The following is a 239646-nucleotide window of genomic DNA, read 5'->3' as shown; positions in this document are numbered from 1 at the left end:
CAGTTTTCATGTAAAGTCATCTGCGAAGTTTCCATCCAGGGTTCATTCCACGCGGCGAAGCTTAACTTCGCTAAACGCGTCGGTACGTTTTATTTTATTAATTAAAGGGATCCGCGGCGCGTAAATGAATTAATATTCAACCACGCAGCTGAATTTCTGCTCCGCGGCCGATCTTTCGCACGAAACGGATACGTGACCGTGCAAGCAGTGGAAAAATTTCAACCCGCCGACGATGAGACCGATGATTAACAGCTCGGCCATAACGAGCGCTTCGGTCCTACTTAATTAGAGATCGCGTAATTTATGCGGCAAACGTGTTCCACGCGCGGCGCCACGCTCCTTTCTTCCTTTGTAGCGTCGCCTTCTCCCCCGATCCGCTCTTATTTTGCCGTCCGTTAATTGTTCCGGCGCCCTTAAAGGAGCACGATAAATCCCCGTCTCGCGAGCCCCTCTCGGACAACGCGATTAATTATTTAGCGCTGTTTTATGCGCGCAATGGCCCCGTTGTCCCGTCGAGACGGCGAGCTGGTCGCAGTCGCGCCATATTTTTCGCTTTCTTTCAAAGTTCCTTGGGTCGTTCATCTGGTAACGAAGTATTGTCAAGTAATTTTTAATGGCTGAGCACTCGTTCAATACCGGGCAGCACGTCAAAGAAGCTGCAGAGGTGGTCCAGTGGCCAAGCTCGGCCAGAGAATTCGCCTTTTATTAGATACACTCCATTCATTGCAATTCGACAAGCAATCCCTCAAAAAGCTATTGCAACGACTTTGCGTCGGAGGACTGCGTTGTTTGCGCGTGTATGCGATCGGATGGGAACAGCGTGTTTAGAAGCGATGGAGAATTCTGCATCGACCCATGAATAAGGTTTTGAAATGAAACTTTTGCTTCTTTTGCACGCTGTTGCTGAAAGTGAAAATAAAAAATTTCCGATTCTTTTAAACTCTGCAGGCTTGTGAAGGATTTTTCGTTTGTGCCCATTTTCGGTTCTTCAGGGTGAAAGCATCCCCTGAATGTTAATCCTATTTTCCTTTATATCTTAAAATCTATAGCAGACGTAAAAAAATTATTTCAATGAAAAGTTAACAGCTTTTTATGCTTTGTAGTTTAAATAAATAATTGTTGCATATTTCAAAATTTAAACGATTTCACTGCACAGTTTTATACAGCATACGAAGCCGTTATGTTTTTGTTTTAATATTTTTTTTTATATCTACTATAGTTTTCAAGATATACAGGAGAATAAGATTAATCTTCAGGGGTTGTTTTTACAAAAAATCGCTCGATACTTCTATCGAGGTCTCATTACTTCGTGAACATCGAAGAATTGACGGAATTGTAGCAGCTTCACCTTAAACAACGATTCTGTAAATCAAGAAAAACCATTTGAAAAAAAGCGCGCGGAATTCCAATCGACTGAGAAGGCGAGCAGAAAATGAGGCGATCGAATCGCAATTCCGCTCGCCTGGCCTCGCTTTTTCGCCCGCGCTGGCATCGAACATCGAATCGATCTTCGTCGTCGTCGCGATCGGTTCCTTCGCAATCGCTTTCCCCGTGGCTCGCGAGAACGCCGATAATTGATTTTACAAGTTCGAGCGGGCGGTGCTCCCTTTTCTGCCCGCTTGTAAATCGTCGGCCCGGGGCGTGAGCCCTATAGATCGTGAAATCGCGAAACTTCGTCGAGCTTGTGGGATCAATATCGGTTAAGGTACTTCGGATGTAACGCGAGTAGAAGCGCAGTATTTCCTCGAGATTTCATCGCGACTGGCTTCCTTCCCTCTTGACGCCGATCCCCCTGATCCGTTCTGGTCTTCTTCATCTTTTTCCATGTCTCTCGAAATCCCCCAGGGCTTGAGGCTTGTTGAATGGGTGATTATTCCCAGGAAACATGTCCTCGAGGCGGGAACTGGCGATCCCAGGGTACCTGAGCCTCGGCTGGTTATGCGAGTGTGTTGCGAGCGCTCGGGTACCGCGCGGTGAGACCAGACGAGGTGTGCGAGGCTTTAGGTCGCCCTAGTGCTCCAGTTCAGGCCAAACAGCTTGCACCCCTGTCGCCGAATCGCGCGGTTTCGAGGCATAGGCATCGCCGCGGTGATTCCTGAGAACTCCTGACAGTTTCCACCCGGCGTAACGCTAAACATCTCTCTAGAGGGGGAAGAGAACGGGAGCAATGGTGGAGCTTTAACGATGTGAAGAAGGTGAAGAGGAAAAAGACTAGCTTCGAACCATGGAAAAGCTCCAATCGAGCGGAGGGAAATCTGAAGAAGCACCTGAAACGGTTTGAATACACCAGGCCACCCCAATTTGACTGACATCTTTCGGACCGCGCCTGGAAACTGCTCTCGTATCCGCAGGTTCCGCGGTTCTTGCCTGTTTTCCTTCCCGATCGCTTTATGCGCTGCAACGAAGACACGATAAGCTGCCTCGACGTGAAAAGATGTCCAATCGGACCCACCGCCGATGCATAAAATATCGAGGGGCTGGGAGCAGCGCTGCTTTTATGCGCATATCGGGAATTATTCGATGATCTTCCGTTGAGCGGCATCTTTGCAACGCTTCCCATGGACGCGTCTTATTCTAGCAATTTTTCATCGATAAGACGTTCCAGCTGCGAAGTATACCGAGCCTGTCCACCAGATGCATTAATTGTCCTTTACGGCGATCGAAGGACCTTGCAGCGAGATAGGTGCAGCTCCATCTTTACCAGCTTCATATTAATATTAGGAATATTATATTACTTATGCTATTATATTAGTATGTCTATTTATATTTATTTGATTCCCTTTTGCTGCAAGGTCCTCAGTTGCATTCTTCAAGGACCTCCTCTGAATTGATTTACGATCCATTAGATTATAGATACCTATATTCATTAATAACTAATCCGCCCGCTGCGCGGTCCACGGTCCACGGAGGCAGCGAATCGAAGTAAAGCTGATTGAGAGCAATCGAAACGAAACGAGAGGCAAAAAGGTCATCGATAATCGCAGTCGAAAAAGAGGTTTAAAGCGGTACATCAGCCGTGTGAATTGCAACAATTTGCAGCTATTAAACGGAGCTAATCGATGCGATTCGATAGGTGAGCTACAGTCACCGTTCGCAACGTCGTTGTCCAGAGGCTCGTTGAAATTCGTACCTGCACGCTGCACGCGTGCTTTTCATCGCGCGGAAATTATGATCAGACACAGTGGACGGTACCATCGATCGCCCGCCTAGCCGGGCATTTTTATCTCCGTGTTTATTTTAATCGTATCAAATATTCATCCGTCCCAGAAAATAATTCGTTCTACCAAAACGAGCGGTATCGACCCGCGAGGCTCGCGGACCGTGAAGCGGGAACGAGTCCCCGTTTGATTAAAAAAATTTCTGAAGGTACTCTTGGCGGTGGAGCTAAGTGAAATATTCCGCACAGACTAAAGAAATTAGTCATCGTCGCGGCGGAGGTAATGAAACTCAACTTCGGATTCGTTTTTTATGCCCGCGTGCTCCGTTCGCGGAGAGGATAAGATGGCGAAAGCGGGTCGTTCTCTCGCGAAAGGCGGCGAAAGTTTCGGATAAGGTAATGGATTTTCGAAAAGCGAGCCGGGGCCGTTTCATAAGCGGCTCACGATTTTCGTCGCCCCCTTCTCCCGCCGTATCCGGCCGAATAATCTGGGGGCGATAGGTGGCGCGGAGGATTTTATTTCGTTTAATTTCCTCCGGGGAACAATATCTTCGGCGATGCGCATAATCAGCGCATCGGCTGTACGCTTCGCGATGGCCAACTAAATATTATCCCCCGAGCGAGATATTTCACGGGAATTGTTTTAATACAGCATCGCCGACTCTGTGCCATCGTATACACAGCTTTTGCCTGCCCCTTTTTTCCGTCTTCCTCTTCTTTCATTTTACAGAATAATCATGCCGCTCCGAGGCACAGTCGTACAATTCCGCGGGCGAAAAGCCGATAATTTTCAACGTTTTTAAATATATTTTACTTTCGCGCGGGGGCTGCTTTCGTGCTCCACGCGTCCATCTGCGTTTCATAAATTATGCGCGCTTAATTAACGCATTCTTATTTGAAAGGGCGACGAAATGGACAGATACTTGGACGGAAATTACAAATGCAATCGCGCTGGACGAGCATCCCGCTGATCTTTTAATAAAACGTCCCTCCACCGTAATTCCTGGCATGTCGCGAATGCGAATCGCGCGATGTCGTTCAAACAAATTGAACCTGATCTCTGGCCACGCCCACGGGTTTCGACACGTTCGATATCGCTTTCCGAAGAAGATAGTGTTTCCGCTTTTCAATAATCCTCGCTGCTGTATCCGTATTAACATTTTCAGCGGATTGAAAAATGGCACCGCGCGTCGCGCGACGTTGCGAGTTAGCTGCGAGGCCTCGAGGTGCTCCTTCGGCTCGGGCACGGCCTGCGCTCCAAATTCAATCTATCTTTTTCCAATTATGTAGCTTCGGAGTAACGCAATTTTATTGAAAATGGAATTGTTATGCTTTCCCGGGGACGCGACGCTGAAACGCCCTGCCCGTTGTTATTGGATCTCCCGCGGTCCCCCTGGCATATCGGTTATTAGAATCGATATTAAATGCAGCGTCGTTATAGTTATGAGATCGCCAACCGCGAAATGTAATACGCAAACGACACCGCGTCGTATTGTTAACCTATTGTCCACTGATCGTCCCCGTTTCATCGCGAAATGCTTGTCGACAAATTTATTGAATACGCGGCGGCTCGTTGCCGCTCGCTTTCCTCTTTGAAACGTAAACTCTCGTTATTACGGCGAACAATGAATATGTCGTGCGGCATGCGAAAGGATAATGCTCGGAGGATTCGCGAATGAATTCACCTAAAGTTTCCCGATACCTTGCAATGCGAAGGGGCATTCCAAGTGTCAGGGGAGCCGAAGCGAACGGAGAGAAATATTTTTAATGCAAATTCAATGTGGTGAAAATTCAATAGGTGATTATAAAAATTTATTTAAAGATCGACGTCCAGTTTTCTCGGGAACTTTTTGGGGGAAAACTTGAAGGCTTTTTTAATCAAACCTCTATGTATTCGAAAGTGTACATGTTAAATTACTTCCCATAGCAAAAGTATCGATTTTCGCCACTACGAAACAAATTTAAAGGTCGCGGATTTTTAGTAGCGCCCGAACACGACCTAAAAATCCGCGACTTTTTAATTCTTTGATGAAAATCTCGAATTCTTACGGACCATATCAGAGGTTGGCCGAAAATGGCACGTGTTTTACACGTCCTGTCATTTTTTCAAGTCGTTCTGAAACTCCCGAATAGCCGAAAACCACGAGAAAAAAAGGTTCGAGAAAAACGCGTTTAAAGTTTCTGGGCAGAGGCGACGCTATAGGTGAAATCATAAATTTTGCGAATTTTAATATAAACCAAGTGCAATTTAATTAAGAAAAGGTAGTACTTTCGGAAAATGCAATAAAAAAATGGATTTTTCGACTGCCTAGTCCCCTTAATCACCTATTTCCTTTTTCTTTGCGGGTGCCAGGCAGGGATTCGAATGATCTTGAATAAAAGTTTCGAATTAAATGAAGTTATTCGAGAATAACGAATAAATTTTGATGAAACTTTAATAAAGATTCTTCTACCAATGCCCAACTCTGGTGCCATGGCCTCTTCCGTTCCACTATTTCCCAAGAAGATGCAGGCCTTAACAACAGCTGTCCGAAGAACTCTGAAGCTAGAACACGTTCGGTCCCTTAGTTACCTCATCCGCCGCCATAGGCAACCAGGATCCTGATTCCCATTCGCAGAACACGACGCCGCGAGACGTGCATGTAACACCGATGTCCGACCAGGAGCCTGCCGTTCCGGTTAGGGCCGAATCCGTCTTACAGCGGAAGGGTAATTCCGTCGCCAAGACTTAATCGCGGCAAAGCACGTGCCGTGACCGAGACAACATCTATCCGGAGCTCGGTCGCGGGGAGGGACCCCTCTTCGAGGGGAAACAACGCGGCAGGCCATCGATCAAATTCGATGCTGTAACTTGTCGCTGGGCGGTGTGGAACTTCGGAAGTCGGCACGAAATTCCGGGCCCTAAACCGAACTAATACACTTAACGGAGGCGAAACTGGGGGCGCCAGGGGGGGACAGATTGTCTGGGAGCCTGATGGCAACCTGGGGACTGTAATCGGTCTCCCTTAATGCTGATTTTGTGGTTTCCTGCTTTCCGAGCAATCTAGTTGCAGGGATTCTTCGAGTCTGCTCGAGTCCAGGTGTCTGTATACTCGTGAAGAATTAAGAGCCTCGGCGTGACGAATGCGCGATGGACTATTAAATAAGGAGGAAATGCAGCGCGGTGCTGCGGGGAGTCCTACTCTGAGAGAAAGGACTCCAAGTGTCTCATCTTACCATTACTAAACCAGCGGAAATTGGTACTCTTAGAGTCCACACGACGGCGGAAGTTAGTTACGTGATCTCCGAGACTTTCCAGCTGGAACGTGGGCCGGCGTTCGACCGGGGTGGAAAAGTCTCGGACGTAATCGGAATTGTGAAAGGGCGAATTATGTGGCAGCGCGGAGAACGAACGGCGAGTATCGATCGGCGGCACTCGAAGTGCTAACCGAGTTGGCACAAACATGGCTTGGTGCATTAGTGCTCCCGCCGCGATTGTTTCCGAAAGAACGTTCAACTTCGGTACGGAGCTAAGATTCTCGAAAAAACTTCTCGAGCCTCTTGCTTTGTTTCCGGGGAAGAAAGGGGTCCGAGTATCGACTCGAGGGAGAGAGAGAGAGCACTCGATCGAAATCACCTATTGTCTCTGAATTGACGCAATCGAGGTGAAGCGGAGAGGAAGAATGAATTTCGCGCTGTATAGCCGAAATTTTTCGGTGGCTTCTAAAACTCTGGACTCGGTTCGATTTCTTTTCGGGAGAAATGGCCCTGGAGGGTCGTTGGGAAAGGGCTCGATTTATTTGCCCCAATATGTTTGATTAATAGTAACGAGAAGAGGGCGGTCGACTTCATCGAAATTTCATCGGCGCCGTCGATAATATGTGAGAACCGAACGCTCGGAGGTACCATTACTTTGGACGTGACGTTGAGATAGGCGTTGCGGCTCCTCCTATCAGAGGACGCTTCTATCAGTTCATTTCTATTCAGCCCAAGCCACAGTGGACCGGCTTATTCATGCTTCAATCACTCGGCCCAAGTAATTAAGAGGGACTTTATAAGCGGGGATCAACGTGTCGTTACTCGTATAATCGGCAGTCACCTGAATTTTCAGGAAACACCCTGGAAGCTCGGCGTGTATTTAACTGCGTACACTCGGGCTCGATAAACCTTGCGTGCAATTACGCCCGACGCGTATACATTACAGGGACTTTAATGGATCCTCCAAGCATCTTCACACTTTTACGCCCGCGGTTTTTTAAATGGTTTCAATTCGCGACGCCTTGGCGAGCTTCCTTAAGAGCTGCTCGCGTTTTCACGCGTTTCTAGGTCTTGTCGTAACAGACACGACACTTTTGCTCGCTTTTTTCTCGTTTCTCAGCGTCGCGCTTCCAAAGTGTCGAGACTCGGAATGGTTTCTTCCGACACTGTTCCTTGATTCTCCTTCGTCGCGGCTTCTGCTTGTTGCTCTTTACTCGTATGCATTAGCAATAGCCGTGCAACTTTACGAGAGTGTTCGTCTGTTTAAATACCCCGCAGCAGAGTCTTACAACGATGTCTTAACTATTCTGAACGTTCAACAAAAATATTCAGGATTTAATTATTCGAAAAGGAAGTTGTGGTTTTTAACTCCCCGAGCTAAGCACCATCAAGACCAAAAACAGAGGCGCTTCGGAGCGCAGAAACTACGACTACCGATGCAATATTTTGCCCTGGAAGCATTCGCTTGTTTCAACGTGCAGCCGCGATTAATGAGGCTCGTTTGGAACGTGGCGACGATGGCCGGTCAAACGAGATTAAAGAGCGAAACGGGAGACGTTTGGACAGCTCTGTTAGCCGAGAAAAATGCACACACCGCACGCGACTTTTGTCCCCTTTTTTTCCACGTCCTCGACGAAATTCGCGCTTCGAAATGGACACGGATTTTCGTTCTCGTCATCATTTTTTCACGCTCCCATGCAGAGGGAATAGCATCGAGACTTTTGGAATTCTAAAAAAGGTAGACGACGACATTAATATTTGCGGGAAAGTGACGGAGGTGGTCTGGCCTAGTTACCAGGTTACTTTACCTTAATGGTCATCTGCAAAAGTGGCCGCTGTCTATACGTGCGATGCAATCTCTGGGCTATAATTACTAGGCACTCTGGGTTCGTCCAAGTGTCGCGTCCTCGCCCATTACCATCGGCCGCCGCCCCTGACTCTCGGATTTTTCGATTCACCGGGCCAGCGCGGCTCACTGGCCTTCTGATTCCGGAAGAAGGGGGCCAGGAGCGCGGCAGCGTTTTCTCCGCGCAAGCGGCGAATGAAATATGCAGGCCGCCTTTCCTTTCTAAGGGAGAAACGGCGCCAGGATGGCCAGGAGGGGTTAATTGCAAGGAAATACGATAAAGGGGACGGGAAGCGTTTCGTCGAGACGTTGTGGAAAATTTATGCGAGCCCGCAGAAAACCAGTCGCCGTTGAGCAAGGATCAGAGGGATGCAAGCCGAAATATCCCGCATCTTAAGCACTCCGATTACCCTCGCTGTCCCAGGAGCCTCGGAGCCTCTCATTTCTTGGATATTTTCTAGAATTCCGCCAGCATTCCCAGGTCACCTTCCGCCGGGGATTTGTCTGGCCCTCCGTCAGCCCCAGGATTTGTTTCTGTTTTTAGCAACGCAGGGCTGTCCCCTTTTAGTGGAGGAGGGTAAATGAGTTGCATTGGGTGAGACTCGAATTTAAAAAAATTCCAGAACCCATCGCAAGTAAACAAGCTTCTAGGAAGCAAATGATTTTGTTACAGGAAAACGCAGCCCTCGTTTCTCTGAATCCACTACCCCATTAAAAGGAAACAGGATTGGGATGTTTTTGGGTGAATGAAGCGCCAGGTTAAAAAAGAATTTGCATTTTTATTACAGTGACGTACGTATATGTTACAGTACACAGTGTGTGGTACATCTGAGATCCATCGTGATGCAATTGAACGTCGATGATGCACAAAAGTCGAGCGATCATTTTCGCTGTCGCCCGACGAACACACACAGTTTATCACGACCATACACTCTCTTCCTCTCATTCACTCTCCCATTCTCTTTCTTGCGCTCTAACAACGAGATACCAGCATAAACCCAGCCCCCCTCCCCTGTGTCACTCGAACCGCAATTCTCTGGATATTACGCCAGCGCGGAATCTCATTTCCAATGTGCTCCAGATAGCATTCGTGGTCAGCCTACGGCGCGGTCAAAGAGCAGCTGATCGCCCCACGAATACCCGAATTGTTCGCATCGACGAACCGCGAGCTGGGTCGCGATAACAACAGGGACTCTATTAACAATTATCCTGCCGCGAGCTCGAGGAACGACCTACCGGGGCGGTTCCCCCGTTCCGCTTCATTCGCGATGCTGAGAAACGTTTTGGCGAGTACGGTCTTTAACGTCGAGACAAGCGGAGCCGATGCGTCGGATCCTAATTGAACTACATTCGCTAAATGAAGAGTCGTCGAAGGTTCGCCTAATAGGGTTACTTCTGTCGCAACAACGAGATCTGGACCGGCCGTTTATGTACAAACGTCTCGTCGTCTGGCTACGAAACGATCCCTGAACGATACACCGCCGCCCTGCTTGCGCGATTCATCATCGGCTGACAGGGCTCCTGGCCCCTTGGCGCGCTGCGATCGGAAATTCAAGAATGCACCTGCACGATACACCCGTGTCGTATTGTCTACCGCGGCGCGAGCGGTTTGCCAAGCCATTTAGAAAACACAATGGCCCCTTCTGGATAGGCGCTAGTACGGTGCTCGCTCGTAAATTGCTCGGTAAACGCGTCCCGCTGCGCAATAAGGCCCTCGCCGATCATTCGCGTCGTTGGCTGCAGCTCGAATCACTGGCACACGCACTTCCTGCTGTACAGTTGTCCCGTCCCTTCCGCCCTCGATCCACCGTGTAAAGCTACGTCGAGTAAAGATAAGATTCGTAGAAAATCACATACAAAACGCTCGGCTATCTAGATCGTCCACTTCGCCGCGGAACTCACGCGCACGTTAATCGGCTGAAGTTGGTCGTTACGGGCCGAGGGATAATTCCGTGAATATTCGACTAGAGTACTGAACATTGGCGAATGCTTCCTCCGTTCTGGTCAATGGACTCGATCTTCCTGGCTGGTTGGGTGAAAAACTGCCGCGAGTCGGGAGCGTTTCGCGTTTGCCGCCAGGCCCACGGAGGGGCCCCTGCTCAAACGTTCGAAACCTCCACGAGTCGGGAGTTTTTTAGCTTGTCTCATACGTTCAGGTTCGTGTTGCCCACGTTGTTGATGAAGTTGGAGTTGTGGCCGTCCTGGCTGGCCTGTCTGGCGGCGTGGCCAGCCTCCCCGCTCTGTATGCTGAAGTGTCTGTAGGAAATGTACTCTGGCGGGATCGGTTGCTCCCGTTTCACGGTCTCCCTTTGCTTCTTCACCTTGAGATAACCGAGGACGGACACCAGGAGCAAGAACACCACGAATCCCATGCAGCAGCCGACTATCAGACCCAGGCGCCTGGTGAGGAAGCTGCTGACGCTGCCAACGTCGCCCATCGACGAGCCGTCGCTGCTGATCACCGCCTCCGGCGCCTCCAGTGTCTTCACCTCGGTGCAGCGGCTCGTCGGCGTGTCCGTCATCTGTATATCCGACGTCGACTCGAACGTCTCGTAGTTGGAGAAGTTGAACTGCTCTACCGTGTCGTCCTCCAGGTGCTGAGACACCCAGTTGCCCAGCCCCAGCACGCAGATCCGATAGCGGGTGTTCGGTGACAGCTTTGACAGCTTCGTGGAACGCGAGTTTGGCTCGAGAACCCTCGCTCGAATCTGGAACTTAGACAAGGAGGGAAATATAGCATGAATAGTAGCACACGGCTTTGGTTTCAAGGGGTTTAGGTTGATCATTACCTCTTCGATATCATCCAAAGCGTGGTAGGCTACTTGGTAGCCACGGATACCCGAGTGATTTCTGCTCTGCCAGGAGACCAGAACGGAAAACGGTTGGATGTCCTGGATCGCCAGTTTGAGGACGAGGGGCGCGGAGCAGAAAGCGTGAGGGTCCAGGTCGAGGAACACCAGCCCTCGTAATTCTGGTGGCTGTTCGCACTTTAGTAATCCACTGTCCATGTCGTTCATTCGCAGCCCTCCTCCACCCCGATTCCGACCTACACCGCCACCCACCAGCTTCTGATGATCACGCAGCCACTCCCAAAGCTCTTGGGACTCACAGTCGCAATGCAGTGGATTCTCTGCACAGGGATCGACATTTGTCGGTGAATTCGGTTAATATAAAATTAGGCGTTATAAAAATAAGAGTAGAAGAAAGTATACCTTCGGCGCGAAGACTCCGTATCTGCGTCTCCAGTGGTCGAAACGCATTCAACGGTAGATTCGCCAAATAGTTCCTGCTCAGATCGAGAATTCTCAATTTCTTTAAGGGCTTGAACGCGTCCGGGGAGATGGAGGATATCCAATTTCCGTATAGATGAAGCTCGGCCAGGTTCTCGAGATGCTGGAACGTGCTTTTACCTACTCCGCTAATCTGATTATACGATAGGTCCAATACCTGGAGAGCCTTCAGGTCAGGGGGGAAGTCTTCGAATTCTTTCAGCCGGTTGTGCGTAAGATTGAGAAGCCTGAGATGTTCCAGCCCCTTCAATCTCTCCTGAGGCAACTGCTCGAGCTCGTTCATGCTCAGATCCAAGGTCAACAGCTCCAGCAAACTTCGGAAAGCGCTCGGGGATACACGCGAGATCATGTTGTTGCCCATAAACAGATGCATCAGGGCTGGAAACGCCTCGAAATCCTGGCTGGTGACTATCGTCAGGTTCGTCCCCGATATGTGCACCTCCTGAAGGGCCGGGTACTTGGCCTCCGAGCTGATCTCGTGTATCCTGACCAGAGGGTTGGCCGTGACGTTGAGCCAGGCCAGGCTAGGGATATTTTGAGCGGAGAGCGCGACCGCTGGTATCTGGTGGAATTTGTTGGCGGCCAGTTCGACCTTGCGGAGCAGGCTGGAGCGGGCAAAGAAGTTTGCTGGTAGGGCAGTTAAGTGATTGTGACTGAGGTCCACAGATATCAGCCGGGACAGGTTCACGCCGGCGAAGCCGGAGAGGGTCATGATGTAATTACCGCGCAGATCGAGTTCCCGCAGACTGGCCAATCCGTTTAACCGTGACATGTCCACGTTGAGGATTACATTGTTAGCCAATGACAGGAACTCGACCGTGGTGGTATTCGCGAATACCTCGTACGGGATCTCTTGGAATCTATTACCGTCCAGTTTCACTTCTTTCAGCGAGTCCAGGCCAAGGAGCAGCACGCTGGGCAGCACTCGTAGGAGGTTGTTGCTTAGCAAAAGTTTAGCTAGGTTCTTGTTCTTGGAGAATATTTCTGGCGGCATTCTGTACAGTTGGGACGAGTCCATGGCTAGGTGCTGAAGCGATGGCAGTCCGTCCAAAGAATTGCCATTGATTTGGCTGAAATTATTGTAGGATATCCTCAGGACCCTCAAGCCCGGGATGTCCAGACGATCCAACGCGGTGGCAGTGAGGTGATTGTGCTCCAGGTTTAGCTCGTAGAGATTATTAAGCCCCCTGAAAGCTCCGTTCTCTATCACGCTGACGGTGCAATTCTTCAGGTTCAGTGTCCTGATAGGTAGGCCCTCCTGGAAGATCTTGTCGTGCAGCACGTTCAAATGATTGTTGGCCAGATCGAGCACGCGAAGCCGCTTGAGGGCGGTCAGAGCGTACGGATCCAGGCGGCGCAGACCATTGTCCTGCAGGTAAAGCTCCTCGAGCTCGTGCAGCTCCGAGAAAGTTCTGACTGTCACATGGCTCAATCGATTCATGCTGAGCTCCAGGAACTTTAGCGCTTGCATCGGTTGAAAGGCGGTGTCCTCTATTCGCGAGATGGAGTTGTTCGTCAGGTATAATCGCTCGACCAGCAACAGGTCCCTGAACAAAGGCGCCTGGAGGCGGGTTAATCTGTTATGTCCAAGCCACATGATCCTGACGGAAGCTTGACCCCTTAAGGAGTCATTGTGCAACACGCCCAGGCCGTTATTGTCCAGCTGAATGGAGACCAATGAGCTACCGCTGTTTCCGTTTTGGCCCACGTCGTTCGACACTTGGAACACATCACCCAGCACCGCCAGCAGGTTGCCCTGCAGGTTTACATGCTGCAGGCTGTGCAGGGACCTCAAAGCGCCAGTCTCCATGTCTGTTATCGCGTTATTCTGCAGATGCAGTTCCAGGAGTGACGGCAAAGGGGCGAAAACTCCCCTTTTCACCTCGGTGATCTGATTGTCCTGGAGGCGCAGCTCTCTCAGCGACTTTGCCTTGGCGAATGTCCCTACTTCTAGCTCTCGGATACTGTTCCCGTCCAGCGACAGGGTGGAGAGGTTCTCGCAGTGCTCGAGAAAGTCGCGCGGTACTTTCTCTATGTAGTTCTCACTGAGGTGTAGCTGCGCCAGTTGGCTCAGCGTTGCCAGGCCTCTGGCATCGATCCTCCTGATCGCGTTCTGCTGGAGGTACACCACCGACAGGCTCGTACTGCCCGCGAAAGTTTCCGCTGGTATCTCCAAGATATTGTTCTCCGCCAGGAACAGCTCCTTCAGCTCGGGTAGCTTGGAGAACACGCCGCGGATATAGTGGATGTGGTTGTGGCTCAGATCGATCGACCTGAGCCTCTGGTTCGCTCTGAACGTGGACACGTCCAGAGACACGATCTTGTTATGGCTAAGGTCGATGGACTCGAGATCGATCAGCGATATGAACGCGTCCTTATCCACGAGTTCTACCGCGTTGTAGTAGAGGGACAGAGTCTTTAGAGACGGACAGCAGCGAAAACAGTTGAGGGGGATTCTCTTGAAGTTGTTGCTGCTGAGATCGAGGAAGTTGAGAGCGTCCAGCCTGGAGTAGCCGTCCTCTGGCAGTTCGGACACCTCGTTCCAGGCAAGTCTAAGGGACGTCAGTTGTTCCAGCCTCCTCAGCGACGTCATGGGGAACACTCTGATTTTATTCTCGGCCAGGTCCAGGTCCGTCAGGGTGTCCTCGAGCCCGGCGAAAGCGTACTCCGATATTTTTATTATCTGATTGCCTTTCAAGTTCAGCTTGATCAGAGATAGCCCGTAGAAGCTGTAACTAGGTAGCTCGTGCACGAGATTAGCTTCCAGGTCCAGAGCCTTCAGCGAGCTCAAGCTTGCCATCGCCTTCTGTGGCACGTGGGGTAGCCGGCCTGACACCAGCGCCAACGACTCTAGACTCTTGCTCAGCCGCCTGAAGGCGTCCTCGCTTATCTCGCGGATCGCCGAGTGTGATATCTGCAGATGCCTGATTTGCGAGCCCGCTGGAAACGCAGCCGTTCGAAGTTCCTCCACCTTTCTGTCTAACTCGTAAACGCTTAGTGACTGTACTATCGCTCCTGGAACAGCGATCAAAGCCTAGTCTGATTTCGATACTGAAACACCGATGCCTTAAGTTTCCGCCAGCAAGATAATTGAACTCCCCCGCGAGAACGCTAAGGCTAAGATCCAAACATATTCAGACGTTTATTCATGCCCTCCACTAGAAGCTGCTTCAACCGGATGCTGCGCAGAGACAATAGGAAACTCCCACGGGAACGAAATCCCTTACTTTACCCTAATACATTCCCTCGGCAGTGTGTCTGTACGTACCTTCCCCTTCGGCAGCGTGTATTACACTGGACAAAGCGCTCCTGAGGGATTCCTCGGTGGACCCTGCGCATTCCAGGAACAGGCCGTCCTCGAAATTGTAGCAGGGACAGCCGGGTATCGTGTCTGGGGGCGGACATTTGGCGGTTCTCGCCTCCTGCGCCGCCATGCAGGCAGCCAGCACCACCGAATAGATGAAACGGAAGCCGTCGCGGCTACCGCGAGCCTCGCTTCCGCCGCCCGACGAGCCCGAGTCCCGCCACTTGCGTCTCGTCCGCGGCCACGTCGTCCACATGTTATTATTATCGCGCCGCTCCTTGCCCGTCTCGTCCCGATTCGCTCATCGTTTCTCCAAAAGAACACTGGATGCTACCACCGCGGCTCCTGCGAACATGCGGAATAAAAGGTATCATTTATCGCGGACAGTCTCGCCACAGTGTCAAAGCAAATGCTATTTCACATCCCGTTACCGGAACAGTCTAAATCAACGGACCAACGCGCGGTGGTGAAGTTCCCCGGGCTTAGGATGCTAGCAAGCATGTTTTGGCAGTAGACGGGAGGTGTTTTGCTAACTTTTACGCGCAGTTATATCCCCGAGAGTTTGCGGCATTAAACACTGCAGAGCTAGGGTAGTTGATGCAGCGTAGGGTAACTTCAAGAGTTCAATATTAACTGCTACACCGCTGGACAAAGGTGCCCCTGGTGTATCTTGCGCTCTGGCAGCTGACTGTGCTCAGCTAACAGACAAACTTGAGCATGCATTTCTCATGGCGTCAAGTCAAATTCCTCGCGAAAGTTGCGATTTCGGAGCAGCATGTTTGCCCCGCGTAGCTCCTAACTGCCGTTGATTATTCGGTAATATTAGGCTAAGGGCCTAATCGCGTGCCGCGCCACGTCAGATATTCCCTGCCATCTAGCATTTTTTCGCTCAGACCTTATCGCGGCGACGGATGCATGTATTCGCGTGTATCGAAGCTAAACGAAGGTGAATTCCTAATACGTTCGAGCTCGGATGGAAATTGATACGAGTACAGCCGCGACTGGAGTTGGGGGAATATATTCGCACATGTTCGTAAACGATTTTCACACGAACACACGCCGGTGCGTGGCTCGTATGCAGTGGAAAAGGGCGTTATCGACGCGAATGCAAATGCCGCGTTTCGTGACCACATTAACATAGTTCAGTCGCTGCGCCGTGCTTTCACTTTTATTCGCCATTCGAGACGTGTTTATTCTTCCCGATAGTGTTTCGGTAAGGAAGCGAGTCGTGTGCGTTCACGTGCAGGCGTGTGTGGGCCGGACGGATCGATGGTATGCGTGTATAAATATTTCAAGGAAATGCTAATGCCTGATAAGTTGATAAAAACGCACGCGAAGTTTTTCATGCGTAATTCTGCAACGCGAGAGGGTTCCAGGGGTAGGTGCGGCCAGGAAAGCTGGGATATCGCGAATCTTTTATTCCACTTTGTACGCCCTTTGAAATAAACTTTTACCATTTTTGCGAAGTTGCCGGTGGTGCCGCGGGGACGCGCTGGAACTTTCATTCATCAGACACGGCTACTTGCAAGCCCATTTCGTACAAAGGATCGTGATCCCGAAGATCAGGGGTCGTAATTTAACGTGGAAAGTAAATCTTAGGGGCTCGGATGCTGTCGCGCAAGAGGGTGACCTGTTCGGCCCAGAAAAATATGGCCGGATGAATGGTGGACCGAGTTTTGGGGGCATCGTGCTCGCTGGGAGGCGTCGAGGGATCACGTGTAGGAGCGTGTTCGGGAATAGAGGGATAGCTGTTCGCTCCTCGGAAGGTTATGCTCTACATCGAGTTAGGGGTTGCAACTTTGTCGGGGGGTCGTGGTTAACACGGCCTGGCGGCAGCTCGCGGCCGGCAGTCAAGTAGAAAAATCAATAATACCTCCGCCCGCCCCGTCCCGCTGTTACGAGCTTTTAATTAATGCACACAGGTAATGCAAGTTTTCCATCATTACCGTTCGCGTGCGGCCGCGGCCGACGCTTGATTATGCGTTGTGCAGCTGCGTTTATTAATATGGTTTTTAGAGCAACCCTCGTGACTGTAATGCCCGAGCGGTGCTCGCGGCGCGTACGTTTCATTTGTAATTAAATCTAAGTGCGCCTTTACGGCTCCGGTCACACCTACGCGGTGTCGAAGTAGGAGAGATGCTGAGCGCATTCGAGCATTAAAAAGCCAAGTTGTGCGAGGTGGACGTGGTAACAAATCAGCTGAAACATCCCCAAGTTTGCGGAGCTCGCATTTTAAGTCCATCCTGAAGTCTCAACTGAGATAACCAGTTTCGAGTAAAAATTTCCTCAGCCAAGTAGGTATCTCGAAGCAGACGACTGTTTAACTTTCTGTTTCGGACCAACTATTTTAACTGGATTTCCATAAAGTCAGCCTCGAGGATCGCAGATTCTCCGCAGCTCCTCGTAGCTGAGGCACAGGCTAGTGCTATCCTCTGTACCCTCGACCAACATCCGGAATCGTGGTGCACGTGCACGCGCTGTACACGCGTGACTATCTTAATGGCCGTGTTGTTATTGCATTCCTCGTCGCGTCGGCTATTAATGCTCCCAGAAGTGTACAGGTGCCGTGGCGGCTGGGCGATGCGATGAGGGAACCTTGTCGCGGCTTGTTTCCAGGCGAGAACGTGTCGTATGGGGATGGCCCGAAATATGACACGGTTTAATAAAGGACAGTGCTTACCTACGCGAACGCAGGCACAGCTGCATTGCTAGAGACACACGGTGGCACATTTAATTAAGCGTCGCTGCGACGCTTAATCTCCAAACTGCATTCGCCAGGTCGAAATGCACAGACGAAATTGAATATTTTCCTTGGCTGACTCCCGAGCACCAGTGCGCCTGTTTACCTCCTCGGCTGAGGAAAAAATTCGCTCCTCCGGTAATCGCGGGAGCTGGAAAATGTTAGGATTTCCAGAGGTAAGGAATCGTGTTTTTTTAGTCGGACTAGTGATACTCCAGTTGGACGAGAGTCGGGTTTGGATTATATCTGGGTTAGTGTTCTACCATGTCGAACGATCCGCTTATTCTTTTAAGTCGGGAAAACCAGTTGGTTCCCTTTTTTATTTGCTAAGGGGATCGTGGGCAAGCCAATACGAAGAAGGGGAGGATTTGTAAATATTGGGAGAAAATATTGCGACAACTGTGCATTTCTTAGAGACGCATTTAATACGTAGGTATATTTTAATGTACTTTAATATGTTTGATAGACTGATGTTATTTCCGTCTCATGGCTATGCATACTGTCCTCGAGGCAAATCTATCGATCCTCGCGGCAAACGTAAACAGAATGAGGCTAGTATTCTTACATAAAACATTCTGCAGGAGGTAAAATGAAAAATAAATATTTTGATGTTTATATTAAACATATTTATTCTAGCAATTTTTACATTTTTTTTTTTACATTTCAGGAAATTGTGTTCTATTACTTTAGGTCTCTAGTGGAGGTTTAAGTCTCGCCCAGCAACGTCGAGGACACAAATCCGAGACCATAGAACGAACAGCAGTTTCTATTTCGGCGGTGAATTCTGAAGTGCACTCCTGCACTTCGGCTTCCATTACCGGAGTTTCCTAAAGCAGAATTGACTTGGCATAGCAAGAACAAGTTCCCAACTGATCAGAATTAGGAAACGGCGAAAGAGCTGCTACTTTCCGGGGACCAACCCCCGCTGTTGAATCTTCACTCGATCGACCTAGACAACCGTGGTAAGCATTTCCATACTTTCCAACAGATTCTCATAGTACGCACCAGATCTCAGGAAATAGGGATAGCGAGGTGTATTTACCATTTTATCGCGCATCGATCCCGCACGGCTGAATTTTCCAATCTTCCCACAATACACTCCGCTCATCTTCGGCACTTGAGCGTTTCAGCACGTCGAGAACCTGCAAACTTCTCGGCTACTTCACAATGCTCGGTGAACTAGTTTCGCCAGCGACAGGTTATTAAAATTCTGCCTCGGAAACCGACTTCGAACGCGGGCATAATCATGATCGTAAACTCGAAATTTTCCCCGGGCAAGCTGGACTAGATGTGTCCTATAAGAATCGGCACATAGGTGGCGCCCTGTTAAGTTTGGGTTATGTAGAGTGCGGAAGAGAGTCCACTTGGAGAGTCGGCGTTGGCGTAATCGGCTAAGAGCGCGCGCAGTGGATCCGAAGATCGTGGGTTCGAGTCCCATCGCCTGAGGGTCATTTTTTCCGCTTGCAATTAACTATAACGTTCCAAAAAGTAGCTCCCATTCTTACAGTTCAACTAGGAAACGCCTGGTAATTAAGCACATCGATAAAAGGACCCGGCTCTCAGCATCGAACAGCTTTATCTAGGTCCCGAAAGTCCTAGTTGTTGAACTGAACCAAGTGGAATCCCCTCGCAAGTGTTTCTCAATTACTCTCCGATCAGAACTCGCGCGAGGGTTCGTGATCTTTACGGAGTCCGTTGCGATTCCACTGTTTCTCTAGGATGATGGCATCACTTGCCATCTCTGGTAGGACGTCCAGAGGTCGGTGGAGCCATGGCCTGGAACGTTTTGGTCCATTAAGGCCGCAGGGAAATTGAATTCCGGCGCGACGCCGGGCGCGCAAGCTCGGATTAAATCGTTGCGGTGCACGGTCGAAACCACGTTCGCTAATGAAGCGCGCTGCGTTGAATTTTAAAGGGCCAAAACTGGCTATCCGTTCGACCTCCGTCCGATATCTTTGATCCTCTCCGTTCTTTCCTGGAGGAGCGCGCAATTAACTTTCACGCCGAGGCGGTTCTCCAGGGTCGAAGGGACGGAATCGCGGATGTAATTGTTGCCCTGTCGACGGATTATTTGGGAATTCCTTTAGAAGGAACGAGCTGAATTTCCCAATTTCCTCATTCTGTAGCGGCTCTGTGAGATTGCCAGGCATTCACCGAATTGCTCCACCTTCCTCTCAGTCTCGCCAGAAACTCAAACAGCAAAGAGTCCGCCGCTTTAATTACCCCATACATTTGCCACGTTCCTTCCACCGACCCCTTTCTTTCAAGAAGCAAACGAAACTCGCCCTTTAACGTTTCACCAGCTAAACGTACCGTTACTCGCCATCTTTCAGATGCCCGGCTCCGAGACGAACGAGTCGCCCGAAGTCTGCGCCTGTGCACGTGTACGCCTAACGAGCCACCGAGCGGCTCGCAGTTGTTCACCTATTTAAATAAGACAGACGATGGTAATGAGAATGCAAATGGCGTAGTACAACCGAGCCAGCTTTCCTGCACACGTCAGGGAATAACAAAAGGCGACGGTTGCGCGGGGTTCCTGCTGGTTCGGGTTCTTGGACACAGGGCTCTTAGTGCTCGGGTACTATATTGAGGGACCGACGGAAAAGCAGAGGCAAAGGGGATTGCCTGGGCGTTCGACGTTGATTTCAAGCGTTCTTCTACCTCGAAATGAAAACATTTGTTTGCAAATTTTGTACACTACGCTTTGCTGTAGCTACAAGTATTCATGAAAGCTGGAGGTTCACTTTTTGAATGTTGTTTATTATTCGTACAATCCTATCCTATTCCTGTGATATCACACTCCAACTCTTCACGTATTAAAAATCACACACTGTCCAAGTTACAAATCACACTTTCACTTCGCACTACTCATATCTAATCGGCTTACGACGATGTGAAATTGGGTAAGTAGTTAATTCGCTTCTCGCGAAAACGTAACAAAGCTGCAAAGGACAACATTTTGTCAACAATGTTGCAAATGGAAATGCGGTGTTCGGAAACCAAAACTCCGCTTTGCAACTTTGTGCACTTTGGCCCGCGGCCTAATTTTGATTTGAAATTTTGTTGCAACTGCAGGAGAAGCAAAATTTCGCCACGCAGCTTCTCCTGCAGGTGCAGCGCGAAATTCTGCTTCTCTTGCAGGTGCAGCCACTCAAAAACCGCTTCTCCGAAATTCATCGCACTATTCTTGCACCTGCAAGAGAAGCCAAATTTCGCGCTGCACCTGCAAACCCCGACATTTCTCTTCGAAACTGCTCTTGCAGGTGCAACGCGAAAATCTGCTTCTCTTACAGGTGCAGCAACTCAACAAAAAAAAAACGGCCCGTTCCGAATTCCATTGCTCGATTCGTGCACCAGCAAGAGAGGCAGCTTTTCGACCTGCACCTGCAAGGACTGAAAAGTCTCGTCACGTAACTTCTGCCCCGTATCCTCCTGCATCTCTTTGCATATAATTAAAGCGCACAATCCCAGTTGGCCGGTGTAATTCTTGGAAATCCTCGAAACGCCGTCAGAACGTTATGATTCTAAATTTGTAATGATGTCGGTGAAAATTTGTGTGCCGAGTTTCGACTGTTCCTTCCGGGAACGTCATACTCTTGTTCACCTCCGCACTCCCGCCGAGATAATTAGTCTGGAGCCTCAACTCGCGATGATTGCCGGGAACGTTGCATTTGTGACAGGCGTTCTAACAAGTAAACGAGTAAATACCGAATTCGTGAACGGAAAACGGAGCCATGTACTTCCGCATCAAATAACGCGCAGCAGTTTCACGCGCCACTCCGGCTCGCGATATTATTCGCTTCGCCTTGCACCCGCCTTTTTTTCTCGAGGAGCGATACAGGAATCATTATTTCTTCCCTAGCAGATCACTGGCAGAGGAATGTCCCTTAATTAAGGCCACTTGGAGTTTCATGCTCGCACAGTGCGAATTATACGTTCGTATAAATTTTCAAGCCGAACGTGGCTGGGCCGTGGGCGGGGCGTGAAGAATTCAAAAGACACGTTGACAGGCGGTCTTTGAGGTCACTGAGCGAGATTCCTTTGATACTCTTACGCTAGGCGCCGCGCGTTAGGCGCGGGGAATTCCATCGCGGAAGAGACGCCGCGCGGAATTATGGAAAATATTCCTTTCGTTAGCCATCCGCGCCGGTCGTGGCATTCACGGGAAAGCTGCTTCGGATTCTTCAAAGGATCGTCGACGGCACGAAGCTAATATGGGAATCTTCTTAGCATGCGAGAGAAAGAAATTTGTGTGTTCTGCTGGATAGAAAAAAAAAAGCGAAAGCGAAGGGAAGCGCGGGAATGCTCGTCGCGCGAAATGCGAGCAAAATGAGGAGTATGAAAAAATTTATTTTATCGTCGGAGAGAAGGGATGAAATAATACTGCTTACGTGGTGCGCTAAATGTTCCCAATCCTTCGGGATGATATTTCAAACGCTTAAAAAGTAAAAGAAAAACCAGACATTGCGTGCGATTAATCGCTCCGGTTGTTAGATGTGTTTCCGTGTTATTTCTCATTTCTGGGCGTAAAACGAGGAGCTAAGACTTTGTTCCGTGAACTTTCAAGCCCGTCTATCGACCACAACGAACACTGAACGCGCTCCCCGTTGCAAAGAAGAAGCGGCGGATGTCTTTAAAGAACGTTTAACCGTGCTGATCTTATATAAAGCACCGGGTTCCGACGTTAGTATGCGGGAAGCGAGGGGAAGAGCTTTCATTACCGATAATTAGCGAATTCTAAAGGCAATTAACGGGGCAAGTCAGCCGCGACCGTGTAACAATATTAGCGTTACGAAAAAGGGTACCTTCGACAGTGATCGGTACTAATCCAAGATTCTTATTCCGAGAGCGTTTCACTTAAACTTCAGGTAGAATTGGAAGCAAAACTGATTTTTACCGTCGAAAAACTCCGGATGGTTCTGGCCCGGAAGGCCATTTAGCAGCAGGAAAACACCCCTTCAAACGTAATTTTTCCATTGCAGTTTAACAAGCTTAGTTCCAACGCTTTCAAACACTCGCCCGTCCTACATTCGAATATATTTCGCACAAATATTCATTTGAAGACGTTTAAACTCCGAGTTTTAAACTCGCCTTGAGAAGCACGCCCTGCCTTCGAAAGTCTCGCGAAGTAGTAATATTGTATTTGTATTTTTGTTTTCCTGTTAAACAAGATGGCGCTTTAAAGCCTATCGCTTTATATTGCCCAACGAACTCTAAACTCCCTCTATCTATAGAGTCCTTTTTTTATCTTTTTCCTCCTCTCTCTCCTTCGGTCCCAGCAGCAGCGGCGGCACCGGGAGAAAGATATGGTCGCGGTCACCCATCTTTCCCCAGTACCCGCCCCGTGATGCTTAACTTCGGTGATCTAACGAGAACCTGTGCCTCCATCACGGCTACGGCCGCTGACAGTGATATTCATTTAAAGGTCTGCGGGACGCCCTTTAGGTTGGCAGGAAGTATTAGTATCACTTTGAATTCCAGAAATTCCGAGAATACCCGCGGAATAATGATTTTTTCTGTCACTGTCGTGGACGCGAGCGATGCGACTGCAATTGCACTCGTGCTTGTTGCGCGGCAGCTTTGGTATGCGATAAACTGTTGTAGACCGGCATTAAAATTTCACTGTGCGTGGGTACGGCAAAGTGAAACCGTTATTATCCGCGGCGGGGGGCAGGGAACTTTGTCACAGTTCGTTCGGTGGGCACGGCGGAACTTCCGTTTACGAATTTTCAACTAAGCGACGGGACGTGGGAAGTGCTCCCCTCAATTTGCTGCAGGTGAACTGCACCCGACCTGGATCGATTTTCCGGCGTGTCTTCGGGCGTGCATTAATAATACAAACAGACGGCGAGATACGTTTCTTCTTGAAGTGCTCGGCCCAACTTCGTGCTCGCATTTATTTATGCAACTTTAATGGAACTGCGCTGCTGGCGTGAAACTTTAAGGGTGGGCAACTCCGCGCGACGTCAGCGAGCTTCAGAAAGAATTGGCAATCTTGCTGGCAGCGTAATTGTTAACCTCAAGGCGCTAGATGGGAAATATCGATGGAGATGGGAATAGCGATGCGGCGGAGGCAATTTGTGCCGCCGGCGATACCTTGATCGTGATACGCGACGCTGATATCGCGTATTCCGCGTTTACGGTGAAAACAGCCGTCGTCTATGAACCGCTTTGAATTATAGCTGTCCTCGTGAGCGCTCGACACGGATTCTACGCCATTAGCGAGTAGAATAATGTGGGATCGAGGACACCTGTTACACAAGTGGCGCAACTACGCGAAAGAAGAGTGATCAGGCCGTATGTCGCAGTGGCGCAGTGGTTAGAATGCACGATTCTCGCGATGATAGTAGACAGCTAGTGGTTTCGCCGTTATAGGTGGTCCAGATTTTCATGCCTGCTTCCCTGGAATGTTTGAATTGCCGTTGAAACTGGTCAGGAATCCGATTTGAATGTGACATAGCTCCCTGCGTATATACTTTCTGGTCCGTGGTTCTGCTTGCCGAATATAGCACATAACTCCTAGGCGTCTTCCAATGGAAAAGCGCGCAAGAAGTACATTGTATGTTCGCTGGATTTTGGGCTTCTGTTCGCTCCCCGTTCCTCGCGGTGAATGACTGGCAGCCAGCGAGCGGATCTCTTGAATATCGCTGATACGAGGACTGAAAGAAGTTAGCGGAGCGCTAGTGGGGTATCTGACTTACGTGGTATCCGATTTCTCCGCGCACAAAGGCGACGGCTTTCAGCGCGTCCGCCTTGAGGGAACGTATGCCGAATACAGCAGCCGGCTCCCAGCGTGAACCGTATTAGTATTCCCGAAGGCATTAGCCCCACGTCCGTAATTCATACGGAACCGTGGTCGATGAGAGACCTAAGCGATCTCGCTGAATAGCCGCCAATTTACAGGCCCCCTTCACAGCGCTGCCACTAAAGACGCTCGCAAAATAGTTTGCGCCAGATATAATAGATGTTTCGGTGGCGTGTAAAACAGTGCTGCCGCGCGCACGTTCGCGGCTGAATGCGTAAGCTCATCGGAGATTCAGCACTCGCGCCGCGGCGCCACGCGCGCAGCAGTTTTTAACGAAATCAGCATGCATTTCGCCTCTCGGTATCGGAGCGCCGCTATACCGGATTTACCGAGTAAGGTTTATCATAACCGTGTTACCATCTGGGATTCCCTGCCAGCTGACACGCGATATAACCTATATTGCGTCGGAAGTTTCTCTGCGTCAAAGTTTTCAAGATTTCCTGAGTGTTTACCCGAGTGCCCGATATCTTTCGCTCTCGATACGAAGCACCGTTCCGCTCGGCGGATCCGATCGTAATCTGAAGGTGGCGTAATCCTTGTAACGCGCGACCGCACGCCCGCATTACGACGCCCGCGACGTAGGCTCAAGGAAACGTCGTGGGACACGATCGATAAATTTGTACAGTCTTAGCGTATCCGGCAGCCAGTTCGATAGGACGCGTTTGGCGAGGTTTGGCGAACTCATCTCGGCTACGTGTTGAAATTTAATCATCCCGGACTACAGGCGAGGCTTGACGATCCAGGTGTTTGTACGAGAGATTTGCACGAGCGGACTGGTGGGTTATTTGCCCCCTCAATCTGTGTCGTAGACGTTACATTAGATTCGAGCATATACATCCGCGGGGGCTATTGATACGCGTTCGAGGCGGCGAGGACAGCAGAGTCTTGTTTGCTAAGATGTTACTACCGCAACACTGTGCTCTTATCACGAGTTCACTGCACCGCGACGCCGAGAACCTTCTGGAGTCATTGCTCGCCGGAAAAGGGAGGGTTTACGGAGTCCCGAGGAGCCGCATCCATTCACCGCGATCAGGGTGTATCTGCGGGGTTTACGAGTGGCGGAAATTTTCTCGACTTTCCTCGGGGAAGGTGATCGTGACCACGGAGGTGTGAGTGAGCTCGGGCTTAGAAAACAGGACCCGCAGCGTCTCGCGATCCCGGCCGGGCGGGCGTGAAATCCTGCAAGGACCGGGGGGATCCAATCTGCTTGTAAAAGCAGAAACGCCACGACGACGCGGCCCGTCGCGCCGCCCGCCGTCTCTGCTCCTCATAAATCCGTGAGGAGCGCGCAATCTCGATGGATTACGTTCACTACGGCACGATTTTACAGTGCAACAGGGACAAGAATCCGACGAATATATCCCGTTGGAACTTCCTAAGTCCACCGTCCGGTCCTTGTCCACTAAATATCCAAGGACCCGCGTTACCGATCCCAGATATCACCCTTTCCACTGTCGTTCAGCGGGGCGCGTGACACGACTGCCAACCGTAAGGAAATTACGGAGCGCTCTCGGTCCCCCGATATAATAACCGCGTCACGCAGGACTATGAGTGGGAAGGCTTCCGCGTAAATTGGGGATGATGATCCTTTTGACGGAATGCTGATCTTGTACGTACCACTGGCTGACACACACGACAGTTGCATACGACAGTTTGTTGAGCCTCTTACGTTCATTCTGGTTAATCCAAGTCAAGCAGCTTATGAGTTTTCTTTATGACGCAATTCGAGAACAGTTAATCCCAATGTTCATCAGGTTGAAGTCCGTAGCTCCAGTACTTTTTCCACCGCCTATAGCGCATTTCCGAGGATCTCGTGAAAGGCGATCGATCGAGCCCGAGCCCGCGCGCGTTCCAATTAATCCTCGCTACTCCCGGCTTGGAGGATCCGATCGGCAGGTCTGCTTCGTTATCCATTCTTTTTAGCCCCGACCCGATTATAATTTCATAATTCCCGTGTTTGCCCGTTCTGCTTTAAGGAACGGTCTCCTCCCAGCCAACCGGGGACAGTTCCAGTAATAGTGGGATTCTACCCGCGCCTCACCCTCGGCAGAGGAGAAATATCCCTCCTTTTCCTGGGGATGAGAGCACCCTGTCGTTAGACATGAACGGGATTGTTTCGCGACGACGGAGCCTCGTGTATCCGGGATTTCTGGGTTAGATTGGAAGGGATTTTCGAAACGGGATGGACACGGCGGAATCCTTTAGCGGCTCGTGATTCGATTTTCCCCGCTCTCGGATGCGAACATTATCCATTTGAACGGTAATCCCTGCGGAATTATTTACAGCGGAATGCACCAATTGTAGCCAGCCATCGGTGTGTGTGACAAACCATGAGGAGCTCAAAGACCAGCTCGCCATTTTTAACCAATCTCGCATATTCCGCTGTAAATGTCTTCCTCGTACCGCTTCAGAGCGTTCAAAAGGGGTGGAAATATTTGGAGCTATTTGTTTGGCGAATTTCGGAAGAATAATCGTGTGTCGCCCGATACAAAAATATTAAATTCCGCGACAGTGGACAGTACTCGAAGAGCGAATGATTAATTGTTTCACGGCGGGCGCGGGGGGTGGGGATAATTTATAATTCGAGCACCTCTCTGCCAGGTCAAAGCGCGAAAATTCATTTCGCCGGGGCGCGAGCGTGCAATTTAAGCGTGTTTCAATTAAACCTCGTCCGCCTGGCTGGCCTGTAATTTAAACTTTTATACATACCTAGATGCGTGGACGGGCAAAAATCTGTCGAGGGATGGCGGAAGAAGAGGGGGACGTTAAGCGGGACGGTGCCCGGGAGGTTTTCTTTTGAAAACGTAATTTCTTCTTCGCGTCGAATCGCGCGTCTCCCGATCCCGCGCATGTTAATTGCTCGCTCGCAATTTCTCTGGACTCGTAGCAACGTTCGGGGAGGCACGGTGCCCGTTTTTATTCGCGCTCGTTTACCTCTAATGATGCGTCACTTTGCGTTGTCATCAAAAAAGATTCATGCTCGTTAGAAGTCCGCTCGTTTCCGGCCGAGCTGACGTGCTCTCTGTCGGAACCCCCCTAAGACACCATTAGCGAACCTCGGCGCGGTTTACCATGGTACAAATAAATAGGCGATGTGTGTGCGCGGAGCTGCAACATCTTTACCTGAATATTCTAGAATATCAAGTACACACTTTTCTCCACCTTTCGTGGTATTGTAATCAAATTCAGCATTAGCGAAGGTGGCATTTACAGTAAACAAGTAGAGGTGGCATCAATAGACCTCTGAACAGAACACTGCCTTCGAATCCTAATCAAACAAGCATCCCAGGCTGAAAGCATTCAGGAGAGGGCGCGGAATAGTAAACAGCGCGGTCTTTTCTCTATTCTTCGCGTCTGGAGACCTCAGGAACCCTCTTCAAGCCTCCAAACAATCCCGACCAGCGCCCCTAAATGCACAGCCTTTCAAGCGTCTCAGCTGCTACCCGGTGGTGGCTGCGGATGGTCCATCATGGCCCGCCACTGTCAGTACTCCCTTCTATCTGCGCAGGAGATCAGTCAGTTTGAACCTGTGCCCCCAGTCCCCGGTGGTATTCTCGTTGCTGGTGATATTAACGAAAAAATGGCCGCCACCGTTCGCTAGGATCTGGCTCCATTTCAGATTTAGGTCGCGATAGACGCACGGTGCTCGAACGCCCCCTCAACGGTGGTTGTTTCCTCGACGCTGGTTATCTCCGTGTGGATACGGCCTTCCTCGCGTTGGGGTCTTTCAAAACGAAGCTGATGCGAGCGGCCCACGGCGCTACCCTCTCGACGTCGCATGGAAACATCCGACTGGAGCCTTTTATACGTACTATGGTCCAGCCACTAGGGTAGGGACCGCTCGATTTGCGTCGCGATAACGCACCTTCATCGCGGGCGGACGCGGGAGGATCGAAAAGGATGAAGTTCCATCGAAGATCTAACAATTCGCGTTTGCTGAACACGAATCACGACTAAGAAACATTACCTTTGAGGAACCTGTTTCCTACTCTATTATTCTGGGAACTATTTGGTTGCTTGACGTCGTGTAACAAAATTACAGGGCTGTGGCAGGTTCGCCTGGTCCGTACGTCGTAGCTATTTATCTCGCTGACCGTCAGGGGGCAGTGCGAACTACGCGCGCACGACGGATGCTTCCCCCTCAGCGCACGCAACGACTGGTTGCCTACGGTACGGCGAAGGGAAGAAATGTTTATTTCATCGCATTCGATAACGTTCGCTCTGTGTAAGTAATCGGACATTGGAGTGTCTGTACACGTAGGAATGGATCGCTCTCACAGGGTGGGTTCCAAGCGGGTTCTCTCCGAAATTGCAGTTCTCGAAGTTGCTTTCGACCCTCGGAGCCTTCAATTTCCAATTCTTTCCGCTGGAGGCAGCAAACTGTTTCGGAAAATGCAAATCTCGGCTGTGTACGTGCTCGGAGTACAAAACAGTCAACGGATGGTAGACGTAAGCAGCGTTAACCTCAGCGGATTGCGTTAATTAATGGATGAAGATAAGTGACAATAGTAATATGAAATAAATTATACAATTACTATTCCCTGATAAATTAGACCGCCACTGGAAATGTAATCATACCGCAATCGAAAACCTTTATCGTTTTATGATTGGTTTAAAAACACCACTTGGCGAGAATGGTTTCTCATTCCATAAGATTTAATATCGCAATTAAGGGCGCACCGGACTGCCGAGTGACTGACCCTCCAAGAGCGTAGCTTGCTCTATTAGACATCCCTTAACTCAAACCACACTTTTTTTCCCAATGAGCCAGTGGAGAGGCGGGATATTAATTGGCACCGCGATCGACGCGAACTTATTACGTACTTATTAATAGGAAAATTGTGGGAAGTTTGTAATCAGGGGATGGTTACAGAGATGGACACGGAGGTGTTAAGTCTTCTTAAAGCTACATAAATTATTAGTAACCGGAGAGTGAAACTTTCATTTTTCTGAGTACCTGCTGGAGGATTAAAGGCGACGAATTTAACTTCCAAAGTGGGCAATTATAATAGCCAGCAATTTCGTCAGAAACGACGAATAAACAGCAGTGGAGTACTCCAAGAAAATCTCACGATCCACGAGTTCCTTTTAACGACGCTGGCGCACAGGGTGCTCTTAATTCCCCGATAATTATCTGAAAGTTTCTCCAATTAAGGATGGCAGGTTTAACTTCTACTTAACCCGTCAAGTGGGCAATTAGAGTAGCCGAAAATCGCCAGAAACAGAGACTAAAAACTATTCCAATGTTCCGCGGAGAGCTGCTAGCCAGTCCCTGTCAACAAAGGGCGACCTTTCGCTTCGTCGGAATAGTCCAGGGAAATTAAATTACAGCGCGACGGTTCCACTTTACTAAATCTCATCCCTGCCATGCTACTACACGTAAGCTTCCCATCTGTGCCAGAACATTAACGCACCGCAAATACCCGACAATTCTATAAAAGAGTCACGTGGAAGCTAGCATTAATCACGCGGCAAGTTTAAAGACGCGGGAGTATCAATTTTCGAGCAGCCATTCGTTTCTCGCCGGGCTTGAACCAGATCGTTCGATGTCTCGAAGAAGTCGTTCCGCGGAATTACAGGCCCCGTGTATCTGCCGCAGTTTTACGACACCCCCGATGCGTTCGAAGGAAATAAGTCATTGGTGACGATGTAAGGAGCGCTATCGGGTGCCATACGTTTCCGGACGTGACGTGAAAATGCAAATTTCCACGGGGATGGCCGCGTTTCCGCGTGATACGCACCGGATATCTTTAATTTATATGGGCACCGCGCTCGAGAGATTTATGAGCGCCAGCGTCGCGCCGCGGCGGCTGGAGGAACCAGCGAAAACGTGAAGATTCTTCTCCGGGCTGGCCAATTAATTAGTTAATTTCGCTGAAATTTCTCGGACCGAACGATGAGAGGTCAAGAGACTTCTTTAATTCGATATGAACCACGAATGGCGCATATTGAAGAGACTCTTCCTCGACAAATCTGTCTTTCACGAGCAATTTACGGCAGTATTTTGGGACCAGGATGGTTGACTTTGATGGCTCAAGGGTTCTACCTTCTGCGCCGTCTTGGTCCGCAGGAATGGAAGACGGTAGGGTCTCTAATCGAGGTTCCCAAGTGCAGTTCCGATGTTTGATCAGCACTGGAGCTAGCTGCGCTGGGAATCTTCATCAGGAATTAGGGCAGGAGGATACTGGAACTTCCATATCTCCTCTATCCTTCAATCAGCAACATTGTCCATGAAATTAATAGCCTCGAGACGCCTTGAACTAGCAGCTACGTAGCCGCTGCTAATTTTGATTAATTGCCAAGTCAGGGGAAGAGTTAAGCCCGTCTCTATGTTCATTCAGGTCTCAGCACCAGCTTCTGCGAAATAATCTCGGCACGATATATCGTCCGCTCCTATTAGACTTTGATTACCCAATGGGCGACCCGCTACAAAGGGGTTTATGGAGTGATATAACCCTGCCAGCCCTCCGGGCCGACACTCTTTCAAAGTTCCCGCCGAATCTGGAGCGCTATAAAATAATGGACGGCAAGCAGGAGGGGTTTATTGCCCGTTTCGCAGCGCCGAACATGGAACTCGAACGACCCGCGCTCGTCTCCCGACAATTGAATCTTATCCGGCGCGCGATTAACGAATCCTCTGGTTTCGCAGGGGGTTGTAAGGGCGGAAGAAGAGGGCTTAAAGAGTTACGAGACCGAGCCGGCCGATTGTTCGAGCTGGCAATGAAAGATGAGCCCCGATGAATCTGTGCTCGAGTTCGTTTTAAAACTGTTCCGGGGCTTTCAACTTAATTGCGCGGACAGATTTCATTCCGAGAGCATTCTGTCGGGGTAGCCTCCTCCCGTTTACAACTTCGGATGCTCCTAACACTACAAACAATTGCAGTTTAAGAATTTCGAGACCGCCGGCGAGTAGTCCGGCAGAATTTCATCATACCCTGAAACCCATGCTCGACGATTACGAGATACAGTGGAACTGTTCGCGAGCTGCGAGTCGCGGCTCGGATTAATAAGGGACGTGTAGCATCTTGGTAAGCCCTACAGTCGGAATTAAATTTTCCCTTGTAAACTGTACGTATAGTTTGCATAGCCATTACGAGCCTCCCGAGCCACTTTACTGTTCCGCCTCAGTGTCGTGCCGCCGCGGTTCCACTCTGCCGTGCTTGTATTAAATTAGTAGCCATTGCTTTATGGCTTCCGTTGCTCCCCTTGCGGTGCGTGCTCGCAATTGTTCCCCCTCCCGAAAATATCCGCCAATTTCGGGGTAGTTCCGTACCATGTGGCGGGGCAGGAAACGCGGGGAAAAACAATTTTCCAAATTGCTCGTGTAATTGTCGAAGTTTCGCTTCGAGAGCCACGCGTCTGACTTTCCATACGGTTCGACCACTCAGGCCGCGTGAAGCTGCAGCTCGGAGTTATCGAGCTGCTCGCGACTTCTTCTAACTCATCGTTCCCTGCAGATGGGGTAGTGATTTTGAAAGCGGTGAAATATTAGTTTGCCAGCGCGAACCGTCCTACGGCCAGTCTAGCGCAGAGCAACAATTTCATCAAGAAGTTAAGCACAAAACGCGACGGGAACACGGTCAATATTTGCGCGGGGCTCGAAACTGTCAGGGCCACACACGTACACGCGGGGACCGTATTTCGCGCCGTTTCTAGAATTATTTTTGTAACTGTCACCGGTGTGTGCATCTCATAAATCTCGCGGCCGCGCCAGCCTTTTGTTCGCCGCGTTTGCGCTCGTGACTTGTACAAAGCCTCGCTCGAGGTCGAATAAAAAAGAGAGAGAGAGAGAGAGAGAGGGAGGATGAAAATTCTCTGATACACATTAAACGCGAGAATCGACTTGTTCGAAATATTGTGATCGCGGCGATCAATCCGCCGATTTGGGAGGGCGATAAAAACGCGCCGGTGTTCCCTTTTAAAGAATCCATTTACATAAATGTTTCTAAAATTCTGTGCCGGGTTCTATTTTCGCCGCGAACCGGCGAGCATCGATGAAATCGTATTATTTTAATATTTCTCCATCGCGCTGCCACCGTCGTCCCGATAGAACCGACGCCATTTGCATAAACGTTTTCCATTAAAGCATGCATTCGAGGAAAGTCGCTTCGTCGGCGTCATTACGTTACAAATTAATTTTTTAATTGGGAGGGTGCGGGGGTGCTGGCGGGTTCTCTTAGTTTCAATTGCAAACGATCGTTGTCTCGGTTAATCTTCCAGCGACGAGCAAACAGCCCCCGAAAACACCGAAACAGAGACGCGCCGGTTTATTGATGTTAAATGAAACCGAGAACAAGAGAGCGGAACCATTTCGAGTGGGTGTTTTGCATTCGGAAAGCACGGTTCCGGTTAGTCTGGGAGCCCAAGGACTCCAGTTTCGTAGTCGGCTTCCGGTTATGAGACCTCGTTCCCGAATTCAGAGCTCGCGCCCATTGTTCCGCGGTCCCGGTTTGCATATTGGAACGGTATTTAGACGCGTTACTTTTCTAGACTGTTTGTGGAAGAGACGCTGCATTCAGATCTGCCCTCGCTTCTTAGATTAATAATGCAAACCTTTTTGTTTACTACTGCTTTGCCATTTGACTTCGTATAACCAAGTTACGGGGCTCCGAAGCGCCTAGCGCTTGGCAACCGCGTCGTACCACAATGCCACTTAGCGCGGTGGTCAGCAGAGGGCAGCGCGGTCGACGCACGATGCATCCTTCTTAACGTATGACGCGAGTGGTTGCATATCTCAGGCGCTCGGAGGCTGAAGCCTCCGTTATATCGCGTCGATTGGATTCCACTTGCGTTTGCCAGAGTCTTGAACAGATCTCTGAACGCAAATAATTTATATCCCCCCAGATGTACAGTAGGTGCAAAGCAAAGCAAGTTCCGTGCTCGCAATTCGCGCACCGATCTCGAACACCGTGTTTTACGACCGCGATAACTTTCCACCGTTAATGAAAATATTGTTTCCTACCCCGGTTTACCTTGCACCGAAGCCAGCGGGTCCTGTTTACGCGCAGCAATTCCTTGAGCAAGCCCCGAGCGAGGAAACAAGAAGGTACGACGCGAGTTCTGCTTGTTTTTAAACTGCTCGCTCCCCCGGAACTAGCACCGATGGAACTTTTTATTAGCTGCATCTTAGTACGATCGATGTCACGTTGCAGCGACGCTCTTTAACGGAGCCTGTGGGGCCCAGTAATGTACAGCGGGAAGGGTTAAGTCGATGGTATAAAATTACGGTTCCAATGTAAATTCCGGGAAGTATCGGTGACGCGGGAGTGCTTAAAGTCCTAAATTGAAACTGGCTGTCATAGTTGCAGCAAAGTAAAGTTCACAGGCACGTCGTTCTCCCTCACTGACCTTCGCAATGTTAATTAAAATTCTTCTCGCCCAGTTTCATTGCGCGATACGAGTTCTGAAGTTCTGCGCGCAGAAAGTGTTCAGCCGTCGAGGACGTAAAGGCGCAAGAATTTCTATGGCGAGGTAAAATTCAGAGAGAATAACGAATCGGAAGGTTGTAATTTTGAGGGTCGAAAGTGCGTTCCTTTCAGCGATAGAGAGCTCGGCTATCCGGGAGATCAGAGAATCCCACAGACGCGCGGGCCTCAAAGCGTGAAACAGTGATTCTAAAGAAACCAAAGCGGCACTTTGGTCGAGCTGCTGATAGAAAATTCTTCCGCCCCCCGGCTTTCAATGCGATCCCTCAGCCGTCACGGCGAAGAAAACACTCGCGGCTCGGGGGCTTCCAATTTGAAAGCGCTTCTAATTGAAAAGATCCTCGTCGGCGATCCGCCCGTGTCCCGCTATTCCTCCGCCGCGTAAATAACGCGCACGAACCGAGGCCCCCGTGCTCGGAATATACGCCACCCTCCCCTGCAAAACGCAACACGCGCGATCATTAAAAATTCCAACGGCGTGAGAGGAGATTAGGGCCGCGGTGCGCGCCATTTAATATGCAAACTAGAAAAATTTCAACTATAAAAAGTAGAGTTTATTGGGGCGAGCCACGCGTCAGCGCCGCCGCGAGTCTCCCACCCCTTGTAACTCGCGATCTAAATTTCTCTGTCCACGTCGCACTCTACGTTTTCTGAACGTACACCAAAGAATAGTACCAGAATTCTTCGCGCAGCGTAGCAGATCCACGTAATTATCGCCCGAACGACGCACCGACACCGCTTGTCGTCGCGTGAAATTGAATCGCGCGTATGGGCGCGTCGAAACGAGCGAACGAAACGCTCGCGATTAAGCAGTTAAATCGATCGTCGGCGGTCCCCTTTTTGTCCTTTTCGTCCAGCATAATGTCGTCTCGCTTACCAGCCGATCGACTGGTTTGAACGTGGCGCGCGCCACGTGCGAGTGTCACGCGCCATCGGTATCGCTAATTGCGCCGACCATTAAGGATTCTCCAATTTGCACAATAAATGGTCGTTACGAGTGCCAGGTATACGACACGGGGCGTTATTTAAAGCGCACTTCATCATGGGGGAGGCTTCCTCTTTTATCGCAAATTAATTAATCCTAGGCAGTTTCCATTAAATCGCGGCAGAGATGCGGATCTACCACGATCCACCCCGCGAATTTCAGTCGGGGCGTACGTATGTTAATGTTTCCGCGGGATTCGATTAATTCCTTGAGTTCGGAACAGAGAAATATTGAAACGTAACTTGCGACTTTCCGCTTTTTAATTAATTTTAATAATCGAAGTCTCTTCGCGATTGCTTGCGAGGGAAATAAATGGTGTTCACCGGTGGACGTATTAAATTATCGTTCCACAGTATTTCTGAGCATTCCGTTTACAGTTACGCGTCTCATTCTCTAATCTCTCATCACGGCCACGTAATCACCATCATTTCAGCGGCTCGCGTCTCGGCTTAAAACACCATCAACTATATCGCGTTATGCACTCGTGAAGTGGGTACTAATTACGAGAAAGCTTCTCCCGAAAAATGCAAGCCGACAGGCGCGCTCTCGTTACTTGTAACAGTTGCTATGAAAACAGCATGCAGGATCCGCGGTAGCGCGCGTCTTTTTCAATCCCAGCTAGAGGCTTCATTCAGACGGGGATCCGCCGGGAATCCAATTCGCCGGCCAAAAGCTATAAAACTGCGAGCGCTGTAAACAGCCGTGGCCTCTCGATTACCCAACTTCAATTACCCCGGAGCCCTCTGACTTCTGATCTCAACGGGGCCTGGATTTCAGGGGCTCCTGATCAGGACACGAGATAGCGGAAGAATGAAAATCTCGCGAAAGTTTTTGCCAATGATCCGGTCTGGAAGTTCGCCGTTCCGAGGAGTTGCTGGTCAAACGAAGAGTTAGGAGAATCGAGGGAGGGGACTGCGGAGGAATCGGGTGTATCTTGGACGAGTTTCGAAGTCACTCGGCTCCCCGAGGATCACCAGGGAGATGGGAACGTTTCGCGTTCGAGTCCTTTATTTTCCAAATATTTTAATCTCCTTTCGCTGGCTTCGGGGAACTTTTGCTGCGTAACAGAGCGCCGGCGGTGATCGATCGCGCCGGTTTCTGGTACACGCGGAAAGTTGGGCCGCGTCTGAACGTTTATGCAAATCGAGCGCGGCCTTTAAAAGCCCGAAATTAGGTTAGCCTCGCGGCGATCTAACGATTCAGCCGTCACGAAACGCTTGCGCTCTTATTTCTCAACGTCGTAAACCCATTCGGGTTAAACGGAATTTCACGAGAAGCCCTCTGTGCGCGCCGCGCTCTCTCTCCCATTATGAAGAGGCTTTCTTGCTCCGCCGTTTTCACGACGATTCTCGGGACCGCTCGCGATTGCTCGAAACGCCGGGGAATTTCAATTCTCCCCTTTGGACCGTCGCCGCTGCCCCGCGACTTTCAGCGGAATCTATTTCTAAGTTATTATAAAACCAGCGGGACCTTCGCGGCGCGAGTTAAACCGATCCGAGTGCCTGATTTAGAATGACAGACACTCGCGCAATTATCTCGCGACGGTCCCAAAGGGGAGCGTGAAATCGAAAGCACGCTCGCGATTACGCTGTCGTTATTACATTGGGAACTGCAGGGGTGATTCGGGGAAGATCTTGCAGTAATAACGAGACGTTTCGTGCAGTTAGTGTCTTAACCGGAGGCTGGCTGCGCTTGTTCAGATTGCCACAGGTTGCCAGTAGAGTTTCGGTAACGATAGTGGCTAATTAAGACACTAACTTCCGAGCACGCTAATTAGAGTCGATCCAACGATGTAATCGTGGCCAATGATCGCGCGATCTCGCGAGGAAATGTGGGGAACCGCTATCGTCGACTGTTCGTGGTAACGAAGTGATATTTTTGCTTTGACCTTTTACTTCGTGGAAAATTAATTACTTCAGGAAGATCTCGAATGAGTTCGAAAATAACTGCAACCGACTTTTAGGAAATCGACGAAAAGACGCTGGACACACTTCGAGGCCGTTGGCTCTACGATAATAGTCAGGGAGAAATGGTGTCTTAAGGGGTTAGACCACCTTGGCCAGGTCAAGAAATATCGCATCTTTGGGATTTTATTTCTGAGTGACAAAAACACTTTTAACGATACAAATTTTCCAATGATGATAGACACATCTTTGAATAATGTATGCAATTTTTTTTTCAAATATCAAAACATTCCGAAAACTTTAAATGTGTTTCTCTCGAAACCACGTTTTCCGAAACGGTGTACACTTTAATTTCATTGAAACTCTATGGATTTTTATACAATTTTGCACAGATGTTCTTAAATGTATCCTCTATCATCTGACCGAGAATTTTTTCGATTCGTTGAAAAATAAGGAAATAGCTACGCTTTGAAGCAAAATATTAATTTTCGTGTGTAAGAAAATGGACTTTATTTACGCATAAGTCAGGTAAAAAATTGAAATATCGAAAAAATTGTCGGTCGGACGATAGAGAATACATTTAAGGACGTCTGTTGCAAAATTGTATTAAAATCCATAGAGTTTTATTCGTGTTAGAGTGTACACCGTTTCGGAAAACGTGGTTTCGAGAAGAATGCATTTAAAGTTTTCGGAATGATTTGATATTTAAAAAAAAAATGTATATATTATTCAAAGATGCGTCTGTCTTCGTTGAAAAATTTTTATCGATAAAAGTGGTTTTGTCACTTAGAATAAAATACCCAAAGATGCTATATTTCTTGACCAGGCTAAGGTGGTCTAACCCCTTAAACGTCACTAGCGTAGTCCATATATTCGTCAATTTAGCGCATGCGCAAACAATTCCGTTTGATGTCTAGGAACTACTGCAGGAATGCAATCCCCAAACCAGGAATCCGGTCATTTCACGCTAGAGCGATAATCGTGGGATCAGGTGTGACATCAGACGATGATCGCGCCTCGCTGGTCACACTTGATCCCAACAGGTTGCGTGAAATGCGGCGCTTCCGGGAAATTTGCTAACGAGATCGCCCAGAGCCGATGCAGGAAAGGTGATTAGCTAAGATATGGCTGAGCAGGATAAACAGATAGTGTTGTGTACTTAAGAAATGTAGGCCAGATTTCGCTGATAAGGAACGTCTGATAAAAGAATCGGAATATCTGACACCTGTCCGAGAAAATGATAGGAGCTATCACGGCGCAGAAGGAAAATTCTTGACAAATAGTACTTGAGTTTGTTGACAGAGACTCCGCATGGGAAGCTACTACCCCTATAAAGAAGTTAGCCCTAACCCAACCTGAATCTCTGCTTAAAGGGTCATTTCTTAGGTAAAATAAAAATGCTCGCAGCGTTAGGTACCGCGAGCCCCTAACGAGAACAACGTCTCTGCAAGCTAAGCAGGGTGGAGAGAGCCTGCCTCTTCGCTCTCTTCTCCAAGAAAATCCGGCAGCGAAGCTTTCAACCCTTAACGCGTTCAGCGAACGCGAAACGACAGGTTAACTGGCAAATATCCTCGCCCTCTGCGACCCCGCGGAGCACAGGAGCGTGCGCTGGAGGAGCGTTCAGCCGCGGCGAAGTTCATTCAACGCTCGGGACCCGGCAAGTCTTTTCCGAGGGACGAAGCAGGGAAAACCGGCATTCACCGCCGGTTGCCAGGAAGCGCGTCGAGTGGCAAAAGTGCGTGAACAGGTTGCGCAACGCGGATTCAAGTGTTGCCCTGGCCGTGCGTTTTAATTATAACCAGCTCCCTCTTCTGGCGGCGCTCTAACCCTCGAGCGTACCACCGCCGCTATTAGACCCGAGATTATTCGTACTAATTATTTTAATTACGCGTACCGAAGTCGAGCGGGGAATGCTTAGCGATCCTGCGTGGCCCGGACCGCCAGCATCTTCAACTGAATGGACAGATGACAACGGGAGCTTCGGGATGGAATTCTGAGTAGGTCGGGAGGCATCCGTGGGTGCGTCGCAACCTCTTGCGGTTGCCTTTGTTCCGTATTAGTACTAACGAGTAGGTTTGGTATTAGTTCTAGGCTTCCGGTAGTATCAGAAATTGTAAACGAGAGAAAGGGACAGACAGAAGCAGGTCTACGCGACTGGCTCAGCGGGAGTCCGCTGCCCCTGCGCCGTATGCAACCTAGCCAGTGAAAGTAGAATGGGGATGCTTTGCATTTCCCTCCCTCGCTTATACTTCTTGTTAACCGCTTGATCAACACGTGTTCCTGTCTACGGGGCTGCTGAATTTATCACCTCGCTGTGTTTTTACTATCGCACACAGCGCTTCTGTGGCTGCGCCGAGTTCTAAATTCTGGGAACGTTGACAGGCACTGCGGATAGCTAGCGTACGTACCGTTTCGTAATTGAAAAGTGTTGTTAAGTGACTAATACCAGTTTTGCGGCGACGGGCACTTCGATTTATTTAATATTTCGCTCGCAGCGCGGCGCGCAAAGTGACAGGGGAAAAGTTTTGACGTTCAATTACAAGCTCCCGAGTCGGCGAGCCGTGAAATTTCGTTGCGATATTACTTTTCTTGTATAATATTAGAGCGACGCTGCAATGCAAGAAGTTTCTTAATTACGCGCCCCTCGGACTGCGCGCGATCTATTCTCGGGTTCGAGGATATTTTAAATCGGCCCGTGGCCTGTTAAGCCTGTTCCCTGTCATATCAAGATCTCTGGCATTAAGCGAGCACATGTCTACCTTGACGACGAGATATTTTATGAATCGTGGCAGCGGTGACTTACGATCGCCGTACCTTCTCTTTTCCCCTTAAAAATAAAAGGGTACCCACCCAAGTATGTTCCCGCCTCGAGCCTCTCCGAGCGTTTACGAACCGTCGCTCGACCTCCTCGCCAACCACGTTCTGCCGAATCCTCCCCCTGAAATCGGTTTATTCCGCCCTCGATCCACCCCGACGAGGCATCTCGACGCGTTCCAGATTTCACGAACGCGGCTCAATGGTCGGATCGACGCAACAGCGTTTTATCTCGGGGACCGTCTCACCCCGTTCGCCGGGGAACGATCGCGCGACCTATTCAGACGCATTTCCACCCCCCTGCGCCCCTGTTTAAACAGCAGCCAGCACTCCAGGGTCCCTCGAGCATCGCGCAGCATTTTTCGTCGGTGGCTCATAAATATCGAACCTCGTTCCGGGCGGAGCTCTCCCGGCCCTCCGGTTTTCCCTGTTCGGTGACAAATTGACGGGGTGCGAAGAAGCTCGCGAGTCGCGCCGCGTCGAACGATTCTATTTTCCGTGACGCAACGCTCCCTTCCCGGCATGCGTCTGTAATTAGAAAATGTCCACGCGAACTCGAGCACAGCGGCAATTCCACCCGAGAATCGTTTCGACTCCCACGTCTGCCTCATTTAATTGCATCGCGGCGAAGATTGAACGTCTAGCTCCGGCTCATATTTTGCAAAACATTCTCTGCCCCTTTGAGTCTCCATTACATTTAATTACACCGCGTGTAATTTGCCCGAGGCTAATGGGAAATGAGCCTGCGTGTGTTTTCGGCTCCCTCCTCTAAGCACGTTTGGGGAAATTATTATTCGCAAAGTCACCCCCCCGCTTCTCGGCCGCGTGCAAGCCAGTATTCAGGGTTGGAAAAACGCTGCGCGCGCCCCAGCGGCGGTCCGACATGTATACGACAGTTTCTACTTCCCGCTAATGAACAGTTTTAATTGGTGCAGCCACTTTCGCGTGCATCAGTCGCGAAGTGGCTCGCGTGTATAGAGATATTTTAGATAATGGGGTGCGTCGCATCGCGCGCACTTCTAAAACTAAAAGCATTTCGTAGGAGCCACCCGGCGGCTGCGCGTTTGCGACGCTAAAAAACACAGAGCCGGGGCCAGCAATTTCGCCGGAGTTCGTTATTACACGGCTCCCCCCCAGCCCGCGCGGATACTTGGCAACTTCTGGTCAATTTCTGGCAGCTCGGTGATTTTTCTATCCCGCGTTCGGCGCGGAATTCTATCGCCGCGCCGTATTTAGTTTGATATCTTGCTGCCGCGGCTACGTACGGAAAGCCGGTCGCGGCAATTTCCATTCGAGAGGCGGCCTCTGAAGCTGGTTTTTACCAGGAAATATGAATTGCAAAACCTACGAATACGCCGGACCGCCCGCGCCCGTTTGCGCTGGGCGACGTGCTAGCATGAAAATTGAAGTTTCCCAGATTGCGGGGGGGGGCCTCTTGGCGATGGAAAATCTGACGAAAATCCTGGCCCTTGAGGGCTCGTCAGGGAAGTAAATAAATAGACGGGGGAAGCTTTTTCCGTATCGGAATATTCAATTTCCGGGGAGAAGAGCAACATCCAGGGGTAGGAATGATCTCGCGGTTGGCTAGATCCAATTGAATTTTATCCTTGGACTCCGCTGTGTCTCGCGGCTTCTTCGCCAGTGTTAGGAAAATCCTGATCTATAAAACTCAAGCTTTACCGTTTACTGTTTCCTAAAACCACGAGTGTTTATCGCGCGTCGCGGGACTCAATTTCACCCGGCGCGTTTCAATTTCTCCCGTACGGATTGTTTTAATAAATTCCTTCTGGCCGGCGTCGCGGGGAATGCCACGTATCCCTGAGAACTCCCGCAGCGAGCAGCATTGAAACGTAAGGGGGTGAACGAGGGTCGCGGCAGGTCTGTATAAAGTCTAGCAATCTTCGCGCCCGTACGCCCTCACGGCGACGTGTTGGCCTGGAATTACAGTGGACGCGCGTTATTCGGACCGTAGCCACTTTCGCGGCACAATGTCGCGTCTAAGCTGGCGAGTCTTTTGTGCCCGGGGGAGAATTCTTCGCTCCGAAAGCCCTTCGACCCTGTCCCTCGACCTTCATTTTGCCCCGCACGAAAATTCTCCCGGCTCGCGCGTAACGAGATGCCGGGCGTTTGCTTTAGAGTCATTTAAGATGGGAACTCTGCGAACTATGTCAGGAGAAACATGTGCGACAATGGCGGCGAGTACATAGAGATCCAAACTCGGCGAAATGTTAAGGAGGTACGATGCCGGAGCAGAAATAACGATGAGAAATCTGTGGAAATTGTTTTGATCTAATGCTGAAAGTGTAGTCCGCATTGTGTCGAAATTTCAAGTCGACTGACCGCACGGTTTTTCAAAAAATTGAAATCAAAGCTGCGCACTTATACACAGGCTGTTATGGGAGAGGCGATAAAATTTCTATAAAATGTTACACAGAGTCCTTAAAAATGATGAGAAAGTTCTGAAAAATGTTGCAGTGAAAAGTTTAAATATTCTGGAAAAGAAAATGGGACATGAACCGTGCCGATTTACTAGATAATTGAATAAATAGACAGCAATGTGCTCGTATTTTTGGAACTGTTTGATACGTGGCAACGCTATACAGTAAAAATTGGTGAAAACACTACCAAGCTGTAAACATGTATTTAGTAATTTCTTGCAAAATTTCATAGTTTAAAGTATCTTCTGCGGGCACTGTTGCCTGTGCACCGCGCAGTATAAGACGTTATAACTTTCGTAGATATTCAAATTTCTCGAATAATATTCTAGACACATGTATACTTGAAAGAATACAAAAAAAAAAGAAAATTCAATTTTTTCAACTGAGAAAAGTACGTACTATGCCCCGTTAATAGAGAAGCTGGGAAAGCTGAGGTGTCGCGAACAAACGAGGGCGTCGTGATTTTCGATGGCCACCGATGGGACACATTACACACTCCGCGTGCACGCGCCGCAATTATTCGAAGAACGTGCTTTCCTTTAATTTCATGATATTCCAGCTATGTTGATTTACTGGGTGGATTCACGCGGACTGAAAATTTAATTAGGATCGCATTTCCGGTGCGTGGTACGGCTCCGATAATAATGCATGCGCCGGTTAATTAATTTGCAGCCCCGGGGAGCGCGCGGCGCTGTTTAACGTTACGCGTGTTACCAATCGCGACGCTTTCCGGCTGTGCTCCATGATCTATCGCGCGATAGCCGCGCGGCTAAACACGCTACGCGACTCGAGGATGTTCCGTCTGGGCACGAGTGCCCAGTAACACCACCTGTGAATTCTATATAGGCTAATAAAATAATTACGGCGGAGTTGTTGGCGCGAAAGGTGGCCGGGAAGCGTCTCGTCAGTGTCGAACGAGCCTCGAGACGCGACGGGGGTAGGTACGCAGAGGGATGGCTCGCCGGAAAGAGTGGTGGGACAGGGTCCTGGCCGAGTAGCAGGCTACAACCGCGAACGAGGGCTAATAACCTAGGAAGTTAATTACGGCCGTAAACTGCGGAGGAAACGGGGGGAGAGGGTTGTTTGACTACCCCTCGGTGGCGAGGGTGGCTGACAACGTGGCCTCGTTGCAACGGAGTCGGGGCAATCCCTCATCTGCGTTGCCTTTTCGAAGCGATCGCGCATCGTGAAAAGCCCCCGCCGCCCTGCGAATCTATGAAAATTAACTTAAAACCCCGTCTGGACCGGAAACCATCCGGCGACGGCTGGGACCCGTCGCGCTCGCGTTTCACACGCGAGAGATTCGTTTGATGTATCGCGGCTGCACGGGGCTCCCGTGCTTTTTACGGTCGCGCGAGGGAATTCTGTTCTTTCCCGTTTCGACAGGAAAAAAGAGGAGCGTCTCAGGAACCGGAAGCGTGATGGAGGAAGATTGATAACAGCGGGAGAGGGTGGCGCCCGATGCTTATAGCATGAATAATTCATTGTTTCAGCGAAATTGTCCTCGGCGCGGGCGTGAACAATGAATGAATGCAGTTCGCAATAAGCCAAGAAGAAAATTACGCGCATAAATAATGCTCGGGAGGGCGGGAGGGGCGAAAACTTTGTTCCCATTCCGCGGTGGGGTTTCTACGCGGGTATCGTGTTTGGTCTTTGCCCGGATCTGTGTGTATCTTTCGGCGTAAATCACGCGCGGCAGTGTTGTTTCGCAAAACACGTCGTTGTGTTTTATTGTCCGCGACTATTATGCCCGGGAATTTATTATGTTTGAGTTGGTATCTGGCCCTGTTATAATGCACCAGCCCCCGTGTTCTTCTTCTGGCAATCAATGCCCCACCCGAAACCGGCCCGGGGGAAAGTATCGCGCGGATCGAAGCTTCGAATTTCACTTGGCGAGCGAACCTGTGCGGGTAGATATCCGCGTACATGCAACTGGAAACAATCATCCCTCTGACAGTACCGCCGCGTATTTCCGCTGGCAAAACTAGCGATATTCCATTACGCGGCCGATCGTTTTTCGCTTTTGTAGAAAATAACGCGCGTCAAAGAACGTTTTTGCGCACTTTTCGGGGAAAAACCGTTTCCTTTCTCCGCCAGGAGGCCTCCAATCGACCAGCGGGAGCTCAGAGGAACGTGACAATTTTTCCCAGCGCCGCGATATTGACTATTGTTCGAAGTTGACGGGCATTGGCAGGCCGTCGGTATGTTTTTTGCGGGTGGTTTGTTTTAAATCGTTGCCGTTTGGCGAATCTCTTGAAACGGCCACAAAGGGGCCAGGACGTCGTGAACTCTTCCTGCCTGGCCGCTGGAGTCTAATTACCGATTCACCCCGAGCGCAGAGACACGGAGAGCCGGCGCGGGCCGAAAATTTCTTTATCAGCTCGGATCGCCGCGCGTCACTCGCTGACGGATGGCGAATTTATTCGGCGTGGCGGTTGTTGGCGGCGGCGCGAACCTAAATTGGCCCCGCCGTCCGCGGGGAAAAGTAAGGAGCGGGCCTGATAGACCGTGGTTGGCTGTATAATTAGCCACGGCCGCGATAGCAGTTACGAGGGCAGCACGCATAAACGCGGTGAACACGCGAGATCGTGCGGGCTTAGGTGTTTACCATTTCCCAAGTGGCCGCGCGCCTTCAAGAATCTTATCGCCGGGGAACGCCGCACGCCCCGCGGTGCATTACACTCGCAACGCCGTGCAGGTATCCGGTAGAATTCTTTCGCGAATCGGAGAACGGAGAGCCCCAGCGTTGATAAGGCAGCGAAGGCCGAAAGAATCAGTGGCGTCGATTACTCAACCGGTACTTGAGATTTCTTCGAAAAAAGGCAGGGAAACTGCGGTAAACATCCACCCAACGTGATAGAGTATAAAAACACTGTGTTATTTATCGTTAGATATACTCGCCAAAGAATGCGATCCTACTATCAACGCGATCGGAAGATTTGTCGTCAATGTTTTTGCAATTTTTATACCGTGACTGGGTATTATAAGAAGCCCGCGGTGTCTCCTGTCATCCACAGAAGCTCGTCATGTTTCGATTAACAGTGATCGCGTGTTTAGTATTCCCTGCCCTGAGCGGCAGCATTCCTCGCCTGAGTGCCAGCACAGAATGGCACAAGAACGCTTTGGTCTACCAGATTTACCCGAGAAGCTTCAAAGACAGTAATGGAGACGGCATCGGTGACCTGAATGGGATCACCAGCAAGCTAGAGCACGTCGCGGACATCGGCGTCACGGCTTTCTGGCTTTCGCCGATCTACAGGAGTCCGCAGGTGGATTTCGGGTACGATATCTCCAACTTCACGGACGTTGACCCGGATTACGGCACCCTGGAGGACTTCGACAGGCTGGTGGCCAAGGCCAAGTCCCTCGGGCTCAAGGTGATCCTAGACTTGGTTCCTAATCATAGCTCTCCCGAGCATCCGTGGTTCAAGAAGAGCGTGCAGAAAATTAAACCGTACGACGAGTACTACATCTGGCGGGACGCCAAGATCGTCAATGGGACCAGGCAGCCACCAAACAATTGGCTGAGCACCTTCACGGGGCCTGCCTGGCAGTGGAACGAGGATCGAAAGCAATACTACCTGCACCAGTTCGCCGCAGGACAGCCGGATCTGAATTACCGTAGCGAGGCCTTAAACCAGGAGATGAAGGATGTACTGACTTTCTGGCTGAAGCGCGGGGTCGACGGCTTCCGCATTGACGCGATTAACTACATGTTCGAGGTGGTCAGTCTCATGGACGAACCATCGGCAAACAGGACCGACATCCCCGCTGACGATTACGACAGCCTGGTTCACATTTACACGAGGGATCAGAACGAGACGTATGATGTTCTGAAGAGCTGGAGAAAACTGATGGACGACTACTCCGACCAGAGCAAAACCGACGCCAAGATGATACTCACGGAAGCTTACACCACCGACGACTTGGTAAACAAATTCTACAAATACGGCTCCACCGTTCCCTTCAACTTTATGTTTATCATAGACTTAAACATCGCGTCCACCGCGGCAGAGTTTAAGAAACACGTGGACCAGTGGGTGAGCAGCGTCTCTGGCTCAGAATACCTGCCGAATTGGGTGGTAGGTAACCACGACAATCACCGCGTGAGAGCGAGGTACGGCGCTAAACGCGCTGATCAGATTTCCATGCTGTCGATGATGCTACCCGGGATCACTGTCGTTTATAACGGCGATGAGATCGGTATGCAGGACAGGAACTTCTCGTATCAGGAGACTTTGGACCCGGCTGGGTGCAACGCTGGCCCACAGAGATACTTTTTGAAGTCTAGAGACCCAGAAAGGACACCGTTCCAGTGGGACAAAACCATCAGCGCTGGGTTTTCATCTACGCATCTTACCTGGCTGCCCGTTCATAGCAATTACAAGGCTGTGAACCTAGAAACGCAGAAATTAGCAGCTACTTCCCATTACAAGGTGTTCAAAGCTCTGTCGGCGCTGAAAAAGAGCGCTGTCGTGGCCCAGGGCTCCCTCCAGGTCACTTTGGTCAACAATAAGGTTCTCGGTGTCGTTCGCAAATTAGGATCGACTGTTGCGGTGCTTTTGATCAACTTTTCGAATAGCCCAGTCACTGCCAATGCTAAGAGCACGCTCGACATCCCCGCGAACCTGGTAATTTACACTGCTAGCATTGGATCAAACCTTAATTCTGGTATGGAAGTTGACACCACCTCGATAAGGCTGCCTGGAGCTGCTTCGGTTATATATACTAGCCCCAGCCTACTTTCGCAACGAGCTGATTAATAATTTCAAGCAGAGATGGTGAAAAATTTTATTTAAATATAAAAAAAATTGTCTTTTCCTCTGTGTTTCCCTTGTACACTAATGGGACTGTAGCCCGTATATATATGTACGAAATATTAAAATAAATTTATTCGTCGAATAATCTAGAGTTGAAGTAACTTTTATTCGAACCGCTTTTCAAATAACTTGTTATTTAGTTAATGCGCAATTCTGATTTAAAGCAGCAAATTTCAATGATTTATGTCCGAATCGATTTGCTATCTGTAAACATTGATGTTTCACTGAATCGAATGAACATCGATTACTTTATTGCACTTTCTTTCTGCGCTGAATATTCAGAGGGCGAGAATGATTTATAATATCCTTCGAAAGCGATTATCCTCGGTGAGAATAATTATTCATCAGGTCGCGAAAAGTGTCCGGTATCCGTTTCACGGGAAGCTGATACTGAGCGCGAATTAAACGCGTATTTCTAGCACAGCGATGAGTTACACACGGAATATCATAAATTGCGGGGAAATAAATTGGGAGCGGATGAAAATTTCACGGTTCTTTAATACGGTAGCAGGGTTCCCGTTCCGTCCGGCCGCGGGTAGACACCTTCGTATTTTTCCACGCTTTCCCCGGCGTCGCTTTTGATCGAAGGGGAAAAAAACGCGCCGGCCAATCCGCGGGCCGTTAATTAACCGTCCGCATCTGGGTTTAATGTAATTGAATTATTCAGCTGGCCACGGCTCCGCTGTTTCGTCCGAGTTCCATGAATTTCCGAATATTCGGGGGATAATTATGCGGCCTCCTCGAGCCGCGGCGCGGTCCGGCGAGGAGTTGACGCCCGAGGGCGGGATCTGAATATAGAACGATCGACTTAACCAGCCCCTTGAAATCGCTAATGGCCAGAGTAAAGCAGCTGGCAATGATCCGCGGGACGACTCGAGTGTTTCGCGCCGATGCACCGTCGCGGAACAGCGTTCTCCTTGAAATCTCCCGGAAAGTCGTGAGTCGAGTGGAAAGCATTGTTTGGCCGTTCTCGGAAGACGCGGGGCGGCGGGTGGTTGCCGCGTGCGCGGGGCCATACGCACGCGAGAGCTCGTGGAAATTCTAGAGTTCTCCATGCAGACAACCGCTCGCTATGCACAGCCAGCGTTGCACCAATCACGTTGAGTGCACATTCTTCAACCTATCCCCCAGTCCCTTGTCTCCGTTATTTCTCTTTCTCTTTCAGACGTCGCCGGAGACACTTGGATAGGATGCGCGAGCGCAACACCGGCTTCATTTGTGTACACACACGCGGCCCGTGTATACGGAGCGTGCTCGAGACCCGACCGGAGAATTGACGTAGACGTCTCTCTTCACCGTCCCGTCCCTTTCTCTCACCCTTTCCCAGCCCACCATCTCTTTCCCACCCTCGGCTCCTGTATTTTTTTCAATCGCAGGGGCGTGCTTGGCCCCGCGTCTCTCCGCGATAGGATCAATCGCGTCGCATCCACGATCCGTATCTCTTTCCACCGTGGTATAAAGCACTTTGCCGCTGCGAACGATCGCTCGTACGCTTCCAATTGCGAATCAATCGCGGCCGGATCGCAATTCGGTGTCGACGCTGATTAACTCGCGCAGCAAACGAGGTTTAGATTGCCCTATTAATTGAATATTGACTACGCGGTGTAGCGAACGGTACGACTATGATGCGTTAGGATTTCATTAATTATTAGCCGAGCAAACGAATATCGTTAGTACACCTGTTGTTGGCAGAATATTGAATAACAAGTACAGCCGACGAGAAAATCGAGTGGGCTGACTTAATTGCAATAAACCGTTCGCCTAATGCTTTGCACATTAGCGTACAGTATGACGCGTATCGGTTACCTAATTACTTCGAAAACAGAAACAAGAAGTAAGTAGACGATTTTCATTTTCCAAAACGAAGAGCAGCAGGTTCATTCGCGCGAGATGCGCTAATCTTTAGGCGATTTCCGACGTGGAAATTTCACATTGGACTGCCTCAATATTTCCCGGGTTATCGTTGAAAATTGCAGCCCAGGGGGGAAGAAGCTGCATCGCGACGCTGGCATCCAGAAATAGGAGCCAAATATTTTGACGACAGAAGTCCCGGAAGTCTCATCTTATTTGCCGCGCGGTAGCTCACAGGCTCTTAATTAATTCGCCACCCCTCCGCGCGGCTTTCGGCGTCGTTCGCCCCTTCTCCTTTCAACCCCTCCGCATCCAGCTGCTGTCTTCTGCCTTTCGCCCCGCGGACCGTAAATATTCGAGAAGGAGCTCGGCCTTTCAAAGAACCCCGACCGCCGCCACCCACCCTCGTGCCTTTACCCCTTTCTGCCTTTTAATTCCATCGCTGGGAGGCAGAGCCGCCGCGGGGGTAGCGCGCGCGCGATTCGCCGCTCGCGGGGCGAAGTTTACAAAAGCGGCGCGAAGTCTCGCGGATCGGCGAGCCTTTCGCGCGTATACCAATTAATTCGCACAATAGCGGGCCAGCTCGAAAGGGAATCGATCCTCGACAAGCGGATAACCCTGGCGGAACGGTTATCGGGCGTCGAACGCTGCCTCGTTAGCGAGCAGAGACGGCATTATCATAAAATCGAAACACGTAACGAGCGTGCGCCGTCGACGGATTAAAAATAGCTGGACTCACCCCCTGTTCGCGGCGCGAGTCCTATTTAAGGCCTGCTATCCTTGACTGCATGAACGGCGCGTCTGGTCGGCTGATACGCGGGCAACAATACCTGCAACATTCGATTAAACTTAGTCTCCATGGATATAAATAAGGGGAAATAATCCGCGTGCACGGATAAATTGTAACTGTGAAATAAGTGACATTTCCGCTGGCGATTTTGATGTCGAGGAAATGACAATCGGCGCTGTCTACCGCGGCGCAGTTTATTTTTCCAGGAAGCACTGTTTCTATTACTGTCTGTGTTTATAAATATTTGACAGCGACATCTGTCGACCCGTTTTTTAAATATTGACCATCGTTTCACTTCGGCCCTTGTAAAGGTTCGAAAATCCGGCGCCAGGTCGAACGGCGAGCCGTTGGACTTTATGGCCTGCCACCCGCTGCATGACCAGATGTGTACGTAACTGCTAAATCGTTTTACAACATGATTATACACCGCCCCGTTTCCCTATTGAAGTTAGTAACTGCTTTAACCAAAGAACTTATTGCTAAACTGGTCGCAATTTAAAATTCAATTTGCATGCGCCACCGACTTGTCGTACACCTGTCGATGCTTCCTTATGGGGGTTAATTGCAGCCATAATATACAGTTTTGGTGGATTTTTTTAGGATTTAGGATACAAAATTATTAAGGGGTTACGCATAGTCAGCTTTCGAGAAAGAACGCGATTTTCGGGAATTTTTTGTGGAATATCTACTGCATATTTTTTTACCACTATTCGCTTATTTTAAAAATACATGTATGCAGCACACGCTCAGTAATTTTGTTATAGGAACGCATTCAGAAATGAACGAATAACAGCTATTCTCGCGGATGCTGTTTTGATATCGGTGAGGAAGGTATTTCGGAAACCGCTGCATCGAATCGCCTAAACTGCTGCAGACTTCTTTTATATATCAGAGACTAGTAGATGAACGAAGGATTTTTGTTTATTTCAACAAAAACTCTATTTTTAATTAACGAAAAACGAACAAATCGGAAATCGAAAAACCTTCGTTCATCTACTGTATTCAATCATATATTAACAGAATGTTTTTGATCTTTTAATTTTAGATGATCCGGCTCGCAGAAAAAGCAGCTTCCGCGAGAATAGCTGTTATTCGTTTATTTATTAAGGTCTTTCTATAAAAAATTACTGAAAGTTTCTCCATATATGTGCTTTTAAAATAAACGAAAAATTGTGAAAAAATATACAGTACATATTCCACAAAAAATCCCGAAAATCGCGTTCTCTTTCGAAAGCCGAGTAAATAGGCATGAGCCCTTAAATAAAACATGGGATTGTTTCAGTTTAGGCAAAACAGACTGAAACTATGATCTTTCAAATCCAATATCAGTAGCGCGTTCGCATTCACTTTATCACGTGCCACGCGTCATACGAGGCTCACTGTCCTACTCAACTCATTCGCGAGCGTAATCGGTCTGGTAGGATATCAATGTCAACGGAACGCTGCCCACGCACGTCGGCTATCATACAGGCACGCTGATTAGCGCGTGGCTATAACAGGAATATATTATCCTGAATTCAGGCATCCTTATATAATTTTCAATTATTTTTCAATTAATTAAATAAAGCAAACTCTGACTATTCATCAGACTTTCTTCAACATTGATAATGACTTTACGTAAATATAATTTTTTCTAGGTGGCTACATACACTCACATTATTTAAAGGATCATCTCTAGGAACCTGAAAAATGGGGGCAAGTTCACGTGGTCATAACTCCGGCAAAAATAGACGTATCGATATTTTGAAAATATGATTTGAAAGCGTGAAATCCTTACTTTCAGCTGTTTCGTTCAGATTTCAGCTGCATTGCTTTTCGGCAAAGTTATAACGATATAAAGAGCACTTGGACAATTCTAAAAAAATTTCTTCAACTAGCGAAAGTTCCATGGGGAGTATGAATTTTTTTACACAAATTGCATTTATACCAGTCGAAAGCGGCTACTTTCTTCTGTAAAATAAGAATAATAAATTTCTTGTGCGATTCTTTTTGGCCGAGTTATTCAACTTTGAAGAAAACCCGGTTTTTTTAATTTAGTTGCTTCTAGCAAACGCATAAATCATCGTAGAACGTCCTTTAAAAAAAAGCAATATGAATATCAGTCTTTCCTCTTTAAGAAGCATCGTTGACTTTTTCGATTCTGTTAAAATTTCGGCCTACGATGTCCTTTCGAAAATTGGATTGAAAATTGCACAAATTCCGTTTTCTCTTCAACTCGCTGTATGTCCGCGAAACTGTAACTTCAAACTTAAAGGCCAAAGGCAAAAGATTATCGCAGCGGGTTCCAGTGTAACTCAAAAGAATCCGCAGCCTCTCCGCTTTAAAACGAGCTTAAGACATTGATGCTCCGGTCGTCCCTCGCGGAGGTACAGCGAGTTGAAGAAAAAATGGAATTTGGTTATTGATTATTGGATTGAATGTGAAAAATGGAAGCTGATTATATCGTTATAACTTTTCCGAAACGCAATACACCCACACCTCGTTTTACGGCCTAGCGCAAAGCGAAAAGCCGCATGACGAATCAATTATTTTGTTACAAACCCATGCAAATTCAATTGGATATTTTCGTAACGCAAAATGTAGCCTAAAGGGAGAAGCTGAAACTAAACAGCAGGTCGCTAACAATACAGCATTTTTTGGCCGTATAATGAAACATTGTTTACCGTAAATCGAAAGAGTGCCATAATTAAAAAATTATGGCCGTACAGCGAGGTACAGGTGTACAGCTAAAATCTGAAAAAGTATCTGAAATTAAGGATTCCACGCGACATTTTCAAAATATCGATACGTCTATTTTTGCCGGAGTTATGATCATGTGAACTTGCCCCTATTTTCCGGGTTCCCAGAGGTGATCCTTTAATTGATGCGAGGAGTGTATGCAATTTTTCTCTAAGTTTAAACGCTAAAATGCCCCCCGCCTGATTTCAAAGCCCCGAAATTTGTTTCGCGGCGATAGCTTTCGCGCAAGTGACCGCTAAGCTATTGTCCCGCCGGTAAATAGCGAGCTGCGATTCCGATTGTTCTCCCCAATTTGTCTGCGTACGAAATATCCCCCCTGAGAGCGTCATCATGCCCCCTCCTCATTTCCCCGACTGCACGCAGGAGCCCAGCCTCGGACGATTTTGCCCAGCGGATTTTATGCACGACCCGAATCCAATTACCCTGAATAATTTATCGGCGAATCACAGACGTTAATGACATCGGGCCGAATTAGGCGGGCTTTGGAAAAGTGCAGCCCAGTCGCCAATTAGTATTCATGTCGCGGATAAAGTTCTCATTTTTACGTTGACCGGCAGCGCCCGATTATCTACGCCCGCCGAGCCTTGCTGCAGCTTTCCACTCGAGCGGTGTTCCCGCGTTTTTTTTTTTTATTCCCTTTCGATGAGCCGGGGCTCGCGTTACACCCATTCTTCATCGTTCGCATGTTTGGCCGATTGAATGACTCCTCTTTTTCGATTTCCCATTTTTTCCCCGCTGAATATTTCACCGTGGATCGGCTCAAATACCGCATACGTTCCCTATTCTGAATCCTGCCCTCTCTCCCTCGCCCGTTCGAGCCGCAATTAATTCCCTAATTCTGCAACTTCAGAATTCCCAACGAACTATTTCTATATAAATCATCAATCGCAATTAAATGCAATTTTCCCCGATTCCCCGCTGATCTCCTAAGACCTTCGAGGCCCCTCCACTTTTCCCGATCATCCCAGGAACGATTCAGACAAGTGCGCGAGAAGTTTCGCGGGGACAGGCAAGCGATCGTTCAATGTCGTCGACAGGGGTAGCGCAAAAACGATGGCAGAGATGCATTTCGCGAGTTAAACCGTTTCGATCCCCGTACCCGGGGAAACCCGGCTGCATTACCGGGGAGATCGGTCTAAGTAGGTCCAAAATTGTTGCAGACGCGGATGCTCGGTGAAGCATTAGACGCTATTTATCAGTTCACTTTCCGTTCTGGCGAGCGCCATTTCCGCAACACCGCTTACAGGGGAGCAGACTTTAATTAGCCCGCGCTGCCTCGCGGGGAAGATCGATATACACGCGAAACGATCTTTCGCATTTCGGCTGAAAAATGTGTTCCTCAGCGGCGATATATCCTCCTGCCGGAAATTCTTTGCAAGATGTACGGCTCGGCATTGAATGAATAAGGAAAGGGAGCGTTGTTTTGCAATGTTCTCCCTTCAACAAACTACAAATTACCGTCTCCAACTTTCGCTTCTCGTCCCAGGGATTAATCGTAATCGATTAATTGCCGGCGACTCGGCGAGGGGCGAGCAGTTTTTCTATGGCGAGGCGAGTCACTGACAGCTGCGAGAGAGAGGGTGGTAAGAAAATTGTAGGGAGAGGGTAAGAAAGAGAGGGAAGGCGAGAGAGAGAGAGGGTGAAGAATATAACTCTTAGAATGTGCGATTTTTTTATGAAGAAATTTTTTTTTATGATTCTCCTTCTCGAGAGCTACACGAATATAAGATTGAAGATGTATCTTTCAATTTAAAAAATTGACCCCTAATATGGCTACTTCGAAACATACAGCTTTTTTCTTACCAATACTATCGTACCCTCCAAAGCAGCGGAGTTATTTAGGTGCATGTACTGTCTTAAACCCTCTCGCGTCGTATATTGCCTGCTCTATTCTTTAACGGAACAATTTGCCAAAGCAAGACCGACATCTGCAAGGAATGGTGTCTGTCCTATGACATCTGTTCACCAGAAGCAGACACTTTCGTGTGCAGACGTTATTGCAGTTTTTAAAAAACAATGCTCGTCCAGGTTTATGGTCCTGGCAGCCCGTAGAAAGCGCCTGTCTTCGCACGCCCACCCTGCAGCCCTCCCTGAAAACCATACCGGCCAACCTCCGCAATAAAAACGTCAGGACAGGTGGCTACTACATAATGAATTGTTAAACAAACAGAAATTTAAAGGGTGCGCGGGGTAATTACGTTAGTAACAAATTATTGGATGGTTATGGATTATAGGAGATTATAACACCAGCTGTAAGTATTTTATATTATTTCACACGATTCTACAAAGGTGCGTAACTGTTTTTGTAAGAGATTCCTTAATTTTATTGTATCTTGATACGATCCTGGGTCGCCATCATTCGAGATAAAATTGCCATTGTTACACGGATCTGTGACAAATTCAGCGACATGTCCGACCTGGAGGTGGACTAAAATGCATGTAGCTGCGGACGCAGACGTAGCTAACTGCATTAGTTCCCTTCCCCAGGACCGAGGGCCCTTTGAGGGTGGCGTAGCGAGCGAATACCAATCAGTTATGTCAATTGGTCTCAACAAAGTAATGAATGGTAATTGCAAGCCGCCATCCGTTCGTCCCTTGCCGTGACGTTTCCACCCCTCTTCCCGATTTTACACCCCTCTGTCGCGATTCCATCAGTCATAGATTGAGCCTCGCACCGATTTTAAATCGTCTAATCGTATTCTGACGCAGGCAAGTCGAACGAAGGGGTTGGTGGCCATCGATCAATTCACGGAAAGGGTAGAACTATATTCTAGTGTAAAAATATCAGTTCCCAAATTCTCTGAAATTGTGCAAAGTGTCGCTTGACGCAAGGTATCCACTATTTTTATGGTAGATTTCAGTATTTTCCTGGTCTATCCGTAATTATTTATCGTAATCTCGTGCGTAATAAAAGCACGTTTAATTTTAATTTTTATTATTGCTTCTTGATTCAAGTGCGAACAACGTTTCCTTGTTCTATTTTCCTCAGTCTTCTTACATTTTCTTTATCTTTATTGCTGGAAACTGGCCACGTAATTAGACGGGAAAATTCATAGCTTAACCGCGGTAATTAATGGTCCACAGCGTAATGGGCTAATAATTGTTTACCAGCACTCTGTACGAGTTGCTCGCGAGGGCGTCGTTAATTTTAAGCAACAGCTTCATTGCAGCGGCTGCAACAAGGTTTTTCTCTTGGGGCTTTTTTCGCGTGCAGTCACAGTGATTGCTTTTGGGAATCAATGTTGCATCCGCGGGAAACGAGGGGGATTTGAAACTCTTTGTTTTCTCAGTATAATTCAATTCAATATCAGAACAAATCTCCTCTAATTTTTCATTTTTCGAGCTTACGCTGTTATCGGCGTAACAGTTCCCTGCTTCCATATATTAATACATTTTTAGGCCAGTCACTATCTCACTTTTTAACTCACCATTTCCAATTTTATTGTTAATTTCCATTAAAATTTCTAAGTATTGATGGAGATGACTCGAATTCTTAATGACCAATTATTCCCATTAACAACAACCTGCGATCTCAATTAATTCCGACCACGAAAGTTACAGCTTCGAATTAAATCACAGTTTGCACAGAGCTTTCTTCCACCCAGACATTGTTTATAATCGAAAACGGCGCGCCACGGTCATATCGATCGCGCGTCAAACCTAACCGATCTATAGGGACACGAGACGTCAGCAAACATTGCTTCCACCGCGGCTCAGATTGAAATTAACCGATACGATTCATTGTTTGATCGCCCCTGCAGGTCATATTCGATCGCATTTCGGAATATCTGTATTCTCTATTTTTCGCAGTTTGCCTTACAAGGCAACTATACTGTAATGTACTGACCCTTTACTTATCTGACTATCTCTGCAAACATGAATCAGAGTGACTACTTTTGAGTTATGTAAACTACTGCTGCGTAAATGTAAACACTGCGTCATCCCTGGCGATCCATCGTCATGTTCTGCCCTATCCCGTCATCCCCTCTCCTACATTCCTAAACCTTTAAAACCCCATTGCATTCCCTTATTCACGAGCATTACTATTTCAAAAGTGTAGGTCGGAAAAAGATAGCCACGGCGCCGGGAATCGAACCCGAGCCGTCCGCGTGCTGACCAGTCGCGTTTGCCACCACGGCTACGCCGACTCTCCACGGTCCCTGTCTTCCGAACTCCTCATAAATGGGCGCCACCTATGGGCCTCGTCGCGCACTATAGGCCTTTGCCTAAATGCCGGTTGCCTACTACGAAAGCCACCAGTCTCAGTCACGGAGTCCAGTTCGAAACAGTCGAATCTCCAATATCTTTAATTTAGTTGAATAAATATCTTTATAAATATTATTCATGAAAGGTAGTCCAGTTCGAAACAGTTGGATCTCCAATATTTTTAATTTAGTTGAATAAATATCTTTAAAAATATTATTCATAAAAGGTAGTTCAATTATCCTTGCGTCCATTACGCAACCCTCTATGGAAACCTGATGCCTCGAGCTCGTTTGCTGGCGACTCGAAAGACGTCGACGCCACGTGAGCACCAAGCTCGCGTGATTGCTTGCGAACCCTCGATTTTCTGACAAACACTTGTGTCGTTCTTTAAGCTTCGTTGATGCTTTTCTACAATGGTCGATGATTTCGTGTCCGAAATTCTTCATGATACAATAGAGTAGTATAAGTCAGCTGACTACAAGACTTTCTTAGATAACTCAATATCAATTTTGTATAATATTTGTAATTTTTCCTGTAGGCATATCGAGCCGATATTTAATTTACCCTTTCTGTTCCACCCAGAGAGCGTTAAAAATCGAATCTCCCCATTCGAAATGTCGAACTGCGCGGAGCACGGATGTATGGAAGAGAGGACCGTAAAATCGGCGGTAGCTCTCTCGGAACGAGCATCGTTCCCGCGCTTGAATATTGCATGCTCCTCGGTGGAGACTTCAATGGATTTCGTCGACTGTGATTTGTTCGGAATTGTCATTTTCTTTTCATGATCGGTACGTATGTGCGTGTTTCGCACGCGCGTTGTTCCCCGCAGCTGAAATTACCCGCTGCGCGCTGTAACCAGTGATTTCATCCTGGGATTGAAAAGGAAAGAGACACATCCGTTGCGACACTGCTTATTATCAAATGGACCGGGACGCGGCCGTATTAAAATTGAGTTGGATCGTAAGAAAAATGTTTCGTAGAGCACAAACCACCCCGTATACTTGGGCACGTGTATGTAAGGGGTATGTATACGCGGCACCTGGCACCCCGAGACTAAAACCCTCGAAAGAGCGACGGGGCTGGTGGTAAGTGCACCCGTTCGCTGGCAATCCCCTGCCGAGGAACAGGGTTCGTGTAAAGTGCTCGCAAATCAGACCCGATAAAATGGTAATCGCGCCCTTGGAAAGAGGCCCGTGTCGGCCATGCTGAAGAGAGAGAAAAGAAGAAAGCGGAGGCCGCGAGGTCCTCGCCCGTCGACAATTTCTTCCGACACGCTGCCAATCAATGTTGCGGAGGAAACTTACTGCTTTCAAGAACACGCCACACATTCTGCACGATCTGCATGGAAAACGCACGGGCTCAACAATGCTCCCTCTCTGCTCGCGTTTCCTATCAGATGGGGGAGGGAGTGGTTATGATGGTTGTTGATGGATCCGTGCTCGTGGATTTCCTTCTGCATCGCTTTGCTGCGGGAGAAGAGATCGCCGATAGTCTTGGCTCCGGCTTCAAACTTCAAGGATATTGTGATACGGAAGATGAGTGATACTTGAAGAGGTGCAAGCACGGAGAGGACAGTAGTAGATGCTGTTTTAGTAAAGTGAAACAGTGCGGAAGTGTGGGAGATCTTCGACAGAGGTGCGTTGAAAGTGAAACATACATTTACGCGTAGCGAGAGTTACGGTTTCGTGTGGTGCACCTACTTTAAAACTTGAATCGAGGAACTTGCAGTGGGAGGGGTGCGGCTCCGGCTTTACATCCTTGCACCTTTATAAAATTATTGCTTTGACTTAATATTAAGAAGAGGACTCTAATTGAGAAATATATCTTTTCACGCGGTAAATAGTAGCTATTGAGTTGATAAGTGTTTATTTCTACTTTTGGCGAAGAAATATTCTATAATAAAAATATTAATGTTAACTATTTGAGTTTTTATTTAATATACTCCGCGTCAAAATTAAAGGAACACTGTAGTTTCCCGAAAAATCTGGTGATTTTCAAATGGCTGTACCTCTGCGAAAAATGGTCGCAAAAAATATTTCAAAACAGCATTTTAACGCTTGAAGTTTCTAGTTTTTTTAATTAAAGACTCGAATTTTTTCATATACTATGATACTGTTTTATCAAGGTGAAGCGCGGGAAATAAAGTTTCAGAAATTTTTGCCTAGTTTGAACGTATGCACCGGCCAAATTTTTTTTTTGTAAATCCAGTGAAGAGCCCTCATAGAGCAAACATTTCTTTTTAATTTCGCTGTGTGATTTTTATTGACCGAGTTATTCGCGACAAAGCAAAAAAGGTACTTTTCACTTTGAACACCTATAACTAGCGAACTCATGAGGGTAGAGAAACTTTCACGAATGTTTTAGAAAGCTAAGAAAATTTCCTTTCAGAACCATTAGTTGCCAATTTAATGAGAATTGTTTAGCCGTATTAAATCCATTTCAAAATGATCCTAAAAATGCATATTTATCATTTTTTAGAAAACATGATGCCACTTAAAGGAAATCGCGGAAACATTCAAGTGTCCGCGTTTTTGCGAGTTAAAACTACCCTTAAACACTGTGCGAAAGACCGGACCGATCAGATTTTTTTCCGTACGTCCTCGATGGTCAAACATGCGATAGGGTCTGAAAATTTGAAGGATCACCTGTTTTACGTTATGTTTCTCTTCAAAACCCTTTTTATTATTCTTGCGGCTTTTGAACGACTGCTGCACATTGTTTTTTTGTTACTTCAATGCCATTTTAGTAAACAGAAAAGATTTAAAAAATTTAAGAAAAACACTTTTATCCAAGCATCAGCACCACCCAAAGCGATACAAATGCTTTTCTGAAATTTTTGAAACCTTTTCTTTTTCGTATTCACATTAATATCTCTATTTGTATTTATTTGCAATAAATCACTCATTCATTTGTTATCAGATTTACACGAAACGAAGCAGAATTTTTTTTACGTATATTAAACGTCATAACTAAAAAATTGTTAAAAATGGAGCTGCACTGACCTGACTGAATTTACATTTATACGTAGATCCGCTCGAATGTTTGCTCCCAAAGTTCGCTGGATTTAAATCGGAGTGTCAATTTGACCGCGCTGAACATATTTGACTGCACAAATTTACCTTTATCCCGACCACTATAGGATTCGATGCCATCGCAATCTCATTTTCATTGAACCGTAACATCAGAATGATATCCGAACGTAGTATCGTTCATGTACGACGTGTAAACGTGTCCCATATTACACGAAATGTCGCGTAATATCGCGAAATCACCGCCCACTACCAAAGTTCTGAATTTCCACGTTAATCCTCCGTCGTGGATCGACTGGGAACTTCTTGCGCTGCAACCATTGCGCTGAATCTAATGCGAATATTCAAGCAGCCGGTACACGTAAGTAAGGAGCGGGACGCGCAACATCGACGGTGCAAGTTGGACAAGTTCTATCGGCAGTCAGCTTAACGCGTGCATCTATATGCGGGGTGCATGCAACGCGCGCGTCATAGGGCGCGAGCTGCACGCGCGTGTTGCGGCCACGATCGAGCTGCACAGACCGGCTCGGCTATGACAATCACCGTCAAATTGTGCGACGCGACGCGAAACAGGCGTGGCACTCCGCTCGGTTAACTATAACTAATTCCTTGATAATTGGAGGCTTCGATCTGTGCCCCGACAGCCCGTTTCCGGTGCAACGAGATCGCCGTTTAACCCCGCGATTTTCTCGCTAATCGAGATGCAATACGTTTTCAAAATTCCCTCTTTGACTTCTGCACAGAGCTGTTAAAGTTGATGCGTTCCCAACCGAATTCCGCGCGACGTGGCTTAAAATTTATAAAAAAAATTTCAAGTCTGGGAAACTATAAAATTTCTCGATGCTAGTAGTTCCAAAGCGCACTATCGTATTCCTCGATGTTTCTGTTTTTCACTGCGCAGAGAAAATTGAAGGAAAATATCAATTTCATCGGAAGCCACTCGCTTCTATCATTAGGGTGGGGAACGGAGGTTCGCCGACATTCTTATCGCTCTCCTTAATTCGATTGAGTTCAATTTTCCCCCGATAGACCTTTGACCTGAATTTCGACGATAAATTCGTTTCTTTGCCTGTGGCTGTAGCAAGTTCGGTTTCATTTGTTCGAAGGTTCCTTTCGTGAAAGGTGAAGACGGTGGTACTGGGGAGAGAAAGGGAACGTGTAATCGAAGTTGGGGGGTAATTGAACTCAACCATGATCGAGAAGTGTAGCGAAATTTTTCACTCCATATCGCCTCTTCTAACCTTTCGGAAGTCTCGAAATTCCTCGGAGAATATACGATTAATATTAATGCGATTAAATACCTACGACCCTCTAAAATGCATATATAATTCAGGAAATAATTCCGGTTGAATTATTCTAAAAAAAAATTGTCACGAAAGTACTGCTTCGTGCGCGGCCCACGGGTTCTAACTTGTGGGCTGGCATAACCCGATCAGAGGCAATCGGAAGGGGACGTTTATCAAGGCGAATTGCTTTCAAGTGGGATGGAACGAGCAAGCAGAGAAACAGGCTTCTCCTTATCTAAGCTGGAATTTCCGAATGACTTGATACAAATGGGGTCGTGGCTTCTGTCACAATTTTGTTAAATTGGGGTTGCGAGACAAAGGGGTGGAGCCACATCCAGGGTTAACGTTCCCGAACATAGTTTTGCTGGATGAATCTCGTAGACCTGTAGGAAGTGTTTGCCGATGAAACAAGGCTAATGCTTCTGTCGCACGTGCGCCACGTGTGCGTACAGTTTACGTGTCGTGCATATGCGCAACGCATGCATTTACATCTAACAAGGGAAGATCCCGAAGCCGAAAATTAAAAAAATTCTGAATTTGTGTTATAACTCGCGAACTGTAAAAGGTTGAAAAAAGTTTCAAGACACAAGTTACTTCTTTTAATTATCATTTGGTATAAAAGTTATTTTACAGTTCAAGAGTTACAACACAAAATCGGAAAATTACCGGATTTTCAGGAGTCAACTACACCTCCCTAGAGCGAATTTGGGCAGTAAACAAAAATTGCGTTATAATCGGGAGGAGATTCCCTACATATTCACAAAGTTTCAGAATTTTTTGAATTTCTGAGTTCGGGATGTTCCCTAGTAAGTCTCACTGGTAGCAATCTATACTGTTATATAAAATTGAAGTTGCATACTTTGAAATGCGGTTTCTCAGTAAATATGAACTGTACCCACAAGTGTGTTACATCACTTTGTTCGTCTTGGCGAGAGGAAGGTTCTAACGTTTTTATTTTTTTTTAAATAATTAAATACTGATTTTTATATAATAGTAGTTCGCGACGCCACCGCTAGGCGGCGACCGGGCGAGCGCTTCTCGCTTGCGAAGTAGCACCGCGGCGGGAATAAGTGGCCGAGGGCTCTCGAGTTCACAGATTGCAGATTACAGATTGTGAATCAGTCACGCTAATATTTCGGGCAAAGCCGAGGCGTGAAGGCTGGTATATATTAATTTCTGTCGTGTTGAAACTGCAAACTTTTTCCTTCGCTCTGAATTGAGCTGCTCATCACGACAGGAGGCGATTACTTTTACGATATAGGAGTATTTCGCGATGCACAGTTCTAAGTACCTACGTACGTGATTCTTCCATCGGCATAGAGTGAAACTGCATTAGCATGTAATCTTGAAACATATTGAGTCATTCGGTGATTAAAGTGGTGACTTATTACAGCCGGGATAGCGGACTGCTTCAATATTCAGTCACGCTCTCCACTTATGTAAACGGCAGCTTTAAATAATCGCGAAATTATTTCGCTGATCGATCATCGGATCGCTGCGAGTTACGGCCGTCTGGTGATATTTAGGTCACCCCGGCTGCAATGTAATGTTCCTAGCCCTGGCCGTTTTATTCGGTCCGGCGTACTCCATCGGATACACATTCCCAAGTCGATGAAATGTCTGTAATTTCCGGCTACTATTGATCCTTATGTTTCTGAGGGAGGTATGTTTACAAGAACGAGCGGAAACCACCGCCGAGAATCCCGCTGGTTTCCCAACATCGAACCACGAATTTTCGTCGTGTTATTCACCAACAAAAAATCAAACGAACTGCACTGTTTACTTGTCTATTGCAATATGATTATAATTGCATCGGCTCGCTTCATTTTATGACAACAAGAAGAAATTCTTTCTGTTTCGTTCCGCAGAGGGGACACAGTGTGGCTATGCTTTTTTTTTTTAAATGAGTTTCAGCTACATTGCGGCCTGTTTCAAAATAATTTCAAGCTCTCGTCCGCGCCGCTTACAATCCGCAGATTTGAAAAGGCGCGCGATTGTGAAAGTGACATCGGATAATTCGGTGTTGAAACGCGAGAACGCGATCACGAGCGTAATATGGCGTAATTTGGTTCGATCCTGCGGACGTGTACTATAATTCAGGATATGGAATCGCCCAGTCAGCCCTAATACAATAACACCGAGAATAATGCCGCCGGCCCGTATTAAATTCCCCCGGCGAAACCCGCGAATACAGCGTTTATATTTTCCCCGGGCTGGGAATATTCATAATTCCGGACGGCTTCAATTCCAAGAAATTATTTACCGTTCAAATTGCCACACTGCACCGAGATATTATCTCACGGCCAAATTGGTCGCCGTGGGAGTACCGTTTAAGGGGGTATATCGAGAACTCGAGGGTTCTCTCGTTCCTCTCTCTGCATAGACTCTCTGCTCCAGGAGCGAATTACGTGGCACGTGAACAGGTCATGGAATTGTCAAATGCACCTTAGAAGCGCGTACACTTCCTAGACATCAATTGTGGGGAATTCAAGGGGGTTATTCGGGCACTTACCACGGGCAATTATGGTGTGAAGGGTTGGCAAACTGCGTTTAAAATTCAATGATTAATATAATATGAAGGGTAAGGGGAAAAACAGGGAATGGATATTTTTAGTAATACTGCGATGTATAACGTATTTTGGTGGTGGCAACTGGGGCCACAGAATTGGTGAATAATAATAATAATACTAATAATAATAAAGATAATAATAACACTAATAATAATAAAGATAATAATAATACTAATAATAATAAAGATAATAATAATAATAATAAAGATAATAATAATAATAATAATAATAATAATAATAATAATAATAATAATAATAATAATAATAATAATAATAATAATAATAAAGGGCAAGATTCAGCAATTTGCTGTTTTTAAGTCTAACCCGAACAGTTATAAACTATCACAAACAGTTATAAAATCGAAGTATTCATATAAGACAGCGTTAAAGATTTGGTGTACTGGATAACAACAGGGAATATCCACCCTCCACTGGAACAAAACAAGAAATGTCCCCAGTCTTCCTACTTTCACTATATATTTTTGTTTAGTGTAAGCTTGCACTACGTCAGGAACTCTCGGACGTCACTATGCATATATCCTTGTTTTGATAATAATAGAAGTGGACATTTATTTTGTTACAATATTTTGCAGTGTTCTTCTACTTGAAAGATATTAAAACAATTATCTTTTCGCTCAGTTCTTTTCTGATGCCTAATTAGAGGACTAAAGTATTGAAACTTGATTTTCTCAATAAAGCTGTTTTGTGACATTCCTTGTTTCCTCACTTACCCTTCGTATGTTATTCTACTTTTGCGAAATCTAAATTAGTTCAAAGTAATCACTGCTACTATTTAATTAAACGCGTTTCCTTTTCCGCTTGATGGAACTGAAACTAAATTAGTCTGACGCCTATCGATATCAAGAATGTAATTGTGCATATTCAATTACGTGGCTGATATTCCAAGTAATTGGCCGGAAGGAACACAAAGTCAATCACGTGTTGCATTAGCGATCGGGTAGCTGTCTAATTGCGTGTTAAAGTCTATCAATTTCGCGCAAATACCGGGATTCATTCCGGTTACCTATTTTATTCAAGCCGACGTTCGCTTTTACGTCTTTCGTGACCAGGTTTCACGACCTGGTTTTTAGCCTTTCTGCATCTTCGCGGCCAAATGCATTCTGCCTTGCACAATTATGTTTCAGATTTACACAATCTCCAAAACTCTGCTTCCTTTTATTGAAATCTGGCAGGTGTCAATTATAAATTAGATTTAATATTATTTCGTCGTACGATTTTGGGAAGCACTTTGCGATCATTGTGTGACATCCCCACGCACGCCAGAGACCTCTTTCATCAAGCCGGACTTGTCTCTGGCAGTCGCTAGTTCCTGTAATGAATAGTCAACAATTGAATTTCCTGCATAAACGGGACGCGAAAGAGTGTAATTTATGAGATATGACGTTGCAGTTAAGACACTAGGAAAAAATTTCACGTTCTCCTGACGCGAGTGATGAATAATGCAACTCGCGAAACGTAAATTCATGAAATTCAGATGTGTTTATGCCGCAAAATTTCATATTAAATTTCGCTTATATAGTTATTAATACTCCGCGGTAGGCTGGATGGGCGAAGCATCATGGCACGAATAATTTTAGAGCCGCTGTCGATCCTGCATAATTCCCAGCATACTTTCCGATCAAATTATCGTTTCAGATCAATTTCTTCCGGAATGTATTCAGAATACGTATGCACATCTTGCCAGGGGTCGAGTGAATCTGTTAAAATTTTCAATTTATTATGAAATAACTGCAATTGTATGACCACGACCCGTTCTGTTCCGAAAAAAGCTGCTGTAAAATGTAGTTTATTAACTGGAACTTTTATTCCATACATTTTGGTGTAAAAAAGTACCTTTCGTTTCGTTGAAAGTAGGGAAAAGGTCTAGTTAAACAGGAACATTTATTCTGCTCGGAAAAAGTTGAAGTCGTGGCAAGCAGATTTCCTGAAAATGCTGCAGAGTAGCTAGATCTGCAGTTGAAACGTTAAACCCTTGGGTGAAAATAATTATATAAAAATCACAGTGTGCTGGTTAAATAATACTTGTGGCGAGCGGAACGTGTCGCATTAAGTTCGAGGAACCGTAGGGCGTCAGAACAAACTTTCGCGAATCGGGACCTTTCCTCGCTCTAGCAGAGAGCCTTTCGAGACTTGGAGGGGCTAAGCGTCGCACAAGCAGCGAGTCTCAACGAAAGCGATCGAGCTAACTACACCGGCATTCCAATAAGCAGTCAAATTATTTATCACCAAGCGTGACATTATTTTATCCGCACTAAAACCCTACAAAGCTAATTAAAAAAAATTCCCAGCTTTTATATTTTAACCTTAAATATCCGTTCAAAAATATACGATCCTCCAGAACTGTTGCTAATCGAACAAAAAACAAGTGTTAAAGCTGGACGCTTGCAACAGAGTTAAAGTGTTAACGCACAAAGTTAACTTAAAACAGAAAAGAAATGATTTCAAAGTTAAAAGTTCGCTAAACAACTTTTACTTATAAAGTCTGAGAGTTTTAAAATTTCGTTCGTTCTTTTACAGTGCGGTCGGCGAGTGACATTCTCCCGAAGTAGAGATATTACAGACACGTTTATTTTCAACCATGATAGGTGGTTTGGAGACCTCGAGTCGTTATTGAATCGCAGGCCGAGCTGGGGAAGTAGCGTCCGATCGTTGCTAACGAGGCATAAACGTCGCCGGAACAACGCGGCGCGGAAAACAACGCCAGTCGGCGGCTTGTTGCTTACTTTTCAGCCAATTCGAGCGAATCAGTCCTCCCGCGGGGGCGCGACAACTTTCCGGATAAATCAAATATGTAGCAGCCGCGGGGCAGGGGTGGGTGTCGCCGCCGCGGAGGGTGGAATCCCCTCGTTGAAGCTTCCGCGCAAACTGTCTACACTTCGCGCCTGGAAACGCGATAATGTCGGCGTAATTAATTCAACCGAGGCTCGCGCTACGTTCTGCCAATAGCGAGGGTGGAGCGCGGCGGTTCAAGTCCTTCGATGGACCCACGGAATATGGATTTTGAATTCCATGACGGGGCTAGCTGCGGAGGGACGATCTCCTGATAACGAGGCGTATCAGGGATGATCGGGACCGGGGTGATTTCATCCCCTTGCCCCGGCTGCCTTTGAGTGGACTTCTTAGGGTTTACTTCGAGAATTGTCTATTCTCTTCGATCATTACGGCAAATCACCCGTTGAGGTAGCATTTCCTATAAATTGTCACCGTGTCTGTAGAATGTAAACGTCTCCGGCGCCTGCGATCGTTGAACAAGTGGAATTTCAGTGGCACTTTCAGCGACTCGTCGAAATACGTGGAAAATATTCCTTATCTCACGGTGCGGGTGTTTCTCGAGGCGCATCGCGTGCACACGTTTTTCTTCTTTCACGCGGCATCACGCTGGGGACGGTGACTTCGCAGCAAATGATAGAGTCGCGATATTCTGACTCTTTCAGCCGGGCAGACATCGTCATTTGCGATATTACAGTTCGCAAACTGTCCGGTAGGGTGGTCCTTTGAGATGTCATTGTTCCAAAAGCAGTTCTATGCAGAATCGCGTGAACAAAAGGGGTCGTGTTCGCGTACGCCGTTTGCGATAACACTATCCGCCTGTACTGTTGCTTCGCAGTCGTCTATTCGAGCACATCGGATCAGTTTGTCGCTGGAAAGAGGAAGGATTGGTACACCAGAGTGGGAGGCTTATTTGAATATTGGGCGTTCATTGGAATTCTGACACTTTGGAACGATTATCAGGACTTAGGAAATATGAGCTTGCTTATTTGCTAACTCTGGCTCTTTTAGTTTCAATTTCCATTTTTATTCGGTAGATGAATTTGAATTTATCGTATTCACCCTTCTGCCTAACTTCTAAGGAATTGGGACGTCCATGTTTCACGAGCCGGCGTTTTGAACGATCTCGCTTTAAAGCGTATTTTCCCGAGATTGTCTAGGACAATCTAGGTTCTGGAAAAGTCGTTTCCAGCACCCTGCGTAAAATCGCGAACACGGTTAAAGCCTCCGGCGATGCCCACTGGTAGAGCAGTTTTTGAAATTCTGGGAATTCTCGGAGCGCAATGACCGCTCACGAAGCTCTTTCAGCCAGTACAGCTTTATCTCGGCGTGTAAGTTATTAAAGTTTTCGCAAAAACTGAATGGGGTCTGACTGGTTTTTTTCTTTTTTTTTTTTGAAAAAGATCACGTCAAGGTTTTTCTTACGACAAAGAAACCGGGGGTTTGCAGTCGGAGAGAGCCTGAGGATTGTTTCTGTGCCAAGTTTCAATGGGGAATAATTGCGCCTTCGCAGCGATACTTCTATTTCGGGAATATTAATCTATTTAGAAGTTATCTTGTTACTTTGCTTTCTCCCGTTGTAATTATTTCAGAAAGTTCTAAGAGTCGCTTTGGAATTAAATAAGCTTTGTATGTATAGCTTTTAGCTTCGACGTCCTACAACAGAGGAACTCAAAGCATCCTTTAGTATTTTCGTCCATTAGATAATTGTTAATAATCGCTGCGGGCATTTGAGAAATTGTGCAGAGCAGATCAATAGTGTGAAAATTTCTATCGTAGATATTCTATGCCTGAAAGCTTGCAGGATGGTGTAGTATGTAGATGCGCAGATAAAAAGGAAGGCTAAACGTTCCGTTAGTGTGTTCCCGGAATATTATGTTACAGTGCCAACCTCTCCCCCATTCTCTTATTATCTATTGCAGAATCGCAATATTTTATAATGGCTGATAAGGCCGGGTAATTCGCTTTAATACTCACTGCCGCCACCGTGGCCCACGCTAAAAAGATCCTTGTAAAGATACATCCGAATACGCGTATCAGGCACTTAGTTACTTCAAAAAGCTTCTTAGAGGAAGCTTTATCGAAATGAAGTTATTATACAAACACGACGGCGACGGTGTTGTGGGTAACGATCTTAAGCATCATAAATTCCTTTTGGCTAATTATATGGTACAGACTTGCGTATAATAATCTGCGTAATAATACCCAGCGGTTAAACAATCGTTCAGAAATTTCTTGGCTATTTTAATTGCTATCAACTGAATTCAGTCACTTGTTAACGCGGTACCTCTGCTGACGCATAATTTAAACGCTAAGAAATTGAAATCCGAAGCGACGCACAGTGGTCCGAAATCCTCATATCAAGGAAAAAATATGACAGCATATCAACGTGAAACCTTTAATTTATACAAAACTTGGTATCCCGGGTTTTTTGAGGTCGCTGATTAGAAATCTGAAGTGAAAATTACTAAAAGCAAAATGGCTAATCCAAAGTGAGACAATAATCCGCGTTAATGGTGTTTTGAGAGGTATAGGTAAGTATTAAGTCCTACCTTGACGCTAGCTGTCGCAGAAAAGTTATGTCGAATTGAACTTCGATTCTATTATTAAATATACCTCTTTATTCAACTAGTGTCCTACTGAAATCAACGATGGTGTCATTTACTTAATTCATGTAATTTATTTGTTCAGTATGAACATAATCAAATTAAAAAATTGCGATTTTTTTAATTTGCAGATACTTTAAATTTTACTTGTAAGATAGTACATTTGTAACTCAAAATTGCAGGTGTTCTGTTCCTCAACTTTCATGCTGTAATTTCCTCGCAAATTAATCGTATTTACAGAAAATTTCTATCGGTTCTGGTGCCTCAACTATCTTACTATAGAATTGTATTGCAAAACTTCTGTGTACTTAACATTCCAAAAACGACGGTGCCAAAATAGAGATTATTATCTGCAGGTTAAATAATTCCAATTAGATTGGCAGTAATTGGCATACGTCATCTTAATAAACCAATTTAATTAACCAGTTTAAAGAACCGATTTAATTATTCGCATACCGTAGTGAGCAACTTAATAATTCAGCAAATGTGATGTGAAATCTACATGCTCACATTTCACGGGCATCGAAATAGATGGAAGTGGAGGTTAATTACATTCAAAGAAATATATAGAATACACGCGCGACTTGGTACCGAAAATTTGGAAGGTGATTACACCAACAGTTAACCTTCTGAAATCAAATGGTTCGTCAGAAGGATTCTGAAGGACGTGGCCTCTCGTCGCGAAAGCAGCCAGCGGGTTGGTAAAAAATTCGACGGGAAAGGCTCGACTAGCCCGGGCTAATCTAATCAGAAACTAATTTTACGCTCGTCGGGTTGGTTATTATTGACCGCGTTGCGCGCTTCTAGACTTAAACGACTCTCGTTCTGCCGCAAGCTGAACGAGCTGGTCGGCGAAACACTGCTTTAAGAGGCAGGCAAATGAGATTTGACGGATGTCCCCGGCTCCGAGGAGCCACTCCATCGCATTACTACCAGCGGCTTGGGTACTGTAGGGACGGGGCGACGGGCGGGGACGTCGTAATTAGTCGGGAAGAACTTTGACGTCTCGAGACGGATCGCGTTATTGCTAGAAACGGCTCCTTTTTGCTCAGTTTCCAGCTACAGGGGCTCGTGTTTCACGGCGCCGACGAGCCACAAGAGCCCCTCCGGTCTGCGCTTTCAACGAGTCGTTCAGCGAAAACCGGGAAAACGCGCGACACCCACGCCTTCCGTGGAAAACGCGCCCGCCTTTCGAGCTAGGAGACTAGAGTCGCTGGCAAACTGACTGTTGGATCCATAGACGTACATAGACGGGGCAGAAGCTGGGACTATCGACGAGGGGAACGTAAGCTTGGAGGGGGAAAGGCAGAGGTTCCGATACAGGCACGTCGGGTCAGCTTCGGATGCATTCGGCATGCCGAGCCACCGACAAGGAAAGATCCCGAACCCGAAAATTCAAAAAATTCTGAAACTTTGTGAATATGTAGAGGATTTCCTCCTGACTGCAACGCACTTTTTGTTTGCTGCCCAAATTCACTCGAAGGGGGTGAAATTAACCCCTGAAAATTCAGCTACTTTCCAATTTTGTGTTATAACTCGCGAAATGTAAGAGATAGAAACAAAGTTTCCAGACAAAAGTTACTTCTTTTAATTAGATCTAGCATTTAGTAAAAAAAAATATTATATAGTTCACGAGTTATAACAGAAAATCGGAAAATAACCGGATTTTCAGGGGTCAATTACACCCCTTTGAATTTGGGCAGCAAACAAAAATTGCGTTGTAATCAGGGGGAAATTCCCTGCGTATTCACGAAGTTTCAGAATTTTTTGAATTTCCGGGTTCGGGATGTTTCCTTGTGAGTTACCCGCTCCCCTTACCGCGAACCTTGCAACCCCCCTTAGCTTGCGCTCCGTCTATATACGTCTATGGTTGGATCGGCGAAGATCTTCAAAGGGTGTGGTCCCTTTGTTTTACGGTGCTTCGTGGCGATGAGTCTGTTGACGTGAAAGTAACCACCTCGTGACGATTGGGTATAGAGGAAAATCGAGTCCACTGATATGTGGCCTGTATTGTATAATAATCCGGCGACGAGCTTCATCCTAAACCTTACTACGCTGTAGTGCGATATCGGAAGCTTCAGCGGTGTGTAATTTGTCGTACTGAATTATGCATGTAAGCGCAAGGAGAGCAATTTCAATATTTGCCGTAGATCAATGTATAACGCTTCGCGCTGACTTTTACGACGGTTAACCATTGAAGCGGCGCGCGGGGAAAGAATATTTGCATAATGACTATGCGGAGAGCTGCGAAGTTAAATTTGTGCATGGATTCTCTGGCGTAATTTCCACGGAGCCCTTTTAAGCAGACAGTACATTACGCCGGAATATTATCTACAGAAAATGTTATTCGCATTGATTTTCTGTTTAACCGAGGGGCGTGTTCTTTGGAATATTTTTACACGCAGCTGTGCTCGAATTAATAGGGTTCCAAAGGAAATATCCCCGGAAAAGTTGTGCTGCAGGTATCGATCGCCGCTCCGTGTGAATGTCCAAAGTTTCTTTGAGACAAGAGCGCCACACACTTATCGCGAACGGCATTCACTCCCAAGATCTTTAATATTTCATTCGAAAAACTTTTCTCGTGCAGTCGCCTTTTGGCTGGAAAAACTTGCGCAAGTAGAACTTTACGAGTGGAGACGCGAGAGCACTGTGTGCGCGCGTGTGTGCCGCGCGAGGTACAAACGAAATTGAATCGTTACAACGGCGCGGTTTGGACGGCACTGTCTAACCAACAGCTTTGTCTATTACAGAATTTCCCGCACGACCGGTACAATTTCTACCGGTCATCGCATGAATATGCAAAATGTACGACCAAACAACTCGATGCGGTGCCAGCACTGGGAATTACAGTCCGCGTGTAACATTTTCGAACACTGCACCCGGCCCGACTATTTAAAAGTGGCGCGAGGTGGTGTCTTAATTGCAAATGCATTCGCGATGTCGCGTGATTAGAATGATTATTCGTACAAAAAAGACGAAACTATTAAATAGACCTTCCGTTTGCTTTGGGGTATGTTTAAATTATTCTCTGCTTGAAGCATCCTCGCTCGCGAGGAAGATGTACTTCACTAGTTACAGTAGCGGTCAAAGAAATTACCATTTTTTTCGATTTCTTTTATTTTGGTTACTTTTTAGCATCAACTTGTAACTCTTGTATGTGTTTAATATACATATTCTGATGGAGAATTTAAATCTGTATGAAACCCGGTTAATGTTGAATTTGTGGGGGAGAGAGAGCGAGAAGGTAGATATATACTTTAGACGTGCTCCCTCCTCGAGCTCGGCTCGGTGACTCCTCTTCGAAACGCGAGCGTCGACGGCGGTGTTGCCAGATTCTCCAGCGCTCAAGCGAGCGTCGAGGACAACAAAGGATCGCGAGGCCCGCTCTACGCAGCGACCGTGCCACTCGCACGGCTTCGCAAGGTGTAAATAAATACAGCATCGCCTACAAATTTATTTAACTAAGAAACAAAAGCCTTATAAGCCTTAAAAGGTGCCCCCAGAAAATATTAGATTCTTTATTACTTTTCAAAAGTGGTAACTAACTCGAAGGTGCGTTGCCTTGTTTGTAAAGAAATTCAGCTTTAACTGAGTTTTATACAGCTTTTAATTCTTTAACAGAATCAGGTCGTTAATAGACGTTAAAAAAGTGACTTTTTTGTCGACTACTGTAGTTCCGCAGATTTTTGAACGATTAAATAATCGGCCCGGGCTGGGTCCTACTTTTCCTACGCCCTGCCTATTTACGGGTAGCCCCTATCGTCCGCTGACCCCTCGTAAAATCAGATCTCGAGGAAACTTTCTTAATTATCGACAGATGCACCACGAAGGGGTTAAGTTCGAGGGGGGTGCGGGGGTTCCCCGGACATTCGAGCCTCTGGCCAGTGACCGTGCGGGTTACGACCGCGATTTCTCCGGCTGCTCGGAGCGATGAAATTAAAGAGAACCTAAGGGACCGGCGGCAGAAAAAAAGAAGAAGTTGGAGGCGGTAAAGCGAAAGGAGCGGAAAGGGGGTGAATCTCACGGCAGTCAGCAACCGTGTGGAATAGATCGCGCTGGTGGGGGTACATTATAATGAAATCGGTTTTCGCTTAGCGCGCTTTCAAGCGGCCTTTATTAAATCTGTGATTTCGCCGCTTTCCTTTCTCTCTTCCCGTTTTTTCTTTACTTCTCTCTCCAGCCACCCCCCGCCGCTACCTCTTCCTTATTATTTTAGACTCCATTCTGGATAGGCGATGGGGAAGAGGTGAGCAGGTCTTTCGATCTGTCTTTCACCCTCCCCGCCGTCCTCGCCGCTCGCCTTCCCCGAGAATCTCGGAGCGGATTTACAATGGGAGCTCGTATTATATTTCCCAGCCTTTCGCCTGTTTTCCCGGCGGATTGTCGCCGGAACGAAGAACCGAACCAGCCGCGAATATACGACTCGCCGAGAGAATTTACCCGACTCGCGATTCCTATGATCTTCCGGCCCGGGAAAATGGAGAAAACGTAAGCACCGCCGCAGAATATTCTGCAGCGGGGCCGAGTGTAATAAGTTATTAAGAAGCCAGAAAGTTACCGCGAAGAAAGCACGCTCTTCCTTTCATCGACTAAGACAATCCTTTTTTTTCTCATGAATCTATTTAATCCGCTGCTGGCACCGTTTAAACCACAATTTTCCTCGACTTCCCTTTCATTAGGGAACTGTTATACACAAGAGCTTCTAGCACATTACAATTTCATTCCGCTCGTTGCGGCAAGGTTGCCGGAATGAGATTTTACTGGAGCGTTACGTCAGCCTGTCTCAAGGAAACGCAGACTTTTTTATACGACAGACGAGATCGAGTTGCAGCCAGTCGAAACATGCAAACAAGTCGAAACACCTAAGTGTTTGCGAAACGGTCCGGCACGCTTATTGAATCCGGGGATGATTTATGTATATCGGGGGACCGTTTGTCGCTTTCCAATTTGCGCGCTAACGGCCCTGCCTGGTGAGTGCAAATCATTTCTGGCGGGGTGGAAAAACGGCGCGGAAACGCCAGCCTGTAACTCCAGGCGGCGTTTCGGCGGCTTAACAAACTTTTATTAAAAACAAATGAAACTCCAACTGCCACTCTAACCGAAGATGCTTTCTATACGTTTTACCGGAGATGAATACACGTGATCATAATAAGGTGAATGTCTCAATTTCTGCTCGTGTCCCCATCTCTGCTCATTTCGTATTTTTCTTATTATTACATGCGTTACGTTTGTACTACAGTTGCAACAAAATAATTCTAAATTATTTAAACATTTGCGCGAGTGTTGCACGAGTTTGGGGCAATACATACATCGCTATTTTTCATCAGCAGAAATAAGCACATTAGAGCATTATATATTTAATTACAAATTAGTAATAGTTAAACATCTTGAAATATCTTTCTTAAATAGTTTTTGAATTGGTAGATTTATTATTAAAGAATTAATCAATTACTCTGCAAATTTTCATCGCAAACAATTTTTTTACACCTTCTTCATGACGAGTTACCTTTTAAATCAGCAAAAATTGGGACATTCGCCGTTATTCAAACGTGGTTCTTCGATAGCGCCCAAGTTCCCATTGCCCTGCAGGAGCTGATCAATCGTTGCTTCAGCAGCAGCTTTTCATTTTCACGCGGAGACTGCACGATGCAGGCATGTTGCGAGCAGGTCTGTGTGGATGCAGACCATTATACGGGCGGTCGCGTGCCCGGCGAACCCAGTAGTACCCCTGGTGCTTGTGATTTAATGGAAAGTGAAGCAGTCTCGACGTTTACCTTTGTCGTTATCGTCACACCGTTCCGGCCCCCGTCTCACGGTGTCTCCGTTGCATAATCTTCCTTTTTCCCCTCGCCTGTATCTACGCCGTTCCAGCGACCTCCTGTTTCACTGTACTTCCTCGAGCCCTTAACCCAATGCTATGCCAGTTGAGAACTACACCGGCCTACCAGTTTGGTAGATTAGTTCTGAATATAGTCGGACGGGCTTGCGAGACTCTTCAAATTGCCTTGAATATTTGACACTGTGCAACCCCAGAGGTGCACCATCCCGCCTGCAAGGCGGTGTTGGTTATTGCGAGTTCCCGTGTGTTTGTCGAGGGGTGTAACGGGTGTGGCGAAACGATCCCACTTTGGCCCTATTTCGGTCTGCTTCGAGCTAACTTGGTCGATTGTGTGTAGCGCCCGCGCGTGCTCCGCGTGGAATTCACTCTCTCCTGTGACTTCTTACACTCGCTATCAAAGGGTACTGTAAAGTTCTATTACTTCATTTAATCAGCTCGAAAGTCGGCCAGGCGACCCACCTGGCCAATTCTGGTGGGTAATTGTTTCCTTCGATGCAAATCTTCATCTCTGCTCCATTTCTATCGACGGACTTCACGCCGGTGTGCGTTACGTTCTTCGCGCGATAAAGTTGTCGCAACTAGGGATCACTTGCGCTAATATTTCACTGCACCGTGTTCATTTGGGTTTAATGAACTCGTTAACGAAGGATAGTATTCGCTTTACCGTGCTGTGCACAATGCGGGATACTATCATCCAGCATCCTACTAAGTACGTAATCGCTTTAATCTTTCTAGTGCATTAAATATTCTGAATCGCCCCGTATTTCTCATTTCATCGCGCAAGTCCAAGCTAACAAGAGAGTACGTTCTTCAATGTCTCGCAGGCGAGGATCGTAAGCGTGCAGGCCGTGAACAATGTCCCTCTCGCAGGAATTTACAAAAAAGATCTTAATCCCTGATCATGTTAATGTTGCGTGGAATTTATTGCGCTCTTTCAGAGAGTTTAAAAATGGATTAAGCAACGAAGCACTTTAAAAGGGCATTTCGGTTCGTTTCGCCGAGCCAGTGATAGCATTTTCATCAGTATTATAATATTAATTTAACCGGGCGTGCAATTGGAAAGAAAATTCGTAAGTTGACTCGGCGTTTGAGGACGCCCGCTATTAAACGGTCAACTCCGCGGTTGCATTGGGCAGCATCGACATGAGTTTTCACGGTTCTGCGAATTACACGCGGAGTCCGATTAGCGCGTGCAAACGCTTTCATCGTAATTCACTTTTGCTAAAACATCACTGGTGTCGTATACCTTTCTGCGGTGTTTCAATGCTCGTTTCAGTTCTCCATGCACGTAACAAATACGTGACATGAGATAACGATCGATCGTTAGTAACCAGAGGCCCCGGCTTGATGCCGTTACATCGATTTTCAATAATTTCGTGCCACAGGAAAGAAAACATTGACTCGTAACATCGCGTTACCACGGGATTAAAGTATTTCTAAAACTCCGCTGTGCAGATTCGAGTTAATCTGCATTGTCATTCAAGTATCGACAGGTTTCCGAAAAAGGGGTGGCTCTGTTCAGCGGCGCTAGACTTTACGTAAGGGGGTAGGTTACCCTCAGCAGCCCAAAATCAGGCCCTTCTTCGAACGCATATTCCGAAGTAATAAATGAATATAGAGATAATTTTGGTTTTGATTTTTAAGCGTCATTTCGCTGAATTTAATGCGCAAAAAGAAAATTTTAAATATATTTATAGGGAAAAAAGTTATAAATATAAATGTGAGAGCGTGTACGCGATGCACCGTTTGATGGTGAACGCGATTCCGGGTAGGTGAATTACCTAAAGCAAAAAGTAAAGGCATTCTTATAATCTGTAAGACAGTCTCCATCTTGTGTAGGCAGCAAAATTTTGATAAAAAAATTGATACAATTTTTCTGTCGATGTTTTTGATTTTATCCTTTCTTTGTAGGAAAAACATTTTTATCTTTTTTTAAAGAATTTATATTGAAAATGTGCCCCCAATACATGGAGGGGAATAGTTCCCTGCAGCTCCCTGTAAATTTTCATTCAAATCGTTCGACCAGTTTTGGAGATTTTATATTCACCGTTTTTGAAAACGTAGTTTCTGCGAAATTGCGTTTAAACTTGGACATCGTTACGCGATCTCACGTGCAGGCTCGTACATTTTTTACTGTAATTCCTTCAGTTTTTTAAATTTCGGGGCCCGGTTGCGCTTCAAATACGCAGAAAGGATTTCGCTAGCGGAATATGCAAACATCCTAAAAACCAATTTTCGAAAATTTTGAGAGTAACCTACCCCCTTAAGTGATTCCCATCTTTTTCAGTCAATATAATTTTTAACTAACCTGCGAAAAATAATAAGGCAAAGAATACGCATTAAAAGTAGGTATTTCTAACTCAAGAATATTTAAAAAAAAAAAAGAGAAAACTGTGTCGAGCTCTCGGAAAACATTTTGCGACCCACAGGTTGCGAATCACTGCCTCAAACTTTTCTCATACAGAGCAACGCATTTACAGAAAGACACCGCAGCTAACAGAGCAGAGACATTGCAGGGAGGATATTAAAAATCCTGTAAAAAGTGCACCGGCAAAATCACAGCTTCGAGCAGATAAATTGGAGAGAACGAGCGGCGGAGAGGGAATTAATCAGATACTTAGGAACTCTACCGACATTAAAACTCCATCACGTTCATCTGCGAAGTTACTAGGACAGTTACCTCCCTTTAATAACTGCCTCGTCGCGTGGTTTTCGGCGTTGCGTTAAAAAGATTCGCTATTAATTTTATTCGCACTCTGCATTCGCCAATTAAAGAAATCATTTCACCCGAATTTCGTGTCGAGATTAGCTGGTGCCACAAATGAAATGCACCATTTAACGATCCCCGATTTATCCCGGGGAATTATTTCCCTCCTAACTATTGGCACTCAGAGAAGGGCGGTACTTGCAAAAAGCTCATGGAAAATGCAAGCTCCTTAAAAGGATAATACCCTCCGCGGGTATTCGCCGTGGCACGTTAATGCCCGTCAAGAAAACCATGCTTAATAACGCAGCCCGCTGGCTGCGCGCCGGCGAAAAAAGGAATCGTCTAATGATGTAATTAAGAAACTCCCGACGAAAACGCGGGGTGGGGTTTTAAGGCGCTCGTGAGACAGCAGCGGGGAAGCTATTTACGTGCACTTCGTGCAAGTTTTCACGACCGTGCTTTCCGCCGGTTCGAAAAGTCGCCGCTGCTCTGTAAATAGAGCCAGGGGTTACTTAAAGTCGTGCTTTTAAGGGGAGAAAACAGAATGGAGCGGCAACTGTTCAGTGGCTGGCGGCGGGGCTGAGTCCCGGGAAGAGAGAAAATAGTAAATCTATAAGTCACAAAGGGGAAAAGCTGCGACCGGTTCATTCGCTGGTCGATGCTCGCTGTATGTATGAACGAAACCCGCGGTGGTGCGTATTTCGAGCGCTTTGGGACGCCCGCAGCGGATTCACGCAAATAGAGCAACGCCGAGCCTTCGTTAGGGAGATCGTGTGTATTGAGCATAAAAACTGATTGGCGAAACTTTATACCGGCTCGTTAATCTGCATGGTTTTGCGGTGCTTGGCTCTATGAGAAAAGCGACGCGGATCTAATCCGCGGTGTATCGCGCTGTTTGGCTGCCACTGGAAAGGTCAAGCCACATTCTCCGACTGATTGAAATTTCAGAAGTTCTTTTCAGAGGCATTGCCCATCGTATTAAAAGCTCCATTAAAAAAGTCGAATGTCGGCCAGGCTCTCGACATTCCCGGTACCATGCGCGGATGCACAGGGCCACGAGCGAGATTCTCTCTTTCAGAGTTTCAAGGTCGTGTGCCTTTGAGGCAGGGCCGCGAATGCCAGCGCCGTTATAGGGGTAGTAATCGGAAAGTTGACCAGAGGGCTGGTTGGTTCAATAGTCCGACACGCATACAACTTGCGGCGGGCTCCTCGCTTCTCGAAATCCCAGGCCTGTAGTGGTCCTAGAAGCGGTGATCGCGGAGTCGCCGAAACGTTAATGAATCGTAGAAACAACTCAAGTAGGTACAGAGGGGCGACGACGCTGCTGAAAGCAACATCTCGCACCAGATTGAGAGACGACTGTTTCCTGGTCACGTATGGTATCGGTTCCTTTGATGTGGATCGTACCTCCTCGAGTTTGCAGCGCACACTGCAGCCCCGACTGCGATCAGAAGGAGACCGCTTTCCCAGGGAGCATTATCATCGAAATCGAGACCAGGCGGTAGGCACGGGAACTTGCTTTCTTCGCGAGATTATCATTTAAATTGGCAATCGATACTACCTTAGGGGTATTTGTATTCTCGCCCGCTTTTTCCTCGCTTTTCCCCCGCTCCGTTTTCCACAGGGCACCGCGGGCCAGCTGACCGTGTACTTATTCTTCATCTTGTCGGATTAGATGTTGTCTCGGCCTGAATTTATTGTCGCGGCGTTTTCGAAACTGAGAGGATAAATCTCCCCGTGGAGATCGTTAGCGAGTGGAGATCCACGGGTTTGAATAAATTGCTCGCGGGACGGGGCGCGTGCGGTTAATCGGCTCCTGGAGTATCCATTGACTAACGGGGACATAGGTAGCTCTTCCGCGGGCGGCTGGTGCGCTTCGACGTGAAACCGATGTTCACCTTCGTGTTCTATTATCAGTCGTTTTGCAGGAATTCTGAAGATACATTGTCGCGTATGCTATTACCGCGGTTTCTTTTTTTTCCATTCGTAGATTCATTCGTTATTATCGGCAGGAGGTAGAATTACGCACCATAATCCTTTCGCAGTTGCAAAATGTAGCAGGCATTATCCATCGCTGTTCCACCGATTGTTCTCTTTTCCCGGACCTACGTCTCTGGGCATGTCAAAGGACTGGATTTCCAATTATCCGTGAAAAGGGAGGTCCCATTGCCTCTGGCCATGGTATACACATAACAAAGCCACTGTTTCGCGCTTCTATGCTCACGATAGCAGGGCAAATCTCAGCTTGGATGGCTCCATCGGGACTCGTAGCATTTGATCCGGTTGCATATCGTAGCTGCTACATACATTCCTTTCTCGTCCCTTGCGCGTACATCTTCTGCCGATACCAGTCTCGTCCATTTAGGTACATTCGTTTAATGAACATTAATTTTCAGACTCCCCGTGCAACCACTGTGCTTCGAACACAGGGTAAACCAGTGTTTCCCTGCATTTTTCGAGTCGCGATGAGTAAATTAAACAAGGCAAAGGAAACACATTAAGAATAAGTATTGCAGAATATAATTCTAACTTAATAATTAAACAAGATAGGTCTTAAGAACAACCGTGGCGACCTCCCAGAAGACACTTCGCGACCCACAGGTGGGGCAAAAATGTTTCAAATAAAAGCTTAATGGTGCAACGAACACTGCAAACTTGCGTTAAGAAAATATTTAAAAAAGTTTTTTTCTTCAGGTACTTTTTTTTAAACTCTTTTGAAAATTTTGTTAACGCAAGTTTGCAGTGCTCATTGCACCATTAAAGTTTCGTTCGAAGCATTCATTTCTGTCTGTTGTAGTTTGGGAGTTATAAGCGAAAAAGTGGAAGTGCCTATTTGACTTTGCAGTTGGTTTTCATCCCTTAAAGGGCGGCAGGGCCCGAATGAAACACGCCGTTGTTCTCATCTTCTGTAAAATTTAAGCAATGGATTGAAATCTGTATTTCAATCCATCAGTTAAATAGTCATAAAGCGACAAAATATACTTACCTACCCCTTATCAAAATTTTAAGAAACCGCCTGAAACTCAGCCTTTTTTCCCACTTTGTGGCGTTGCCAGATGTAAAATTTGTAGTTCAACTACTGGACTTTGCAGTGTCGTAGTGAAAGACGAATAAGAAATTTTGAAAAAGTACTTTCTAAGCTTGTACCGAATTCTTAATATTTGGCTTTCTAATCCGGGGTGCCAATGATTAGTGCAGTGCCAACATTAGTCTGGGTTTCGAGTTGCCAATGCGTGGCTCTTCGCACAGATGCGTGCAGTCGCTGAGCATTGTTCGATTTAACGGCCCATGGTCCCAGTAAAATACGTATCGATATGAAGTCCCTTTTTTTATGTCGTAAGTTTTATGATCGCCATGGCACATGTTTCCATTCTGGAGTCCCTGCACTTCGGTCGAATTGAGGTTCTTCGAGTGGAGCGTGTCTTTGTAAGAGTACACGTCGAATACGCTGGGATTTTGCAGTTGAGCATGAAATTCTAGAGCAGCGAGGGATGGCCGGGGATTCTGAGCGTTCCGAGCAACGCAGAAAATTGGAAAACTGTTACAAGTGCTCGGGGTGGTCGAAAAGTGGTACGTGCTTCGCTAAGTTCGCTTACGAGATCGCGGAACCCGAGTGTTATATGCTGTATTATTACGCGAAGACATGGGAGCTCGTTAAAGTAGGATATTCTAATAAGTCACGGGATTTTTTTTTCAGAATTTTATTGAAGGAAGTGCAGTGGTTTAGCGTAATTGACAAGACACATTTGCCGGGCGAGATATAATACCTTGGTGAAAAAAAAAAAAAATTCACGCCGCTGGGTGCGAGGTATACGCGGTGCGAAGTAAACAACGCGAGGTTTGAAATTTATTGTTATCACGGAGGCGATATTGCGAGAAATTCTGCGGCAGTGAATTTTCACAACATTTTATTGGAAAACCGTTCACGTGATTCGCATGAAATTTCCTCGTCTACGCCGCGAAAGGAAGCAGTAAATTCCTGATTGCAGTTTTACAGTCTGCAGCGTTTAATTGATATGAATATTTTAATTGTTTCTAGTCTACGAGGAAATTAACGAAACGAACAGTTTCGGAGTGACGCGGTTTCGTCTACAGCAGCGTTTCCTGATACGAAGTTTAGGGTAACGCGGAAAATGAAATTCCTAATTCTTTGTTTCATTGGTGAACGAGTTATTTCCACGAAAGTGTGTTTTATGTTACGTTCTATATATAAAAAAACTACGCGATGGCAATACAAAAGAATCAATTCAGTGCGGCTTGCAGTGTTGCTTTTAACGTTCTGCGAATGTGTCATTGATAGTGCGACGATGCGAATAAATTCATTGCTTGGATGAGTTGGAATGGGATTTAACAAGCAACTCTGTGGTAGTTTGGCACGTTACCAAAAGTTTAATAATTAATGTCGTTTAGGAACAGTTTTCTGTTGCGACTTCTTCGAGCGAGTGGATTGTATAGATTCGAGGAAATCAATAACGCGGCTGCTATGTTTGAGTCATTTAAAATACGAAACTCCCCGTTGAGACTGTAGTTCTTTGAGTATTTCATTGCAAGTTGTACATTCCCGAACGTAAAGGTATTACTTCCGCGGTAGCTGCGCTGATAGAAATAATTTGCAGTTATTGCAATTATGAGTAGTGGCATCGCTGCGTAATTAAAATCTGCCTTAATACTTGCGAATGAATAAATTCACGTACTATTTGCAAGAATTACGTGACGCGGAAAGCTGGAGGACGCGTTGAGCTTGTTAAAAAGCAAATGTGGAATTTAAATTTTGATTGACATTCAAATTGCAAGATCCAAGCTTGATTTTTTACACCAACTAGAGAGAACACAAGGAAAGACCGCTCGCATGCTCCAGAATTGAGTTATCGCGCGATACCATCGAATTAATTCGTGGAATGTCGGAGTCGGCGATTAGCATACTTCGAATTGAGCTTATATTATATAGAAACTGCGAAAGGAAAGTTTGAAGCTGAAGCAACTCAAGAAACACGGTCAGTAAAGTATGTCAGTGTTGAGGGTGTAGTGGAGTGAAGGAACGAGGACTGCTTGGAATATTTTTAATCCCCTGCTGCGTATAATAAACCCTAATCACGCGACGTAATTATTTCCTGGCGACGGCCGCGGGACGAAACGCCTTGGAATCGCTAACCGGTGACTCAACATCGACTGATCGAAAATGTTCGGGTTACCTGGTTTCGTGATTCTATTTCTAGCTGCCTGGAAATTTCGATTCGAAACGGTGATGAGGGTCGCAGATTTATCGCTATTGCTAAATCTATGCAATGCGTCGAGTGGTAGCGCGAGTAGATTGAAAAGGATCAGGATACATATTCAGGTAGCAAGTAGTACGAGTCAATGCTACTCGAGCCTCGAGAGATGTCGCAACGAAAGTGCGGCATGGGCTTAAATATTTCATTCACATTGTGAACTACCATGGAGTCTTTTTTTAACAAAACTGTTTTGGTAGATATACTTCTTCTTTTTTTTTTAATAGCATTGTAGAAATCTCAACGTTTTTGTTCACCTGCGTGGAGCAGTCAGCAGTTACGTATTTCTGTCAGTTGCAAAATGCTGTGCATACTGCGGAATATTCTTTGAAGCAATCGGGCTTTGAGTGCATCCATTATCATTGACTTGTACTACTTGGATATACGCGGGCCGAGTACCCGTAAATCTAAATTATCCCGTGACATTCACATTCTCCTTAAATATAGAGGAGGTAATGGAGCCGCACTGCTAATACATCCATCACATTTCACACCTTCTATTAGCCAACCGAATGTCAAGCAAGTGAAGTAGAAGAACGAAAACCGCGACAGCGCTTGCATTCCCCTTTCGAATCGATATTTCGTAATCAAGCACTGGGAATGAACCGGGGAGTTTCGTTACACATCATATTTTCGGGCGTGTAACCATTCGGCGCACGGCTCTGAATGAAATTCCGCGAAAACAGGCGGCTAACAATTATCGCTCCAATCTTCCATTACCCAATCATCCCCGTCGTCAAAGAATACAACGCAGCCTCTGTTTTATTAACCGCGCAGCCGGTGTAAACCACTCATCTTGTCATTTGCATGCCTTTGAGTAGCTGGCAACGCGCTACAGCGAGAATGTACATAGAAATGGCAGTGGTATACTTTGAAGGGAAACCATTACCTCCTGGTATCCCAGATCCTCGGCCATGTGGGTCGGCACAAGCTGATTAATCACAAATCACCAGACACCACATTGAGCGTTGCGTAAAACTATTTTTTTATCATGCAGTTCTCCAGATCGATCGTAATGTAACGGACACCAGCGTTAATCCACGGTCAGATCGGCGATCGCGGTGCACGTGGTGCCGCGACGCGCGCCCACGTTAGACTGCCGCTCGCTCGGCCGTCTGACTCTCCCTACTACGCGGTTGGCCGTCTAGCTGGATGGCGGGGCGGTTGGCTCGCTGCACGGCAGGAGCCAACCCTTTCTCTCGTCGCTCACCGATTGCCGATTCCTCTGTACTTCTTTCGCCGGGCCTGGATGTTGCAGTCACGCGTTTCGAGTACGCTGGAGAAAGTTTTTCGTTCGATCTGCTGGGGTCGGTCCCTGTGCGGCTGGACTCAAGCTGCGCTGAGAGGATTCCGTGGAGATTTTGTATTCGGCGACGGTCTTCCGGCTTCTCTTTTCTTCGAGCTTTGACAGAGGTGAACAGATAGCTCTCGCAGGTAACGGATAGGGTAGAGCTGGACTTCAACTTGTCAATCTATTTCTTCGTCGCAAACTGCCACGTTTTTACATATTTTCGCGGAATTTCCAGGATGCTGCGGTGATTGGGTGCAGCTTCTATTAAAGGGGGAAGCCGCTGTGTTGGTCGAAAGGAATGGCGATTTTCAAGGCATTCTTTGAAAATGAAATGTCTTTATAACCAACTGAAAACACATATATTTAATTGGTACTTTATGCTTCTGGATTGCAAATTTTTGGGGTAATATGGCCACACCATACGATAACGTTAGGCTCTGCACAAAAAATGTACAAACCAGCGGTCATGTAACTTTCCAACGTTTGCTCCGAATTGAAAAATTCGAATGTTTTCTTAAAGTATGCTACAATAGCTTCAGTTAAGCGTACGGATTTAAACAAATATCAATTTTTCAAGAAATGGCGAACTTTGAAAGAAAAGGTATACAAAATTAACATGTTTCTTCAATGTTATGGTTAGATGATATATTCGATCAAAACACTTCTACGATTAACTGAAGATAATTTTATTACGAATATTCCCTGAAAATTTCAAGTGAATCCGATAAAAATTGACTAAGCTATTAATCCGCCCGTTTGGAAAATACCGTTTCGAGGTAATCGCGTTTAAAGTTTTGACAGAAGTTATTTTCTGCCACTTAAAAATCTCAGCTATATACGGTTTCGTCGTGGCCAGTGATTCTCTACCTAAGCAATATATAAACTCATAAACCCTCTTATTAGATACATCTGATTCTTGCACATAAACTTTTCGGGTGATTGACACTAAGTTACTTGACATCGCTATTTATACAAAACCTTCCGTACCTCCCAGAATTTTTCGAGATCCACTTTGAAATTGTGCAGGTATCTTTTTCAGACCGCAAATATAATGAAAGTGCAGAAAAAGAAGCTCGACCTATGGAAGATGAGCGCTGAGGTGACGCCGCGTTTGACCTACGAATGGGGGTGCAAATCATATTGAGCAGGCTTAATTGAAGTCTAGCGAGGCGAGTGAGGTATTGAAACCCAGGCTCACCAAGTCTGCATTAGTAACTCGATTACCACCAGACTTTCTTCTCGCTGAGATCTCCATTGAATTAACTTCGCCCGCAAAGGGACACAACATATCGGAGCAGGAAGGCGTGGAATAGAAACTAGCCTGTCTCGCGCACAGGGGTTTCGTTCAAGTCGCAATTCCCGTTACCATAGTTCCTCTCGCGAATGGATATTTGCCTGTCTGCCTCGCGTCACTCAGTCTCTTTGTTATCGCAGCACTCCTTATAACTTTCCCTCGGTCGGACCGCCGATAAATCCACCCCTTTGCGAACGACGGATCATATTCACCCGGCAGCGATCGGTGAACTGGGTTCGGCCAGAATTTCCACATTGTCCGATTAAACGAATTTAGCGAAAATATTTTCCATTGTACCTGCAATGCCACGCGGCAATATAAATCTGTTTAAATGATTGATGATTGACGGGCTTCGCAGGCGGGCGTCGTGCTGGGAACGCCAGCGTTCAACTCGAATTTCTCGCTGGTAGAACACGCGGTATTTTTATGCGCGCATCTCGCTGTAACGCGATCGGGACCAGACAAATCCCTCTCAGGGAGCGAGCGGAGTTGGGGACCCTGCGCAATTCGACGTCCCGTCAAAACAAACGCCTTCGATACGCGTTATTTTATTATCAGGCGAAAGAATCGTGAAATATTCAGTGGCCAATTATGATGCACGGGCGGGTATCCGTGCGCGGTCGTTTTTATTCCATCGATTCCCGTGGCCCAGCGCGTGCACGTTACATCCATGCCTGTCAAAACACCAGTCTGTATTTCCCTACTGATGTTTCAATCTTATCGATTGCTATCGGATCCCTTGTTTTGTCAGTGTTTCACAGGCGAAAAGCATTCTCGACTGACACGGACGTCAGTGTCGCTTGTAATTAGCGGCATTCGTTCAACAATAACCCTCCGGTGCGTAGATTTTTAATTCAGTTGGGAAAATTAGACTAGTCTAATTTGGGGATGAACAGACCGGATCCAATGACTGTTTTCAATTTGGAGGACGTCGCCGCCTCAAGGATGTAGCAAGTACGAAAAATGTAGTGTTTTTTTTATGAAATAAATACTTTATTTTTAATGAAAAACTATGAAAAAATGTTGAAAAAAATATAAATTTATGATATAAGAGAAAATTATTCATTATTGTGCATTGTGAAATTTAACACAGCACAGGAGAAGCGCGAGAAGCGCTCGGCCCGGTTGCCACCTGGCGGTCGCGTCGCGTACTATCCATCGCGAGCCGGCCGAGTCATGGCTTCTTTATGTACATAACATTTTTTATACAGATTAATTATATTTTACGTCATAAAACATAGCCTATATCCCTTCTTGTTGTTCAAGGATACTGTAGTTAAAATTTTGTAATGATTTGTTCAGTACTTTTTTAGATTTTTGCCAGCATACGAACAAATGCTGTAGCTTTATTATAATTGTATGATATATGTACCAAATTGTTTAATAATTTAATTACATCACTGAAAGGTTGTAACTACCCCGAAAATTTACGTTCAAATAAAGTTATAAAAGCTATACCAAATATTATTAATAAAAGTAAAATAATTATATAAAGAAAATTGAATGCCAAATAAGTAATTAGTGAATAAATTACTACCTATAATTTATATACATATTTTAAATTCAATAATAATATGTAGGAACCAAATTTCATGAACAAAGAGCTAAAAAGGTGCACAAGTAAAATTTTCACGCATCAATTATTAGGGCGATAAACTGACACCCTAACTAACTTAGTTTAAATTGTTTTTTCTTTAAAAATCTTTATTCCAATCGATAGATCACTACACAAACTACTTACCAATAATTTTCTTTTAGCTGTACGGTGTTGGGAGGTATTTTATTTAATTTTTTTAGTTTCACAAATAATTTTCGCAGCTTGCTTAGCTCAGAAATGCACTTCGAACTAGATTTCTGTCAAATCGAAACTCCAGACTGACATGTTTCTTAGGCCAATATGTGCGGTATGGCAATACTTTTAAGGCTGTCAAATGAGAATTCTGAGAAAAAAAATAGGGGTCCAACTCCTGAATTAAACAGGTGCCCGCTTTAAGGTATGCACTAGAGGGTTAATGCTGAGGATGGAAAAGCGCAAAAAGTGTCAAGGGAATCGCGGAGATTGACAATTTTGAATTAACCAACCTTCCTTCCGTCAATCCCCGGCTATTCAGACCTCAAAATTCCATTCGTAAAGATTCATTTTCCCGGCGGTTAGCCCCCGCAATTAAGGGGCGGCGGAACGAGTCGAAGGGGATCGGTGCCAGCAGGCAATAAAGCTCGTTCTACCTAAATCAAGGCGTTCGTTCGCTTTAATCCGCGGTATTTCTCGCGGCGCCATTACTGGCAGATTTGAAACAGAAGGGCCCACGGGTAAACAGCAGACACTGGAATCCTCCTTTCCTCGGATTCCGTGGCCACAAATCACGTGGCCGGCGCGTTGTGTCGCCTCTCGTAGTTGGCTCGCTTGTTGCCGATTCGTATTCGTCCGCGATATATTTTCGATCCCCCCCGGCCCCTCGGCGGTCCGCAAGGATTCCCATTAATTGTTCGCGCGCCGGAGGGAGGGTGCGCGCGTGTCGGGGCCATTTGTCACACGGCGATCATCGAACCCGTCGAAAATCAAGGCGTCAAACCGCGAGCCTTCTTCTGCCACACGTCGGAAGCCTGGCAAAACGAACGTGTCCGCTCGCGAGTGGTCGGGATTTATGGGCCCGGTTGCGCTCCAACTTTTTTATTCCGCGTTGCTGTAATGTTTAACGCCGGGATTAATTAAACCAGCGAATTCATCGAATCCCTCGATGCATTGCTAAGCTCCACAAGAATTTGCCAAAGCAACCGAGACCCAAGAAGACGCAATAAACATGCGCAAACCGTTACTGGCGTACCCGCAAAGGCACAGTCAATTTCGCTGAACAAGCAGAAGCTTCGCGAACCCCCGGCACGCGTTGTCTCGCTCTTTGAATCGGCAAATCGGGCGTTCAACAAAGCACAATGGAGGATTAAAATCGTTCGAGCCCGGCCGGACGTACGCGGGAACGTTCCGTGTGGAAAAACTCGAACAAAGGAGCCGAGTATCACCTCCGAGCGATTTGAACCAGAACCTGAAGGGTGGTTGTAGCTTCTCGTTGGAAATATTCGCAGTGTGTCGCTAGTAGCATCCAGGTACCGACAGTATACGTTGGGGGAACATTATTGCATCCTTCAAATGCTGGTGGCGCACATAAATTAGTAACAGTATGCCAAGAACCCGCAGAGAGGCGGCGAAACGTTCGATGTTCGAATTAATTACACTCGAAACAGTCGATGCATCTGGCGCAGTGATATTCCAGTGTCGAGCGCGACAGTGGTGAACACGAGATGGAAGAGAGATCGCTCTCTCAGCGGAGGCGTTCCTTTGCAGCGACGCGTTTGGCTGCCGATCCTTTGCCGGGCCAGTTTCAAAGCTCGCGCCTTTGAAAGGAATGGGAAAAACAAGTTGAAAGCGGTAAATACGTCTGCCGCGCGGGAATCATTATCAAACAGCTGCTAGCGCTGCTATTCAGGGGCTATGAATACACTTGCAAAACCTTCTGATAATCCTATGGCTTATATCGATTACCGGTGCCCTGGGTGCCGGTTGTTCCTCATGGAGCGAAACAACCAGGCTAAGAAGGATTTGTAAGCGTGGAGGATTTTAAGGCAATCTTTGGCCTACCCCTCGTTGATTAGATCGCCCCGAGGGGGAGTTAAATTGCACGATGCTTGTTTAAATGTTCATTGGGTGGAGCCAGCCACCCTTTCCCCCTGTACCATCGTCGACGCGAAATGAAAATCTGGTTATCGTCACGCGGCATTGGTGTTCCTTTGATTCCCAACTGCAGTCGCATTGCCGAATACCTTTTCATTAATTTTTGAGCCGTGAATTATTATGTGCCGTGTGTCAGAGCGTTGCTTCGCATGCAAATGGGTAGGACGTGGTTTCATTAATTAGGCTAGCGAGCTACGTTGTTTATAAGTGAGCAATTTGGTATTGTTATCGCAGGGAATTGACGCTGCACACGGTTTAATCAATATTTTCAGATTATTGGAAGCGAGACGATCGATCCCAGGGTTTATTCCGAAACCACGAACGATAAATATTTACAACATTGTTATTTTATCATTACGCCCGCTTCGGCACAGTGAACTTTCGGTGGCTCGATTCTAGGTTATGTAATTCGATGTCCGTAACGATGCTTTCATGTTTATGAAGCGTCGAAGGCAATATCTATCTAGCTAATTACTTGTTCACACAGAGGTGTTGGAGTCTTTATTTTTTAATTAGCATGTTCGATGGTCAATTGTTCTTATAGTAGGAGCAATAAATGTAAAGTGCTTGTAAATCACTGTTTTGTACAGGGTTGCCGACTTTTTTTCGGGAAAATATAGTACTTTACGGCTAAATGTGTTGAAAGATATAGTACATCGTGAAAAAATGTAGTACTTTTCAGAGAAAACTGTACCTTTTCTGGTACAGAATAAAACTACATTGAAATAAATGTAACAGTTTTTGTGCATTTTGCATTATTAACTAATTGATTGTCTTTAACAAATATGTTAAAGGTTTGATTGCACTGAAAGTCGAAATCAACATTTTTTATGAAAGACAGACTGGCTCTGTTTGTCTCTTCCCGTCACTTCATATTCATCGCAGAAAGCACCCTCTCTGTTAAAGTTTAATTTCACAAATTAACGCCATAAAATAAAGAAATAAGTAAAAATTGTAGAATTTCATCAATATATCGGAAATATAGTATTTTTGCTTGCTATATATTTTTCTAACATTGTATAGTACATTAGACTAAAATATAGTACAATACTATATATTATAGTACGGTTAGCAACCCTAGTTGTGTTGCGTGTAGCGATGGGACTTCGGGTTAATCTTTTACAAACCAGAAAGTCGTTTGCGTAGAGTCTTCTCGCACCCCTGAGGCAAAGATTTAAGTTTGCACGAAGCTTGCACTTCTCGGGCGATTACTTTGTTCTAATTTTCCCAGTGATTTAGCTACCAGCCAAACTCGTCCTAATTAAGAATTATTTTAGGTTTTTTATTTTATTTTATTTTTTAGCAAATGCGTCCAGTTCAAACACTTACACTGCTTCAAATGTTAATTATTTCTGTCCAATAAAATTGGCAGTTATTACTGAAACATGGGTGAATGTATGAACCAAATTGTGGCGGGAAAGGTTGTATAGGCGGTTTGTAAAAAAAAATACCAAAATTTCCACCCCAAAATATGGAATAATATTTCATTTATTTCGTTCTATTCGTTGATTTACGTCTCCATTCTCTTTTCGAAGCTTTCCCATGCATTTAGTATTTCATTTCCATGACAATACATCGGAATCTTTTCATTCGTAATGTGGTTTAGAGATTTCTCGTTGATTGCACTATTGCTTATAAATTGATTCGCTTAGGAACATTTCTGGCGTGACGTTCAATAAGTAAATAAATAAATAGGCGTTATTAAACAGTGTTCCTATGCAAGCGTATTTTTGGCTGCCTTTTAATAGATAAATAACCCAGTGCGTTACAGTTTCGTGACTAGGGTTTGTCGGTTTTTAAAAACCGGCTTTTATTTATAAATTTGTAAAATTCGAAAAACGGTTTTATATATTAGAATTAATATGCAGAAATGATTGAATTATTTAATTAAAAACGTTAACATTTTTACTTGAAATCGCGTTCGACACAAGCATATTGTAGTAGGTAACAGTTTACTGTAAAACTAATCTTCATGAGTTCATATTTTCAGAAAAAAATACTAAATGGAACAAAGATTTATAATTCGGTACCACCTTTCAAAAAATTTATATTTTGTACGGATTTTAATTATTTCAGATTCTTTCATCTTATTTTGTATGCAGTCTATTTTATTATTACATATTTTTGTAGATCCACAAATATTAAATGAACTCAAAAATTGTATGTATTGTTACCGATTCTGGTTACTTTAATTTTTTTTTTAATTTGGTTTTGTATAGATAGAGTATACTTTATTTTGCTTTACTTTTGTAATTCCATAAATATTAAAAGAACTGAAATTTTTTAAAACAACTACAAACATTTATTTACTATTTTAATTATATTTTTTTGTGAATAATAGAAAATCGGTTTAACCTGCTTTTTGGGAATAATGGAGTTCGAAAACCGGCTTTTTCAGAAGTCGGTTTTTGTATAAACCCTACTGGTGACGCTCTTAATTTCCAAATTGCTGCAATCCCAAAATGAATATCTTTCGCTGGTACAGGTTTTCTATTTGCATCGAACTGACCCGTTCGTGGTGTGTGTCTGGAAATTTCATTTGCATAATACCTCAAAATGAACGAATTTAGGAAAACATTTGGCCGATTACAGTTTTTCAGTGCAATTGTTGCAGCTCTCCGCATGATGCTATTTCCGGCCGGAATCAGTTCGAGTTCGCCCGCCCGCGGGCAAATATCGTTAAATTCGATTGGGTATTTCGCAGCGTAACTCAGAAGGCCGACTATCCCGCCGAAATCCAATTATTTCGTCATTTTGAATAAAGTATCGAAAATAGCGAAAGGATTTGAAAACTGTTTGATTCTACCGTGTCTTCCCGTTGATCCGACCGTTCTTCACTGCTCCACGAGTTAATTGTGTCTGGCGGTATCATGCGGAACGGTCTGCCGCGCTGACCACGAACGGTGGACAACAGTTTGTCAGTAAACACCTTGATGGGGCTAACTGCAACGTCAAGAGAAGCGATGCCGACTGTCGCGTTGATACCATAAACACGACATTGATTCCTCTGCTCCTACCGCGTTATTGCTTTTCCGTTACTCGCCGTGTCACCTTACAGCGATATAAATACAAAAATGACTCCGGGGTTTGGAATAATTTAGAAGACGAAAATCAGGTCAACCATTCCAGGGCTGCCAGTAGACGAGGAATCGTGAGGAGCTGTAAATTAGAATTTCGCAGGGCAGATACCCACAAAATCCGATTTGGTGGCGCAAGAAACCCCCAAATTTGACTTCCCTACGCAAGAGACCTCATAGTTTAACCCGGTATCACACGAAATCCCAAAATCTCAGCCCGCTGTGTACGAGATAGTGAGATCCAGTCCTTTAACACCAGATTCCGGGATCCCTTAATTCCGTGGACCGTAGATTTCATTTTATAACACGCGAAATCCCCAAAGTTCACGTTATACGTTCACCTTTTCCGCCGAGTCGTCGTACTGCGGGAGGAAGTGCCAAAGGCTCTTCGATATCCGCGAGCTATCGGCGTCAAGGATACGCGTCAGCTCTGTGCATACGTCATTGCAACAATCTAACGCGCATTCGGGAACGGGATCATATATAATGCGTTCCACGGCTCGGGTATACAGGACGAGCCCGGTAAACGACCGAAATCTGGACGCCGATAACATACGTACACATGCACGCGCGGTCTGCATACGCATTTGCATCTGGCATCCGACGGAGTCTCGTCGCTCGTGGATATGCATGAGGAACAGAGTCGAAATTTTGGCCGAACTTGGACACTCGTGGCTCCCTTACAACGTCAACGGCACGTACGCGCTGCCTTCTTGAGTGGTGGTCCAGCGGTAGACTTGATGTTCCTCTCCACCTACTTTCGTATGTTTATTCTGAACAGGCCGTGGCCCCTCCTTTACTATTTCCATGCCTTTTCCGCACTGGGACCTTCCTCCGTACTTGTTTTAAAGCAGCGCTTGGTTTTATTTAAAGATTTTTTTTCGCAATAAGTACAACGCGTAATGAAATAAATCTTTTTGGAATTTATTAAGCTACTCTTATATTATGCAGAAAAAATTAAAAAGATTGTTTTTAATTTGTTTCATATGTTTTTTAATAACGTCGATGTGACACCTACAAAAGAGGCATTTTCGTGGCGTAGGTGAAATAAAAAATTCGAAAAGATTCTTAATCTGTATGAGTGTCGCTATCGCCCGTAGCTCAATTAACAATTTTCGTCGATATATAACCGAGATTTTTTTTCGGGGAACTTTCAAGAAAAAGTTCCTCTTCTGGGGAACTTTTTCTTTCAAACCGGTTCCGTTTTGTTATTCCTAAAAAAACATACGAAACAAATCAAAAACAATCTTATTATTTGTTTTTGTATAATATAAGAGTAGCTTAATAAATTCCGAAAAGATTTATTTCATTATGTGTTGTATTTATTGCGGAAAAAATCTTGAAAAATAGCTTTATTTTTCGGCCCATGAAAGTAGAATGACCCCTTAAGTCGAAACGGTTCATTGAATCATATTAGGCAGCCACTTATTTCGTCAAAAATGAAATGTAATTTCGGTACTTGTATCTGCAATTTTTCTCGGAGCCGGGCATTGGTCTAAAAGCCCGTGGCAGAAAGCTGTCGTGCACGCAATCGCAGATAATTTAATATCTTAAAGCTAACAACAAAAATTACCCTCGGCGAAACGATCGGCCAAACGATTATAACTGCGCAACGAGCAATTACGCGTTTCGTGCTAGGCTCCCGAGAAAGCAAGTACTGTATTTATCCCAAATAATACTTGAAATTCCTGACGATAAGCCTGACCCTTTATATTTCCATGGAAAACGATTTTTCTCCTTACATTTAATCATCGTGCAAAAACTTGTCCCCCGGTGAAACTCGAACATGGCCGGCTGCATTCTCGGAGACGCACCATTTATCGAAGATACGGTTCCAATTCAATTTGCAAAGCTGCTTCTCGATTCCCTGGGATAAAACTTATACCATCACGACTACCTAACTGTGGGATAAAGTCGCTGCAGCTTACTTTCTTCTTCTTTAAGGAGCTACGCCACTCTGAGACGCTCAAAACGGCACCAAATTAGACAATTTTTTTTATGATAATATTTAACAAAAAAAAATAGTCACAATTTATTTTTACGTACCATAAGGCATGTAGAATAAAGCCCTGAAAAAAGTTTCTTCATTTACCTTCTAATTTCGCCCCCAAAAATTGAGGGGCTCAGTGGACAACAAGCACGTGCCACATATCCGTAAATTTTCGTTTCATAAGGATGCATAATTTTTTTCAAGAAGAATTATACATATTTTTGAGAACTTTTTATTTCATAGAAATCTATGAACATTAAACTATAAAAAAAAATCATGAAACGGTGGCACGTGCCTGTTTTCCACTGGGCCCCTCGATTCTGAAACTTACAAAGGTTGCTATCCGTCTCGAATGCAACCACACGAGTGATTCAACGCTGAAGGTGTCTTGAATTGACAATGAACGCTCGATTACTACCCCCGAAATTAGTTGCAGGGAACGTGGAAGCTGGTATCCTCGCGTCCTCAGCATCCCGCCAATAAAGTGGCGAGATCGTAAATGCAGGGATCGGGTAGGAAGTTGGGGATGGATATCCGCACGAAATATCGTATTCTTTTTCATCGGCGCGATGCGACGGGGCCGTCGTTCGCGCAGAAAGTTCGGTTGACTCGTTTACGGCCAGCGAAAGTTTTCGCTCGCGTTCGCAAAAGTACACGCCACGGGGTGGACGAAAAGGCTTCGCTACTCTCCCATCTGAGATTTGATTTTCTGGCATGGTCGCGGTCACGGCAAAATCGTGGCCAGCATCTCAAAAAAGTTCCGTAACTTCCTCGGGCGTCGGTCGTTCCTTTTCTCAGCAGCCTCTTCCCCTGGACACGGATTGCTCGTGTGCGAACAGTATATCATTTGCTACCCTCCGCTCTGCTTTTCGGAGTAAATAAAACTTCAAATATCACACTTAAAAGTATCGCTACGTGCACGCCAGGTGATAAATCCGCATGCAGAACACTTTATTGTTCCGCATTTCAACCACGTTTCTGGGCCCATTTTCACGATTACAGTTACCGTTTCGTGCCTTTTTTTGGGGGAAATGCATCGTGCCAGACGTTCGTCATGGTGCTGTTCACACGTAGACTCGATGCGACCCGAGATTTATTTTCGAGTCGACGGAGGTTGTAAGGCTCCGTTCGAAATGTCTTGACACCGGAGTCACGAGGATACCCTAGACGCTTTACCGAATTAGGGTTAATAAATGGATGCACAATTATGTAACATGTAATAACAAAAAAAAACTATATTTAATAAAACTGTGCAACAAGTATTAAAAATGAACAATAAAAAACAGTGAAATGTGAGGGTGGTTCGTGTGAGTCACGTACGAACGCGTGTCGTCTTTTTGTACGACCTTTCGGTCGAGAGTTTTTTCTGTGACTGACTTTAGTCAACCCACTGCCGGACTCGTCCGATTTCTTGAAGTGATTCCGGCGGGGTGGCTTTGATCCGATTGGCCAACGTTTGCAGTGTCAGCCAATCGGGTAATTTCCCTAGGACCAAACGCGCCATCTATTCCCTGCGCCCTTGGCGCGCCTTCTCTGGGAAAGTGGCTAAATTTGGCGGGATGGCGCCTTGTTATGGTATTTGGCGGCAAAGTTTTCTTACCTGCCCGCGTAAGACGGCAAGAAAGCGCAAGGACGCCCACATCTGCGTTGCACGTGGGGTCGCGTTAACCGGCGACCCTTCTGGTGGTGCCCGTGAGGTGGTCAAAGGCGTTGGCTTATCCTTGCAACGGTCAAACTGTGTAATAAAGTGTGCAACGCAGATGTGAGGATCCCAGGAAAGCCTACTAATAAATCATTACCCTTAACGGTAAATGTAAGCCCGACTATTTTCTCCGCGAGTTTATGCAACGCGGAACAGTGCACTTCCATATCTGTATCACTTATTTGGAATGGACGCGCCAGAAGTTCGCCAGCTCGTTGTTAGCTCCGGAGCAACGTCGTTCAGGAGCACGTATTAGAAAGCCCGTTGGGAAAGAACCTCCATTACTTGATATCGCCAGACGAACTGTGTCAAATGAAAGTATATGAGCTCGGTGTATGCGAGTCCCTTGCTCGTGAAAGGAAACCAGTCGCAAGAAGCGGCTGCTGTATGAAGCACGGCTTCTTTCACAACGCGGTTGGAAACGTTGCAACAGAAGCGGCTGATACCCTATCAGTTGGCTCTGATATCGATGCTTGGCATTTATTCATTGTACGAAACTCAAAGGCTTAGGGAAGACGCGGGCTGTTTTCTGGTGGTCCCCATTCAATTCGAAGGAATGGAATTATGGCTGGCTCGAACTTGCACGATAGAATTCAAATTTCACTCGGCTATCGCTGAGCCGGGAAGGCAAACGATCCTCATATGAAGCGTCGTCTCATTGTACGTGCCACTCATGGTATCCACCTCTGACTTCGCGTTTCCTGGAGCCGCTGTCGTCGCGCGGCGAGATACGAAATTTTACGAGGAAATGTCCCCGCGCTCTGGTCCCGCTGCGGAAGGGGTTACATTACCGGATGTCGTGGCATGGCTCACGGGCGATAAGGCTACGTGCCGCTCCACCCACACGTTCCGCGCGTGTTTGCCCGGCTAGGTACGAGCTTTGATACCTTCCGCCAGAACCGCGTGGAGTACGGCCACTCCGAGTGCAAGATGAATGCACGGTGGATACGAGGCTCCGTGATGAGAATTATATCCGAATCATCGATACTCGTTTCCGCGCCTATCGTCCAGATTCCCACACCGATTATCCGAATTATTCGCGCCCACACCCTTCCCGACAAACGGAGAAATTTATTGTCGAAGTCGGTTAGATGTTGTTTGAAAAATTAGGCTTGAGCCGGAAATCTTTTAATTCGTGCGCCGCACTTGCGAGGCACACGAGCTAGTAGATTGGCCCGCAATTAGTCAGCCATTCTGCAGGGACTGTTTCTGTCTAAAGCGAAGCATTTCTGTTTCAATTAATTACGAAGAAACAAATTGAAGCTGATACTTGTTCTCTGGCACGAAGTTTATCGACGTCCTAAGCTTTAACAAACATGTTTGTTTAGTCAAAAATGTGCATTATATGCGACGCTACGGATGGATCATTAGAGTTTTATCAACAATGTTTCTTTTGTTTTCCAGTGATGTTCAGAAAATATGTAGTTTCGGACCGGACCTAAATTGAAGTTAATGAGAACTTTTATTATTTATGAAAAGAAACTAAGATCTCATCTTTTGTGACTCGGGGGAGGGTAAAACCTCATCAATGGGGTTTTAGTTTTTTTTCATAATGAATTAGAGTTTTCGTTGACTTCAATTTGGGTCCGGTCCGAAACTACGTATTTTTCGAACCTCCGTTTTTGAATTATCACTGCAAAACAAAAGAAACTTTTTTAAAAAGCCTCTTTAATGATCCATCTGTAGCGTCATATATAATGCATGTTTTTGATTAAACAAACGTGTTCTTTAAAGGTTAGGATGTTAATAAACTTCGTGCCAAAGAACATGTCTCGGTTTCAATTTGTTTCTTTGTAATTAATTGAAACAGAAATGCTGCATTTTAGACAGGATCGACTGCCTAGCACCCTTAAACAGATTCTTTAAAAAATTCTGAACAGTTTGTAATATTGTAGAATTAAATTTTATTAAATGCTGACAATAACCAAGATGCACTTCGCCGTTTAATGGGAACATAGCTTAATGAGGGAAAAGTGTTGATTAATTACCTAGATTGGAGGTGTAATATGGTGTAATGAAAGAACACGATGCGGACAGTGGAATCGAGAACGTGACAAAAGGCTCTACATGAAAATTCTCTGTATTTTTCGAGATGAGACAGAGGCAAGGTTGTTCTGCGTGGTCGTTTAATGACATCGAATACAGGTTTAAGAGACAGGTCTGTCTAGCAGGAGGAAACGCGCGAGCGAGCTCGTGCCGATTAATTGCAATTACGGCACTATTCAAAGAGGCGATCACAGCCACTGGAGGAACCTTTGACAATTCGACCGCTGATGCGCACAGTCGTCTGTGAGACCTGCCCTTGTTATTACATGCGTTCTCAACAGTATGCGTTCAAAAAATAAAATAATAAATAATGTACACCCGTTGTGTCTTCATCAACAACATCTCCATCAAACCTGTACTCTGACCGCAGAAATATAAAAATATTAATAATCGTTTTTTAACTGTTTTCGTTTATATAGAGAAAAAGTAAATAGTTTTGATACATCCAAATTGATCGTCGAAATAACATTTTTTCATTCATTTTGTGTGTATTTTCTCAAGCTTTCGCTTACTACATATTAAAGAGGAAGGACCAAAGTATATTTTGGTATATTTGTTATTGAATAATTAATTCAAATAAATAATGAAAAAAAAAATGAAAACAGAATAACGTATCAACTAGCCCCGGTCTCCCCTGCGATAGAAAAGCCCCGAGTGCTTGCAAAAGTCCTCCTACACAAAATGGCCATTAGACTTACGCAACGTCTCCCATCAAAATAGAGACATGCTCACCTAGAGCTGCACGTCTTACGTCGTCACGCGCGCGAGAACTTGTGTCTGAGTTCTGTGTCTGTACAGCAGAGTCGGCCTCCATATACGCATATATCAAAGACCAGCGTGTGCAGCTCAGTAGACCAACTACGCAGCAATGCATCAAGCCTAGTAATTTATGGCGGAGCGATTAACCCCTTCGTGTCCGTTGGCTCTCCGCCGGAGAAGATCTGAAAGGCAGATCTGCTGGCTGACTCCCTAATATACACGCTTCCAGATATACTTGACGGAATCCATGATAAGTATCCGCCAATACGACTCCTCTCATTCAAGAGTTTTTCAGGAAACATTTCCGCAAGTTCAGAGCTGCAGTCTGCTATGAGTGGAACTTGAGTTCCCAGGGTGGAGCTGGTAATTGTTATCAAACGCGGGCTTTCAATGCATAAAGTTATCCAACTCCAACAAAAGGATGAGAATTGTTCAACAATTGAGTCTTCGAAAACACGGGAGCGAAGCATTTAACGTCGCGCAGCCGAGTCTGCCGGTACTAAATCCTGCAACTACACCGACGCCGCCGCTCCATCAAACGTTTACGAGCGATGGTTAGGACGATAATTGTGCTCTTAAATAAACCCAATAGCCGGACGGAGTCAATGTTTATAGAATCGGGTACGGGGTGGAGCAGCTTCTACGCCAGGAATCGTAGAAATTACCTCCCTTGTTTCACGAGGTGGCAGTTTTAATTCAGCGGAAAGAAGGGGTGATAAGGTCCGCTGGCGACTCGAGCGATGGGAATCCTGATCAATTTTTCGCGCTTGAATATTAATCCTACTTTAGGGGCATTTCGATCTTCGACGAACTCCATCCCGCATTGTTTTCCGCGACTGGGATCCCCTGGACACTGAATTTCATGGAAGTAAAGTGTGTGGAAGATTAATCGCAGTGCTATGTAGAAAATTCGATGCAATCTTCCTGATAGCACTACTCGGTAAGGTTGCATTCCCGGCATTATGTGGCGCGGCGCCATGTGCGTGATGTACGAGGAGCTACGATTGCTTTTACACGGTGACCCGGAAAACTGGATGTCCCACTCGGCGCTTTCAGTGTATTACAGGAAGCAATTATATCTGCATGTTCTTTCCGGTAATAGATAATAGCGGTTCGCTTGCGGGCGAACAATGAGCCTACTAAAGGGTGCCTAGATTAAGGGAGGATTGCGCCTCGCTGGGCCGAAAAATAGGTAATTCTTTGTGAATTTTTTATACAAAAACGGCTCGACGAAATAATTTCAGGTTTCGCAGGCTGTTTTATTGTATCCTGAGCTAGTGTTCTGAATTTTTGTGTGACAGTGAAAGGAAAATCATGGCAGGTACAGAATGCTGACTGAGAGCGCTGAAAAATAATCGGGTGGTCATGGCGCTGACGGAAAGTACTGCAAGGGTTATCTGAAACACAAAAAGGAAAAGAGATTCTTAATCTGTATGAATGTGGCTATCTGTGGTAGTAGATTTATCGTCGTATCTGTTGCCGTTCATTTTTTATTTAAAAAAGTTTTCCCGCTTTTGGGGCAAACCTTTTTCGGACTCAAGTCAGGGCGCTTCGACTTCTTCAAAAGGCTGCCATTTTAACATTTTTTTATTTTTCTTAGCGCATCTACTACCACAGATAGCCACATTCATATAGATTAACAACCCCTCTTTCTTTTTGTGTTTTAGATAACCCTTACGATACTTTCCGTCAACTCCAGGACCACCCGATTATTTTTCAACGCTCTCTCTCTGTCTGCCATGATTTCCTTTCACTGTCACAAAAAATTCAGAAAACACTAGCCCAAGATGCAATAAAGCAGCCTGCCAGACCTCGAATTAATTTGCCCGACTGTTTTTGTACAATAAATTCACAAAGAAATCCCCCTTTAACTCCTACCGTTGAATCTCTGTGAATTTTGCATTTCGTTGGACAAAGTAATTATTAAAAATAGCGATTGCGATGCATGGCCCTCGAATCAAAGTATAGCGTCGAGGAAAAGCCAGGCGTCGTCGAGACACGGCGAAATGTTTAAAGCGCGTGAATCATCATAATGGAGCGTGAAGCTGTCGCGACGAATATGAATTTAAGCGGCTGTTCCTACATTACAGCGTGACACATATGACGACAGCGTATGGTGTCACGTCTCGCGTGTCGTCTCGTTCTGTCTGTTGAATAAAAAAGCTTCTTTCGCGGGAGGACGAGCTGGCTGCCCTGTCGGGGAAGTTGCCCAATCCCTCTCGCGCTGGAATTGACGCGGAACTTTCTATTATTCCCGCTACCACCATTGATATTATTCACTTCCGTATTATTCTGCCCACGGCAATCATCAGCTTTATATTAAACAGGGTGGTCGCTTAAATTACAGTCGCAGGAATTTGCATGGCTCGCTACTAGGTCGGAACAATGAAATGATTGCATGGGTAGACCTGGATTATTTCTGCTCTGTTTTTAAAGAGCCTAGGTACTGAATTTTCACGTGCAACCCCTGCTAGTTAACGGCGCGGTAGTTTCGAGAGGTATTGAGTACAACGAGCATTACCACGCATTACTTCGACTGCGCGAAGTCATTACAGCTTAGTCAACTTCTTTTGTATTGTCCATAAGTCTGAAGAGGCATAAATGGCTGCCGCAGCTTTTGGTGTATCGGTGGAGGCAGGGAATTCGTAATTAGCTAATTTACCTCGCCACGGAATCACGAGCGAGAAACGTGGAATATTTAATATGATAATTTGCCAATTCTCTGGCGCATAAAATGGGAACATTTTATGGAAATTAGCGGCACTCGGTATTCATATCAGTTATGATTAATTGCGTCGCTCTCATAAAACGTTTATTGCCTTTCTGTAAACGAATGTTCAATACTGGAGGAATTCTATTTAATAATATACTTATTGCACCGGAAATTCTCAGCCTCGCTGATGAATTGGTAGTTCCGCGCGATCGAGTGCCCGGCACCGTGAATTATAGCAAAAAAAGCACCGGCTCTCCGTGAGGATGTAATTCATTCGGAACTCGTTTAAACAGCTCTGATTTCTGCCCTTCCTCGTTTACCTTCCTACTCGCTGTACACCCTGGGCTTTCCATTTTTTTTCTACACTCCCCCGCCACTGTGCACTATTTGCACATTTTTCACGCTTTGTAAACTTAGGCGAGGCTGCGTTCAGACAGTCTGGGTGTCAGACCTCAGCGTGCTCGGGGCCCTCTTCCACCTAGACATCGCGCACTTGGGTGAAATGCCCTGCAAATTATTTCCTCGCAGCGAGAACACTTGGCGGAGAAACTGCCGGCGCGATAAAATACACCCCACCTAACTCTGTTATATTCGTTACAAATAGAAGTATCGGCACAAGCTACTCGGGGATTTCAGATTTCAGCGGGCGAGAGCGGAGGAAAAATTTAGAGAGGCGCAAGCTGCCGAATCGAGGGACATTCGAGGGAATAAGACTCGAGCAGATCGTTGTTTCCGAAACGAGTCGAAACTTCCCCGACCCGTCATCCCTCGGATCCCATTTTCAACGTCCAGCAGCTTTACGATTCGAGTCGTGCGCGCGCTGGACTTCTATAACTCGCTAGGTGCTTGTGTATAGAAACGGATATACCGCACGCGGGTGTAAGGGCCACCCACACCAGCTCGGGACGTACGAACGAGAATTTCCATCTGGACGATTCAATTTCTCGACGATAGCGTCGTTGCCTACCACCTTCGCTTGCCAGAGTCTTGGGAAAAAGTCGCACGTCCGTGTCGACGCCCCTGTCCGGGGGTTGGCTTCCCTCCCGAGGAATTGTGTGTATTGAACGTCGGGGATAAAGTATGGGCAAAACGTGAGCCTCGTCGCCACGAATTATGCCATGTCCGTCGCCACATATTGCGTAGATGTCGATCACGCGGTCACGTCAAATTACACCGCCGCTTCCACTCCCGGGAGAGGTGCTATTAATTAAATTCGGACGCCCTTTGACTGCAGCCATAGTGATTTATAGCTACGGTCGGCTGGCTGCGCGGTGATACATGCGATACGTTTACGAGCAAACTTTTCGCCTGCTGAGAGAAGCGTGACGCGCAGTTAAAGAAGTATGTAGAACTACGTAGAAAGTTTTCGGTTGGCTTTTATCTCCCTCTGTTTCCCCGAGTAGATCGATTAGCCTGGCCAGCTTTCTCACTTCGAGCAAATGGTTCCTGGATGGAACAGCTGATAACCGGAGATTTTCTGCAGTGCTTCTGTAGGAAAGATATTTAATTTAGAACGTCGCAGGGCCGGGAGAATTTTTTAAAAGCGAAAGGTGTCAAGAACCGAGCCTTTCGAGGAGGATCGCCTTGGGGCGAGAGCAACGGGACGGAAATAGAGTTGCCTTGAAACTTTTCCTTCCTCTTCGCTGTCAACGTAGTTGCGATCAGCCTCTATTACATAGTTCGACAAAATTTGACTTTCTTCGGACTTGTAACATGGATTTTCGCGGGCTGAAAACGAATCCGCAAACCGTTTGTCGCCATCACCATCAGTTTTAGAGAAATTCGATTTTGAAAAGAAACTGCAAATTTTCGACTATGAACATTTTTTGCGTCGAAACAGTAGCAGTTAATCGGTTGCTTGTTTCGTCAAATTATTCTACGAACCCTCTCGAATACAACGATATTAGTTATTAGTGCATTATGAACATTCAAATATGTTTAAACAACGATCAAAGGGGAAAGAACACCCGGAGTGCACCAATTTTTGCAGTATTCATCAATTTATTTCCAAAACTAAGTGTCTAGGTGAAAATCTGACTACTCCACGCGATGCAGCAGACATTTTTCTTTCGAAAGCCACCAACAGAAGTGGTAAGTCACGTCTGTTTTTCGATACAGAAGCGAAATAGTTTGGCAAAACGTGCGGCGCCGACAGTGATAGTCTCGCGCATTAAGCGATTGTTTCGCCAAACTATTTCGTTTCTGTATTGAAAACAAAACGTGACTTACCGCTTCTGTCGATGCTTTCCGAAAGAAAAATGTCTGCTGCATCGCGCGGAGTAGTCAGATTTTCACCTAGACACTTAGTTTTGGAAATAAATTAAAGGATATCTGCAAGAATTGGTGCATTTTGGGTGTTCTTCTGCCTTTGATCGTTGTTCAAACATATTTGAATGTTCATAATGCACTAATAACTTATACCTTTGTATTCGGGAGGGTTGCCTACGGACGAAAGCCTATAAGAAACCGCTATTGAATGTTACAAGTCCAGACGGCTGTCGAACTGTATCAGCAGCTGAACTAAAAGCATAGTTATTTCGCAGCATCCTAGATGCTCAGCCTGCACCGACAAGCTTTTCAAGACAGAATTCCAATCAAGCCGTAATCACGCTGTTCTTCCCTCGGTTAAGCAACGATTCGGTGTGATAGAGAGTGCAGTGGAGCCTGCGATACTGTAGCGATGAATCACGCGCCACTCTGTCCCCTTTTGAGGAAGATTGTGTCCCACCCCTGTTCAAAGGAGTTTCCCGTGTCATAACCCGGCGATCCTCAAGCGTATGCTATTGGAATTCGTACCGCACGTCGAGGCACGGAAAACATGTAAGAAGTGGTATTTATCGAGTCCTCGGCGAGTTCTAGTGGAAGGGACGCATTCGTTTGAGAGGCTTTTATTTCAAATAGAACGTTGCGGGAGTAAAACTAATGCGACGGCGGATGTCGAGACGAATTTCTGTAAAGTGAAACGTTGCATGGCACGGCCTAATGCGCGTGGAATACAGGACGATATCGAGACTTGGGTTGAGGTAAAATGCGAACGCAGGAAGGGGCTTTCCATTCACGAACGTTGGAAAATTCTGACGAGCATCGTTTATTCTTGTAACGTTAAAAAGATTGTGACGTTTCCGTCGGGACAGGAATTACTTTGGTCCAATAGCGATTTCATCTGCTCCAGTGATTCCCAGTCGCATATTTAATCGCAGACAGGATTCCCCTAATGTCTGGTAACCGATCTCTATTGAGAGAGTGCAATGGTGCATGGGCCGGAAACGATCCGTGCAAAGACGAGCGCGCTGCACAATTTCCTAAAACTGAAATGCCCCGGCGTTGTTCTCTTTTGTGCCAGCGATCGACCGTGAATAACATTAACACGGAATTTCGCTAGCACGATGAAACCTACTCTTATTTCCCCGTCTACAACTACCTCTCTCTCCTTCGCCACTTTAACCTCCCCCCTTGCCCCCCGGCCGCGCTGTTTCCTTGGCTTTGTTTCTACCTTTATCAAGTCGCTCCCTTTCCTAGTATCGCGCTGCGGCAATTTCACTGCCCGGTCTCGGGTCGACCAAAGGAATTCCGTGAGTCGGTCTTTTATATCCCTTAAAAAGATTTTCTGTAGTTTAATGAAAAAAGCTTTTCCTTAGGACCGCCGCTACTCGAGACACCATCTTCCTCTTCCCCGACATCCACTATTCCTCCTCAGTTCCCTCGATCCCTTCCCATGGTTCCCTGGGAGGTTCCTTTATTTCCTTCGCCAACGTATTCGCATTCTTCCGACCGTCTGCCTCCACTTTTGTGTCCGTAGATTTCGTTTTAACCTTGCTTCTATAATTCTTCGCCGTGGCTTTCTCGATTTATAACGCCTGCGGGTCGTGTCTTAACACTGCCCGCGGATAAAGTGAATACTTTTCGAGGGCACGGCATTCGTCAGTTGCCTCGGCTTGATTACCGAGTGCATGCGGATGTTTGCCAGACCTAACAGCATCCCCGCTGCCGCAGAACTTCTTCACGGAAGGCTGCCCCTCAATGCGGGGTGCAGCATCGGTTAGAGGAGTGATTCATGAATGGGAAAATCTATAGAAACGTCCTCCTTGGTATGGATAACCGTTGCGATACCTCCAGAGAAGTAGTAACTCGTGAGGAGGGTCCGTTTTGGTTGAAGGAAGACATACGGCATCGAGTTTCGCGGGTGGTACAAGACTATTACGTCGAATGATGCCGCTGTATTGACAAATGTGTTTTCACTGCCGTGTAGCGCTCCCTGTAGTGCCGTTACTGCTATTGATTTCAATTAATCGAGACCTAGAGCTCTAGATTATTTAAGTAATTTACCCGAACAGCAATATTTAACTTGCCCAAATGCTGTCATCCCTGAAACTTTCAGGACCATCGAGTCGGGAGTTTAAATTGAATGTGTAACTTCCATCTCATCAGCGGATATCAATCAATCCTTCAGGAACACTCTAATCATCGTTGATGACTCTGCTAACATCAGTAGACCGGCGAGCCGACGTACACTGCCGGAGTGGTACGGAGTCAGTTGTTGCTGATTCATAATTGCCCCGGCTCCTAATTCAAGATCTATTTCAGACGATACTGCAGACATGCAGTTGCGCAATCCCAGCAGATGGACTATCGGTAGGTGGCTGCTGGTAGCGACGGCACTAACATTGCTGGAGATACTGGTTGCACAAGCAGCGTCACGGTAAAGATGAGCATAGGAAGCAGGTTAGCGCAGAGAGAGGGTCGAGGATCTGGCCGCTTGTCACAAACCATGCCGAGTGATCTATGGCTCTAATTAATGGCAATCTCCGGAGGCCCCTAGCTTTCCACGTGGATTTCAATTATCTCCCATCGGCTCGCCCGACCCATTCGGTAAACCGATTAAAGTTTTTGCGATCCGGTTACACGGGCACTTCATTCGCCTCGGGATTCCCTACTCGTTGACAGAGATTTGCCCGTCTATCTGCCGCAAGACCGCCGCGATCCGACTGATCGCGTCTTCCAGAAAAAACTCACCTCTGTCTGAGATATGATTTGTTCGTTCCACTGAAACTCCTAGGATTCAAAGTGCACGAGTGATTCTGGCACGTCGCGGTTGGCGAAATGAATAACACAGTCTGTGGCGTTAAGTCTGCGTCACCGAGGAACTTTCGGTGAGATAGTTATCCAGAAATACATTGTTTTCTAATTAAGTGTCGTCTAGGCACTTGGTTATCCCGAGGTATCAACTGATTATGTGTGCAGGGTAACTTGAGTGGCTCGAATGATAGGTGCTGCTTGGACTTAGGGTCTGATAGGGATAGGATGAAATATTCATGAAGCTCCTAGTAACACATCGACAGGGTGCGTAATAGGAAAACCACAAGTTTGATGTAATCAACATGTAACAGCTTGGCCGCGTCTGTGTGGGCATGGATTAGTGTATCAATATTTCATCAGCAGCTTTGATCCCCTGCAGAACCGTATTTCATCATTCGGTCGTTATACGTATACAGAGTGCAAACCTGCGCTATCTTATTCGAGCTCCTGGCGCGCGGTTCTCGCGCCTTTGTAGCTGACGTGCCAAAGAGTTTCAATGAAATCCTTTGCTTGATTGCGGGGACTAACTATCTAAAAGATGGCATTCCGCGGAGGGGCGGGTTCATTTCACCTCTCTGCTTTCACATTACCAAAGTCACTCGGTTCTCTCGGGGGAGAGCGGAGCACAAAAGCAAGGAAAACTAAACAGCTATTCGCCTTCGTGCGAGGCAACGTTGCCTTCAGCCTGCCGCGTAACTCTTCCACCATACGCGGAACACTGTTCGCGGTACACGCTGCGCAAATACTATTACACGGTCGGGAATCCAAAAGGAAACCGCGGAGTCCCCTATGCCACACGCCATAAAAGTAATTCACTTTTCCGTGTGCATCATCCAATATCGTTCCCAGCATCGAAACGCGGCCGGAATCAAAATGTACGGTTAAGTTATGCTTTCAAGCCGCCTCTCCCCACTGTTTCTTCGCGCAATGCATCGGCCTCCGAGCTACATGGAGCGTGCAATACGGTTTGCTGAAGTAAGACATTCCATTGCGCGGATCGCGGCATTTTCGATGCGGTTTAAGGGGACTAGGCAGTCGAAAAACCGATTTTTTATTGCATTTTACGAAAGTACTATCTTTTCTCAATAAAATGCCGTTTGGTTTGTATTTAAATTCGCAGAATTGTTGCCCAGAAACTTCAAACGCATTTTTCTCGAAACAGCGTTCTCAAAATCGGTGGAAGCTGTATCCGCAAAAGTTATTATCCGATTCGACTGAACCTTTTTTTATTTTGAAGAATATACTCCTGGCTCGGGGGTAAACCGGTAAAATTTAAAAAAAATGAAAATTTATACTTTTTAAAGGCGTTGAAAGGACGAAATATATATTGGAAAAGTGATTGCAAACTTCAAGTGTCGTTATTTTCTCAAAAAATGTAATTTTTGTTATTTCTTCTGGTTAGTCCACGAGCGAGTTTCATGCCCTTTAATAATCTGGCGTTGCTTTTTCGTTCAGACCAATGGTTTAGGTGCTGCAGGTTCCACCGATTTCGAAGAATTTTTTCACGCCTCTAATGTAACGACTCTCCAGTGCCGTTTGCAATGATTAATTACAAAACAAAAAATATATTTCTATAGTTTAAGACATCCTTAATATACTGCAAAAAGTTCCATTAAATTATACGCAGTAGTTTTCCTTTAATTAATTCCTAAAGATCACCTATTTTTATAGGCCCTAGCCCGGAACCTACCCTTACGGAACGGCAAGCTTCCAGCGTAAACCCGATGGGAATTTACACGTCGTATTTTGATTATTTATTCTTCGTTCTGCGCAGACAGTCGTTAACTAAATGTTTCAGCATGTTCGCCGATGCAACTGACACAAGGTTGTTATAGAAAGCAACCACTGGGCGGCGAATAGACCAGTTTGGCCGAAGAGATCTTCGGTGCGGAAAGATTTTTGTCGACAGCGAGGCTTTGGCAGGACGCCCAGCTGCCCCAAGGCTCCTGGCCGTGGTCTATTTACCGAGGGAATTTTCGTGATTATCGGCAAAGGATTTACAGGAATCCTTTTGGCCGTCGTGTACGTCGTTGCTGATTAGAAGTTTACGTTCCCTGGCGAGAGGCTTCTCTCAAACGTGTCACACAAACCGCGCGAGGAAATAGATTCGGGAAAGGTGACCTTTCTTGCAGCTACTGTCCTCTAATTTATGGCGCATAAAGCGTGGCCCGCGTGTGACAAATGTCGTCTGTCCGCCCCTTCGTGGGTCAGATTCAGCGACGGCGAGACGAGAAAAGTGTGATCGATTTGCGGAATGGCCGCGTGGTAAATAGAAATCTTGTCGACCTCGCTGTCTGAAGCGATCGCTGGCGCGTCGACGATTCCCTGATTGTAGTGTCAGCCGTGAATACCGTGGAGCTGCCGCGGAGGTAGCACGCGCGATAACAGCTAGCAGCCAGGCGATTTGAAAGCTGCTGCTTTTGTGAATGAGTTTCCGCCTGACGCCCCGGGCTCTTTAATACCACTTTCCGCTCCGGTTTTGGCGGCGTTCGATTCCGACGCGTCGTCAACCGCAATGAGAGTGTTCGTTCAAACCACACAGCGAAATTCGTCAAGTGATTCAAGATTTTTTTTATCGATTTCACGGACCCCCGCAGTTCTATTCGCAAGGTCCCCTATTCAGGAATATAGTGTATTAGAAATTTTGAACTTCCGGCAGTTTCGAGGATTCGTCGGCACTCAACGCTGTCAGATTTCAAGTGGGATTGTAATTGCGCGGGGTAATAGAATACGGAATTGCGCTTGAGTCTGGTAAGCTCAAACAAGATCTAATGTCCAGCGTGACACAATGTTAATATCGTTGGGGTGGTGCACAGTCGGATCAGACGACTCTCTGAAGCCCCTTCACGGTTCAGAGACAGTCCAATCATGAATATTTCCTGGTCACGTGTCTCCACAGAAGTGACCGCCGCATGCATTCCAATAAGAAGCCTAATTCTCGCGTGAAGTCTGCTCGGTGGTCGTTTATTAGTTACATACTATGTAGTCGGCTGTGTCATTTGGAGCAGGTCCTATGTTTTAGGGATCACGATGTTCTTAGAAGATGGTAAGGTAAAAGACCATATTGCGAGACAATGTCCCCATTTATAAAACTAGAAATATATATAATAATTTAAATAAAATTATATTTATTTATATATTATATTTACTATCTAATGTTGTATGTGTATGAACAGAAATGTTGCGCCAATGTATTTAACGTAAAAAAAATGTTAAAGTGTCCATAAGGTTCATACAAAAACCGACTTTTGGAAAAACCGGTTTTCGAATTTTCACAAAAAATATATTTAAAATAGACAATAAATATTTGTACTTATTTGAAAAAATTTCAGTTCTTTTAATATTTACGGGATTACAAAAGTATAACAAAATAAAATACACTGCGTACAAAAACAAACGAAAAAAAACTAATAAATTACGAAGCTTTATTTCATTTAGTATTTTTCTTCCGAAAATATGAACTCATGAAGATTAGTTTTACAGTAAACTGCTACAATCTGCTTGTGTCCTAGATGATTTCAAGTCAAAATGTTAACCTTTTTGATTAAACAATTAATTCATTTTTACATATTAATTTTAGTACATGAAATCGGGTGTTTTTTTTTATTTTAAAACCGGTTAAAAATCGACAAACCGTAGCCCACATCTCTAAGTTCGTATAAAATTAGCTGTTAAATAATTCCCTTGGCATCTTTCACGGATCACTGTCCTGCTTAATCAATTATGGGAACGCCGATACCACCGAAGTGGCTCGGTCAACAGAATTCTTCCACAGAAAGCACAACCTTTTGATGTACCGAATCGTTTCGTTATCGACAAAACGATAAAACCTACGGGCGAATAACTGTTATCATCAGCGCGACCATTTGCGGTGTGAAACACACGCGACCACTGCACAGTTAATTAACCCATTTGCATGATCGATCCCGCGTGTGTGACTGGCAACGATTTTTCGTTGCCAATTCGGAACGAGCTCTACGCCTGCCGATTATTCTCACGAATTATTCACCTAAATTCGCCCAGAAGAGAGAAAAATATTCTAAGGCTTGAGGAGCACGAGCAGCGTGTTTGATTTTAATTTAATCAAACGGAGGGGAAAAAGTGCGTCAAAGGGGCGAATTCGCCAGCCAAAGGGGAGTCCCCTGTTTAATCCGTGCGAATCTAAATTAAGGGTCGCGAGCCAAGTCGGATAGATAGCTCCGGAGCGGGTCTAGTTCCGGTGGAACAGTTAGCCGTGGAGCAAATCCGCTGTTCCAGCCTCCGCGGGGAAGCATTCAGAGACTTTGGCCACTTGGAAATTATTCTGGCAGCTACGGCTGATTACTTGACACACCGCTCCTGGAAAAGAACACCCTTGTGCTTTCGCCACGGTGCTCCGTGTACCTCCAATTTATCCCACTTTCGACGGTGCCTTCGAGTTACTCTAACCTTAGTGTACCTGGGGAGCCCTGGGAAATTAAATCGGGGTTATTGTTTAGGGAAAGAAGAAAACAGTTTCAATCCAGCATCTACAAGTTGACGATTCCTAATCCTTGAAATAGAAGGCACCGCGGAACAAAGGCTTCAATTCTTACAGAGTAATTTCTTTTACGTGATTAATCGCTTCGCAATGGAAATCTGAACAGTGAGAATTTCCATTCAGTTGCGTCAGGTCTTCTTCGAACTTGACGATTCTCATTTCAAGCTAATGCCCATCCTGCGACGAGTTACAGGGACCGATATGTTTAATGATGCGTGCGTGGTCCGCTGGATTAAAGGTATTACATTGAACGAAGTCGTCTCATTGTTACAGCGGCACCGGTAACACAATTCCGCGAGCCGCGCTCTGGAACGAGCGCAGGCAGGAATTATCGACGGTAATGCTGCCAAGTGCGCGACGATCATATCTGCCTAAAGCCTCTTCCACTCCTTACATGCAGAATCATCCGCTGATAATTGAACTATCAGGCTGCTATTTGGCTTTCGGAAAGGAGGAACCACCAGAAACCGTTTCTCCTGAAATGAAAATCATTAAACACCTTACGCTCGAAACTTCCTCGCTGCCATTCATCCAGCTGAGGTATAATGAATTTCAGTTGATGAAAGGAAAGTGTGACAGTATTCGAATCTTAAGTATTTCCTCCTCGTTTGCCATGGAAATCCATTCTGGAGCGTAAGCCATGCTCCCGTGCTCTCGTGAACGCGTTCCTCGAGAGGGTTGTTCAGCATGGTCCCAATTTCCCAAGACGGCCGTGCACAACGTCATAGTGGCAAAGTGGTTCGCAATAATAATGCGAAGTGGATGCAGGCTGCATCGTCGATAGGGCACTAAGGGAATCGTCATCAATCATACGAGGGCCGATGTACGTATAAGTATACACACACAGGTCGACTGGTGCGTTCCACTCGACAAGATGAGCGCCGTCGCTCTTCTGCCGGTGTACCACTCATCGACAGCGACCGGATCGTCTATTCCCATCAGGGCTCGTAATCGTCATCGATCATTACCATATCAGTGCGCGTGTGCGTTGCGTATAAAAACTGCTGCGAAGTTGTCCAACGGCGTCCTTTTGCATTATGTAACTTCATTGAAACAGCGCGGCTACATCTAGTTGCAATTCCGTTCATTCATTATTCATGCGTATTGCACAGGAAATGTGTTCGACAAGCTATTGACGGGCCTGAGTATTTCCATTTCCTCGGGCGCTATCAGCTAGCTGTCGCATGACTATAAATATGAAATTAATTGCCGAGCAGCATTAAGATCAGCAATGCTGGGCTTAGCCGTCAATTAGAATCGACAAATTAATCGTGCAAGTATTCATGAATGAGCAAAATTCATCGTTAAAGAGAAACTTCTACCATTTCCTACCTCAGTGATAAATTATTCCACGACGTTCCTCGCATCCATCTTCCGAGCCTTAACTAATGCGCAAGACTACGTGGGATCTCCGCAGGATCATTATTCGCTTTCAATCTACAAGTGTGAGATTAAATTATGACGGGAGTGTTGCGATCTCTATCCGGCTCTATACTCTGGTCAATTAATAGATCAACCATATTGAGAATGTGCTGTGGGCGATGAAACCCAGAATGAAAATTATTCAAGTCTCATCATGTAGAATTAAGGGGTCTCCCTACCTTGAGGGACGAAAAATGATGCGAACTTTGGGAATTTTTTAAAACAAAACCGTTCGATATATTTACTCCCGGCTTTGTGGCTTTCTTTGTCAATCTTTGGAGAATATGAAAAACAAAAATTGTGTTAAAAAATAGTGGTTATATCCGGAGTTATAGTGCTTCAAATAGAGCGGCTTACAAAAATCAAACGCGCATGGTTAGCATAAAATCTGCCGTTGGAGTTGCCTGAAATAGAGAATTTAAAAATTTGTGTAATCTGTATGAGTGTGGCTATCGTCTGAACTAGATGAAGTGAGAAATTTTGAAAATTAAGAGAAAACAGGGAATTTCGATTTCTGCAAAAAATTCGCTGTTTCTTTAAATCGCGAAAGTCTAATTTTGCAAAAACCAACTTAGTTTTAGTAGCAACGAGAATGGGACATCTACCGAAAATACATACCAAGTTTGAAGTAAATCGGGTGATTGGTTTTTGAGATATCATGCTAACTAATTCGAAAACATCATTTTCAGATTTTTTTTATATTTTCAGAGTTTTTTTTATTATTTTTTAATTCATTTTTTTTAAAATGTTGCCTAAGTACGTATAAATATAGGTATAAATATAATTTGAGGGTTTCTCTTAAGGGGTTACCGCAGTCAGTAAGGTCAGAAAAAGAACGATTCTTTGGGAATTTATTTGAGAAAGTACATGCATATTTTTATACAAAAGTTTTTGTATTCAGATGAGGAACACTTTAATAGATTATTATATTATATTGCGGTGTAAAAGTATTTATTTATTTCAAAATTATTCAAAATTCTCAAGAACCGTTTCACCAATCTTTCTGAAACAATGAGGGTCTCTTCTAGACATTCAAATTTAGTCTATAATCGAAGCATTTGTTTTTCCAATGCATAGTTTTTATTTTATAGGTGAAAAATGAGTGTTTTCTCTACGAAAATCGATCACTCCACTTTAACATCCGCCATTTTGTCCCAGATAAATATTTTATAAACCGGAACGATTAAAGACTAGATAAACTATTGTACTCCTTAAATCTTCTTCGTTCTGTGACTTTAGATAACCCAGATCCGAATAATGGTCACCGCGAAACGTATTTCTAAAAAGAGCTTCCGGAAAATCAGTTGTAATTTTGAGATAAATAAATACTTTTACACCAAAACACAATACATATAATAACCTGTTAAAGTGTCCCTCCTCTGAATACAAAAACCTTTGCACAAAAATATGCATGAACTATCTGAAATAAATTCCCAAAGAATCGTTCTTTTCCTGACCTTACTGACTGCGTTAACCGCTTAAAAAAAAATCCCCAATATCGCGCTCCTCTTCAGGCCGTCAAAGTAGGGAGACCCCTTAATTTCAAATCAGCTTCTCTATTTCCTTGCTCACCTGGAACAACCCAACGAGAAATTCGCCTATATATATCCGAACCCCCATAATCGTTTTAATGTACAGACTTATCTACCAGCGGCTTCAAGGTATTCCCCGCATGAGCCGCTAAAGGGTTGGCGAGGCGGTAGTGGCGTGCAAGGATAAGAGGGCCGTCCAGCCAAGTAACGAGGGCCACCCAAAGCGTAATTATCCAACCGCGAAATTGTTCTCAATGTCCAGACCCCTTTCCCCCTTCATTTCGCTCATCCTTTCCACCCTCGCGTTGATCACCAGACCACCCCGTTCTTTTTCACCCCCTCCTACCGCGCTTCCTGGTTCGATCATGTCGCGGAACTCTGAGACAACAGAGCCGCGTCAGCGTGACAATGGCAGGAACGTATTGGAAAGGCAGGCGAGGTGTGGTAAACAAGTACCAGCGGAAGGGCGCGCAGGAGGGGGCAGGTTAAAGGGAAGTGGGCCGCGTCGATGGACACCAGGAGCCACCGCGGGACAGCACAAAGCTTCGCAAACAATGCGCGAAAATTTAGACAATTGGCGCGATGAAAATGGCCCTGTGGCCCGTTTCATACCTCCCGGAGTGAAACTCCCGCGTAACATGCTTTCGGTTTTATGGCCGCGAGTGGTCGGAAAAGCGATTTTCTACGGGGAAAACGGCGAAATAAAATAAAATGCACGGAAACACGGAGAAAGAGAAATTGTTCGTGTAGCGGGCGAGGGGCGGTGGGAGTGGATCGAGGCGAGCACCGTCATGGCAGCTGCGCCGCATCAGCGCCTGTACTTTCATCCCTCGCGTTTTGATGCCGTGAATCTCGGCGCCTGTTCATTTTTTCCCCTCTGAGATAATGTCTTTTATCATTAAACGGTAAACTGAATTAAGGGAATTGGCCATTTGTTGTGCGTTCCAGAGCAACGATGGCTGAAGGGAGTTCAGCAGATTCGAAGAAAGATCCCTGGGTATGTTGCCACCCCATGAAAATGAAGCTTTACCGCGAGGTTGGGACACCGTTTCTCTAGAACGAAGTAAAAACTGCCCAAGTTTCGTTGGCTCCACGATGCGAGTAACGAGAATTCTCGTCGACGTCGTTGAAGCAACTTTAATTTCGTCATTAGCAGGCCCGACGCCTTCTCTCCGTCCCCTAGCCCCTCGAAATCGCACGAGTTTCAACGGACTCGAACGTAACGAGTTTCATAGAACCCTTTAGAATTGAGTCGGAAGGGGCTGAAGTAAAGTGGTTCGGAGGGGGTTCAATTCATTTCATTACCGGTAATTGAAAAGTATCGTGATTTGCTGTTTCTTGATGATTTTTAGAAGTCAGTAATTGGATGTTTCACGGAGGCGGATTGGAGTGGCGGGATTCCAAGGGCATTCGTTTCAGCCGTCCAGTATTTCTTCCGTCGAAACAATAGCGAGCATACTCTATTGAGGTGGGGTGTGTTACCACGAAGGGTATTCGTACAGCTTTAGTTTTCACTTGGGTTCCTTAAAATACACGTTGCTTCCTCTGCTCAGCATCAATCCCCTTTACGGATAACGAGTCACGTTCAGAGTTGCCGCAGTCTCAGGCCACATACGACGCTTTTCGAAGGCTGGGATCGGCTTACGTGTCGCAACTTAGAACCAGTTTACCATCGCCAACCACCGGATAGAAGGAGCCATCCTGCGCAGCGAAAAGACGTCGTGGGATGTACACGAGCACCGGCGCGATCAGTTTCGGCGTGGAAACTTTTCGGTGGGGGTTGCCATTACCGTTTGAATGCGGGGTGTCTTCGGAAGCTTTCAAACCAGTGGGCGCAAAATCCACTGACGCGTCGACATTTAGCCTTTTTAAAAAGAATTGTGTCGGTGCTTTTGATACACCAGCGAGAGAATCCTTGCATTTCGAAGTTGTATCGGTTGTTAAGTAATATCCACACGGAAAGGGTGGCTAAGTATTATTTCGAGGAACGTGATTACTCGCAGAAGGCTGATTTTCGGAAAAATTCACGCTCCAAGACCGCGTTGAAGTTAATCCTCACGCGCTCCTCTCCCCTTCTTGCCAGCTGCTCCCTTTCGAGGGGATCGAATAATCCAGCGAGGAAAGTTCTCCACGGAAAAAGACAGCGCCCGACGTTTCGATGGCTGTCTTCCTGCGGGCAAAGGCTTCAGGATTTAAATTAATTCGGGCAGAAGCTCTTCTCGTTCATGTTTCAGAGTTCCCCGCAACGGACCACGCACCTTCCTCGCCCGTTCTCTTCCTCGCCCACTATTCTTCCACTCAGCGAAGTAATCACGGAAGTCTGTTTGACGAGGAAAGTGGTTTCAAGTGGTTCCTGCAGCGCGAGGCAATCCCGAATCGTCGCAGATATTCGTTATGATTAATCTGTGAAATGAATTATACAGGTCGGCCGTATCGCTCCATGTTGACGCCGACTAGAACCGATTTAGAATCATTTGAGGATATGGGTCGAAAGCTTGATGTCTCGTGTGAGCCCATATATTTTTATAAATCGGCCGTCTTTCGTATACAGTCTTTATTTCATGAGGCTGGCTATTTGCAGATTGTTATTCCTGCTGCAATTAGAATCTTCGCCGCTGTCGTCAGCTGTGTCTACATGTGGCTTCGCTGGTGGCAACTAGGTCCGACTTTTCCAGACGGTAACCAGCTCCCAGCTGCACCAGTCAAATTAAGTTCATCCTTCTCGAGCGCACACCACAAATTGAACGACGCTCTAATGATTTCGCGTTCTCCTGCGCTGGTGTTTACTTCGTATTTACGGCGGTAACGTGCTTTCCGTTGCCCACGCACCCCTCTTCCCATAAACCACCAGAGTTCTCTGAACTATGTATCGGAAGACCAGGTTCGGAGGAGGCGGCGAATTCGGCCAAGAGAATGAAAGAAACCAACTGGAATAGAAGGAGCTATTTTCCCTCTTCCGAACTGTATGCAATATTCACTGCACCCTCTAAGAATATTTCCAGCAAAGTACTCTGAGAGAAATTTCGATTAACGAATCTACTCCAACTGATTTATGCAATGTTAAAGCCTGAAATTACATCTTACCACTTGTCCCCCGCATATCACAGAAGTTCCGAATAGGATGGACCACATTTGGTACAGACGTCGTAATGTTTCGTCGTTCTCAATTCTGCTTACTTTCGGTTCTTTCATTAGTCCAGTCTTCATCGATATGTAGATAATAAACTCACTGTCGGTTCCGCTATAGTTGTTGAGTACACGAATATTCGACGTTTCTGCCAAATCGTAAGCGTATTCTCTTTATTAACACGAGAACTTAATATCGCGTTACTGTGCAGGTAATGAATGACTCCGTACATGTGAAACTAAGTTACTAATGGTATATTTAAAAAAAATGTAGTTAATTCAGAACAGTGGTCGAATGAGCTGTTGCTAGCTTGACTATTTTCTTCGATCTAACATTTTTCTTTCGCTGAGGCCTTACGAGGCCTTCGAACCTCTGCAGGGGTGTGTCTAAAGCAAAAGATGCTAAAGCCTATTGGTTGACAATGGTAGAGAAAAACGGAAAGGGAAAGTACTCTTTCCACGAAACCGAACAGACGGCGCTACGCCGTCTGTTTATTGTCGTCAAGATAGCTCTCGACTCGGCCCAACGGTCCCAATCCCATGGAGACAGTTGTAAATAATCGGGTCCTAAGAGTTAGGCCCGGACAGGCAAACCAAGTGCCAGCCACGTGCGATGTGACGAAGCTTGAAGCTCGATAACAAACCGTTCGCGCTCAACAATAGTCATGGAGCTAAGGCTATAACCGGCGGTACGACCATAGAATACTGGAAATACAGTGTTTAATTTTAACGAGGACGTTAAATGTCGCCACTTTGGGAAATTACGAATCCGCTGCTTCTATTTAATACGAGGAGCAATTCGTCCGTACCTCGTTTCTCGAAATTCCAACGAGGCCGAGTAGAACAGCCGCCGCCATCAGTCGCGTCGCTCCGCGGCAGCGATGTTCGCTAAACCTTTCAACATCGATCGCCGAATGACAGCGCGGGGATGGCTGCCAGTAAATTTTCAAGAACCAGGCGAAACAAAAGCGTCGACGCGCGGCTGCGCGTCGCAAGGACGTTCCGCAGGAGGCAAGTCCGCACGGAAGAGGCTGGCGTTCTACGTGCGGAGAACGATGAGAAGGGCCCGGGCATCTTCCTCCATTTGTCGGAAATTGAATTTTCATAGATACGTCACGGGGAACGCGGGCGGCAGTTGACGTCTGCCGTTTTCCTGATCGCTTCTCCGAGGGGGATGAATAAAGTATGGCGCGTCGCCCCTTAGGTTCCGCGTCCACGTGAATCCTGAAGATTGTGAACAAACAGCGCGGGTGTTTCGGCTACTGCAAAGACGTGGCGGACGTTTAATGTAGATGCTCGGCCGAGACCCGGGCGAAAGTGGAACGAGCCCGCGCTAGAAATGTGTACATTGTACTCGCCGCGGTGAAATGATATAGATACAGACAAGGCAACGGTGACACAAGGGGTCGCTATAATGAGCGGCACGACCTCGACATGTAGGCCAGGCTCTGACGCATACCTGTACCGCGTGCACACTACCTGGACTTGCCACAGGTACTACTAGGCTGTCGGTTCGTTAAAGTGCGAACGACCAGGAAGGGACGCTTGACGCGCTCACGTAAGGGCGGCATCACAGCCCATCGGGATTGCTCGTTGGACAGGAAACGGCACTAAAACTGGACATCTCTGTGTAGCTGGTTTCTGCAGGGCCTCGCGCACCTATTGTATCGATAAATAATCACAGTCGAGTAGCGACTGTTTCGCAGAATTGGTGATTTGACGGATTAATGGTTGAGGGAGTATAATACCGAAGGGGTAGTCGAAGAGAGATGTCAATTTGAGAGGCGTACCCAACGGCGTCTGTGGTGCGAGCGGAGTAGCCTTCGTGTTTTTTATACCCATTTTGTAGTGCTAATTTAATTAAACATTTAGATATTATTTTTTTTAGTATACACTTACGGGGCTGTACCTAGTCAGGCGGCCGAAAAGAGGAGCGTGTTTGTGAATTTTTTTTGAAAAAGTGGAAGCATATATTTTTACAGAACTTTTTGCACTTAAAACAGCAACGTTTGAAGAACATTTGGTAATTTTTTCGTAGAAAAGTGTTTACATTTATAATAAAATTACAACCGACATCCAAGAAGTCTTTTTAAAAAGTTGTTTGCGTGCAAAAATCACTCGAGAAAAATCAGGATTTCAACTTTAAATAGCCGCCATTTCGTTTTAAATTAATATTTCGGAAATTCCCTCCGTTAATCAGAGGATACATTAATATACCGACGAAATCTTTTTTGTTTTTTCATTTTAGCTAATCTGGTTCCGAATAGCAGTGCTCACCGCAAAAGCAAATTTTTAAAAAAGGTTCTCGGATGTCGGGTGTTACTTTATTATGAACTTAAATATTTTTCTACGAAAAAATTACCAAATGTTCTTTAAATGTTGCTCTATTAAATGCAGAAAGTTCTGTAAAAATATATGCCTCCGCTTTTTCAAAAAAAATTCACAAACATTCGCCTCTTTTTTAATAGAGATCAGTTACTAAAAATAAGCCATTTTTCTCAAAATTCATCGGGTAATTTCAAGCTATACAGACGGATTGAAAAGTGGCGTGGCAATGTTACGAGAGAAACTTCACTGGAGAAACTTTTAAATGCCACATCGTTGTTACAAGTAGGTACTGAAGCTTTCTACGGAATTTATATTTGCGGCGTAACCGTCCTAAGCTTGAGCAGGGACTCTCGAAATTGTAGCACTCGTCTTGCAGAGAATATTCATCGATTCCTCGGAATTAGAGAAACAGTAGTTTTTTTTTCATGAAACTTGATGGTGACACGGAAGATCGTGTGTCGGAATTATTCAGGAGGTGAAACGGGACGTTGAATAATATTTTCCCCCGTCCCTGTTCAACGGCTGTGCATAATTTAATAATTGCCAGCTCCAGGAGATCTCTTCGTCTTCGCCCGCGATTTCTTTGCCGAGAAACGGAATACGAGCCAGGGAAGACGGGGTAGAAACGTCATTAATTAAACTTCCAGACGATATGAAGCGCGTTCCATCCAGAAAGGTTAACATTCCGCTCATCTTGTCGTTAATTCGCGTAATGGTTTTGTTCGTTTCCACGGAGAAAACGGTCCCGCTCTACGGTCTGTTAATATAAGCAAAATTTAATTACGATTAAACGCCGAGAATAGAGGGGACGTTTGTTGATAAATGTGCAGGCATTGTTTCGAATATTATGAGCGTGACTGTGCATCAATAAATAATGGTTGCGCAGTGAACACAGGGGTAAACGAGAACAAAGGTTCCGACATCGACGACACAGGATTTGCGGCTTGATGATACAAGATGGTGATCTTTATTTCAGGATCTAAATTAATAGAATCTAGATAGGCTATCTGCTGAATATTCCACTCCTAACTCCGCAATGATTTAATTGTCCAAAGTTTCTGAACCATCGAATAAATTTTTATCCAAATAATCTTCGAATAAAACGAACTAATTCCAGAATGACGAATAAATTTTTATTCCGAATAAAAATCACATTATCCTATCGGCCATGATCGAAAATTAGAATCTGCTGAAGAGTGGACCTTCGGTGACGTTGGTCCGAACGGAACAGATCGTTAAGTGGATCAGCATGGGCGGGTAAACATTTTCAACGGGTTGGTGCAACGATACTTTCTTCCCTTTTCGATCCGCAAGGAAGTTTCTAGGTGGAGGACGTACTTCATTCCGTAGTCTGAGGCATCGAGCAATTAAACGGGGTGTAACTTAGAATCCGGTTCGATGACGAGGATTCCCGAACTTCTGAAAGTCGTAGCGGTAGATTACCGGGAACGAACGATGCATATCGACCGGATTCTCCGGGATGAACGGGCCACGTTCGTCGCGATCGCGTCAAAGACTCCTATAATAGGAGCACTTCTCCGGAGATAGCAAAAGTAAGCTATTCGATTTGAAGATTGCGCTCCCTATAACTTTGCAGATTCGCAGATTTGCAGAATTGGGAGGTATCTTCGAATGGAACGCGTTTTAAATGGATTCGGGACGTTCCATCTCGGGTGACGTTATTTTCGCGATGCATTGAAAATTGATGCTGTAACTATACATCCTACAGGATCAGATAGGATTCCTGGATTCAAGCACTTGCCGTTACTATACGCAGTCTTCTTGCGCGTCGTGTATCGCTAGTTTTGCGAAAACATTTCGTTCTGTATAATTGCTGCAGCCTTTGAACGGCGCTCGATGGAAACCTCGGGAGTAGCAATAATACTTTGTAAACTACAATCTTACCTTGATTAAATCAGACAAATTTTGCAACTCGGTCCGTTCTGTCTGAAATTAATCCGTGTTTGCCTGTGCTTGCGTTCGTTTCACTCGGAAGAATGTATAAAACGCACTGCAATATTCGCGGAAATATTTTTGGACTGTGAATATTACGAAGAAATATTTGCTACGATAATTTTGGTTGCTGCAAATTGGTGTCATAGTTTTAGTAGTTTGCATAGGATGCGTTGATAGTTTCAGTAGTACGGGTCAATGGTTTCTCAGACGATTACGGAATTGCATTAAGCCTTACCGTGGATTTAATTATGTAGATTCTTTTATCATTCCCTCTACTAGTGAATAGTGTCAATTCCGAAAGCATGCTGGACTAGTCAGGGCGCAGTCAGTAGTACGAGTCAACGTTCGATACCGCGTTTGTGGCTGATGCGTATAAATCCATTTCAGGGGAGCAAACAATGACTGAAATATCGAATACTGTATAAATATTATCAAACAGACAAATATCTTCTCATTCGTGCTGACCAGTAGGCAGAAAGTCGCTCGACGTCAATTGATAATTGGGGACAATTTTGAAATGTCGTCAAACAGAGGCAATTGTAAAGGGAACGCGTTTGACCGTTAATATGCTTTATTAATTTATGCGGCTCTCGCACGAAGCGTTTTTCGCTCCGATAAATATTTCACGAGACGCGTTTTAATACGCCCGATATGTTCCCTCTGTCGTTTTTCCAACTAAATGAATCCCCAGGACAGTTTTTAATAAATTTCTTCGTCATTCGACCGGCAGACGATGAATAAGACAAAGGCCACATTGTTTAAAGTACTCGAACAGCGAGGTTCAATGCTATTAATCAATCCCTGTCACGGAATTATTCGGTGCAATAAGGGTATCGGCATTTAAGTTCGTGAGAACCGATACCCAACGATTTCATCTATTAGGTTCCGAGCTATCTTCCTTTTTGCCTAATTGTGTCTGAAATATATTCTCCGTTGTAACTTATCTATTTTTCTTCATCAAGTTGAAGACTGATTCCGCAATATCGAACAGGAGGCAAGTGTCCCAGCTCTCAATTCGTGGGCGATAACAACCGCGCGTCACCGGAGTAGCAGCGTTTAGTTCGCTCAATTACAGCCGATTCGCGCGGTAGTTTTATCGGGCCAGGCCAGCAGGAAAGTTAAACGCAGACGTGCATGCCGGTATAATTATTCCACTATCACCATGTAAACTGCGAAACTGAGTTTCGCTCGCTAGCTGCACGACTGTCACACATATGCCTGCCAGCGAGTTATTATTCTGGTCATTTGCTTAACAGAGTTATGCAAAATCATGGAACTTTGGGGCCCTTGTCGAACGCGGATAGCGCCGCGTTGCGAATAGCAACGATTCCTGGATACAAATATTCCTAAACATTAAAAGAGTGGAGGCAAACACACTGCAGAACCCGTTCGTGATCTCCAAATTCGTTCTAAACGATTTTCAGACATGCCGAATAATCTGCTTCGGGGATTTAAAACAGTTGCAAAGAAATAGCCGAACTTGAGGCCGTTACAAATTCCATTCCTGTCGCTATCTAGGTTCTGGCGCAGAGCCAGTGGCTGGTTAACCGAAACCTATCCCCGAAAGATCGTTGCTCTACCTCTCGGATGGACATTGCATTACGGTGGTATACAACCAGTTAAACGCCGCTGCACGCTGCAGATCAATATGTACATTTGTTACTCTGCTTTCATAAAACAAAGTAGAAGTATTGCGTGCCGGGGGAAGCTAGGCTCGGCGGGTTTTTCTCTCTTTTTATCGAAATGTTTTGCTGGGAGTCCCCAGTTCCTGCGGGAGGATATATCGACCCAGGGTCACCTGCAATTCTTAACGCGGCTTAGCGGTAGCTAGTCGCGGAAGCTACGTACCCGTTCTACCGCGGGAGAATTCATTCCGTAGATTACCGAAGTCAGCAAGTCGCAGAGCGAAATGCGGAGAATCAGTTGGCCGAACGGCCCTCAAACGCCACGAATCTTTCGATTAATCTTCATTTCCGAAGGCTCTGTAATTCGATTACCGAAAATCTGATCATGTCCTCAAATTACCACCTTATCGAGCGCCCCGAGTGGTGCATTCGTATGGAATAGATTGACTTTTCAGTTACGCGGAGATGAGAATCCTGCTCGACTCCCAATGTAGTCCCAAAAATGGAACCAGAGAAGGTCGCTAGTCGGTGATTGAAAGCTGCTTTCCCTCGTATTCATGGAAATCGAAGGACTCGCAAGGAATATTTCGCACTGCGACTAATCTTCTCTACAAACTTGAGGGTCCCCAGCGGATCGGCTCGCGAGGCATTCAGTGACGATCCACGATCGTTGCGCACGAGGGGAGCTGTCAGTCACTCGCAGATCATCGATTCTAAGTGCATTACGGCACCGGCAAATAATGGCGATATTCAACTCGGAGTAAAATTGGATGGTAACTCGAGCGTAGACAGGTATCCGATACTCGTGCCGCTGCGGCACGGCATCGACATTATGTTTCGCGGCATGGAATCCGGTAAATGATGCGGAACAGGCTATTTGTATGAACCGGAATTCATCCCCTCGTACTGCCGCAGCTTCTGCTCTCTGTTGGCTCCTTTTGTTCTATTACCCCTTTGGGAGCCGAGCCACGGCATCACTTTTGCGATTGAAGCGAGAATGATCATTTGTTTCCGCGCGCGAGAGTGATTTCTTTCTTCTATTCCAAGGAGCCCGAGCAAGCGAATAAGCAGCTCGCACAATCTTGCGATGTAGTTCCAGAAATTCAGGTCGAGATAGGTACGTCGGTGACATTGCAGCTTGTAAATGCAGGCTTGCACTTTTGCCAGTCCTGTATTGGAACTCATCGGCACCCTTATTCAAGCTTTGGCTTTCGCTGCGATTCCATTGCCCCCCCAGGAAACGTTAAGGAAATACAAGAACGGCCCTGATGTGCGTAATTGGTCGCGGTTAATATCTGCAATTCGAGCGGGGGTGAACGTGGCCGCGGAAGCCGGAAGTTCGTTATTGTACCGGAGCAAAGGGAACCGCAATAGAGGAGGCTTCGCGGTCACCTATAGAGAGAAACACCTTTTGACCGGGACTTTCAGTAATTGGCGTGAGTTTGCAGTCGAGTTTCGTGTTCCTTGAGGATGGCTTCCGAAGTTGAGCACCGAGAAGCAACGAGACGGACGACAATTAACACGCATCTGTAACCCAGAAACTTTGAACGTGTCGCTGTTCGCCGCCTGATGGCGGGCAAACTTTTAAGAAGGATTATTATTGGCCCTTTGTTTGGTACTTTCCCGCGAACTAACCGGGGGAACAAAGTTCGCGGACATAAAGTACTACGCTCCTATTGGCGCTTCTCCTACCGATAAATGAAATTCCCTGGACTCTGAATTGCACTCGTTATCTTGTAATTACTGCCATTTTCGGGCACTCCGGGCTTCTGGGAGCGTAGGATTCTACGCGGACCCAGGGTTTGTTTCACGCGGATGATTCGACCGTTGGGAACGGAGAGCGCGCCTGGAAAATCCTTGATTCATTCGATTAGGTATCTTCACTGATGAAGCTTATGTAAAAGAGCCGGGTAATGCATCCCCACGTTTTCGTGTGCAATTAATAACTGTGGGTATTAATGCATTTCATGTTATCGCTTCTGCTGCGGTGCGCGTTTATCATAATGCGAGGGAGTGAAAAATATATTCAGTGCAGCGACTGACGCACTACTATCCATTTATAACGGAAGATTAAAATCGCAGTCAATTAATTATCGTCTCTCGATGCAAGTGTACGCGCGTACGATAATGCAGAGGTACCAAACCGCTTTCGCAATCGCTTTTAATAATAATCCAATGAGTTATATCAACCAGAAAATTAATTAACCTCATTTGCGTTCTGCGTGTAATATTAGTCCCTGATTAGCTTCCATATTATTTCGGGAGGTTTATAAGATTCGCTTGTTTCTCTTCTCTATAATTCGTTCGGCTCGCTGCAGGCGCAGCCCCTGATGGATGATGTACCCGAGTGGCTTGGGGCATAAGCTGGGTAATAAAATGGGTAATTTCCCCCAAAAAACATTCCTGAAGACTGGAATTCTGGATTCCATTGCTCCTCATCCGGCTGACTAGTGTGCGGGCCGTAGAACACTTTGGACAGTGAGCATACTCTGGTTAATACGTAGTGGTTGAAGCGGTCGTGGGCGAGTCTGAGTCGGATAGCTTGTCCCTGCGAGAGTATTTGCCTTTCGAGCACGGAAGTTAAATAAATCAAGCGCGTACAAGCGGCGCCGTGCGAGACCAACAATCGACGTGTCGAGCATGCACGTTTGGTGTCGCGTCCAACAAATTGCTTGACGTAGTGCGGTCGGTGTACGCTGGTCGAAGACAGCGCTGTTTCTGCGGAAACTATGCGGCAATGATTATATTCTGTTCTATGAATGCCTGTGTTGGGAAATAGATTCGAGTAATTAGAGCTTCCTATTCAGATGCAGGGTGGACTTTGAAAACATCGGTAGAAGTGTTTTCTTCTATGCTCGTCGCGCATCAAACGGATTGTCTAATGGTGAAAAACAGTTTTCACCATGGGATTCTGCGGTAAAAGCTCAGTTGAAGTGGTAGAAAGCGTGTTCCATTCGAGTGAGATGAACAGGCGATGGGTATTGATACTCGTCAAGTGGGCAGAAGGTAAATGGAGACGGAAAAATTAATTGCCGGTGGCATTATTTCTATTCCACGATCATAGAATGGAGAAAATTACGGCCATTATGCATCTGGAATTGATATCGATTCAAGATGCAGATAATTTTTATTTAAATAAATTTCGAATAACGAAGTGAAAGGTGAAAAATTATTCATCAGTCGTCAGTTATTTTTTTATTCGTCGAACCTTTCAACTTCAACGTCGAATAAATTTTTCAACTTGAACTTGAACTTGGACTCTGACTCTGACTCTGACTCTGACTCTGACTCTGACTCTGACTCTGACTCTGACTCTGACTCTGACTCTGACTCTGACTCTGACTCTGACTCTGACTCTGACTCTGACTCTGACTCTGACTCTGACTCTGACTCTGACTTTAACTTTAACTTTAACTTTAACTTTAACTTTAACTTTAACTTTAACTTTAACTTTAACTTTAACTTTAACTTTAACTTTAACTTTAACTTTAACTTTAACTTTAACTTTAACTTTAACTTTAACTTTAATTTTAACTTTAACTTTAACTTTAACTTTAACTTTAACTTTAACTTTAACTTTAACTTTAACTTTAACTTTAACTTTAACTTTAACTTTAACTTTATACTAATTTAAATTTGCAACTCGGCACATTAATATCATTACAAAGTCACTGCATGGGTATCTTGTTTTCATTCATTCGTAAAACAGCGCCGGAAGGAAAGCATTCGGCATTGTTCGACGCTAACGTCAATCTATCACCGATTCTGAAATTTGGTTACCCGCATCACGCTATCGAAATAACGGACAGCTTACGGTAATAATTTGTTTGTTAAGCGAGTTATTGTCAATGGGGTTTGGATGCGGTAATGCTCGGTAGAATTAATATTAATCACTTTCCATATGTAGTTGCATTAGCCCCAGGCACGGCTGCATTGTGAATCCGTCACGTAGCTTGATATCCCGAAAATGGTAAAATATGAATATAATCTATGTGATTACTTCCCAGCAGAAAACAGAAGCTGATTAAAACCTGCAATTTGGACGAAACGTTGACTCCCTTTACTTCCGCATTTAGCTTATTTTACAGTTAAATGAAGAGCCTCTTTCACACACACACACACGCACACATGCAAACCGCTGTGCTTCTATTACATGCTGCGCAATTTCCATGTGCCATCGAAGTATGAAATCCAGCCATGCACGAGGCCGAATGCGGTAGAAATTTGAGTGTCGAGTTGTATAATTGGTCTCGTTTGTAAATCACGCGAACCTCCGCCCCATTCAACTTCCTCTGCGAAAGACGTGTATGCTTTTCCGACCCAGTTCAGAGAAGGAAGGCCAACTGTATTCGTGGACGAGGAAGGTCCATCTACGCCGAGATACTGGACGACTATCGATTGCTTAAAATACAATTAAACAGCTATGGACAATATCCCGTTTGAGATCCAACATATTATCATAACGTCACCTTACAATGGCACAGCATCACTTTTAGCTACCGCGTCGGTCCAGTTGCGTACAGGTTGCAATTTTAGGGACGGGAGCACTGCAATGCGACACTGGGGTACTACGTTCAAGCCACAGGGACACGCACATTCGAGAAATTTGCAATCGCATGCTTCTGTTACCTTTATTGCAGCTGTGTCTAAAGAATTGCTTTCTGAAATATTTCGGTTGAAATGTTTCCTTTAGCAATCCGCAGCACATTTTCGTAGCACAATATACTCTAGCTATAAACTGGAAACCCTCGGCTTCTCCTATCTCCAGTTATCGACACACCGAGCACCCTAAGCTTGTCTTTTCCCTAAGAACTCCGCGGAAAGGAGAAAATCCTTCGCTCGTCTGTAACTAGTTTCCGGAACGAGCTGCCAACGGAACAGGAGAAAGCCTAAATCCCTCTTCTGACGAGCGTTCCGGTTAAGCTTGCCGCTCGTTCGCCACCTGAACTAAACGCGCTCGATAGCTCGAAACAACGCTCTGCTCCGAGAGTCCCCATAAAACCGGAGACACGTACAATTCGAGTGGGGCGTAAAACAAAACCGCCGCTGAAGCCGCTCCGACGAGCAAAAATCGCGATTCACTGGCGCAGCTGGTGATCGTAAATCGCAATCTCCCGGTAATCACGGGAACGCTATCTTCGTTTAGACCGGGGAGTGCTTCGAACTAAGGAACACGGGAACTCTGTCGTCTCTCGGGTACCCTAACGCGTGACGGGTATTAAATCTGTGGAACACTAACCGCTCCTTTCCAATAATCTCGCCGTAACGGCGGGGAAAGTGAATCTCAGATAAGTTTGTCCTGTAGCGTGTAGGTACCGTTTTCTGAACGCTACTTTCCTGTCAGATGAATACAGCGTCGCCAACGGACTGGACATAAGCCCTTATCATTCGGTTATTTGCCATTCTTTTGTAGTAAAAAAAGGTTTTTTTTATTTACCTTAATCTGACAATACAATATCCTGAAAGTTTCAGAAAGATCGATTAAATATTTTCTTTTAAAAAAAATCCCGAAAATGCCTCGATTTTCAGGTAGTTAGTCGCCATTGTGTTTTAAATTAATATTTCGGAAATTCCCTCCGCGAAAACCTTTCTGGTTTTTTTTATTTTAGATAATCTGGTTCCGACTGGCAGTGCTCGCCCGAAAAAAACTTTTTAAAAGGGCTTCTTGGATGTCGCTTGTAATTTTATTATATACTTAAGCATTTTTCTACAAGAAAATTACCCAATGTTCTTTAAATGTTGCTCTTTTAAATGCAAAAAGTTCTGTAAAAATATATGCTTCAGCTTTTTAAAAAAAAATTCGCCTCTTTCCGGCCTCCTGACTAGGTAAAACCCCTTAAAGGTTTCCTTTGCTCTTCAGCCACGAGACCTCCTAACGTATCAAAATTGATAAGACCTATATTATCAAACAGTATCTTGCACCCCACATTCATCCGAGGTACTTGAGAGGCTGTGGGAGACCTGAATACCCTGTACCGTTGAGAAGCGAACACTGATTCCCAGCGTGGTACACAATGATAAGAAGGATAGGCTATTGTTGCCCGGTATCTCGCTGTAGACGACGCGCAGAAAGTATCTCAACGACGTCGATGACAAGCGGCTGCTAAACCTTATCTGTGCCTCCAAGCCGAAGAAAGCGAGGGAACGGTCCCCGACACCCCCGTTTCGTGGTTTCGAGGGATGTACGAAAAGGACGCTTTTCAGTTTACGATCTCCTCGGGGTATTTAACGGATCCTGTAGCATCCGCGTGTCTTCTGCCAGTTCGCGGCTGGTGTCCGTAAATGTTTCCGGTTCCTTTCTGCCGGGCAGTGTTTCCAAACGGGGTCTGGACGGTGGGAATTAATTGACGCCGGGTTTGAGTGTTTCAGAATTTCTAGGGGGTTGCGTGTAAAACTGCTAGCCGGTAGCTCGCCGGGTGGTGTAGATTGTGGAAGTATTACCCGGGAATTAGATACGAAGGATAGATATTGGAGTATTATGAGAATTACGCGGGCAACGTGGGTTATCATAGAAGAAATGAGTTTCGGAATTAAGGTACACTTAGTGCTATCAAAAATTAGTGGCCATTTTCCCTGTAGCCTCCATTATTCATGAAACTTTCGGCGGGATTCATATTCTACCTGTTCGTCGAGGCTGCTGGAATTTTGGTCGGCGCCTATGAGTACATTTCCCCCCCAACAACGGAGAGGAGGTGATGGGCCCATAGGAGCGCGCCAAATTAGCGCGCCACGGAATTCATTTTATCGCAAATCAGGTTTAAACGACAGACTTCGGTAATCTTGTTAATCCCCGCGAGAATTCGACTATCAGCGATCGATTCGTTTCACGGGAACAGCAGGGGGATAGTCGCCCCTCGATCATTTTCAATATTTCAAAATGTGTGTTTGCGAACAAGCATTCGCTAAATGCTACTGCGTCGCCGTTAGTGCACTATTTGCATGATTGATCAGGATTCGCGGGCGTGTTTGGAAAATATATTGTCTGACCCAACCTAGGCGTAATCCAATGAAAAATAAATCGCTCATTCGCGTCTTGGTCTACGGGAATAGAACACCGCCCGCGACAGTGACGTCGCTAGGGATAGCGGTGAAGGTGGAACGATTTTCGATGTGCAGAAAGTTCGCGCGACTCGCGAAGTGTCACGGCCTCCGACGTCTATCGATCAGAGAGACTGAGTAACGTGAAAGTAGCACAGCCGGCAGTCCGTGCGCGGTGTACAGGTTTATTTTTTCGTGCCCGTGCATACAAACGACGCGGTTGGGCGAGACAAGTCAGGGATGCTGTGTAAACGCGATTCTGGGGGAACATTGGGCCTCGACTAACTGATTAATGGTGCATGCATGATACAGAGGTTCAGGGTTTTACGTTGGCCTATTGTGCACCACGTTCACCGAATTCATGATTTTTTCAGCCCGTTCCCTCCACTGCAGCCCGATAGCTGTAGCGCGCGGGGGCTTTGTGGCGCTGTCTGTGTTCCCAGTGCGAACTCTGTTCGTGTAAAGTTTAGCGGCAGCTTGGGTGCCTACGCACGGGATGATCTTTATCTGTAACAGATTCGGGATCGTCGGTATCGTTAACAGCATCTGCTATATTGGCATCGATGCAGCATTGTGCTGCTTGTCAAACACGAAGATGTCTGCAGCCATAGGCAGGCTAGAGTATGCGAAGATGATACCAGAGATGGGATCTAAGGGTATTCATTACGGACCTGTGATCTTTGAAATTGGAGCCGCTCTGCTACGTGTTCCAAAACTGCGCTAGCAAACATGGCGAGAACGGGATAAACGGGAAGAAAAATCGCCCGTTGCTGGCTTACGCGTCAGCAACGAGTAATTTATGATCTTCAGCGGTTCTAATTTCGTGGATAAGAAAAGCCTCTGGGGCACAGCGAGCTATTGTATTTGTAAGTGATTGATACAGGGGGAAGTGAAATGAAACAGTGAGACTGGCACCGTTTCTCCGAGAAAAATTGATTTATGTTGTGTCTTCCGTGCTGCGGATTATTACTTCTATTACTTGGTGGCCTCATTCTTCTCGCATCCGAAGGAACCCAACTGTCGTTTCCTTGCATCCAGACATCAAAGTACGCTTCCCTGTTCGCGGTAGGGGACCAGCAGCTGGGAACAGACTCCCCTTTGGCCGAACTGTCGGCCTGCGAGTTCCGATAGTGGCCCTGCGTCTTGGCTGCGCGAGGGACACGTAGGATAAGTAAAGGATCACCTGGTGGTCTGTCGATTCCGCAACGGATAGCGTCATTCCCCGTGACAAAGTGAACCCGACGGAGAATCCCTCACACTCCCTCCTGTTTTTCCATGGAGCGCATCACTCGCGCGCCTCGGAATACACAGCGATGGAAGTGCAGGGCACTTTGCGCGGGGAGCCAGCGATTGTTACTGAGAAATCGTTGGCGCAGGAAAAGTCTGGTGGTCGATGGGGATCTACTCCGATACGGACGCTGGTGTCGGATTGTAGCCAGCATTATGCAAGACGGGAATCTGCTATTCGTACGCTGTCAGAGCTTCTGTTTGCTTATCTCGTTTCCGCCAGGGTCTCGCGACTTCGGGGCTACTGCTGCTGGACTGCGGTGAAATGCTGCGTCCAAGAACCGGCGCACTCGGAGATGCACGGAGAAACATACTGTTTTCGATTGTAAGCGTGGGACAATGGTAACTTATGTTGCTTTCGGTGGGAACCTCCTGCACTAACACTTACGAAGCTTACAGAGATACAGAACTGTTTTCGTAGCAAAAGTTGGCGATTTTTGTCCACAATTTCTACGTCTGCAAGTTGCAAGACCTAGGAAGCGAGACATCTGGCTCTGACTCTGCTTGGAAGAGGCACTGAAACAGTCTCTTTGGGTTTTGGTGTGTGTTGAAAGGTAGGCTCGAAGGAAGGAAAAGGAAGGACAGATCAGACAGCCTCGGAAACTTTAATCGGGAAGAGACTGTAGCGATACCTCCGACTCCGCCACCAGAGGGCCACTCGACCGTTCCCGCTTTCTCGCAAGTGCTCGCTCATCTACCGATTCGTATATATACCAGTTTCGTCGTATACCCTAACATCCCAGCGTCCTTCGGAACCTCGGTCTTCGTGGGCCAGTAGTTGGATTCTGCAAACTGGTTCTTTATTACTTACTGACACCTGATCTCTCTAATTTTTATAGTTCCAAAGACTCTGATGGAGTTGTCGGGATACCGCCCGCATCACTGGTATCTGATGTCGATTGCTGATACTTATTACAGATGTCTGAGCTCAATTTGGGGTATCCTAATGACATCAGGTGTCCATTCGCGATATTTATCAGTGATAGAGGACGTCTGCCACTGATCCCCCTTGGTGACATCAGACAACGACATCTAACGCTGATTAATTGTATCTGCTAGACAGGTATCTATTCCCCTCAGCGAGATGCACTTCTGTTTAAAAGCAGACTGCGATGAATCGAAGGGTGTATGTATTGGAACATGGATACCTAGAGAGCGACTGGCTTGGGAAAGCCACGTGTCTCGCAACAATGAAACAAGTAGCTTAAGAGGTTGAAAGCTTCCGTTTCCATTATTGTCGGATAAACCAGGAGCTTCTCCCCCGTTGCTAGGGGTAGCTTCTTGTCGCTCGGAACCGGCGACAATACGTACTCTAGCTGTTTGTTCGTTTCAAATGTTTATTACTTCTCCCCGTTATTTTCCGCGTGGCCCGTCGGCGGAATGAATCGACGCTCGGGTCTCCGGGCTTTCATGGCGTATTCATCTCCGTGTTTATCCTCCTCATTTATTATTAGACGCTTTATTAACTACTAATGTAGCCCGTAATTTGGGGAATATACAGCGAGGGGACTTGCGATTTACGAAGTACAATTCATCTCGCGGTGATTGCGATCTTGAAACCATGATATATGCATATTAATGAATCATTAACTTAAACAATGACTGGGTTCATTCCCATCGAGCTTTCCATATCAATTTTACTTCAGTCGTTAATAATTATTCATGTCCGCATACTCTGGAAACTGTATTGATTTTTTTGTATTTGTTGAAAGAGTCAAGCGGGTAAGCATAGGGGAAACGGCCCCAGCGCGATTTTAGTATTTATGTATATCAAAAAATTAAAAAAAAAAAATCGACTTCAAACAAATAAAAATGCGGTAAAAAGTAAAAAAATAATTTTGTTCCTTGTTTAATCTACGACTCTCAATTTTTTTATGTCGGCGCCTCATCATTCGCACTGTGTAAATCTGGCGCCGACTTAAAAAAATTGAGAGTCGTGAATTAAATAAGGAACAAAATTATTTTTCACTTTTTAGCGCACTTTCATTTTTTCGAAGTAGGTTTTAATTTTTAAAATTTTCTTTATTTTTTACTTTTCAGTTATGTAAGTTATATAACTACATTTATTTAAATAATGAAATCGGTTAATGAAACAGATTTTTTATTTTTGGTGTAATTTCAAAACTACTTAACCGATCTTGACAATTCTTTCTCCATGACCTAAGTTGATTGGCCACGGCCAAACTAAATGCAATAAGTTTCACCAAAATCGGTTCAGTAGTTACGGAGAAATATCGAACTGAGTACCTCTTTCTTTTTGAAGCCGGTTAATAATTCTTTTTGCCTAAAAAGCCACCGAGAGAAATATCAGATCTCTACCGCCTCTCATTAGGATGGTATGGTGATAAAACAACCCTAAACTTTACCATTTTTTTTTTCTCAACAACTACTTAAGATATTTGAATGCTTAAAAATTCACGCAGCAGGTACTTTTTAGCTCCACTGCGCATATTTTTCTCGAAACTGCAGACCAACCATTTTGTGGGGAACGATTAGGGAGAGATAGCGCGGAGACGTGTAAAGTGCATTGCATGAGCGAGGGAGGATTGAACGTCGCCAACAACTGAAAAACGATAATTCCGCCGATGTTGAGCATTCATGGCCGACAGAGTCGGAAATACATGGGAGGAGCAATATAAAGCGTGACATTTATAGAACAATTTAATCTCGATTCAGTGCCGATTGGTGAATGCTGGCTTTTGTTTCCGTTGTGCAACCGATAAACGGTATCGTCCTCATGATCGATAGCACGCCGGGATGCCTGACGTTTCGATTAATTCTGGTTTTAATTACGCGCGACCGTTGTTCCACTTTTATCCCCTGCCCGGCAAATGCAATTATTGGCACTTCCATGGTACCCTTGAGGCTTGACAAACCCAGGGGAATTTAACCCACTCCCTCCCCCGCTGGCCGGCTTTGATTTCACATTTTTCACCAAGTTGCATCCGAGCGTATTTACTGATCAAGTTTTCGATCGGTCGTGATGCTTGCGCCGTACATTAACACAATTTTAACGATTTTTGGGTAATTATTTACAAAAGGGCAGTCCTCGCCGATTTCGATGACCATGAAATATATTCTGAACAGTTTTTCCTGTACACGTTGCCGTCGCTCGGTTTTAGCTTTCGAGATATTCGTAAGAAACTGTGATCGGTAGTTGATTTGGGTTAGATGGTTCAGCGCTCCTCGTGCCAACTTTTGGGTGATTCACACATTTTTCATCTTAAATCTCCCGAAAGTTGGCGGCCCTCTTTTGGGAGATTTACACATTTCTCATCTTAAATCTCCCAGAAGTTAGCGGCCCTCTTCCCAAACCAACTACCGATCACAGTTTTTTGTTGCTGCAAATATCTCGAAAACTGAAGCCGAGCGACGACAACATGTGTAGAAAAAAGTTGTTCAGAATGTTAATTTTGACAACATATTTCAAGGCCATCGAAATCGACTCTTTTTTAAATAATTACCGATTTTTGCCACTGGTAAAAATCGGAGTGTTAATTTCTTCCAACAGTTCTGCAATATTCACACAGATCATTTGGCAAAAATCGCAGCATTTACCGATTCGGTAACCCTTCTTACGGTTACGTGGTCCTCCCCCAGTCCCAGAGGCTCGTATTTTCCTTCGGCATTCGGCAATCTACTCGCAGAGAACGGGGAAAAGCGAAGACTAGTGGCCCTAGCTATACCCAACCGGGTATATCCTCTAAGTACAGTTTAAACGTAGAATTACAACAAATAACGATCCTTTGAAAGAATCAGCATTTAGATGGAGTATTAAGGGCAGAGCGTCTGGGCCGCTCTTTAATGCTTTCGTGATGCGATTTCGCCACTCGCACGGGCTCCTACGAGACTTCTTCCAGCGATAAAACGTTCCCGGGATTTGCGAGAGTCCGCGGAAGAGTTCGAAGACGAAGCGTGCATTTAATGGCGAGCTCTATAGTTCATCCGAACTGGATCTGGGTTACATGAAGTTATTAAACTTGTATTTCACCCTTGGAGCTTCGCTTTCTTGAAATGCAAACTGGCGGGGCAATTTTTCCTCGCTTTGAACACCGTTCCCAGTAACTGATGGGAACAGTGTTGCTCGCTGATGATCGCGCCCGGACGGTTGAAAATGGAGCAAGTGGGCCACGAAGTAGACGGGAGCGGCTCTTCTTCGTGTAATTAACCCAGACAGAAAACATTTAGCTACTTTCGCTGCCAGCCTCGCCTCTGATCCCACCACCGTATCCGCAGCAAAAATGTGCAATCCTAGAAAACAACCGGCCTCGTCCACCGCGCGGCGGTAGATTTCCAAAATAAACGAAAAATCCGGAGCTGTCAAGTGCACGCGGCCGCTGGTACACGGCGCGGAAATCAATTGTAGCTTCGTGTCCAGCGAGTCGCCGGAATGGAAACAGCGCTTGTTCTAGAACAAATAGCGAAAACACGGCGCTAGAAGCCACAGTTCCTTTCAATCTGCCCCTAATCCCCCATTCATATTCCCCCCTGAATTAAATTCACGTCCTTCTACCCACCAATGATGTAATCCTACCCTGCCCAGCTAGAATTACCAACGTTATGTATCAAACCATCCCCAGGATTTACGAGCGGCAGATTCTTCCTGAAACGGTTATCAATTCAGGCCAGTTTCGTTTCACGGGAATCCCGCCAGCGAAAGCGTTAAAGTCCGCGTCACGCGCCAGCCATGAAAGCTCGTTTAACTCGACACCGTGAAATCCTAGGATTCCGTAAAGCACACTGACTGCCGGGGCTTGTAAAAACGTATTATGTGTGGCTTGCTGAAAAGGGGCGTGCGCGGTGTGTCGCGTGCGGCAGCTTCGGCCCGGTGGAGACGCGATTATTACCCTGGAAGGAGGTCTCGATTCGCGAATTAGGGCGATAAGGCCAGCGCGCCGCGACCCGGTTTCAGCGGGTAATGCCGGCTCCCGCGGCTTCGACTTCTGATTATTGTTTCGGGTTACGCGCCCAATTTACGATCGTCTACTGACCATGCAATTTCGACCGGGGGAATAGCTGGGAACAGTGCCGGTAACCTGAAACGGCGTGGACTAGAGGAATAGTTATTTGTGACCGTGAATAACGCGATTCCTTATCGTCCAGGGGATATCTTGGACGAGGGTTGAATGCTGTTGCACGCGGTCGTGCTACTTTCCTTCCGGCGATATGGAACGCGTACATGCATGTTACTTTCGCTACTTTCTACTAACCTCGACGCGGGATTTATTTTTAACTTGCATCGGGTTTATTCATTTCTTTATAATTGAACGCAGTGACGGTTCAGGGAGAACTTCCCGGGAAATCGGGGCGAGTGTTGCCTCGTTTCCCGGTTCGAGTTTATATAAGCGTCACGAGTCGACTGTCCTGTTTCGAGACCAAAGAATTTATCGACAGAGAGAATCTGCGGAGCATGAAGCAGTTAATTACCAGTTAATGTATTAGAGAATTCAAAGTAAAACAGCTAATTACTGCAAACTAGTTAATTTTAGTAAACTAGTTTCGTCAGCCCGCTTGTTCCTTTGGCTATGGCGCAATCAGTCTGTCGCTAATTTCGTACGCTTCGATTGTCCTCGAATAATCAGTGAAGCCTCGAGTCATCCTGAGGGCCTTGCAGCAACAGAGGCGTACCACCATCTTTACCAACTTCGAGTAAATTGGAAAAAACTGTTTATGAAATTATTGCTTTCAGTTCAGGGGACTAGGCAGTCGTTTCCCGTGAAAGGAACACTTTCTTTTTAATGTATTTTTAAAAAAAAATTAATGCAAATCCAGATGCATCATCCTTTTACCCAATGTTTATTATTATCATAGAGATTGAAAAAAGTGCTGACTGATACACATTTTAACGTTCTTCTGTAGTTTTCAGGTAATATTGGTCTTAAAAACTGACGTAATTCAATTTCAAGGTGTAATTATTATTTGTTACATCCGTAGCTTCCTGCTGAACCAATAAAAACTAAAATTAAAACAGAATTATTAAATTCGTGGCCGAAAAACGGCGATTATTTCAAGAAAAATTCTAAAATCCGCGACTTTTTGATTTTTTGACGAAGATCTCGAATTTTTGCGGATGATATCAGAGGTTTGGCGCGAAATCACACATGTTTTGCACATCCTGTAATTTTTTCAAGTCGATCCGAACCTCCTGAATAGCCGAAAACCGAGAGAAAGGATGATTCGAGAAAAACGCGTTTGAAGTTTCTGGGCAAAGGCGACGCTATAAGATAAGTTACCGCTTGACCTATTTCGCTGCCAATTCAACAATTTTGCGAATTTTAATACAAACCAAGCGGCATTTTATTCAGAAAAGATAGTATTTTCGGAGAATGCAATACAAAAGTCGATTTTTCGACTGCCTACTTATTTCCCTTAATGTTGAAAGAGAAACCGAATTGAGAAATATATATTTTCACACAGTAAGCAGTAATTATTTTTATAGTTTTTATTTCTATTTTTAGCGAAAAATATTCTATAATAAAAGTATTATGTTAATATTCATATTAATATAAATAATACAAATATTACTATTCATATGAATAATAAAAATACCAATATTACGATTAATATTTCTATTTTTATTTATTTGCAATAAATCGCTCGTTTGCTATTTATTACATCATACCTCAAAAGCTGTTAAAAATGGAGCTGCACCCCTCTTGTTACAGGGTCCTCAATTGCATCAGATCTTATTCTCCCACCGAGGGAAATTAATAAGAAATTTGTTATTTCACTGACTACTTTACAAGATTCCTAACATTTGCTCGACCTCGAGTTCGCACCGTTCCATGTTCCAGAATTTCCATTGATATTATTGCCCCACCATCGTTTCACTCGATCATCCCAGTTACAGCTATTACCTCTGGTCAACATGCAGCTTTCTACTAATAGGTTCCCTCATCGGCTCGTTCGTCAGATTTTCCCTGATTAAATGGTGTAAGATTATTATCGTTGTAGGCTACAAGTTCCGAGCAAACTTCGGGTCGAATAGGAGCGCGCAGCCCCCGGGAAATCTGCTCGGAATCCACAGCTTTCTAAATCTGGAATTAATCTCTGATAAGTTCCAAAGCTCGTCTCTGGAAAGCAGAGCGATTGTGCTTCCCGCCGAACAGTTAAAAATTAACATATCCGAGCAAGTGAAACGGAGAGATGAATGATTATAATAAGACTGAATTTGGTATTCCTCCACGACTAGGATATGGGGTACACACTCCCCTCTCACCTTGGCAATCCAGCAGGGAGCGCATGCAGGTTTAGTAATTGGAGCTTTGAACGCCATACACACTCCGGGGGATATTTTTCTGTACCCCATTTAGCCGGGCGGAAGCACGTCGTTCACCTTCGCCGCGTTTTCTTTATTGCGATACAATTTCGCCTTATCTTGATCGATTGCTTCCTTCCATTATGCATGTGTGCGCGCACGTGAGCTATGAAATAGGTTTCCCGGAGAAGCACGGTTTGCCGAGCAACTTATGATCGCATTCCGGTATCGATCACCCGAGCCACGGGGCAAATTTCATTTGGAATCGGCCCGAAATTCAGCGAGCGCGTACGTGCGAGAACGCAATAAAAAATTACGGCCACGGCGGGCGGGGCGCATCAACCTTCGGCAATGAAACATTGAAAATTTCTGGCTTTTACTCGCTGCTCGTTACGTTTCCGCGTGCTTTTCCCGCGAGCCACCGGCCTTATCTCGCTCCTTCACTTCCAGCTTCCCGGTGGCTTTCCTTAGTTTTATTTGTTCCCGTTCTTTCCAGCGCAATCCTTCGGCGCGACCCCTTTTTTTTCGCTGATAGGATCTTGAGTTACGAGAAGAAACAGCTCGATGGACCGTTTCGCGGAACGCATAGATTTTGACCCGTGTCGCCGGGTTGTTAAACAAATTCGCGGGGCATGTGCTACGCGGCGGTGAAGGTAATTTAATAGCTGTTGCATGGTCACGTCGACAGAACGTCCTGCCTTATCACCGCGGGTTAAGCTTCGCTGCGGCGCGGTAAGCCGTGCTTTATTCAAACGCCTTGGCAGGAAATTCGAGAATAAAATTTTTACGCACCTTTCACGGGGCACGGGTAAAACGGGAGAGGCTGTGCGAGGCAGTCGGCAGCGGAGGATTAAACTGGGACAGTATCGATAATGGAAATGGCATTTGAATGCCATTGCTAAATGCCCTAACAATTAACTGGCCGCGATACCGTTCTAGTCAACTTTGCATACAGCATTTGTATTGAATTAATTAATTTAGATTAATTGGCAACGGTTAAATTAACCACTGACGACTTTAACAGCCATTAGAGACACTGCAGTGCTATTTAATTAACACTTCAGGTTTGAAATGCATCTATAAAGGGGTTAAGCATCGTCAAGGCTTGTTGTGCCACTCGGTGCATATCGTTTTATGCATCTTTGCCATTCGGTATAGAACGTAAAACCGCCTCGTTAAACCTTCCATTGTATAATTATCTAGGTAGAACAATCTGACACAAATTTTCTTACGAGTATTTAAGTGTGAGGTTTTCCGTAAATCATAATACGAGGTATACAGTATGTATTCAAGACACGAAGAATTCAGTTCACCTTTTCATTGCTACTTGTTTCTACTAGTTTCTAGATATCTTAAACCGAAAACGGTGGAAAATGAAAGAGTTCTACGTGATGTGATCAACAATTAGAGAAAGAGAAGTATTTTAGAGAATCTTAATAGTGTACAAATTTATTGGGCTGCCACAATTTTACACCACATTCGGAAAAGGTAAATCTAATAATTCTGCGACTGCAAGGATATCTACTAGACATACCTAATTACTGATGTACTTAAGGAATGAAATCGATTCAAATAGTTTTCATAATGAAAATAGCGTTTTTCTTTTAGTAGTATGCGTGCTCTCAATACCGCCTACTATTTCGATGTAATATTTGCTACAGGTGGGATCTCGAAATTTGCGGAGCAACCGAAATAAACTTTATTCGTCCAATATGTACATCAGAACGTAAAAAATAAAACATTTTAAAAATCCTATTTCTATATTTTTGTAATAAAAATAGAATAAAAAATTCATAAAAAAAACATTTATACAGCACTGAATAATAAAGGCACGTGTGAAAATGACTTTAAAAACACAGATATACATGGAATAATCAATATTTCTTGAGTAGGCGATATTAGATACACTTTTTTCAGGACCCGATTTTTGCATGGTTACGTTTTTTTAATTCCTAATTAAAAATTTGTAGGTTTCGACGGTTCTAACTTATGCTACATGAAAGACGAATAGTTTCTCTTTACGTTGAAACGAATTGCATGCAAATATATCAATTATTACTCAATTGACAGCGATTTAACTTTTGCTAGGCGATATTAGGTACGGGTCACCCTGGGTACTCTAATCCAGGGCCGTTCCTGGCGGGGGTGCAGAAGGTGCCCCACACCTGGTTGACCAAATCGAGGGGTGGCAGCAGGCCATTTATTATATGTAAAATTTTAACAATAATAATAATCAAAACTTCTATGATAAATATTAATGATATCATTTCTATTCTCATTTATTTTTTTTTTTCAAATTATCCAAAGCTGGGGTTTTCAAGATAAAAATTCACAACTACAACCCATTTTCCCGAAAATAGGCAAAAATCGAAAAATTCAAGGCCCTGTAGTTTTTACAGAAATTCGAAATCGGTAAAATGGTGACTTAAACCGCCCCTGATTTCGCGAGTACTACAACATATTTAAATTAATAAGGAAGGCAATACTTTTTTGGACCTGGACGGCCAGCGACCCTGGAGCAGCCTTGCTGGTATCCGGGGTCTGATAATACCGCGCAATGTGTGACCATCCCTCCTCCCTTTCGCCAACTCAGTGGCTCGTTAAAGGGAGGGGCTCGTAGGACGCGTCATCGCCCGCGGTATTCCGTGACGAATGAATTATAATATTTGTTCGTCACCCCTCCTGTTCCTTTCGCCTCGTTTGCTCCCGATCCCCTTTGTCAGCTACGCGCGAGCCACCCCCCGTTCTCGCTGGATATTTATTCGTCGTTCGCCGCGAACTCGCTGGACCGGAAGTCGGTCATCGAGTTTCATTAAAACTGTCATTTCGCTGGCCGGTGTGTTCCGGTCGGCACAGAGAGCGGAACCACTCAGAAAATATTTGCCGGCTATCCCTTTGTTGCCTTTGTCGTCGCCGTTTTATGCCCATAATTTCCCCTTTACGCGCTAATGTGTCACAGTGCATTGCCCGATAATTAATGTCGCGCGACACGTCGCGCGGAAAATGCCTATTACGATTGTCGGTTTGATTCTGTCCGTCCGCTACCAGACGAATTAACGCCGCGGACGCTCGGATCGCCTGGTCGGGATTTTTACCCCGCTGGCGATGGCTGTTTCCGTTTCTCGTTAATTTGTATACGATTCGCGGACATCGGAGCGTTGAAAACAATTTCTGTGCAGATTGCCCTCGGGGTGTAATATTGTTCCAGCTTTCGTTTTTCATAGCGCAGCCAGTGATTTCCTTCGCCGCCACGGGGGAAAATATAGCGCACTTACAGGACGAGGGTTTCTGGTTAAGCAAGTCCCATAATTTCGGTGTTTAGGCGAAATTCGGTGTTCCGTGTGTGCAGCGGTCGCGTTAAACTTGTAATCTTCTAATCTGGTTTAGTAATGGAGTTATATCGGAGAACTATAACTTATTGGTCTATCCTGAAGTTGAACGATTTGTCACACCCACGCTCCAATTTCCCAAAGCAGTAATGATCGCGTGGACGTTGCTTTCGAACATGCCGAAAAGGCAGCTGAAAATCCAACGGAAACAGAAACCGAAAGTGCACCGGTATTGGCACCGGTACGCCAACTGAATTCGACGAGCAACAGCTACCGATTGTTCACCCGACACAGAAGCGGAAATAGAAAAACTTTCCAAAGCACGAATTGAACCGAAGCAGCTGCCGAATCGATCCGAACTTAATCGAACCGTGTACCGAGCCACAAACGAGCCAAAACTGCTACCAATACCCCGATCAAATACACTTTGCACGCATTACCGTTGCGATAACTTTCCGCCCCGACCGCAGATAAAATAGAAGATCAAGTGTCATCCGCAGTCGGTTGCCTCCGAAAGATTCTACCGATTCCCTGGGAAAAATTTCTCAACCGGAGCAATCGAATGGAGTGAGACGTTTTACGAGGTGCAGCGAGATTTTACACTGCGCTCTTCATCAACCGGCGCGCTTTTATGTAAGCGTAAATCCGGCCGTTGTTCTCCGCCGGTGGGTGTCGCTTTTTACAGAACGCCGAGCGAACGAACCGGAAGTCGCCCGGAGGAATCCCCGAGATCATGAAACGTAATTCACGCCGGTAGCGAGCGCGACGCCGGGCGTCGACTACGTGCTCGCGAAACTTCGGAAGGGTTGCCTTCCGTCGAGAGCCCCTCCGCAGCGCGCCAGCTTTCAGACCGATGGAGTGCACACTCCACCGGCTCGGCGATGCATATCTTCTGCTACAAGCATTTTCACTGGGTTATACAATATCCGTGAGCATTCCAATCGTGCACGGCTCCGCGAATTTTCTGCCGTAAACTTGATACGTCCTCGTTCCTCTCAGCGGCCTCTCGTCGCTGTCGCGGCGAAGCGCACGCGGCTGTCGAAGGACGCAACAGTTCTAGTTACCGAACCGCGAAGATGTTCGGTGCCTTGTATATTTGCCCGCGTAAAGGTGTTTGTCCAGGACGTTTCCAATGCTAATGTCTTCCCGGAAACTTCAGGAACAGTGCGCGCGACACATCGTTTGACGGAGTCCCTCCTCCGCCACAGCGCTTCAGTTGCTCGCCGCAAAGTTAATTGGAATTCTTGCAGTACGGCGCAAGAAGTTCCCCGCGTCCATGGTAACCGAGTCGTCAATGAGCGCCCTGTTCCACGCCAAGTGTCTCCCAGTTCTCTAGCCTCGCCTCTTTGACTGGTCAACAAGCTGTTTAAGCGGCTTCTGGCCAGTTTCGTCCAGCTCGGATGCCGAACTAAAAGCCTCGGCTGAGCGGGAAAGAGCGGACTGTCCTATTGGCGCGGCGAGTTCGGCGAACTCGCTAACAACTGTGCCAGTGCAATATGCATGGATAAAGGTTGGATTCGGGTCTTCAGTGACCTGGCAGTGCCAACTGAATGCCAGCGAAAGAGTCAGCCGCTTCGATAACAAAACCTGACATGTCAAAAACGGCGAGTATTCCGATAACTCCATCACTGGGTCCCAGAAAACAATGACACAATCAGCGCGTCGAACGATCGCCCCTTTCACAAAGCGCGGTGTATATCTCGGCGAGCATCGGGTTAGCCGGAGGGCCGTTCGTGCCAGACCCTTTCAAAGCTTTGTTCCCGCGAGCGGGAGACTTGATCGAACATTCGTCAACGGGCGCTTGACGCTTCGGGACAGCCCATTATTCGCGGAAAAAGAGCGATGTGCGTATCGTTGTCCCATTTAAGGCGGAGATCCGTCATACGGTCTAGGATTTCCCTAGCTGCTGGATTCATACCCCGTGGACTCCGCTGATGCGTATGCATCACCGGAGCTCCGAAGGAATACCGTAGAATGCCGGACGGGTCGTTGATCATATCCTCGAATTGCGGGATTCGATCGGTCTTTGTAAAGTGACCCACGTCGAAGATGATCCTGTCACCAGCTTCTCTTTAAACCCACGCGAGGTACGTGAGAGAGCAGGAGACGCGAACTGACAGACTCTAAATGACACGCGTGATCGGGTAACTGATCGAAAATGTGCGGAAGGACGTTTTTGATGCTTAGCGTTTGGATCGGAATACTAAATTTATCGCGCCTGGATCGTCCTTCGTATCGGCTGCACAGGGTGTTTGTCTCGATAACACAATGGACTACAATGGTGGATATAATGGAAACAATGGATTTTAGCGTGTAGGTATTAAGAGGTTACGCTCAGTCAGGAGGCCGAAAAAGGGGTGATTTTGGGGAATTTTTTTCTCAGAAACTATGAAACTTTTTTCAAAAAACCTTTTTCTGTTGGAAAGGTAGTATATTTAGCTGTGTCTCTGAATTTTGGCGTTAAAAAATATTTATTAATAACAAAGTTATTTACAATCTCCTAGATGTCCTGTTCGAAAGAGGGGTTTGCGGTGACCACGATTACTCGGGAGTGGATTATTTAAAATTGGAAATTCAAAAAAATTAAGTTAATGTATTAAATTATCTAGTCCTTGGACCAAGGGTTTTTCGAAATATTGATTTAGGACAAGGTGGCAAATGTTTAAACGTAGGATCTCGATTTTCGGCCCCAATCCCACTTAATATTCATTAATTAAAAAAAAATATAATAAGTTACAGAAACAAAAATATTTCTTAACTCCAAAATTCAGAGACACAGCTAAATGCACTACCTTTCAAACAAAAAAAGATTTTTGAATAAAGATTTATAGTTTCTGAGAAAAAAAAAATTTCCAAAAAAACCATTAAGTACCTTTTAATTTTGGATTAAGGGTCACAGAATCGCGCGGCCATGCCGATTGTCGGTAAATTTCCCCGTAGCTTCTCTGAGGTGAATGCCCGGTGCGACAATGTCTTTGCCGACCACTGCTCGACCCCTCGACCGACTTGCACCGCGTGCAGCGGTGCACGCGTATTGCCTGCTTTTAGGGATATCTTTAAACGCTTATAACTAACAAACGAAGCCTCAACCGCAATATCGTTATTCTTGATTTTCGTCTGAGTATGGTGTCTAGAATCACTCCTTAAATTTATTCCCACGTGTAGTCGAAAACCCTGTATATTCGAAATCTATGTTTCTATGCAAACTCTGGAAATGTCGGTACTTATTAGCCGCAGCAGTACGTGTAAACTCGTAAAAAGTGCGATTCCTGTAATTCCGTGTAATAAGCACTGTTTGGGGTGCATTTTATTTGAAAGCACGTAGCCATTGCTGGGACAAGCATGGGCAATTTTGCCGTGCGGAACATCTTACTTAAGCTGCAATCTGGATCGTCGCCAACGATGCAAAGGGAAACGGTCTTTAAACGATGAAAAGTTTCCGGGGAAACGGCGTGTTTTACATAATACTGATATACTGAACCAATTTTTCAGGAATTATGCGCCCGCGTATATGTCACACTTTATATCGCACCGCAGTCCTATCTCCGAAGAGATAGAATAGTCGTAAGAGTTGTCTCTCGCCTCCTTAAGGTGATTAATTAAAAAGTGCACGTTCAAAGGAGCATCGCTTGAAGTATGGTATCATATCTCGGAAAGAGGATATTACATATACGCAAGATGCTGGTTTGATATAATTATTGCAGTTCAGTTTATAGCAAACGCTTCTTGGAAATTCTACTCTATTGCTGCTGTATTCTGGCCGGGTGAATTAAATTTTCTCAAGTTTTAACCGCCTGGTATACATATTCATTAAACGAAATCGTGATTTCTAGAATTTATCAGCCGCGTAAAGATATCTTGTCCCCGTTCTGTTCTCATTATTCAGAAACTTTGAGTGCTTCGAGATTGCTTTTAAGACGGTTTTAAATTAGGTATTCAATATACAACTAGTGAAGTACAGGATGCATATCTTAATTCGTGGTTTTTCATTGCTCGTTTTATCAGACTCGTCAATTGGGAAAAAAGTTCAAAAAAGAATTATAGAAAGTTCTTAATTCGTAATTTATGAATATTCAATTTTTTATAAAACAGAGACCTTTGTTATTCAACAGATATTTACAAAAAATTTCACTCACTGTCAAAAATTGTATTCTAGAATAATTTAATTAAAAAAATAATGTAATTATTTAATTTCTAATTAAATAACCCGCTTCTCATTCTCATTCTCATTCTCCTCATTCTCATTTCTCATTTCTCGTTTCTCATTTCTCATTTCTCATTTCTCATTTCTCATTTCTCATTTCTCATTTCTCATTTCTCATTTCTCATTTCTCATTTCTCATTTCTCATTTCTCATTTCTCATTTCTCATTTCTCATTTCTCATTTCTCATTTCTCATTTCTCATTTCTCATTTCTCATTTCTCATTTCTCATTTCTCATTTCTCATTTCTCATTTCTCATTTCTCATTTCTCATTTCTCATTTCTCATTTCTCATTTCTCATTTCTCATTTCTCATTTCTCATTTCTCATTTCTCATTTCTCATTTCTCATTTCTCATTTCTCATTTCTCATTTCTCATTTCTCATTTCTCATTTCTCATTTCTCATTTCTCATTTCTCATTTCTCATTTCTCATTTCTCATTTCTCATTTCTCATTTCTCATTTCTCATTTCTCATTTCTCATTTCTCATTTCTCATTTCTCATTTCTCATTTCTCATTTCTCATTTCTCATTTCTCATTTCTCATTTCTCATTTCTCATTTCTCATTTCTCATTTCTCATTTCTCATTTCTCATTTCTCATTTCTCATTTCTCATTTCTCATTTCTCATTTCTCATTTCTCATTTCTCATTTCTCATTTCTCATTTCTCATTTCTCATTTCTCATTTCTCATTTCTCATTTCTCATTTCTCATTTCTCATTTCTCATTTCTCATTTCTCATTTCTCATTTCTCATTTCTCATTTCTCATTTCTCATTTCTCATTTCTCATTTCTCATTTCTCATTTCTCATTTCTCATTTCTCATTTCTCATTTCTCATTTCTCATTTCTCATTTCTCATTTCTCATTTCTCATTTCTCATTTCTCATTTCTCATTTCTCATTTCTCATTTCTCATTTCTCATTTCTCATTTCTCATTTCTCATTTCTCATTTCTCATTTCTCATTTCTCATTTCTCATTTCTCATTTCTCATTTCTCATTTCTCATTCCCCATTTCTCATTTCTCATTTCTCATTTCTCATTTCTCATTTCTCATTTCTCATTTCTCATTTCTCATTTCTCATTTCTCATTTCTCATTTCTCATTCCCCATTTCTCATTTCTCATTTCTCATTTCTCATTTCTCATTTCTCATTTCTCATTTCTCATTTCTCATTTCTCATTCCCCATTTCTCATTTCTCATTTCTCATTTCTCATTTCTCATTCATAGTTAGGTATATTTTTATATATTACGCATTTATGTAGATTTATTTTCTTATTCAATCTATGCACACACAAAATGTTACGTACCTGTTATGTAATGGGTTTTAACCCGTTTATGAATAATAATGATAAAAAAAAATAATAATAATAAATACGAAGGGCGGTAAAAATTATTTTCGCCAAAAGCGACGGAAGAGCTAGATTGCGCCCTGACGCTAGCAACAATGCACCTAGAATCCTGCCCTAGACAAGTTCATCCCCTAAAAACAAGTCGAACATGTTCCTCCGTCTGTGTCCGCGTTTTGACAACCTAATCCCGGCAGGCTGAAAAATGGGCGATCGTTTCTGTGTCAGTCAGCGTGCACTCGTGAAAGAGGGTGGCGGCGGATGGCTCCTGACACATAATGGCTTTGTGTCGCGTGCGCATTCGATCCGCACGAAAGCGTCGGATTTCTCCTGCGCCGATGAAGTCACAGAAATGGGAGTCGCTCGCGGGCCGACCGTGGTACCATTTCACTGTTAAGTACGAACCATTTTTTCCCTCGGCGCGGAACAATGCACCTTGATCGCGGAAATATGAAGCGCGGGTCAAACACAGGCCATTGTTTGCTCGCGTTAAAGTGCACGTTGCATTGCAAATGCGTCAAGCTCGATCTGGCTCGTCTCCTGTCAAACTTCCCCCATAATTGCAGAGTGCCGTTCTATCGCTCGCTTCGGCGAGGTGTCCACATAGTTGTCCCTTTCAAGCACCAGGTAGACGACGAAAGTTTCTGATATTCGAAGGGAGCTGACGCTCGCGTGCACCCTTTCACGTGTCTCGGGCACCGTTCAGCTCGCCCTCGCTTTCGCCGCGGAGCGCATTTAGCAATAGTAACGGAAAGCTTGCCAGGAACGGTTCTAGCTGGATGCCAAAGGTGGACGCGAGCGATGGAGGAATTGAATCGACGAGGCGCGGAAGAAAATTGTTCCGCGGCCTCCTCGCGCTCCGGAGAAATACCATTTCTCGTAGACCGTGGGCGAAATCGATCGTGATACTTGGCCCTGCTTGAAAAACATGCGCTGTATCATTCACGAATGTATTTTCATCTCTTCCCGTGCACGCGTCTTTTCACGGAGTAAATATTTACTCGATAGGATGAAATGCCGTTCCTTCCGCGTCCCAGGGCTTTTACCTGTAAGCAATCGTTTTCCTTTTGCCTCTGCCAAGTCGATATCGATGCGCTTATTCCATGTCCTGGCTTCGTTAATATTATATTACGGACCTGGAACAGGGTAGAGGACATTATATATTCACCAGTGGGGCGGTGGGCGGTTACGTCAAAGAGAACTATGCAAAAGTCTTCCACCCTTTCGGACATGGAAACCTTCCCTCCCGAACCTCCGGCTTGATGCTTTAGGAAATAATGGCACCCCGTGTGTTCCGCTCCCGGAGAACTTGGAGCAAATATTTAAACCATTCGATCGCTCGCTACAGAAAGGGAGCAACGCAACACGGGAAATAGCTGCTCCCAAATATTGCTGATCACGAGTCGGTCGGAATAGTTTTTAGGCGGAGTACGAGAGCGATGACGAGATTGCGAGCGACGTTCGATTTAGTTTTAGCCGGCCACCGTCGAACCTATTAACAATTTCGCCGGCATTTTTCGGTCCGAGCGAAAAAGGGGTAACAAATTTACGGGAGAAGCGGCGAAATCGAATGCACGGGGAACGAGGATGAAACAAAACGTTCCCGAAATTCCATCTGTCCGGCCTGTTCCGCTCGCTCACGGCCGACTGGGACTTTCTATTTCCATATCTCTTCCGAATTTCCTTTGAAGTCCAAACTCGCGCGAACTTCAATTCCGTTCGCTAGATTCTCGAAATCCTGGGGATGAAAGGGGGCCCGGGTCTATCGGAAAAGGGGGACGGCAATCGCGTCGATTCCACCGGGGGAGCTTTTGGCTGCTGCGGAAAGCTCGGCGGGAGAGAAAAAACGCGGCAGCAAATCACGCGTTACAGGCTTCAGCGAGCCGGCAAGGATCTCTTGGCGGTGTAACAGACAGAATGGGCGGAGGCCAGCCAGCTAGGAGGCAAAAATAAGAGAACAGGGCAGATGAGGAGCTTCAAGTGGGAGCTCTTTGATTCCCTTCTGTGGATGAGTTCAAGTCTTGCTCGTGTTTTTCAGCGTTTACGCTGGTTGCCCAGAACTCGATGAAAGCCACGCTCGGCCGCGAGCCGCGGCGTTCGTTAAAATGCGTGCGTAATAATATCTGCCCGCGCCAGCTGAAAAGTAATGAAACGGCACTTGCTCGGGAAAACTTCTCTACCCTCGTGGACCGCTCGCTTCCCCCTATTACAGAAGACTTTTGTCGCAAAATCGTAGAACTTTCGATGGAAACAAGATAGAGGGACGAATCTTCTTGGGGGTTAAAGATAAGATGTTGCGGAACAAGGGGGAAATATTGAAAACCTATGTGAAAGTGGACATTTCCGAAGAAAATTGCGACTTTCCCTTCACCTACAACGCGTGGTTGAAGTTTTTTCTACAATTGTTACGCGTCACTTTCCACAGATTTCGACGCGCTAAATTCAAATCGCACCGCAGAATTTGTCCTGGTGATTCGAAATAGCGAGCGCTGGGGAGTGAAGCGCCGATTGAAATCGATGCAGAGGAACACGGAATAATTTCAAGTGCTAATAATTTTAAACGGGATAACGATGAGCTTTCCCTGTCAACATATTCTTCCAATTACTGCCTGTTAGCCGGACGCGTGCCCCCGTCGCCGCTTTCAAACTTTTAATCGAGTTATACCTATATATTTCATTATTCCCCGATTGGAATATGGATCGTCTAGATTCCATTATTCATCCATCGGGACTTGCTTCGGCGAAAGGGTAGCTCTGGCTCCTGCTGGCTAAAGCATTTGGTTTGCAAAAATTGCACGAAGGAAGTTGGCGGAACGTGTGTCGAGCGGCTTCTGATCAGAATCGGCGTCCAAGTTGGAGGCTAAGAACGAAATGCTGCGGTGAATGACGCGACGTGTGAACGATTCAGCTCGCCGTCCCATTTAAGTTTCGCGTAGTTTCAGCTTAGTGGGATTATCAATCGAAATGGCAGTTCGTAAGAGCGGGTACACCTGCTACGTAAGCCGCACGGAATTCAGGTAGCACTTTGTGTTTCGCGGCGCCTTAAAAGTTTTCCCATTTCCGTGGTACACTATCGGGCCGGGCCGACAGTTGGACCGGAAATCCAGCCGGTATTCCATTGCTGGGGCGGCCCCGGCAGTCGAGTGCGTTAGCTCTCGCCTCGAATTGCCTGGCGGTTTTTCCGCAGACGATTCATGTACCGTGAATCGAATCGCGCGTCTGGAGAAGTGCAGACGCCGGGTGCAGAGGGGCGGGTTAGAAGCGGAGGGCGCACGCACGTATACGCGGAAATTCACCGAGATTTCCCAGACGCCTCATCGAAGGTGTAACGGCTGATTCCCTCGTTCCCCTTTTCTCTTTATTTCCTGGGTCATGTGAGAACGGTCTGCTGGTCTACTATTCATGGCGTTGCAAAGCCCCGCTCTGTTGACGGTGGTCGTCAGCCTCGATGGAAAGTCAAGATATGCGTTGCTATCAATTTTTTATAGTCGCGTGGATAAGGGAGGTGTGCTTCTGGACATTCAGCCGTCTTTCGCCAGCTGGGCTTCTGTTAAGTGAATAAGGAAAGTTACGGTTCCAATTGGAAGTATTCGTGGATATTGCGAAGAACGCGTTCGATAGCCATGGTCCTGAAAATGTCATCCGGAGAGGAGTTAATAAAATTGAGAAAGTTCGTAGAAATCCCTGCAGGAACAAATGTGCGATGCTTTCTATCGCGGTGCAAAGTAGTGCAGTATAGCAAACCGTAAGTCTCCCGATTAAAAACAGTCCGACGACCGTAAATTTGAACGTCCAATTGTCTCTGCCGTTTTCCAGGCCAGCAGTTGTCGCTTCGAATCGAATTCCATTTCCATGTCGCGCTCCCAATTATCGAAACGCGCTCCTCGGCACGTAACATCCGGCCGTGGAACGTTTTTCAGCCTGTTTCGGTATCTGTGCGTATTCCGAATTCCGGATATATTGCGATTTTCGCTTGTTAAGGCTCCTAAATAACAGTAACGGCGATCGGTAACCGTTTTTAGCGACTGAGGTGTAGTGGCTCATATTCGGCGAACGGTTTTGAGTTTGCAGCAAGGTGCAAAACACTACTGAAACATCAAATCACCCCAGAATACTGCGAAAATATAATATTAAGGATGCCAAAGCGTCATCCAGCCGTTATTAAAGGCTTGCGAACTAAATATTAAGTCTGCAGAAATGCAACAGTTTATTGAAAATTAGTTGCGGTGCAAAAGTGATTCCACGAAGAAAATTTATATCAAGCAAAGTAATAATACTAATATGATTGTAATATTTCTCATGGAAAGCCAAAGCATCGCGCGTAATATTAAGTATTTTGTTTTTTATGTTCGATACTCGAACAGTGAATAAAATATTATTTATTTTAAAATTCCATTTGGGTGTTCGGTTTTATTATTATTATTTATTACGGGACAACCCCAATTTGTACAATAAAGAATACAGCAGCACACGTACAAGAAAAAACTAGACATATACCCGGAACAGAAGAAATAAATAAAAAAAATTTAAAGATTAAAAAAAAAATAGTTTTGCTCCTTAATGTACGTATTACTTATTCTAAATAAGTGAAATGATTCAGTACCCCAACGTTTCTAAAATACATTTAAAATCGTGGTCGATTCTCATTGAGCAGCTCAAATTGCGATGTTCGAACCCCTTAATCGGTACTCGTTCATGGTCCGGAACTCTTAGCCGTCAAATTACAATTTCAATTGGCAAGCGCGCTCGAATCGTGAGTTAATATTTCATTCCGCCAGGTCTTCAAACAGGGAAATCGATTTCTCAGACACAGTTCTTTTTTTTTAATCAAATTACATTCGAAGCAAAATCGAGTATTGGACACACGACTAGCATCTGAGGCGTTGGTTGGACTATTTACATACAGCAGCGCAATTAATTTAATTGAATTTATAAAGCCTTGTAGATGCATGCTATTTTAATTCGCGAACGAGAGAAATGACTGACGTAAGAAATGTTCAATGACATTACGACTACAGAATTCTAAAAATCTGAATTTCAATCGTGTCGAATGTCTCTGCGCTCCTCCTCATTATCGAACGAAAAACAATGCATATAATGCGCATTCGCTTTCCGTGAAGAGCAATGCTAACTACAATGATCGTTTTCAAAATCACTTGCTACTCCATATATACCTTGATCTCGACCAGCCGAGTAAGGACAGAGTGAGCTGGGCGCGCAGGTCTAGACAGGGATGGAAAGCTGTTCAAAGTTTCGCAATTTGAAGCCGGAACGGAATATTCCTGTTAGCAGGCATTGTCGGTATTAGAATGAGTCTCCTATCTGTTCATCTCTTTGTCGCTCCCTCTGTCGTCTGTCCGCTTATACTAACTCGCTCATTTCCTATTTCATTCATGTCACATAAATTGATTTAATGCCCTCCTCGTTGAACCGCTTGGGGCACTTCTGTATTGATTTTATATCCATTCATTAACTTCCCTTACTAGCCGAATAAATCGCAGCCCTGTTTCCTACACTGTCCTATTCAGCTATTTCATTTGTTGTTTATAAAATAATTCCCTAATGAAGCTCCTACTTCGCGCACGCTCTTGCAGCCACCCTTTTCACGCTGTCCCCCTTCACGGTTCCATGACATGTCTCACTGCCTATTCCGGGAATCCCCAGCGACAGAAGGACGATGTTACACGGGACGCTCTCGAGAGTTTAACACGATCTGACAGTACGGGACCAGTTATGGAGCACCCTGTGAAACCGTGTTAAAGGCATACCCGGGAACAGTGGTGGCTCGCGAATTGGCCGAATTTCGAAAGCTGTACCTCTCGCACTCGCCTCTTCCGATCTTCTGTTACACCTCAAACATTTGTTTGATCACTAGGAGCCTGTACCTTGAACCACCAGCACAAATTACGTTAGAATTCCGAGGTATAGCCGACCCCATAATTCACCCCCACAATGCGAATTACGCGTGGATGCGTAGCCTAAATGAAGATTAAGATAAACGTGCTGTAGAAAGGAGCGGGTAGTCCTCTAGAGGGTCGTCTCGGCGTCCTATAACGCGGCTCTTTTGTTACGCAAATTGAATCTTCTGGTATAACAGCCTCCCATTCTCCCCGAACACAACTTTTCCGCGGATGTGCTTTGTTCAAAAGGACAAACCGTACGCCTCGACAAATGTTAGCTGAGCTATGTACACCGGTTCAATTCGTATAAATTATCGAACCCTAAACGCTCGGTCTGTGTTGGTGTACTCGAGCACTGTGTCTCAGGAATTCAATGCTTTCATCGACGGAAAGTGTTTAAAAAATTATTATTCGTTCACCGTTGTGCAGCTGTGGCCTCTCTGGTCTATAAGCAGCCCGTTGTTGAGACACTTGGATGAAACGCGCCGAGTTTCGAAGTCTTCTTTACACTTTGTTCAACGCAGGCCGAGCATCGTCGTCCGCGCGATGCTTTGGATGAAAGGCACGCAACGAAACTGGGCACCACATGATTATCACATTCTCTACACTGTTAGAATCCCGCGGGGTGATCTGTGTGTTAGGAAACACGGCTAGCCTTGAGCGTCCAGGGAGAATCGTATGTTCCGATACGTAGCCGTGGCCGCGACTAACTCTCAAGTTCGACCACGCGACTCCTAGTTGCGCCGCGCAATTGCTTCGCGCAGTCGAAGGCACCTACCAGGGACGCGGGCAGTCAGGTAGCAACGAGACCCCAGACACCACTTTTCAAAGGTCGTATAAAGAGAAACCTCGGGGTTCCTTGTTGTGTCATATTTTAAGTGCGTTTCGTCTACGGCAGCTGTGCTCTGCACAGTGTCTCCAATGACTTTCCGGCGCCCCACTCCAATTCGAGCGGTAGAGCAGCGCCTCTTCCGCCTCCCGGGTAATTTTTAGCTAAAACTATTAAAAATTAAAAAAAACTTATGATTTTTCAAGCAAAAGTACTTCTTCCGGAACTGTCTTCCTTTCAATTTTTTTTTTACGCCTGATGACACTGTTATGTTCATCTTCAACGACGAGGATATATTCTACAACGTTCAAACTTTATCCCAGAATTTCTTCGACTTAGTTTAACAGATAGATTTAGTGAAGCAGCTGATTGAAAATCGGCTTGGGTGGAATCGGCCCAGTGTGGCAACTCCGTTGGAAAAAAAAATAGGTGTGAGAGCGGAGGGTTAAGAGGGGTAAATGGGATTTCTCTACAAATTGCTGTCGAGATAGCGTCATCAGTCACCGAGGCGGGTTATTCGAATTGAAACCAGCCGCGAACCCGTCGGGTTCATTACACAGTACGTAGTCAGTTTAACAGTTCACCGCCTTTCGGGTATTAGAGCCCTTCAGCGTTGAAGGCAGTAAGGGGGAGGGTTTACATAGGATTTTCTGGGATCCAAACGTCGAGCTGTCGGTGTGGTGGAAAAGTTAGCCGACGTTCTTCGTCGTTTGGCTTCCGTTTCGCGCGACAGAGATTTCCAGTATGTAAATTTAAAGCCGCGCGTCTTCAGCCCCGGTGCAAATTTCACCGCTCTCGGCTTGATTTCGGGCTCCCGCGCGGCGATACTGTGAGCATTCATGCCGAACTAATCTTTCTCGGTGGATTAATTCTCGAAAAAAAAGAAAAACTGCGCCTTCATTGACGTAGAGTGATTTTAATGGCAACGCGTGGTAATTTATCACGTGTCGCGGGGCGATTTGCGTTCCTTAGCTTCCCCCCTGTACAGCTCTTTACTTCTGCAATTTGTTCGGCGTTGCCACGGGGATTCTGTGTGTAACGTTCCGGAACACGACCGGTCATGAGAAGTTTCCTTCTTCTCGACTTCCATTCCGAGACTATGATAAATTGTTTTCACGTAGTTACTCGGTGCTGCGGCCGTAGTATGTAACAATGGAAATCTTTCCCGCGGTTAGAGCTGCTCCGCTGTCTCTTTACTCTGCTCCCTGACGAACTTAATCCAGTAGATTGCTAAATTTTTCGGATCTCCCGTAATACTCTAAAGCCTGGACTTCGGGGGGCGAACTCCTGCAAGTATCCCGGAGCAAAATATTAAAGACTGGAAATTATGAGCTGCACCGTCTATCTCCCGTGCATCTACTTTATTTAAACTCTATTTAATTTCGCGGAGACTTTTGCTCAACGCGAAATTATACTCTGACACATCTCATCTTACTTTTCGCTTAGCTGCTATTCCTTCCTGGAGAAGACTCGGACTCTCCTTAATTATGTTGGAAATGGGGAAATATTGTTCGCCTCAATTCTTAATATCACTTTGCAATGTAACTTCAGAACTGGTACTAATTGGGGTGGAGCTTATCTTTCAACTATGAAAATATCATCTTCTTGCCATCTCAATTAAACCTGATATTCTTACCATCTCGATACGAGCGCAATAAATTTAACAAATTATCTAATATAAATGTGATATATATTTTAATAGAATTTTCATAATTTCCAAGATGTTTACTTGTGTTTCTTAACTTTCAAGCTCCACCCTGGTACTAATTATTAAATAGAAAATTCAGAATCCATTCGTCAAGTCCGGCACAAGGAACGTCAGCTCGCGGTCTCCAATGCGCTCGCTATTAAAACAGGCTGCGCTCTCCCAGCTCCGTAATTCCCAGCCTCCTCCGTTTTTTCGCAATTTGCGACAACTCACACGCGTCATTTCACCGCGGACGAAATTACCGCGCGGCGAGGGGGGGCGAAAAACATCCCCGTGCACGCGAGCTGGGACGCGATTACAAACGTGCGCCTCTAATTAAAGTGGTAGGGCTGCCCGCGGGTGGATGGCCAGTGGCATGGACGAGAAATGTCTGAGAGAGGGAGCGGAGGGGTTAATTTACAAAGAACGGAAGCGAAGGAAGCGAGAAACGGAAAGCGAGACTCGCCGGAGAATCGAGGAAGCGGAAAGGGGCGGGAATGGGTGTGCAGGAACTGCGAGATGTCTTCGTTTGCCTGGTTTCACAAGGCGCGAACTGTTGCTCGCGAGCAAGGGATCCGCTGAAAGAAGAGGAAACGTCCCTTTCTCATGAACACTGGCTGCAATTGCTGGGCTGGACCGACAGTTTAATAACGGCATCCTCTTCTGAGCGGCATCGACCCTCCGGCCTCCCACGGAAAGTCACGTTTTACAGGACATCAGATTTTCAAACATAAAACTAACGCTGGGAATTTCGAGGATATAAATTACTTGCTTAGTAAAAAGTAAGAGGACACCATCCCGGCTGGGAACTTTTCTCCGGCTCATCCACACGATACGCCATACTGTTGTCCGGGGTTAGACTCCGGCGAAGAAACTTGAGTCGACGGGGTAGGTCCACTTTAAAGGGACATCGGGTTGCTCTTTCAGCGGTTTTCGTCCAAATTGGCGGTTTTTGTTTCCAGCGGTCGCACCGCACTCTAGATTAGATTCCCCGGTGGTGAAAGTTTTCCTGCGGTCTAATTATACCAGCGCCCCACTTCGCTAACGCAGCCGGAGCTTTGCGGACAATTACATGTTCAGTTACATATTTCGTAGCCGGCGGTTTCGGGTTACCGAGCAATTTTCTTAACGATAGATGCCCCGAATTAAAAAGTTTCATTAAAGTAATGCACGGTTACAGTGACTAAATTGCTGATCAGGGGAGCCGGATAGATCCAATTCATCGGAGCTTTGCTTCGAGGGCTACCTTTGATCTAATAATCTAGTTGGAAGTTTGAGTAGATCTAAATAGATGCTATTACTCGAGATAGCATTGAAATGAACTGGTAATGGTGTTTACTGCGCGCGGATATGCTCGCTATTCAAAACGAAATGACCGCATGATGGGATCAGACTTCTGTGCTTTCAATGGGCAGAGCTGATCGAGGTGCTCCCTGCGCTGGTTTCCCTGTAATCACTTGGTCGTTGGCTAAATAGGGGTGTATAAAATTCCTCCCCCCCTCCAGAATGACGACTGATACCACCGAGCGGATCCCTGGTCTAGGCTTGTGATCTACTGCATGACATTTGATAATGCTGTCAATTTGAGTCTGGTTAATGTTACCGATCAACGGTGGCGTTGCTTGAACGTGTTGGTGTTCTCCGCGCTCGACGCGGGCACGTAATAATTTTATCGTTGCAATTATCGAGTTCACCAGTAATGAGGTTGGATTATGCTACTCGTAGCTCAAGTGCAGTCGAGGGATGTCTAGTTATAATATAACTGGATGATCACCGACGGATCTCTCGCGTGTATTAATAATCCCGTTATGGCTCGTCACGTTTCAGCTGATATTTGTCTCGCGGTAGCATAGGTTTCAATCGGCAGCGAGTTGAAAATTCGTAGAGTAGGATATACATTACCTTGAATCAACAACGCCTCAACGCTTCTGCCTCAGTTAAAGTGGAAGAAACTAAATATAACTCGGCCCCGTTCGCACTTAGAGCTTCCTGTTCCATTCGATTGATTTCCTCGCTACCCCCTTATGGTTCCGCGTAAAAGTCCGCCGTTGATTACATGAAACAAACATTTGTCCCTGGCCGTCGCGCGAGCCTGGCTTGCCAGTAAAAGCGACAGCCTTTCCCGGGGAGCCGACTCATTCGGCGTCGTGTCAAGAACGAGGAAGGTCGATCACGATCCTTTCATCTAAGTGACTGCCGACGGCGCTCACGGAATTACCCTTCAAATTGAATTGCAAAGGGTAACCTCACTCGCATCCATCGTCGGCCACCGACACGTATGACCGTTTCCAGGTAGCTGCGCGATTGGTATCGAAAAATTACAGGCTCTCCTCCACTCTGCTCCGTCGTAAACGCAATCCTTGATCCTTTATTTTCTCACCATCTCTGCCCGTCGACTTCGCTCCCTTTCTATATCCTTCGCCGAGTCCATTACCGGGAATGGTGTCCTGGATTTGATCAGACGGCGCACCTTGCTTTCCTCCCAGCCACTCTTTGCCGCGACACGTCAGAATTCCTCCTGAAAATTTCACAAGACGCCCGCCGTAAGTTTACTGTATTTAAAAAGAAATTTCCGAAAACGCCACGAGACACGCCAAAGCTCTTCAGTTCTGTCCACGTTGAAGGCAAGCCGCGAATGTCTGGAATTGACCGTGAAGATCGATCGATCCCCCCTGTCCCTTAAGTAGAGTAAGCCAATTTCAGCATAATACGGAAATTATCGGAATTTATAGGACTTTAATCTGGCTTCATCAGATTCGTCTCACTTCCTTTCCCAAGCATCGAGGAGCCGCCGATGACGGACATTAATCAACGCCGACAGAAGGTCAATTACCGGCAGAGAGGTCGTTAATAACAGCTTTAATCTGGCGGACTTTCTTACAAGAGCCGGTAACACGAAGTTTGATGGGCAAAAAAGATTAAATTAAAAGTACCCTCGGCCTTCGACTACTCTGCAGAACTATTATACTACCCACCGCAGAAACTTTTCATTGCTGCAATAAATCGAGTAACTCCCGCCCTTATTACTGTTTAGTTAAGGGCATTATATGCATCTTTAGAGCCCTGTATAAATTCCAATGCCATCCCTTTATTGATAACGCTGCTCTACATCTCTGACATTCCTTTTGACAAAATTTCCCTCTGATTTACTTCAGCCATCGTGTCTCCTTTAATTTATTTATCGTTAAGGCCAGCTCAGATCCTCTAGGAAACCATAAAAATTGAATCCCTTTTCTTCCTACGTTTCCACCTCCTCCAGCGTTCAGTTTCTCGGGGGTTCTACCTTGCATATGTGCATGTTCTCCTTTGCGGAACACCAAATAGCTTGGTGGTATTCCATCGAGCTGAAAACGTACCTCCTCTCTGTTCAAGGCTGACAAGTCACAGAGCGGTCGCCTTGCGGGTGCTCGATTGAACATCAAAAGGTCGAATTTCGGCCACTGACGGTATCTGGCAGGCGCGTACATGCAGGCACGCACAGGAATTATGGGAGATTAACGACATGTATTTCCCTCTGTCATAGCCGATGTCCCGGTGGCTCCATAATGTTCCTCGCGACCGCTGAACTCCTGGGAACCTTTGTTTTGAACTGGGATGATCGGTTTTGTGACTGGACAATCGGTTTTGACGCTGCAGTTGATAGATCCTGTGCGGCCAGTGGTACAACGTCGCGATAGGGAGACAGCGAGGGGCGAGCTTTGTCTTAGCTAGTGTAACTGATACAGTACTGTTATATAGGGACGATCACAGATATCTGAGGGATTGTAGCGAGGGTCGATACTATTTTTTCACCGTCCATTAAGGGGTCACGCCTAGTTGGCAGGCGAGAAAGAACGTGACTTTCGGGAATTTTTTGTGAAAAATCTGATGTATGATTCTTCCAACTATTTGCTTACTTTAGAAGTACATAGATTCAGCAACCCTCAGTAATTTTGTTAGAGGAAAATATTAAAAAATGAACGAATAACAGCCACTCTCCCGGAAGCTATTTTGTTTTAGGGGTGAGCACGATTTCTCCGAGCCGGATCATCTGAAATCAGAAAATGAAGAAGATACTATTAATATGTGAGTTTATCTGTTGCGTGACAAAAGGATTTAAACAAAAGAAAATGATTTCAGACAAAATCTCGGCTGTTTAACCCAGAATCATAATTTTTCGATGTCTGAATTGTTCGTTTTTCGTGTATTAAAAATAGAGTTTCAATAAAAAACAAAAATCCTCCGTTCACACACCAGATAAACTCGTATACTAGCAGAAGACTAACTTCTTCACTTTTCGATTTCAGATAATCCGGCTCGGAGAAATCGTGCCCACCCCTAAAACAAAATAACTTCCGGGAGAGTGGCTGTTATTCGTTCATTTTTTTAAATATTTTCCTGTAACATAATTACTGAGAGTTGTTGAATATACGTACTTTTAAAATAAGCAAATAGTTGTAAGAAATATACATTAGATTTTGCACAAAAAATTCCGGAACATCGCGTTCTTTTCGGCCTACCAACTAGGCGTGACGCCTTAAGCCAGCCATGTTCTGAAACATTTATAAAGGGCCATTCTTAAATTACGTAAGGGTAATTTTGGCGATTTTATATTGCAATCCTTTCTGATTGCATTTTTTCCGTTATTAAAACGTAAGAAATTCGTGACCTATTCTCACCCCAAACAAGCCTTACGTAATTTAAGGTCAACCCCTAAACATGGCTGCATTCGGACTGGGAAGAGAACAGGCTGCGCGATAATAGGCGATAATTGTGATGAAGTAACAGTTTCGTCACACGGACACGCTGCGCGTAATTAGCATCGTCAATAATGACGATATCGCATGAAGCATTAATTAATCATGTTATGCGTCCAAAATGGCATCATTTAAATGTGGTTTCATGTCGATAGTTCGATCCCACTTGTGAATTGGATATTCGTGTTCCCCTTATGCACCGGTGCCGCTTTTATTACTGCCGCTGCGCGAATCAGCCCCGTCCTCGCTAGACTTGCCGCGAATTCAAGTTGGAGGCAGGGTTACAGAGCTTTTACGAGGCATTCATTTCATAGCATCCAGTGCATTTCTGTAGCTACCGCATAGGAATGGAGTAACCCGGTTAGCCGCGTCGCGACCGGGGTGCTGTTTTAAATGCAGTCGAAACTACCCCTTCCCCATCGCTGGCCCGATAATGTAGCCAATTTAAAATCGCGAAAATCGCCACTTGATCGTCCCTTCATCAATCGGAGCATAACGCCGCCGTAGACTTCGATACGGCCAATCGGCGTACAGTGGAACGCGGTATATCGGCGAAGCGCTAATTGCATCGCGCCCCGATAGGTAGAACGCGATGCAAATGCGTTCAGTATTATACTTACACCGACACTGCGGATGCGATTTTCGATCTGCGGGATAGGGATGTGATTAAATTTTGCGGTAATTCGGCTCGCTGCATCTCCATGATCGCGAAGCTTCCGAAATAATCATGGAAATGTTGGGCACACAGTTGCGTTACGTGTATGGAGTTGCAGAGCGCGATTTGTGCGCCGAGTCGCGCTCGGAAAGCTGATATCTACTTGGTTCCGTAAAATTCAGAGATTCGGACAAAACGGGGGTATAAGTTCAATTTTTGATCATTTGATTTAATAACAGCTTTCAAGTCTTCAAGACTCCATCTGTTTACTTTCATAATGAATTAAGTTGTAACTTCATTCTTAACAGAGAAATGTGAGAATAAAATAAAAGATTTATTAAAAGAATATAAGAAATGAATAACAATGGACTGGACTGTGTCGTCTATCACGCCGTACATGCGACTGTTCGCCCGTCACGCTCCTTGCGAATCGCGATCACCGTTTTTTCGGCAACCGTGCCAACGCATCGCTCAACGCACTCTCTCTCTCACGCATTCTCTCCGTCACACTCTCTCTCTCCATCGACTGATCGCTTCACCTCGGCGACGCAATAATTGCGCTGAAACTCTCAAACACCACAGAAATAAGAACATTTCTCTTTAGTACTCAACTAACAAGAGCAGAGCGTTTCGAAACACACCGGTGTAAGTCACTCGCGCGGTGTTCCGCTTAAAGTAATGTTTTGCGTTTCCTGCTATAAGAACTCTACGTATATATTGCACTTGCGGGAACTAAAGGCTCGAAATATTACCATTATAAATATGTATATACTTAAAAATTAGGAATTATACACTATTATCTTTATAAGCATTTAATTTGTGGACTTAATGAATACAGTTTTACGAAAATAACATTACTAGAGTTTTAGAGTTTATTTTATAACAGAAAACGCAAAACATTACATTACGCGGAACCCCGCGCGAGTGACTTATATCACTACGATTCTCAGCCCTCCAATTGATGGCTGAGAAGTAAAGTTCTGAATTACTTTGAGGGCTGGTTTCAAAATAAAAAGCCCACCCACTTCTTACTTTACGAGTCCACTAAAATATATCCAAAACCCAAATACCAATTAATAATAATAATATAAATCGGAGGCGGATCGCTAAATGCCTCTCCTGGTCTTAGCGCTTCCCTACTCTTCGCGTAACTACTTCAAGTTTCCTCTCGCAGTGCGTGCTGGGTTAGGGGAAGATCCCAACGCCTAGCGGAACGCCTCGCATTAGCTCGATTCAGCGAGGTTCCATTCCGACAGTCTCAGCGGCCGTGTTCAGCAACCTGTTGTAATTTGTTCTGCAGCTGAGTGTCTCTCAGACCATGTCACGCCGTGATCCACAGGTGAGCGATCAAAGGATGAAGTAGGTGGGCAGTATATACCCGCGGCTGGAGTAAGAACGCGGCTGGCACGGAGCGTCATGCGAACTGGCCGAATTCCTCGTGTAGTTGGCAGCGGACTATTGCTTCGACTCCCTACGTGTCCCGAATGCTTGTACACCATTTCACCCGTGACTTAGAGGCCGATGTTCCGGCTCTTTGCCGTTTTGCACATTGGTATTCCTACTATTTCCAACTAGCTATCGTACCCGGGCCCTTCCCTGTGCCTCGCCGCAATTCCCAGTGTTTTCCGATCGGAGGAGATGCCTGAGCGAGGGCTCAAGCGGCCGGCGTTTTCGTTCCACGTCGCTTCTGGCCGCCTCCTTCTTTCGGATAGCCGGACGCGGCTCAGAATGCAGCGAGGAGAACAATCCGGGATATCCTTCGTGGCTCTTTGAACGGCGCCTTTATTCTACCGGCGTTCCATTACGTGACGCGCAGCGCACTCGGTCGGGTAATTAGGAAAAGGGATAAGGCTTGTCTTAGCGTTCGAGGCGCGTCCAGCTTTCTTTTTTATGCGGGCGGACCTTGCGGTTGGTTTCTCTGGGTAGTAGAAGTCGGCGGCTGCCCTCGGGGATTGCGAATATTTTCGTTTCTGTATTATTAGCATCGCGTATGAATACGTTGCGGTATTTTTCATTCAAACAGCGTGGTTAAATAACGCCGGGTATGAATATTCGGATTCATGTTTGATGATCAGAAAGCAAATTACCACGGAAACCAGCAAACGCAAAAATCAATTCAACGCCGCAGGTTTCTTTGCCGCTTTGTGCGTGTTGAATGCAGGATTATGCTCGTGCTTGTTAATATCACTATGTAGATATTAATAAAATATAGTACACTTTATTGTTCACGTGTTCGGTAATATTCTATGGAATAATACGCAGGAGATAAATTCAAGCTAAATCTGTGAAAATTGTAATTAATTGAGAGATTGTTCGGGAAGCATATCGGATTATTGTCAGGTTAATCAATATAAATAGAACAGAAGGAAACCCTACTTAGTAATCTAAAAATAGGTAGGGTTTATGTACGAAAGAAAATAAGAATTTCGTTTATTAAATATAAATAAATGTATTTATTCTGTGAAATGAAACGTTTGGTCTTACAAGTAAACATTCACTTATAGTGAATGGAGTTTTCCGATTTGGAATATATTTGTTTAAAGTACTTATAGTGATTAAAAAATCCTGAAAATTATAGTGTTCATCAAAATCCTCTTATTTCAGAATAATTGTCTAAAACCTGGCATCTGTGTGTTTTTTGTGGTGCTGAATCCGAATATGGCGTTATTTTTTTATGTAAAAAAAATTCCTAGGCAATTCTCTTAATAAAAAATCGGTTTTTTTGAGGTAACTGAAAAAGGAAGAATTTGTTAAATATTCTTTTCGGATATCCCGCACCAATTTACTTTAAAATCCATGTTAACCTGTATTTTAACTCCCAGGGGCCACATCTAGGTCCCCGGAGCAAGATACCAATTCAACGATCTTCGCATTGACTGCTTTACCGTGTTCGAATTAAAATTGTAAGTGTTTTCGTCATGCTCCCCTTGTTAACTTGGAAGTCGTCTATTTAAAAAATTCTCCGGTCTTTCCATTTTGAGTTATCTCCAGAAAACCGATTTTATATTAAGAGAACTACCTTAGGAATTTTTTTTACACAAAATATAACATCATCAGATGCCAGGTTTTAGCCAATTATTCTGAAATGAGAGGATTTAGCCGTTTTTCATAACACGAATAAAATAGGTCCATTGCAGATATAATTTTCAGGATTTCTTAGTTACTATGAGTACTTTGAAAAAATATATTCCAACTCAGGAATCTCCGTGCACTATAAGTGAATGTTTACTTGTTAGAATACAAAAATTATGAGAAGAAAAATTATAAAACAACTGGTTCCCTACCAACTACAATAACTGAATATACATATTTACAAACATGTTCATTAAAAAAGGCATAACATAGGTATTTCTTTATATTTTGTTGCTTTTCAAAATAGGGCCAACCACTGTCATCCACTGTACTCTTTACCCATATTTCCCCACTGATGTCAACTATGTCCTCATCGACATCAACCTACCGCCAACGACAATATTCTAGTGTATCCACTATAGCCACCACCTTAACCACAAATAGTCTCATCTTCGCCCGCAATCGAAACAGCTTCCGCCTCTCCCCCTCCCAGTCATCGCACGTCACTCCTTCGTCAACTTCCTACCCTTAGCTGCCTTGACAATATCGATTTATCGGACGCGAGCAAATGAAGATTAGCCGCCCTGGGAGCAGATAACCTAGTGTTTGTATCCGGACTGAATGCAGCAAAGTTGTTTTAACTTCGATCCGTCAAAGGCGGCGGAAGCGGGGGCATCCTCGCGGCGCGATCACCGCCGGCCGCAAACCGTACCTTGGCGCGTGTAAGCCGCGGAGATATTTGGTCGTTACAGCGGGCGGAGTCGCCTCATGAATTTTACATGGCCGCGACGAGCCATTATCAAATTCCGATAGACAATTGGGGCTCTCTCTGGCTCCGGCGGGGCTGCTGGAAAACGAGAGGGGTGGCAGTGAACGTTCGGAAACGTGCCGCGTGCAGGGATGCCTCCGTGTGGAGAACCAGGCCAGCCTGGCTTCGCAAGTTTAAGGCTAGACGCTCCCGCCCCACCCGTGAATCGAGGGGTACAGGGATGCCGGGGTAGACGTGTACTGGGGCCATAATAGATGCAGCCTGCATTCCGCTTGGGTCCGCAAACCAATCGACTCCTGTAAAATTTCTGCTCCCGCGACGTGCGCTCCAACCGTATGCGTGTATTTGCGCGGTTATTTGGCTTGCGCTGCGAGGCCGAATTTAAATAACGCCGCGCGTAATTGCTTGGTTGAACACGGTGTTCATGCGGCGAGCTGTTCTGACTGTCGGGAAATATCGATTGGTCTACCTACTTTCGGGTTAGGGGCGGCTGCTCTTCGCTGTGTTGGATACTTTCATCGTACTTGGAACCCGAGGGGTGTTTCTGAAGAGAACCTTAGGCTCTCGGTATTATTTAATTCGAGCGTCTGGGTGCAGGGAAGGCTGCCTTCAAAGGGGATGTCAGATAAGCCTGCCCCTTTCCGAGGAGACCCATCGCGGCACTTACTTCCCCAGCATTTTTGTGTTTACCCCCGCAGTTTTCCGAGGGAGTTTTCCAATCAAACTACATTCCCCGGAAATCAAAGTAACTCGGTGAATTCGCTCGGCCCGTGGCAGACTTCCTTTAGGAGCCTTATGAGACTCGCAGGCGTATAATTAAAGAAACTGAATCAACTACCCTGCGCGATCAAATATTGGCTGACAACCACACCTTTGACTGATGGCGCAGTAAGGTCGGCGCGGGATCATCGAAGTTAATTCGAGTTCCGTGTACAGTTCGTACTACCGGGGAATATTGAATACCGAACTCCGCTGAAGCTCCCACTGTTTCGCATTGACAAAATATCCGGGGAGGCGTGATTTCGTTTGAAATCTCTGCTGAACCATTCCGGGAAGAAAGGGTCGACGAGTGAAATGCCCGAAAAGTATTTTGTTAGCCCGAACGGTGTAACAGTGCGTTTCAAGCTGCCGGAAATTTTCGCCCCTGTACCGCGTCTCAATAAATTCCTGGCGAGTGTGCGAGCCGAGTGGTAGGCCGTCCGAACATCGTGACGACCGGTGCAGGGTGCATCAGTGATACGGTCGCCCTCATCGACGATGCACGATCCTGACAAGCCCGACCAGCTCGATCGATGGCTCTGCCTCGAGAAAAACGAGCCGCGCGGGACGATTACTCCAGGCATGCCTGTTGCGGAAGCGAACCGCCGCTAACTACCATGAAACACGAGAAAATCGAAGGAAACCAGGCTGTAGTTCCGCGTGGAAAGCCGATGATAGTAGGTTGTTCATTATTGGGCGGTGATACCCTCGAGCAGAGTGGAAAAACGGACGCAAGACACGTGTCTGATGCTAACTTGATGTCCGGATCATTTATGTACAAGGGGGAGGAACGGTGGTAATGTTCCAGCTTTTTGCCTCTGAAGAATTTGGTCGCTTCTCCTGTCGCACATGGGGAAGAACTAATAATGGCCCCTAGTTCTCGCGAAGTCGAAGTGGTCTAAACATGGGCTAGCACTTTTATTTCAGGATTTATAATGCCACGCTTGAATCTATATGGTAAATGTAGAAATAACTGTGTTGGAATAAACGGAGTTGGAATAAACTGAAGAGAAATAATGTTTGTCTCAAATTCGATATTTAAAATAAGAGTACTAATCATCGCGTTTGAAAGTGTGGTCTAAATATGGGCTACTATTAAAATAATCTAAACGAACAGTGAAAACTGCATACTTTCGCTAATAAAAATAAATTTGGATGCTGATGGTCTATTTACTGTAGTCGTTTTATTCCTCTGTCGTACCTTTATATTTGTTCCGATGGAGTGAAAATACCCCAAACTGTAAATATTTAAAAGTAGCCCATATTTAGACCCTAGCCTATATTTGTACCACTTCCTTTTCGACATATGCTATTTCTTCTCTTCTGTAAAATGTCCCACTGATTTCGAAAATAAGGTCGGAAAAAATTTCTACGGTTACGTATTCGAGATATCGACAGGTGAACTTTTTACCTGTCTGTCAAAAGGGTGGTTCCACTTAATTGCGAATATCTGGTGTTGGGAATGTCCGATTCAGTCGGGAATGGTATCAAATTAAAGATAATTGAAACACCAACAAACGTACCTGCGAAATTTTCAAATCGGTTGAGTAGTTCGTGTGAAATCGATGGAAATATGTGAAAAAAGTCATTTGTTTCGACCGAAATTGAGATCGACAATTCATTTAATCATCTGGGAAAAATCGAAATCGCAACAGCGGGCCCAGTTTCTCATTTCCTACGTTGAGTCTGCACTTTTGCGAAGAAAACAAGCTGCCACTGAATAAAATCTATGCATCTACTGCACGATTATTTTTTATTTTGTAAACTAGTGTAATCGCCCACAGAGGGAATGATCAGTTCCCGCAATCGAGCTTCTAATACTGCAGTGTTCACATGATCCTGTCTCACGATGTGTAAGTCCTCGTGTTTTCGGATGGACGGAACACTATGGAAAGTAGTGTTCAGCAGGGTGACACGACCGTTCTCGAAGAGGACGGGGAAACAAGTTTTGGCACGGACTTACTGTCACGTCTCCTGCGCACGAGGTCAGTACGTGGACAAATATGTGAACGCGCGTGCACTATCGTCTATGTGTACAGGTGTATGTGTAGAGTGGTTTCAGCCGGGCACGTAGTAACATACGGGCCAGCCGTACGTTTTCACACATATTGAACCGGAGTATATTTTAACGGTGGTGTGTGCCCTTCCTCCGCGTCCGACTACTGGAAGCCTTCCAACCAGCACGAAAAACTAAAACGGTTCGCAAAGTCGGCAGAAATATGGCAACCGTACAGCCACGGTCGCCCCGTACATCAAATATTACTGGGAGATCGAGCCTGCTGGCCCTGGAACGGGTTCCGCGCTTCCCCCAGGCAGCGGGCATTAAACTGCCCGCATCCTGCGACTCGAATCTGTATTTTAATTCCTTTCAAGTCGGCGCAGGCATTAGGAAATGTGTTTCTTAACGATTGCAGACTCGTCAGGAAGTATCTAGATTTTTAAAATCAATGGATAGGGACTCTGGTGGCTATCCGCAGGTTCGGCGGGTTTATCGTTGACTCGTACTACTTGCGAGCGTTATAGAGTGTTCTTTCAGCTTAAGTATTGCTAATTTTTATGCAGTTTCGTGTTGAAGACAAGGCTTGTTAGGTCCAGGAGTTTTTTTAAGTTTATTTTTGATTGTGTATCACTTGCGTTATTGTAAAATACAATTGATGTACAACTTTAACCCTCATCCGTTCCTCATTTCACGAACTGAATCTGTCCCTCTGTGTCAAATTTGACACAGTGGTCACAGTGATCGATGAAATGACAAGGTAAACAGTTATTTTTCGATATTTTTTTATTCAAATTGATGAGTTGACATTTACATCTCAGATTTTTCACAACTTTCGCAAACAATAAAACGATGTGCAGGACTCACTGTTTGTAAAACTGTGTGAAATTGACACGAGGGAGAAATATTTGACACGTATTTTTTTTATCGGCAATCGTCCGTGTCGAAGGGGTGAAAACAGCCCCTAAAGTTCGGGGTCGAAAACAAATTTTTTGGAATATTTCGAGAACTATTAGGCGTAGGACAAATTGTTTTTGGAGGTGAGTTTTTTAAAGACAAATAAAGCGGCTTGCTCAGTTTTTAGAAAATTTCAGTTATATGTTTCTAACCTTCAACTTCACGGGCTCTTTTCACCCGTTTAACATGGACGATTGCCGATAACGAAAAATACGTGTCAAATATTTTTCACTATTCCGCAAATCCGCAGTCTCGTCAAAATTGGCGCGCGCGCGTTCGGTATGTTCCCTTGTAAGTAAATGCGGAGAGGTTAGAGACGGTTTACGGAAAAATTACACGGCGAACTTTCCGTTTCCAAGGAGCAGACCGCGCCAGGGCAGGAATTAAGCAAGAGAAAATATCGTCTAGGAGGGGCGGTCCGCGAAAACTCTATGGCTCTGCCAGATTTCCCTGGGGTGAGCTTTGATAAGCTTTCCAAAAGTTGAACGTCGCGGCATAAGTCTTGCCTCTTAAGCAAAGCGCGGGGCTAGGATTCCTGACGAATTTAACGGCCAATCGAAGTCAACAATGGCTGACTGCTGCTCTGTCCCTCTCTCTATTTCGATGAAACGTTTCAATCGTTCGTCTCTCGGTTCGCTGAATATTTTCCGCCCATCTTAATCCGATTACCGGAGGTGCGCGCGGAAAATATTCAATCGCCTGCGTTCCCCTGTAAATAATGCAATTCCGCGATGCGATCTGTCACGCCGTGAAACCAATAAACCACGGGCTAATTCCCCCGCCGTTAATTACTCTTTGTCCGTGTGCTTCTTTTCACGCGGTCCCCTGTCTTCCTTCTTCACAGAACGATGAATCGGGATTGCGCTCGGGGACGATACTGACTTCACCGGGGAACGTAGAATATTTTTTACTTGAAGAACTTTGCATTTTGGGGGTGTGTATTCGTGAGGGGTGGGTTTAGCTAGAACTTTATCTTAGGACTGAAACGAAATTAGTCGACCATAGAGTTCTGGTTTTCGACTAATCAACCAGTGGATCTGCTAGCAATAATTGATGAGTTTAGTAATAACACGAACTTCGCTGCGGATAGCTCGACGTGAAATAGGAACATTGGAATTACTACGTCGATCACTTCCACGTTGCAACTAATTTTCTGCCGCTTTATCAAGCCTTTACCGCCGCAGGAAATAGCACGCCTTTAATCCCTACGGCATGGAGACTTCGAGCGTTGAAAGCTTTGAACGTGGAACGTTGATTGCATTCGTCAAACTTGTACACTCTTACGTTTATAGCTTGTGCCGTGCATATGTACACCTCCGGCTGATCGGAAGTATAAGGAACTTCAGAATGGTGAAATATTCAGCCAGGAGGGGGGTGCTCACTTTGAAGGGCTGAAGGTTTAATCTCAGCCTTAGATGAAATATTTTGACATCCTTCGAGTCCTAAATTATTAGGGTGGGTACTAATCTTCCATACTCTGATATGCTGGACACTTTTCAAGCGGAACCTCATTTTCTGGCAGGATCGCTATATTTATAACCGGTTACTCGGTTAAAGAGCGAAATGCTGTGATACGTCATCGGCGAAGACAGATTACTCTCGTCACTGTCAGCAGATTCTTCTGATGGGTTGAGAGAATTTATGGCAACGGTGTCCCCCCAGTCAGCACCCCGGAAAACAATGAAATTTATGATCGAGTGAACAGTCCGCCTCTGGCGAAGTTGTAGGAAGTAATCCCTTGAAATATAAGAAGTCTAAGCTAAGTTCCCTTCGTGTTTAACGAAGCTACTTGCTTGGAGCATTGAAATTTGACGGCACGGCAGTCGGTACTCGATCCGACATGAAATCGCTTTGACGGGATGCGAGGATTAGGAACGTCTCGAGGAATTATTTTGCGGATTAACAGTGTTATCGATCGGGAGGATCAACAGGAATGCCTGCAGCAGTAAATGCGCTTGATACTGCTCCTCATTCTGAAAGATACGTGTGCTGACTTATCCTCTTGATCCTTGGGAGGCTTCTAGAATGGAGCGTCCTGTTTCTGCGAAACCAGGGATAAGGATTGCCTTCCGTGTAGAGTTACCGCTTTCGCCAGCCGTTTCCATTCACCAACCAGATCGAAGGTTTACCCCCGTATGTGTTTCTAAAGCTTCTTTTTAAAACCAATACAGCAGCTACATCCACCTCGATACCGCACTATTCCACCTGGCAAGATTGGAAACACTAGCAGCATCAACTTCCCATGCAGAATCACATAACAGGAATTAAACATGACCTAGCGAATTTATCCGCGCCGGCATTGGTGGACGTTGCGAAGGATATTGAAGCAAATTCTGCGAAATAACGATCTCCGCGTCGGCCGAAGAAATATCTCCGCCAATTCGTTCTTTCTGTTTTATTACTTGATTGGAAAAGGTTCGTGGACTCACAGCCGTGTCCTGAATACAAGGAGCGGGCTTCGAAAGACACAGAAGCCACCGATATACATGCCAGACATTAATTTTACTTTCGTCCCTCTTCTTTTTGCCGCGCGACGGCCTATCGTACAAGTTTATTGTCCTGCATCGACTGCCCACCCCTCTTTCCCGCGGCCCTCCGCCGCGCTACACGTGCACCGGCGTTCCACAGATTATTTATGTATCGCCGCCGAGAACGGGGTATCGATTCTCAAGCGGTCTCGAATGGGTGGAATGCGGGGACGAAAATTAAGGAGCATCACGAAGATGCGGCATGTACAGTAGCCGACTCACGCGACTTGATTGAAGGGTCATGGTACCAGGAATGGTTCGTGAAGCTACCGATGACTGCAACGACTTCACAGTCTGCTCGCAAAGTATGGCAAGATGTGAAGTTGTTCAACGCTAATACAGAATTTATTCGCTAAGAGCTCGGTTCGCCTACGCGTTAAGAGGCTGTTCCGATCTAGAGCCCATAAAAATAGGTGGTATTTAGGAATTAATTAAAGGAAAACTACTGCATATAATTTAATGGGACTTTTTGCAGTGTATTAAGGATATCTTAAGCTATAGAAATATATTTTTTGTTTCATAATTAATCATTGCGGACGGCACTGGGGAGTCGTTAAATTCGAGGCGTCAAAAAATTCATCCAAATGGATGGAACCTGTAGCACCTAAACCATTGGTCTGAAATAAAAAAACAATGGCAGAATATTAAAAGGCACGAAGCTCTCTCGTGGACTGACCAGAAAAAAAATACGAAAAATGATATTTTTCCAGAAAATAACGACACTTGAAATGTGAAATCACTTTTTCCCTATATTTTTCGTCCTCTAAACGGCTTTAAAAATGACGAATTTTCAATTCTTTTTTTAATTTTACTGGTTTGTCTACGAGCCAGAAGTATATAGTGGCCGGGTGTTACCCATGCATTTTCCGCTAGTCAAATGCGTATAATTTGGGAAATTTTACTAATTAAAAAAAAAAATTAAACATATTGTGAAATAAAAAAAATCGATTTTTCGACCGGAACCTCCCCTTAAGAGCTCAGCCTATCACGACCTGGTTCCGAGACGCGAGCTCTTAGCGAATAAATGCGGTAGGTTGAAAGGCTCCGTCTCTGGGAGATTAATTCGTTGCAAGGATGACCAAGTCCGCCAGATTACGGCGGGAGGATCGAGATCACTGATGCAGCGTGGCCTAGATTCTAACGTGCTTGTGGAAAATTGAATTGTACGCGGGAGAGCGGGTCACATCGGCGCCCACGAGCCTCGCTGGGACGGAAAATAGATAGGCGAGACTAATTTTCCAACTATTTCCCACCAGGGCTGGCGATCGAGTCGCGATCAGCAACCTGTCGCGTTTAGTCCGCAGTCAGCAAATCTCAATGCGATTTCTGGTATATAGGGTCGTGCTCGATAACGCTCCTCCTCCACTCATTTTCTCCCGACGCTCGGATCGAAGGAAATTACAGATAGAAAATCGAACAGCCGGAAATAGCCCACTGTAACAACGCGATCACCTGTTTCTCCCGACGTTTAGTGAGACACATCGCCTATTTTCAGCTCAAGCCCCGCACACGGAATTGCTTCTAGGTCCGCAAAGTCGTTCTGGTCACACGAAACATTATTTCCGGTAACCTCTGGTGGAGAGCTGTCATCCTAATTAAATGCATGTCCTCTGGATCTTAATTAGATCCAGATTAATTGTCTAAATTGCAACCCCTTCGAACCTTGCTACGTAAGCTGTAATTTTTCCCGATGAACGGTGAGCAAGCTGTCGAGGATATCTGCGGAGCAAAGCTTCCGCGAGTAAAGGAAGTGGCACTGTCATTCGCGTTAACGCATTTATCAACTCTTTGCACTCCTGGCGGACGAGTGACAAGGGGATTTATAGCGGTCACCTGTCGTTCTGACGTTTAATAGCTTGAGACGGTGTTTCAAGGGAGCAGAAGCAGGGACAGAGCAGCGGGCAGAAAAAGTTCTGCCAGAGTTCACGGTCCCGTACGCCGTCGGATATCGGTGCGTCCAAGTTTTTCGCGCGGTCCACGCTCAAGAAATGAATCCAGGCGAACCCTTCATCTGGAAACCACCGAGGGGCAAAGACTGGAGAAGGAAATGCCATTGTTCGCGGGTAACTGACGGCCGCGAAAATAAAAGTCCGCGCTCCAGCAGACAATCTCTTACCGTATTTTTCGGTGACTGAAAAATGAGAATCACGTAGGGCAGCGAGTCGTCGAACACCCGATCCCTGGAGCCATTCGAAGTTATATTAACGACGAGGACGGTGGCTGTCGCGAAAATACCATCCTGGGAGAGGAATGAAGCAACATCTCGGACAGATAGAAAAAGGATTCAGAGTCCCTGGACACTGTGACAACTCGAGCACAGTAGTTACAGGTTATCGTCGCACGGGAACTGCGGCGGATAAATCTTTGCGGCAACCGAATTTGGGGCCGTTCAGCTTTTTTCATTCGCGATTTTATTATTGTGGTGTTTGAGAGTTTCAGCGCAATTATTGCGTCGCCGAGGTGAAGCGATCAGTCGATGGAGAGAGAGAGTGTGATGGCGAGAATGCGTGAGAGAGAAAGTGCGTTGAGCGATGCGTTGGCACGGTTGCCGAAAAAACGGTGACCGCAATTCGCAAGGAGCGTGACGGGCGAACAGTCGCATGTACGGCGTGATAGACGACACAGTCCATTGTTATTCATTTCTTATATTCTTTTAATAAATCTTTTATTTTATTCTCACATTATAGTATGATTTCATTCCCGCAATCCCACCGCTGGCGGTGTTAAATAATTTTGAAAAATTCGCCTGCCTATCCCAGTACACGGCGAAAGATCCTCTTGTTCCACAGTCCAAGGCCCGCGTTATGAACGCACCGAATCAATAGGAGCGAACTCCGTTCTCAACTGGAAGCGCAAACACCGAGCACTGTGCCCTCGCACGCACAAAAGAAACTCAAATAAAACGAGACTGAATACTCATGACGCCCTGGAATACCTTTTGCTCCGTTTATTCCAGCGCAGGACAACAATGGCGCTGGTTCCCGGTTGTAATATGATGCCTCATCACCAGAGATTCAAACTGCAATATACTGCCGTCTATTTCGCCGTCGCTTCCCTCCACTTATCTTTGCAGCATTTAAATTCGCGGCGCGAAAAATTCAGAGGGTCGTCAGGGAGGGTGCGGGAAAGGTACGAATTTCTGGCAGCGCAGGATCCGATATTGTTTCCCGGCCCAGGCGTGTGTCGTCATAAATTCAAAATCAGTGGCGGCTGCAGGGAACAGTTTCAGACATTGTGCTCCGCATGCCAGATACACGGTGTTCCACTTCGCGGGAATCCACGATAAGAATTTCACGATGCATCGCGCGTCGCCCGGGCGCTCGGGCGCCACTAATATGAAGGATGTATGGATACACGTGGTTCTCGCGGTTTTCGTCACGGGCACCTCGAGCATTCCTTATCGCTGAAGATTTCATTTCATTACAGCAACGTTCCGTCGTTCCCCGGGCAGAGCAGGGAACGGCGCGGAGGGAAGCAGATGGCACAGCGACGTGTAAAATCAAAAGGAAAATACGCGGGGAGGAAATGCGCCGTGGACGCGGAATAGGGAAATGGCAGCGAGAATGAAGTTAGGTTTCGTCGGAAGAAAGCATTTCTCTCAATTTGGCTGACGCTCGATGACAAACGCGGGGGGAGGTGTATTTATTAGATCCCCATTCTGTCCGGGGGCCGAATTATTTTCACGCGCATTGAATTCCCAGCGCAAATACCCCGATCGATCGGCGCCAAATCCCCGAGCCATTATGAACGAATATAGACATGTACAATTGGTATTCCGGGCTTGAAACTTTCATTAACTCCAGATGTGCGAATTCCCTGTTCCAATTAAATCGCGGGGAGCTCTTGGCTCGAACCTAACGTGGACTGTTTATTTTATCGAACGCCGAGGCTTTTATTCCGCGCGCTTATAATTGCGCGCGTGATCGTTAAACTCTAAACCGTTCAAGTTCCTCCTGGTTATTAGCGAGCGAAATTTTCTTTAATGAAATAGAACGCCCGGCGTATCGATCCGCCCTGCTTGCGAGATGTGCAAAAGCAGCCTTTAGAATATCGAGGGGTGCTTCGATTCAGACACCGATGAAGTTCTGTAACAATAAGCCGCGGTAACGATTTCAACCGGATGCACCAAGGGCTCTTGATAATAACACGGTCTAAACGGAGATTCTCTTCGCGGAGAAAGATACCCCGGCGGTATGTATCGCATTCTATGCTAATTACGCTGCTCCTCCTTTGTCTCGGAGCGCTGTTTTGCCTCAGCGGCGAAAGTATGCGCTTTGAAAGATCGCCGAGCCGGTCTGCCTTGTGTGATCTTGTCGCGCGGAATTAGCAAACGGGTGAGAGGGTCTGGTGGGAATTGAATCGATATCACAGCGGATTGCGCAGAGTGACACTAAACGCCGCTGTCAAAGGATGGTTTTGGGGAGATTGCACGTAACGTATTTCATCAAAGTGTTTGCGCTGCCTTTTTGCACCACTTGCTCCCGCGCTGGGCCGGGGCCCGTAAATATTCAACTACTTTGCATTCAATATTGCCGCTGATAATGTCGCACGTATGAAAATTCACGTCGACATTAATCAATATTCCGGCATTTATCTTTTTTAATCAGGGACGCAGCGATAAATTATTCACGCAATTTACATCGACGCCTGTGTTTCATGGATTATTAAACTCCACTATGCGCCCGTGATCTTTAACGAGCGATATAAGACCCGGCGAGAGATGTGCCCTGTGTTTGACATTGAAATTAGCAGGTAAATCAATTCTACTTCGGCCTGGACGACATCGCAGAAGTTGCGTTACTCTCTTAAGGCATAATTTTCACTTTTATATCTGTAAAAGATAACTGTCGGCTAGGCAAAATGTAGAAAGTGTTGCTTCTGTCCCCGCTCCTCCCTATATTTAAAACCGTTCTTTCCGAGGACGAAGTCCTTTGGGCAAAAGTGCCATTTCGCATGCCCGACTTGTTTTCCCGCTACCTAGACGTCCGGAGCTTCCCTCCAGCTTCTCGAGTGAACCGTCCGCGCTCGAAAATGTCGCCTCTCGCCCAGCAACTTCCGGGACACTCGGTTTACATCGTATTTTCAGTAATCCACGGCTTCAGTGGGTCGATCAATAAAACTTTCTCAATTAGATCGCGTGTCCGCCGGTGCCGATTTCCTTCTTCGCCTAAGCTGATAAAAAGAAGTGTAAAAATTCCCCTGCTTGTCGACTGAACCGTATTGTCCCTCCCTCCCCCCCCCCCCCCCTCCCGAGCCGTGGGAGAGAACCATCGCCGCCAGCAACTTGGAGAAGTGGATCCTGAATTAATCGCCAGTGACGATGAAACTCAGCCGAGTCTTGGACGGCTTTTTTTACCCCACAACCAGGTGCAGTTTTACGGAGAGGTTCGGGAGGACGTCGCGCGGAATTCGGACTATTCCTGGAGCATCGATTTCACGTCGGGGAACAGAGGCGGATGGATAAAAGTGGCGAACGGAAGGGCGAATTTGATGCTCGGCACGTAGGGGGCCGGCGACAAGCTACAACTATCGAGATGCCTGCGAAGGGAGAAAAGAATCGGTGACGAACGACAGAGACATTCCTCCCCGAGGAACAAGCAATCGAAAGGAAAGAGCCTTATAAACGGCAGATCGGTTTATGAACTGGGCTCTCCTCCGCGTCGAATGCTTCACGCGGCGAGTTTTTATCCCTTTGTCGTCGAGGCAGCTCGACCTGGCGCAGGGCGCTGAATTTACGAGCTCGCCGGTGTACTCTGAAGCTGGCAAAACAGGAAACGTCAGGTGAACCTTTGAGTTTATTCGACAAACTAGCCGCCGAGAGGAAAATTCCGCCGTGGAATTAAATATATATATTCGAAAACAGGAAGCGCGAGAAACGTGAGGAATATACCTAATCTGTAAAATAAATGAATGAAGAATTTCTATATTAATAGGCTGTCTGTTTGCACGGCGACTGCGAGCCCCGGCGAATTCCTCTACTATTTGCAGTACAAAATGCGCGAAATCGCGCAACAAATAAAAAGGAGACAAATATTGATGCTCCCGTTGCTCCCTATTATATTTTCACGACGCATTTGGTGCTCGTCGAACGAGCGCTCGAATAAAAGCTCCGGGCCATGGTGAATCACAACGATGATCGAAACCACTCCTACTTGGATATCAGCTCGATTTTCCTCCCGCGAGCCGCGTTGCGAAACCGGCCTCGCATTAGACCAATCGGCAGCATTGCGGAGAAAAAGGCTACAAATTAAGGGAACGGCTCGATTCGATAGGGGACTATATCCCTGTCAACGACAGCAGCAAAATCTGTTTGCCCAATTGAATCTCGACCGATACAATGAACGCTAGTTTCCCATTCACAGCCGGAGTACAAGTGAACGAGACATAGGTAACTGCTTTTTTTCCTCCCAATCGATCTACGCTGCGCTCTCGGAGATGGGTTCTCGTGAATGAACAATTGCTTCAGGCTAAGCTGCCGAATCGACGGACTTGGCGTATTTTTTTAAGAGTCCTACATGGGCGCTGAATGAAAGGTACAAGTTATGAAGTAATACACTTTATTCCGCGGTGCCTGAAAGTTCGCATTAAGGGGACTAAGCGGTCAGAAACTCGATTTTTTGTTGCAATTTTTGAAAATACCACCCTTCCCGAGCAAAATGCCGTTTGGTTTGTGTTAAAATTCGCGGAATTAAGGATTTTACAGCCGAAAAGGTCGAGCGCGCCGTAAGATGTTTCTGCGCGCACGCAGGTAGACTAAGTAGATTCCTCTTTGCAAACTTAAGTTTGCACAGTGCAATTGACTGTATATAAAAGTATGAGAGTCGTAGATTAAATAAGCGACAAAATTATTTTTCACTTAGTGCATTTTTATTTTTTTTCAGGTCGGTTTTAATTTTTTTATTTTTAACTTTTTAGTTCTGTATATATTTACACAATATGCTGAGGAGTTATGCGGGGACAAACATACAAAAAAAAATACATACGGGTCGAATCTATAACCTACTTTTTGAATTGGGTTAAAAAGAGCATTCTACTTTCGAATTCTATATTTTACGACCTGGTTCTTGTGAAATGGAAGTATCCTAGGGAGCGAGAGCGAAGCAATACGAAGACGCGTGGTTAATTGTGACCCGAACGCTGAAGAGCAGCGACTTCTCTGAAATAACCTCCTAGATGCAATCCTATGCGAAGTCTGCGCAGTGAGTTCGACTTCGGTGACTCAATAACGCCGCCAAAGTAATCGATCCATTCTCCAAAGCCCTCGACCACTTAGCAAGTTATTAAAGCCTCTCTGGCTGCGGGGTGTTTGGGTGGCGGCTGATCGCTGGAATCCGAATGTCCACGATTTATATTCGAGAGTGAAGTATGGAAACGGCCCGTTCTCTCAAAGGCGAGAACGGCGTCCGATGTTAAAGTGCTTCTGGGAACTTTCCTTGAGATGCAAATCGCGACGCGGACGCGGCCGCTCGAGAGGGCTACCGCAGCTGGGAGTCAAATTGCGAGGGGTGGTAAAAGAAGGCACTAACCCTGCGATTGATACCCTCGCTTAATGAACTGTGATTTTAGTGGGATAGCAATCGATTTCGGAAGCGGCTCCCAAGTATCCGTGGACGTGGCACAGCGGTAAAGGGAAGCCTACAGGGGTATCTAGAACAGTTTGCGCTAATAGTGGATCCGTTTGGATGAGCATAATCCGTGCCTCTGAGCACTGTAGGCCATCTCTCGTGCAGTTTTGGCGGGCTTTTCCTAGGGAATTCTGCCACACGACAGTATTTGATAGCCGTGTGCAGGATTGAGGTCTGGTAGGCGGGGTCCGATGATGGAGACTTATGGAGGAGCGTTGATCCTGAGATATGACTTCGGGTTGCCTTCTGTGTACACACATTTTATCAAGCTGCTTCGCGCGGAATTCTGATCCTTCTTCCCCTTTCTTGTTACGAATTCTATAATGCCACAGAAAACACTGGGGAAGCATCGCTGCATCGTTCGGTTAGGGTGTTCCGCTGCGCTTTCTCTCAAAGGGTTCCTTCGTAACCTTGGGTTCGCTCTGCGCAGAAGGCGCAAACCAGACGGCGTAACTCGGGCCCCTGAGTGCAAACAGTTACACCAGTTTCCAGGATCGCTATTGCCAGATTGTTCCACGATCGCCGTACCGCAATGGGGACCCCGGGTCGTTGTAATATCAAACGATAATGGCGGATGCAGCAGCTGCAGGGAAACCCGCATTCGAGACGAAGGGATGTCGGTAGCTTAATTAACATCTAGAGAAACGGCTCGAAAACTTGGCGGAAACGGCTGCGGTGACGGGGCACAGTGTATTTCCTTTAGTGCGCCGTAAAGTAGCGCGGGGCGCCGTGGAAGATTTATGGTAGTTACTCATCCCCGCGAAAATTCCTGGCGATATTAATGGCGCTCCGCGGCGGATTTCATGACGGCGGATCAAGCGTGATTCTGGTAATTGAGTTTCTTAAGTTGAACCTCCGGCAAATAAGTCGCGGATCTCGATAGAAGTGCCATTCTTTTAAATGGTCCCTGCGCGGCTTAGTTATTTCTCCGGCAATCGAGTCGCTCGAACATTCCACTCACGTTCGCTAGGTATCTGCCTTCGAAAGATTCACAGTCGGTTTCCAGCAGCATCAAACTCGTTTCCGCGAGTTCCCTGGCGGGCGCAACGCCGGGCGTAACTTCTCGCCTTGGTATCCGCTTATTCCCCAGGACGATGCAGGCGCATGCACGCGGCCCAGCTTTCCTGCCGAGTTTGTAGCGCGCGGAATACTTACTTAAGGCGCGCCGGGTGTCGTATCCTGAGAGATCCTTCAGCGAGATATGATCCGGCGCGGGGGCGATGCGAAACGGCGTTATCATCGCGAGAGACTCGTTTCAGCCGAGCCATTAGCGCATCCGCGAACGTCAAACTTTGTATATCCGGCACACGCTCGACTTCCCGGTAAGTAGAAGCGCAGATAACCGTGCGAGCATCTCGGGAAAGCTTCCTGGGACCGTGGAAATCCTCGATTCCCTTGATGAACCACCCCGGCAAGTCTAGTCAAACTATCTGGGACATTGGTAATAGAATTTTCTCCGGCTTTCCGCGAAACGAGTGCACGGGAGTTTCAGACTCTTGTCCCCAGACGCGGGGGATGTGAGCTGGGATTTTGCGACGTGATTGAATCGATAGTTCTGAGCCGGGTAACTAGAAAATTCTAGAGCTTTCGAATTCTTGGTAGCGTGTAGAAAAACAGCCTGATCTTGAGAATTTTTTATGCGAGCGTAACATCAGCCAGTGAATGGAACAGAAGATCTGTTTCAAGGCCTTTATTGTACATACTTTGAAGTAAGATCACAATTTTTTACAAATTTTCTTCGTCCAAAACGGCAGCGCCACAGGCCAGCCAAGGGAAGCTTCTTCTGACGGATAGTGCTCCGCGGCCGGAAAGATTTCTCCCCCAATTTTTTACCTGGAACAGAAAGACAAAATTTTAAGACGAGCTCCGTTCACTATGCTCACATAAAAAAATGTGAAAATCAGGGCAGTTAAGTGGTTCCTTTCGTCCACGGAATATGTAATAAAATTCGAAACACTTCCACGAGACTCGAGCGTAGAAAAGGAAATAAGAGGTGCGTATGAAGTTTCAGGGAGAATCCTGGAAGTAGGAAATCCATAAACTCGCGATTTTCCACTACGCGTGCTAAAGCACTGGGTGTGCCTTTATCATCAAAGGCGTGGAAACCGGGGAACAAAATGTTTGTTCTATCTTTGCGCACTTAGAGGTAGAAACGGCACTGCCATTCCGGTTGGTGCCGTCAAAGAAACAAGCATCGAGAGAATAGCCGCTGCGAAACTAAAGTAATTGAAAGACTTGCTCTGGTAATTATGTCGCGGTGAAACTGATACCCGCTTCGTGGGTGACCGAAAATACGAGGAGCAACTTTTCCGACGGTCCTCGGACTCCTTTCTCCGGGATAAATATCGGCATTAAAATGCTAATGGCAAACACCAACGCGGCAAGAAGTCGCTACCCCTTGCGGTTTTCGAAAGACCAATCGTCTTACGGTTTCAGAACCGCCCGTGCTGGTGTTGCGAAGCGGAAGAATTGTCGCAGAACTTTTCCTTTGCTGTTTAGGCGAGTGACGCGGCCTCAAAGCGTCTCTGAACTTTGCTTTCTCCGCGCTCTTTACATGTGTATATATGGGATAAACACTCGTTATTGCACCGAGCACTTACTGTCTAAGAGTAATTGCAGAATCCTCTGTGGCGGCGGTGGTAGCGTCGACGGCGGGTGCTTTTCACCGCTAATGAAAGGCACGGGAGGCAAAGGTGCGTGTACAGCCCGCGGTGCGCGCGAGAAGGCAGAGGCCCCGTTGCCTTGAAAGTGCCGACACCATGAATGAGCGCCCACTAAGGGGAATCGGAGAGTTGGTATCAATTAAATTATTCGGAACAACCAGTAATCGCACTGGAGCTGGTGGCACATCCCGGTTAGACGGATTGAAAACATGGATCTTTTTTAAAACCTTTTTCGGAAGTACATATCCTCAAGAATGTGCTGTTATATTTTCATGGGAAAATTCTAATTATTATGTCTTCTGCAGAGGCATTTCGTAGGGAGCGCAGAGGGGTAGAAATATCATCGCATAGACACGCTGGGGCCAATATCAATCGCGAAGCTGGGGCATACTCGATAACACCTTTTAGAGGTTCTCTACAATAGCCTCAAAATTGCAAATGAACTACAATCTGAAATTCCCACGGCACGTCTGGCAGACGTGGTGTTGAGTACGCTGAAATTTTTCCGCGTTATTTCGAAATCCGTGGAACACTTATACCAGTCGCACCAGTCACAGCAACTTGTCTGTCATCTAGGCTAAAAAATTAAGTACACAGAGGTCATAGTGGCGACTGGGGAGAGCAGAAAAAAACGACTGAAAGCGTGCGACGAGTAACTAGATCCAGCAGAGAATGCACGTGTCTGTCATATGCTTGACTACTTCTACTTAGCGACGCCCCAATTTCTAAAAGCGCCGGAGACTGTTAAGGTAAATTATTGAGCGCTGCACCCGAAATATTCATCATCTCTACCATTTAACTACCGTATTTCTCATCACGCTCGACAACGATTCATTATAACAAACAACGTTAACTCGGTCGCCCAATTACCCTCATTCTTCCCTGCGAAATAAACTCGGCCTGGAGCAACGGGCCCGGTGCGCGGACCATATTTCAGGCCGGCATAATTCCTCGCGGAGCGTACAATCGAACAATAATACGCGTAACCCGTGCCGACCAATTGATAACACCGATTGTATAAATCTGCCTGTAAACGGGGGGTGAAAAACGGTCACGGAGATTGCTGTAAACTGTCGGCCTGTTTGGCGACACGTAAACTGAATAATTAAATACTCGGAAGTGATTCACGCGATTCATTGTGCGCGCTCATTCTGCCGGGACGATCCTCTCGATCGGCGGGATGCGCGCCGGAAACGCAAATACCAGATACCCCGGCGGGTCGGCCATCGAAATGTCAATAGCTCTTGCGCGAGATTAAATGTCACGCTGACGCACCGTGTAATCGAGAGAATGGCGTCTTTTCCCTACATTCAACCAGCCCCGTGTCTCTGGCTGTTCCTAAGAACATCCCCTGGAGGGCGGGCTGCGTGACTTATTGCATTTCAGCCGATATTTCAGAGAAATAAAGGCCCCCGCTGATAGAATTCGAGATTTTGCGGATTGAATTTGTTACTGCCATGTCTCAGTTAGGATGGTTCTGGTACTCCTTTGGAGGAACGCGGCGGCCCTCCGCAGTGCTTTCCAGCTTCATATATATATATATCGATTCTTCAATTTTCTCTGCCACCGCACTCGCGACTTGTAAGCATCAGAAGTCTCCACGTGGAAAGTTGACCACACGGTGGATTTAAGTATTCCACTAAGGAGAGGACCTTTTTCGCCTCCAATCTGCGGCGACTTAATTTAGAAGATGTGTGGGGGCTGAAAGTTCCGTCATGCTGACTTAGCCGCGTATCAGAGTTGATGAGAGTACCGGTTACCAACAAAAGTTCAAGTCTGCCGTCAGACTCTCCGCATCCCGGTAAGCTACTTATGAAATAAGTAATAGACATATCGCAGCGACCCAGTTTTCAGGATGCGGTTGGGGAATAACGTCACTCTCGTGATGGTGATAGACTGCTCGCAAAGACAAACTAGTTGACTCGCGGATCCTTGGATTTTAATCCTCGGTGTCTGCCAACAGGCACCTACTATTTCAGGCGGGCTCATATGGTTTCATATGTCAGGTTTGTGGCTGGTATTACATCATGGAAACGCGCGATAGCAACGATCGGCGTTAGATGCCCTTTCCTTCTGTGTGGACTCTTACCATTCCGCGCTCACAGTGGGAACTTTCGTGCCGTGGTGCTGTGATTCAGACACCTTCGTGTCTGGCAATTTGATACTAGACACGTTCCGAATACATTCCGAAAGAATGTAAGAGGTTGCGAGTAGAAATACTCGCGCTAGTCAGACCACAGTGTCTGTCTGTTTGCGTGTATCTACATTCGATAGGAGGTATGGATAAATAAGGTCTCGCAGTAGAGGAATTGCAGCAAGTGCGGAGTAGAGAAAGTGTGGCACATGTCAGACATTCTGTAAGTAGTGAGAGTCAGGCATATATCAAACAGGATGTGCCAAAAGCATTTACCATTGCTTAATGTTATTTGCTGCTGCTATTTCTGTGGAATTATCACAAAGTGACTGTGGGAACCATCTGCTGTTCGCGTCGAAACGGGACTCTGTTCTCACTTAAGGGGGGAATCCTATTCTTTGGGCTAAAAACATAGCAACATTGAGAATTTTTTTCTAAGAAACTAGCGATCTGATTCGTCTGAAATTTGGACGATGTTTTGATGCATCTTTGAAGAGGCTGCAGATTTTTTTTTATTAATTTTGAACCATAAATTTAGTAGTTATGCATGATCGACCATCACGCCGCGCAACACTCCGTCGTCCATTGGTGTGCATGATATTTATCTACCAAGTAATCTGAAACAGAAAAATGAAATGGCGTTTTATTTTATACATATGTAGCTTGAAATTGATGAACCAGCAAAAAACTAAAAAATATATTGAGCAGTGTGGAGAGTTTTCAAACCGAAAGGTCTGAGTCTTTAATTACGCGACAAGAGAAGTATAGAATTTAGCGGTGTTTTGGTTCATCAAATTGAAGCTACAAACGTACAAAGTGAAACGCCGTTTCATTTTTCTGTTTCAGATTACGTGGAAGGTAAATATCATGCGCACCAGCGGACGACGAGTTTTGCGCGGCGTGATGCATAACTCCTATATTTATTATTAAAAATGAATATAAAAAAAAATGGAACACCTTCAAGGATGCATAAAAACATGGTCCAAATTTCGGAGGAATCGAAATGCTAGTTTCTTAAAAAAAAATCTTAAATTTTACTATGTTTTTAGCCCATAAAATAGGATTCCCCCTTAAACGTTGTAGGTACATCAGTTCAAAGCGGTTGATCATTTGAAGTGCGTAAGTCGAGCAAGTTGCTCAGAGGTATCGAATTATTTGGTTCGCAAGTTGCGGAGTTAAATCTCAATTCGTGGCGGAATATAATGGGGCTTTTAACTGTTATATATGAAACACCGTGCCTTGTGTATACTCTCGCTGTTTCTACCATGGAATTCAGTTGTCTGCAATCCCACCCCATCCGGGCCAAGATGGCTACACTAGTTGTCTGCAATCCCATGCTACTATTTCCCACGAATGTGGCTGGTAATAAGAATCGACATAAACAGCATGTTACTACACCTTCATCGTGTTTGCTCCTTCATGGTCCTTCCGCGAGAAAAATTCACTTCGTTACCGTTTCCCAGAAATCTTCCATTCACTGGGACTCGCTGCAGAAGCGCTATTCTCTCTCGTCGTCGGATCGTATTTCACCTGAGAGGGCATGGGCTCCGTGGCGTCATCAGTTTGCCCGAAAAACTTGGCCCATCAAGCGCCCTTCCGCGGCGACTTCCGCCTTTTCGACAAAGACACGAGTGTAATCTCGATACTGCAGAAGAGCAATCTGTCAGGATTGTGAACCGAAGAGCCCGACATCGGCAATCTTACACAGTAGCCGGGCGCTTGGCTCTTAGATAAAAGTGACCAACAAGGGATCAAATCTTTCACGTCAGTTATCGAACGCTTCAGGAAACTGATGCCAGTTAGAGTCGTGTTGAAGGACAATCTCCACTGATGAAACGTTTTTCCCCCGCGACGAACGTCTCGTTAGCAAGAGTCCATTGACCCGCGAACCCTTTCTCGGATCCTCCGCTAGCTCAGATAGCAGTGACGTTCAAGTTTTTTCCCCTGTGACGTAATTGGACGACGCCGGAGCCTCATAAAACAGCCGACGAGGCGTGGGTTGCGCGTGCATCGCTGTGTTTGTGTGTGCATCGGGCCGAAGGAGACATAATTGAATTTCATCGGGTAATTTAATAATATCATAATATTATTCATTGGGAACAGCAGAGAGTACTCCTTCCAGCGTTGCTGCTGACAATGTCGTATCAAATCCTCTCTAGCGTCTGAATTTCATTCCCCTTTGCTGTTCGAAAGACACGAACAGAGACTCGTGCTCCGTCATCGTATTAAAATATGTTTGTAGTGGGAATAGAACAGCAAGCTTCTTCCTTCCGATAACAAGGTAACAGGACGCAAAGTCTATAATTAAATGTGGGAGGTGTAATGCAGTCTACCACGTCCGGTATTTGTTGCACCTGAGCTCAGAAAAGCCCCGAGGTAAAAAGTCACGTATAATTTTGAAATTGAAAGTTTCCCGGTTGTAGAAGACTAATTTGCATGAGAGGAGGTAAAGCAATTTTCGTGAGCGGACGCATAAGGCCACTTTTTTCATCGCCGCTCCCTGTGCAAATCGAATTATCTCTCGTTCCCACCTCGCGCGGGGTCTGATGCGATCATATTGCATAATATACCATGTGAAACGTAATTATCGCCAGCAGGCGGGAGACAGATAGTTATTTTAATACAATTCGGTTCGGCGTTTTTCATCTGCACCGCTTTCACAATTGAATTAGAAGGGAACCGATGGCGCAGCGCGACTGGATGGAGGTGATTGTAATTTAATTCATTGTAAGATCGAGCAGCTGCGGTCGTAAAATTCTGGCATAGTTCATTAATCCCTCTTCCACGGTCTTTATTAAATTAAACGCTTCTTCCTTCCTGCGTGGACTAATGCTCCACCTATAGGTTTCCCTTATAAATGATTTACTGCGCTGATGTTAAGTACCATTTTTATATATGTAGGTACGTGTCTCGAATTATGAGGATCACTTTAGAAAATGACACGTTTAAAGTAGGCGATGATCAGCTTTCCTACTGCTGAATGATTAAAACTTATATAAAAAATCTAACAGAAATTATATACTTTTCCATTGCCTCAATCAGATGCCTGTACAGAAAGCTTCCACAAAACCCAAGCAGTAAAAAAAAAGCCATAGAAATTCAAGAAACATCCTCCCTTTTTCTTCGATTTGAGGTTAGGTTGCCCTTTCGTGTCGAGAATACTTTTGTCGCCATCTGTGCGCGATATTCCACAAGTTCTCCCAGGAATCTGCCTTACCGACAGCGCGGCGACTGCCCTCTGTCGTTTCGCTTCTGCACATTTACCTTGCACGACATGCGACGTAAATTTCACAATTTGTTTCGAGAGTCTGAAGCTACGGGGCGTAACTGTCTCCTTCTCGTCGGTTCGCAACACGAAATTCAGCCCTTGACTACTTAACCAAGGAAACAAACACACAGCATACCGACCAAGGGATTTACTTACAAATTTTAAAGCAATATTCACTCTCGCCGCAGACACGGCTACTTTGCTTTTCATGGAAAGGTGCTAGGGAGATACATATCCTGAATAATTGCAATTCCACATACAAGTGCGATACCGATTTTTACCGAATCGGTGTTACATATTGCCCGTTGTATTCTGCGAGTATTTCATTGATTCAGGACCATTCTTCAGCCGGCAAAAGACGGCTGTGTACCAAATCAAACCAGTCGATGGACATTTCGCGTGTTTCGGGGGAATATTCGCGCGGTTGAGGGCAGAGGGGCGACTAAAGCCGGCGGCGGTTGTGTATCCGCGTACCGTAGCCTGGGAAATTAAATTTCCCATGGCGCGAGAGCGGCACCAGTGTCGACACACCTACCAGTCCGATGGACGGCTGCATTGCAGTCGGCGGTTTGGCAATCCGGCTGTGGTCGGATCAATGTGTATTTCTCCACGAGGTTCGTACACACCCTTCGTTTCCGGCATTCCCTTCTTCCGCAATGAACAAATAATGCAATGCCGTCTAGTAGAGCGACGCCCTAGGCGCGACGGTAATCACGTCTCCAGTGATCTTCGCTGTGTGTTTACATTAGCGCCCTTTAATAGCAGCCGCAAGTACACCAACGCGGGTTCTTCATTATAAAACAATAAACCTATACGATGCGTGAGGCAATTTAAAATGGTAAAAAGTCCAGGCGAGATAAATCCTGAACGCAGCAGTGCTCTCTAAACTCTGTAGCTGGCAAACTTTCAGTTCTTTGTTGACTCATAAATTGACTCTCGAGGCGCAGCGATCAATCTGGCGCTGCGGAAGTAACGTTGTTACTCAGATACGTTGTTACGCGGGTGAAGCGAAGATTCAGCTGCCATTCGCGCGTTACGATATTTAATTTTTCTACGAGGGTAGAAGGGGGTTAAGGAAAATCAGATATCTGTGGGCAACTAGAAAAATTACTGTTGAATTTACAGCCACGGTGGCTCGCTGTTTAAAAATGGAAGCCGGTATCGTAACTTCATGAAATTCCTCAACTTCCACCGAGTAAAAATGGAATTCTGATTACGCGGGAAATCGAATTGGTAGTGGTGATCGAATCGAATTCGGCGGAACCCGGAAGGTATTATACACTCGGGTCGAGAAACAACTATGGCAACGAATTTTTCAGCGTCGATGGAACCGAGACCCCCGAGTGCTATTGCAGCATTTCGTGAATCGAGTATCTGCGCGGCGGGCATTCTGCGCTCCTTCACCCTGTATCTACTCCCATTAATGATTAATTACTTTAATAAGGCAATACACAATAGCATGCATGGAGAGTATAAGTAAACGCTCTTCTTGAATCTTGAATTTTCTAGCAAAAAAAACGGATTTTTTCTCAAACATTCACGATTCCTTCAAAAATCAATATTTTTTTCTAAATCTTGAGAACTTCTCCAGCATTTAGTATGTAGATTACAAAACTTTTTATCGTTTCGTTCTAGGTCCAATGACCTGGACGTGAAAAATTCCACAGCGAAATGACTGAAATGAAAAATACGTTCCATCTGTGTTGTTATTGTGCTGCCACTTTTTGTTAAAAAAATCTGAAAATTTTTTTGCTCCTCTTTATACATATCGTAAGCACCATATGCTACATTTTTAATAAAGTTCATAAATTCCTTTGAAATCACCTCGAAATTCATTTTACCACTTTTGGACTATCACCGTGGCGTTACCCCTTTGTCGCTTCTTCTCCCTCGGACGTCAGCAAACTACTGTTCCGCTCAGATGCAGTTTCCCAGAGCTTTTTTGGCTCGTAAATTCAGCGCTATAGCTCCGACAGATTATTCTAGTTGATCAGGCTAATCCAACGGATCGAATTCTGCGGAACTGCGAGGCAAAGATTCTCATTAAATTTCGTGTTATCCGTCCCGGAAACGGGCGGAACACGCTGGCCGCTCCTCCCGACACTGTCTTGGCTACGTAGGGCGGCTTTGGAGAAATTTTTTTCCTGGCCAGTTCGCGTTACCGTTCGGAGGATATTTTCTGGCGTAGGCGGTGGCTTGCAGCGCCCACCCCCTCGGCCCCGCTATTTCCCTGCATTGTTCTTGATTTACGAGCCCCCCGGCGATTCTTCTTTCGGTCGCTAATTAACGAGGGGGCCCGACTGAATTCGCGACTGTAACTCAGGAAAATTTAGCGGCCGCGAGATAACGCCACTCTTCCAGCGTGTGTATGAACAAAGGGATCCGCGGAGGCTCGGCATTCTTGCATTCAAATGCAATGATAAAGAAATCTTAATTACGCCGTGCCGCCGTTGGGCCAGGGAAGCATTGTGCGTTGCTGACGCGACGCATTCAGTTCTTTTTTTTTTTCGGCTCGCATCGAAACACGGACGGTAAAATAATCGTTGAACTTCGGACCTCCACCTATGTTTTTCTGCGCTGTGTACCTGCGTCCCGTCTGAATTTCTAATCCAAGCGCACCGTGCGCTCCCTTCGAGCTGTTTAGCCACACCCGCGTAACGGGGCGGGGGTGTTCGACCGTGCTCTCTGGTACGCATCGCAACGTTTCAAAATTGGAATACTACAGGTGAAGTTGGCGCTCGCGATATCCACTGTCCAGCGCAGAATGGAAAAACTTGACGAGTCCCACCCCTGTTTCCTGATTACTTTCAACTAAGCGCATTATCAAAAGCTGCGGGATTCGATGAAAAGTGCACTACTGTCCCGCGATGATTAAACATTCCGTTGCGAAACGCAATACAATTAAAAGTTCACCGCGTAATCCTGAATAATCCCGTGGATCTCACGCCCGGTGATGGTGTGCGTGCGACGCAGCCGTCGGCTGTATTTTTTCTAACGATTCCCCCCGGCCGAAATAGTCGGCTGTTCTTAAATTTTAAACTCGAGCCCTGGTATCGGCGCTACATTATTCAAGCCTGCGTTGCATTAATTACGCGCCTAAGTTAATTGTCGCGGCGCGTCGTAGGCAGCGTTAATTACGTAAGTGCCAAATTGGATCCACGCGCGACGCCGGAAAAGAGCAGCCTTAATTCTCGCAAAAGCCGATTGGATTAGCGGTCAGAGCCATTTTCCGTGTAGCTCGCTCGGTCCTGTTCCATTCCACCCTCCCGTAGCCTGAACCCGTGTCGAATCGAACGGGGAAAGGGGCTCCGTCTGCATAAAATTAACGGGGTAGAAGTCCCTGCTCTTTCGTCCGAGAAATGGTCCACCTATACCACTGCCGTCGCTGTCCCTTCGCTTTTCTATATTTCCCTCTTATTTCCTCCGACCTCTGTCACTTTATCTCCATTCCTGCGCACCGCCTCCTTCCTTTGTAACGCCACCTGACCCCTTCTATAATACGTCCATCCTCTTTTTACGCTCCGATATTTTCTGCCTCCTTTCTCCTCCAGACTCTTCTAAATTTCTGTCATCCGAGGGTATTCCTCTGCCCGGTACCTGTCGCGCGCCGTGTATCGCGCATTCGTCTCTTCTTCTGCCAAGCCCCTCGTGCTCTCAAGTCTCCCAATCTCTCCGCCGATGTCAAACAGTAACCTTGTTAAAATTTACGCCGGACGAATGGCGGCAGGCCGCCAAATCTTACTCGCGGTTTAACTGCCCCCTGTATTTACCCCCACGTTAACGGACGATCCTCTTAACTATCGCTGCTTATTTATGGTAACTGCGCCGGGGTTAAGAAAAGAAACCTCGACGATTGGCGAGAGTGGCTTCCTCACCCACGGGAAGAATATTTCAATGAAACGATCGTTCTTCCTCACCTCCTTACGGTAGCCAGGGTTGCAGGGGGGGCTGAAGCGCCTAATTGCATTCACCGAGCAAGGCGTTTCTCACCCTGAAACGATTTCCGCTTTACGAAGTAGAAAACTGCCAGCCCTCCTAAATATCCATGAGGCTTTCCTCCACTTTTGCTCGTGCATCTCTTTTACAGTTAATAACATGACAAATAGCCGGAGATGAAAGGGACGATATTCACGACGGTGATTTGTTATTCATGCTTCCCCTTGTGGAATAAATATTCTTCGGATATCAGTATATTTCATCAAAAGTCACGCGGGAATTAGAGTCGATATTGTTTCAAAAGGCGTGATTGGCCTCTTTGTCCCTTTCGACAGTGTCAACGCACGTCACGCGGCACTTTCAGTCGGGAAAACACGCTGCAGAAGAAACTTGTGTGAAAAAAAAAAAATACAGGCAACTGACATTAAAACGGCCAACGTCACTCGCTTTCCATTGCCTCGGGCGAAAATTGCCGTTCGGTATCGCTGAATGATTAATAACGATTCTCTCATCCATCGTCGATCAGAAAACGGCAACGTTTTTGCCGTTGAAGCACCGTTAAACAGGGATTTGTCACTTGTGCTACTCCACGCAATTGCACTTCAGTATGTTGGATGATCGCGAGGCGGCTGCTTTTGTATTCCGAGCGGAATTAAAGTCGAGTGGTCGGATGGCGCCTGGTCAGGAGCTTGCACTTGAAATGTTGCAAAAGGGATGCGCCGCAAAATCGGTTTGATAAAAGTGACTTCAGTTCAACGGGAAATGGAGTTTATGCGGCGCAACAAAGCGGAATGCGCGGTGCATTACGATAGTGGGGTTCAGAGCTGTTAGTGGAATTTTATGCCAGTGAAATATTTTAGTTTGTGTCACATCACGTGGGCGATCTCAGCTGTCTAGTTGGGATATAAACATGACTGTCGCGTAACAGATGTTGGAAATGTCCACGCAATGGCAGCGGTACTAAATGGGGCATGGCGAATACGTTTAGGGACGTTTACTGGTCGGGAACAATTGAGTATTGGCCTGTTGCAATTTTGTAACTTCAGTCACGGCGGCTCTTGTCGTGCGTGAAGAGCTTCCCAGGCTGCACTGACATACTGCGGAGAATTTCGGGCGGAAAGGATCGCGGGCAAAAAATGGCAACTTCACTCATGCCGATTTATTACAGTTTTCTTATTAAGGAGCGAAAGGACAATTACTCATTGTCCTTGGCAGACAGCATTTAGCAAGCTTCAGGAGATTCTATAAGCTTGATTAAAGAATGGAACGACCGGTTGGAACTCGGAGACAATAGGATTCATTTAATAGCCTATAAAATGGGGGCGCTTCTTAGCCCGGAAGAATAATTTCTCCAGTGTTCCCACAATCAACAGTTAACGAACATTCAAAGCTCCTTTAATACAGTCGAAAAAAGCAGCTGAGGAGCAATCAAGTAAATTGAAACGCATTGTTACGGGAAAAGCTACTGCTAACGAACGACCAACAGCTAACAACTCTTGAGAGCTTATCTACTTCTCCTACGAACTTCTTTCATCCCTTGTCAACGATAAATCGCACTTCCCTGGGCAATCGATCCGCGCCATCACCGAAATTTCCCAATTGGAGGTTAGGTCTGGTTCTTTTTAGGTTAGGTTACCTCGCCTATTCGCCATTATTGTTTTATTTGTAATTGTAACGGTGCAATAAAGACGTTTAAAAATAATAATAATAAAGCTTGCTACGCGAGTATTCTATGCGAAGTAAAATAAGCGCTGCATGGAAAAATGTCACCCCTTTCGACTGACTCGTTAACGGGTTATACCTAGTCAGGCGGCCGAAAAGAGGGGCGTGTTTGTGAATTTTTTTTGAAAAAGTGGAAGCATATATTTTTACAGAACTTTTTGCACTTAAAAGAGGAACATTTAAAGAACATTTGGTAATTTTTTCGTAGAAAAATATTTACGTTTATAATAGAAATTTAATTTTTAAAAATTTGTTTTTTCGGCGAGCACTGCCATTCGGTGCCAGATTATCTAAAATCAAACAACAAAAAAGATTTCGTTAGTACATTAATATATCCTCTGATTAGCGGAGAGAATTTTCGGAATATTCATTTAAAACAAAATGGCGGCTATTTAAAGTTGAAGTCTCGATGTTTTCGTGGAAAAATCAAGCGAAAAAATCGAAACCCCCTTAAAAGACATACACCTCGGTTTTGGACGTTGAAAAGTGAATTGCAGGCTGTCCAGCGGCAAACAACGTTCCCCGTTGTTTGACATCAGTGGACATGGCGGCCAGCGTTCCTTACCGAGAAGGGGATGCTTTGACACCGTTTAAGGGAAACTCTGTAAACACTGTACGTGGGACCTTGGCGGTGGTGCACTTAGGGGCTTCACAGAGTTATGTGGCGCGGGGGTTAGAAGCAAGGGTCTGGACCAACCCAGGGGTAAGAGTATCGCCAGTGCAGTTGAACAAGGTAATGGATGGTTCATAACCGAGTTACTTACGTACCGCAACCCTTGCGTCTTGTACCACCGCGGCTGCTTTCTCCTCGCCACCCTCGGTCTGCGCTGTTCTCTAGTTGTCAGGGGTTGGCAAAAATTCGTGTCAACGTTTTCGTTCGTGCCGCGGGATAATACAGCTGGCTCTGCGTTTGCTTGCAGAGCTGTTCTCACTGCAAGGTGATATATCTCTTATTACCTCGGCAATATGCTTTGTATCTCGTAATATCAAGCGTTCCTTCTTAACATCCTTCTTCTATCAGCATTATCCGCTCCTCACTTATGGTATCCCGCGGCTTTGCTCTTGCTTGCGCGCATACAGGAGCAAGAAAATTTCGCATGCCATGCGCATTAAAATAGTGCTCAGATAATGTAACTGCTGCTTCATGACAGGAATACATTACACGTATTTGCTTACATAGTTAACGAATTCAGGCCATGCGCACATGCAGGGAAGCCTTTAAAATATCCCGTGAAAGCACAGAGGAGCAAGAGATTGTATACGCTGCAAAGATATTAACGCAACGTTCCTAAGCGAGCCCTACGTGACTCGGGGTTGCATGAAATCCGATTCTGCAATCGTGTAATTCCCCATGAATGAACCATCCAATAGTTTATTATATGTCTCCTGGAATGACCTGCTACTTGCGCCATAAAAGATGAAGCGAATCACGACCGGGGCGCAAGCTACTGGCCGATCCAATTCGTCAGAGAGCCAGTGCTAGAAGACGGGGCAGAGCAATTTCGAAGTCGAACCCGTTTTCCAACGAGAACGCGTTTGCTGGCCGAAGCAATTGGAATGAAGCTAGTAGGAATCGCGAAAAGGAAACCGACAACCTGCTACCTCGTCGCGCCGGAGCCCTTTTCACGCGGAATACGTTCTACAGCCCGTCTGATCTGCTCCTGTTCGCGCGTGACGCTCACAGGTTGATTCGCCTTGGTGAACACGAGACGGAAAGAAATACAAGTCAAAGGCAGGGAACATCAAAGGCGGCTGTTTCCGGCCGGCGTACGCCAAGCATACGACGTTTGCTCGCGCTATGTAATTTCGCGCCGCGCACTGTTGTGCGCTAACACATGGATCCTTGACGTTTCCTTGGGGACCCTGTCGGCGGGTCGCAGGAATTTCTGAATCTGGAGCAGCGGGGTGCTGCTCGCGTGGAAAGACCTACTACAATGCGGTCTTCTGCGTGAACCGATGACGATAAGTCGTTCGACTGACGATGTCGCAGTTGTGATGCTGCCTGACTAAGCACCGTTCAATATTTGGGTAGGGTAGGGCTGAAAGTCTCGTTTTTTATATAAACCTATGTAAAATTTAGTAATAATAAGCTGGAGATATATGGTGTCGTTTTGTATAAACTACAACTATTGTGCTTTACTTTTACGAAATTGTTAGTTAGTAGTGTTATTTTTTGTTCAGTTATATCGCAAAATGCGAGCCAATTCAAAATGGAAGTTTTGCCGCGGGCATGAAACGTAAAAAATTTTTAAAAAAATTAAAACTGACTTAAAAAAAAATAAACATGCCCTAAACAGTACAAAATAATTTTTTCCCTTATTTAATCCACGACTCTCAATTTTGTTTAAGTCGGCGCCAGATTTGCGCAGTGCAAATGACGAGGCGCAGACTTAAAAAATATGAGAGTCGTAGATTAAATAAGGAAAAAAATTATTTTTTACTTTTGAGTGCATTTTGCATTCTTTTTTAAAGTCGGTTTTGATTTTTTTTTTAAATTAAAAATATAAGACAACCACTCTTTTTAGTATTTTAACATGACCTCTTTAACAAAAATATAAGTAAGGAACTTTTTGCCCCAATGGTACCTCTATAGTTTCGCCGATATTTCCGTTAAAAAATATTATCATTCAGAAATAAACAATGCCATGTACACATTACTAAAGGAACATACAATCTTAACGCAGTTTACTTCGAATAACACAATAAAAAAGGCGTACTTTTTTCGCTTCTTGATATACACAATGACAAAAACGTCTGACGACTCTGTGGTCGTCTCCATTACCCTTGCAATCAACACAGTTATGCTAAAATATTCTATCGATTGTTTACGAATGGAGATTTTGCATTCAGTACTTTTAGCCCCACTCCACCCTACTGTCCGTCACTGGCGGACTTAAATCAGTAGTACAAGTCAACCAGGCTGTCCCATGCGGACTATATACTGACCGCCACTACTGGGTGTTGCTTCCAAGTAGTAGGAACCAGCAGCGTGTCAGACTGCCGCCTGATTTTACGATTGACCTTCTTATTAGCATAAATCGCGTGAATTTATCGGGGCGTAATCCCCTCCGCGCCACTACCCCGTTACAGAAGTGGCGCGTCCAGCCCTTTCTGACGTGCGACTGTGTTACGCAAATGGAATCCCATTCCAGTTGTAATCCCTATGTACTAGCACACCGCAGGTATTATATACTATAGGCCAGGAATCGAGTCTGACCTAGTCTTCGTGACACATATTCATATGATAACCACGCCATTAGCGTGACTACATTAACATTAATTCCGTGGACCCGTGGCCTATCCGGTATCTCGCGTTAAATACGCCCGTTCAAAGGGGCACGAACGTCGATACCGTTAAAGTACTGTAATTTAACTTACTGCTGTTTAAGTGGATTCGAACACTGCCTAACGGCTTCCAAGAGTCTCTTAAAGTATCACTGAACCTTCCTGAAATCCAGTTAAGAAATTCAGAGGACTCGCACTCTGTCAAGGTGCGCCGTCGAAGTTTAAAGGTCTAATATTTGCGAGATTTAGCAGTTTCATGCTGAATATTGGAGATTTCTAAGTTACACTCCTGCCAGGATTAAAACCGGAAGATAGAATCTCTTGGACGATCCTTTTGCTACGTTTAAGTGTGAGTATTTATACACCCTGAGATTTATTGAAAAATATAACGTTCGCGAGATCGCGCCGTAGTAACTTGCTGCGCTCCGTCTAAATTCAGGGTGGAACTTTCGATTTCGCAAGGTCCCATGAACGATCAAACAGTAGCTTAACGGCCATAGACGTTGCGAAAGGCGTCGATGGGGCGGGAGCAAGCTAGCAAGGTTAGCACGGCTTATACTAAACGCTAATTTGCATCACATCTGTATGCGCCATCGTGCATATCCCCGGCTTACGCGGAGTACTCTGCTCTTAATACTTCGTTAATCTGCACCTATATCTCGCCGCCTATAACGCTTTGGCTGGCTCCTGGATCGCTTTGTGCCGTGGACGCGTGAAATCCATCGTGGTTGAGTGAACAGCGATTGATTCGCGGCCAAGTAGACTCGTTTCGAAACGGCTTCATCGCTGCTGTTCAACAACATCACTCCGGGCTCCGCAGTTTCAGATTAGTTTAGAAGTATCATACTCCGTGCACAAGTGGTTTTATGAGTTGCCAGAGTTACTATACCCTGCGAGAGCTTAAAGAATGACTGGGCCAGTATTTGGCGCGCGGTATGATTGATTAGAGAAAGGAAGTTTATTACAGCACAGCATTTTCGAGAATAAAGTTTAAAGAGGATTAGTATTTAAAGCAGGTCCCTACATTAAATAGCAAATTCCCGCTACTAACAACCAGGCGCGCCCGCTTTGAGCCGAGCTCTTCCCACATCCAGGGAATACTTTTATAAAAACGTATGCAAATTACAAATTCGCGTCAGAGGATTTGCAGCATTACTCAAAGCGTCTCCACCGCTCTGATGAATTTCCTACGAATTCGTTTGCGGAATGCCGCAAATCCCAATTGTAGGTCTTTGCTTTGCTTGAACCCGTCTAAATTAGTTGATAACCTGCTCCGAACCGCCCGGTGGATGCCGTTTAACCGGTCGAGTAGACGCCAATTAATCCAATTCGAAACTTCGTCGCGTATCATTCTTCTTTCACGTGGCTTTCCGCCGTCTCGCGCTTCCAGTAGGGAAGTTTCTGACTAGGCGCTGAAGACTCCCGCTGCTTATGATAAACTTTAAACGAGATCCTCGTCCCGCGTAGTTGGTTGCACTTTGATTCGAGACGGTTGGAGTTTGACAAAAAACATTCCGCTTCTGAGGTGAAATGCGGGGGAGATAACGCGACACCATGTTCAATTCGTCCCCTTATTAGAAGCTTTTAGTTCGACCAAACTGTTCAATGCCACTGAATCCCCAGTAGTATAGGTGAACGGTTTATCAGCCGCTGCTGGCCGCCACCGCACTGCCCGATACTACTGAACATCTGGCAACCTTTAAATAGTGTTCGTCAATATTACATGAGACTGGCGGAGCTTTTAAGCTGTTTTCCAATTATAAATTCGTAGATTCTGCTCGGTTACTCTGGGATCAGTAATCCCCGTAGGTAAACCGACAAGAGCAGATCCTCTCTGCTGTCTCTTGGCTTGAGCATCTGGAATTTCTCAGTGCCATGTGTCAGCAGGGCCCCTTCCCGCTAGTGTCGTCGATCGTTTATTTCCTACTTCCCTGTCCGCCCGAAAAGTGCAGCCAGGCGGAAGCGGGGCGGCGTACGATATCGATGCTGGTAGATCAAAGCCCGCATTCTACCTATATGGAGGATCGGCGAAAGAGGTGTACGGGCAAACAGTTGACTGTGCCGGGACATCCTATCGGATTGCTATGCCACGAAGACTAAGGCGACATCACGTGGAAGACGCCAACGAACGGATGAGCCCGTATCAAGGTGGCGTGATGTTTGACGTGCATATGTACACCCAACATCAGTGTACTTTACACGAAGAATTATTAATTTACGATCGTGGAGCGCGTGGGGAAAATTGGGGCGAAACCGAGTTGTGTATTTTTCCTGCTGGCGAAATAAACTTTAATTGAACCTTGCAGAATTAGAATGAGAGTCCTTCTTTGAAAACAAATTATTTGACTCGCTGAAAAAGAAGATTTCTCGGAAGGACGCAAGTACCGCTTTCCTCTATATAATACTAGCTTCGCTACTCGAGTTCGCGCGAAATTTAGATTCTGATTTTACAGAAAAATTCTTTTTGTTTTTGTGTGAAAATAGTCGCATTCGTTTGGATTAGTCAGGCATGAAGGCCTGAGGCACATTTCCCGATCCCAGGGTTTATCGTTCGAAAGTTTTTAGGCGACAAACACGCAAACATATAGCAGCTCTCTGGTTTACGTATTAAGATTTCAGGTGGCTGAACACTTAGCGCAGCATATCTTCCCTCAGTGTTTTACGATGTTAGGGCAGTTACGCGATCGAGTCGCGCGAATGGACGTAGGGAGATGATCGATATCGCACGAGGGCCTCCGCATTATAATTCAATGAACGTAATGGACCGGTCACCTTGTCGTTAATTAATCGTATCCGCTGAAGTTACTCTGTGACTCTGGGAATATGAGGTGTGCAACATTCAGGCTAATAATTGGTGAATTACCTCTCGGAGAGCGGTCTACGTCACCGCTCGTAGTGTTAGTGAATGCAATTGAACGACGTAAATCTCTCAATGTGCCGGAAGGGTCTACCGCCACGTGTCGCATTAATTCATGGATCTGGACAGACACGTCAAATCGGTGTTGGACTGAATTTTTAGGATACGGTGCACGTGTACGGCGGATTAGCGCCCTTCATTTGGAGTACAATTTTCGGAATTCACAGCTCCTGATTTAGCATTAAACATAAACACACCAAAGCCCAGAACATTCTGTCCCTGTGAGCTAACCCGTCCGTTTGCATAGCGGCGCCGGCCAGTTAATTCCATTAAACGAAGTTCCCAGTTGATTAGTGGCACTTTCATAGGATCCATAATATTGGGCGCATCTATCGATGCGCCAATCCTCTGTATGATCCGGGGCGTTATGATCGATCGACGGGATACAAATCACTAATTCGCCAATACAGGAGTCGAAGTCTATCTCGACGTATTCATGAATGCTTGTGACTATGGCTAGTCCAAATACTGCGCCCAATTGACTGAAATTAGCTGAAATATTTTATCGACGCACAATGTAGCACTGCCTCATATTCCTGGGGGTTATTTATACTGTATAATATAGGTACGTTTAGTAAGCGCCAGCGTGTCACGCCGCCAGTGGAATTGAGCCGCGAATGTAGAGTATAAATTGAAGTACATCCACCCCTCTATGAAACGTTAAAGGGTTAGACTACCTTGACTTCAATTACGCATAAGTTAGGTAAAAATTAAAATATCGAGAAAAATCGACGGCCGGACGATAGAGAATACATTAAAGAACATCCGCGCAAAATTGTATAAAAATCCATAGAGTTTTACTCAAATTACAGCGTACACCGTTTCGGAAAACGTGGTATCGAGAAAAACGCATTTAAAGTTTTCGGAATGTTTTGGTGTTTGAAAAAAAAATTATATATTATTCACAGACGTCTTCATTGAAAAAATTTTATCGACAAAAGTGTTTTTGTCGCTTAGAAATAAATTCGCAGAGATGCGAAATTTCTTGACCTGGCCAAGGTGGTCTAACCCGTTAAGGGGAGGTTCTGGTCTAGAGCCCCAAAAAATAGGTGATATTTAGGAATTAATTAAAGGAAAACTACTATATATAATTTAATGGGACTTGTTGCATTGTATTAAGGATGTCTTATGTTATAGAAATATATTTTTTGTTTTATAATTAATCAGTGCAAACAGCCCTGGGGAGTCGTTAAAGTTAAGGCGTCAAAAAATTGATCCAAATCGGTGGGACCTGTATCTCTAAAAGTTATTATTCGATTCGACTGAAACCTTTTTTATTTTGAAGATTATTCTTTTTTCTAGGGGGTGAATTAAAAAAAAATTACAAAAATTACATTTTTTTTAGAAAATAACGACACTTCACGTTTGAAATCACTTTTCCCTGTATTTTTCGTCCTTTCAACGCCTTTAAAAATTATAAATTTTCAACTTTTTGTAATTTTTTTTAGTCCCCCCCCCCCCTAGCCAAAAGAATAATCTTCAAAATAAAACAAGTTTCAGTCGAATCGGATAATAACTTTTGAAGATACAGGTCCCACCGTTTTGAGAACACTGTTTCGAGAAAAACGCATTTGAAGTTTTACGTGAGCGCCGAGTAGCCGGTTGTGACCCATGTATTTGCCGCGACTCAAATGCCTACAACTTGGGGAATTTTACGAATTTCAACAAATCCTTTTAAACCCGTATTCCTAAAAGATTGAACATTCGAAAAATGAAATAAAAAAAAAATCGACATTTAGACCAGAACCTCCCCTTAAGTGTCTAAGGATGTTTCTTTTTTAATTCCAGAAAAATTAAGTTTCTCTCAACCGTCACACTAGGAAGACCCGTCAAGCTCGTCGATGAGGCTCCCCTGCGTGAGCCGAGGATATTTAGCAGTTCATCGCGCTTGTGTAGCGATCATTAAGAAGGTGGCAGAAACGTCCCTCGCGACAGTGTCAGATAAATGTGTTCCGCCGTGTCGTTGAGCCAGAAGTTGCAGTTAACCTACTCTATCTGGCTCGCCCATTGTTCTTCGTCAATAATGTGCACATGGCGGACAATCATGTCACAATGCAACGTAATGGCTGAAAAGGCTCTAAGTGCAGCGCGCCCGGAATGCATCTGAGAGGGCGGGCAGCCGTAAAAGCTCGAAACGCGGGGGACGTAAAGACGATAAGCGTCTTTCGTTAACCTGCTTCGCCACAGTTCCCCTTACTGCCTGGGAAAATCGCCGTTTAATGTGCCACGCGGTTTCGATAAACGCGCGGAGCGTTGCAAAATCCTGGATTGCACAATTCTGAGGCACTGGAGCCGGAGCACCTCGCGGGCGAGATGCATTATGAGCGCTGAAAGCGTTGAACGCCACTAGACGTGGGTGCCTCTGTAATCACCGAGGATTAAGAAATACGAAGCTGTTGCCGCGAACGCTAGCGATAGCGGCTCGTTTTAGGCACGTCGATGGGAAGATTTTTTAACTCCGCGAAATGGAATCGGATACCCGAACCTTTCATTTTAGCAATCGACCGGGAACGCCGCAAACTCGAAAACTGGCCGCGATATTCGATGACAACTAGCTCGTTATTGCCACTGATAGGTCTCTCTCTCTCTCTCTCTCTCTCTCTCTCTCTCTGTATAAGCTGGCGAGAAGCGGAGGCTTCGGAGAGAACAGTGATAGGACTCTCTAGACCCGACCATGCTAATGAACTTGGCCTGCCATTATCTAAACTACAGTCAGTACCGCCACTTCGCCTGGCCCTCCGTCCAACTAGGAATAACTACCGCTCTCCTGGTCTGGGGACCTCTCGCTCTTCCCACCGAAATCCATTGTCCCTTCAATATAATGCTGATTGCTCGAACCGTCGAATTTTGAGCAATCAACAAACTTCTTCCTCTTAACGAACCACCACCATTGTCTGACCAGCAGCCTCAACGAGTTTTGAATGTATAATTATTTGATCGCTCCTCATCAGGCACTGGAACTTCGCTTGATTTAATTGCTCGCGCTGCTTTGACCCCCCCGAGCGCGTCGAACTTTTAGCTTTGCTGCGGGCCTAGCGAATGTTACGTATGCAAAATAAACGGGGATGATGACGGTAATGTACTACTGTAGAACCGATTAGATAGTCCGAACGGGCGTGTTCGTCGTTTCGTCCGAAACTCCGCTGGCAGCGGAGGGAATTTCCGGTTTACGTTTGTGGCGGCAATCGTTGAAAGAGTGTCCGGGAGCCGATATCACTTCATCGCGGGGGATTTTCGCGCAACAGGGCTCCTCATTTCGTCAGGAAATTGCAATAACCGCCCGCAAAAATCGTCCGAGCAATCCGAGGCGTGCAGGCCGACGGGGAAGCACGCTCGTTTCTTTTGCGACGCTTTTACGGCCGTCAGGCGTTCGATTCGCGGAACAGACGTACATCACGTGGAATCACGCTACGTGAAATTTCCGGTGGGCACGGCGGTCTAATTGAAGCTAATTGAAAATCGATCGATCGGCCGTGCGGTTTGCGAGGCACTGGCCACCCCCGCTATAACTCTGCACTTCGGTGACTAACGGATTATCGAAGTATGCAAATGCGGAGTGCAGAATACTTCATGGTCGAACAGTCGGAAATTAATAAACGCGGCGTACCCTGCCCGGACGTTTCTCTTTTTCCTGACGTTGCAGCGAGGGCCTGGAAGAAGGCATTCGTTTGAATACCATTATTAAACTCGACGCATTGCGAGCGCAAAGTATAGTCACAACAACGAGGTGACTTTATATTTCGAAGGGATGTTTTTGTAGATTTCGTTACCGCCTGATTAATTTGCCGCATTTCTACTGAATCGATGTGGCGTCTGAACAGTAATAGGTTATTCTACTCGAGTGTCTAGATCTTTTCCAATTAAATGCCTAAACTTTATACGCATACTTCACTGGTTTCAGTGAACTTAGGGCTGCAAGTAGTATGACGCGTCACTTGTCCGACACGTATGAAAACACGGTAACACGACTAAATGAGCCGGGTTTTAATCAGACGCTGGAGTGTTATTAACATGCAATATGGTAATTTCGCGTTAAAATTAATTTGCCATGATGTTCCAGTTATTATAATAGCAATTTACGCTTAATAATGGATAACCCGTTCCAGCGATGGTAATTCATCGTCAAGTTTTCAGAGTAGGCTTATTGTTTCTCGACTAAGCGTAATAAATTATAGCGAATTAATAATCTGTGAACTCTTAAACACGGAAATCGTAAACCAGCGTTCTATGGAACAGTCACGTGTACATAAATCGCGTATTATTATTCGTATATCATTAGGTGCGTGCTTGACTCGCGTGATTCATTTGCAACATCATTCTTAACGCTCTTATCACACGAATTAGCGGATTATTAGCAATGTATGCTTGATTATCAGAGGCATTAAGGGGAGAACCTGCTTTAGGACGCTGAAAACACTGTGATACTTTAAGAATTATTTTCTCAACAAATATAATTAGAATCTTTTCAAAACTTTAAGGGTGTTTTACTGTATATTCAGGCAACGAGAAAACTTTTTTTATTCAATAATATTTCATTTAATATTGTTTCATTGGTATATCTTCGTAGCGCCGCACCGCTGGCGTTGTCCAATTGTGTACAACCTAGCGGATTCAATTTTTGCCTAAAATAAAAAAACCGAAGTTTTTCTTAATTGACCTGAATTTATATCGTCGATGAATGAAAAACATTTACGCAGAAATTAAATTCAACCATTTTTCTTTTGCATAAAAACGTCGAAATTTGTTCGTCAAAATGGTAACTGTTTCTTTAAAGTTCTATAACCCTGTCAATTTTAGACTTTTTCTTATTCTTTTAATTACTATTAAATGAATTATTATTGAATAAAAAAAAGTTTTCTTGTTGTCTGAATGTACAGTGAAACACCCTTAAAGTTTTAGAAAGATTCAATTTATATTTGTTGAGAAAATAATTCTTAAAAAATCACCGTGTCTTCAGCGTCCTAAACCAGATTCTCCCCTTGAACATCCAGTAACTGTTTCACGGTTTGAGTACCTAGTAAAACAGTTTAGACTACTTCTGACCAACGAATGATTTTTCGACGCTTTTAAAAGTACTTGCTTCCATTTCCAAGCCGCGTTTGTAAATCACTATCCGAAAATTACCGTATTCCCTTATAATGCTGGTACGTGACTTGCAATATTCATGAAACGGAAGTTTTAAAATTAAAAAGGGGGAACGGAACACGTGTCTATTAGCATCGAGTAATGAATCCCTAGGAAGTAATTAAAGTTTTCGCGGAGAAAATTTCCCGTCTAGGACTCAAGGTGAATCCGGGATGCGCCGCATTTTTCACCGTCCTCGTGTTACTTTCCTCATCCTTCTAAATTCCACGTTTCTGGCTCTCCCCCGAGACCCTGCAGGCCACTCCTACGAAAACCCTCTCCCATCGGCGGGCGGTACAGAAATTTGAGTTGCATAATAGTAATCAGAACCCACGCTGACGAGCGTATACTTCCAAGCCACATGCGACTGCGAAGCATCGTCCTGTTATTACAAGCTCAGAACGAAATAATCCTGTACACGCCCATCCCGTAACTGGCCTCTCATTAAAACCGAGAGAACGGAAGTATTCGTTGAAAAGAATGATTTTTCTAATTGCGTCACTTCTGGTAGCCAAAGACTGTACTCCTTTGTTGCGTCTTCTTTTCCTTACAAAGGAATAATGGGAGTTACCTAAATGAGGGTAAGTTGAAACGAAAGACACGGCTCGTAGAAGCTTGTAAAGGAGATATTGCGCTTCGTTATTCTCGCAGTTACATTGAAGTGCACGTCTGAGGAGTTGATAGATGTATCTGAACAATGTAGAAGACTCAGCGTTTCCAATACGAATCCACCGAATCCTCACCTACAACGCGATCGCTAACGTCGAGTGAAAAATGGATACAGCAGACCATGCAGCGTCGGTAGAAGCATTAAGATGAAAACAGAGCGTTGGAGCGGAGCTCGGAGCTGGAGCGCGGAGCAGGCGTGGAGCCGGAGCACGGAAAATTGTTACTGCTCCACTGCTCCAAATGTTTTTTTTATTATTTGAATTCTCTTTCATTTTATAGGAGCAGACGAATGAAATGTTTTTAATAAATACGAATTCTAAATTTGTCTTCATTGAAAAAATATTATATCGCAGGGCCGCGCAGCCCGGTGTTAAGGAGGCATATCACTTCCTTTGCCCGAAAATTAAGCAGTATTCATGAATTTTTTTGTACATGAAAATGAAAAGCTAGAGAGATGGGAGTTGTTGCAAATGAAAGATCAATGTTTGAAAGTGTTAAAAGAATTTTTATTCAAAAAAAAAAACAGCTGGAGCGGAGCAAGAGCGGAGCTGGAGCAATGATTTTTATGTCAGAGCGGAGAAGGGGCGGAGCAAATAAAAAATTGGTCGAAAGTGCGGCATTCTAGTGTGAAGAATAGTGAAAAGATCATAGTGATTAGTGCTACCCAGGGAGGAAGCCTGTAGGAGAAGGGCTAATCAACACGCCTCTGGTAATTTGCCAGCACGATGGGCCTGAATTTTCGTGCGAACGCATGTCGCATCCCCGTCGGTGGGCTCGTCTCAAGAGCGTCGCGCGAAAAGGGGTAGTATGACATTTTTCTCTCTGGCGAGCGTCGGCAACAGGGCACGAGAACGTTGACGAGAAGAGGAATCCACGGATAATTGAACCCTTAAAAAGCTGAGCACGGGCTATGGAACGGGCGCGCGGCGTCAAAGACCGGTCGCGGAGGTGGCTGGGGGTGCGTGGGGGGTGGGGGAGGGGGAGTTGAAGGGGAAGAGGAAAGACGACGAAGGAGACGACAGGGCGTAAAGTCCACGGTACACAGCGTAGATAAGAGAGGTTGGGGCGGTAAGTAGGATCCTGAAGGAAGCGTGGGCGGCCGGGGGTGGCAGAAGGGTCGACATTTAATCTAGGAGAGAGCACAAGAGATCGAGATACGTTTTGCTTTTATATCCTATCACGCTTGTCTAAGAGCCAGTGATCCAGAAAACAAGCGTACGCGTGCTTTTACTTTCTCGATCATTTCAGACTTACCGTGCTTGATGGAGGGCTATCCCTCAGGATATTCACGTTCCAACGTCCATCGGAACGAAGAGATGAATGATATCCTGCACGAAATATGGCTGATCTTGCCAGTAAAAACAAAAGCCGCAGATCCAAGGGGATGAAGCTGATGCTGAAGTTGGCTGGTATTTATGTGCTTTCCGGGATGGAGGAGCGCGATGTGGAACCCTTTCGTTGGCGTTCAGTAGCACGAGTCAACGATAAGAGCGGAGAGCACAGGAAGGATGATACTGCTACCTCGGAGCAGGAGCGAAATCTGCTTGCGAAACGAAGAGAGCAGTTCCCATTGATTCCCAGACAGCTTCATCGGGTAAATGTGCTTCGTCTTGTTCGAAGTCAGTTTATGGAGTTGCCAGCCTGCAATTAAAAATAATCAACGGAGCATTGTTAACAGACCGATACCTCTCCACTTGTATCAACAACTCCCTTCGATGTAACAGCATAATACATGGCTACACTCTCGACTGGGATATTAATTAAATGCCCAGCCTCGGCGCAGCTTCCCCATATTAATTTACGCGGGGGAAACAATATTAATCACGCGGTGCCTGGGTTGTCGAAAAATTTGTACTTAAAAGTTTTATGGAAAACGAGTCGAGATTTGTTTTTGTATTTCCTCTCACCCCCTAGAGCCATGCCATTTGATAAGAAAAATAGTCCACTGAAAAAGTTAATAAGCGGAACCACATTAGGGGGTGAGGGAAAGAGAAATCGCAGGTTGAAAACAGGGGCCACCCTAATCAGCACCTGCAAATGCGAGACACCGACAGGAATTTAATATTCAACCGAGTAGGAAATCTTAGCGTGCCAACACTTTCAATCAAATTCAGCTGCCCGACTTGGCAAGAAAACATACGTATACATCAGTGTCTGTACTTCGATCATGCCTCCGGCAGGATGGACGATCACAAAGTACTCTTGCTACTTGTTCATCGGTCGGCGGTTAGCGTGGCGCCAAGTTTAATCCCGATTTACGGCTAAGGATTACAAGGGTGCTCGTATCCTGTCAAACGGGGGAGCGGCGGGGGGGGGGGGGAGGGGGGGAGGGGCAGACAGAACTAAAGAGGAAAGAAAAACAGAAGCGTTCTCAGATACCCGTGACGTCAGAGCCGGGCTTCGGAGCAACGAGATCGCTATAATTAATGCCGACGTAACGAGAACCCGGCAAACACTCGCGGCCGGACTTTCTAAGTGGGACCCCGGCAAGCATCGAGACGTCGCGTTAAATAGAAGTAACGGGAACTCAGCCAGCAGCTCTTAATGAAAGTACGAGATTCATTCACCGCCTCCCTTCAATGACGAGCACTTATATGCTTATTGTTCTTGTACTACTTCAAGTCGAGGCGAGAATAAGTCGAAGGTCTTTGATCTCCCTGGGCCTCGGCCTGATTTGCGAATCTGATGAAAAGATAGCAGTTTGTCGTCGAATAATGACGGCTCAAAATCTGACAAATCCGATACTCGACTGTTTATTTTTAGCAAAGTGTTGAGAGAGCTGCTTCGCACGAAGAGCCACTTTCTATTGTGCAGGAATGCACCAGGTGTGTAATGGACTATCCCAAACGTGGTGTGAACGTTTCCCCTAAATGCCCGCCTTTGTGGAGGAAGCGCGTGCAACGCAATATCGTTAATAAATAGCTTCTGTACCTGTTTCTGAAGCTGCAGCTTCGGCAGCGTGCAATTTCAAGTTTAAAGCGAGCATTGGGCGTGTATCGCCGTCGTTGCTCGCACACTTTTCGGAGCGAACGCTTGAAAGAGGATTTCGCGGTCTTTCCGCGGTTGACAAGCGCCACAGTTTTGCCGAGCTGCCGCGGCCGCGAATGATCGAATGAAATGCAGGCCATGGAAAAACAGTTGCAGCAATTCCGCGCCCCTTTGTGCGTCGGATATGAAAGGCTGCCAGTGCGGGCGTTCCCATGTTTGTCTTTGTATAATATTGAACAGAGCCTTCAAGAACTACGCTGCCCGATGTTTAATCGGTGGCCGCCGCGAAACTTCGAACCGCGTGTTGCGTTGCAGCTGTTTCGTGTTTGCTGGAAAAAAAAATGGCTGTTAACTAAAGGGTGGAAATCACTAGCTCAACGAATGGAGAAGCCTAAACCTGGACCCCCAAATCGAAGCGTCCATTCGCTGAAATTCCTAATTAATTTATTTGCAAATTCAAAATGTTCCATATTTATTCCCAAGCAACATTTTGTTTCTTCTATATTTTTTGTTACATCATGAACGAAATTCTGAATTATCTTTGGTGTTTTTACATTAAAATAGACCAATTTAACATTGCCACGCGTTTCGTATCTGTACCCTTGCAGTTTATATATAAAAAATAATGGTATTTTTCATTATGCTCGTATCTTTGCATTTGGTTGCAACCTTTCTACGTGATTCCCCCTTTTTCCACGAGGGATATGGTCCACTGTACCCCGTCGAACAACGGACGAGTAAAGTATCGCAATATTTTTACGGGGGTTAATCCAAGTCGGTCTCCATTCGGCGACTGCAGCGCCACCTGGCGTCTCCTCTTTGATCCTCATTCAGTAGGACTGTTGGCTGTTGCGACCCGACTGAGCGTGGAGTTCAGAGGGTGGGAATGCCTGTATTTAATTTGGCGCCAGGCTTTTAATCAGACAACGCTTCAGACGGTCATTAGACCCTGGAAACCCGGAGGGGACCTACTTAGAGGGAGCTTTTTGGCGATTTAAAGCGACGCGGCGTCTCTTTCTCTTATTTACACGAGCACATGCCTCCTTTGAGTCGGAGTCGCTAATTCCGACGCCGTTGTTCGTGCTGCGCGTGCCGCGTTGCTGCGATCTTTCAACCTACCTGCGAAAGTCTCAGAAAAACCTCTATAAAATTATAAAATAACATAAAATAACGTTTGTACACATTTCAACTGGCAACTTGTTTAACTGGCACTTACTCCTAACGCGAAGGCGCGACAGAGATGAATTTTCTAAATTTTTGAAATCCCGAATCGCGAGGTTCGAGTACAGATTTCAGAGCTCATAACCATTTGCCGCCCCTTTCGCAATAGTTGGAGGGTGGTTGGCGTACGAGTAGAGCTTATTAACAAGTGCAACAAGAAGTTTCCACCGGTCGAATTAAAGCGGTGATTAAATTGAAAGGGGAAAAAGTCGAGCAAAACAAGAGACGGCCTCCCTTTTTCCGGCCGCACTACAGTAGTTCATTTAAATTAGCGTCTCTTTAACCCGCCCGTAATTCCGCAATGTTTTCCGCGCGCGTGCGGCAGGGAAAAGTTTACTGGGATATTACGAGGCACATAGATCACATTTAGCATTAATTAGCGCGGTTCCCACGATAACGGGGGACAAACTTCTACGACGCGCCGGAAGATCCTGCCGAATTTACGGCGCTGCGGATGCGGTTCGATAAACATTCGAATAATTCGAGAAGCCTCGGGGTGTCGATCGGGAGAAAGGGGGCAGCACAGAAATTTTCTGAATTTTAAAATCTTTTAGATGGTAATAATGTTGTTAAATGTTTATGCGCATGTGAAAGAAAGAAAGAAAGAAAACAGATCAGAACGAGCAAGAGAGAGAGAGAGAGAGAAAAAGAGGGAAAATTGACGATCGAGGAATAATTGAGATTCAACTAAAGAAACGTACATTGCGTTGAAGTGATCACCCTGTATAAGGCGGCCTCAAAATCTTTTAAGGGAGGATTCTCGTCTAACAGCCTCAAAAGTAACTGATATTTAAGAATTTTTTTAACAAACTGTGGGTCATATTGGATTAAACTCTTTTGGGTATAAGAAAGCATCTTTAAACTTGCGGAAAATATTTTTCTTATGTCGACCCTTCTTATTATTTATTAATTATTGTGGAATCTTGTCCACCTCTTCGACGATGTAACTCGTGTCGGCGGGATGTGTAGCACCTACCACAGTCATCTGATCGCAAAAAAATAGAAGTTTCTTAAAGTTAGATAGTTTCTGACACGATTCCACAATAATTAATAAACAACACGAGAGATCGACATAAAAAAATCTACAAGTTTAAAGATGCCTCCTTATATCCGAAAAGAGTTTAACGCAATATCGACGGTAGTTTTTTTTAAAGAAAATTCATAAATTTCGGGGGCTGTTACACGAAAATCCCCCCCTAAGTGCCGAGGGCCTCTAACGGTCTTAACCCGGCCCTGGGTCCATGAAGTACTTTACTTATGTTGCCTTTCGCGTTATTCGAGGACGTCTCCCATCATCTTCGATTGACTATAAAATTCGCCAACGATATACGGAGCACGAAGCGCACCGCACTGTGAATTTTTCTCGCAGGGAAATTTCATTTGCACGCGTGCACGGTGGTGGCGCGCACCTTAAATCAACCAGGAACAGACAGGTTCGGCGCGTAGCGGCGCACACGCGGCAGATGTTACAGTTAAATCAACCGCCTTCGAATAGCAAGCCGCAGAAACTATCTGTTCCGGTGTCAAAACAGCTGTGCTTAATTAAACGCACACAATGGGGGTGTTGCGGGGCGCGCGGTCGCGCCCTGTCGTCTCAAACCTGCCGCTTAATTGCGAGCGATTAGCGATTTGTACTTAGCAAATGCTGGAGAACGTGAGAATTCTGATGGGTCAGAACCCGGGTAGCTTTCAGTGCTCTATCATTCGTGGCTGAGGAATTGTTGGGGACCACGGGAAGCCGAGAAAGTAGTTCTTCCGCGCGACGTGTCACGAAGATACGACGGGATCCCACGGGCACGGTAAATCACACCGTAACCACTCGATCTGCTGGCCGGACGGCAATTACCGTCGAGGGACTCGAAAAAAGTGCAGCACATACGTCCGAGTTTAAATCTCCGTGAAGCGTTCTGCTGATCGTTGCTCCTCGGCTTGAGGAGCCGTGAAGAAAGCTAGAAGGGGCTGTTCTTTTTCCATTTGTCATTACACCTTCGACATGTCTGGCGCGAAGGCGTGCATTTCGCACTTCGTCAGCGAGGAAACGAAGATTGGATCTCCGAGGAGAAGGAATTTCGTCGGATTGAAGATCTCCTTGATTCCGGCGTTGCGCGATTCCCCGGACGAATTTTTCTGATTAAGACCTTCTGCTAGACGGTGTCGCATCGCGATTCCGTTCACGCTGCGTGGGTCGACGATCTAAGAATTCAGGGAGGTTATGATAATCGAATCCGACAGAGGGATTGTTGGGGAAGCTCTGCGTTTCATCTGTCTGAGAATTGACGACTGAACGAAGCCGATGCAACCTGATCGGAACTCTCGGGCCACCCGCTAATGGGTACATATTTACCGCAGATTTATATCTGGAATTAATTAAATCGCCTTGTATAATTGGTCGTCGCCGTAACCCGATAATTCGATACACCTCGAACTCGTTTCCCCATTACTTGAGCGCGCCGCGACGACCGCGAACAATTACGCTAATTAGCGAATCGATGGAGCTATCCGCGCGGCGCGGCACTCGTCTAGCCCGCGGCTGCTCCGGGCTTTTAATGAATTACAAAACAAAGCCCGGGCGAGATCGAAAAGTTTCCTCTCGCTTCCTCGTCTATCGCGCGTCTGGATTTCCCTTTCGCCAACTGCACTGAAAGTGGTCCCAGCCATTCTTGCCATTCTCAAAGTTCCCCGCCGAAACCGTGCTATTCGAGAAATCCGTCGTAACTGCGCGGGCCCAGCACGTTTCAGGGAACGTCTTTCAGCGAAGAAATAGTCGGGGGTGCCATTCGTGCGAACGGGATGAAATATACGGCGATAGTCCGCGCTTTAGTGAATGCTGGGTCAAGTTGGGGTAAAGTAGGATTTGTATAAAAGTTACCGAACGCCCTTGCTCCGGTTGTTAAAATGAACTGACGGCGATTATTATCTAGCGAAAGGTCTAGACTAACGGGCGCGTGAATCGAAGCTCGCCGTGATCGTGGCAGGATTACGTGGAATAATATTACCACGGGGATGTACTGTCGTGAAAATAGGATCTTGACCGTTAGTAGCCTGGGTAATCGGTGGGTAATTAATTAGTGCGTCGGCCGTCGGACCCTCTTCCAATATCCAGCACCCCACGAGCGCTGCAAACCACTGATAACTGAAGCAACTCGCTGGTCGATTTTCTGTTTGCGGCTACGCCAGAAGTTGATGTACTATCGTTAAAGGCATCTTCCTTGTCACGCGGGTCGCAAAACACGCGAGGCAAAAGCTTCGTAATTTAACACTGGGGAATACAATCCCGGGATCCCGCGATCCCGGCTGTTTCTTTTTTTTTTTGGATTCCAAAATATCCCGGGAATTGATATAAATAATCTCGAGCGATTCGGAACTTTTTAAAAGTGGGAATTACTTTATGAACACCTAAAAAATATAAAAATAAACGGAATAAATAAACATAGTCGTTTCGAAATAATAAGATAACAATAATAATGATTTATTTAAATAATAATATTAAGTCGCATATAAGTAACTAAACTATATTTATTTTTACAAGGATATTCTCACTTTCCGCTATTTTGAAATCGCGCGAGTTGCAAATCGCAGCTTGTCTGAACATTTAAAGTCGAGACATCGTAAATATGTACTTTAGGTGTTCCTTCGTTCGCATTCCCGAAAAATCTTCACAATGGTTTACCGATATTACCTACTTATCGAGACTTTATTATACTTCATTGTTCTATTTTTATTGTTAAAAATGATTTTAGCTGACTAATCACAGAAAGTAAGTTTGTTTACTTTAAATAAAGATTTCGATTTTTAATTACTGAAATTTTCTATTACCCAATCCCGGGATTAGTCCCGGAATCCCGAGATAGACTTTAAAGAATCCTGCAATTCCGGGATCGCAAATAACGACCGGGATTGTATTCCCCATTTAACACCAGCCAATGGCTACTTAGGTGTGTCTTCTATTCGGGGCACATTCTGGCAGCAGTCGAGTAAAATCCTCAGAGAACTGTACTCTCCGCGTGTAATATCGAGACGCTAGTTTCAGCTGCATCCTCTTACTGTGTCGCTTCGATGACTCGCCGCGGAAAAAGTCCCGCGATTATGCACCCTTAATAATTTCCCCGAACAAGATTACAGACTCGCGGACCAGGGGGAAGTCGACTTAATCCGGCGCCGTCGCCGAAAGCTGTCTTTTAGCGGGTTGCTGGAGGGTTTTAGAAAGTTCTCTCCGGGATGAGGCGGGTACACAATGTAATTCGCGTCTGCGTTCTGTCTTTACAGAAAGTTTCGGTTCCGCCGTACCCATAAGCAGGGATAATGCAGGCGCACTTGTTATTCGGTTCACGCTCGCTCTTCTCCTCGAACGAGCGTCGGCAGAAACAAATCGCTGCCGCGATATATTCGTCGGCGGACAAAGGGCGAGTTACTTAAATCCCTGATAATTCATTAAAGCCTGTACAGCGTCATCGAACGAGTGACCCGTGCGCCAGGGAGAAGGCGAGCAGGTTTATCATTCGGAACGGTCGCAAATTAAGTTCCGATCTCGTTTCTACCGGGAGCGATAACATCGATACCGTGCCGGCGAACTAACTCATCCGCGCCGGGGCGTAAATTTCGATATATCGAGTCGTGGTAAGCTGAAACATCCGATCCTGGATTTATGTCTCGACGATGAGGGACTTTTAACGAAGGCGGGAGATCGATTGGCTCGGGTTCTCGCGTGCGCAGCACGGCTCGCCGGCGGAGCCGTGCGAGCGCGCGTCTCTCGCGGAATTCTCCGCAGCGCCGAAACATCCTGCTTCGTCCGAATGTAATCTGCTGATAGCGAAGTGATTTCTGCCGGCGACAGCTTATAAATTACGTTTGCTCCGTGCCGGAAGTGTCCGCGGGGTGCGAGCGCGCTCGAATTTCGAATGAGAATCACCCATGTATATCGGTCTTTTGCCCGGGACGACAGCTTATGAATTACCGTTCCTCGCCCCCCCCCGTTCCGTTTCAACCCGTTTTAAGTTCCAAATTTTACCGGGAGCTGCTTGCAATTTCCCTTGTTCCGCGCGGCGCTTTGATAAAGCCACGGACGTCACTGTATCGAATTTCACGCCGCGCCGTGCTCGGCCCTATGAAATTAATTCCGCGCTCCTCTAGGGAGCAACCTCTTCGCCGCGCAGACCTGATCCTTGACCTTCTCGCTTAGCCGCATAATCCTCCTGCATAGCTCTGTTCCTCCCTACGACAATTGCCGTGGTTGTGACGTCTCCTGCTGGCCCCGAAACTAGCACCGTTCCGGCGAAAGTGTCCCGGAGTTGTTCTACAGTCTTTCCCGTGTGCGCCGGGTCGTGGACGCATCAGTCTTTCCGCCAGGTCTGCAGGAAGTAGATGGTCGGTTAGCGGGAGGTATAGTCGCACCTCGCAATTTCCTACACAACTTCCACAGTTCGTTCCAACTTCCGGGACACTTATAATTGGTTTCCTGGCACGAACAGTGGGAGACGGACGGCAGTGGGAACGGAGAGAGCATCTCGCACGAAATCATGGAATTAGAGGTGAGAAGAAGGGATAACGTATCTACACGCTTCGGTTCCTGGTCGGCCATGCATCAGGTACCGAAAGAAAACCGTCTGACCTCTGAGAAGAGGTTGACCTGCGGTACTGAAATCGGGGCTTCATTATGAGTTAGCCAGTTGATTCTGATGGTAATCTAACGCTCCCAGTTGGAAATCACTTCCTGCAGCAAAAAGGGACAGACGCGCTCGCGACTCCACCCTGCAGTGGCGGGAAAAGGAAAAGGGAGATTAATGTAGCCACGACTGAAGTAATTCACGAGCTTCTTGAAAAGAAAAGACAACAGGATTTCATTCTGTAAATTTTATATAATCACCTATTGAATTTTATTGAATCTGCGTTAAAAGTATTTTTATCCGTTAAAGATTAAATTCTGTGTGCGCCACTGCTACCCTTTAATCGATGAATAATTGTTGTCGACTCGAAGCCATAGCGGCGAACATTGAAAGACAATTTGCTTCAGCTGAGCTGCGGCTTTCTTGGTGCCCTTTCGCCAGCGAATTACGTCTGTAACGCAATAAGGGACGTCAAGGGATGCGATTACATCCACGCCCAGGCCATGTAAACCAGGCCAGAACGATTCTCGTAAATCGAGCGCGGAGGTGCGCCTCCCGATTTCTACGCGAAACGATTGAAACGGAATGCGTCCCGATCATCCTGGTGTAAACTATCAGGTAAGTGAAGTGACGAAACTGGGCCCCGGGGCGGGGATGGCGGTGAGAGCGAAGGGGGTGGAGGGGCGGTGGTTCGCGAAATCCACGGTCGAGTGGATTAATCGTCCCGGAAATTCCTGGGTGTAATCGAATTAAAGGGAGCTGCCCGCTCGGGTAGCAAGAAATAGATTGGAGTTCCGCCGGACGTTCTTCCTTCTCCCCCTTCCGATTCGATTTTCTTCACTAAACACGTCTCGCGGAATTAATTGCAACACTTTGTCGTTGCGAGTTTCGCGCCACTCGGTCGCGTTCACTTGCTCTGATGAAGTTCAACGATACACTCGGTATTAAACGGCTGGAACTCGCAAACTGCTCTTAATTCTTCGAATTCTTAGCGGGTCCAAGTTTTAAATTGCAGGCAATTGTATACTTTTGTTGCAGGAATGTTTATTTCATGGGAAATTCAGCGACACGGCCGAGTTCGAAAGCGGCTCGGCCGCGCCGAGGCTAATGGGCTGACTGTAAAGTTAATTTTTCGGGGTGGCTGTGCTTTACGACTTATTTCTAATTCGCGACGGCATCGACGCAGCCTCGCCCTTTACTTCGATCCGCTTTAATGTATTGCTAGCTCTTAAACGAAAGTTTTATAGAAATTAGAATATTTTTTTAACACACGATTCGCTGTATGAAATCGGCCATTATGAATTTTTGAAAATCTAAGTTCAAATTCGTTGTTGGAAGTAAGCAAAATCTCTGGGGACAATTTTTTAAATTATAGGACTGACATAAAGGCCGAACATTGAAGCGTATTTTCAGTTTTCAATTTATTTGCATTTTTCATTTCTTTCTCCTCCCATATTTCAGAAACTAATTGTCAACTCAACTTGAAAATTTGTTGCGAATGATGTCTAGGGTTTATTCAAAAACCGACTTTTGACAAAAACGGTTTTCGAATTCCACTATTCCCCAAAAAACAGGTTAAACCGGTTTTCGACATTTCACAAAAAATATAATTAAAATACAAAATAAATATACTAGTACTTTTTCTTTAAAATTTCAGTTTTTTGTAAAATATTTATGGAATTACAAAAATATAACAAAATAAAATATACTCTATCTATACAAAACCAAATAAATAAAAAAAATTAAAATAACTAAAATCCGTACATAATATAAATTATAAATTTTCATGGGTTAGGTCATAAATCGTCAATTATACTTCATTTAGTATTTTTCTTCCGAAAATATGAACTCATGAAGATTAGTTTTACAGCAAACTGTTACCTACTGCAATATGCCTGTGTCCGAGGCGATTTCAAATAAAAATGTTAACGTTTTTAATTAAAAATTTAATTCACTTTTACATATTAATTCTAGTATATAAAACCGTTTTTTTTAAATTTAAAACCTGAATTTACAAATTTATAAAAAAGGGTTTCTAAACCCGGTTTTTAAAAACCGACAAACCCTAATGATATCTCATCATAAAATTCAGTTCCAAAATCGTGGGACCAAAAGTGGGAGGCTATTTCTTGGGTCACTCTTTCAATGTCGAGTGTGCAAGTATGGAAGGGAGAGCTTGATGTCGAGTACAAAGGGAATTCGTTGCACGGCAAAAAAGATTATGCCTACCTTGAAGATGCGGAGACAATTTGAAATAGTTGAAATGAACCAATGGTGGCAAATACGATCTGAGTTAGGTTAAAAGCAGCGATAATGGCTGACCTGTTCTACTCAGTGGCGCCATCTACCTAAACGAGCTACCAAGAAACGTATGCTGTTAACACATTATCCTAAATTATAACATAATTTTTAATACGATTCCTGAACGATTACGATCCGAAACATTTCCTCGCCCTTCCATACATCCTGAACACTCTGCACCGTGAAATAGCAACCCCTTGTCTTGCTTCCACTTCGGTGGAGGAAGTTGAAAGTAGAGGTGGGGACTCTCGTTAATTGTTGAAAAACCTATACGTATCCGAGGAGAAGCGTGCTTTCAGCGCTTAGCAACTTTACTGCCGACGCGATACTTTCCATATAAAATGCATTTTATGCTGGTAAAGTAACTTCACACTTGACTTTTACGACCAAAAATAACAGGACACCCGCGTGCTGAGCCGCTTTATATACCAATGAAATTTATGAGCGCGGAACGAGGCGTCGACGAATTTACGAAACATTAATTTCTGCCTAGTTTTGTCCGTTTTGTCCCGCTGTCAACTCATCGGCCCGTTTAACGCGTTGTCAACGGCACGTGCTGCTTTTCGGGCCGCCTGTCAAAGTCCGCCTATAGCGCTGGAGGCAGATGGAGCCACTTAATGCGCAGGCATTAGGGTGGACTTAAATCGAGCCCGTCTTGAGACAATTTGTAGTCAATCTTGTGTGCGATCTAGCCTCGTGCTATGTAACACGAGCTTAATCGATACCACGCTACTCCTAATTAACGATGAATTAATTCCTTCGGAATCCATCGACAAGGGATAAGAGACGAGTCGGCGCATAATCCGAGTCATTATGCCAGCATCCATAAAGACGCCAAAACCAGCCGATACGCCAAATAATTGGGAGGATTACAGAGAGCGAGCCGCATTGAAGCATCTTGTATCGTATCCCAGCAGCAGTAAACAGATCTATCTCGGCCGCGTACCGATGGACTTCGCTGACGCACTTAATTAGGCGCTGATTAACGGATGTCCGCGATGGCTGGAGGTCGAACAGGTAGCCGTGTGTGGTCGCAATTGGTCTGCCTGGTGGAGGGAGAAATCGCAGAGATTGCTCGACCGGATTAGTATGTTCGCTATACCGACTGGCCGTATACCTGCGTTATTGATCCGGCAGCGATTAATTTCCGTTTAGGCGACAGTCTCAGGTGAACAGAGGCTGGGTACGTGTTGCAAACACAACAGACCGCTCGGTGTCTATCGATGGGCCACATCATTGCCTGGTGACAAACGGTTCGGAACAACTTTCGCCTTTAAAATAATGAATCCCAGAGTGTACTCGGCAGAGGGCCGTTCGATGGGCCATTCGAGATCCAGATGTGTACGATAATTATCGCTCGCCGCTGAACAGCCGTGAAATCAATGGATTGGCCAACTTGGCCCTCGAGTTCCTCCGTTGTCATTATAGTGGCTTATTTAAGTGGGCGCCGGCATTACGGTAAATTACCGTGCAACTCGGCCGAGTCTGTGGGATATTTGCATTCAAGGGGCGGTCCGATTGGAACAGCTTCCCATCCGCGACTGCACTTGACCCGAATGGACCACAAATTAATACGTACGGTCTTGTACGAATATTCCATTTTCTTGGTGGCTAAACAGACCTCCGTAAAATGGCCATCGTCACGCTCTAATTGCTGCTCCTCGCCGGCGGCATTCGAGTGTCCGAGTTTGAGGATGTTTACGTGTTAGTACAGCCCGAACTTCCGAAGCAGATGGATAATCCCACGGTCTTTCCAATTTCGATAGCAATAACCGCTGCGCCTAGAATTTACACGCCGCTGGTCAGGCGTAATCCTGCGGGAGAGCTAGCTGGCCATGGACGAGTCGGGATATCGGCGGGCACCGTCTTTTAATTCTCCATTAAGAGCGGTAGACTGACCCAGCATCGCGAAATTGACTGTAAGAGACGAATCGCGTCAGGCTCTGCTGGCCTACTGTTTCCAGCGTCTTACCTCCGCGGGAAATGCTAGGTGGGTTCGCTAAACCGGGTCGTTGATGTGTAGTTTAGCGATACTCTTGGCACAGTTTCGTGTAAACGAACGCACAGCAGCGAAGCTAACCCGGATTGGTCGATCTTCCGTTGCTGAGATTATTTGAACAGTAACCCAGCCAAAGAGAAATATCAAAACTACCGTTCCCGTTATGGCGAGACTAAGGTAGTGGCCCAATTACTTTCGCCGGGATCCCTCTGCTTCGGAACAGTAGGGTGCTAATTGCCAGACCTCTCGGTGCACGCCTGGGTGCAAAACGAAATCTCGGCACGCGAAATAAACGGATTCGCCGACGAAAAAGATGAAGAAAAGCTTCGTCAGTAGCGAGTTTAGGGGACCCCCTCTGGGATTTATGATTGCCCTTCCCGGCCGTGAGATGCTTTACGTGATCAGGATGTCCAATGGACCGTGTGTAATAGCGGGCACCTCTCTCTCTCTCCTCCCAACACCTCGCCGTCTTTCTGGCTTTTCATCCCACGCGACACACGCAGCGGGGGAGCATTTTGCGTCCGAGCTGGACCGTACATCCCCAGACATCATGGTTAAGCTAAACCCGTTAAACTGTCCCACGACAGGTTCCCTACTGACAGGCTGTCAAAGTGGCTGATGATTTACCTATGTTGCTGTAGTTTAATCAAGAGGCAGCGAAGCTCCGTTTCTTATTTCAAGTTGTTTACCATAGGAAGAACGAGGAGGTCAGGCCGCAGCAAGAAATACTGTGTAGCGTTCCGAGTCCTTCACCGTGCAACTTTTTCAACATGTCGACAGGAAGGGGTGAACCGCCGGCGGTTCTAAACCGCTTTCGAAGACTTATTGCTATTTCTTCGTCGCGATTTCACGGTACATTCACCACCGCCGACTTATTTCCCCCCGCTGGCACGCGGCGCCGGAAAAAACTGGCGTTAAAATGCGAGCCAAGTGGAATGGGATGCTTCGATAACACGGCTGATTATCGTTAAATCCTGACAAAGCTTCATCGCTTCTGGACGCTGTCTGGATAAACCATCCCTTGCGGGAACACTCGCTCGTGCATCTTACAAGGGCCCTGCCTCAAGGGCACCCCACCACCGGGTCATAGGGATTCATATATTCCAACAATTATGCAAGTTCAACGTGAAATGCCTTCTGGCGCGGTTCACCCAGTTGCTGGTTGCATTGTCACGTGCTGCCAGTTTCACGATCTCGCGTTGAATAATACAGCAACGCGCGACAGCTGTACGATAAACAGCCCAACGCAATCATCAACATGAGCAAACCAAACTCCGGCTCGGACCTAGCCCTCGTGCGGATAGAATGCTTGGAAAGGGATTTATATCTAATTAGAAGCTAACGTAAACCTGGATCACCGCTTTATTTAAAGCGAATCCTACGCAAATTTCTACATCGGGCGTGATACAGAGAGGGGGTTGCGAATAAGGGGAGAAAGGCCGTGGGAATCACTCTGAGCGGTGGCCCCTTTAGACGATGTTGGCAGGTAATAGGGGCAGTTAATAATTCGAGTAATGCCTGCGCTGATAAGTAAACCGGACGGAAATACGAGAGGTGTGCGCGGTTTGGTCGGCCTGCATCCGTTTGAACCGAGTTGCGCATGGTGCGGACCAGATAGCCGGAAACTATTTCATGGCTAATGGCAGAGTTATGCACTTACGAATCATAAATTCCGCAATGGAGCGCATCTGCGCCGCTCCTGGCCGCCTAACTACCCTACCTGGATGCGATCTGATCAATTCCACCCTTTCCATAGTACCTCAGGGGTGATTGGTCACCGATTTGGCTATGTATGGCGCCCTCTTATGGGGGACCCTAGGTGATTTTGGTAATGGGCGCGCTTGTTTCGATTGCCCAATGCGAAATTGCAGTGTTCGCAGCTCGCGGGGGTAGCTTTGGTGGGAACAAGTGTTTAGCAACTTGAAAAATCTCTAAATTACTCGAAGGACTTTGAATCTCGAAGGTTTTTGAATCTTGCAGATGTGGAGTAAAAACTGCTGCACCGTGTTTGATTAAATATTCTAGGGGAGACTTTCCGTATCCAACGGGATAAAAATCTTCTTGGGCGTCGTATTTCAGGTACAGGTATTCCTGTACAAACTGGGTGCTGCGAGCTCTCGCTAAAATTGCAGCTTATACAGAGGCGAGCTTCCATATTTTTATTTTCATAATTTAAGGGCAGGACTGAAGGAAGTTTTTATAGGATAGCGACAGGATTTTTTCAGGCTCTTCTACTTGTAATTACGAATTAAGACCACGTCGAGACGAAAAATATATATATATATACGTAAGAATGAAAAGAATCAGAAATCAACGAAAGCAAACGTAGCTGTATTGGATTGCAACTGGATTTTCTTTCCAAATTTCATTTCCGACAGCATTGTTGATGGTATAGAATTCCATTCAACTATCACTGGGGCTTGAAAGAGGAAGCCGAAACTTTCTATGCTAATGTTTAACTTTCGAAGTTGTTATTTTATGCGCGAGCCAAGTACGGCTGACATATGGCTGACTTTTACTACTTATTTCAGAGAGATCGTTCTAACGAGGTTTCCGAGAAATATCTAACTCCGATTTTCGCGAAACTTTGCGCGTTTAGAGAGCAAACGACATAAAGGGGTGCGCATTCCTTTTTATTGGCAAAGACTCGAGTTTAAGGGGTGAAACTGCCCCTAAAGTTCCACCATCCCACTGCCGTGTTGGAAGTTATTGAGAATACACGGAGAAGTTGGTAGGCGAAGGATTTACGATATCTGGCGTAAAATGACAAAGTAAGGACTGTAACAGCCCACACCGTTGTAAAAAAAATTACGAAATAACGGTAAAAAAAAAAAGAAAGACACAAACTTCCTAAAGGGGCTATGAAAAAGAAGCTTTCCACAACTTCGTTTGAATTACACATTATACTCGCGGAATAAAATGAGAATGGACGATCTCGAGTACCATACTTTCGAATACCTTAGCCATTATTCTGCGAAACTTTGCTGTCGTACAATAGCCGAGTACATAAAGAAAGTACGCGCTATTAATTTCGTATAGAAGAGGAATTAGAACGCGCAGCTGGAGGACGTACAATGGTGGTTTACAGCTGTCCTAATTTTTTCCCAACAGAATCCCACTGACGCAAAGGGAAACATTGAAGAAGAGAATAAAATAACTAACCAAAATGTTGAAATGAAGCTTCAGTTGTAATTCATTCCCTCGCCGCGATGCGATTTAATTAAAATTGCGGCCGGGGATGGTAAAAAGAAGAGAAAGGATAGAAACACGTACCGACAGGTACTTGGAACATAAAACACTCGGCTCTCAATGAAGTTGCCCGATGTTTCTCTTCCTTTTTTCTCTCCTTCTTCCTCCCCCCTAGCCACTGTTGAATTGATGAGAAGCCGCAGCGACTTGGTAATGATATTTCATCCCTAAAGTCACCCAACTTATTCTACGCGCAATGTAGCTTCGGCTAGTTCCTAATGCGGACTTGATGCAAAGCTGCGTTAAATTATTAAACTTCGATGTAGCCTACGTCTGACTTGAACCTGTGTCAGGCTCGGTGCTAATCAGGCCTTAGGAATTACGTCCCGGTGCTGCAGCCCATTCGTGATTGGAGTTTCCAGAAACGAAGCAGAGTGGACGAGTTATTAGACTCTGCATACTAAACGAAGTGGTTGGTTCGAAGTGCGGATCGAAGAAGAAGGATAGGAGTGTCTGCTTGGCAGAATGTTTCAACGATTAGACGAACCTGCCTTTGCAGCGGAACAGTAATTTCGCCGTGCCTGCTTCTTTTCATAGCAGCAGCTCAACCGTGCTAATTGCTTCCATGCTATCTTTTCATTTTATTCCTGGCTCGCTTTTGAGCCTCCGACACGCCGCCCCATTCACGCTTTTCTTCCTTTATTCCGGCCATTGACCGGCAAATCGGACATACGTAGACTTGATCAAAGGAGTCTCTACAAGTGCTCTTTCTCTCGCTCTCCTCATCTAGCAGCGTCGATTTTCCAAAATGAGCGCTGCCAATTAAATAATCCGCTGGCCGCTGGGAGCTTGTTTCCCGCGGAGGGGACTTCCTAAAATGCGGTCCGTGCAGCTCGGCTTAGATAAAAGCCAAAGTCCGGATGAAGCGCCTCGCGTACGTTCCAGCCGCATGATTTATTGCGACGAAGGTATCCGAGGAACGAAGCTGGCCGTGCGGTGGCTCCCTGAATAGAAGGGACTGCGGCCTTAGCGATATTGGTGGACTAAGGGTTTCGTAATGCCGGACACCTCCTGTCTTACTTCGAACGTGAAAGAACCTCCGGGACAATGGGTTTTGTTCCACGCGGAGGCGCGATTGCTGGGACATTCTGGAAATAATGGGGAGCGAGGGAACTCTTCGCGGCGCAACTGAATTGTCAAATTTCGATCGACGCGAATGGCTGCTCCCGCGCGGATCCAGCGTACGTAAGGAAGATAGAAATAACAGAAAGCACAGTTTCACTGACAATTCGGCGACGCAGTGGAACGCGTCACGTCAAAACGTCGATGTCAAAATATGGGTCGCAGTAGAGCAATCAGCAACGAACGAGGCTTTTCGTTTGCAGGGGTGGAGGGTGGACCGACCAGTGACCGAACCGGGGGGGGGGGTGTTTGTAACGGTATGACCGAGGGGGGGGGAGGGGTTCGTGATGGTAACGGCCACATCGGTGGACAAGTTTTCGTTTTTGTGTCGAGTGCAGCGAAACGTTGCCGCTCGACCCAGAAAGCAGTGACGCCTAGCGATGCTCGCTTCGCAACTTTTCATTTTTAACGGGCGATCGTCCATTGCGTTATCTTGATTCGGGGATCCTCCGGACGACTCCTCTGCCGGCCATGTGCTGCACGTTGTTAAGAAAAGGGGAGCGTAGGAGAGAAGAGTAAAAGCACTTGTCGCGCGCTATAATATCGCGTCTCCTCGACCAACGACCTTGGAACACGGAAATCGAATACGTATCGAAGTGAGCGGACCGGCCAAATTGCGATTTCATAGTCCATCAAAACTCGATCTCGCCCGTGATGGCTGTAAATTCCGAAATTCGTAGCCGAAGCTCGCTGGCATTGTATTCGCTGGACGTACCAACGAATGCGCGCCCACACGCGCACGGTGAAGTTGAAGTTATTGGTTTCAGTCGGCGTCGATACGCTTTATTCGTTTCCCTGTGTTTTCATTCTGTTTCACGTTTCCCTTTCTACTCGGCTGATTCCTTCTTCTCGATCTCCTGGTACTTGAAGAGGCGTTGATTTTTTTTTTTCATCTCGAATTCACTGGCAATTTCTTGGACACCAAATTCACTTCTGTCTTTCTCGAGCTCCACCAGGTTCTCGCCCATGAATGATGGAGACTTGGGTCAAGCATGGTTCTTCCCTCAAACTTGCGGGCCAATTATCGACGGGCCAACTGGGAGCCAGCAGCGAAAGAACAACTTCCTTCCCCTTGCGCTCCCAAGAAAGAAAACAGCTGAAGGTTCGCCGGTCCATTCAGGCATAAATTCTTCCTCCGCCCCTGTTACCCCGTAATTACCGGTTCCTTCAGACTCCATTATATTAAGCCCTGACGTGACAATGCGTCGAGATTCCCGATCGGCGCCCTAGCATTACGTTGGCTGCTCGAATCGTAGAGGTGAATTGTGCCGCGGGCTCGCGCGCAAATGTAACTCCTAATGGCTTTGAGCGAGCTAATTGCGAAGAAGAGACGAGCCAAAGCGACGCGTCTAATCTGCGGGGGTGGTTGTTTCGGCCCTTTGACGTTTCTCAGGAAAACAGAAACGGAACGATGACTTTTGGATATTCGGTATAAACACTCTGGTATCCGAAAAGCGATTGCGCCAGCGTAAAGTGCAGGTTGAAACGAAGCTCCAATGTTTTTGCCGGACGCGCCCCGCGGATTGCAGCAATTCCGCATTACCATGTATATTGAGTTTCACAGTGCCCGACAATTTCAACAATATTTCATCAGACGTCGTTTGATTCTGCAATTTTGACGTGGACGGGCGCGTGACCAATACGTAATCATATTACCGGAATGCTGGGTGAAGTAGAGCGACTGGGGTGGCGCATCTTTATTCTTCCAAGGAGACCAAAGGATGAAACGTTGTTATTAAATTTTTCTGTTGGTTCTGGGAGGTTGGGAATTCAGGAGTAATGGCTAGCAAAAATAGAATAGAAACGTTTTTCGGTGGGAGGATACTCCGTCGAGATCTTAGGAATGGGGAATCCAAAGCACGCGAACGATACCTTCGTTAGTGATTTAATGCCACGGTACTAATCCCAAATCGGTGAGATTCCAGCCATGAGGTCTAACGCTCGACGGCGATAAAGCAGGCTACTTAAGCCGCCATGGTACACGAGATATATGAGTCAAGGATCGGTGAAATCGCACGGCTACCCCGGGAATGTCCTCAGGCTTAATCGGTCGCGCGCACTTGCATCGGGCGGGGGACTCTGTAAGACAGAAACGTAATTTCAATCAAGCTGACTATCGTTTATGCGAGTCGATTTCGCTTGTTATCGAATAGAGACGATAGAATGCAGGCTGGAGTGTCAAAGTGCATCTTCGCCTGAGGAAATGATGAAAGAACATTAAGAGAGCCCCTTTGAAAAAAAATCCCCAATTTTGATATTTTTTTAGCCCCCAAAATAGCCCATTTTTGGATCTTTTTATGCATCTTTGAAGAAGTCGCAGTTTTTTATCATTTTTTAAATAAATGCAGGACTTATGTTCGGTTAAAAAAACTGCAACTTCTTCCAAGATGCAGAAAAATATGATCCAAATTTCAAATGAATCGAATAGCTAGTTTCCTAAAAGAAATCCCAAATTTTGCTATGTTTTTAACCCCAAACATGGGAATCCCCATTAAACGAGCAACTGTTCTAGAAACTATAGAATTCTGCGTCAGCACCGTTACTATTACACGAATAGCTTATGATTGAAGTAAGCGCGAAAGCACTGGAAGAGTGTCCTGCGATGGGAAGCAAGTTCGTTGCTGAAAGATTCGAGGGAAAATACATTTTCTATCTCGTTTACTTAAAGCCTTCGTCCTCAAGCAATTGCTACGATCGATAACGTCGAAGCCCGTGCTCTCCGCAGAAAATCCTCCAGGCGACACACGTCTGACCGGAAAGGCCACGTCGAAGGGGGACTCTTGGACCACCGACCACTTTTCTTCTGCATTTACGCCAGCTGACAACCGTTTCCTCTCCCGCGGGAGAGCCATCGTGGCCACGGTTACCGTTAAATGTGTGTAACCCGTAGTGTCCGAGGGGACGACAGCGGTGTCGTCGAGTGATGGATGGACGAAGATGCGCCAAAAGCAGAGCGCTCCGGCTGCGTCTGAAAAGTTCAAGAAGTGCTCGGAATAAGGAGTGCAAGAACGACAGGGGCAGAGCGAAGGAACGCTAAGTAGTTTCTTCAGGTGGAGCGAAGTGACTTTTGCTAGATTACCAAAGGCTGGAAAATAGATAAGGATGCATCGAACTTGAACACCCACGCCCATAGAATTCGAGAGGTGGGGCATTTTTCATCGAATATGGGGAGAGGAAAAAATACGAGTGTCGCAGGAGTCGTAACACACATACTTAGTCAGCTTCGTCTATACGGCGCGTGGTTCCCATTACTTACACGCACTAGGGGTGGGCGATATTGCCACCGTCTATAATGCGTTTACGCTAGCTTGAAACACGGGCGAAATTCGGACAAGCGACGACCACCTTCATTTTTCCAACGTTTGTCTTCCCGAACGTCAACGTTCCGCTCGGTCTTCGAGCGGAGCAGCTGGAACGCGAGGATTTCTTAGAAGTCGGCCCGCCCCCCGTTTCCTTCTCTTCCGCTTTCTCTATCCGGGAAATGGAGATCTCGCGGGCCGTTTTTCACACGGTGCCTTCCGCTTTAACTTGGATTACCCTTGCACCCGCTTCTAGTTGAATGAACGGCCGTGAATCGTCGGCACGGGCAATTTACCGCGTAAACAGTTGCATTCCCTTCGCTGAAATGGCAGTCGTCTGAGAAACATCGGTGGCCCTTTTGCGGGAGGAGACTTTGAGAAAATGCCCCTTGACGATTCGTTCAGCCGTGCGCGCGCTATTCAGCGAAAAATTGCACGGTAGCAAGATCATGATATTGCGGGGTGCTTCGCTCCCTTTTAGTATCTTCAGGGTACCATTGTGGACCTTGTGATTTATGTCGGAATGCTCCAAATTGTCCCCTCTCGACACGCTCGATTTTCGCCGGCGAACTACAGTAAATTCTCGTTATAAGCTCATTTCGACTATGCGTTGTAAGCTCGCCGCCAGCCTCGAGCATCGAGCTTATAACGAGAATTTACTGTATCGCCATGGATGTTCTTTTTGTCGTTGAACGTGCCATTCGGCTGTGCTAAATAGGCAGCCCACCCTCCCTCCATGCCCAATGGCAGCGTCGACTGGTGGACTTATTATCCGAGCCTACAATTTCGTTGAAGGGGCGCAGGGATTTCCTGCGGACGTAACAGAAGCGCCGTGAAAATATGTCGCTGTCGCGGCGGGGAAGAATTATGGAATGTGGCAATCCGTGGCGTGAAGATAAGTAATATATTTCGCCCGTTCTAGTCGGGAATAATCAGTTCTTGGGGGGTGCTCGCGCGGAAAGGAGAACATAGAATGCGGGCGAACTATCATCAGTGCGGACAAGAAAGATTAATGAATCGAAAAAATGCTTTTTGCACTGTTCAACAGTAACCAACTAAGGAACATCGCTTGTACGCGTACTGGTAAAAAATTTCCACCCCTATTTCACCGGGCTGGCAGGAGCAGCAAGGCTTGTCGAAATTTATTCACGAACTGGAACATGGCGATGAGTTGTTACACAGAGGGGCGGAATTTCTACGCTCGTTTCGATTAGGACAATAGCTAATATGAAAGGGTAAGGGAAGAAAAACGAGGAATGTGAATTTTTCGCGATTTTGCGATTTATATTTGTTGGTGGAAACTGGGACTACGGAACTGGCGAATCACAAAAGGTCACAAAGGGGCAAATGTCCCCTCTGCACTGGAACAAAACGTAAGGGTGTTTTCGGGATTTTTTTTCAACCAAACAACGCAAGTAAATCGACGTATTGCTTAGCTACAGTTACTATGTACATATTGAAGGGTAGAAAAAAAAAATTTCAATCAAATTCGTAAATCCGTTTTCAATATACTCTTCGTCAAAATGTGCGCTACGGCAAAATCATGCCTGTGGCGTTGAGAGTGCCCTAGCCATACGGTTAATCTGAATTCGAAAAGACAAAAATATTTAGGAACTAGAAGCCTACGTCTATTACGCGACGATATAAAAAGTCGATATCGCAAAAAATAACAAAATGGCGGACCACAGAAAAACGTTATTGTTAATTAAAAAAAAAACTGATCATCACAGAATAGAGGCGGGTTTTTCGCACAATAAATGCCCTTGCTCGTATCAATTGCATGTATAGTTTTCTCTGTATACTGTCAACGCGGTCGAAAAATGTCGTTCTGAGAACAACGCGTACAAAGTTCCGCTCGGTTCAGTCGCGCGCTTGACACCCCTTCGCGGAAAATACCGTATCACCGCCAATTCTGCGAATTTCTTCGTAAAATTTGGAGAGAGCATTCTTGAAACGCGCGTCTCTCGGAAAATGTGAAAAAGAAATAATCGATTTCTTCGATTTTTTACAGTGGTCACCCCGCTTAATTTTCTCGGCGGAGCTGTTTCGTGACATTCCCAGTTTACCCCCTTACCCTTCGTATGTATTTATCATATATTTTTATCTTCGTTCTCCATCTCCCGGTGGCTCGGAGAGCGCAGAATCCTTTCGCACTCTTCTGCAATGAGATCGACCTGATTCTAGCGAAATGAAAACAATCGGATCCACTCGAGATGAATCTGTCATGAAGTGCAGAGAGCGGCAATTTTGTGAAATACGAGGAAAGTTGGGAACACAAGAGGCAGGGTGCAACTTTTAATTCAATCAACGAAAAACGGTCCGCTTTCGCCGGTAGTACAGCGATGCAATTGTCTTCGTTGAGCGTTGTCCTGTTGTATTAAGCGCCTTCTGACCGTGATTCAATGTCGGCCATTACGAGATGAAAATGGAACTCGGTGCACTTAGGAATTTATTGTTAAGAATTCTGCGGCAATTGTCGCGAATTTACGCCGCAAATTCAGCAACGCAGTCTGTGATTTTAATCAGACACCCACAAGGACTTGCGAGCATTTTCAGCTGCGATCAGTGCTTTCGAGTCAGGAGCAGTACGTCCAGATTCCTTCCCAGGGAAGATAAAATCAGGACGCTTGAATGGATCTCATTTTTGTCAATACTGCTGTTTGCAAATTACAAAGGACCAGGAAACGCAATAAAGTTCCATGGCGGACTGAATACATAACAGAAGATAAATGAGATGCAGCTCGGCAGGGTGCGCAACAAAGCCAGCAAAGCTGAATAAGATTTCATATAACCGTGCCACGTCTTCGTGCCACTCGACTTCGACAATTGTAAGCAGCATATCCAATGTTTAAGTCTTCGGGCCAGCGTAGCACAGTACGAGGTCTGCGGAGAGAGTATGACTGTAATCGAGAGAATCTGCTCCCGCGAACAGATTGCAAACATGCCTCAGGTTCATCCGTTTGGGAGCTTCAATGCTACGAGATTTGGAGCATTTGCGAAGGAGGCTACGGTCCTCTTGGAGCCACGAAAGCTGGGGCGAGTGTCCAGGGGCCCATATAACTTAGTGTCGGAACAATTACGAATGTGCCTGGTGTCCTCAGTGTTCTCTGCCAGTAACGCTTCCCTGGACTTCGTCAAATTTCTATGCTTAAAGATAAAAAATTGATTAGCTTGAATTGGAAGAATATTCTTCGAAATTCTGTGAGAGAATTAAGCTTCTCCGACTTGAAATCGTACTACAATCAGCGACCCCCTCTCTCTCGCAGTAGGAAGAGAGCACAGTTTGCAAAATAATACCGTATAGACGAAAGTTGTAGAAAGTTTCCTCGCAGCGGTAACGAATGGGCCAGATATAGAATTCCTACTGCAAGTTCGATAGCGGTGCCTTTTATTATAACGTCAGAATTTGTTAGTACCTGGGGCGACGGTAGTTGATAGTCGAACTCCGCGGACTTCCGGTGCGCAGTGATCTGCAGGCTAATCTCGTTTAGAAACTCGGCCCGACATTTTATACGAGCCTTCTAGCCGGCAAAGTATAACGAGATTACGATATCCAATTACTTCTGCGCAGCAGTAGTTTCAAAATTTCACGTCCACCATCGTGACCGTGCCGCCGAAGGGGCGCGATACAGCTTGCTGAAATTGAAAAATTGCGAAAGTGCTGTCCGTGTGATACAGTTGCTGAAATAAATCTCCGAGAAGTGGGCTGGGACATTAATTATGTAATTTTCATGATCGAAGTGGAAACCGATATGCTTGTTTAAGTTACGCAATAGCGTAAAAAGCTGCACCAATCACACAGCCTCCTTTCCCGTATCGGGGCGTAATAAATATCGGACAGAAGTGCAAATACGATCGGTTGGCAAACGGGGGTCGCCGTTGCCGAGGCGTTTCCTTTGCAGAGAAGCGGTTGCATGTACCGCTACGACGTTTTTGTACGATTTCACCGTAATATACACGTGCGCCTATCATCGATTAATCACGGGATGACACGGGCAGCCGCCGGCGATCGTCCCTCGCCCGATATGGAAGCTTGAATATACGCGAAAGATCGCGCCGACAGAGGGAGCAACTCGGCCAAGCATCCCGTTGGAATGGAGGCCCTAAGAAGGCAAAGAGAAAGTGAAAAAAAGAAGGCAGACATGGACACGGCGCGCTGCCGCTGGCTGCCTCTATTTGTGCAAACGGGTCGCTTGGTTCAAGGAACAATGCGATGAGTCGCGGGTCCACCGTTGGCAGAGACTGAGGCTCACGGTTTAGCCCTGCTGAAGTACCGGTGTTCTAGCCGGAGCTCGATATAGCTCTCCGGGCAAAAATATTTGCCGCCCTTCATATTTAATTGCAAATGATTATTTTCAAATATAATTCTTGACAGTGAGTGAATTTTTTTGTGAGAATTTGTTACCTATCTATTTTTGAAATTTCGAAAAGAAGCATGAAGGAACTTGGAGTATCCCATCGGTAAGACTGGGGACCACCGTTATAGCTCCCCCAACAGCGTGTACAACAAGGGACACAGCAGGTTGAAATATACAGGGATAACGGCTCGTAAGGACAGAACCGTGAAGCGAAATGATCGCGCGACAAAAGAACTTTCCGGCAGAAGTCACGGAGGAGTCAACGAGGTGCACAGGGTCGCTCTCGAACTAAATTCAAGTTTAAAGTTAACCTGCTCTCGGGGAGTAAGATGTCACGCGTGGGGAAGGTAAGGGACGGGCCGAGTTAAGGGGCAACGCGGAGTTTCCGTGCGAGTTCGACGATGGTAGACCACATTTTTCTAACTTAATTATCGGAACGAGGGCGACGGAAGGGTCGAGGAAGTTCGCCCTATCAACTCGACGGTCGAAAAGTTTTCAGTTGGTCCACCGGTTTACTTGAGAGTCTCACCTCCGCTCGCCCATCTCGGCCACTTTCCATCGCTTCTCTTCCCCATTAGCCGCGGCCGGTTTCGAATGGAACCCTTATCGAATTATAACGAGATACCTTTTCAAGGGAAAACTCGATAATACGGTTCGGCGCGAGTTGTTCTGGCCGGACAAACTTTTGCAAATCTGTTGCTCGTTTCGATGAAGCTTCCTCTTCTGCTTATCCGGTGTTTTGAACGAGTCTTCGGTAAATGAATCACGGGGCTCCGCAGCACTGTTTCACTTTCCTGAATTCGTTGGGAGGTTCCCTTTCGGCGCTGACTTGTAATTCAACTACGTAACTTCGAAGTGCGGTTGCATACGCGTTTAGACGGAGTTTCTGCTGTAGGAGAGCTACCCCAGAGCCTGGGGACTTGTCCTCAGCCAGGCTTAGCGAACGCGGCGAGCTTGAGGTGTCTCGCTGGTGCCAGATCGTTCAGGAACCTCGAGTGGAAGCCACTCTGTGAATTGCGAGTACCTACTGAAATCACTTGGAATAATAAAAACACACCAAATGCTTTTGGAATCTTCAACCACCTGTGGTATAAATACCTACACACCCCATCGATAACTGTTCAACGGATATCCCCGATCTACAGAGAGCTCATCCTACTATGCTGTCCTTAACCCGAAGTCTTCCCTTCCAACCGCAAATGACACTGTTTGCCTGGTTTACTCCCCAAACTCGTCGTTAAATATGTCCCATCGCAAATTGCCGGGGGGGCGTGTCCTGAGCGTGTTCCAACTAATATGCAGCTCTATCTCCCTATTATAAGCGATCGCGAGATGCGTTCTCATGCGAATACATCCCGCCAGGTTGAGTTTGCCCCCAGGTACAACATGTCACGTCTTCCTGGCGGTTTGTGTGCGCCTAGATTCGAACTTTCAACCCTGCTATCGGATCTCGGATGACGAGGGTTCGTACTTCGGGGGTCTCTGGTGGAAGATACAGGCGGTATCTAACCAGGGGAGACTCGGAACGAAGGACTGAGCATAAATTCAGCGAGCGATCGTGGAAGGCCAACGCGCTGACATATTGTATAATCAGAATCGAGATTTTATGCGAGACTCGAGTGCACCGTCTGTGATGAGGGTGTTGCCGAGCGGCTGGACCGTTGTTTGCGTGGCTTCGTGGGACACACGGGTTTTGATAAACTCATCGCATTGCGCAGAAAAGATTGGGTGAGAAAAGCTGACTGAAGTTCACTTGGAGGGATTATTTTGCGGAATGCTGTTCTTGGACAGTTACGGTTCATGATCTCCACTCTTGCTTCATCTGGGTTTGATGCTTGCAGAGGGCTGTTGAGCTTTCGCCCACTTCGAGAGCTCGCCTGCTTTCTGGTCTTTCCATTATTTCAAAACGATGGAAGAGCACCGGGACTTTAATTGATGGTTCTTTGGTCCGCGTATTTCTTAGCTCCCCGGTTGTATTGTAAATGGAGCTGCTCGGGTATTTTCCGTAAACGAATTCGTGTTCTCCCACGACTGGGGGTGAAATATGTCAGCAAGAACGGCAGATCGACGCCGGAGTCGACGAAAAGGGACGAAATATCGGATTAACTGTCCGATCCCGTGGAAAGATTACAGTTGGGGGAACCTTTACAAGTTTGGACAGCCAGGAAAATCCTGTGGTGGAAAGAGGCCAAGATTCAGCCGGCATTTATAAAGCAAAGACAAAGCAGAAATTGACTTTCCCTTTGGGAAATGCGACTTTGATTTTCTGGGGGCGTTACCTTCGAAATTTTCGAGTAAAGCGCGGAGAAAATAACGTCTGTATTTCTACATTCACCCCGACCCTTAATTCCTTTCCTCCTTTTCGTCGTTCTTTCTCCTTCTCTGTCTCAGGTGAAATCCACGATGAGACAAAAATATTTAATCTCCTGAGATAATTATTTCAGTGTTTTATTATTTTTTAATTATTTTATCATTAGCCTCGTGAAATTAGACTCTCATGAAACAAGCTTCCAAGACTATTTCCATTGCAGATTTACATTTAGTTGTTGCTGTGATTTTTGTCTCATGATAGAACAGTCTAATAGCAGCCACGCCTCGCCTCTCCTATTCCGTCATTTATATTTCTATTATTTTTTTTGTTTTATTGCTTCGCCCGAAATTTAGATTCTGATTTCATAAAAAAAAAATTTTAGTTTTTTTTGTGAAAATGGTAACATTCATCTGGATTAGTCAGGCATAATGAGCTGTGGCACATTTCGTGATTTCAGAGTTTATCGTTCGAATGTTTTTAGGCGACAGACAAACACACAAACATATAGAAGCTTTCTGCTGTATATATTAAGATGGTGTAATAAAGACGTTTTATTATTATTATTATTAAAATATTTTAATTGATCCGCCAGAATAAATTTAGGACCAGGTAATTGATACAGATTCGGAAAATGTCCATTATGCGAATAACGGCACATTTTCTCTACTCCCATGGAATGCAGGGCAATAAAACGTATTACGACATATTCTTGCGCCATAAAACACTTCGATCAATGTTCCGTATTTCTGATCCACGACGAAACTGGTTGCCGATCGTCCAGTCGCCTTAGTCGCGGCCATATCGCAGCCGGGGACAAGAAGGGGAGAGCGTCCCGCTGAAAATTTATTCCCGGCGAATTCAGGGGTCGTAAAGTTGTACGCGGCTCCGACGCCGCATCGGAGCGCCAGACCATAAATACAAACATGAATAAATGCATCAAACTCGCCCAATCGGCCCAGCATCCCGTCCTGGAGGGTCCAAGACGAAGTTGGCATTAAAATTCAAATATAATCTCGTTGAAAACGAACCGCGCATGCCTGCGATCACGTTTAGTCCAAGTTTAATGCTTTCACTCTCTCGCGGAAGCAATCGCGGAACTCTTCACGAGAACTTTGTCCACGAACTAACCTTGCAGTTTCTATCAGCAACCCTAAAGCACGCTATCGATTATTGTTTCAAAACTACCGGTTCCCAAGCTGCCCATTGATCTCCCTGATCCAGGTGATTCCCTTTTCCGACAACTATCACTTTGCGGAGGATCACCCGTAGCATTCTACAAGCCTCGTTATCGCCATTTCTTATCTCTAGCTTTCCAACGATCCCTACAGATTTCTGGAATTATCTTACCAGGGAACATATCGAACCCTTTGGTAAGAAGTAGTTCTCAGAAAAGAAATTCGAAATGAAAAATATTTAACGCGTATTTTTTGTTATCGGCAATTGTCCATGTTGAAGGGGTGAAAACCGCCCCTAAAGTTGGGGGTCGTAAACATATTTTCTGGAATATCTCGAGAAGTATTAGGTGCAGGACAAATTTTTGTTTGAACTGTAAGTCTTTTACAGACGAATCCAGCCCTCCGCTCAATTTTTAGAAAATTTCAGAAAACATGTTTTCGACCCCCCATTTTTAAGGCGGTTTTCACCCCAAATATTTTTTCACTATTCTGCAAATCTGCAGGGCTCGTCAAACTCGGCTAGTGCTGGTTCGATTAATCCCTTGTTAGCCCAAAACGTTTCTAAAATAGGCGTGGGCTGCCTTTGCGAGCACCGCTTTGAAACTGCGGCGGAAATCGTTTATTAAAAATTGCAACGCAGAGAGGTACGTTCGGCTTGAGTGATAATGTATTGCCACCTCAACGTCGGTACAAAGACGCTTCGAACGCATGCAATAGACTGCATTTCGAAATCCGGAGCAAGACCTGTCTGAACGGCTTGTCAGAAGTGTCGGGTGCAGAGTGAGGGATGTTCCAGCTAGGTACATCGTTTGTTAAAGATACAGTCGGGTGAATTGAGGCGGAACTAGTGGAAATCAGAGCTGAGGGCGGTGAGTCCGGGTCCTTCTTGTGAATGCGTTCATTTCCGAGGCTCCTCAATATGTGCTTGACAATAACTGGATTTCGGATATCGCCGCCGTTGTGTTCATCCCGTATGGATTTGTCGGTATATTTTCCGGGACGTCCAAGCATTTTCGTGGAGCGTATCAGCCAATCCCATCTTCGTGGAAACAATCAAGGAAAAAATCGACAGGCAGCTCAATCTCCAGACGAATTTGGGTTAATCCGCATATAATTTAAGCCGTTAGAGAAGAAGAGCCGGTGGCAAGCAGGTCGATCGATACCTAATCCATCCATCATCGAATCGCTGGAATGATACACGCGTCGATAGCATTTCCTTGAATTAATTTCGCCGGCTTTCATCAGGCTCGCTGGCGCGCAGTAGATCTGGTTACGCAATATCGATGAAAAAAAAAAAAGGGGGGGAGCAGGTCTAGCTGGTCCTTTTGTTGGATCAACGCGATGGGAAGAGACTGAGTAGAGGGCGCTGATCCCAAGACGGCCCTTGGACTATCAGATATTGGAAAGTCTTTAGGATTACAGCCGATCAGGGTGGCTGTTACCAAGTTGTCGGAGCGACTTAACTTTCGGGCAGGGAGAAGTTCCTTGATGCGTTTTCGATCGTCCGATCGGCGGCCACGTGACGGCGATTCCATAATAATACGTCAGGCCAGGCTAATACCGGCGATGGAACGACTTTTCGATTTTACGGCCCGTCCCTGCGTCGGGAAACGATTAATTTTCCGCCATGTATGTCAGTGCTTTATGGCACCGGGGCCATCGGGTTCTTCGGGTCCGAGAGACTTCAACGCGTCGAAGCTTGAAGCGTGGGTCACGTATTGCTCGAGCTAGTGTTCTGTATCGAAATACGCACCAAGATCATTGGCATCGGGCAGCGCCATCTCTCGCGCGAGTAGGTTTTTTAGGTTAGGAGAGCCGCGCTCTTGTAGCGCTCGTACTTCGAATAGTTCAAGTGAGTCTCCGTCGCTGCGCGTACCTTTTAGGTTAACTTTGTATTACCAGTCTTATAAATCATTAATAAATAATTGTCAGGCGTGGTTATGTGTCGAGTGTCTAGAATACGTAACAGCTGACTTTGAAGAACTGAAGAAAAGCTGACGAAAATCTGAACACTCCGTATTACAAGATTGAGCGAAGTAGGAGAAGCGAGGGAACGGCGTTGTTGAACGTGCCTTTTCCAGCAGCGTGGCAGGTCTGAGGGCGCACAATGGCGGTCTGCAGAGGTGTGACTCATGGCGATGAAACTTTTTTAACGAGCAGCGCATCCGGAATGCAATAAACAATGGGACACGACGGGCGAGCCGATCCTGCGCCTCGCTGGGGGGAACATTTTTGGCCCAGCTTACCGCTGGGAGAGCCGCAGCCGTAACTTTGTTTCTCGTATGCCGTCGTGACCAATGGTGTGCGCTACGAAAATGCTTCCCATGTCAGCCGGCCGCAGTGCTGCGCGGGAATTCTGAAAACATAAAAGTTGCTGGGTCGTGAAAGAATTATGCACCTGCACCGCTTTTATTCCCCGGCGAGTTCCGTCAGCTTTCTCCGAATTTTTGACGGTTCTTTGTCAGCCTGCTGAAGGGAATTCAATTCCCATTCGTTTATTCCCGGCCACGGTGTATACATTCTCCCCTCATTTCATTTCTGTACGCTCTTGAAGTACCCGCGGACTGTGATTATAGTTGTAATCGAAAAGCGAGTGCACGCCCTTTATTTGGAACAGCTGCGCGCGAGAAGGAAATCCCGTTTCTGGCGGATAGCGGCGGCGCCCTTTCGAGGGATTTTTCACATTCCAGTCCACCGCGTACCATTACAAAATGACTCGCGAAGAACGTGCGGAACATAATACGGTTGCCTCTCACGACGGCACGTCCATAGAATGAAATTTCTTGCCCGGCAAGAATCACTGTTCGCCCGGAGGAAAATAGAGGAGCACGGGAGTGCATTGTGACGTCGAACTTGGCAAGCCGTGCGAGATAGGAGACTGCCAACACGCGATTAAGCGAGTTGCGGCTTTTGTCGAGGCTTTAATTTCAAGGTGTAACTCGTATAACTCACAACGTGTCGGCAATAATAATGGTGCATGTGTCCGGTGTCTGTGCGACTGTAGTAGCGACCCCGGATCTTCCTCGAATCATTTTCGTAGGGGGCGATGCGCTAGATTTGACAGCAACACGTGTGTGGCAACAGTATCCAGCATGTGGGACGTCTTCGGGCCGTAACGCAGCTCGAAGGAAACGAACAATTTAATACGGAAATAATGGGAAAGCCCAGCTACAGTCTACCGACACTGTTTTAACCCGCTCGTCCGTAATACCTATAAATCGGCAAAATTACCTGAAGTAATAAAAGTGGATTTACGGCCACTCTGATTGAATCTTCAGCTAACGAGAAATCGAATCGAGCGTAACAAATTTCTGCGAGATTGGAAAGCCAATGTTGCGTCCAGTGAAACGAACTGTACCGTGGTATGAGATACGGCTGATATGTATGGTTAAACGGCTGGAGGAAAGGCTGTTTTACGTACACCGTTCTCATTTTTTACATCACTCGTCGCTGAAGTATCGCCCAACAGGAAGCTGTCGAAACTTCAATCTGCCGGGCAGCGCTCGCTGCAACTGAAAAATGGTACCACCGGCCCATTCTACGGGACGGTAACAACTATTATGAAGGCGAAGGACCTGATTGCCTACCAGCACCCACTAATTCAAACGCAAGTGGCCCGCAACCTGATTCCACGTCGGAGCGGAATGCGCGGCGCCCGAAATTTCCAGGAGAAAATGGCCGGGGGTGTGAAGGAGAGAGAACGAGGGGAAGGAAAAGAGAAATATTAAAAGGAAGCCGCGGGAGGCATTGTTCCGGGCTGTGACTCGCAGTGAGACGCGAATGTAGAACGCAGACGAGAGCCAATAGATTTTTATCCGCTGTATGTAGGTCGCATAGGTTTCAGTGATAGAGTTGTTTCTGGGGGAAGAATGGCTGGATCTTTTTCCCGGAAAATGCTTCGGGCGATCCAGAGGCTTTCTTTAGAGCCCCCCAAAAGGGCGATGCAGCTTCAGATGTAATTAAATTGTTGACACAAGGGGGTCATCTGTTAGTCCCTAGCCGCTAGCTGGTCTTTCGAGTCAAGTGGGACATTCAGCAATCCTCGTGCAGCATGTATATCACAAAGTTAACAGATATAGGGAGGCTGAACACTACCTTCTTTTCCACATTAATATCAAATTATCGCTAGTCTCGGGTTTCTGTGAGGTCGAACTTACGGGCTCTGGTTCCGCTGCTGGAAGACATTTCGCAGAAACTTCGCCGATATTCCGAGAACCACGGTTGCGTGAGTGTTCGCCGCTGCTGCTGCTGAGGGAGACCCCGTTTCCTAATGCAGCCGCCAAAGGCACACTCCGTTAATTCGAAATTAATACCGAGGATTAATACGCGCCTTCCGGGCTTCAATTTCTAATGGAAACTTTTGCACTGAGAATTCGGCGAGCTTATCGATAGGGGCACCATGCCGCGTCACCCAACATATTTTTCGGCAGAATAAATCCCTTGGGAATTATTCTTTTATGAATTCTTCTGTTTAATGTTCATTTTTTCGCTAGATGTAGCTTAAAGACAGCTCAGACATTCCCTACATTACGAGTAAGTTACGGACTTACACCCACCTAGAGGTCCAGAGAAAGCACACAAGTTCAGGAATTTTTTGGGGGAAAAGTATAAGCGAAAATCATACACAATGTTTTTCTACTAAAAGATACATCTTTTAACTATATTATTCTAAATTTTCGTGAGATATTATTATCAACTAAAGGAGATATGAGTCGTCTTTTTTTGTCAAGCATTAGCTGCTGGATATTCCCTAGGCCTACATAACTTCAATTATAATTAAAATTATGTCAGGTTTGGTATCTTTCCATCTTTCTTTCCTACACTCCCGGACCTCTCTATCTTTCATTATTGCTAAGTTCAGCGAGGCTCTGACGCTAGACGCAGCTCTCGTGCCGTATTGCTTCAAGACTTCGCGATAGAAAGAGAGAACACTGTGGCAACAGCGCGGCAGAGACAGAGTGAACAGAAGATGTGGCAGCTATGCGTCAAAATTTCGTCTACACTGAGTACCTGGAGATGTCACCTATGTAGAAGTTCTTTTTATCGACCGCAGTAGTTTCATTAGGGTCCGCCTGTTTGCAAGGGACGCTTCGATCGATTCGGACCATAACAAAAATGCGACGGCAGCCTTATGGAGAATCCACAAGGCTTTATAAGCATTTCATTATTCTATCAGGTTAAATAGCGATTGCGCGCGTGGTAATTATAATAGTAATACGTGCATTTATGCGCGAGAACTTGGAAACACGCTGCGATAATGTGCGGAGAATATTCTGCATTCACTCCGGTGAATCCTGAGAAGGGTAAAAACGCATCAGCGTACCTAACACGATTTCCCGAAATCTTGAATTGCAGAAGATAAAATTTACCGGCCGCCCGCGCTCCACGTCACATATAGTTCTCTGAAATGTACGTTCAGATAAAACCAGGCCACCGTAGGTTTAACGCTCAGCCCGTAAGAATCACGTACGGAAAATACGTGCGCTGAAATTATACACTGCGAAGCCCAGGCGTTCTTCGGGAAGCCCGTCAGGATAATAAAATATCGAATTTATCCGATTCCAGGGAAATCGGTTTGTTGAATTTAAGATTGCACAAAGTGACCCAAATAGATATAACGCGATGTGCAACATTGCGGGAACTTCGGTGCAACGTTACACTGTTCAGAATCGAAGGACATTCTGCGGACAGTT

General features: G+C 45.8%; 2 protein-coding genes across 7 annotated transcripts; one reads left to right on the top strand and one right to left on the bottom strand.

Annotated features, from left to right (window-relative positions):
- Positions 1-8999: 8999 nt before the first annotated feature.
- LOC143375717 (uncharacterized) lies at positions 9000-153656 on the bottom strand. Of its 6 annotated transcripts, none has more exons than XM_076825111.1 (6): positions 153416-153656; positions 49356-49446; positions 14799-15179; positions 11453-14545; positions 11030-11370; positions 9000-10954 (listed from the first exon to the last, which is right to left on the bottom strand). In XM_076825111.1, the coding sequence occupies exons 3-6, from the start codon at positions 15088-15090 to the stop codon at positions 10385-10387; spliced, it is 4296 nt and encodes a 1431-aa protein (XP_076681226.1). In that variant the 5' UTR covers positions 15091-15179; positions 49356-49446; positions 153416-153656; the 3' UTR covers positions 9000-10384. The 6 variants fall into 6 exon arrangements, with proteins under 6 accessions (XP_076681226.1, XP_076681227.1, XP_076681224.1 ...); XM_076825112.1 differs by lacking the exon at positions 153416-153656 and adding an exon at positions 83338-83542 and having other exon boundaries at positions 14799-15176; positions 49352-49446; XM_076825109.1 differs by lacking the exon at positions 153416-153656 and adding an exon at positions 83338-83542.
- Positions 44947-46757, top strand: Hbg2 (alpha-glucosidase). Its single transcript, XM_076825041.1, has one exon. The coding sequence runs from the start codon at positions 44972-44974 to the stop codon at positions 46706-46708; it is 1737 nt and encodes a 578-aa protein (XP_076681156.1). The 5' UTR covers positions 44947-44971; the 3' UTR covers positions 46709-46757.
- Positions 153657-239646: the final 85990 nt, after the last annotated feature.

Source organism: Andrena cerasifolii, chromosome 13 (assembly GCF_050908995.1).
Source record: "Andrena cerasifolii isolate SP2316 chromosome 13, iyAndCera1_principal, whole genome shotgun sequence".
Classification (NCBI taxonomy): Eukaryota; Metazoa; Arthropoda; class Insecta; order Hymenoptera; family Andrenidae; genus Andrena; species Andrena cerasifolii.
The sequence above is the reverse complement of the archived record's forward strand: the minus strand, read 5'-3'. Positions and strand labels throughout refer to the sequence as shown.

Excerpts from the sequence above, each read along its gene's own strand:
- Hbg2 (XM_076825041.1), top strand. The coding sequence starts at position 44,972 with ATGTTTCGATTAACAGTGATCGCGTGTTTAGTATTCCCTGCCCTGAGC.
- LOC143375717 (XM_076825111.1), bottom strand. The coding sequence starts at position 15,090 with ATGTGGACGACGTGGCCGCGGACGAGACGCAAGTGGCGGGACTCGGGC. Across the intron at positions 11,371-11,452 it reads ACGGAGTCTTCGCGCCGAAG|AGAATCCACTGCATTGCGAC; the intron begins GTATACTTTCTT and ends ATCCCTGTGCAG. Across the intron at positions 10,955-11,029 it reads CTTTGGATGATATCGAAGAG|TTCCAGATTCGAGCGAGGGT; the intron begins GTAATGATCAAC and ends TCCTTGTCTAAG.